A 243,057-nucleotide genomic window follows, 5' to 3' on the forward strand; every position below is an offset into this window, starting at 1 on the left:
CTCATTGGCAAAAATCCAATTCATTTAAAAGTTGATTATTTGGTATTAAAAACTTTCTCAGGTTTTTCTAACCCTTCTGTGGTCCCAAATTTAAATCACATTAATATTCCAAAGTCACAATGTTAATTGTGCAAGAGAACTTCAGTCCCAGTATAGTACATCCCAAACAACAAGCATTAAGACAGTGTGCTTTGGGGCTATCGAAAAGATATACGAATTCTGTTACTGTACTTACTCCATTTTAAAAAAGCATTCATTAGGAAGCTTTTCACTCTCATGAACATTAGGAATTCATCTCTGTGTTTTTAATTCCCTTTCTCATTTTGATTACAGTTGAACTTGACAAACTCAGTTTACCTCCTTTTGCTCCAGAGATATCTCTCACAAAAGGATTTCTATTTCAGTCTTAAGATTTAAATGTGCCAGCCTCTACTGGGTTTTGAGGAAAAGAGTTTCATTATTTCTCTTTAAATTATCTTTTCTTTTCAGATACCATGCCTGATAGGCTAGTTACAATGTTAAGATTATGTTGTTGTGTCCTAAAATCACAAAGAAAATAACTTAATTTCTCCCCATCCAATTCTGTGAATATTCTTAAGTGTCACAATTGAATCACAATTAAGTTCAAGGGAGTACATACCATATCTGTGCAAATGATCCTTCAAGCTTCATAGACACACAAGAAAACATGCATTACATCTTCCAAGACTAAACCATCCTTCCTTAAATAAGCACCCTGAACAGCATGCATCTCTGTTCCATTTTAGGCTCAATACAACTGAAACATTATTTTTTCTCTTTGGATTTGACCTCCCTCGGGAAAAGAGTGACAATCTACTCCTGGGAACTTCTATTAAACTTTATTTTATTACGACTAATTTATTATGATTTAAAAGGGGAAAATCTGCAGATGTTGGAAATCTGAAATAAAAGCTGCCGTGCATAACCAGCGCACCAGTCATGAGCTGGAGAGCAGGGAAAATTCAGGCTTAAAAGGATGCTGAGTGAAGTGGCCTGCACCAGAGTGGTAGGGCTTTGGCTCATTTGGGCTTCAGTGAGGTAAGTGGGCAAGTGGGCCATTTTTCCTTGCATTTTTTGAGGAATAGAAAGCATGTCTGTAGGGTTAGTACTTTGCTTTGTGTGTCAGATGTGGGAATCCTGGGAATCTTCCAGCCTCCCTGATGGCCACATCTGTACCAGGTACACCCAGATGCAGCTCCTGAGAGACTGTGTTAGAGATCTGGAGCTGCGGCTTGATGACCTACTGCTTATTAGGGAAAGTGAGCAAGAGATAGTTAGGAGCTACAGGGAGTTAGTCACCCCGAGGCTGCAGGAGTTAGATAAGTGGGTGACTGTCAGGGAAGGGAAGGGAAGCTCAGATAGTAGAGAGCACCTCTGTGGCCATCCCCCTCAGTAATCATTGATAGCCTTTCTTTATAACTGCAGAAAGAGAGGAAATGAAAAAAAGAATGGTTAATATCCGTGATGGGATGTAGTCCAAGAGTATCCAATTGGCACAGGTTGTGTTGGTACCTGGTAGGAAATTAAAACAAAGGTTTGTTGACTACAGTTGATCTATCTGGAGAAGCTGTGAATAGAGCAAGGTCGATGGGAACAAAAGAAACAAAGAAAAATAAACAGGCTCACAAAATGCTGGAGGAACTCAGCAGGCCAGGCAGCATCAATGGAAAAGAGTAAGTCGACGTTTCGGGATGAGCGCCTTCATCAGGACCGGAGAAAAAAGGATGAGGAGTCAGAGTAAGAAGGCGGAGGGAGGGGAGGAAGAAACACAAAGTGATAGGTGTAATCAAGAGGGGAAAGTGGTGAAGTAAAGAGTTGGGAGGTTAATTGGTGAAAGAAATACAGGGCTGGAGAAAGGGGAATCTGATATGAGAGAAGGCCATGGAAGAAAGAAAAGGGGGAGGAGCACCAGAGGGAGGTGATGGGCAGATAAAGAGATAAGGTGAGAGAGAGAAAAGGGAATGGGGAATGGTGAAGTTGGGGGGGGGGAGGGGAGGGGAGGAGGCATTACCAGAAGTTTGAGAAATCGATATTCATGCCGTCAATTTGGTGGCTACCCAGTCAGATAGTAAGGTGTTGCTCCTCCAACCTGAGTTTGGCCTCATCGCAGCAATAGAGGAGACCGTGGACTGACATGTCATTGCGCGTGTGTTGCTTGGATTTCCAGCATCTGCAGATTTTCGCTTGTTTGTGATTGAAAAATAAACAGTGCTGGAGCAGGAAGATGCAGATCATGGCCTTCCATGATTTGTTTATTTGTATCCCCAGATTTTTCTGTTCCTCTACTCTTTTAAGTTTTTCATCGTTTTGGAAAACAGTTCAATACTTCTTACTTGCATGTGGATGACCTCACATTGACCCACTGTGAACACTGCTTGATTAGTTTGATTGTTGATTTTTCACATAATCTGCTAAATCACTTCACAGGTTCACACTTCCATGTGTGGGAAGTACTGTCCCTTATGCAACACCACAGATAAAATTCTCTAATGTTTCATGAAAATAATTAGGAAATTTGTTAAAATTTAAAATCCCAAGTAAATGTCTGAGGGAACAGGGTATGTCATGCTCCACCAATCAGATTACTCCTTTATATCCTATTCTCTGTGACTAACCTACCAACCAAGTTCCAATTAAATTTAAAAAGTCTTCAATGCCATGCACTCCCATTTATGTAAACAATTTCTTGTATGTAATTTTAATATGTACTTTCTCAGAATCCATTTGGAAAACAAAAAGCATTCCATTAATTATCTTCTTGATAATCTCAAAAACATAAACTAGATTAAACAGACATCTCTCTCTCTCTTCGGTTGTCCATCGAAATCTGATGACGACGTCCACTGTTTTAACGGTGAGACCGTTGATGACGATCCTGGACCCACAAGCTCTTTTGCAGGTGGGACATGTATATGTGGTAGTGCTGGCATCCATGGCTGCACTTCTCCTGGCCCTCTTCTGCTGTCTTCTGGTTGTTCTTTCCATCTCCAGAATACGAACCCTGTCCCTACTCAGCTGTCGCCACGTGGTACAGTCAGCAGCAACATCCTCCAGGTCCCCAGGTCTGATCTTGCACTTCCTTAAAGCATTCTCCATCTGATCCTTATAGCGCTTCTTCGGCCCTCCAGCTGAGCATCGACCATGATGTAGCTGGCCGTATAACACTCGGCGGGGTAGCCGACATGGGGGCATCCTTATCACGTGCCCCAGCCCCTGCAGCTGACGCTGGGTGATCAGGGCCTCAATACTTCTGCAGTTGGTCTTTACAAGTATTTCAGTGTGAGGCACCCGTTCACGCCAGGTAATTCCCAGGATGCGCTGGAGGCAGCTTATGTGGAAGCGCTCCAAGGACTTGATGTGATGGATGTAGGTTATCCAAGCTTCACAGCTATAAGGGAGGGCGGTGACACAGACTGCCTGGTATACGGCAACTTTTGTGGAGGGACGAAGGCTCCTGTTCTGAAAGACTCGACGCCGAAGTCTCCCAAAGGCAGCTGATGCCTGTTTAATGCGGCTCTGGATGTCGTTGTCAATGCCGCTATCCTCAGAGAGAATGCTCCCCAGATATTTGAAAGATGGCACTACTGACAGCTTTTCATTACCAACAGCGAAGGCAGGTAGAGTGGATGGAACACTGGTATTCCATTGGCAAACCACTTCTGTCTTGGTGGTATTGACAGTCAGCCCCATCCTGCTGTACGCTCTCACCGCCACAGCAAGGACAGTCTGAAGATCCTCCGGAGTATGGGCCACAAGAGCACAGTCATCTGCATACTGCAGCTCCAGGACCCGCTCTCTACAGAGTTTGGTGGTTGCGTGGAGCCTCCTGATGTCAAAGCGGTTGCCATCTAATCTGACGTCCACTACCACACCGCTGCTGTCTTCGATCTCGTTGTGGAGAAGCTTGGTAACACACAAGAGGAAGATGTTAAAGAGCATTGGTGCTAGTACACACCCCGCCTCACCCCTGTGCGTACAAGGAAGGGCTCAGACTCTTGTCCTCCTATGGTCACCCGAGCAGTCATCCCATCGTGGAACTGGCAGAGGATGATAACAAATTTATTGGGACAGCCAAACCTGAGGAGAACATCCCATAAGAGCTCTCTTTGCACAGTGTCGAATGCTTTGGAGAGGTCAACAAAGGCCATATGGAGCCAAAGGTCCTGATGTTGCTCCCGGCATTTTCCTGCAGATCATGTCGATCGTGCTCCTGTTCTTCCTAAACCCACACTGCAATTCAGGCAGCATTGACTCGGTGATGTTACTGATGAGTCTCTGAAGCATCACCTTAGCCAGGACCTTTCCAGCAACAGAAAGGAGTGGTATGCCCCTACTATTGCCGCAGATGGCCTTGACACCCTTGTTCTTATAAACGACAACGACGTTTGCATTTCTCCATTGCTGTGGGATGTTCTCATCAGTCCAGGCCTTGGTGATGTACTGGTAGAGGGTGCGAATACATATGTACCCTCCGTTCTTCAGTAACTCAGCAGCGAGATTGTCAGTGCCAGGGGACTTGTTGTTCTTAAGGGAATGGGCAGCTGATAGAACCTCCTGGAATGCTGGTGGTAGACTGAGGTCGTGGTTAGGCAGTTTGTCCAGGATGGTGGGGTCTGCGTCAGAGTCCTGACTAAGCAGGGTGTTAAAATGCTCAGCCCACCTCAGCAGAACGGTATTCTGATTCTTCAGAAATGTTAGACCATCTGCTGTTTTCAGGGGAATATGCATCGATTTATTGGGCTGTAGTTGGTTTGGACAGCATTGTAAAAATTATTATCAGCAAAGGAATGGATTTCATGTGCCTTTTCAGTCCATCACTCATTTTGTATGCCCGTATTGCCTATTGCACTTTCCTCCGAGCTGCCTGCCAATGCTGCCTGATGCTGATGGATGAAGGGTTATCTAAATTTGCCCGGTGTGCTTTGTGCATGTCCTTAAGCACGTTGTAGAGGGTGTCTGCGTTATCATCAAACCAATCTTGGTGGTTCCTGCTCTTATGGCCGATGGATTGGGCTGCTGCCTCATAGAGCACAGAGCTGATATAGGTCCACTGTTGTTCCATGGTATTTTCTGAGCTCAGACAAGGTTCCAGCTCCCTTAGTTTCTCAGCTAGGATGCATCAAAACTCACTTCTTGCTTCTGTGTTTCTCAGACAGTTGAAATTTAGTCGCTTTCTATGGGGTTTTTGCAGCTGCAAGGGGGGACGCACTTTCATATGGAGCTTGGCCACAATCATACGGTGGTCAGTCCAGCACTCTGCACTTCTCATGGCACGGGTGATGAGAACATCCTTGATGTCACTACGTTTCACAATGATGAAGTCGATCACGTGCCAATGTTTAGAGGGAGGGTGCATCCATGAGGTCTTATATTTTGCCTTCTGCTGGAAGATGGTGATGGTTATGGTAAGGTTATGCTCAGAGCAAAGAGTAAATAGCCTCATGCCATTTGCATTCACCTTGCCAATACCATGCCTACCTAGCACTCCACTCCATATCCTGTTGTTCTGTCCCACCCTAGTGTTGAAGTCCCCAAGCAAAAGGATCTTATCATTCTTAGGGATCCGGCAAAGAGCTTCATCCAATGTCTGATAAAAGCATTCCTTGGCCTCATTCTCAGATGGCAAAGGTGGTGCATAGGCACTGAGAAACATGGCATAACATTTCTTTGCCAGGGGGATACGGAGGGTCATTAGTCTTTCACTAATGCCAACAGGTGCTTCTGTGAGACTTGGTAGAAAGGTGTTCTTGATGGCCAATCCTACTCCGTGGAGATGTTGTTCACCTGGGGGGAAACCTTTCCAGAAGAAGGCGTAACCCATCCCTTCCTCTGGTAAAGAGCCTTCATCCAGGAGCCTGGTCTCACTCAGGGCAGCAATGTTGATGTTGTAACGCCCAGGCTCAGTAGTGATCAAGGCTGTTCTCCAGTGAGGTCTGTCAGAGATGCCATACGAGTCCAGGAGAGTCTTTACATTCCATGTTGCTAGTTTTAGGTTGTATTGTTTCTTATTTCGACCACAGTAGTGGAATAACCCGATAGGCACGGTAACCTATCCAGGTGATTGATTGAATGGGCAATTTTTAGGCCACCCTTTATAGGCCCTTCCCCAATTGGGGTGAACAGTGCGGTCTCTAATAGGGCTGCTCAGTCGCACAGGGGTCTGCTGAAAACAGATGCCACTCAGTCCCAGCTGCTAGCGACCAAATACCCTGTGCCGCTGCCGTGCAGGGTTCTGACTAGGAGCTCCCAGTCCATTTGTACCTGCTCCCATTGCCAGATGTCCCATCGCCGTCAGACTTCAACCATATCTACGGTCCAGGTATTGTTCACTGTGGGCAGAGGTGGAGACCTGCGCAAGGAAGATTTTAAAGTGCCATGGGGGTGCGCCATCCCCAGTAGCACTATCTTCACCAAGGTGAGGTAAATCCCAATGGCAAGGGTGATCCCAGGACAACCAGTCCCACATCTTAGCTGCAGGAGGCTGCAGGATCCTTGGTCTGTTAAGGGGCCATCAGCACATTGCTTTTCTGTCAGGGTGTGCTCCCTTAGCCATGTCTCAACAGACTTACCACAAGGCAGTGGGGTTATTTGCCCATAGCTGGGACAGTGGTTGACAGGCGCCAGGGCATGTCCACACAGTGGTGGGCCTGCACGCCACGTCTCTGGGGCCCACTGCTGCTCCGAGACCCCCTGTAGTTTAGCCTGGGACTATAAGATATGCAGTTTCCATGTGTGGCCCTGCAGGAGTCTTGGTGTTGGAGAGGCTCTGTACTGGCAGGAGGAGGCTTACACACTCGGCTCCTCTTTTCACCCTCTATTAAGAAGGCTAGCCAGCAGCAAAAGCTGTAAGCAGAGAGCAGCAAGCCGAGAGCACTATGCGGCATACGGCATGCACTAACTACAAGCACTACTACGCTATTGCACTAGACGCTTCACACACACCCTGTGAGCAAATACTCCCACCCACACATATTAAACAGACATAGTTCACTGCTAATTAAACTGCTTACTTTCTGATTATCTCCTATTTTCTCTCTACCTTAATCCAAGTGATAATCTAGGATATCATCCAAAATTGTGTTATTTCTCTCCTGCAGTATGGAGTAACACAAATAATTTTTTAAAAATCCAAATTAAATCAGAGGAGGTTTGAAAAAGCATGGCAAACGTCTCCACAATATTTCTCCTGCAATTTTGGTTTGGAAACAAGTCCTAAAAATGGAAACAATCAAGTATTGCATATTTTATAGATGCTATCATTTTCAACCACCATTTCTTCTGTCTAAAATTTAGTGTAAATTTCCTTTAGTTAGAAAATAAATATATACATGTACTTCTTTAAACCAACCATTGTCAGCTGGTTAACTATTAATTCTTTCTGTCTTTAATTGGGCTCCCCAATATCTTTCTTATAATAGATCAACAAAAGCACTGGTACTACATGAAAAGTTTTTTTTTGTCATTCTATTTTGCAGCCCTTGATATTTTATTTGAATCTTTGCACATATGGATCCACATTGTAAAAGGGTCTGGTGCTGACTGCAAGTGAAATCCTCACCTTGGTAAGGAGGTTATTTGCAAATAAATGCTGTTTGACTATATAGTACTATTGGTGAAAATCGTCCATCACTCAACTGTGAGTCCAGGAATAGAAAGATAGGCAAACAACAGGAATTCTGCAGATGCTGGAAATTCAAGCAACACACATCAAAGTTGCTGGAGAACGCAGCAGGCCATGCATCATCTCTAGGAAGAGGTGCAGTCGACGTTTCAGGCTGAGACCCTTCATTAGGACTAACTGAAGGAAGAGTGAGTAAGGGATTTGAAAGTTGGAGGGGGAGGGGGAGATCCAAAATGATAGGAGAAGACAGGAGGGGGAGGGATAGAGACAAGAGCTGGACAGGTGATTGGCAAAAGGGGATACGAGAGGATCATGGGACAGGAGGTCCGGGAAGAAAGACAAGGGGGGGGGGACCCAGAAGATGGGCAAGAGGTATATTCAGAGGGACAGAGGGAGAAAAAGTAGAGTGAGAGAAAGAATGTGTGCATAAAAATAAGTAACAGATGGGGTACGAGGGGGAGGTGGGGCATTAGCGGAAGTTAGAGAAGTCGATGTTCATGCCATCAGGTTGGAGGCTACCCAGACGGAATATAAGGTGTTGTTCCTCCAACCTGAGTGTGGCTTCATCTTTACAGTAAAGGAGGCCGTGGATAGACATGTCAGAATGGGAATGGGATGTGGAATTAAAATATGTGGCCACTGGGAGATCCTGCTTTCTCTGGCGGACAGAGCGTAGATGTTCAGCAAAGTGGTCTCCCAGTCTGCGTTGGGTCTCGCCAATATATAAAAGGCCACATCGGGAGCACCGGACGCAGTATATCACCCCAGCCGACTCACAGGTGAAGTGTTGCCTCACCTGGAAGGACTGTTTGGGGCCCTGAATGGTGGTAAGGGAGGAAGTGTAAGGGCATGTGTAGCACTTGTTCCGCTTACACGAATAAGTGCCAGGAGGGAGATTAGTGGGAGAGGGGGGTAGAGAGGGAGCAAAACTGAAGATGATGCAGTTAATAAGATGATGGGTACATGCAGCATTCAAAGAGTGTAAGCCTAGCAATCAGGATAGCCATGTTCGGAATAAAAGGGCAGATAGGTGCACTGCTTTAAATTTGAATCCATGTAGATGAACAGGTAAGGCGGTTGAACTGAGGGTGTGAATTACCTCTAGCGACTGGGATTTTGTGACCATACATAAGAGTAGCTGAGAGAAGGGCAGGACTGTCAGCTCAGTGCTCTGAGATATTGATGCTCAGATGTGACAGAGGAGCAGGTGAGAGTGGAGTGAGTGTCACCTTTTTGATAAGGGGAACATAACGGAAGAACTTAGAGAGGATATTCTCAAGTGATCATCTAACAAGGCCACTTGGGTAGAACTCAGAAACATGACGGGCATGACCATATCTGTTTGTTCATTATGTGCTATATTTAATGACGTGGGTGATCATGGTCTTTCCATGACCATGATTGTTCTTGGCAAATTTTTCCACAGAAGTGGTTTGCCATTGCCCTTTTCTGGGCAGTGTTCTGACAAGACAGATGATCCCAGCCATTATTAATACTCTTCAGAGATTGTCTGATTGGTGTCAGTGGTCACATAACCAGGACTTGTGATATGCATCAGCTGCTCGTACGACCACTCACCACCTGCTCCCACGGCCTCACGTGACCCTGAACAAGGGGCTAAGCAGGTGCTATACCTTGCCCAAGGAAGATCTGCAGGCTAGCAGAAGAAAGGAGCGCCTTGGTGGAGATATACAGTATCTCCTCCCTGCCACCCAACAGGCCATCTTGATAGAGCTATATTACAGACTCCCCAATAGTCAACAGAAACCTGAGGAGCAGATATGTCAAGAAATTGCATATAGTTTTGAGAATAGTAGGTTTGAGCTACTGGGAGATTTCAATTTTCCATCATCAGCTGAGACTGGATGGGGCAGGGTTTGTGTGGTGTGTTCAGAACAGTTTCCTCACACAATATATAGAGGACCTAGTCTTGAAGAAGCAATACTGGACCTCCTCTTAGGATACAGAGTGAGCCAAGTAACTGAGAACATTTGAGGGGCTACATGGGTCCAGTAACCACTTTAAAATAGCTTTAAAATAGTTATCGTAAAAGCTAGGACAGGTTCACAGGTTAAAGTCATGAAATGGAGCAGGGCTATCTTATGATGATGATTATGATTATGAGGACACGCAGTCCCCTTTTATTGTCATTTAGTAATGCATGCATTAAGAAATGATAAAATGTTTTTCCAGAGTATCACGGAAACACATGAAAAACTGACTCAAAAACTAACAAAAACCACATAATTATAACATATAGTTACAACAGTGCAAAGCAATACTGTAATTTGATAAGAACAGACCATGGCACAGTAAAAGTCTCAGAGTCTCTCAAAGTCCCATTATCTCACGCAGACGGTAAACCTCCAGCGCCGCCAACTTGCCGATGCAGCATCCTGGAAGCATCCGACCACAGTCCGACCCGAGTCCATCCGAAAAACTCTGAGCCTCTGAGCCTCCGACCGCCTCCCGACACCGATGCACCGAGCACCATCTCTGCTGAGCGCTTCAACCCTGGCCCCGGCAACAGGCGATACGCAAAGCCGAGGATTTGGGGCCTACGTCTCCGGAGATTCTCGATCGCACTGTAGCAGCAGCAGCGAAGCAGGCATTTCAGAAGTTACTCCAGATGTTCCTTTGTGCTTTCACGGCTGTTCCCATCAAATCCGGATTGATGCACAGCCCCTAGTTACACATATTGATATTCATTCGAAACGGTCACACGGGCTGTGTCACACCACCATCTTCTCCTCCCTCCTCCCTCTTTGAGATCATTAGGCAGGATCAACTGAGTGATTCTATTTAAAATCACAGAACAGATGGCAAGTGAGAGGCTTTTTAAAAGGACTATATCAAAAGTGCTGAGATGGCATTTTTCTGTTAAGGTGAAGGATAGACATACCCAATTCAGGGAACCTTGTCTGGTGAGATTCTGTGGCTTTGGTAGAGAAAAAGAAAGAAGCTGACATTGTGTTTAGTTAACTGGGTATGAATGAGTCCCTGGACAAATATAAAATGTTCAAGACCAGAGTTAAGAGGAATATCAGTAAGATAAAAAGAGGGTATGAGATAGATTTGGCAAGCAAGTTTAAAGATAATCCCAAGAGGTTCTTCAGTTATATTAACAGTGAAAGGGTGACAAGGGAAAGACCATCATGGCCCTTAACAATAAGTACTCCTGTCTGAGTACTGTTGGGGGGGCGGGGGAGAACGGCCTATCTGGGAGAAACGACAATCTGGCCCTAAGGCTCAGAAGGGGAGGGAAAGGAAGAGGATGGCAGCAGTGATGGGGGACTCTATAATTAGGGGGTCAGATAGGCGATTCTGTGGACGTAGGAAAGAAATGCGGATGGTAGCTTGCCTCCCAGGTGCCAGGGTCTGGGATGTTTCTGATCGTATCCATGATATCTTGAAGTGGGAAGAACAACAGCCAGAGGTCATGGTCCATATTGGTACCAACGACATAGGTAGAAAAAGGGAGGAGGTTCTGAAAACAGACTACAGGGAGTTAGGAAAGAAGTTGAGAAGCGGGACCTCAAAGGTCGTAATCTCAGGATTACTGCCTGTGCCACGCGACAGTGAGTATAGGAATAGATTGAGGTGGAGGATAAATGCATGGCTGAGGGATTGGAGTGGAGAGCAGGGATTCAGATTTCTGGATCATTGGGACCTCTTCTGGGGTAAGTTTACCTGTACAAAAAGGACAGATTGCACCTAAATCTGAGGGGGACCAATATCCTGGTGGGAAAGTTTGCTAAGGCTATTGGGGAGAATTTAAACTAGAATTCCTGGGGGGTGGGAACCGAACTGAAGTGACGGAGGAAAGGGAGGTTTGCTCACAAATAGAGAAAGCTTGGAAACAGTTCAAGAGGGAGGATAGGCAGGTGATAGAGGAGGGACACACTCAGTCCAATGGTTTGAGATGAGTCTATTTTAATGCGAGTAGTATCATGAATAAAGCAGATGAGCTTAGAGCGTGGATCAGTACTTGGAGCTATGATGTTGTGGCCATTACAGAGACTTGGATGGTGCAGGGGCAGGAATAGCTACTTCAAGTGCCAGGCTTTAGATGTTTCAGAAAGGACAGGGAGGGAGGCAAAAGAGGTGGGGGTGTGGCACTGTTGATCAGAGATAGTGTCATAGCTGCAGGAAAGGAGAGGTTGTCTACGGAGTCTCTATGGCTGAAAGTTAGGAATAGGGGTCAATAACTCTACTGGGTGTTTTTTTATAGACCACCCAATGGTAACAGGGACATAGAGGAGCAGATAGGGGGACAGATTCTGGAAAGGAGTAATAATAACAGGGTTGTTGTGATGGGAGATTTTAATTTCCCAAATATTGATTGGCATCTCCCTGGAGTGAGGGGTTTAGATGGGGTGGAGTTTGTTAGGTGTGTTCAGAAAGGTTTCTTGACACAATATGTAAATAAGCCTACAAGAGGAGAGGCTGTACTTGATCTGGTATTGGGAAATGAACCTGGTCAGGTGTCAGATCTCTCAGTGGGAGAGCATTTTGGGGATAGCGATCACAATTCTATCTCCTTTACCATAGCATTGGAGAGGGATAGGAACAGACAAGTAAGAGAAACATTTAATTGGAGTAAGGGGAAACATGAGGCTATCAGGCAGAAACTTGGAAGCATAAACTGGAAACAGATGTTCTCAGGGAAACATACGGAAGAAATATGGCAAATGTTCAGGGGATATTTGCGTGGGGTTCTGAGTAGGTACATTCCAATGAGACATGGAAAAGATGGTAGGGTACAGGATCTGTGGTGTACAAAAGCTGTTGTAAATCTAGTCAAGAAGAAAAGAAAAGCTTACAAAAGGTTCAAAAAACTAGGTAATGATAGGAATCAGGAAAATTATAAGGTTGGCAGGAAGGAGCTTAAGAATGAAATTAGGAGAGCCAGAAGGGGCCACGAAACGGCATTGGCGGACAGGATTAAGGTAAACCCCAAGGCGTTCCACAAGTCTGTGAAGAGCAAGAGGATAAGATGTGAGAGAATAGAACCAATCGAGAGTGACAGTGTTAAAGTGTGTATGGAACCGGAGGAAATAGCGGAGGTACTTAATGAATACTTTGCCTCAGTATTCACTATGAAAAAGAAACTTGGCAATTGTAGGGATGACTTGCAGTGGACTGAAAAGCTTGAGAATGTAGATATTAAGGAAGAGAATGTGCTGGAGCTTTTGAAAAGCATCAAGTCACCAGGACCGGACTGGATTTATGTACCCCAGGCTACTGTGGGAGGTGAGGGAGGAGATTGCTGAGCTTCTGGCAATGATATTTGCATCATCAATGAGGACGGAAGAGGTTCTGGAAGATTGAAGGATTGCGGATGTTGTTCCTTTATTCAAAAAAGGGAGTAGAGATAGCCCAGGAAATTATAGACCAGTGAGTCTTACTTCAGTGGTTGGTAAGTTGATGGAGAAGATCCTGAGAGGCAGGATTTATGAACATTCAGAGAGGCATAATATGATTAGGAATAGTCAGCATAGCTTTGTCAAGGGCAGGTCATGCCTTACGAGCCTGATTGAATTTTTTGAAGATGTGACTAAACACATTGATGGAGGTAGAGCAGCAGATGTAGTGTATATGGATTTTAGCAAGGCATTTGATAGGGTACCCAATGCAAGGCTTATCGAGGAAGGGGACATTGCTTTGTGGATCCAGAACTGGCTTGCCCACAGAAGGCAAAGAGTGGTTGTAGATGGGTCATATTCTGCACGGAGGTCGGTGACCAGTGGTGCGCCTCAGGGATCTGTTCCAGGACCCCTACTCTTTGTGATTTTTATAAATTACCTGGATGAGGAAGTGTAGGAATGGGTTAGTAAATTTGCTGATGACAAATGTTGGGAGTGTTGTGGATAGTATGGAGGGCTGTCAGAGGTTACAACGGGACATTGATAGGATGCAAAACTGGGCTGAGAAGTGGCAGATAGAGTTCAACCCAGATAAGTGTGAGGTGGTTCATTTTGTAGGTCAAATATAATGACAGAATATAGCATTATTGGTAGGACTCTTGGCAGTGTGGAGATCAGAGGGATCTTGGGGTCCAAGTCTGTAGGACACTCAAAGCTGCTACGCAGGTTGACTCTGTGGTTAAGAAGGCATACAGTGCATTGGCCTTCATCAATTGTGGGATTGTGTTTAAGAGAAGAGAGGTAATGTTTCAGCTATATAGGACCCTGGTCAGACCCCACTTGGAGTATTGTGCTCGGTTCTAGTCGCTTCACTGCAGGAAGGACGTGGAAACCATAGAAAGAGTGCAGAGGAAATTTACAAGGATGTTGCCTGGATTGGGGAGCATGCCTTATGAGAATAGGTTGAGTGAACGCGGCCTTTTCTCCTTGGAGCGACTGAAGATGAGAGGTGACCTGATAGAAGTGTACGAGATAATGAGAGGCATTGATCGTGTAGATAGTCAGGGGCTTTTCCCCAGGGCTGAAATGGCTAGCACAAGAGGGCATAGTTTTAAGGTACTTGGAAGTAGGTACAGAGGAGATGTCAGGGGTAAGTTTTTTTACGCAGGGAGTGGTGAGTGCACGGAATGGGCTGCTGGCGATGGTGGTGGTGGAGGCGGAAATGGTAGGGTCTTTTAAGAGACTCCTAGATGGCTACATGGAGCATGGTTTGTCAAGGTCTGATCGGTTAAGACCTGATCGGGGTAGTCAACATGGTTTGTCAAGATCTGATCGGTTAAGACCTGATTGGAATAGTCACCACGGTTTGTCAAGGTCTGATTGGTTAAGGCCTGATCAGGGTAGTCAGCATGGTTTGTCAAAGTCTGATTGGTTAAGGCCTGTTCAGGGTAGTCAGCATGGTTTGTCAAAGTCTGATCGGTTAAGGCCTGTTCAGGGTAGTCAGCATGGTTTGTCAAGGTCTGATCAGTTAAGGCCTGATCAGGGTAGTCAGTATGGTTTTGTGAATGGAAGTGGGAGGTCATGGATGAAAAATCCATGGGAATTTTTTGAAGAGGTGACTGAGGGGATAGATGAAAGTAGACAATGGCTGTTGTCTGTATGGATGTTAATAAGGCAATGGCAGAGGCATTTCACACATAGTGCCATTGAAATCCATTGAAATCCATTCCTATTGCCTTCCTTTACACTCCTCTCTACTCAAAACTCCCAACCATACCTGCAGAACTCTCCTGTTCTATTCTTCCTTTGCCTATTTTAAACTTTGTGACAATTTGTACATTAAACATACAGTACGTACTATGCCAAAGCCTTAGGCACGTATATATAGCTCGGGTGCCTAAGACTTTTGCACAGTACTATATTTGTCAACATGCAAAGGACAGCAAGCTTGTAAATCTGTCAGGAGCAAAGGATGTTGGGAATGGTGAGGGTGGAGCACCACAGGAGGAACGTGGGGTAGGTGACAGAGGTGGAGCGTCAGGGATGGGAGGTGGTGCACGTGCAGACACACCCAGTCCTGAGAGACCAGGCAAGGTCATTCATTCCAAACATTTGGTTTATTGATCATTACAGTATGTCTCTCTGTTGCTTCCTGCTCCATCCCCTCTCCCAACCATGATTTCCCTTTCCCTGCCATCTTCCCACTCTCAGCCCATAATAGAGACCCATATCAGAATCAAGTTTATCATCATTCACATATGTCATGAAATAAGATTTTTTTGCGGCAGCAGTACATGCAATACATAAAATTATTACAGTACTCCACAAAAGAGTTAGGCACTCTAGCTATGTATGTGTGCCTAAGAGTTTTGCACAATACTATATAAGGATAGCATGATGTTGTAGTTGCTCTTTTACTTAAATAAGGAATGTACAATCTCTCTCTATATTCTTTCTTGGTGACATATGGTCTGACTACCTGAGCATATTTGCATCTGAGTCAGAAATAGTGTGTTCAGGAACTGTACCAAGATGTAATTACGTAATTCATGTTGCCTCAACATTCTGGTTAAGCACTGCCTTAGACAATCCCTTAGATCACATGCCACACTCCGAATTTATTTACTCTAGTGTTTGAATTAGCATCAAAGATCCGGGTTCAGTTTGAAAGTATTATAGAGCATAGAGATGTTGACAAAATGATTGACTGTAGAATATGATAGAGCAAGTTGATTAATACAATCCTATCTCTGATAACATATTCATGAGACTGATAACACTATCATTCTTATAATTATTCTTAATAGTTTTCTCCAATTGTTACGAAATTTGGGTGTGCTCATGACCTGTAATTTGCAACTATTACGTTCATCTTATCAGGAGAACTGGTTTGTCCTTTCATTGTGACCTTTCTTCTTGCAGTGACGCAGAAATTTCTTTCTCTCAAAAAGCACTCCATCTGTACAGACATAGTTGCTTAATATCACTGCATAATGATGTGTCCTTAGAATCAAGCACCCCACCTCCATGAAATATCAATCAATCTCAATAGCACTGTGTTGGCAATAACTGGAAGAACCTGTTAATTTAAATAATAATAATGCAGTTTTAAATAAAGAATACCTAAATGTATTTTGTCAGCTTCAGGCAAAATCAACTTTTGGAAATTATTAATCTCAACATTCATTTTTGCTGTTTTTACAACCCATCTTGTATAAGATGGTAACAAACTATAATAAAAACTATAGTAAATTTCACGGGAGTTGTTCTTTATTAAGTGCTGCGGTAAAATGCTGAGGAATGTCAAAGATCTATTCAATTTCAGTCCTGCATGCTCGGTTCAAGAATGTAAATTATAAAATGGTCAATGCTGAAAATCTCAAGTAAAACAAGAAAAAGATTGGAAACACTCAGTAGGTAAGGTCACATCTGTGGAAGACTAACTTTTCAGACTGGGAGAGGAAGAAAACCAGTTAGTTTAAATAGATTCACAAAGTTACAGTATTCAGCATGGAAACACGAGGAATTCTACAGATGCTGGAAATTCAAGCAACACACATCAAAGTTGCTGGTGAACGCAGCAGGCCAGGCAGCATCTCTAGGAAGAGGTACAGTCGACGTTTCGGGCCGAGATCCTTCGTCAGGACTAACTGAAGGAAGAGCTAGTAAGAGATTTGAAAGTGGGAGGGGAAGGGGAGATCCAAAATGATCGGAGAAGACAGGAGGGGGAGGGATGGAGCCAAGAGCTGGACAGGTGATTGGCAGAAGGGATATGAGAGGATCATGGGACAGGAGGCCCAGGGAGAAAGAAAAGGGGGGGGGAACCCAGAGGATGGCCAAGGGGTATAGTCAGAGGGACAGAGGGAGAAAAAGGAGAGAGAGAGAAAGAATGTGTGTATATAAATAAATAACGGATGGGGTACGAGGGGGAGGTGGGGCATTAGCAGAAGTCAATGTTCATGCCATCAGGTTGGAGGCTACCCAGACGGAATATAAGGTGTTGTTCCTCCAACCTGAATGTGGCTTCATCTTTACAGTAGAGGAGGCCGTGGATAGACATGTCAGAATGGGAATGGGATGTGGAATTAAAATGTGTGGCCACTGGGAGATCCTGCTTTCTCTGGCGGACAGAGCATAGGTGTTCAGCAAAATGATCTCTCAGTCTGCGTTGGGTCTCGCCAATATATAGAAGGCCACATCGGGAGCACCGGACGCAGTATATCACCCCAGCCGACTCACAGGTGAAGTGTCGCCTCACCTGGAAGGACTATCTGGGGCCCTGAATGGTGGTAAGGGAGGAAGTGTAAGGGCATGTGTAGCACTTGTTCTGCTTACAAGGATAAGTGCCAGGAGGGAGATCAGTGGGGAGGGATAGGGGGGACGAATGGACAAGGGAGTCGCATAGGGAGCGGTCGCTGCTGAAGGCAGGCGGGGGGGGGGAGAGAAAGATGTGCTTTGTGGTGGGATCCCATTGGAGGGGGCGGAAGTTACGGAGAATAATATGTTGGACCCTGTCCAGCCCTTGGCTCCATCCCTCCCCGTCCTGTCTTCTCCTATCATTTTGGATCTCCCCCTCCCCCTCCCACTTTCAAATCTCTTACTAGCTCTTCCTTCAGTTAGTCCTGACGAAGAGTCTTGGCCCGAAACTTCGACCGTACCTCTTCCTAGAGATGCTGCCTGGCCTGCTGCATTCACCAGCAACTTTGATGTGTATTCAGCATGGAGATAGGTCCTTTGGCTTAGCCAGTCCACACTGACTAAGATGGCCCATCCAAGCTAGTCCATTTTGCCATCGTTTGGCCCATAACCTTCTAAATTGTTTCAGTCCATGTACCTGTCCAACTGTCTTTCAGATGCTGTCATTGTGCCTGTCTCAACCACTTTCTCCAAAAGCTCATTCCACATAGGTAGCAGCCTTTGCATGAGAAAAGCTGCCTCAGAAGTTCCACTAGTTCAAGTTGAAGTTGAAGTTTGTTGTCATCTTACTACATATACACAACCAAACAAAACAACATTCACAACACATCTATCACATAAAACAAAACGTTATTGTAAATAAGTTAATAAAATATAATTCAAAATGCATGTAGTGCACATTGGTAAACAGTAAACAGTACAGTAAAAGGTAAACAGCTTGCTGTCCCAGTGATGAGACCTCTGTGGTGTCAAGGTATTCATTAGTCTCACAGCCTGAGGGAAGAAGCTGTTGCCCAGTTTTGCAGTCCTAGTTCTGATGCTCCAGGGCCTCCTTCTTGATGGTAGTGGGCCAAAGAGATTGTGGGATGAGTGGTCGGGACCCTGAACAATGCTTCAGGCCCTTTGTCTACAACACTCCTGGTAAATGTCACAAATAGGGGAAGGGAAATCCTAGTAATCCTCTCCGAGGTTTCTGCTATCCTCTGTTGGGTCTAGCGGTCTGATGCCTTGCAGCTTCTGTTCCACACAATGATGCAGCCAGGCAGGACACTCACAATGGTGCTCCTGGGAGCCTTGCCTGCCTCAATCTCCTCAGAAAGTGAGGACTTGCAAGGCTCCCCGTGCCTTCTTAACTGTATTCCTCTTAAATTTTTCCCTCTCACCTTCAATCAATGCCCTCCTGTTCTTGATACACAACCCTGGCAGAAGACTGAGTGCATCTACCTTATCTGTGCTCTTATGATTTTATACACCTCCATAGGATCACCTCCCAGTCTTGTACATTCTTATGAATAAAGTGCTACATTGTCAAACCTCTCCCTATAAGTTAGTCCTCCAAGTCTTGGGTGTTCCCAAATCTCAAACCATGGATGAACCGGAAGATTCATAAGTGAAGTCTAGGACTGCAGCAATCAAATCAGGTGACCTGATCTTAACAAGAAATGTTGATATGATGTCCATAAGACTATCAGAGATGCCTAGATGCTAAACCAGTCCAAAATCAAGTTCCAGACCAGCAGAGCTCACATGATATCACAAGCTGTAAAACTAAATCTCAGCTAGGCAGCATTGCTGACCACACGACATACAGTTGAATATATTCTATGCATGAACAGAAAGGGATTGATATGTCATCACCTAAACCAGTAGTCTCCAATGCACCTGGACCCACAGTCACCACTGCAGATCTTCTGGAGAATGAACCCACAGAAAGCATCTATCCTGAATGGTGTCCTGGACTGCATCCTTAGATCCTGTACAGATCAGCTGGCATGGGTATTTGCAGACATTTAACCTCTCCCTCCTTCATTCAGAGGTTCCCACCTGCCTAAAGGAGGTCACTATAATCCCAATAGCTAGAAAAATGAAGTAACACGCTTTAACAACTATCACCAATGGCTCTGACATCCAACATCATGAAGCACTTCTAGACACTGGTTATGGCACATATTAATTCCAGCCTTTCAGACTACTTTGACCCATTGCAATTTGCAAATCTCCCTGGTGCTACACTCATCTCTGGAGCATCTGGAAGAGTAAAGACAGTTATTTTAGACAATTGTTTATTAATTACAGTTCTGCCTTCAATGCCATAATTCCAAGCAAACTCATCACCAAACTCTGAGACTTTGGAGGCAACACCTCCCTCTGCAACTGGATCCTCAACTTCCTGACAACAGAATGCAACTAGTGAGGAAAGGCAGCCACACCGCCGCTATGATTGTTCTGGACACTGGTGCTCATTCCACTACTCTACTTCCTGTGTACTTGGGACTGTGCGGCCAGATTCTGCTCTGACTCCATCCACAAGTTTGCAGATGATGCTACCGTAGTGGGCCGAATCTTAAATAACTATCAGTCCAAGCACAGGAAGGAGATAGAGAACTCAGTAACATCGTGCCATGATGGAGGATACAGACAAAGGAATGTGAAATCTTGAAAAATGCAGAGACCTACAATATGCCCAGCAGGCAAGTCTGTGATGATATTGAGAGAAAATCTAATCCAATCTTACAAGAGCAGTACAATAACAAAAAAAAAACTACTGATGCAGACGTAGAAAGTATGAACCTGGAATTGTAAAATTCGGTAATGAGTTCAGAAGGTTTCAACGTGCCCAGTCAAAGATGTCGTTCCTGAAGCTCATATTGAGCATTGTTATTACAGTACAATGGGCCTCAGACAGATAGATCAGATAGAGAATAAATTGTCAGACAATGGGAACTCTGAGGTGCCCTGAAGACCCAGTGGAGGGGCTCCATAAATCAGTCAGACAACCTGCATTTGTTTCCTCCAATGTAGAGAAAATCACATGAGGAACAGTGAATATAACACACAAGATTAGAAGGAGTGCAAAAAAATCACATATTCACCTGGAAAATCTGTTTGGTCCCATGGATGTTGGAAAAGGAAGAAGAAGAAATAGATGTGTTTGATTGTCCGTGGCTACATTGGAAAGTATTGTTAAAAGGAAAGTAGTTGGTGGAAATGGAAAACCAACCCAGGGCATCATGAAGAACATTTTGAAATGAAAAAAATGGGACCAGAGGGGAAAATGTGGTGGTGGTGGAATCTTTTTAAAACTGGCAAATGTTGCAAAGGATGACTGATGGGGTTGAGACTAGACCATAAGACCATAAGGCGTAGAAGCAGAATTAGGCCATTCCATCATTGCTGATTTATTATCCCTCTCAACCACATTCTCCTGCCTTCTTTCTGTAACCTTTGATGCCCTGGCTAAATAAGAACCTATCAATCTGTGCTTTAAGTATAATTAACTAAAGAAAATCTGCCCCCTTCCCCAGCTGCCTACCACCTCCCTCTTGGTTCCACCTCCTTCTACTACCCATTGTGTTTTCCCCTATTCTTTCTTTACCTTTCCTGCCTATCACCTCCCTGCCTCCCTTCCCCCACCCCTTTATCTTTCCCCTTACTGGTTTTTCACCTGGAACCTACCAGCCTTCTCCTTCCCACCCTGCCCCCACCTTCCTTATAGAGCCTCTGCCCCTTCCCCTTACAGTCCTGACGAAGGGTTCCGGCCCAAAACGTCGACCGATCTTTTCCACGGATGCTGTCCGACCTGCTGAGTTCCTCCAGCGTGTTGTGAGTGTTGCTTTGACCCCAGCACCTGCAGATTATTTTGTGTTAACTAAAGAAAATCCTCCCCATCTCTGTTCTAAATGGACATCCCTCAATTCTGAGGCTGTGCCTTCCGGTCCAAGAATAGGAAACATTCTCTCCACATCTGCTCTATCTAGGCCTTGCAATATTCAATAGATTTCTAGACCTCCCCTCATTCTCTAAACTCCAGAAAGTACAGGCCTAGAGCCATCAAATGAACCCTTTCATTTCCACAATCATGCTCATGAGTCTAGCCTATAACCTCTGCAATACCAGCACATCTTTTCATAAATTCGGGACCCAAAACTGCTCATAATACTCCCAGTGCAGACTGACCAATGCCTTATAAAGCCTCAGCATTATATCCTTGCTCTTGTATTCTAGACCTCTCAAAATGAATGCTAACATTTCATTTGCCTCTGCACCTTTGGTTTTTGAGTTTTCGCCCCTTTTAGAAAATAGTCTATGCCTCTATTCCTTTTACCAAGCTGCATGACCATACACTTCCCTACACTATATTGCATCTGCCACTTCTCTGCCCATTCTCCCAATCTGTCTAAGTCCTTCTGCAGACACCCTGCTTCCTCAACACTACCTGCCCCTCCACCCATCGTTGTATCATCTGCAAACTTGGCCACAAAGGTATCAATTCCATCATCCAAATCATTGACGTATAATGTGAAAACAAACAGTCCCAATACCGACCCCTGCAGAACACCACTAGTCACCAAAAGTCAACAAGAATAGGCCCCTATTATTTCCACTATTTGCCTCCTGCCAGTCAGCCAATCTTCTATCCATGCTAGTATCTTTCATGTAATACCCTGGGCTTTTATCTTATTAAGCAGCCTCATGTACAGCACCTTGTGAAAGGCCTTCAGAAAATCCAAGTTAACATCCACTCCACTTACTCTCCTTTGTCTGTCCTACCTGTTATTTCCTCAAAGAATTCCAATGGATTTGTCAGGCAAGATTTTCCTTTATCGAAACCATGCTGACTTTGGCCTACTTTATCACATGCCTTCAGTTATCCTGAAACCTCAACCTTAATAATGACTTCAAATTTTTCTCGATCACTGAAGTCAGACTAATTGGCCTATAGTTTCCTTTCTTCTGCCACTCTCTTGTCTTAAAGAGTGGGGGGGACGTGCCCAATTTTTCAACCCTCCAGAACCATTCTAGAATCTAGTGATTCTTGAAAGATAATACCGTTGTCTCCACATTCTCTTCAATTACCTCTTTCAGAACCCTGGGGTGCAATCTATCTGGTCCGGATGACTTATCTATCTTCAGAACTTTCAACTTCCCAAGTACCTTCTCCTTAGTAATGGCAACTACACTCACTTCTGCCCCCTGACACTCCTGAATTTCTGGTATACTGCTGGAATCTTCCACAGTGAAGACTGAACAAAGTGGTCTCCCATTGGGAGCACCGGATACAGTAGATGACCCTAACAGATTTGCAGGTGAAGTGTTGCCTCACCTGGAAGGACTGTTTGGAGCACTGAATGGAAGTAAAGGTGGAGGTGAATGGGCTGGTGTAATGTTTCCATCGCTTGCAGGGATATGTGCCAGGAAGGGGGTTAGTAGGGAGGGATGAATGGACAAGGGAATCATGGAGGGAGTGAACCTGCAGAAAACAAAGAGTGAAATAATTAAAAAAACACAATAAATATGAATAAGTAAGATAACTTATATACATAGTTTGATTATATGTCCAAAAGTGATGTGAGACACAGTAGTGTCTGTACATAAGGTGACTGAAAGGAGAGGTGGTGAGGGATGTGGAGGGGTAACTGTTTTTGGGTCTGATCATCCTGGTGTGGACTCTACATAGCCTCCTCCCTGATGGAAGTGGAATCAACAGTCCATGAGCAGGGTGGGTGAGATTCTTCATGACATTACTGGCCTTTCTCCAGCACCTTTCTGTATATACAGGTATGCCTTAGATAGCAGGTAGGTTGGTGCCAGTTAAATGCTGGGCAGTTTTGACTTCCTGTTGTAGAGCTTTTCTGACCACCACAGTGCAGTTTCCATACGAAGCAGGGATGCTCTCTACTGCGCATCTGTAGAAGGAGGTGAGTGTAGATGTGCAAAGTCCAGCTCTCTTCAGCCTCCTCAATAAGTAGAGGCATTGGTGAGATTTCCTGATTGTGTAGAACGTATGTACTATGAAAGCTTGTGCAAGATGTCCGAGGACTTTGAATCTGCTTGTAGTTTCCACTGCTGTGCCATTGATGTAAAGGGACATGTGAGTGGTTTGAGTTCTCCTGAAGTCGATAACCAGATCCTTTGTCCTGTTGACATCGAGGAAGAGGTTATTTGCCTGGTACCAGGCTTCAAGCTCTTCCACCTTGTCTCTGTAGGCCATCTCATCTTTGTTGTTGATGAGCCCCATCGCCGTCATGTCATCGTAAAACTTGACAATATGATTGCTCAAGTATTTGGCCATGCAGTCATGTGTGAGCAGAGTGTACAGCAAAGGCTCAGCACACAGCCCGGGGGGCACTTGTGTTGAGGATGAAGGGGAGGGAGGGTGGTTGTGCATCCTGACTCTCTGAGGTCTGTTGGTTAGGAAGTTGCACAGTGGTGTTTTGTTCACCAAGGGTTGTGGGGCAATAGTGTTGAATGCCCAACAGCATTCTGACATAAGTGTTCCTGTTTTCTAGGTGTGCCAGGGCCAGGTGCATGACCGATGCCATGGCATCTGTTGTAGAGTGGTTCTGTTGGTAAGCATATTGGTGAGTGTGCAGTGTGGCAGGAATGGAGTTTCTGATATCTGCCATTTCAGCCATTCAAAGCACTTCATGTTGATTGGCCACTGGGCAGCAGTTGTTTAGTTCTGAAGGTGTAGAGTTCTTTGGAACAGGGGTGATGGTGGCTGATAGGAAACATGTGGGGACAGCAGCCTGGATGAGTGAAGTGCTGAAGATGTCTATGAGCTGGTGTGCACATTCCCTGTGTAGTCAGCCAGGGATGCTGTCTGGCCCAGCCACCTTATGGGGATTGACTCTGCAGAGTCGTTCTCATACCTGCTGCTGTTACAGACAGTGGCTGCTCACCTGGGTGGGGACTAGCTATCGTGGCTGGTATTGTGTTGTATGCAGGCTTCGAGGCGTGCAAGTTGTTTGGAGCATCAGAGAGGGAGGCATCACTGGTACAGTTTTTCCTTGTATAATCAGTAATGCCTTTAATGCCCTGCCACATATGCCGGAAATAATTATTGGACAGGTGTTGCTGAATATTTTTGCGTAGGTGGTCTTTGCCCTCTTGATAACTAAGATGATATTTCTCCTGGCTGCTCTGAGATATGTTCTGTGTCCAGATTTGAAGGTTGGTAATATCCCAGGCTTTTAGTAGAAAACACCTCTGTGTTCAGCCAGGGCTTCTGGTTGGGCCATAAGATGACCACCCTTGAGGTACCAACATGTTAAGCTATTAACTCTGCTGATGGCAGATTAAAGGTAATTTTGTCTAAGAGCTTAGTGGTGCTGTATTCATGGAGCTTTGGTTGACTGAAATCCCTGACTAGAAACTTTCAACCACTATCTAAGGATTTAAAACTGGCACCATTATTGGGAGCCAGAGAAGCTGCTGTGTCTCTGCATGCTGCCATTATTTGTTCTCACCAGGTTAATCCAGTGCTCCCTTTTTCTCTATGTCTAAGACAGTATCTTAAGGATTGAGAATCACCTGCTTCCACTTTGGCTTAGTAAAATTTGATGCTCTTAATGGCACCAATGTCAGTTCTTCAGTTTCCGACCCAGGTGCAGTATGCAGTACTTAACAAGGGAGTTTGCTAGTATGAGGTGCACCTCTTCAGTCATTTATGCTAAATTCCTTTGTGCTCCTGAAGAATGAACTCAAGTGTTGCAATGTTCCTTCATAGGCCAGGAGTTTCCACTGGTGGGCAAACATGAGGAAACCTGCAGATGCTGGAAATTCAAGCAACACACACAAAAAATGCTGGTGAATGCAGCAGGCCAGGAAGCATCTATAGGAAGTGGTACAGTCAACGTTTTGGGCCAAGACTCTTCGTCATGACTAACTGAAAGAAGAGCTAGTAAGAGATTTGAAAGTGGGAGGGGGAGGGGGTAATCTGAAATGATAGGAGAAGACAGGAGGGGGAGGGATGGAGCTAAGAGCTGGAAAGTTGATTGGCAAAAGGGATACAAAGCTGGAGAAGGGAGAGGATCATGGGACGGGAGGCCTAGGGAGAAAGAAAGGAGGAAGAGGGAAAAACCCAGAGGATGGGCAAGGAGTTATAGTGAGAGGGACAGAGGGAGAAAAAAAGAGGAAAAAAGGGGGGAAAGAAAAAATAAATAAATAAATAAATAAATCATAATAAATAAATAAGCGATGGGGTATTAAGGGGAGGTGGGGCATTAACAGAGGTTAGAGAATTCAATGTTCATGCCATCAGGTTGGAGGCTACCCAGACAGAATATAAGGGGTTGTTCCTCCAACCTGAGTGTTGCTTCATCTTTACAGTAGAGGAGGCCGTGGATGGACATATTAGAATGGGAATGGGATGTGGAATTAAAATGTGTGGCCACTGGGAGATCCTGCTTTCTCTGGCAGACAGAGCATAGGTGTTCAGCGAAATGGTCTCCCAGCCTACGTCGGGTCTTGTCAATATATAGAAATATAGAAGACCACATCGGGAGCACCAGACGCAGTATATCACCCCAGCCGACTCACAGGTGCAGTGTAGCTCTCAGTCCTCTTTCCATTAGGGCCTATGCTTGATATTTGTCTGACACCCCCAGTAAAAACAAATAGCAATAATTTTTTGCTTGGCTTTCCGCTCTCCTGATATACCAACTCAGATTCAATTTGGAATGTGATTCTTGTGGTGTAACTTGTGGCTTCAACCTGTTTAGTTTTGCCCATGTCCTCCAGGCACTGAAGGCTGGATTTGCATGTTGATGTGCTCCCTGTATAACCCACTGGATGGATTCATCAAGTAGTTGCTATAACTCTGTTTGGACAAGTTTGCAGTCTAAAATAACAAGACAGAGGAGACCACTTAGCTGAATGAATCCAGTCAGCTTGTTGTTCAGCAATTCATTTAGTACCATTCCCCTGCTCTATCCATGTAATCTGACAAGTTTATTTCCCTCAAGTACTGATTCAGTTTCATTTTTGAAAACTTTACACCCATTTACTGATTAATCTTGTTCTTAACGAGTATTTTTTTAACTTCCACTCACTTTCTCCAAACCAAAGATGAAGCTATGGGATTTTGCATGGGTCCAACCTATGCCTGTCTCTATGGGATATCTGAAAATGTACTTGTTTCAGTCCTACTCGGGCCTCAACTCTGTTCTGGGTATGTTGAATATGTTTGATGCTGCTTCTTGCACAAAATTTCACAACTCTTAGCTTCTTTGCTGCTAATTCGAACCCTGCTTTTATTTTTACATTGTCAATCTGTGACCCTCCCTTTCCTTTTCACCTTTTCTACCTCCATAAAGACTCACAACTAATATTCGGTACAAGCACACAGACTTCCTTAACTATCTTATCTACACCTCCACCCATTCTGCTCCCATTCCATTCTCCCAGTTTTTCTGGGTGAATGCAATAGAAATTTCTCTTCCACCTTGCACCTAGTGCTTTTGAGATGCCTTCCTTCTTCCTCGGCAGCAGTTCTTCCATCACTGTTGTTGGCAGGGTTCTCAATTAGGCATACTCCACTTTCCGTCCATTTCCTCTCATCTCCTGTCAATTCCAACCCCCATAATATGGATATAGGTTCCTTTTGTCTTCATCTTTCTCCACACAGGCCTTCATCCTTCACAATTTCCATCACCTTGAAAAGATTTTACTACATCTTTGTCACCCATCACTTGTCTGCATTCCAAACGTAATTGGCAATTGATTTATTACTGTACCAAGATACAGTGAAAAACTATTCTACATTCACATGGATCATTTCAAAATATAAGTACATCAAGATACTACAAATGGCAAAAGCAGTAACAGAAAGCAGAATACGGTTGCAGAAAAAGTGCAGTGCAGGCAGACAATAAGGCGCAAAGGCCATCATTCCCTCACGACTTCCTGGGTTACTTTTCCATCACCAGCACCCTATGAAACCTTTTCTCACAGCACTTCCCCACACAGCAGCAGGAGGTGCAACAGCAACTCCTTTGCTCTGTTACTTGCACCATCCAGGGGGCTAAAAACTTCTTTCAAGTGAAGCAACTAATCATGTGCACTTCTTCCAGTTCAGTGTACTGAATTCGGTGTGCACAGTATGGTCTTTACATTAGAGAGTCTTAGTGATTGTTTTGGAAAACACTTCCTTTCAGTCTATAAAGATGACCTTAACCTGCAGTCAACAGTCACTCTAATTCTCTATCACACTCCAACTCAGACCTCTCAGTCCGCAATCTTTCACTCTCTTCCAATAAAGCCCAAATTAACCCAGGCATGCTGCAGCACTTGGAGCTCAGTATTGAATTTGGTAATTACAGGTAACCAGCGTGTGTCAGAGTTTAGATCCCAAGGCACTACAGTACAGGAACAGGCCTTACAGTCCACAATGTCTGTGCTGATCATGCTGATTTTAACTAATCCCATCTCTCTTAGTATGGTCCATATCCCTCGATTCTCTGCATGTTCATGAGCCTCTCTAATTGCCTCTTTAATGTTGTTATTCTATGTGATTCCAATTAGCAGCACATTCTACACAGCTATCACTCTGTGTAAAAACAGCTTACCTTGTAAATCTTTAAACTCTTCCCCTACCCCCCCCATCTTATATTTGTGATCTTGCAAATCAAATGGTTGTGAAGAAACTTCTCACCAAGAGTTGCAATAAAATTTGGGAATATCTCAAACCACTTCACAATCTCTTACTCAATAATAATAATCTATTTATCTAGTGGCTTTAAATATGATGTTTTAAGGCCCTCTTATTAAAGTGTTATCAAACAAACTTTGGGATTACCCTATACAAGGAAGTTTAGAACATAATGGGTTAGAATGAACCTCCCCCAAAATGTGATGGAGAAATCACATAGACAAGCCCTCCCCCTTTTGGAGCTGCAGGATGACCTTAAGTAGCAATGGTCACTCATGTCATGGAGCTTCGTCCTGATGTGTCCTGTTAATGAACAGCTTCTTTCAATCTCTTCACCAGTTACCTTAAATCTATGTCCACTAATTGCTAAACTCCATGCTACAGGAACTAAGTTGTTTGCATTCAACCAGTCTTTCTCAATATTTGATATCTCAATTAATATTATTCTTGTTCATTTTGCTATAAAGAAAGCAATCCCTGCCCATCCAGTCTCACCTTGAAAATATCATACTGTACCTGGCAGCTTCAATGTAAATCTCCTTTGCAACTTTCCCTTAATATAGTGACCAATTATATCTTATAGTTTTTAAGTAACAATTCTCTAGCCATACTTTCTAATGTTTTTCACAGTTCCAGCATGATTTCCCTGTTTTTATATTCAATGATTTGGCTAATAAAGACAAAATATTCCATATCAACACACACAAAATGCTGGAGGAACTTAGCAGGTAAGGCAGCATCTACGGAGGGGGATAAACAGTTGATGTTTTGGGCTGAGACCCTTCATTAGGACTGGAAAGGAAGGGAGAGATGCCAGAATAAAAAGGGGGGAGGAGGGGAGAGGGGAAGAAGGACAAGTTAGAAGGTGATAGATGAAGACAAATGGGTGAAGGAGGGGGAATGAAATAAGAAGCTGGGAGGTGATAGGTGGAAAAGGCAAAGGGCTAGAGAAGAAGGAATCTGATAGGAGAGGAGAGTGGATCATGGGAGAAAGGGAAGGAAAAGAGGGGCATCAAAAGAAGGTGATGGGCAGGGGAGGAGAACAGAAGAGATAAGAGGGGAATAAAAGAAGGGGGAGGGGGAAATTACTGGAATATTCCTTTTTATTACTTTGTCTGCCTATCTGCAATCTTCAGGGATCTTTGAGTATGTGCCACAAGATTACTCTGTCCCTCTATTCAGAGTGGCCTTTGAGGCAAATGGAATCTCGACAAAATACAAAACAATAAATGGTGATGTCTCAACTTCCATTCTAGAAGGAGCTAGAAACATATACAAACATTCATTACCATAATCTCATTGATAGGTACAAGTCATTGCCCTCTTATAAGTTTGGTGTTCAATCTGTAATAAATGGTAGATTTCAATGAAGACAACCTTTTTACAAAATGTAGAAGGTAGAACTGGACCAGGAACAATCCATACACGTTTGGCCTCCCACTGACAGCCCTCACATTTACCCTTTGTCATACTACTTTTCCTAGTCCTAGTGTGAAGAAAGACCTGGTGTTTGGATGACTTAAATGCCAGACCAATTAGATTGAAAAGTCAGGGTGTCAGGACAAGAGGTGAGAGTTGGGCCAGTTCTGCTCTCTGCTCCACGATGTTTACTCGGCTCTGTGCCGAACTGAGGCTGAGGCTATGAGCCTGCTCTGGCTACTCCAGGCTCCAAGTCTATGGACTCGTTTTTGTTCTGAATGCTTTTATTGTTTGCATGATTTGTTTTTTCCCCCACTCTCTCTGCACATTGGGTGTTTGACAGTCTTCTTTTCTATGGGTTCTTTTGGATTACTTTGGTTTGTGGCTGCCTGTAAGGAGATGAATCTCAAATTGTATAATGTATGCACACTTTGTTAATGCATGTACTTTGAACTTTACCCATTTTCAGGACACTAACTCCTATTGTGTATATTTCTATAGATGCAAACACACTAAGTTAGGAAGAACCATCTTTTAGAAGCTAAGTACAATTACATTTACAAACTGATTGATTTTCATCATTTGGTTAACCCACTCAGCAAGAACTGATCTTATTTTAAACACAAGCAATTCTGCACATGCTGGAAATCCAGATCAACATACAAAATGCAGGAGAAATTCAGCAGGTTAGGTATCATATATAAATGAATAGGCAATCGATGGTTCATGCCAAGACCCCTCTTCAGGATTGGAAAGGAAGGGGGAAGATGTCAGATAGGAGAGAAAGGAGAATAGCTAGAAAGTGATAGGTGAAGCTGGGTGGGTAGGAAAGGTAAAGGGCTGGGGAGAAAGGAATCAGATAAGAGAGGACGGTAGACCATAGGAGAAAGGGAAGGAGGTGGGGACCTGGGGAAAGTGATAGGCAGGTGATAAGAGGCCAGAGTGGGGAATAGAAGAAGGGAGTGGGGGGGATTTTTTTTACTGGAAGGAGAAATCAATATTCATCCCATCAGGTTGGAGGCTACCCAGATAGAATGTAAGGTGTTGCTCCTCTACGCTGACAGTGGCTTCATCTTAGCACAAGAGGAGGCCATGGACCAACATGTTGGAACGGGAATGGGAATCAGAATTAAAATGTTTGGCTACCAGAAAGTTCTGCTTTTGGTGGATGGAGTGGAAGAGCTTAACAAAGCGGTCCTCCAGTTTATGCCGGGTCTCACCAATGTTGAGGAGGCCGCATCAGGAGCACCTGACACAATAGATCTTATCTGGCAGCCTCAATGTACATAAGCTAGGGTAGAGATGGAGAAACTGGAAACAGATAGAGCCATAGAAAAGTATAGCACAGAAACAGGCCCTTTGGCCCATCTAGTCTGTGCCAAACCATTTAAACTGCCTACTCCCACCGAACTGTACCAGGACCATAGCTCTCCACACCCCTACCTATCCAATCTTCTCTTAAACATTGAAGTCAACCTCGCATACACCACTTGCACTGGCAGCTCGTTCCACACTCTCAAAAACCCTCTGAGTGAAGAAGTTTCCCCTCATGTTCCCCTTAAACTTTTACCCCTTTCACCTTTAACCCATGACCTCTAGTTGTAGTCCCACCCAACCTCAGCGGAAAAAGTCTACTTACATTTACCCTATCTATATCCCTCTAATTTTGGATTCCTCTATCAAATCTCCCCTCAATCTTCTACATTCCAAAGAATAAAGGCCTAACCTATTCAGTCTTTCCTTATAACTCAGGTCCTTCAGACCAAGCAACCTTCTTGTAAATTTTTGCTGTACTCTTTTCAGCTTTATTTACAACTTACCTGTATGTAGGTGACTAAAACTGCACACAATACTCCAAATTAGTCATGTCTTATGGAAGCAGAGCAAGTCATTTTGGTGAAGATACAGGTAAGTGGTCTTGCTAGTGACACCTAGAAAGTGAAAACATTTGCGTTCTTTACCAGAAATAAAGGTGCCTTCCAAATTCTTTTAAGTGTTCTGCTAGAAATAACAGTACATTTAAGGATTTTTACTGTGTTAAGCTGGGTTTCTACTGCTAATTACTGCTGTCGGGATATAGAAGTTAATTTCCTCAGGCAATTTCAATCACCAGTTTCAAGTGGAGAATTAGTCTATAAGAGAAATGCAAGTGATGAAATATCTAAACCAGAAACATTTCTGCTAATAAATTATAAAGATTTTTAAAACCCTTCACAGAGAAATATAGCTCCCGATCGAGGGCACGGAGAGGAAGTTTAATCCGCAATAACTTCAAAGTCAGTGAAGCAGGAGTCAAGATACAGACAGGGAGCAAATGGAAGGCGACAGAGGCGATAGAAGAAGCAGAGTCCCGACTTCACCACAGAGGCGTTGTCGGAATAGTGTGTAAGGGCAGACAAGGCCGAGGATGTGAGTCAACAACCAGGTGGAGGGAGGCCAACCCTGAGGACAGACAGTACCTGGTCCAGCAGGAGCTGAGGAAGAAAGAGGAGGCAGCTAGATATGTGCGAGCCGTGGAGATGGGGAGCCAAGGGACCTGGACGAAGTGGGAAACAGAACAGATAGTGTTGACATGGGATGACATATAGAAGTATACATCTTTCCAACTCCAGTTCTAACTGAGGGCTGTGTACGGTGTATTACCAACACCAACAAACCTGTGGAACTGGGGGAATAACAGAAGACCCAACGTGCCATCTGTGCCAGAAACCAGCCAACCTAGAGCATATTCTTTCTTCACGCCAGGTTCCCCTTTCCCAGGGATGGTACAGATGGAGACACGACCAGGTTTTGAGAGCACTCGCCCACACTTTGGAGACAGAGAGGAAAAAGGACTACAAAAAGGAGAGCCAACCGAGCTTCATCAACTTCATCAGGACCGGGGAACATGCTGCAGCAACAAACAAGCATAGAGATGGTATCCTGAGCATGACAAAGGACTGGGAGATGAAGGTCGAGCTTAGAAAGAAGCTGGTGTTCCCACCAACAGTAGAGACCATACTTCAAACAGACATTCTACTACTGTCAGAGAGTGCAAGGAAGCTCATGGTGATAGAGCTAACAGTACCATGGGAGACCCAATGCCAAGAGGCTCACGAGAGTAAGCTTGCGAGGTACAAAGACCTGGTGGCGGACTGCAGGTGGCAAAGCTGGCAGGCGTGAAACTTCCCTGTCAAAGTGGGGGCAAAAGGATTTCCCACCATGTCATGCTGAAAGATGATGGCAGCTTTAGGGATACAAGGGAGAACCAGGAAGAGAGCCGTTAACACCATGGGCCAAGCAGCACAGAGAGCGTTCAATTGGCTTCTGAAGCACCTTCAATTACTCCAAAAGACTGAGGTTTGGTAAAATACTGAAAGGCTTTTATTCGCTGTACAATACGACCTCCACAGTGAGTGTCCGCCCCCGGACTGAGGGGGAGGGGCAAGGCGAATACCTTTATACAGGACTCTGTGGGAGGAGCCACAGGGGCAGTCAGCAGAGGGGTGTGTCCAGACAGGTAACTGAGTTACAACATATATACATGGTTTACCACAGCTTCGGCTGCGAAGGGACGATAGTACCTGGATGTCTGACCATCGGAGGTAGAAGACTGATCACCTTCTACTGTCCCACCATCCCGAGAATGTTCCGGGTTAGGAGATGAAACGTCTGAAGACGGATGGACCTGGCTGATAACTCGACGGTCCAGCAGCTGAAACATCACTGCTGTTTAAGGTTTAAAAAAAAAAAAGGATTTTTACTATGTTAAGCTGGTTTTCTACTGCTAATTACTGCTGTCGGGATATAGGAGTTAATTTCCTCAGGCAATGTCAATCACCAGTTTCAAGTGGAGAATTGCAAGTGATGAAATTTCTAAACCAGAAACATTTCTGCTAATAAATTATTTTTAAAAAGATTTTTAAAATCCTTCACAGAGAAATAAAGCTCCAAGTTTATTGTTCTGGGCATATATACCCGGGGTATATAATGCCATTGAAGTTAACTTTTGCAGCAGCAGCACAGTACATTTCAAATGTTAGTTAATTTAGACATAAATTAACATAAATTAGACATAATTAAACAACAACAATAAAGTAGGGCAGACTGATAGTGAAGCACTTGCACATCATTTTACAGTGCCAGTGATCACAGATCGGGGTTCAATTCCTGCCCCCCCCCCCCACTGTCTGCAAGGAGTGTGTACGTTCTCCCTTTTACTGCACGGGTTTCCTCCAGGTGCTCCAGTTACCACCAATATTCTAAAGGCATATGGTTAGGGATAGTGAGTTTTGGTCATGCCATGTAGGTAACACTGGCGAGCTGCCCCCACCACAAACTTCGGACAGTATTGATCATTGATGCAAAACTACACATTGTTCTGAATGTTCCGATGTGACAAATAAAGCTAATCTTTATCTTTAAAATAAACATAACAACATTACAGCAAGTTGAGAGGAGTTTAGTCTGAGGCAGTATTAGAGTTTTTTAGGTTGGTTCAAGAACCTGATGACAGTGGAAAGAAGCTATTGTTGAACCTCGAGGTGTAAATCTTCAGGCTCCTGTATTTCCTGCCTCATGGCAGCATCTCAAAGGCATGACCTGGTTGGTGGGGTCCATAATAATGGTTGTCACCTTATTGAGACATTGACTCCAGTAGACATCCTCGATGGTGGGGAGAGCTTTACCTGTGACGGACTCATCCACCATTGTCTGTAGCCTTTAGCATTTGTATGCATTGGTGCACAGTGTAACTTAGAATTGTGGTCACATTGCATTAATGTCATTAAGACTTGATGCTGTCATGTGACTACTAAATAGCATGAGCTCAATCAGGCTGTAGGCCCAAAATGAATGAAGCACATCCACTCCAAGAGTTACTGAAAATAGAAGACTAACAAGGCTACATTCTGGCCTTTTCCTATTTCCAATAGATCCTTCTGTACTTATTTTATAATGTCAAGATATTGTCATTACCAACTTCTCTTGGTAGTCTTGCTGTTTTATTTCTCAAAATCATTATCATCAGCAGATGCCATGCCCAGTTTGAGCTTTGACTGCCATGGCCCACACACTCCTGTTTCGGGTCAAGTGGATCAATTCATTGGTATTCATTTCCAGTTCTCTGGCTGCTGTCTCCATCATCATTTGTCTTTGTCTTCCTCTTGCTTTCTTCCCTTCAATCTTTCCCATAATTACCGTGCATCCTAACTCCTCTTTCCTAATCACATTTCCGATGAAGTTACATTGTCTTTTTATGATCTCATACATTATTTCTCTTTGTGCTTGCTCTGTTCATGATATCCTCGTTGGATATTCGTTTCATCCATGATATTCTTTGCATCCTCCTCAAAAACCACATCTCTGCTGCTACAATTTGTTTCCTCATGTTACTAGATATTGTCCAACATTCTAAGCCATATAACATAACTGGATAAACGTAACATTTCAGTACTCTGAGGCCGGTTGTCATGCCTAGTTTAGTATTGGTCAATATACTCCTTATTCTTGTAAAGGTGTCTTCTGCCATCCCTATTCTTCTTTTGATGTCCCCATGTCGCACCTGCCATCTGATATCACCCAGCTTCCTAAGTAGCAAAAGTTCTGTACTTGTTTTATGTCTTCCCTGGTTATTCTCAGCCTGCAGATAGGATTCTCCTTTTTTTTGGATATCACCATACATTCTGTCTTTTTGCAATCATCTTCAACAGATTCTATTTCTAGACTTTGAAATCTATTCCTTACTTCAATTGTAAATTTTTGTCTTAAGTTTTCTTCTTTAATTAATTGCAAGTAGTCAAGGGATTGTTCAGGTTTCTCAAAACTGACCATTTTTTATATATCTGCTAGCTTGTAATGCAGAAAACTAAAGTGAGTTCTTCACCACCAACAACTTACTGCTTCCTACCAGAACATTATCCCTTTCCAAACACAAGTGCAAAGTTAAAGTTGATATTAATAAGAACCAGGCTTGCCAAATGGAATGCTTGCTTCTGTCACATCATGAAAATAAAATCCACACTCATACCTAGATAAAGTCTTATACTGGTAAAAAGACACTCACTGGAAAAAGTCCAGTTAAATAGCTATTCTTAGTATTTTTCCCTGATGAAGACTTCAGGCTCTATTAAGCCAACCAGCATCAGAATCCAAGCACAACTGGTGTTATTAATAGATTTGTTTACTGTTTATCCAACCATGAATGTATCCTTCTGATTTAATAGTTTGAGAAATGTTCCTGTGTGCACTCATACAGCACAGGCTGTAGACCTATTTGTTCTCTGGCAAATATTACAGCAAACCTCATTTACTGAATTTTCAGTGTTTCTTTTTAAATATTGGTGATTTTTCTTTCCTTTTCAGAACTAAACAACTACTGCCCAGTGGCACTGATGAAACCCTTGAACGATACATATCATGAAACCCTTGAACGATACATATCAAAAACTCCATTCTTGCCACATCGGACACTGAACAAAACGCTTAGCGACAAATGCCATAGCATTTACCATGCACCTGGCCCTGACACAGTTAGAACACAAGGACACTTACGTCAGAATGTTGTTTCCGGATTTCAGTTCAACACTATTGTCCACAGACCATGGTGAACAAACTCCTTCACTTCAGTCTAAGTACACTAATGTGCAAATGGATATTGTACTTCCAAATTAACCAACCTCATGTCGTCAGGATGCACAATCACTCCTCCCTCCCCATGACTCTCAACATGGGTGCCCCCCCCCCCAGGGCTGTGTGCTGAGCCCATTGCTGTACACTCTGCTCACACATAACTGTACACCAAACACCCAAGCAAACATACTGACAAGTCTGCCGATGACAAGACAGTGGTGTGGCTCAACACTAACAATGATGAGATGGCCTACAGAAGTGGGTGGAAATGCTGAAGGCCTGGTGCCAGGCAAATAACCTCTTTCTCAATGTCAACAAGACAAAGGAGATGGTTATCAACTTCAGGAGAACTCGAACCACTCACACCCATCTTTATGTCGGCAACACAGCAGTGGAAAACTCCTGGGAGTACACGTGTTGCACAACTTCTCATGGTCCCAGAACACATTCCTAACCATCAGGAAAGCTCACCAATGCCTTTACTTTCTGAGGAGGCTGAAGAGAGCTGGACTTTGCACATCCATGCTCACATCATTTTACAGATAGGCAGTAGAGAGCATCCTATCAGCTGCATCTCTGCATGGTATGGAGACTGCACTGCGTAAGACTACAGCAAGTAGGTAAAAGTGCCTGATGCATCACCAGCACCAGCCTACCCATCATTGAGGACGTACAAACAGAAAGGTGCCAGTAAAGTCATGAAGGATCTCACTCACCCTGCTCATGAACTGTTTGTCCCACTTCCATCAGGAAGGAGGCCACACCAGGGCCACCAGACTCAAAAGCATTTATTTCCCCCAGCACTAATTCTAATCAACACCTCCACCCACTAAGTCATGCCTCTACAACCCCAACCAGTACTACTTTAACACTTCCTATCAGTCACTTTATGTACTGGGCCTAGTATCACTTTATGGGCAGACAATCAATCAATGTATATAAGCTATTTTATGTAGTTATATTTATTGTGTTTTTTAATTATTATTACTGTGTTCCTCAATTTATTGTGGGCTTTTTTTGTGCTGTATCAGATCCGGAGTAACAGTTACTTCATTCTCCTTTACGCTTGTGCACTGGAAATGACATCAAACAACCTTGAATGTTAAATCCTGAAAAGTCATTTTTCAGACAATAGGATTCTCTATATTCATGCATAAGTACATTGTGTTTTATTTTGGTGAAGCAGTCAATGTCAAAAAGTTCTTGGTAAGGCCAATAGCTTTCTCCATGCAACAAATCCAAGGCCCTGCAGAAAATGGCTGCTGCATTATAACCCTGTGACTTATGAAAACTAGCACAGCAGCAACTTCTAATCAGAACGAACATTTGAAGGCTCGTTATAATAAAAGGATATTAAGTTCAACAAAATAGGTTTTAAAAAAATCCTATTTACTCCAAAAAGCGTTGAATTATTTCACCATTTTGGTTTGAAACTCCATTATTATATAGCATTTAATCCCTTTTAATTCTCCAATAAGATATTTGAAATGATTGCTCCTTTATGTGAAGCTTCCTTTAATTGTTTTATCTTGTGCTGTGATTAGTTGTGAACGTGAATAATATTCAGTGATTTTAACTGCATAAGTGAACTTGCCAATGAAAATAGAACATTAAGATTCAAAATCAAACTTTAGAATAACCTAGTTTCATACTTGCCAGAACATTCATTCCCTTTCACTTTCCCTTTTTATTTTACCTTCTTGTGGTTTTCATAGTCCTAGCTATAAAGATTGTTGGCCAGCATTTTGCTGTTCTTGGCTTCATTGTTTCAGCTGCTATGGGTTCTCTAATGAACTAATTTCAGATTGATAATTCTCCAACAGAAATGTTGGAATGCCAACAGCCTGAAACATTAACTCTGTTTCCTCCAGGTTTTGCTGTCTGGAGCAGAATTTTCTTTTTCAAAAACTTCAAGCGTCTGCAGTTTTTTGCCTTATAAAGGTGCTAACATATGACACAAGAAGGCCCCTCAACCCATTAACCCAATTCTCCCACCCCCTGCAGTTTTATTGTGTGCAGTGCAGCTCAGTAGATTTCAGAAAGGATGCGGAAGCTTTGGAAAGGGCGCAAAAGAGCTTCACCACAGTATTTCTGGATTAGAGATTATTTTCTGTAAGAAGAGGTTGGACAAACTTGGATTGTTTTCTCTGGAGTGTCAAAACCTGATAGAGGTTTACAAAATTATGAGGAGGTCAGATCGGATAGATAGCCAAAGTCTTTTTTTTTGACAAGTATTAGTGGTCATAGCTTTAAGGTGAAAGAGGGAAACTTTTCAGGAGGTGAAGCAGTCAAGTTTTTTTTACTGAAATTATTAAGTGATTGAACACACTCTGCAGGAGTGGCATGGACGGCTGGTGGAAGCAAATATGATAGAGATGTTTAAAAGTCATTTGAACAGGCCTGTGACCATGCAGGGAATGGAGGGTTATGGATCATGTGTAAACAGGTGACATTAATTTATATTGACATCATGGTCGGTGCAGACACGGGGAGTGCAATTGTGTACTGTTCTATGTTCTATGGGTGCCATGCAGTGAAACGCTATTGCTGCTTGGGGCATCGGAGTTCAGTGTTCAATACCAGCATCCTGTAAGGGCATCCTCTCCGTAGAATGCATGGGCTTCCTAAAGGTGCTCTGGTTTCCTCCCACAGTCCAAAGACGTACCGGTTGGTACGCTAATGGTCGTTGTAAACTGTCCTGTGTTTAAGCTAGGGTTACAAAGATGGGATGCTGGGTGGTGCGGCTCAAAGGGCGAGAAAGGCCTGCTCAGCACTGTACTGTATTTCTAAATAAATTAATTAAATGTTAACAGCATAGGAAGGTACTCAAACGGGATAAAACTGGGCTGTGAGGTTGATAGAGGAATGCTTAAACGTGCAGTAGAACATAGACGATCATTGGGCATAAATATGGCAAAAGGAATGTAATCCAGAGAAGGGCGAGGAATTACAATGGGGTGCAACAGAGTGCATTGATAATTGATAAGCTAGGGTTATTTTCTTTGTAACTGATGAAGAAGATGATGCCAGCAAACAATGTGACCAAGGGCGACATCCTCCAGATAGTTCATGAAACTACTTCTTTCACGTCTTCTTTTTCCTTCAGTTGTGGTCCTGCTACTGTTGAGCTACATTTTGGTGGTGTGTTTTCAGGCCGACTAAACGATCTGGTGCACTGCTGTCTCTGAAGGAGTTCGGCATCAAGGCCCAGAAACCTGGAGACAGGGCACAGCTCCAAGGTCGACTCTCATTTCTCATCTATCTCACCGATTAAGGCATTGAGGAAGAATGAAATCATCGAGGGGTGAACATAACGCAAGCAGAAAGCAAAAATTAGTGGGAAGATAGAGGATTGGGAAGTTTTTAAAAACTACAGAGAGCAACTAAAACCATCATTAGAAGGGAAAAGATGAAATATGAAAGCAAGCTAGCAAATAATATCAAAATGGATAGTAAAAGTTTTTTCAAGTATGTTAAAAATAAAAGAAATAAGAGTGGATATAGGACTGCTAGAAAATGAGGCAGGAGAAATAATAACGGGGGACAAGGAGATGGCTGATGAACTAAATGGGTATTTTTCATCAGCCTTCAGTGTGGAAGATACTAGCAGTATGCCTGATGTTGTAGTGTGTGAAGGAGGAGAAATGGGTGAAGTTACTGTTACAAGAAAGGAGCTCGAGAGATCGTGGTGGCATTAGAAATGACCGTTCAAAAATCATCGGACTCTGGCATGGTACCAGAGGACTGGAAAATTGCAAATGTTACTCCACTCTCCAGTGTGGGCACATGGCCAAGTGGTTAAGGTATTCGACTAGCAACCTGAAGGTCATGAGTCGAGCCCCAGCTGAGGCAGCATGTTGTGTCCTTCAGCAAGGCACTTAACCACACAGTGCTCTAAGACGACGCTGGTGCCAAGCTGTATCAGCCCTTGCCCTTTCCTTGGACAACATTGGTGTTGTGGAGAGGGGAGATTTGCAGCATGGCCAACTGCCAGTCTTCCATACAACTTTGCCCAGGCCTGCACCCTGGAGAGTGAAGACTTTCCAGGCGTAGATCCATGGTCTCGCAAGACTAATGGATGTCTTTACTCCACTCTTTAAGAAAGGAGGGAGGCAGCAGAAAGGAAATTATAGACCAGTTAGCTTGACCTCCATGGTTGGGAAGATGTTAGAGTCAATTGTTAAGATGGTGGAGTACTTGGTGTCACGGGACAAGATAGTACAAAGTCAGTGTAGTTTTCTTCGGGGAAAGTCCTGCCTGACAAACCTATTGGAATTCTTTGAGATTACAAGCAGGATAGCTAAAGTGGATGCTGTGTGGATTCAGAGGCCTTTGACAAGGTGCCACACATGAGGCTACTTTCCAAGTTAAGGGCCCATGGTATTACAGGAAAGGAACTGCCATGTTTAGAGCATTGGCTGATTGGTAGGAGGCAGCTAGTGGGAATAAAAGGATCCCTTTCTGGTTGGGTGCCAGTGACTAGTGGCATTCCGCAGGGGTCGGTGTTGGGACCACTTCTTTTTATGCTGTATATGAATGATTTAGATGATGGAATAGATGGCTTTGTTGCCAAGTTTGCAGATGATACGAAGATTGGTGGAGGGGCAGGTAGTGTTGAGGAAACAGGTAGGATGCAGAAGGACTTAGACAGATAAGGAGAATGGGCAAGAAAGTGGAAATGAAATACAATGTTGGAAAATGCATATCATGCACTTTGGTAGTAGAAATAAATGTGCAGACTATTTTCTAAACGGGGAGAAAAGCCAGGAATCTGAGGTGCAGAGGGACTTGGGAGTCCTTGTGCAAAACACCCTGAAGGTTAACTTGCAGGTTGAGTCAGTGGTGAGGAAGACAAATGCGATGTTAGCATTCATTTCAATAGGTCTAGAATACAAGAGCAGGGATGTGATGCTGAGGCTTTATAAGGCACTGTTGAGGCCTCACCTTGAGTATCGTGAACAGTTTTGGGCCCCTCATCTTAATGTTCTGGCATTGGAGAGGGCCCAGAGGAGATTCACAAGGATGATTCCAGGAATGAAAGGGTTATCATACGAGGAATGTTTGATGGCTCCAGGTCTGTACTGGCTGAAATTCAGAAGGATGAGGGGGAATCTCACTGAAACTTTTCGAATGTTGAAAGGCCTAGATAGAATAGATGTGGAAAGGATGTTTCCCATGGTGGGAGAACCTAGGACAAGAGAGCACAGCCTCAAGACAGAGGGCGCCCTTTCAAAACAGAGATGCAGAGAAATTTCTTTAGCCGAAGGGTGATGAATTTGTGCAATTTGTTGCCACATGCAGCTGGGGAGGCCAGGCCGTTGGGTGTATTTAAGGCAGAGATTGATAGATTCTTGATTGCACATGGCATCAAAGGCTACAGGGAGAAGGCTGGGAACTGGGGTTGAGGAGGAGATTAAAAAAAGGATCAGCCATGATTGAATGGCAGAGCGGACTGGATGGGCCAGATGGCCTAATTCTGCTCTTATGTCTTATGGGTGTTCAGTGCCACCTACTGTCCTATTGCTTGTTGCTGCCAGATGAAGGTGCCTATGTTCTCTCTCCTCTCACTCGATGCTGTCGGAGAATTGTGCCAGAGTCCTGGGTCTTGGGCAAGGTTTAATCAACGTGGTTTGTGGATTGGTCTCTATAGTTCGGTTATGATGTGTTTCTGGTTCCTGGTTGCTCCTTTTTTGTTGCTACTTTGGGTGATTTTGACTGGGCAGCTGGCAGTTAATGAATGACACAGCACTAGATTGAACTGAACTGAGCTGAACTGAATCTGCCTAGGTTCTTTGCAGCAGGCCAGGCAGCATCTCTAGGAAGAGGTACAGTCGACGTTTCAGGCCAAGACCCTTCGTCAGGACTGTCCTGACAAGGGGTCTCGGCCTGAAACGTCGACTGTACCTCTTCCTAGAGATGCTGCCTGGCCTGCTGCGTTCACCGGCAACTTTGATGTGTGTTGCTTGAATTTCCAGCATCTGCAGAATTCCTGTTGTATGCCTAGGTTCTTTCCTTTTTGTGTTTTATCTTCTGTGTTTTTCCACTCTTTTGTTTGCTTGTTTGAGCAATTTGTTTTTTTTTTGTATATTGCGGGGAAAGTGTTTGATGTTTTTCTATGAACAGATTCCAGGGTTTTCTTCTTTCATGGCTGTCTCTGGGAAGATAAATCTCAGGGTTGTATACTGCATACATACTTTGAAACCGAGGGAAGAAATGTATAAAGTTAAGAGGGACTTGGATAGAATATAGAGGAAGGGCCTATTTTCCATTTGCAGATCAGTCAGGCTTTCTAGTAATTAGTAGATGGACAAGAAATGTACATTCTTTTTCATATCCTGGTTGGCAGGGTTCAAGGACACACTAATTGAAAGGTTAGTAGAGGTAAAACTCCTCACCAGATTTAAAAATATGTTTGGCATACACTTGTAGAGTTGTGACCTGAGCCAAAGGGCCTAGTGCTGGAAAGTAGGATTAGGTGGAGTACCTCTTTTTCAACTGGCATGAATATGATAGTCTGATAGCCCTTCCTTCATGATGCTTACTCCTTTAAATAACTACAGACTACTAGCACCACCTGCAGGGGAAAATATGCATATGCAGAAAAAAAAACTGAATAGAGAATCACCAAGTAGACTTTGTGTCTGAAGGTTTGAAATACAGCGATGGCTAGCAAGTATGTCTGTAGAAAACCATTCATTCTATGGACAGCAAGACAGGAATACATACAAACCAGAGAAAATCTGCAGATGCCAGAAATCAAAGTAATACACAACAAATTCTGAAGATTCCATAATTGCTGCCTGGCCCGCAGAGTTAGCAATATGGTCGAGACATAAATAGGAGAAAATTCTCTATGATTATTCAAACTGCTGAGGGCCCTCTAACACAGGGTGAAGATAGAGGTTATCCCTCTGAACTGAGGCAGGTCGGTGCTCAGGCCTCACTGTGGGAAGTCGGGAAAAATTTTCAAATGTTGCACGTTCAAAAATGTCTAGGGTGTGGTTATATGTCTTGGTTTACTGTTGAGAAGGGATTGCTTACTGTTTGGTTAGAAAAGGAGAGTGTTTTTTTTTCCCTACTAGAGAAAAATGCAAACTGAATTGGTAAAAATAACTTCCTATAATGTTAATGGGGTTTTGAATCCAATTAAAAGAAATAAGATTATGTCTAAATTGAAAAAAGAGAGGGCACAAATAGCTTTCCTCCAGGAAACACATATGAGCCAATCTGAACATGGAAAATTAAAAAGAATGGGCTTTAAGCATGTATTTTATTCATCATATAAATTGAGTCACAAAAGAGGGGTAGCTACTTTAATATCAAGTACTCTTAATTATGAACATATTTCAGAGACTAGAGACAAAGGACGGTTCGTAAAAATCACAGGAAGAATAGAAGGTACAGAAATAACATTGCTGAATGTTTATGCTCCTCCAGGTTGTGAATGGTCATTTTATAGACACATTTTTGACCTAATGGTCAGTTCTCAAGGGGTAGTAATTTGTGGAGGGGATTTTAATATTAGATTAAATCCTATATTAGATTCTTCAAGAATAGTTACTCAGAAGAAACCTCTGACTCGGAAAGTGAATTCATTGGTGGAGGAGTTGGGAATTATAGATGTCTGGTGGGAATTACACCCTACTAGTAAAGATTATACATATTACTCTTTCCCTCATTCAGCCTATTCAAGGATAGACTATTTCTTTATCTTTAATACAGATAGACTCAGGATAAAAAACTGTAATATTGCAACAATTGATCTGTCAGATCATAGCCCAGTCTCTATGTCTCTAATCCTGGAAAGGAAAATGAGGAAAACACTATGGAGGCTAAACTCACATATACTCAATAACCCGAAAGTAATGGAGAGATTAAGGGGAGAAATCAAAGAATATCTAGACCTTAATGACACGGGAGAAACATCACCAGTGATCTTATGGGATACATTGAAAGCTGTACTGAGAAGGAAAATTATTTCCATTACCACTCACATGAAAAAAATCAATGCACAAAAATTAGCAGACCTTCAAGGAAAATTAAAACAACTTCAAGTTGTAGATAGCAACAAAAGTAATTCAAATTGAAAACAGGAAATTAGGAAATTGCAAAGTGAAACTGATGATATTTATACGTTGGAAACTCAAAGAAATTTTCTTTACCTGAGACAAAAGAATTATGAAGTAGGAGGTAAATCAGCTAGATTATTAGCATATAAATTATGAAAACAACAAGCAGACAATACAATTCATAAAATAAAGAATCCAAAGACAAAGTTTGTGGAGAGTACAATAGGGAAAATTCAAGAGAGTTTTGAAACATATTATCGAGAGCTGTACTCCCAGCCCCGGGCCCCCAATGAGCCCTATATAGACAGTGTATTGAATTTTTTAGATCTACCTAAACTTACAGATTTACAAAATGAAAGTTTATTAGAACCAGTAACTGTCAAAGAACTGAACGTGGCCATCTCTAGGTTAAAGGCTGGAAAGTCCCCGGGTTCTGATGGGTTTACCTCAGAGTGGTACAAGTCCCTGAAGACACAGTTAACCCCATTACTACTTAACACCTTTAATTGGATCTTGCAGAGAGGAGAAACTCCACCTTCCTGGAGAGAAGCGATTATTTCAGTTATTCCTAAAGAGGGTAAAGATAAACTAGAATGTGGCAATTATCGGCCAATTAGTGTTCTTAATTTAGATTACAAACTATTTACATCTATATTAGCGCGCAGATTGGAAAAGCTTTTACCTGGCCTAATCCACTTAGACCAGACTGGATTTATTCAACAAAGACAAACACAGGACAACATAAGGAGAACTCTGCACATATTAGAACAGGCTAATAAGAACGAGACAGAGACAATGGTAGTAGGATTGGACGCTGAGAAAGCTTTTGATTCGGTTAGTTGGGCATTCCTATACAGAGTGTTAGGAAGATTCGGCTTTCAAGAAAAGTTTATTAAAGTAATTCAGACTCTATATGACAGCCCTACAGCCCGAATTAAGATAAATGGGGACCTCTCTGACTCCTTCATCTTAGAGAGAGGCACTAGACAGGGATGCCCAATTTCTCCTCTCCTTTTTGCACTATATATTGAACCACTTGCCCAACTAATAAGACAGAGCGAAATCGTAAAAGGTATCAAGGTGGCAGGGATTGAACAGAAAGTGGCGTTATTCGCAGATGATGTTTTGGTCTATCTGAGTGAACCAGAAAAATCATTTATAGGATTGTTTACACTGTTGGATGACTTTGGGAAAATATCAGGTTATAAAATAAATGTAAAGAAAACGCAGGTTATGTCCCTAAATTATACACCATCCAAAAAGTTGCAGGATACATATGATCTTAAGTGGGAAGCTAAATCATTAAAATATTTAGGAATAACCCTGCCGAAGGATCTTTCAACACTGTCACAGGTAAATTATGGGCCATTAATCTCAGAGATAAAAGCAGATATGCATAGATGGAATCTTATCCTCTTTTTAAGTTTAAATTCAAGGATAAATACTACCAAAATGAATATTCTTCCTCGGTTATTGTATCTTTTCCGTACTTTACCGGTGGAGGTGGATGATAATCAATTCAGGGAATGGGACAAATGGATTTCCCGCTTTATTTGGCAAGGAAAGAAACCTAGAATTCGATATAACACCTTACAGTTAGGGAAGGAAGGAGGAGGTATGGTTCTTCCTTGCCTGAGAAATTATTTTTATGCCTCACAGATAACCCCTCTGTTATATTGGTGTAATAGGGAATATAAGGCTAGATGGAAGGAAATAGAATTTGGATTAGTTGACAGTTTTCCTCTTCAGGCCTCAATAGCTGACAAAGGATTGATGGCCCAGTTGGAAAAATTTAAAAACGCTTGGATAAATCTTACATTAAAAGTATGGCAGAAGGTGGTTAATTCATGTGGAATTAATAACATGTTAAAACTCTTTAGATGGTGTGCATATGATACCGAATTCCTTCCCAACAGAGGAGATAAAAGATTTGAGCTATGGATAAAGAAAAGTCTTACAACCTACCTCTCATTTATAGATAAAAGAGTATTACAAAGTTTCCAAATCCTGCAGGACAAACATGGCCTAGAACATAATGACTTTTTTAGGTACCTTCAAGTACGAAACTATGTTAACCAGAGTTGTAGATATACAGACCTATCAACAGTAGAATTAGAATTTTTCAAGATTCTGAATTCGGCTTGCAGTTCAATACCTAGTAAATCAGTTTCTCGATTATATAATGCACTCTCCCATGCTAAAAATGTAAATACACTGTATATTAAAGAGAAGTGGGAGAAAGAAGCAGGGTTGGTACTTTCAGAGGAGGCTTGGGGGAAAATCTGCAACTTTCAATGGTCCTCGACTAATTCTTTGACTTGGAGAGAACATTGTTGGAAAAATATTATAAGATACTTCAAGACCCCATATCAGGAAAAATATAAAGATACAAATGTGATGTGTTGGAGAAGGTGCGTCTCCAAGGAGGCAAATCATTTTCATATTTTTTGGGATTGCCCTAAATTAAGTCTATTTTGGGAAGGTATTCATAGAACATTAGTTAGGGTACTTAGGTCCCAGATACCTCTGAACTTTGAGACGCTCTATTTGGGGCACGTATTGTTTCTTGAACAGAAGGAAGATATAAAGTTGCTGCAGGCCCTCTTAGCGGCAAGTAAGAAATCAATCACTAGAAAATGGCTAAATCCAATACCACCTACATTAGAAGATTGGTACGAAATTATTTTGGAAATATTTAAAATGGAAAAGTTGACTTACTCCCTGAGAACTCAAAAAGAAAAATTTTATCAAATCTGGAATAAATGGATTGAATATATAACCCCAATGCGAGCAGACTTTAGATGACTCTCCTAATGATTTATACTGTTCTTCTCATCAACACAGTAATATTGCTAACGTAAGCACCCCTAGTCTAAATGTTTGTTTTTTTTGTTTTCTTTTGGAAAATAGAGAATTAACACAAGTAAAGGGAAAGATTTGGGAAAGGGATAAAAAAATGAAAAAATTAAGTAAATAGGTACATAGGGATTGGATAATTATGTCTGTGGGCAGGAGCAAGCATGAACAAATTAGGATATAAACACCTACAATGGTTGATACATAGGCTTATATACAACATTTTGGACCAGTGGAAATGGTCCAGAAGGGTTATATGGAAACTATTATTACCATTTTTCTTAATAACTAATTCCATTATTTAGCCTAATAGGTTAGATTTACCACAGTACATAATTATCTATTTAAATGTTTATTTTCCTTTTATATCATCTCAATGTGTACTTAAGAATGTATAAATAATTGTAGTTTTATACATATAAAAAATTGGAAAAGGTTATATGTGTGAAAAAAGTACATGATATTTGTGAATTCCTTATCCAAATAAAAATAAAATTTAAAAAAAAACCTACAGCACAGTACCAGCCCTTCGGCCCACAAAACTGTGCCACACATGTCCTTACCTAAGAAATTACCTAGGGTTACCCATAGCCCTCTATTTTTCTGAGCTCCATATACCTGTCCAGGAGTCTCTTAAAAGACCCTATTGTATACGCCTCCACCACCGTCGCCAGCAGCCCATTCCACGCACTCACCACTCTCTGCATAAAAAACTTACCCCTGATATCTCCCTTGTATCTTCCAAGCACCTTAAAACTGCGCCCTCTCGTACTAGCCATTTCAACTCCGAGAGAAAGCCTCTGACTATCCACAGGATCAATGCCTTTCATCATCCTGTACACCTCTATCAGGTCACCTCTCATCCTCCATTGCTCCAAGGAAAAAAAGCCAAGTTCACTCAACCTATTCTCATAAGGCATGCTCCCCAATCCAGGCAACATCCTTGTAAATCTCCTCTGCACCCTTTCTATGGTTTCCACGTCCTTCCCATACTGAGGCAACCAGAACTAAGCACAATACTCCAAGTGGGGTCTGACCAGAGTCCTATATAGCTGCAACATTACCTCTCACCTCCTAAACCCAATCCCACAATTCATGAAGGCCAAAACACTGTAGGCTTTCTTAACCACAGAGTCAACACGTGCAACAGCTTTGAGTGTCCTATGGACACAGACCCCAAGATCCCTCTGATCCTCCACACTGCCAAGAGTCTTACCATTAATACTATATTCTGCCACCATATTTGACCTACCAAAATGAACCACCTCACACTTATCTGGGTTGAACTCCATCTGCCACTGCTCAGCCCAGTTTTGCATCCTATCAATGTCCCGTTGTAACCTCTGACAACCTTCCACACTATCCGCAACACCTCCAACTTTTGTGTCATCAGCAAATTTACTAACCCATCCCTCCACTTCTTCATCCAGGTCATTTATAAAAATCACAAAGAGTAGGGGTCCCAGAACAGATCCCTGAGGCACACCACTGGTGACCGACCTCCATGCAAAATATGACCCACCTACAACCACTCTTTGCCTTCTGTGGGCAAGCCAGTTCTGGATCCACAAAGCATTTCCTCTTGGATCCCATGCCTTCTTACTTTGACAATAAGTCTTGCATGGGGTACCTTGTCAAATGTCTTGCTGAAATCCATATACACTCCATCAGGGGTCCCCAACCTTTTTGCACCGCGGACCAGTTTAATATTGACAATATTCTTGCGGACCGGCCCGGTGGGGGGTGGGGTGGGGGGGGGGTGTTAAATGTGACCGGAATATAGGGGATGTCAACTATAACAAATGTAATATTAAACACACACAGCGCATATTTTCCTCACAGGAACGTAGTGATAAATCAATTATAACAGTGGTCCCAAACCTCCAGGCCACGAAGAATGCAGTGGTACAGCGGTGGCCGGAAAGCACCCAGCACATCTTTAAGAAAAAAGCCGAAATGAACAAGCTAATTAATTAGGTGCCACCCGGCACATAAATGTCAGCTCAGATCAGAGGCGACGCCCTGGGCTTGTTTTCCTGCAACAACACGGTCTCATTGAGGGGTGATGGGAGACAACGATACTCGAAGGGGGTTCCTTATGTCCAGTCTATTCCGCAATTTAGTTTTCATTGCATTCATTGCAGAAAACTCTGCTTCGCAGCGATATGATGTTGGAATTGGAAGCAATGTTTTCGGTGCTTTCGTGGCTATCTCAGGATTTTTAGCCTTAACTTTGATCCAGAATGCTTGCAGAGATGTTATGTCAAACATACTTTTCAGCCCACCGTCGCTTGCAAGCTCGAGGAGTTGATCTTTTTCCCGCGCTCACATGGATGATTCACCAGAAACATTCACAAATGGGTCATGAACCCATTCCTTTGCATGTCTTGGGTCATTTGCGTCTTGGGTCATTTGCGTCTTGGGGCACTGATGACCTCGCGTGCGTTAAAATTCAACAGTGTGTGACAGGGAATGAGGAAAGGTGCAGCTGACTCATATCATTTCATATCGCCAAATCATATCGTTTCCTCGCGACCCGCGGCCCGGCAGCACATGCTTTGCGGCCCGTTACCGGTCCGTGGCCCGGTGGTTGGGGACCACTGCTCTACCATCATCAATGTGTTTAGTCACATCCTCAAAAAATTCAATCAGGCTCATAAGGCATGACCTGCCTTTCACAAAGCCATGCTGACTATTCTTAATCATATTCCTCCAGCATTTTATGAGGAATACACACAAGTTCATTTGACGTTTTACCACTGAGTCAAGAGTACTCTGTAAGTTGCTGAGTTGATGTTTAGACTTGCTATTATTCCAGTGGAGTTGTTGACCTTCAATAACAGGCAAGTTTAAGTTTATTTGTTCATTTTTTTTCATTTCAATGTATTTATGTTTTTAAATAGTTAACAGCATTTGTGTATTTTTCAATTTACAATTTTTGCTAAGATTTGTTTTTGGTACTTGATTTTTTTCAACTGTTTCCAAATGTTTGTGATCATCAGGTACACTCAGAAATAGTGAAAAAGCCTTCTCAAGGATGTCAGAAGGCCAACAGGGCAGTCCCAGGACATTACTCTCCACTGCCTGAGACCTAATCATCATTAACAACTTTCTCTGTCTTGGAAGGGCCACAACAGTGACATTTGCAGGACATGAGCAGTCTCACTGCAACAGGAATGTACTTTGGTCTCAGAACTGGCACAGAGAACAAGGCGGCAGAATTTAGGATCAGTTTGACTGACCGCAACATTACCATGATAATCCTGTCCTCGACAGGAAGCTTTATGATCCAGAATCCGTTGTTTGTATGATACTGAAAAAAACACTTGTATATAAAATTGTTCAGGTACATTTTATTGGAAGGCAAAGTTAGAAGGTGATCATTTCAAATAAAACTCCTGGAAATGTTTCACAGTCTAGACAGGTAATGCTATTTTGAATGTAAGCCCATATAATAGTTCAATTTCAATGGAAATTATAATGTTCAAGATGGAATACTTTGAATGTTTTTCTTGGAGGTTAAGAAAGTTAAAGGGCAGCACAACATTTACTGTTATCTCAATCTAGTCTACTTACAGGTCCTAAATGATGTATATAATCAGATAAAAATTATATGTCCCTGGTTTATTACACTGTACAATGGAAAGTGTGGGTCCAAGCTCCCACTCCTTATAGTTATGCATCAAATCAAGCTGGCTTTTCACTGTATTTGAATGGAGTACTGTACTTTAAGAAATGCATTCTTTCAGATGAATCCATCTGCCTGCTCAGGAATATGTAATTGAAGAATTATTTTTCTAATATAAAATAGAAGAGGTCATGTCCAAATATCACCAAAAGCAAATTTATGGATTGCTGTTTGTGGGCTCTTAATATGTACAAGTGTACTACATGCAGTATTTCTCTACATTACAATGGGACATCACCTCATTAGTATTTATTGGAATCTTGCAGTCACAAAACAACTGCAGTAAATAGTTGGTCCATGGCCTCCTGTGCTGCCGCGATAAAGCCACTCTCAGGCTGGAGAAGCAACACCTCATATTCCATTTCAGTAGCCTCCAACCTGATGGCATGACCAGTGATTTCTCTAACTTACAGTACTCTTTCCTCTCCCCCTTCCCTCTTCTTCCATACTCCACTCTGGCTCCTCTGTTACCTCTTCTCTTCTCCTCACCTACCTATCCCCTCCTGCTGGTGCTCCTCTTCCTTCCCTTTCTCCCACAGTGCACTCTCCTCTCTTCTCCGATCAGATTCAGAATCAGAATCAGGTTTATTATCACTGGCATGTGATGCAAATTTGTTAATTTAGCAGCAGCAGTTCAATGCAATACATAACCTAGAAGAGAAAAAAATAAAAATAATAAATAAACAAGTAAATCAATTACAGAATACATATATTGAATAGATTTTAAAACATGCAAAACAACAGAAATACTGTATATTAAAAAAAGTGAGGTAGTGTCCAAGGATTTAATGTCCATTTAGAAATCGGATGGCAGAGGGGAAGAAGCTGTTCCTGAATTGCTGAGTGTGTGTCTTCAGGTTTCTGTACCTCCTACCTGATGGTAACAGTGAGAAAAGGGCATGCCCTGGGTGCTGGAGGTCCTTAATAATGAACGCTGCCTTTCTGAGACACCGCTCCCTGAAGATGACCTGGTTATTTTGTAGGCTAGTACTCAAGATGGAGCTGACTAGATTTACAATGCTCTGCAGCTTCTTTCGGTCCTGTGCAGTAGCCTCACCCCCCCCCATACCAGACAGTGATGCAGCCAGTCAGAACGCTCTCCATAGTACAATTATAGAAGTTTTTGAGTGTACTTGTTGACACACCAAATCTCTTCAGTCTCCTAATGAAGTATAGCCGCTGTCTTGCCTTCTTTATAATTGCATCAATATGTTGGGACCAGGTTAGATCCTCAGAGATCTTGACACCAAGGAACTTGAAACTACTCACATTCTCCACTTCTGATCCCTCTACGAGGATTGGTATGTGTTTGTTTACCTTGTTACGTAACCGGTAACAATGAATATTAATCGAGACAGGTTTTATGAAAACAACCAAAATTTATTAAACACATATAAACGATAAGGGAAAAAAAAAACAAAGGAAAACTTTAACCGGAGGTTAAACAGGTATGCAGCCGTTCATCAACTCCACTCAGCTCTGCTTCTTAAAGCGTTAAATGCGAAAAGAGTTCTTAAAGCGATACAGTCAGATATAGTTCTTAAAGCGATAACTTCGAAAGTCCAACAGTTTTACACATTCAATTGGGAGAGACTTCCCTGGAGAAAGATTTCTTCACCGATGCACCTTTACTGCTGGCTCCGTCCACGGGATTCCCGATGCCGAAAATGAACAGTTTAAATCAACTGACCTTAAATTCCTTTAGAGAGAGAGAGCCTTTTTGCATGAACTCATTGCGCTATTGCAAGAGTTATCTCAATGCAGGTTCTCTTCAATGAAGACTCAATAAGGTCGATCCTTTATTAAACTGCCCAAACGATGCCAACTTCTCTCGATCCTTCACTTCGATGAATTCTTCACTCTCCCTTCAAAACTGTCAGAATTGTGTGAATTGGCACTTCCAGCCACAAATTTCCAGTCCAAATATCTTGTAAGAGAATGCACCTTCCATTTTAAAAATGAAACTGCGTCACAAAAACAAACACGCAACAGAAACGGAGGCACAACACGTTCTACCTGGAAATCTACAAACTCAAAAACCCACTGTGTCACCTGAGTCGACCCTTATATAGTCACGGGGGCACATGTCATCACGTGACCTCACATTGGTGGGAAAATCACATCAGGTGACCTCCAAAAGACCATTGCATCATTCTCACAAAAAAAAACATATCTCCTTAAGCATGTAACAATCTCACCACTCCTGAAGTCTACAATCAGCTCTTCTGTATTACTGACGTTGAGTGCCAGGTTGTTGCTGCAGCACCACTCCACTAGTTAGCATATCTCACTCCTGTACGCCCTCTCATCACCACCCACGATTCTACCAACAATGGTTGTATCATCAGCAAATTTATAGATGGTATTTGAGCTATGCCTAGCCGCACAGTCATAGGTATAGAGAGAGTAGAGCAGTGGGCTAAGCACACACCCCTGAGGTTGATCGTCAGCGAGGAAGATTCGTTATCACCAATCCACACAGACTGTGGTCTTCCAGTTAGGAAGTCAAGAATCCAATTGCAGAGGGAGGTATATAGCCCCAGGTTCTGCAACTTCTCAATCAGGATTGTGGGAATGATGGTAATAAATGCTGAGTTCATTACCAGCATCCTGGTGGTGGTGTTTGTGTTGTCCAGGTGGTCTAAAGCTGTGTGGAGAGCCACTGAGATTGCATCTGCCATTGACCTATTGTGGAAATAGGCAAATTGCAATGAGTCCAAGTCCTTGCTGAGGCAGGAATTCCATCTAGTCATGACCAACCTCTCAAAGTATTTCATCACTGTCGATGTGAGTACTACCGGGTGATAGTCATTAAGGCAGCTCACATTATTCTTCTTAGACACTGGGTATAATTGTTGCCTTTTTGAAGCAAGTGGGAACTTCCACCCAAAGCAGTGAGAGGTTGAAATTGTCCTTGTTGGTTGACACAGGTTTTCAGAGCCTTACCAGGTACTCCATCAGGACCTTCCATCTTGTGAGGGTTCACTTTCTTTAAAAACAGCCTAATATTGGCCTTGAGACAGAGATCACAGGGTCATCAGGTGCAGCAGGGATCTTCACAGCTGTAGTTATTTTCTCCCTTTCAAAGCGTGCATAGAAGGCATTGAGTTCATCTGGTAGTGAATCATCGCTGCCATTCATGCTATTGGGTTTCGCTTTGTAGGAAGCAATGGCTTGCAGCCCCTGTCAGAGTTGCCATGCATCCGATGTTGCCTCCAACCTCATTTGAAATTGCCTCTTCACCCGTGAAATAGCCCTCCGCAAATTAAACCTGGCTTTCTGGTACAGGGCTGGATCGCAAGACTTGAATGCCACAGATCTAGCCTTCAGCAGATGACGTACCTCCTGGTTCTTCCACAGCTTTTGATTCGTTCTTCATCAGCCTCCTTTTTACCATTTCCACGTATCACCTTCCAGCTTCTCACCATCCCTCCTCCCCCACCCAGTCAGTTTTACATTTCATCTTCTGCCTTGTTCTCCTTTTCCTTTCCCCCACCTCCACTACCACTTTCTTACTGTGGTTTCTTTCCCCTTCCTTTCCAGTCCTGATGAAATGTCATCTTTATTCTTTTCTGCAGATGGTGCTAGGCCTTCTGAGTTCCTCTAGCACTTTCTACGTGTTACTCTGGATTTCCAGCATCTGCAGAATCTCTTGTGTTTAGTATCTTTTATTACCTGTCTGCACTAAGCATATGCGGAGTGGCTGCAGCTGAAGGGAAATCTATGTGAACAGTGTTGTGATGCTCCCAAGAGACCATTTGGTGTTAGAAGAATCTACGTTATATGCCTACAGCAAAACTAATATGCATGAGCAGTTTTAGAAACAAGACATTGTTTGCATTTTCACAAACACAATTATCCTTACATTTTTCCATCAATGTTGTCACTGCTGTGGAAGTGTAATAAAAATGTATTTTCTCTATTCATCTACGCTGCTAACAGCTATGTATGATCATGAGTGGAGTTAAAGCACTTTATTTTGATTACTTTTACAATATGCTATATCTCTTCTAGTAAAATCTATAAGCCCTCCATTAGCAGGAGAAATATTTTTAAACCTGCTATTAAAAAGCCTTCATGAAGATCCTGGCGTGGTATGATTTATGTCTTCAGTCTAGTTTACTTAATAATGTCTAGTACTTGTGATATATTACATCTTTTTTGTCCTCACCATTAGCTGTTCTGTACAATAGAATACCAATAAAATTGCACCAGATCAAAAGAAGGTTAAAAACTGGTATGCTTAAAGTCATAGGAACAATTTTTATTTCAGATATATATCACCACTCCTCCAGTCAATACTTGATTTCATGTAGAAATTGATCTCAGTGGGTGCTCTGTGCTGAAATTTCAAGAGTTGTTTAAATGTCATTGAAAATCTCTACCTTTTCATCAAGACCACTTATGGTTTGTGGATCTGCTAGCGCCTTACCAATGGGCATAACTTAATGAAATCTGCACTTGTTTTCACCGGAAAACCTGAATGCCTAAATCAGAATCCGTTGACAAAATTGAAATGAATTGGCCTTTGAGCTTTTGTCAAACTGAAACAGAACTCATTTTGATTCATTTCCAGATCAGTAACGTGTAAAAGCACACAGATTAGGGCATGCTGGTATCTAAGCAAGTACAACTAATAAATAAAAATACACCCAAATACACCAATAGGACCAAGATATTTATTTCCCAAGTTTGCTGGTAATATATTTGTATTAAAATACAATTTATAAATATAATACTTTTACATAATTTATGTTTAAAACATTATTTTCAAAGTACCTATATAAAAAAAATGTTCAATTCTTGTTGCAAGTGTGCCTTTCATGTTTTCCTCTCACACTTAACTTCAATATAGGCCTTGCTGTCCCACAGATCCAAAACTTTCATGTAGCTTTCACCTGACTCAAACATATCTGGGATTTAAACTAATCCACAATGAATCTCTATAAACCCCACCTCAAAATGTGAAATGCACTTACCTGAAAGAGCAAATAGTTCTAACTTCTTCATTCTGTGGGCCGTTAACGAACAATGTTATCTAAATGTTGAAGTTATGTATTAAACAAATAAAACCTATGAAAAATATTGCCAGGCTATATAGAACCCAACTACCTATTTGATTGTCCCCTAGGGTTGGTCCTAACTCTGGTTTCACATAAAGTTATTGAATTTATGGCACAAGGTTAACAAATATGAAAATCATTGTTTCTCTGTAGTTTCTCTCATCCAAGTGCCTTCCTTAAGGTAATCAAACTTGGGCAGGTGTGGGGTAGGGGTAACTTGAGTGCTCTTATTAGACATCATTCCAGTTTACAAAGCTGGTTTTCTTTGCTCTACTTTCACTGGACAGTCAGAAGTGAAATCTGAATCCATTTCCACCGATTCAGAATAAGATCAAATTATTGAGAGAAAAGTTGCAGAATAATATTCTTCTTTCTCTCTTTAGTGTAGTAAACACAGAAATTATGAACTCAAATAGCCAGGATATCATTCCAAGGCTAATCCAGTTAAGCCTGCATAAAGCTGGTATGTAGTTATGGTAATGATGTCAATAAAAAAAAATTTATAAGATAATTTTCATGGCTTACCTGATCCTGAGCATTTGGTTCCTGTCTTTCTCTCTGTTCTAATCATATGACTTGGGAATTTGTTTTAAGCTCTAAGTATCAATGAACATATATGTCACCATATACAACCCAGAGATACATTTGCCTGTGGGTGTACCCAGCAAATCTAAAGAATAGTAACTATAACTGGATCAGTGAAAGACCACCCAACTAGGGCGTTCAACCAAAGTGCAGAAAACAACAAAGTGTGCAAATGCAAATATAAATATATAGCAATAAATAACGAGAACATGAGATGAAGATTCTTTGAAAGTGAGTCCATTGGCTGTGGGAACATTTCAATGATGGGTCAAGTGAAGTTGAGTGTGCTCTCTATCCCCTTTTGTTCAAGAGCCTTAGGGTTGAGGGGTAGTAAGTGTTCTTGAAGCTAGTAGTTCAAGTCCTTAGGCTCTTATACTTCCGGCAAGATGGTGACATGTTCGGTCACAGAGGCTTCTACAGGGTCAACAAAAGGTGCTATTGTTCAATTTAAACGTATTTCTAATGATTACACGATCAGGTTATACATTAAAAACTTAAAGTACTGCAGGTTTGCCCCATCAGCGAGTTGCTTGCTGGCGGAGATAATGAAGGAGCTGCGCAATGTGCTGCTGCCTGAGTCAATGGAGGCTTAGAGTCTTATGGTGAGTGGCCATCATGGTCGCTTTTTTTGTGATCGTAAGGCCCCCTTGGACGTTGTTAATCTGGGATGTCGCAAGTTTGATTCACTGATTTATTGGATGAGAGCGGGGCCAGGTGGCAGGGGAGCTGTGTGGTCTTGGTTGTAGCAAGATCTAGTTATCAAACCATGGTGCCACCTGTTTGCAGCCGCCAGGAATGAGGGCAGGAAGCCAGTGCACTCCCTTGGGGCTGGTGTGTTGCAACATCCAGAACACAGTCGGCGTTGCTCTCCCAGGGTTTTGTTCGGCAGAAGACAAACTCTGTTATGGTTGACTGCAGATTTTGGCAGCACTCAAAGGACTTGGGGCCTCAGGCTGCGGGGTTGCCTGCTTTATAGCTGTCACAGGAGAGGCATTCCAGTTGTGGTCCACGGAAGATTTCAATGGACTGAATGGTCTGGAATATATATTGCTTGGTTGTATTTGTATTTTACTAGTACTCTATATGTGTTTGTATGTGCGAAGACTGAGCCTCAAGCTACCGTGTTGCCTGGGGGGTGTGGGGGAGGTATTGGGATTGGTGTGGCACGACGTTCTGTCTGCAGTCAGTGCTGCCCCCCAGTGTTCACCCAGTGGGAGACAGTCTCCATTGTGGTCAACTGTGGATTGATAGCACAGGTTTTGGGACTCTTTCATTGCATAATAGTGATACCATTTGTGCTTGCTATCTTGTTTGTGCTTTGTGCGACTACTGGTACTGTGTTTTGCATCTTGACTCTGGCGTAATGCTGTCTTGCTTGGCTGTATTCATGAGTATTCATGTATAGTTGAACAATTAAACTTGAATCGAATTGTACCTTCTACCTGATGGCAGCAGCAAGAAAAGCGCGTGACCTGGGTGATGGATGCTGCCCTCCTACAGCAGTGCTTCATGTAGTTGTACTGAATGGTTGGGAGGGATTTACCTGGGATGTATTGGGCTGAATCCACTACTCTCTGAAGGATTTTCTGTTCAAGGGCATTAGTACTTCCACACCAGGCCATGATGAAGTTAATTCAATATACTCTCCACTACACATCTATAGAAGTTTGTTAAAGTTTTAGGTGACATGCCAAATCTCTGCAAACTTGTAAGTAGAGGTACTGCCATGCTTTCTTCTCAATTGCACTTACTGGGTCCAGTACAGGTCCTCCAAAATAGTAACACCCAGGAATTCAAAGTTGCTGACCCTCTCCACCTCTGATCCTCTGCTGAGGACAGGTTCTTGGGCTTCTGGTTTCCCTTTCCTGAAGTCTACAATCAGTTCTTTGGTCTTGCTGACATTGAGTGAGAGGTTATTGTTATAAAACCACTCAGCTGGATTTTCAATGTCCTTCCTTATATGCTGATTTGTCACCACCTTTGATTCAGCCTATGACAGCGGTGTCATCAGCAAACATGAATATGGCATTGGAGGTGTGCTTAGCCATACAGTCATAAGTATAAAGCGAGTAGAGCAGGGGGCTAAACACACATTTTTATGGCGTACCTGTACCGATGGAGTCTGTGGAGGAGACGTTGTAGCCAATCTGAACTGTCTGGGGTCTACAAGTGACGAAATGCAAGATCCAATTGCACAAGAAGGTATTGAGGCCAAGGTTGTGGAGCTTATTGATTAGTTTTGAGGGGATGATGGTATTGAATGCAGAGCCATAGTCTAAATAAAAGGCATTCCGATGTATACACCTTTGCTATCCAGATATTCCAGACTGTAGACTCAGTGATGAAGGACTGTGAGTTATAATGCACTTACTTAAGACAATCCCGACTTGATCTACAAATGGTTAAAGTGCTTGGCTCTCAGCTGAAAGGTCATAGAATCAAGTATGAAACCCTGTCAAGTACTTTGTCTTTTCTTGAGCAGTCCCTCATGGACAAGAATGACTTGCTTCCATTGCAAGTTTAGTAATCCTCATGAGGTCAATGTGGGAACTACCACAAATAGGGTAGGATCCGTGTAAGCAGAACAAGTGCTACACATGCCCTTACACTTCCTCCCTTACCACCATTCAGGGCCCCAAACAGTCCTTCCAGCTGAGGCAACACTTCACCTGTGAGTCAGCTGGGGTGATATACTGCGTCCGGTGCTCCCGATGTGGCCTTTTATATATTGGCGAGACCCGATGCAGACTGGGAGACCACTTTGCTGAACATCTACGCTCTGTCCGCCAGAGAAAGCAGGATCTCCCAGTGGCCACACATTTTAATTCCACATCCCATTCCCATTCTGACCTGTCTATCCACGGCCTCCTCTACTGTAAAGATGAAGCCACACTCAGGTTGGAGGAACAACACCTTATATTCTGTCTGGGTAGCCTCCAACCTGATGGCATGAACATCGACTTCTCTAACTTCCGCTAAGGCCCCACCTCCCCCTCGTACCCCATCTGTTACTTATTTTTATGCACATTCTTTCTCTCACTCTCCTTTTTCTCCCTCTGTCCCTCTGAATATACCTCTTGCCCATTCTCTGGGTCCCCCCCCCCCCGTCTTTCTTCCCGGACCTCCTGTCCCATGATCCCCTCGTATCCCCTTTTGCCTATCACCTGTCCAGCTCTTGGCTCCATCCCTACCCCTCCTGTCTTCTCCTATCATTTTGGATCTCCCCCTCCCCCTCTCAAATCCCTTACTCACTCTTCCTTCAGTTAGTCCTGACGAAGGGTCTTGGCCTGAAATGTCGACTGTACCTCTTCCTAGAGATGCTGCCTGGCCTGCTGCGTTCACCAGCAACTTTGATGTGTGTTGCTTGAATTTCCAGCATCTGTAGAATTCCTGTTGTTAGGGTAGGATGTGCCTGATGGAGTGGGCACGATGGAGAAGCTTGATAGAATGCTGCTTTCAAGCTTCTACAAGGCTTCAGTTGTTTTCCTAATGCATGAATCTTGGTTCTCAGTGCTACCCCAGTTGCTTGTTTTCCCACTCTGAGCAGTGAGCGGCCAGGGATTCCCAAACATCAATGGAAATATCACATTCTTCATGGAAACTTTGAGTACATCCTTGAATCTTTCTCTGTCAGCCTAGCAACCTCTTCCCATGATAGAGCTCAGAATAGTGTTCAGATGGCAAGCAGGCAATGTAGCCTTCTGATGAAGCCAATTGAGCATAACTTGTGCCTCAATCCTAGACCTGGGAGGGATACTGCTACTGATTTGCTTGACCTTCCTGTGAATCTGAAGAATTTTACGGCATCTGCATTAGCGGTATTTTTCCAGTTCCTTGAGATATCCACTGCAGACAGCACAGTTTTCAGGAATATTTGAAGGGCTGGGATCATTGCTGCCCAGTTGATCACAAGTTTTGTACCAGGTCTGAAATCTTGGTCTGCAAGTAAACCTTTCTTCACCAAAGGCTGTGATGGCTCACGGAACCCAGTGATGATGCCAAGATCCAACTCCTGTTATAGTTCATGTTTTCCAAGGTCTCATCCTGAACCCTCAATGCCTGAGGTAGGTTGGTAGATCATTTTATTTGGTTGTATCATTGTCACTTAGCAATGAATTTGCAGTAATATTTTATTTCTTATTTAAATAAGTTTTAGAAACAGCCAATGTGGTAGGTGATCCATCTTATTGTTTCCAAGTTTTTACATCTGTGAAATTCTGGAGCATGTTAAGGTCAATAAGAATGAAGTGTTTGAGGTCTTCGTGAACAAAAAGATGTACAAATCCATTAAAATGATGCATTCCAGGCTATCATGACAGGCAAGGAAGAAAATTGCTGGGATATATTAAAATCTTACCTGGCTACTGGGGAAGTACCATATGATTGCAGGACACCAAATGTGGTGCCTTTATTCAAGAAGAACAGCAGGGGCAAGTCAGGTAATTACAGGCCAATTGGTCAAATGTCAGTGAAAAAAATGTTGCAAAGGAGTTACAGTAGTATTAATCTAGTTAGAGATTGATCAGAAACACTGGAAAATATGATCTAGGTATAACAAAAATGTGGCTTAAAAACAGGCAGCACATGGAAGCTTAACATTCCAGGGTACAGGTTTTGTACAAGACAAAGAGGGGAAAAATTGAGGGTGGGCTATTGGTACAGTATATACAAGAAACAATGCTCAAGCCAAGAAAATTTTCATTAGCAATAACTCGGGCCTGAGATTCATCATTGAAGAACCTTGACAGCAGTCAGTAAAGCCAACGAGGACCACAGACAGCAAAGACCTACCTTGAGGTCTCCAACTAAGTGAGAGAAGGTGAGTACCAGCACCACCTGAGGCAGGAGGCCAATCATTGTGAAGACCAGAGAAGCCTAGAGATAGCAGCAAAGAGACCTGTGGCTCACCACAAGTGTAACAAGTGTTTGGGATGCACTCAGACATTTAGAGTCTAACTACTACTTGATTAATTGTGTATGTCTGTGTCAAGTTGTGATTGCACTGAGATCTAATGTATCCTTTTGTTTGTTTTGAAAGAATAAAGCACTTTTCAAGTTCAAGTTTATTATTCAACTCTACAGTACATGAACAGTGTTCCTCCGGGCCAAGGTGCAAAACACATTACCAACAGCACACAGAACAAATAACACATAGTTACAATTGTAGAAAAACATACAGTCACAAAAAGAAACATATAGCCCAAGTCTCTGAATGGCATGGCCTGTAGATTGCTGGTAAGTTGTCCTCCGAGCAAACACTGGAGAGCAGCACCGAGTGAATAAAACAGGGCAGCACTGACAGAACAGGCCTGCCCCAGCCCAGTACAGATGCCACTGAGACCTCTACTCTCTCCCACACCACCTCTGGCATCTCCTCCGCTGGACAGCTGCAACAGGTAACTCCACAGCATAAAGATGTGGTCCTTCCCACCACCGAGGCAAGCCAGCTCCTTCATGGTCAGACTCGCCAGTGAACCACTGAACAGGACTTAGTCTTCGACATTACCAATATTCAATAGGGTCTTTCAATCATAATAAAAATGTCCAAGACACCACACACCACCTCAGCACAACAGCAAGCAGGTCCATGTGACAACACAACAACAGTACACAATAAATCTAACTCCATCACTATCAAGCAACCTGCTGATGGCATAGTCCTGCAGTATTTAGTATCCAGCAGTGTTTTATGATCATGAAAAAGATGTAAAGGATGCACAATTACACCTTTGATTGGACCCAGCCTGGAGTACACCATCATCCTTTTAAAAAAGGATATTGGTTGAATTAGCAATCTGAAGGTCATGAGTTCGAGCCCCAGCCAAGGCAGTGCGTTGTGTCCTTGAGCAAGGCACTTAATCACACAGTGCTCTGCGACGACACTGGTGTCAAGCTGTATGGGTCCTAATGACCTTCCCTTGGACAACATCGGTGTCGTGGAGAGGGGAGACTTGCAGCATGGGCAACTGCCTGTCTTCCATACAACCTTGCACAAGCCTGTGCCCTGGAGAGTGAAGACTTTCCAGGCGCAGATCCATGGTCTCGCAAGACTAACGGATGCCTTTATCTTTATTGGTTGAATTGCTCAGTAAATGTAGGAGCAAGTTTTTTTGTCTGCATTTGTTGACAGAAACCTGTCAGATTACAGGGCTGTTTTTTGACCCAACTCAGTGCCAGTAATGAGATTTGTAATGATGTTTCCCTGGTTTATGATAGCGCTGCTGGATAAGCAGCAGAGTGGAAGCAAGGAGGATGGGCAACAATTTCACAATTGCGCTTTATAACATTTACCCCTGAAAAATCTAGAAACTTGCACATCTGACAAGAATATATTCAAGAAGTTCTACTTGTCACTAATGAGGTTCCTAAGGGAGCTGGAGCACCTTCCACACGAAAACATGCAACAAAGACCATCTTGCTCTCCAGCCTGCATAGCAGTATAAGAGACTACTGTGATCAGCTGTTTGGCCTTCTCCTCATTTTAAGCTGCCAAATGAGTTGCATAATACCACACAAGGTATTAGCCTAGAGCACATTTATCCATTTACTGGGACACCTTGTTGTTAGTCTAGGGGACTTGTCAAGCTCTTTATTACACTAAAGTGGTAAAGTGAATAGGATCAAAATCATTACAATGCAGCCAGGATTCACATAGTATTGGTAGATTCTATTGCCCTCTATAGCCTTCTTAATAAAATCTGGGGAATGCATGGATTTATCACACTAACAGTATAGATGCTTAAAAATACCACAATGGTGCTGTCCGCAGGAATCCAACTCTTTGAGCTCTTTACAAAAGATGATCAAATGAAAAGTTTGTGGATGGCAATGCATAATATTTATTGCCATGTATAATGATCCACTAAGGAAAGCAATAGCAGCAGCCAAAGAGGTGCATGGTTTTACACAAGATGTCAGAGAGAAAAATAGAAGCATCCTAAAGATAGATCAAACAGGAAGATTTTGCACCCTTCTCATCTACTGTGGAATTCATGTATAATTGCATAGTATTACAATGAAGCTATTCTATTCTGTCCTCATAACAGACATGTTAATGCTAACAAGATGAAATCCCAATGAATTATGCCAGCAACAATGTTTTCAATCTTCTAATGCAATTGCCATAGAAGCAGAACAGCTTTTTGGAACTCTTGGGTTGAAAGGTTACACAATAAAAACAAATTGGAGAAAAGCATTTGACCTGAAAAAAAACTGCATGCTCAACACCTGCTAAATAAAATCAGACAGGAGAAAGCAGAAATATTCAGTAGTTTAATTATACCATTTTACCTCAGAGGCATTGAAAATAAGAGCAAGGAAAGGCCTTTTGGATCTGCTCTGTTATTCAAAATAACCATAGTTGATCACCCCAGTTCCAATGTTCTTCCAATACCAGCTGATCTCCTAAGAATAACTGTATTTACTTTATTCTTGAATATACTTCGTGATGGCTTCCTTAGCCTTCTGTTGTGGTTCACCAGCACATTGGTAAAGAAACTTATCCTAGTTCAAGAGAAATGTTTGAAATGAGTTTCAGAGTATCATAGCAAATATACTGCCATCCTTGTATGCAGCAGTGATCTGAAAATTGTGAAGGGGGTACTTATCAGCTGACACTGCCTTACAGATCCAAGTACAATACATGACTGGAATTCTGTCTGCTGAAGATGGCAAATTGCAACTAACTTTGTAAATCTTCATCTGCTCATTAAGAGACTCAGGAAATTCTTGAAGAGGGCTGGACGAGGTTCTCATCATCCTGTGAGAAAAGACTTGCAATTAGTTGTGTTTCTAGGTCTGGTGATGTTGAAAGCCCAATGGGACAACAACTTCGGATTTTAAATATTTATATGAAGCAACTTTCACTCCAGGGTTCGGGAAAAACTATTCCAACAGTTCAAGCAACAGTCTTCAGGCACCAACTTCCATCTCAAAATAAGGCCCTATAAAGACTTTTTCATGATCCTTTTAAATACTGTCAGTACAAAGGTTTATCCTGATGTTTTGACTTGCTGATTTTATCTTCCACAAGAACTAACATCTCCCCTACATGTTTTGTGCATAGGCAAAGTGCATGGTTGAAAAAAACTGCACAGCAATGTGCAATGTGGTAATGATCACATTTTATGATTAACTTGTTGCTGCAAATCAATTGTGGCACACCTAAAAGACCTGCTGCATTATAAAATGTAGCAGTAATCCTTGTATTAGAAATGTTATGCTTCTAGCCAATTCCCTCACAACAAAGATGGAGTACCTTTTTACTAACAATCACACAAAAAAACTTGGATAAACCTAAATTGTGTGGTTGGCTGTTAAATAACCCTTGGAAGTGGTTTAGGAAGCCACTCAGTTGTACTTTCAGTACAACATTAGAATAGAGAAGCAATAAACCTAGGATGGACCAAACTAATTCAAATTGGATCAATCTTGCATATTCCAAGTCAACAAAAATATGGAGACTCTCATCTACGTTTGGAGAGCTGTCACACAAACTAGTTAAGAAACACAGGCGATTCTCCAGATGCTGGAAATCCAGAGTAACCATACAAACCTGTGACCATATGGCTTTCCTCTGGATCCTGTGTTTTCTCCCACAATCCAAAGATGCATCGGTTGGTAGGTTAATTGGTCAGTGTAAATTGTCCCATGATTAGGCGATCAGGGATTGCTGGGTGGTGTGGCTGAACAGGTCAGAAGGGCCTATTTTGCTCCGCATCTCAATAAATAAAATACTGGAGAAACTCAGCAGCTCAGGCAGCAACTATGGAAATGAATAAACAGTCACTGTTTCTGGGCAAGACCCTTCATCAGGACCTATTGAGCTCCTCCAGCACTTTATATGTGTTAATCAGGAAACAGCATGGCTATCATATTTACAGAGCAGAGAAACTGGCCCTTTGGCTCACTAAGTGTGTATCAATCACGTACACTAATCCTAATATATAAAACAAGTTCTTTGCAATTCCCCCTATTGCAGTGTCAGTGGCCTGGGTTCAGCTCCACTGCTGTCTAGAAGGGGTTTGTACATCCTCCCCGTCACCGCGTGGGCGTTCTCCGGCTGCTCCGCAGTCTTCCCACATTCCAAAGATATACCATTAGTACGTTAATTAGTCACATGGGAGTAATTGGGCAACACAGGCTCAGTGAGCCAAAAGGTCCTGTTACTGTGCTGTCTCTCTCAAAAAAAATTAAAAACTTAACCCGATCAGAATCAGATTTAATATCACTGACATAAGTCATGAAATTTGTTAACCTTACAGTAGCAGTACATTGAAATACATGATAAATAAATAGACAAAAAAACTGAGTTACATTAATTATGTATGTGTCTATTAAATAGTTAAATTAAAGTAGGTAGTACAAAATAAACCAGGAATATAAAAGTGGTAGGTAGTGTTCATGGGTTCAATGTCCATTTAGGAATCGGATGGCAGAGGGGAGGAAGTTGCTCCTGTATCTCTGAGGGTGTGCCTTCAGGTTTCTGTACCTCCTACCTGATGGTAACTGTGAGAAGGGGGCATGTCCTGCTGATGGGAATCCCTGATCATGGACACCACCATCCTAAGGCACCGCTCCTCGAAGATGTTTTGGGTACTATAGAGACAAGTGCCAAAATGGAGCTGACTAATTTTACAAGTTTCTGCAACTTACTTTCATCTTATGCAGTAGCATCCCCCACCCCCCCCGCACCATACCAGACAGTGATGCAGCCAGTCAGAATACTCTCCACAGTACATTTGCAGAAGTTTTTGTGTATTTTAATTGACAAACCAAATCTCCTCAGACTCCTAATGCAGCCTTTCTCAACTTTTTTTTGCCCTAGAGGAACTCTTGAAATAATTTTCAGGTCTCAGAAAATCCCTGCATAAAAATTATTACATCTACAGCTCACGGTACGTTCACATGATCAGTAAGTTGCAGATATAATAATCCAAAGATAATTATAAATGCTCTTTAGAGCAGAGAATTCATTTGAGCTACCCTTTCTTGAAAAAAAAGGTGTTAAACACAGCTTACCTTTCTTGAAATTAATTTCTTGTCAGGATGCTGAAGCAGGGACCCAATCGCAGGCCAAGTACTGTGTGCACTGTGATATTTACTGAGTAGCAAATCCAGAGGCACAACAAAGTCAGCATCAAAGTTCAGGCAGAGATCAAAAATTTTAGAGAAATCCAAAAACCAGAATCAGGTAGAGTCAATATTCAGACAGACAGAATACAGATATGAATGCTGGAAAAGTTCAGGAAAACTCACTGGCACAATCTGGCAACAAACAGGTGAAAACACAGGACTGAAATACACTGAGCAATAAACAGAGAGGCAAATGATAGGTGGAGCACAATGAGACAGAAGTGGCAGCAAAACTGGTAATAATGAGAAACAGGTGAAAGGCAGAGTATTCAGTAATACAAGGGACAGAATAGAGCAGGAGCAGGGACAGGAGCACATGGGGAATGAAAACAAACAAGAGCACATGGCAATACAAAACCACAGACTGACGGCTAGAGGGAAACACATAAAAAGACAAAGTTCAACTGGGGTACTGACATCTCTTTTCTTCCCTTTCATAAATATTAGAAACTCGGGGTTTCTATCTTTGCTCTTGATGCTTGTTAAACAAGAAAAAGCTTGCTCACACATGTAAGAAGTTGAAAACTGCAGCAGTGTTCATTGCTTTCCTATGAATGGCAGGATACTCTGCTTTCACAGAAATCCAGAATTTGTTCAGGGGCAGGTCAGTAAATCTCCATCTTGAGACCACGATCAGACTGCAGTTCACTATGTTCTTCCTCTTCTCTCAAAGTCAAGTTCTCGGGTTAAGCAGAAGATTCAGAGAAAGAGTCCCTCACCCAGTCATACTATTTCTTCCACTGAAGATTCCTTGAGAAAATCAGTCATTGGCCAAATCAAAGATGAAGATGAATTAGCATATAGAAGGGAGATTGAAAATCTGGCTGAATGGTGCCACAACAATAACATCTTATTCAATCTCAGCAAAACCAAAGACCTGATTATTGACTAGAGGAGGAGGAAACCAGAGGTCCACATCAGGGGATCAGAGGTGGAGCAAGTCAGCAACTTTAAATTCCTTAGTGTTATCATTTCAGAGGATCTGTCCTGGGTCCAGCACTTAAGTGCAATTACGAAGAAAGCGCAGCAGCACCTCTACTTCCTTACGAGTTTGTGAAGATTCAGTTTGTCATCTGAAATTTGTAGGAGGGTTGAAAAAATCGACACGAGTGTAATTACTTCTAACGTAAACTTTATTCCAACCACAAACAAATGGCATCATTGTGTGTGTGGGCGAATTCTGCCTAATGAAATAAAGGAGTCCCTACACACGCGCCCGCCCCCACCCCCTAGCAGAACTCACCCTAGCAGACAAAGTCAAACATGCAGGCGCCTGCAAAACTCGGCGGAACCTATTCCTGCCTTCACGAGTAGATGCGAGGAGGAAGAACAGTCAACGTCAGGAGGTCTGGAGGTGAGAGGCAGGCCCCTCCACGGGGGCTGTGCCACTTCTACTGGAGAGTGAAGGTCCAAGTGGGGAGGCTTGAGACGATCCACAGAAACACTCTCCAGGTTACCTCCAAAGTCCAGCTTAGAAAACTTATCCCTCGCTTCCAACATGCAGAACAGGCCGTCATAAAGCAGCCGCAGGAGATCCCGATGTCCATCGTGACACACAAACATATATTTCACCTCCCGCAGATTCAGCAATAGGTGCCACTGCAACAGGCTGTGCTACGTCATGGGCACCGGAGCGAAAGTTTTGGTGCTGTCCAGAAAAGCCAACCGCTGCTGCTAAGCTGACCACGGGACCGTGGATGTTGGGAGAAACTCTCCCGGCACCTGCAGGGGTTGCCTGAAAACGAGCTCCATAGAAGAGGTCTGCAGGTCCACCTTAGGGTCCATCCTCAGGCCCAACATTATCCACAGCAAAACTGTGTCCCTCAGTCAGAAGGGATATCCAACAGGGCGCAGAACTGAGCAATCCACAAGCCAACGAACACTCGCGCCACCTCTGCATCTGAAATGGACAACAGTGGCACTGCCTCTGGCCAACGTGTGGTCCTATCAACGATGGTAAGAAGGACTAGTGGGACGGGGGCAACAGGCCAACCAAATCAACATCCACACAGTCGAAATGCTGCTCAGGGACCCCGAAAGGAGCCTCGGCGTCTCAATGCACCTTCGCGGGTTGACACGCCACACAGTCACTAGCCCAGTCCCTGATGTCCTTATTAAGCCCATGCCACACAAACTTCTCTGTCACCAGTTTGTGCAATGCCCTCCAGCCCTGGTGAGAAAGCTCGTAGACCACATCAAAGAAACATGCACCAATTTCAGCTCTGTGTCTGCTGAACGCAGCGCCTGCACGCTCAGGTCTGAAACCTGGTCTGCCACCTTCTGAGAGTAGTCCACGCCCAAATGGACAGCAGCAGTGAAGGTTCAGGAAAGGCAGTCGGCCACAAGGTTATGCTTCCCCGCGACATGCTGGATGTCCGTGGCGAACTCTGAAATAAAAGAAAGATGGTGCTGCTGTCGAGCAGACCAAGGTTCAGAGACCCTAGTCATGGTGAATGCTCAGGGCTCATGATCTACAAAAGCAGTAAATGGATGACGCTCTAGGAGAAAACGATACTGCAGCACTGCCAAGTACAGGCCAAGAAGCTCACGATCGAACTTGCTGTACTTACGCTCACAGGGGTGAAGCTGACTGCTAAAAACTGCGAGAGGCTGCCAAACGCTGTCAACCAATTGCTCGCGTACAATGCTGACCGCACAATCCAACGTGTCCGCGGTGAGAGCGATCGGCGTGTCTGAGAGGGGGCACGCCAGCAGCGTTGCATTAGAAAAAGCCCACTTACTGTTCGAGAATGCCCTTGGATTTCCTCCATCCAGTCCACAATGTGCTTGGCTGCTTTACCTGTAACAGCCTCGTAGAGGGGGCACGTGAGCTGAACCACTTCGGGGACAAAACGTTGATAAAAGTTCACCATGCCCAAAAACTTCTGCAGGGCCTCCGCGGTGTCTGGCTGAGGGAAGCACTTGATGGCTTCAACTTTAGCTGGCAGGGGAACTGTTCCAGCTGCATTGACATGGTGTCTGAGGAAATCAACCACGGACAGTCCAAACAGGAACTTCGCCGGGTTGGCAATAAGACCATGTTGAGTCAGATGTTCAAAAAGGGTTCTCAAGTGGAAGAGATGTTCATCTCTAGAAGAGCTGGCTAGCAAATAACATCGAGATAAACAAACAGGAATGGCAAATCCCTGAGAACACTGTCCACGAGGCGCTGAAAAGTCTGGGCTGCGTTCTTCAGCCCGAATGGCATCCGGGGGAACACAGACAAACCAAACGTTACAATAATACCGGTTTTAGGAATGTCACTCGGGTGGACAGGGACCTGGTGATAACTGCGAATAAGGCCCATGATTTTCCCTGCCAAGCGGGCAGAGAAATGCTGCATGTGCAGGATCGGGTATCGGTCAGGGGTCGCAGCGCTGTTGAGGCAGCAGTAATACTGGACCACCTGACAATGCCCAGGCACTCCATGACGTCAAACTTAGCCTTGGCAATGGTTAGCTCCTCCGGGTCGAGGCGCCTGGCGCGGGCCTGAACAGGCGGTGAGGATGTGGTGCTCCACTCTGTGTTTAGCGGTGGAGGATGAGAAGGTGAGCTTGGTCAGGTCCGGGAACTCAGCGAGGGGGCGGAGGAAGTTGTCAGAAGTAAAAAGGATGCCAGACAACTTTGAAGTGTCGGTGGTGCTGAGAGTGCCGGAGAGGGAGCAGAAAGTCTCTGCATTGATGAGGCGCTGGTTCAGGACAATAATGAGAAGACTGTTGGTGCACAAGAAGTCAGCCCCCAGCAGGGGTGTAGACACTGCCGCCAACACAAAATTCCAGCGGAACTTCTCGCCACCAAAAGATAACGCCATCTCGCGCTTACCAAAAGTCCAGATGGCGCAGCTGTTCACAGCCTCAAGAGACGGTCCATATTCCCCAGTTCATATGTCCAATTTCAGTACGGGCAGGATGCTCACCTGAGCCCCTTTGTCACAGAGGAAACAGCGCCCAGACACAGAGTCTGTAATGAACAACAAACTGCCTGACCTGCCGACACCCATACCAGCTAATGGGTGCTGGCCGTTCTGTTTCCCATCTCCTTGAACCTGCAGAGTGGGTGGCACTTCTCAGCTCTCGGCCCAAACCTCGCGTGGGAGAAACTCAGGGTAGGAGGCCATTGTTGAACCACCACGATTGTCTCATGTTCAGGTGGTGACAAGGTGCTGAAGTTGTCCAACCGCATGGTCCCACAGGCCCCGTTGCTGACGGAAAACACCTTGTCAGCCTGGCTTGCCACAGACCAGAGGTCATTGAGGGGAGAGCCAGCCAGAGCCGAATCACCTCGCCTGGTAGCTGTTGCAGGAAAAACTCTCTGAAGATGAAACACAGTTGATGTCCACAAAGGAGGGGTAACATGAAGTCCATCAACTGTGATGGCTTGGAGTCACCGATGGCTGGCAGTGAGAGAAGCTGACGGGCATGCTCAGACTCGGAAAGATCGTGAGTCTCTAGAAGCTGTTGCTTAAGAGTCTCATACCTGCTGACTTCCAGGGGGTGCTGTAGGACACCTATCACCTTGGTCACCGTAAAGCTGTCTAATGCAGTGACGACATAGTAATATTGCGTGTCGTCTTGCGAGATTCCCCGCACTGCAAACTGGGCCTCTGGCTGAGCAAACCAAATGGCGGCATGTTCCTGCCGGAACTCAGGGAGCTAGAGAGCAACGGCGTTTGCAGCCATAATTGTAAAACAAGCGAAATCACTCAGGAATCGTCCGAAGGAGCATTGGAGTCACCAATGTAAGAGTGTCAACAAAAATTGACACAAGTGTAATTAGTTCTAATGTACACTTTATTCCCCAGCAAACGCATGACAACGGTGTGTGTGTGTGTGTGTGTGTGTGTGTGTGTTAGGGTTGCCAACTTTCTCACTCCCAAATAAGGGAGAAAAGGTGGCGTGCCGCGGCGGTGTGGGTATGGTGCAGGCCCGGGATGAAGTGACTGAGGGGGCTGGCAGCTAGCAGATGGTAACAGGGACTTTTTTCAAAAGAGGGAGAGAGAGAGAAAAAACAACAACCCTGATTAGGTAAACAAATCCAATATATGAACCATGTGTACATATCTTCAGTGTTGTATATGAAATGTAGCACCAAATTATAACAAAGCATAATACAGAGCATAGTCAGACATGAAATAACACCAAATAACCCTATCTGTATGTGCCTGTAGAGTAGACATATAATCACTGCAAAAGAGAAAAGAGGGGGGACTCACCAAGTCTGCTTTTTCCATGGATATTTCTTGCTGCTCTTGACTGATTCAAGTAGTCCTTTGTCCTTTTGCACAGCCAGACAGAAGTCCTTACATGACAAGTCACAGCTCACAGATATTTGAAGTTCATTTTTGATCAGCTCTATGCTGCATCTGTTTCTTGAGTCTGACCATTTCATGGTCATCAGAGAGAGGATCTTCTCTCCAAAGGCATTTGAGCCTGGCACACTGAGAGCAAATGAGACAATCCTGAACATGTTGATCAAGTTGGCTTTCCTTATGTTCTGGAAAACTGCCACCCACTTCTCACTGGTGGATTTTGTCGTATCCTGTCTGGCTTTCTGTATTTCCTCCCGGCTGGCACAAAACTCTTCATAGTTGGTCCATATTGACTGTCTCTGTCATTTTGAGGGCAGCCACCACCTGCTCCAGGTCAGTGAAGGAGAGCTCCTCACAGAGACCGATCGGTTTCAGTTTCACCTTTACACTTTCTGGTAAGAAATCAAACCACTTGTCAATGTATGTAATGACTGAGTCACAGAACTTCACAAAGTCCTGTTGCTGCTTGGACCTTTGCGCTGGCACTTGTTTGTCAATCAGCTGCTTGGTCTGGTATACAGAAAAGCTGTCCTGTTTCCGCTGAAGCATCTCCATTTTGAACTTTCGGACTTCCTCGTAAACATCTATGATGCAGAGCTTTGTTTCCTCCAGCTTTTTTACGAGTTGGTCAAAAACACACCCCAGGTTGTGGAAAAAGCACAGGTAAATTCCAGTAGCTCCAGTTTTTTCTTCATCCTCAAAAATCCTCTTCAGTGCCACAGGACAGGTCTCAAGGGACCTGAAGTATGATGTAAGAGCTGGCCAGCTTTACAGGAGACGTTCGACAGCTGGATGAAGAGAGATCCATCGTGTGCAAACATGATACAGAATTTCACGCCACTCAATATCAACAAAGGCAAAAAATGAACGCAGTTCCCCTCTTCGGGAAGCAGATATTGAGAAGTGGCTGTAGACCTTCAGAACAATTGTCTCAATATCCACTGACAGCTGATCACAGGCGTGCTTGCAGGCGTTACGAGCTATGTGAGCTGGGCAATTAGTTTTCAGAATGCGATTGTTGGCCCTGCTCAATAACTGGTAAACTGAGTGGTGTCTTCCAAAGTTTACATGGGCATTATCTGCTGCATAGGCTGTGACGTGTCTAATATCCAGTTCATACTTTTCCAGACAGCTCATCAGAGCTTGATGTATGCCATTTGCAGTTTCATCACTGTCTTCATAAAAGTCAAGTAACTTACACTGCACTCCATCAGACACAGAGAAATATCTCACGCACACTGGAAACATTTTTCTATCCCCCTTGTTTGAGGCATCGGTGGCAACTGAGAAATACACGGGCTCACCTTCTTCAGTCGGGGACAGATAATCCATAATATCCCACATAGTCTTTGGTCCTAAAGCATTCATTGTAATCATCTCAGCTTTCGTTCTTCCCAAGTGCATCTTCTTCACAACATTTGAGTCATTAAACAAAGCACTGTTGAGCTTAGCAAGACAGTCGGTGCTGTTGTAGCTTAGTCCATGTTTAACCGTACGGTACACATACGAGGCTTTATTTGCCACGATTTTGTCATTTTCCGCAGGAGATTTCACGAAGAATGCACCAATATTTCTTGCACCTTTAGCTAGTGTGGCCTTCTTGTGCACTTCTGTGGAAGCATGCTGAGTTAGGTCATTCTCACCTCCATGACCAATTGAGAATTCCCGACGGCATAAAGTACAGAAGGCCTTCGTCGACATCGAGTCACTGCTGACAGGCTTAACCCATGTCTTTTTTGCTTCCCATTGCTTGTTATAGCTGCACAGTCTTTTCTTTTTTGGAGGCTTATCCATATTGGCACATGCCAAACCGACCGAACAACACCAGACGTTACTGAAACTTTTTGTTTTGGCAGGAATTGGCAAAATATAGCACACAACTGATGTGCATAAGGGGGCCTGCGATTGGATGACAGGTGAATCACTCGTGAGTGGCGTCAACAGCACATGTAACACGCACACACGCTGTTGTATCAGATCTAGGATCTGTCTGTAAGCATGCCCTCTGGTGATTACAGAGTAGTAGCAGTCAAATATGGGACAAGGGCGGTGCCGTATGGGACAAACCAATTTAGCCCAATATACGGGATGTCCCGGCTAATACAGGACAGTTGGCAACCCTAGTGTGTGTATATCTAAACCACACCCCCAAAACATAATAATGTAGAATGTAACATGGCAAACTTAACCCTTAACAGTCTGGGTGAATTTTGCCCAATGAAATTCAAGCGTCCCTACAAACTTTGACTTCTATAGGTGAGCAGTACATAGTATACTGACTAGTTCCATCACAGCCTGGTATGGAAACACAAACAGAAAATCCTACAAAAAGTAATGGATACAGCCCAGAATGCGATTGTTGGCACTGCTCAATAACTGGTAAACTGAGTGGGGTTTTGCAAAGTTTTGCATTGGCATTATCTGCTGCCAATTGATATAGGCATTATCACTGGTAAAGCCCTCCCCACCAATGAGCACATCTACAAAAAGCAATGTGCATCAAGGAACCCACCACCCAGGCTATGCTCTCTTCCCACTGCTGCCATCAGGAAGGAGGTACAGGAGTCCTAGGACTCACACCACACCAGGTTCAGGAACAGTTCTTACCCCTGAACCATCAGGCTCTTAAACCAGAGGGGATAACCCCCACCCAACCACTCGCCCCAACACTGAACTGTTCACACAAACTGTGGACTCACTTTCAAGGTCTCTTCATCTCATTTTCTCGATATTCATCGCTTAATTATTTATTAGTACCCTGTATTTTTTTGTTTGCACCTTTTTTGTCTTTTGCACATTGGTTGTCTGTCTTGTGTGCGGTTTTTAATTGATTCTATTGTGTTTCTGCATATTTTTGGTAAAAGCCCACACGAAAACAAATCTCGACGTAGAATGATGACGTATATGTACCTTACATCACCGGTTCGACAATAACCACGCGTTCCGGTACAGGCGGCTGCCGGCTTCCGCCGACAGCGCCTCTTGCGGCAGCACCGACGCCAGCTGACCTTCCAAGCGCATGCCTAGTAAGCGGCGAGGGAGGGATAGCAAAAGGGGCGCAGGTTTCCGTCGTTTATTTTTCTCTGTCTCGGCCCCTGTTGGGGTCGGGTTTCATTAGTTGGAACCGAGAGCAGAGCCCTGAGGGTGTTTTGGCGATTCACGGGAGGATGTGAACGGTAGTCCTGAGGAGGATGGCAGAGCCGAGAGCGAGAGAGGCACCAGGTATGATATGAAGGGCCAGGGCCGAGCCGGACCGAGCGGGTCGCGGTGCTTGGTGATGCTGTCTCCGGAAGCAGCTTCACCGGCAGAAACCGTGAAATGCCTCTTTGTATGAGGCCTTTAAGACTATGAAGAGGTTTGATAGGGTGGGTGACGTGGACATATTACAGTATTCACATTTATCAAGCAATAGTGTAAATCTACGGCCCACAAACGTAGAAAATCCAATCAAGAATTCAGTCAAACATTAAATGCCTTATAAAGGAGAAGTAGGGTAAGAATATGACGAAAATAATTACCTAAGTGAGTTGGAATGATTCTGTGAAGCTTAAATATGAATATGAACCCCTTCGGTTGAATGTCATTTTAGAACAGGCAAAAATAAATAGCTTGATTTGGTTTCAGTGTCGCCGAGGATTTTCAGTCATGGCGTGAATGATAGTTGAGTTTTGTTGTTTATATATTTCTTACGCCGTGAATTTGTAGATTCGGGCAGTTTTGGTGAATGAAGCTTAGAATATTTTGACTAGGGATCATAAAGTATTCGGAAGCTATGTAGCATTAGGTTCAGCTGGAAAAAGAATTTGAGCGCAAACAACAGGAATTCTGCAGATGCTGGAAATTCAAGCAACACACATCAAAGTTGCTGGTGAACGCAGCAGGCCAGGCAGCATCTCTAGGAAGAGGTGCAGTCGACGTTTCAGGCCGAGACCCTTCGTCAGGACTAACTGAAGGAAGAGATAGTAAGAGATTTGAGAGGGGGAGGGGGAGATCCAAAATGATAGGAGAAGACAGGAGTGGGAGGGATGGAGCCAACAGCTGGACAGGTGATTGGCAAAAGGGGATACGAGAGGATCATGGGACAGGAGGTCCGGGAAGAAAGATGGGGGGGGGCCCAGAGGATGGGCAAGAGGTATTTAGAGGGAGAAAAGGGAGAGTGAGAGAAAGAATGTGTGCATAAAAATAAGTAACAGATGGGGTACGAGGGGGAGGTGGGGCCTTAGCGGAAGTTAGAGAAGTTGATGTTCATGCCATCAGGTTGGAGGCTACCCAGACGGAATATAAGGTGTTGTTCCTCCAACCTGAGTGTGGCTTCATCTTTACAGTAGAGGAGGCCGTGGATAGACATGTCAGAATGGGATGTGGAATTAAAATGTGTGGCCACTGGGAGATCCTGCTTTCTCTGGCAGAGAGAGCGTAGACGTGTACTGCGTCCGCTGCTCCCGATGTGGCCTTTTATATATTGGCGAGACCCGACGCAGACTGGGAGACCGCTTTGCTGAAACTTATCCGTGTAAGCGGAACAAGTGCTACACATGCCCTTACACTTCCTCCCTTACCACCATTCAGGGCCCCAAACAGTCCTTCCAGCTGAGGCAACACTTCACCTGTGAGTCGACTGGGGTGATATACTGCGTCCGGTGCTCCCGATGTGGCCTTTTATATATTGGCGAGACCCGATGCAGACTGGGAGACCTCTTTGCTGAACATCTACACTCTGTCCGCCAGAGAAAGCAGGATCTCCCAGTAGCCACACATTTTAATTCCACATCCCATTCCCATTCTGACCTGTCTATCCACGGCCTCCTCTACTGTAAAGATGAAGCCACACTCAGGTTGGAGGAACAACACCTTATATTCCGTCTGGGTAGCCTCCAACCTGATGGCATGAACATCGACTTCTCTAACTTCTGCTAAGGCCCCACCTCCCCCTCGTACCCCATCTGTTACTTATTTTTATGCACACATTCTTTCTCTCACTCTCCTTTTTCTCCCTCTGTCCCTCTGAATATACCTCTTGCCCATCTTCTGGGTCCCCCCCCCCGTCTTTTTTCCCGGACCTCCTGTCCCATGATCCTCTCATATCCCCTTTTGCCTATCACCTGTCCAGCTCTTGGCTCCATCCCTCCCCCTCCTGTCTTCTCCTATCATTTTGGATCTCCCCCTCCCCCTCCAACTTTCAAATCCCTTACTCACTCTTCCTTCAGTTAGTCCTGACGAAGGGTCTCGGCCTGAAACGTCGACTGCACCTCTTCCTACAGATGCTGCCTGGCCTGCTGCGTTCACCAGCAACTTTGATGTGTGTTAAAAGAATTTGGGAGCGTGATTGGGATTTGAAGCTGAAATATCGGAGAAACAAAACAGAATAAACCTTCATATTATTGAAATAAGAATGGAATTCTGGAAATAGTTAACAAGTCAGATCGCATCTCTGTGAAGAAGAACAGACAACATTTTGAGTTCGAGACCTTTTGTCAGAAGTGAAAAGGAGATTAAAAGCAAGCCTGTAAAGTTGTGGGATGGATAGGAGAGAGAGGGATGTCTCTGAGATACAAGGTGACTAAGAGGAATAACAGTTATCTGATCAAATGGCAACAATTGGAGATTAAGAATGTAGGAGTTGTGAAATCTAAAGCAGGATGAGTTGGCGAAGTTTGCAGTTTATTTGTGACTTTTGGGAGTCTTAGCCAGATTACATTTAATGTTGCTAGCCTGATCACCAAACTGCAAAACGATTTGCTGCCAAGAAAATTAACTCAGTGATGTTACATGGCATCTCAAAATCGACATAATTTCAAGTATTTCCAAATAGAGGAAAATAGTATTGCATATTTTATCACATTATGTTAGATAAATTCAGGTTTGGGTAGAAAAATAGGGTAACCATTTTCAGTGAAATTGAAAATGTTGTACATTTTGTATAAATGGACTCCTGTTAATTGGGCCATCGGTTAATCAGGGCAGCTGCTTATTTGAGACAACTCTAAGAACAAAAACTAATAGAAAAAAAATACCCAAAGTTTCCTTTGTTTATTTGGGACATGCTGAACAGTTTCTTATTAGTGTCAGTTGTGTGTGCTTGTGTTCATATGCTAGGAGAGGCAAGTCCCCATTTTACTGGCTTATGAGGCCTGCCAGATGCCCTCACCTGGTTTAGCCCACCTGTTGAAGCAGGGTACTAGGGTGTGGCCACTGTCACATGCAGACAGATACTTGGAGCCACAGGTGAGAGCTGAGTACCCGGTGGGCACCAAAGGTGTGTGAGCCGCCCCAGAATGGACACAAGCCCCTTCACTGGAGGTGCACTCCAGTGAAGGGGCACCCCTCCCTGGACACTCCATATGCAACAGCATAGACTGGATGAGTTCCTTGGTCGATAACTAATACACAGTTTTATGGTACTGTAATAGAGTTGGTAGTGTTCTAATTTGTTATGTCTTTAATTTAAATACTTAATTTGTTACTCAGTTAAATGATTTTTTTTGTACCTTTTTAACTATTTCATGAAACTTCAGCTAATTGGGCAGCCACTTAATTAGGCCCATAAGTACTGGTCCCAATTAACTGGAATCCACTGTAGTTTTTCTGCTATAACACATAATACAAATTGAAAATAACACGATTGATGAATTAGTGAACACTATTTGTATTGCACAAACTGAAAATGGTATAACTATTTGATCAGGACTAGAACATTACTTTGGAAATTACCAAGTAGAATAGAAAGTGTTTTTGGGAAGTCTCAATTTTCCCATGATGCAATTGTTTTTATGTTTTCTATAATGAGTTTCTTAGGAGTGCAGCTTTTACAATTCAGAATCGCCCACATTAATGTGACTTTAGACTCTCAATATTGTATAATTAGTTGGCAGTTTTTCTTTAAAGTTATCAGTAAACTAGATGCAACAATTCAAAAGATAGATTATTATTCATTCAAAAAGTTAATTAAGTAAATTTAAATTCCTTAGATGCGATGCTGGGATTTGAATTTGCCAAATTATAGTGTTTTTTATATCTGGTATTAACTATAATATGATGGATATCAATAACTTTCATATAAATATATATTTCAAAAAGAGCAAGAGTGTAAATGTCAACCCTGGAGTAAATACTTCTATCTTGGTACCCCTGTTTTGAAGCAAGTCAGTCATCCTTAATCAGTATTTGTATCCATACTGCCATTGTTTCTTTAATCCCATAATTTCTTATTATGTACTCCTACATTACTGAGGTATTCAGAAAAATGTCATAAACTAACAGCTCAACTTCTATTTTGAAATCACTTCAACTTTTCATTCTTTGTGCTACTAGCCGTGTTATTTCAATTTTATTAAGGAGTTAATTCCTTGGAGAAAGACTTTCCAATAGCCCGCATGAATCCTACAATTTACGATTTATATGAAACTTTATCCAACAGGTGGGTTGGAGCTAAATCCAGATGCTGCAGATTTCATTCCTCGGGAAATTAAAGAAACACTAAAAAACAAGAATTCAGAGGATTTTAGCAGAAACAACACATGCATGCCACCATCAAGACAGCAGCCATTTCGAAGTTATCGTTGTGGGTTGACACACAGAAGGGAATATTGCCAGCAGTCAAGAAACCATTATGAAGAACCAAACCAGAATTCTCAAACTGGCCCTGAGGGGCATAGGACTAACCAACCTAAAGCCGGTATGCACAGCTTTCAAAATCAGCGTCGTCACCGGATAAAAGATGATAAGTCTTGTTCTGGAGAAATGTCATTTACTGATGACTCACAGAGGGATACTGCTGAAAACCTTATGCAACCAACTGAGAAAAAAGTGGTGAAAAATTCTGTAAAGAAAAACACAATGGAAACGGGAGCAAATTCAATGAGAAACAAGATTCATGACATGGAGCAAGAAAATTGGTGTGAGCCAGAAAGTCAAAGGGGTGCTAAACCAAAAAAAATGAATCTGTATTTGCATAAACCCACTCGAGAAAGACTAGTCTTTGAAAAAGACAGTAGAATATTTAGAAAGAAATTCACTGAAATAACTGAAAATGCTTACCCATTGGAGGATGACCAAACAAAAATGTTTAATGAGCCTACAAGAATAGATAAGGACGGTGAAGAATCACAAAGAAAGTTTCTGAGAAGTAAGAACAATTATAGGGGATTCTCGAGGGGCAAAGAGTATGCTGTTGATGAAGTGTACAGAAGTTCAAGTGTAGACAGTGTTAGCATAGGCTCAGGCTACTCAATGACTGCTTCAGATTTGGATGCCAAGGCTGATATAGGTGAGGAAAGAGTGAATCCCAACTTGAGGGAGCGTTTGAGTCACCGAACACAACCGTGGAAAGTGAATGAAGTGGACAGAAGGAAACGACGGCAAGATCTGCAAAAAAGGTCCTTTGATTCTGGAAGGAAAACATTTTGGAAGAAACAAATGGAATTGCACAAGAGTAAAGAGACTCACACAGGTTAGATTATTAAATATCATTGCTTAAAATACTCATACTTAAGAACACTTCCAATGTAACAAAGTTATTGCATTTCTCGGTATTTGAAACCATATTTCATCCTCCCACTTTCCAGTCTATCTTATGTTGAAGGCATACAAAGATAGAAATTGTTATATATTGCAGAAGAATGTATGTTGTCTTGGGTTATGTACTTTTTCTTCTAGTTACAGCAAAATTATGTGGGGAAGTTGGTTAAGTGAACCTTTTTTAAAGAAAAGCTTTGGATGTAGTAAATGCACAGTTTATTAAGTTACTATGGTAGGTTATAAGCACCCTTGGAGTTCCCAATAGATTCTTAAGAGTTGTACAGCATAGAAACAGTTCCTTCGGCTCAATTCATCCCTGCGACGATATCAGGGAACCAGAGTATATAGATTTAATGTAACTGGTGGAAAAGCCAATAGATGATATTTTGGGGGAGGAAGAGCAATTAGTTTGAGAATCTGGAACAGAAACAAATTAAAAAATTCAGGAGAAAGTTAGCATCCTCCATTATATCTGTTTGAGGGGCCCCTGACCTTAAAATTGCTCGTTATTCTCCACCTCACTCCCTCTGTGACCTTCCTGCTTTGGACCTCCAACAATGAGAACAGCGCCTCATCTTTCTTTTGGGCACCTCATGGCCCCTGCAACAGAAAACTGAATTCATTGCTTCCATTCTGTTAACATTTTCTGCTTGCCAGAACTCTGCAGTTCTGAAGTAGGGTCATCCACCTGTACCACAAGTTCAGTTTTTTAAAATTTTTGTACAGATACTACCTTGCCTGTTAATCATTTCCAGCATTCTTTTCTGACAGATTTTCAGCAACAGCTGCTTCTGCAGTTTACTTTCACATTGCACTTTCTCCCTCATTCATCTTCCACTGTTTACATCAGATCTCCAGACTGATCTGTTACAATCAATCACAGTCTCTTGGAAAGGAACCAACACACTTTGAATCACCTGAACAATTTTGGCCTTCTGTTATCACAGACAGTTCCATTTGTTATCTTCATTCTTCATCTTCATGCAGTTATAATGGGTGACTTCAATCTACATGTAGATTGGGTGAACCAAATTGGTAACGGTGCTGAGGAAGAGGATTTCTTGGAATGTATGCGGGATGGTTTTTTGAACCAACATGTCGAGGAACCAACTAGAGAGCAGGCTATTCTAGACTGGGTTTTGAGCAATGAGGGGTTAATTAGCAATCTTGTCGTGAGAGGCCCCTTGGGTAAGAGTGACCATAATATGGTGGAATTCTGCATTAAGGTGGAGAGTGACATAGTTAATTCAGAAACAACGGTTCTGAGCTTAAAGAGGGGTAACTTTGAAGATATGAGACGTGAATTAGCTAAGATAGACTGGCAAATGACACTTAAAGGATTGACGGTGGATATGCAATGGCAAGCATTTAAAGATTGCATGGATGAACTACAACAATTGTTCATCCCAGTTTGGCAAAAGAATAAATCAAGGAAGGTAGTGCACCTGTGGCTGACAAGAGAAATTAGGGATAGTATCAATTCCAAAGAAGAAGCATACAAATTAGCCAGAAAAAGTGGCTCACCTGAGGACTGGGAGAAATTCAGAGTTCAGCAGAGGAGGGCAAAGGGCTTAATTAGGAAGGGGAAAAAAGATTATGAGAGAAAACTGGCAGGGAACATAAAAACTGACTGTAAAAGCTTTTATAGATATGTAAAAAGGAAAAGACTGGTAAAGACAAATGTAGATCCCCTACAGACAGAAACAGGTGAATTGATTATGGGGAGCAAGGACATGGCAGACCAATTGAATAATTACTTTGGTTCTGCCTTCACTAAGGAGGACATAAATAATCTTCCAGAAATAGTAGGGGACAGAGGGTCCAGTGAGATGGAGGAACTGAGCGAAATACATGTTAGTAGGGAAGTGGTGTTAGGTAAATTGAAGGGATTAAAGGCAGATAAATCCCCAGGGCCAGATGGTCTGCATCCCAGAGTGCTTAAGGAAGTAGCCCAAGAAATAGTGGATGCATTAGTGATAATTTTTCAAAACTCGTTAAATTCTGGACTAGTTCCTGAGGATTGGAGGGTGGCTAATGTAACCTCACTTTTTAAAAAAGGAAGGAGAGAGAAACCGGGGAATTATAGACCGGTTAGCCTAACGTCGGTGGTGGGGAAACTGCTGGAGTCAGTTATCAAAGATGTGATAACAGCATATTTGGAAAGCGGTGAAATCATCGGACAAAGTCAGCATGGATTTGTGAAAGGAAAATCATGTCTGACGAATCTCATAGAATTTTTTGAGGATGTAACTAGTAGAGTGGATAGGGGAGAACCAGTGGATGTGGTATATTTGGATTTTCAAAAGGCTTTTGACAAGGTCCCACACAGGAGATTAGTGTGCAAACTTAAAGCACGCAGTATTGGGGGTAAGGTATTGATGTGGATAGAGAATTGGTTAGCAGACAGGAAGCAAAGAGTGGGAATAAATGGGACCTTTTCAGAATGGCAGGCAGTGACTAGTGGGGTACCACAAGGCTCAGTGCTGGGACCCCAGTTGTTTACAATATATATTAATGACTTGGATGAGGGAATTAAATGCAGCATCTCCAAGTTTGCGGATGACACGAAGCTGGGCGGCAGTGTTAGCTGTGAGGAGGATGCTAAGAGGATGCAGGGTGACTTGGATAGGTTGGGTGAGTGGGCAAATTCATGGCAGATGCAATTTAATGTGGATAAATGTAAAGTTATCCACTTTGGTGGCAAAAATAGGAAAACAGATTATTATCTGAATGGTGGCCGATTAGGAAAAGGGGAGGTGCAACGAGACCTGGGTGTCATTATACACCAGTCATTGAAAGTGGGCATGCAGGTACAGCAGGCGGTGAAAAAGGCGAATGGTAAGCTGGCATTTATAGCGAGAGGATTCGAGTACAGGAGCAGGGAGGTACTACTGCAGTTGTACAATGCCTTGGTGAGACCACACCTGGAGTATTGTGTGCAGTTTTGGTCCCCTAATCTGAGGAAAGACATCCTTGCCATAGAGGGAGTACAAAGAAGGTTCACCAGATTGATTCCTGGGATGGCAGGACTTTCATATGAAGAAAGACTGGATGAACTAGGCTTGTACTCGTTGGAATTTAGAAGATTGAGGGGGGATCTGATTGAAACATATAAAATCCTAAAGGGATTGGACAGGCTAGATGCAGGAAGGTTGTTCCCGATGTTGGGGAAGTCCAGAACGAGGGGTCACAGTTTGAGGATAAGGGGGAAGCCTTTTAGGACTGAGATTAGGAAAAACTTCTTCACACAGAGAGTGGTGAATCTGTGGAATTCTCTGCCACAGGAAACAGTTGAGGCCGGTTCATTGGCTATATTTAAGAGGGAGTTAGATATGGCCCTTGTGGCTACGGGGATCAGGGGGTATGGAGGGTAGGCTGGTGCAGGGTTCTGAGTTGGATGATCAGCCATGATCATAATAAATGGCGGTGCAGGCTCGAAGGGCTGAATGGCCTACTCCTGCACCTATTTTCTATGTTTCTATCCCTTTCTTCAAATTAATACATACTTGTTTTTCAATTTTCCTCGTTGATATGGGTGATACTATTTTCCTTTGTACTGATGCTGTGTTCCTTACTGTGTCTTTCTATCATATCCTGTTTTTAATAGGACGAAGGTCTAGAGTTTGTGAAAGCAATGAATGAAAGTACTCTTATTTAGGGGCTGATAATGTCTTTAGGATTTTTCTGAATATATAACTTATTGTAAAAATCCCAGTGTTGCTGCCTGCGATATATATGGCCTTCTCGTGATAATGAAACTGAAATCACGAGAACAAACTTAAATTTCAGATATTTACAAAGCAGTTCTGCTTTAAATGCCAGAAAAATCTTGGTTGAAGGAACACCAACTGTCTTTCTAACTCTGTACTGCGCATAATTACTGCACACCAAAATACCTAGCCAAAAAGAAATTCTAAAAGCAGGGAATTTAAATTTTCTTAGATAAGAATTTCTGAAGTGTACATTACGATACAAATATTTACTTTTCAGAATGGCTGCTTTGCTCTTTGGTGTGTCTTCCAGTTTTTTAGTTTATTTGTTTGAAATCTATTACAAGAAGCAATTTTTAATATCTTTGTGAAGTTCTTACCAAGATACACTGTGGTTTCTGAGAGTCCTAATGAACTAACATCAATGAGTCCAATCACAAAGAAAAGAAAATCTGCAGATGCTGTAAGTTCAAGCAACACATACAAAATGCTGGAGGAACTCAGCAGGCCAGGCAGCGTCTATGGAAAAGAGTAAACGGTCGATGATTTGGGCCAAGACCCTTCATCAGGTTCTGAAAGGTGGTATAACGGACTGAATGATTCTTACAATGTTTTCAAACATTCTTATGATTTGGGGACGTCCTTAATGGATGGGTTGAGGCAATATAAATAATACAGTTTGTTCAGCATATCCTAAAAATGAGGATTTTACAGATGAGACTGTCCCTCTATCAATTGCTTTTGATTCCAAATGTTTTTGATTCCTTTGTATGCATTATTGTGTAACTACATTTTCCTGTCCTTCAGCCATTCAGAAGACTGCACAGTTGATGTTAGTTCTAATGAGAAGATGGTGTTGTTGAACTGCCCTGCTGAAACTTGAAACCTTGTACATTCAACTCTTCTAACAAAGCTCTTTTCATGAAGACACAGTATTTACATCTGTGAGAATATATCCCTTTTGGATGGAGTAACCAGAAACCTTTAACTTGAATTGGAACTTTTTTAATATATTCATTAGTTTCTGCAATAAACCAGCTATTTGCTATAATTTGTAGCTGAAACTTGTGGTTTTTAAAATAGTCTTTGATTTTCTACGTCATCAGATCAGTCCTAGGAAATGAATTGAGCCAAGAACATTGTATCCTGTAATGTCTATTTTAACTTTTGTCTCCCTTTGACTCAAAATTAACAAGAACAAAATATTTTTTAAATGAGTATGTGGATTTCTGATTATTTTACAGAAATAAAATAGCTCTTTATTTGTCTTGAGGTATTGTTGATCTTAGTAGTAAGTTATATTTTCTTAGTTATTTGACATCGTTGAAGGCAACCTCATAGGGTATACCAAGAAACTCTGCAGCACTGAAGGAAATTATTGATCTACAGGTTTCCCCCGCCATCCGAAGGTAGAGCGTTTCTATGAAACGCTTCGTAAGCCGGGATGTCGTAAAGTGAAGAAGCAATTACCATTTATTTATATGGGAAAAATTTGTGACCGTTCGCAGACCCAAAAAATAACCTACCAAATCATGCCAAATAACACACAAAACTTAAAATAACAATAACATATAGTAAAAACAGGAATGATATGATGAACACACAGCCTATATAAAGTAGAAATACTTTTCTACAATCATTGCTGCACTGTCCACTGTAGCAAAAGTCTCGCACAAGCTTTCTCGGCAGCAACACTCTCTCCAGTAACCTTTAAGCTATGAAGCTGCCAAATCATATCAAATAACACACAAAAATACACAGCCTATATAAAGTAGAAATAATTTATGTACAATGTAATATCACTTACCGGAATCGGGAAGACAGCACCAAGCACCCTGATGATGGTGTGTAAGGCTGAGTTGTCAGAGGTTGGGGTGGTGGGACACTGGGCTGTCATCTCATTGTTGTCTGTTTCCATCAGGGCAGGCAGGTCATCTTCTATGCCTGCCTCGATGTCGAAGGTCGAGGTTCGTCGTCTGCTGTGGCTGATGTGGAAGGCTTGAAAAACAAGAGTATGCTTGACTGCTGAGCCTCGCACATTTTCCTATCATACAGTTCTTTGTAAGGACTCAAACTATCCTGCAAATATGCCCTAAACCTACGTACTCTTTCAAAATTAAAGTCGTACTTTTTTGAAATCATTGCAGCGAAAATCTCCCGCAGTTGCTTCACGTTCAGTTCCTGGACGACTTCACTTCTGGTCTGTTCGCTACTGCATTCGGTTTCGATTATTATCCTTTCCTCTTCCAATTGTATCGGCTCTTCATCTATCAGTTTTTGGTCATGGGATGCCAAAACCTCTTCAACATCGTCTTCGTCAACTTCCATAAGCCAAACTCACTTTGTCCTTACTTCGTTCACCACGATCGAAACGCTTAATTATGTCTAGTTTTACGCTAAGTGTAACACCCTTATGAGCTCTTTTAGGCTTTTCCGATACTGTACCTTAGAACTCATCTTGCAGACGAATGCTCAAAATAAATCAAGATAAAGCACAGATGCTCACAGGCAAGTGTTTAAGCAATGCCGGCTAGAATGCAGTTCCGGGGAAGGAGCTTGGCTGCTCAGGGCGCGCGCTGCCTTTTTTCGTAACAGTGAAAACACCTTCAGTTAGCGAAAACAGGTACTAATGTAGGTCTTTCGTAACAGCGAGGTTTCGAAATGCAGGGGACACCTGTATTTGTGCTTTTGTAACAATCCAGCGAATGTTAGTTCACCAGACTTGGTTGAATTTAATTTCTCAACTTGTGTGCCAGGATACAATTTTTTTTCTCTGGGATGCTGGACTCCTATCATGACAGCTTTGTTTCTTCACCACACTATCTTTACATTTGTGTAAGTAAATGATTTGATTATGAGCCTGCAAGTTGTGGAAGAAATTTGAAATGAAGTAGCCACATCTCATTCTATTTTTGATATGGCTTTTCATGTGTTCTCTAAATGTGACTTTATCTCTTCATTTTAAACATAGCTTATTGAAATCAGTGACAACACAGAAAACAACAAATGCCATTTCATTAGCTCTTCACTCAACTCTGGACTCGTATATCAGTATGCTCTTTATTGACTACAGCTCAGCATTTAATACTATCATCCCCACAAACCTAATCGGTAAGCTACAAGACCTTGGCGTCACTACATCCTTATACAATTGGATCCATTATTTCCTCCCTTGCGGGCCCCAGTCTGTTCAGATTGGCAATAACATCTCCTCTACATCAACATCTGCAAAAGTGCACCATAAGGCTGTGTGTTTAGCCGACTGCTCTTCTCACTTTGCCCTTACGACTGTGAGGCTAAGCACAGCTCCAATGATGTTTTTAAGTCTGCTGATACCGCCACTGTCATTGCCCAAATCAAAGGTGGTGATGAATCAGCATATCGGAGGGAGACTGAAAATTTGGCTGAAGGATGCTGACATCAGGATGAGGAAACTGGAGATCCTTGAGCCAGTTCTCATTGGGGAACCAGAGGTGGAGAGGGTCAGCAATTTTAAATTCCTTGGTGTTATCATTTCAGAGGATCTGTCCTGGGCCCAGAACGGTAATGAAGAAAGCACAGCAGCACCTCTACGTCCTTAGGTGTTTGCAAAGATTTGACATGACATCTAAAACTTTGACAAATTTCTATAGATGTGTGGTGGAGAGTATATTGACTGGCTGCATCACAGCCTGTTACGGAAACATCAACGCCCTTGATAGGAAAATCCTACAAAATATGGTGGATACGGCCCAGTCCAACATGGGTAAGGCCCCCCCCGCCCCCACCATTGAGCATGTACACAGAGCGCTGTTGCAGGAAAGCAGCATCCATCATCAAGGACCTCCACCATCCAGGCCATGCTCTCTTCTCACTGCTGCTGTCAGGCAGAAGTGCAGGAACCTCAGGGGCCACACTACTAGGTTCAGGAACAGTTATTACCCCTCAACCATCAGGCTCTTGAGCCAATTGGTTAACTTCACTCACCCCATCACTGAACTGTTCCCACAACCATTGGACTTACTTTCAAGGACTCTTCATCTCATGTTCTCCATGTTTATTGCTTATTTATTATTATTATTTCTCTTGTTTTTCTTTTGTATTTACAGTTTGTCTTTTGCATACTGTTTGTTTGTCCATCCTGTTGGGTGCAGTCTGTCATTGATTCTGTTATGTTTCTAGGAGTTATTGAGTATACCCACAAAAAAATTGAATCTGAGTTGTATATAATAGGAGCAGAATTAGACCATCCAACCCATCAAGTCTGCTGTGCCATTCCACCATGGCTGAAATCATAAAAAGAGAACCTGCACAAGAATCTAACAACTCTGGTTGAGGCAACTGTGCTGCAAGGAAATGAAGTGTGAAATAGTGGAACTTTAAGATCATAGTTTTGCTCAACTAAAAACAATTAGAGATCCAGGGGAAAAGTGTGGAAGCTATTCCATAATGTGGATGGATGTGTATGATAAACAGTCACCTTTCCTTCATTTGTACTTTGAAAATAAATTTACTTTGAACTTTTGATCATTGTCAAATGACATTTTAAAATACTCAGTTTTTCAGTCCAACAGCAGTTCTGCTGTTTATTCACTGTACACCGGTAGTTTTCTTCTTCAGGTACTAGTATTATTTGTTTCATCTGTTCCTTTCTATCAGGCTTGCTGATTGAACACCTTACAACTGAGAAGTATGAATGTATGGTTTGCTGTGAGGTGATCCGTGTAATGGTACCCATCTGGAGCTGTCAAAGCTGTTACCATGTATTCCACTTGAACTGCATTAAAAAATGGGCAAGATCACCAGCTTCGCAGGCTGAAGGTTAGTTTGTTGTACTTTAATTTTCACATGCAGTATTTGAAATTCTGCTTTGGCTTGTTTCAAAATATTTGTGTATACAAATTATAATCAATTAATTTTGAGATTTTATAGCACAGATTATGGATGTGCTGAAAGGTGCACAGGAAATCTGATGTTGGGTTCTGCCAATGGCAAAATAGAAAAGTGCATTTTTATCTGCAATACATGAAGCATCTATGCCTTCTGTAAATGTCTTATTTCCATTGTAAGTTGATGATAAAATGCTGTTGATATTTGCTCAGTTTGTCTGTTCACATTGGTTGTTTGTCAGTCATTATGTTTTTTTATATAAATTGTGTATTTACTTTTCTGTAAATGCCTGCAAGAAAATGAATCTCATGATACTATATGGTAATATTTAGATACTTAGATTTTTAAAAAAAATCACTTTGACTTTAACTTCAAATTCAGATCTGCCTTTAACAATTCTGGGGTCTCTTAAATTTAATCATGTACTTTTGAGCAACAGACAATGTTCTAGCGGAACTGAGCTGGTCATGTACTTTTGAAAACTGTTTACTGTTATGGGAAGCTCAACAGCAAATTTGATCACTCTTAATTCCTTAACCAACAGTATGATAATGGGCCAATTGTCCTAACTGTGGCCAGCAGTTCCAAAGGGTAACGTCCAAGGATATACGGTATAATCGGAAAGATAGGTTAGTTGGCAGAGGGGATGGTGTGGCTCTGTGTATAAGAAATAATATTAAATCATTGGAAAGAGATGACATAGGATTGGAAGGTGTAGAATCTCTATGGGTTGAGTTAAGAAATGGCAAGGGTAAAAGGACCCTAATGGCAGTTGTATACAGGCCTCCAAACAGCAGCCGGGATGTGGATTACAAATTACAGCAGGAGGTAGAAAAGGCGTGTCAGAAAGGCAATGTCATGATAATCGTTGGGGATTTTAACATGAAAGTGGATTGGGAAAACCAGGTCAGTACTGGACCTCGACAGAGAATTTGTAGGATGTCTAAGGGATGGCTTTTTAGAACAGCTTGTTGTTGAGCCCACTAGGGGATTGGCTGTGCTGGATTGGGTGTTGTGCAATGATCCAGAAGTGATAAGAGAGCTTAAGGTTAAGGAACCCTTGGGGAACAGTGATCACAATACTGGAAAGGGACACTTGCAGGAAAGACAGCAGAGCAGCAATGGCTGAAATCTCTGCGAAAAATGAGGGAAGTACAAGACAGATATTTTGCGAATAAGAAATTTTCAAAGGGAAGAAGGACACTACCATGGCTGACAAGTGAAGTCAGAGCCAAAGTAATAGCAAAAGAGAGGGCATACAAGGAAGCCAGAGCTAGTGGGAAGATAGAGGATTAGGGAGCTTTTAAAAACTTGTAGAAGGAAACTAAGAAGGTCATTCGGAAGGAAAAGGTGAATTATGAGAGGAAGCAGATGAAGAATATCAAAGGAGATACTAAAATCTTTCTTAAGTATGTAAAGGGTAAAAGAGTTGAGGGTAGATATAGGACCAATACAAAATGACACTGGAGATATTGTAATGAGAGATGCAAAGATGGTAGAGGAACTAAATGCGTATTTTGCATGAGTCTTCACAGTGGAAGACGTCTGCAGTATACCGAACATTCAAGAGTGTCAGGAAAGTGAAGTTTGTGCAGTGAAAATTATGACTGAGAAGGTGCTAAGGAAGTTTAATGGTCTGAGGATGGATAAATCTCCTGGACCTGATGGAATGCACCCTCAGGTTCTGAAGGAAGCAGCTGGAGAGATTGCGGAGGCATTAACAAGAATCGATAGATTCTGGCACTGTACCGGATGACTGGAAGATTGCAAGTGTTCCTCCGCTACTTAAGAAGGATGGGAGGCAGCAGAAAGGAAACTATAGACATGTTAGCCGGACATCAGTGGTTGGGAAGTTGTTGGAATCGATTGTTAGGGATGAGATTACGGAGTACCTGGAGCACATGGCAAGATAGGCCAAAGCCAGCATGGTTTCCTGAAAGGAAAATCCTGCCTGGCAAACCTACTGCAATTCTTTGAGGAAATTACAAGCAGGGTAGACAAAGGAGATACAGTAGACGCGATGTACTTAGATTTTCAGAAGGCCTTTGACAAGGTGCCACACATGAGTGACCATTTGTCACATGGTGTGAGCAGAATTATCTGCAGCTTAATGTGAAAAAGACTAAGGAGCTGGTGGTAGACCTAAGGAGAGCTAAGGCACCGGTGACCCCTGTTTTCATCCAGGGGGTCAGTGTGGACATGGTGGAGGATTACAAATACCTGGGGATACGTATTGACAATAAACTGGACTGGTCAAATAACACTGAGGCTGTCTACAAGAAGGGTCAGAGCCGTCTCTATTTCCTGAGGAGACTGAGGTCCTTTAACATCTGCCGGACGTTGCTGAGGATGTTCTACGAGTTTATGGTGGCCAGTGCTATCACGTTTGCTGTTGTGTGCTGGGGCAGCAGGCTGAGGGTAGCAGACACCAATAGAATCAACAAACTTATTCGTAAGGCCAGTGATGTTTTGGGGATGGAACTGGACTCTCTCACGGTGGTGTCCGAAAAGAGGATGCTGTCTAAGTTACATGCCATCTTGGTCAATGTCTCCTATCCACTACATAATGTACTGGGTGGGCACAGGAGTACATTCAGCCAGAGACTCATTCCTCTAAGATGCAGCACAGAGCGTCATAGGAAGTCATTCCTGCCTGTGGCCATCAAACTTTACAACTCCTCCCTTGGAGGGTCAGACACCCTGTGCCGATAGGCTGGCCCTGGACTTACTTCATAATTTACATATTACTATTTAAGTATTTATGGTTCTATTACTATTTCTATTACTATTTATTATTTATGATGCAACTGTAATGAAAACCGATTTCCCCCTGGGATCAATAAAGTATGACTATGAGACTGCTTAGCAAGATAAGAGCCCATGAAATTACAAGGAAGCTACAAGCAGGGGTGGAGCATTGGCTGGTCAGCAGAAAACAGAGTGGGAATAAAGCAATCCTATTCTGGCTGGCTGCCGGTTACCAGTGGAGTTCCACAGGGGTTGGTGTTGGGACCACTACTTTTTACGATGTATGTCAATGATTTGGACTACAGTATTAATGGATTTGTGGCTAAATTTGGCTATGAAACAAAGATAGGTGGAGGAGCGGGTAGTATTGAGGAAACAGAGAGCCCGCAGAGAGACTTAGATAGTTTAGGGAAATGGGCAAAGAAGTGGCAAATGAAATACAATGTTGGAAAGTGTATGGTCATGCACTTTGGTGGAAGAAATAAACAGGCAGAGTATTAGTTAGATGGGGGGAGAATTCAAAATACAGAGATGCAAAGGGACTTGGGAGTCCTTGTGCAGGATACCCTAAAGGTTAACCTCCAAGTTGAGTCAGTTGTGAAGAAGGCGAATGCAATGTTGGCATTCATTTCTAGAGGTACAGAATATAAGAGCAGGGATGTGATGTTGAGGCTCTATAAGGCACTCGTGTGACCACACTTGGAGTATTGTGTGCAGTTTTGGGCTCCTTATTTTAGAAAGGATATACTGACGTTTGGGGAGGGTTCAGAGAAGACTCACGAGAATGATTCCAGGAATAAAAGGGTTCCCATATGAGGAACGTCTGGCAGCTCTTGGTCTGTATTCCCTGGAGTTCAGGAGAATGAGGGGAGGATCTCATAGAAACATTCTGAATGTTAACAGGCCTGAACAGATTTGATATGGCAAAGTTATTTCCCATGGTAGGGGATTCTAGGACAAGAGGGCAGGACTTCAGGATTGAATGACGTCCTCTTAGAACTGAGTTACGGAGAAATTAGTTTAGAACATAGAATAGTACAGCACAGTACAGGCCCTTTGGCCCACAGTGTTGTGCCGACCATTAAACCCCACCTCCCATACAACCCCCCACTTTAAATTCGTCCATATACCTGTCGAACAGTCTCTTAAATTTCACTAGTGTATCTGCCTCCACTGACTCAGGCAGTGCATTCCACGCGTCAACCACTGTCTGAGTTTAAAAAAAAACTTCCTCTAATATCCCCTTTGACCTTCCCACCCCTTACCTTAAAGCCATGTCCTCTTGTACTGAGCAGTGGTGCCCTGGGGAAGAGGCGCTGGCTGTCCACTCTATCTATTCCTCTTACTATCTTGTATACCTCTATTATGTCTCCTCTCATCCTCCTTCTCTCCAAAGAGTAAAGCCCGAGCTCCCTTAATCTCTGATCATAATACATACTCTCTAAACCAGGCAGCATCCTGGTAAATCTCCTCTATTCCCTTTCCAATGCTTACATATCCTTCCTATAGTGAGGCGACCAGAACTGGACACAGTCCTCTTAAGTGTGGCTTAACCAGAGTTTTATAGAGCTGCATCATTACCCCACGACTCAAACTTTATCCCTCGACTTATGAAAGCTAACACCCCATAAGCTTTCTTATCTACCCTATCTACCTGAGGCAACTTTCAGGGATCTGTGGACATGTACCCCCAGATCCCTCTGCTCCTCCACACTACCAAGTATCCTGCCATTTCTCCGGGTTGAACTCCCATCTACCACTTCTCAGCCCACTTCTGCATCCTATCAATGTCTCCCTGCAACCTTCAACAATCCTCTACACTATCCACAACACCAACCTTTGTGTCGTCTGCAAACTTGCCTACCCACTCTTCTACCCCCACATCCAGGTCGTTAATAAAAATCATGAAAAGTAAAGATCCCAGAACTGATCCTTGTGGGACACAACTAGTCACATCCCTCCAATTGGAATGTACTCCCTCCACCACGACCCTCTGCTTTCTGCAGGCGAGCCAATTCTGAATCCACCTGGCTAAACTTCCCTGGATTCCATGCCTTCTGACTTTCTGAATCAGCCTACCGTGTGGAACCTTGTCAAATGCCTTACTAAAATCCATATAGAACACATACACTGCACTACCCTCATCTATATGCCTGGTCACCTCCTCAAAGAACTCTTATTAGGCTTGTTAGACACGATCTGCCCTTCACAAAGCCATGCTGACTGTCCCTGATCAGACCATGATTCTCTAAATGCCCATAGATCCTATCTCTAAGAATCTTTTCCAACAGCTTTCCCACCACAGACGTAAGGCTCACTTTGGTCAGAAGGTGGTAAATCTGTGGAATTTGTTGCCAAAAATGATTGTGGAGGTCAAGTCATTGGGTATATTTAAGGCAGAGATAGATAGGTTCTTGATTAGCCAGGGCATCAAAGGGTATTGGGTGAAAGCAGGGGAGTGGGGATGACTGGAGGAATTGGATCAGCCTATGATTGAATGGTGGAGTGGGCTCGATAGGCCGAATAGCCTGCTTCTGTTCCTTTATCTTATGGTAAATACTTGAGTACTCCCCCACAATCCAATATGTGATGGAATTAGAAACAGGAGCCAGAACAAGTCCTTCTCCAGGTTACAAATGGTTGACTTATTGACAGACTTTACATATGAGCAAATGTTTGGGAGACCAGCAGAATGAATTTGGTGGCTGTGCAGGTTTCAGTTAGCTTTGCTGTGTGGATACTTAGTTCACAGCAATATCAGTGTATTTTGCAAAGAAATCTGAATGGTTGAGTTAAATCTCCAGGTTTAACTGTATATTGCCCTTGGTTAACGTTTGTTTTTAAATAAATTGCCAGGAAGTTTGTCTCTGACTCATTGCCAATTGGATTAGATCTGAATAGGTTTCTTTACCTAACGATATAACAAGGCAAATTTTTAACTTTTTATTTAAAAATGAATTAAATATTGCTTTTAAGTACTTACAAATTTTAGCCTAACAATCACAATGGGTAGAAATGGCTTTCATATTTCTCAATAATACAGTTATAATAATAATAACTTAATCTGCAAACGTTTGTATAATAAAAATTTTGCTTGTCAGCGTCTTGTCAGGGGTTTACAGAACAGGCTCTTAACAATATACTACCTGTAGTCAGCTCTTCGCTGAGGTCTAATACATCCTTAGTGTGACAATCAGTTCATTCAGCTCTGCTTTAGGTGCACATATGTGAGAGCCAAATTCCCTGGATGCAGACTAAATCCAATTAATTTTGACTTGGTGATAACTTATGCTAGAGTGTCTTGGTCTTCTCGTGACCAGAACACTAGAAGGAGAAAGTCCTAGGATATCCTATGCATCCAACTGAGAGAATGGATTGAACTTTGGTTTAGCAACTGGACAGAAGGCTACATTCCAATTGTGCAGTATTCTCCAGAGGCTGTCCAGGTACAGCAGAGCATGGCAGCATAATGACTAATTTAACTGAATTACCCTGTTCTTGCAGACTTTGACTACAGTGTCTTTGTTATTTATCTTTCACCTGATGTACACTCTAGCTATGCTGTGAATGGTGGTGAATAAACTGCAAAGTTAGGCTGGATAATGTGTCCTGGATAGTGGTGAGCTTCTTGATGTGACTGGTCTCCTGAATTTTCTGGTCAATGGTAATCTCAGAAAAACATCACAAACATAGTAGTGAAAAGTTCATCTAATTTTATTTTGGAAATGGTTCATTTATACCTGACAATCAGATAGATTCAGTATTCTTCACTATTTTTAAAGTTCTTCTGCCCTTCATAAATTATGGGGGAAAAATGACATTTGGCGTATTTAGCTCCATACTACAATTCAGTGTTTGAAAAATTGAAATGCCATTGTGGATCAATAGCCATTTCATTTCCTTGTTTTTTTTTGGAATGAAATAAACTTGGGCCCCAAAGCCCTAACTTTACAGGAAAAATAGTGGTCAGTGGAGAGGTATGTAAGGTGTATTCTCGAAGCTTCCAAACTAAATACCATCAAGACCAATTCCAAGAACACAATTTCACAAAACACTCTATTTTCTGTTAGATTATGTGCATTTTTGTCTCAGCTGTCAGTTGGACACTTCCATTACCTTGCCACTTAATGCTCAAAATGATAACTCTGGGAAAGCAAACTCATCTAACCTAGCTCTTCACCTAGATAATGTATATTGTTCATGTCTTCACACAAATAATTCTGTATTAAAAATTAATAGAATGTATTTTTGTGATTAATGATGTGCTTGGTAATTCTTTTTTTTTAACTTGCTAGATGCAAGTGATGGTTGGCGATGTCCTGCCTGTCAGAATGTTTCAGTACGGGTCCCTAACACTTATACATGTTTTTGTGGTAAGTATAAAACTGTATGAAAATACCCGAGTGATTTGCTTATGAAAAATCTTGTACAAAGTCTGTAGTAAATGGTGTACAGATTGCTTATTGAATGGTAATTTCTGAAACGCAAAATAGAGGACCATTTATGCACAGTTTCTAAGATGTAATGGTACATTTATTCCATCTGTGACACCAGAAATGATGGTTTAATTATCATCTGTTAGAGGACTATTTAAAGTCACAGAGTAATGCCACATAGAAACAGGCCCTTCAACCCAACTGATCCATGCTGACCAAGATGCCCATCCAAGCTTGTCCCATTTAACTGCATTTGGTCAGCATCCTTCTTAACCTTTCCTGTCTATATACATGTCTTTTAAAAGTTGTTATTGTACCTCCTTCAACCACTTCCTCTTACAGCTCGTTCCATAAGTGTACCACTCTCTGGCTAAAAAAAGTTGCCCTTTAAGTTCCTATTAAATCTTTTTTCTTTCACCTTAAACCTATGCCCTCTAATGCTTGATTCCTCAGCTTTGAGGGAGGGAAGCTGGAGTGCATTCACTCTATCTGTACTTTTATTTGCTTCCTTAGATGGCAGTAAGTTACACACTTGTGGACTTTAGAACAGGTAAAAGTGAACAACTATAAAAACTTCCATACTCATAAGATATTCTTATTTCGACCACGGTGGAGACTATCCATGATGTAGTCTGGTTGGAAGATGCAACATTTTACCATTGTAGCAACATCATGGTACATGGCCTGGATGGAAACCTGGCAGCAATCAGTGTTCCCACTTGCTAGCCTTATCCTTTTAGCTAGATGTGATTGGTTTTTTTTGGAAAGAGTTGCAGAAGAATCCATAGGGATTTGTTGTTGGATATCTTGTGGATTATGAACACAGTTGCCTCTTTAGAGATGAATATTTCACTTAGCTGCAGATGCTCCACTTCTGACTTACAATGTAGGGAAGATCATTGATGGAAGCACCTACAGATTAATCAACCCTGGGTCACTATCCTGTAGAGTTCCTGCAGTAACGTCCTGGGGCTAAGTTGATTCATACCTAACAACCACATCTTTGTAGTATATATGACTCCAGATATCTCTCAGTATCTTTTGTGAGTGGTGCACTGTTTCATCAGCTGAGTGAAGTTGGTTGTTCGTTATAAGTAGGAAATTTTCTTGGTATGACCAGGTGTCACAAGACTTGATGGCTCCAGAGGCAGTTGAAAAAAAATTCCAGTGACCCAGTCTTAATTATTTAGTACAATACCATCATCCCACCATACCTTGGATAACGGTGGAGTTGTTTAGATAATGTTGGTGGCATCTGTGACACTGGCAGATAGACAAATCAGTAAAAATGTCTATCACTTGACTAGTTTCTGGAATAGATCTATCTATTTCGTCAAGTATTAGCCTGGGTTTGCAGAGCTGAATATACCTTTGTTGTGCTTAGATTTGTGTTGGATTTGTTTTCATTCTTATTCTTCGTTGACATAACTGAGTGACACTTACTGGACCATTTTAACCAGCAGCTAAGGACTGATCTTATTGCATGAAATTGGGTTTGCATGTTGTCCAGACAATAGTGCAGGTGGCACTTTCTAAGTAACCCATAGTGTTATGGACTTCAGTTAATTTTTTGTCAACCTTTTCTGTTTCAAGGAATATTTCCTTTTTTCATCCAAGCTCAAGCTACCCCAGCCTGGCTTCATGCTCTTGCAAAAATCAAACTCATCCTCCTATATAGGAGCCAAATACAGAACTCCAACCATAGCTTTACTAGTATTTCATCCAGGCCTAGGAGGATAATTTTGTATTCAGTACTTCAAACAATATCAGCAAGTGTTCCAAATACACTCTTAAATCTATTAATTGCTTACCTGCTATCTTCATTTGTGGTCCAAATTTTTATTCCAATTTAATTAAATGTTAATTAGCTGAAGGTAAGTTTCATTGCTGTCAAAGCAGTAGATCTCTCTAGTTATACAGATGGAGATACAAATCTATAAAGTTGTAAACAAAGTCAGAGTACAAATTTTCTGGCAGGCATTGGGAAAGTGAGATTAACCTCTTTACATCCAAAGTAAGCCAGATTTTTGTAAATGTAAAACTCTGGGGGCTATGGAAATGCAAAAGGATTTGGGTACTAGACTATATTCAGAGGTAATTGAAAAGAATATAGTACTAGGGGTGGAGAATTTCAGCGGGTAAAAAATTGGCTGGAGCTGTATTTGAAACAAAGGAGGTTGATGGGCAACCTAGATGAGGTGTATAAAATTAGAAACAGTTTAACATCAATAAAAACTACTGCACATAAAAGTAATTAAAACCTAATGGAGTGTCTTCATAATCTCAAGAAAATTGAGCAGCACAGTAATGTAGTTGTTAAACACAATGCTTTACAGTATAGGTGACCCAGGTTCAATTACCTCCACTGCCAGTGAGGAGTTCTCCCCATGACTGTATGTGTTTCCTCCGGCTGCTTTGATTACTTCTCGCGTTCCAAAGACTTACTGGTTTGTAGGTTAATTGGTCATTGTAAATTGTCCCGTTATTAGGCTAGAGTTAAATCTGGGGTCACTGGGTAACGTGGCTCGAAAGGTCAGGAGTGCCTATTCCACATTGTATCTCAGTAAAGATAAATAAAATTGGAATGTAGAAAGAGGACAATATGGTTTAGTGTTCTGGAGTAAAGCCATCAATGAATGAGATGAAAGTAGGATTAAAATACACAACCACAATTTGTGATCTAATTGAATACACATTCGGTTCATGGGGAAGCGTAGTCTGTTCTTGCTCCTGTGCTGAATTCCACTACTGAATAAAGTATATGTAATTCAAAGGACCAGACTGCTCTGAAAATCTTGATAATAGTAAGGTTCTACCAATGAGGCCAAGTGAGAAACGAAACATGGATAAATTAAAATTTCAACTACAAAAGTGCAGGAAAATCCTGTGTATTCAAGTGTATGATATATTGGAATTTACTCATTTGGTATTATATATCTCCTGTTCTTGTATTCGTTTTCTGTCTCAGAATCCATCTTAAACCATCTGTTTTGGTCTGTAAGTACGCAGCATGTGTGGTAACATCCATTGAAAGACAAATCTTGCACAAGAGTGCAAATTGGAGACTACTTCATTTGCTCTAGCTTTACCGTTTTATCTGTTATATTTATTTATAAGATGAGTTCCAAAATTTTTAATTTATGGGTTCTTGTCAGCACCTTTCCAGAAGTCTAAGTAAACTGTCTCCTTGTAAGGCAAACAACAGGAATTCTGCAGATGCTGGAAATTCAAGCAACACACCTAGAAGTTGCTGGTGAACGCAACAGGCCAGGCAGCATCTCTAGGAAGAGGTGCAGTCGACGATTCAGGCCGAGACCCTTGTAATGCATCCTCCTTTTAAATCCACAAAACACATTTTCTCATGTTTAATTCTCTCAGTAAAAATTATGTGATAAATGGCAGTCTGGGGTCATGAACAAGTACTCCAGAGATATACTATTTAGGTTGTCTCCAGTTGTTTTGCTGTGCTTTTTTTTTAAGAAGTCAAAGCTAGAGTATGGGTGATGTTTTATTTGCATTTTTGTACTCATAAGGCAAGGTGAACAATCCAGAATGGAACAGAAATGAAATACCTCACAGCTGTGGAGAGCTTTGTGGAAAGAAACGACCTGGAACTGATTGCCCTCACTCATGCAACATGTAAGCACAAAAATATATAATAACATGCATCCTCCTGGGTTTTTATTTTCCCTGTACTTAGCACCTGTTACATTGCTGGTCTTTTTTAATATTTCCTTTTGACAAGCTCTTATTTTGTTTTATATAAGAAATTCATGACTTTTAATTTCTCTATGCTGCAAATTAAAGATTGGATACATTTTGTTTTAGTAGTTTACTAATAAACAGTTTGGGTATATCCCTCCTTCCCTCCATAAGTGGAAGGTATTTGAGGATTGTAATAAAATACAGTGGAATTTGTTTATATAAAAAAAGCCATTGAGAAATTCAGTTAATCCGTTTGTCAGATTGATTATAAGAAGGCTACCAGTTTATGTAGAAACTGCATTTCATTTTTTAAAATTTTGTCTCCATATAACCTTTAAACCAGACATTCTCTTTGAACATAGAAATCTACAGCATATTACAGGCCCACAATGTTGTGCCGTAAGCACAAAATACTCTGCAGATGCTGGGGTCAAAGCAGCACTCACAACCCGCTGGAGGAACTCAGCAGGTCAGGCAGCATCCGTGGAACGACCATGTAACCTACTCTAGAAACTACCTAGAATTTCCCTAACACACAGCCTTCTATTTTTCTAAGCTCCATGTATGTAAGAGGCTCTTAGAAGACCCTATTGTATCCGCTTCCACCACCTCCACCGGTAGTGCATTTCACACACCCACCACTCCCTGTGTGAAAAACCTATCCCTGATATCCCCTTGGTACTTATTTCCAAGCACCTTAAAACTATGCCTCCTCATGTTAGCCGTTTCAGTCCTGGGAAAATGCCTCTGGCTATCCACACGATCAATGTCCCTCATCATCTTATACACCATTATCTAATCTTTGCTTAGGTTTCACAATGAAAATTTCAATTAATTTCACTCCCACTATTTTGTCAGTGCTGCTTCATTCATTCTGCAGTGTTACATTACAAAAAGAAAGTAACACAAGCAACTTAACCCAGACCAGGCACCTTTACTCTTCCAAACCAGACTAGCCTCCCAAATAAGTTTGTAAACTATAGTATATATAATTAGGCTTAAATATTGGTAATATTCCCTGCATTTAATTGGACCGGTTCAAGTTTCAAATCATCAGGTATAAATATTCAGGCATGATGATCAAGAACTGTCTCAGTTGAAAGAAATTAGTGAACAGAAAACTAATGAAATTTCTAAATTTTAAAAAAAACATGTTCAATAAAACTAAGGACACTGCCTGCTGACCGCTGATGGAGTAACAGTTCTCTGCTGCTGCTCCTAATTTACTTACTTTCCTCTCCAACCTTTTGAAATACTATTGTTAGATGGGATATTATTTTAATATGACTACTAAAGCAGCTTTGGAAGCTATTACGAGTTCAATTCAAAAGCTTACTGAGGAGTTTCAACAGTTTAGAAAAGAAATCAGCGTTGAAATTAAACAAATAGGTAGGAAACTAGAAGATATTCAAGCAATTCTAACTGAACGTGATAAGAAGATAAAGGAACATGAAGATGTTATTACTTTACTGGACAGGAGAATGGATGATTTGCAAAAGCTATATGAAAAACAATTTAAGACCAACGAAATGATGAGACAGAAGATTATTGATTTGGAAAACAAAAGTAGGAGGAACGACTTACGAATCCTGGGACTTAAAGAACAAACAGAAGGAGATAATCCGAAAGAATTCTTTGCAAATCTTTTGATGGAATTATTCCCTGATATTATAAAGTCTCTGCCTTTAATTGATAGTGCTCACAGGTCACCTATCTACCAATCGGCTTCAAAATCTAAACCAAGATCAGTCATTATATGTTTCCATGAATTTCACATAAAAGGTCGTCTGATTCGTGCTGCCCGTGGAAAAGGTATGATTGACTATCAAGATCAAAAGATACGTATTGTTCAGGATTTTTCTTCAGAAGTCAAGGCAGAACGTGCTAAGTTCAAAAAAGTTATGATGGAGTTATACAGTCAAAACTTTAAACCCTCTTTTCATTCTCTGGCTCGACTAAGGATTACATTGGAAGATGGATCATTTAAATGGTTTTATACGAAGGAACGGGTGCAAGAATTTTTAGACTTTTAAAAAAGTGTGTGTGTGTGAATATAGAATAGACTAAAAATCTTGCAAAACAAATACTGCATATTAAAAAATGACTTTAATATTTTTTAGTATGAATAATTGTTATTTCTGTTTGATAAACCCATCTAAGCTTGTTTCTCACTATTACTTAGTCTAGTTTGGAACATAAATAACCTTGAATTCTTGCAGCGGTTCCAAAAGGCTTTCTAAGGGAATGTGTTTAGGGGAAGTAGATAATGGTTGCTCTATGATGGAGGAGGGATGGGGAGTCTTTTTTTCTTGAAGCTGATTTGGGAATTTAGTCAATTCTGTTGCTTAGTTAATATATTTCAATGTTTATTATTTGGGTTTGATATGCATTTTTCTGATTGCTATTTTAATCTTTCTTATAAAGAGCCTTAAAATTGATCAAAGTATTAATTTACTTAGTTTTAATGTAAAAGGACTAAATCACCCTGTGAAAAGAAGTAAGATTTTTGCCTATATTAAAAAACTTAAGGTACCCATTGTTTTTCTTCAAGAAACACATGTACGTAAGTGTAAGAATTCACACTTCTTTTAATCGATGGAGAGGCTCTTATTTTCATTCTTTGTTTCAGGCCAAAGCAAGAGGGGTTTCAATCCTTATAGATAATAAAGTTCCCTTTGTTCAACATAAAGTAATTTCTGATACTAATGGACATTTTGTTATAGTATCAGGGAAACTAAATAACAGATTAATGGTATTTGCCAATGTATATGCTCCGAATATAGATTTCTTTGGTTTCTTCGAGCTTTTTTTTCTCATTTTTGCCAGATCTAAGTCTGTACTCATTGGTGATGGGTGGAGACTTTAATTGTTGCTTAGATCCAATTTTAGATCGTTTACCTTTTAAACCAATGATACTGAATAAATCAGCTGTGTTTATTAAATCTTTTTTAATGAAATGTAGCATTGTTGATGCCTGGTGTTTTTTTTTCATCATACGTATTCCAGGATGGTTTTTTTTTATTGATAGCCAACTGATTCCATTAGTTCGATCCTGTGAATATAACGAGATTGCTGTTTCAGATCACTCTCCTGTGTTTCTATCTTTAAATCTTCCTGGTCTTCTTCAAACAAATAGATTTTGGTGATTTAATCTAACTTTGTTATCTGATAAAGATTTTTTAAAGTTTATGGAGAGACAAATTACCTTTTTTGAAGAGAATACGTTAGAGGAGACGTCTAGTTATATTAGATGGGATGCCTTTAAGGCGTTTATTAGAGGACAAATTATTTCTTATACTGCAAGTATTAAGAGGAAAGCTAATAAAGAGAGAAGTGATTTAGCTAATCAGCTGAGAGTTAGACCAAGAGCATGCCTTGGCTCCAGAACCTGCTTTATATGAAAGATGTGTTGAAATTAAAACTAAATATGATCTTCTTTTAACTTATCCAATTGAAACCCAACTCTTAAACGATAAGTCAATTTTATATTCACGGAGATAAAACAGGTAAATTTTTGGCTGATCAGATTAAAACCTTTAGAGCTAAACAACAGATTAAAGAAATATGCAAAGCTAATGGTGATAGGACAACTGATTATTTAGAAATAAATGATACTTTTAGAGAATTTTACTCTAAACTTTATAGTTCTGAATCTTCTAAGGACGATACTGTAATGAACAGTTTTTTTAGATCAAATAAATATTCCTACAATTTCTGCCAACAGCAGAAGATTGTTGGAACAACCTATTTCTTTTGAGGAAATTGTTGAAGCTGTGCGCTCATTACGTTTGAGGCAAGCTCCGGGTCCAGACGGATTTTCTGGAGAATTTTATAAGACTTTTTCCTCACTGCTTATACCTCATTTATGTTCAGTTTTTTCGGATTCATTTAAGTCGGGCAGACTCCCTCAATCTTTTTATGAGGCTTCCATTTCGCTCATTCTTAAAAGGAATAAGGATCCAACTGAATGCTCTTATAGCCCAATTTCTTTGCTGAATGTTGATTCTAAGATCTTATCTAAAGTTTTGGCCCATAGGACTGAAATTATTTTACCATCTGTCATTTCTGATAGACAAACCAGATTCATCAAAAATTGATATTCTCACTTTAATATTTGCCAGTTATTAAAGGTTATTTATTCTCCTTCTAACATGGTATCAGAATGTGTGGTATCCCTAGATGCTGAGAAAGCTTTCGACAGAGTTGAATGGAATTATTTATTTAAAACTTCAGAAAAAATTAATTTTGGACCTGGTTTCATTCAATGGATTAAATTACTATATTTAGCCCCTTTCTAGGGTTATCACTAATTTTCATAACTCCAAACCATTTAAGCTTCAACGTGGCACTAGACAAGGTTGTCCGTTGAGCCCTTTGCCTTTTGATCTGGCCTTAGAACCCTTAGCCATTGCTTTTCGAGAATCCAATGATATCACCGGTATTTTAAGGAGAGGCACTATTCAGAAAGTCTCATATACTGATGATTTGCTGCTATTTGTTTCTAATGTTGAGACTTCATTACCCCATGTGCTTTCTTTAGTCTCCTGTTTTAGCCAGTTTTCAGGTTATAAATTAAACCTACATAAAAGTAAACTTTTCCCTTTGAACAATTTGAGACCAACAAATTCTAACCTTCCTTTTAAAATTGTAATAAACCAACTTACTTATTTAGGTGTAACAATTACTAAAAATTATAAGTGTCTATTTAAAGAAAATTTTCTTACTTTATTGAATCATGTAAAAAGAATACTATTAAATTGGTCGCCTCTTTCGTTATCATTAATTGGTTGAATTAACTCTATCAAAATGAATATATTACCTAAATTTATATATCTTTTTCAGGCATTGTCGATTTTCATTCCTAAATCCTTTTTTTGATTCTCTAGACTCTATTATATCTTATATATGAAAGAATAAGCATTCTAGATTAAAATTCATCTTCAGAAAGATAAGAAGAATGGATGGTTAGCCTTTACCAAATTTTAGATTTTATTATTGGACAGTTAATATAAGAAATCTCACATTTTGGTTATATTATATAAATCGTGAGGATTGCCCAATGTGGGTTTTCTTAGAAGCTAATTCTGTTAATAAATTCTCTTACTATTTCTCTTTTTGGATCCTCACTTCCTTTGTCTTTGAGTAAGTTAACTGATAATCTGGTAGTTAAATGCACTATGAGGATTTGGATACAATTCCGAAAATATTTTGGCTTATTGAGATTTTCTCTTTTGTGTCCCATTTTTTCTAATGATTTTTTAAAAACATCTATGATTGATGTGGCTTTTAAAGAATGGGATAGATTAGGTATTAAATACTTTCAGGACCTGTTTGTAGAGGGAAGTCTTTTCTCGTTTGAACAATTGTCAACTAAATATAGTTTACCCAAAACTCGATTTTTTCGATATCTACAAATAAGAGATTTTTTACAGCCTCAAATAAGTACATTTCCTAAAAGACCTGATAAGAATCTACTAGATGTAATTTTTAATCTGAAACCTTTTTATAATGGATCTCTATCTAATATTTATAATATGCTGTTGGGAATGAGAAGTGTTCCTTTAGATAAAATTAAAAATTTTTGGGAACAAGATTTATAGACTTCAATTTCTGAGGAAACTTGGAATCAAAATTTTAAATTGGTGAACACTTCATCGTTATGTGCCCGCCACTCTCTCCTACAATTTAAAGTGGTCCATAGGGCCCATATGACCAAGGATAAGTTGTCTTGTTTTTATTTAGATATATCTCCGTGTTGTGTTAAATGTAATAATGGAGAAGCTTCACTCATTCATATGTTTTGGACATGTCCAAGTCTTGGAAAATATTGGAAAGAAGTATTTCAAACCTTTTCGACACTTTTTAAAGTACTGCTTTATTTGGTATTGTTGGAGGAAAGGATATTATTTTGGAGCCATCTGATTTGCACATTTTGGCTTTTATGTCTCTTATGGCCAGAAGGACGCTTTTGCTTTAATGGAAAGATGTGGCCCCTCCTATTCACGCCCAATGGTTACGTGATGTCATGTCATGTTTAAAGTTGGAGAAGATTAGATGTTCAATCTTTGAATCTAATTAAGACTTTCAAACATTGTGGGGACCTTTTCTGAATTATTTTAAAAACCTTTGATTTGCTGTTAAAGCACAGATGATGACTAACAATCTTTTTTCTTTTTTTTCTACTAATCAGTTTTGGTCTTGGTAGTGGGTTAGATTTTATTTATATCATAAAATTATTATTTTTCAATGTTAGAAACTAACTGACTTCTACGAATATAGGGTAAGGAATCTTTATATGCGACTTAGCTTAATGCATTGACATTTTTTTTTCCTATACTCTGTATTCTTAAATATATTAATAAAAATATTGAAAGAGAAAACTAAAAGAAAATGACATCTCAGAATTGAGGTTAATTGTGTATCGACTAACTTATTGTCTAGTTTTCCCTGTGTCCTAACCTTATTGGCATGCATGTGTTGTGATTATGTTTTAAAAATTCCTTCATTAGGAAAATTTAAATTTAGAAGAAAAATCCGACAGCTCTATTGCAGAATAATTAATAATCATGCTAGAAGGTCACTGAGAATGAGTTACAATTCTCTTCCCCTGTTCTAATCATGTTAATTCATGTTGACAGAACTGCCTATGTAGTTGATTATTATCATTTTGCTTATGAAAACTTCGTGGTGCTAGAGATATAACCATTATATTTCAAAATTTTTATGCACATGTCCCTAGATGCTAATGGTGCAGCAATCATTGCTCTTAGAATGCCTGAGATAGTTTAATTGGCATTCAATTATCTGTTTATCCTAGCATGTTTACAGTGAGGAAATCACTTGAATATCAAGACTAACTTTACACAAGTAAATTATACACATGTAAGCAACTTTAAATAAAAAACAAAACTATTTCAACTTCTCACCTTCTCTTACCTTTTCCTCCATTTCTTCTCTTGACCATCCTCCTTGATTTATTTTAACCTTTGCTTTATTTCCAATGTACCCTGTTTCAACCAACTTGAAACTCTTGGCCTCTGACTGAAAATCACCTCTGAAGGCTAGATGAAGCTCAGAAATCTAAAAAGTGACAGGTTTGTGTTATGTATATGTGTGTGTATTAATATATATTATAGTATAACAAGGTCCAATCTGATAAATTTATGACAAATCAGGAAGAACTTAATAAGTGTAATCCACATTGCTAGATTTTAAATTCCCTTGTCAAATTTGTAGCTGACCTCTGAGACTTTTATAATCAGAACAAGGACTAGCTGGTATTTGTGTAAGTACAAATGTCATATCAGCCACTTTCCTCCAAAGAAACCAACAGTTTGTTTTTCAAACTCACATTTAAACAAAAAGTGTAGTATTATTGTTAAAGTTGAATAAAGTTTCTTGTCTTGCTATTGAAAGTAAAAGCCTCTGAAGCAGAATCTATCTTTTTAGTCTGTGCCATCCTGGACCATGCCCGTCATGTCCTGCATTTGTGACAAAAGCATGTGAATGTGGAAAAACAAGGTAAGCAACTCTTTGAGGTATTTTTGTGTCCACATCTTTTTCTGTTTGTCATCATTTTCAAAACAGTATAGTATAATAACTTGAAAGGTCATGGTGAAGTCGGTGCCAGGACTTTGCTTGGACTTTGATATGGCTGTGATAACTTTATTCCCTTGCTCTTAATAAATTGCTGTTGGGGGTGGGGGAATTGATTGGATAAAATGTATCCATTTCTTCTGTTCTGATAACATGTTGAATTGATTTGAACATCAAAGGTTCCGAATATCTTTCATTTTGGCACTTCTGATCCATTTGCTAACCAAGTTGAATTTGTGTCCAAAGCAAAAAAAAAAGCAGATGTGCAAATTAGAGTCCTGCTTCTGGCAGTTATTTTCCTTCATTTCAGTATTTTGAATCCTATAACCAAATATTCTCTTAATGCTGTACTACTCAAACAAAAACCTGATCATCTAACCACTGCCTACCCATTAATACCTACCTAATCTCATCTGTATCCTTTGCAAGATAGTGAAACAGACCTCTTAAATGTGGTACCCAGATTTGAACACAGTTCAGCGTAGCCAGTCTGGTATTTTATAAAATTTGGCATAAATATTTTGCATTTATATGCAGCTTTAAATCATAGGCAAACTTGGTAATATCTGTTATACCCAAGAAAAATATTATACAATATCTTAAATCCCTCTGATCCTAATATTCCTTAGGAAAAATATCCTCCATCTTCCCCCTGATTAAAAATAGTCTGCATGTATTCTGCCGAACAACTATCAGATGCTATTTCAGTGATTCTCCACTCAGCACAGTGAAGGTGCTAACGTCTGGACGCTCTTCATTGACTATAGCTCTCAATTCAATATTATCAGTCCCTCAAGAATAATAAATCCAAGGCCTAGACCTCATTACCTCCTTGTGCAACTGGACCCCAGTCAGTTTGGATTGGCAACATCTCCCCCATAAGTACAATACAAGGCTATGCACTTTGCCCCCTAGTGTACTTGCCTTATATTTACGATTTCGAGGAGGAGAAGATGGCAGCGTGACGCAGCGCACAGCGGCCACTTCGGTGAATGATATCTGTTATCTGTCAAGTAGGGTGCCGTGCACAATCCTGATTTGATGAGGAGAGACGTGAGAGCACTGAGGAACATCTAGAGAAACTTCTGAAATGCCTGCTTCGCTGCCATTGCTACTGTGTGATCCAGGATCTCCGGAGGAGAAGGCCTCGAGACCTCAGCTTTGCTTGTTGCTCAGCGGCCGGGGCGAGATCAAAGCACTCGGCAGAGGATGGTGCTCAGGAGGCTGTATCGGAGGGGCTGGTTGGAGACTCGAAGTTTTCGGACGGGCTCAGAGTCAGCTGTGGTCGGGTGCTTCCAATGCATCAGCAGTTGTCGGCACCTGGAGGTTTATGACAGGGAGAGTTTCTCCCTTTTGCCGCCTGCTATTGGGAATATCGGGAGTCGATCGGAACTTTGAGACTTTTTTTTACCATGCCCATAGTCTGCTCTTTATCAAATTATGGTTTTGCTTTGCACTGCTGTAACTAAATGTTATAATTATGTGGTTTTGTCAGTGTTAGTCTTTGGTTTGTCCTGTTTTTTTTTGTGATATCACTCTGGAGGAACATTGTATCATTTCTTAATGTATGCATTTCTAAATGACAATAAACCAGGACTGAGTGTCCTCATAATCTTAAAAAAAAAGTACAGCTCCAGTGCCATATTCAAGTTTGCTGACAATATCACTTGTGGACCAAATTAAGGTGGTGACAAATCAGCATATAGGAGGGAAATTGAGAATTTGGCTGAATGGTGCCGCAACAACAACCTCTCACTTAACATCAACAAAAACAAAGAGCTGATAATTGGCTACAAGAGGAGGAATCCAGAGGTCCATGAGCCAGTCCTCATCAGGGGATTAGAGGTGGAGAGAGTTAGCAACTTTAAATTTCTTGACATTGTCATTTCAGGAGGCCTGTCCTGGGTCCCGTAATTAACTGTTATTACAAAGCAGTGCCTCTGCTTTCTTGGAAGTGTGTGCAGATTCAGCATGTCATCTAAAGCTTCTATAGATGGCGTGGTGGAGAATATATTGACTGGTTGCATCATGGCCTGGTACGGAAAAAACAATGCTCTTGAATGGGAAAATTAAAACTACAAAAAAGTAATGGATACAGCCCAGTCGTTCAAAGGTAAAGCCCTTCCCACCATTGAGCACATTTACAAGGAGCACTGTCCCAGGAAAGCAGAATCCGTCATCAAGGCCCTTAACAGCCAAGTCATGCTCTCTTCTCACTGCTACCATCAGGAAGGAAGTGCAGGATCCTCAGGACCCTCACCACCAGATTCAGGAACAGTTATTCTCCTCAATCATCAGGTGCTTAAACCAGAGGGGATAATTTCACTCACCTCAACACTGAACTGATTCCACAACCTATGGAACAACACACACAAAATGCTGGAGGAACTCAGCAGGCCAGGCAGCATCTGGGAAAAAAAGTACATTCGACGTTTCGGGCCGAAACCCCAACTGTACTTTTTTCTATAGATGCTGCCTGGCCTGCTGAGTTCCTCCAGCATTTTGTGTGTGTTGCTCAGATTTCCAGCATCTGCAGATTTTCCCTGTGATTCCCCAACCTATGGACTCAGTTTTAAGGACTCTTTACATCGCATGCTCTCAGCGTTTATTGCTTATTTATTATTTTTTCTTTTTGTTCTTGCACAATTTGTTTTTTACATTGTCTTGTTTTGTGGTTTTTCAATGATTCTATTGTTTCTTTCTATTTACTGTGAATGCCTGCAAGAAATGAACATCAGTGTAGTTTTTGTACTTTGGATAGTAAATTTACTTTGAACTGAGAACTTCGCTTTCTTTTCTTCAGCCATTGTTGCACCAGTGCTTCCAGCTTCATTTAAAATCCAAATTTTGTCGGGTTTGTTTGGCATTTCATTAAATTCTATTGGCAACTTCAACCACATTGCCTTCATCAGCCCTTCTTGGTACCCCATCAAAGAACCGAGTTAAGAACAAAAAATGTACTTGTTTGTTTCAAATCCATGCTGTCTTTTAAACCTTGAGAAATGCTGGTTAATTTTATACCTGATATTTGTCTCAGAAGATATGTCTCCGCATTTCCACTGTGGAACCTGTTGGTTTATCTTTTTTAAATGGGACGTAAAAGTTGCAGTCCTGTAGCTTTCAGTCAAGATCTTCCTAATAAAGATTGTTGTATTGTGCGAGAGCTTTCACAGACTTCATTGCTAAAGTACCTGCCTGGCCTTCATGCCAAGTTGGTATACCTCGGAGGGTATTCACCACTGACTTTTCCAATAGCCATTGTTTATTGTGCTTAAGCATCTAGAGCAATGCATAATAAAGCCATTTTTGGGAATTAAAGCTTATTGGGCATGTTGACTGATACAGATTTAGGTTTACTACACACACGGCACCTGAAGGCAAAAATTAATTCAAAATTGTCCAGTAATAAAGTTTTCTATTTTTCTATCTTTGAGCCAAATTTTAAGAAGTTAAATATTTTTCCCCCAAATCAATCTTCTTAATTGGTATAGAAATTGACAATACTGATTAATATTTTGAAAATATTAACAAACTAGTAGAACTTAATTCTCCATCATTATCATAGTACCTGGTATTGCGTTAGTGGTGTTTTGCTGATTTTGTTAAAGTAACATTGAAATGTTTCTTTAAAAAAAGACAATTATTATTTGTAATGTGCTGATTCTCCCATATGTCTATTTTGTTTTGGAAAATAAGTTCGTGAATCTTGATGAGAATTTGTATTTTTATTTTTCCAACAGTCAGTCAGTTCGCTGTGGTCAGCCTGGAAACATTCAGTGCAAAAACATATGTGAAAATTTCCTGAATTGTGGCAAGCATACATGTGTCCAAGTATGCCATTCAGGAAAGTGCCAGCAATGTCCATTTATAGTTCAGCAAGGTAAGTAGTCCCAGTCCTTGTCGGTGGCATAATCATCAGTCAACTGCATGGTAGGTTTTCATAAGCTAACTTTAAAGCTCTTGTTTAGGAATGCTCCATTGCAATAGAGAACTGAGTCAGAGTTCTGCATGCCAGCTATCTTCACATATTTAAATTTACTACACACGTCACCTGTCAGCTCTTCCCCACTATCTCATCTGATCCTTTTTGAATGCATCAGGGCTTGGCATGGCAGTTGTTCTGCCTGTGACCACAAGAAACTGCAGGGAGTTGTGGACATAGCTCAGCACATCACAGTAATCAGCCTTGCACTCTGTCTATACTTTCTGCCTGGATAAAGCAGTCAGCATAATCAAATACCTCACCCATCCCAGACATTCTCTACTCTTCCTCTCCCATCAGGCAGAAAGCTGAAAACGTACCACCAGGCTCCAGGACGGCACGTACCCTGATGTTTCGAGACTATTGAATGGTTCCCTAGCACAATAAATGGACACTTGACCTCACAATCTACCTATTTATAATCTTGCACCTTATTGTCTGCCTGCACTGCACTTGTGCTGTAGCTGTGGCACTTTATTCTGTGTTCTGCCATTGATTTATCTTGTACTACCCTGATACACTGTGTAGTTAACTGATCTAGATGAATGGGGTGCAAGTTATTCTTTTCACGGTACCTCAGTACCTGTGACAGCAATAACCTAATTCCCATTCACCTCTGGCCTTTGTTTAATGACTTTTCAACTTCACCGATACAGGATTTTGTCCTGGAACATCCTTCCCCTGCCCCACAGATGCTGCTTAATCTGCTGAATTCTTCCAGCAGACGTTTGCTCCCAACTTTAATCTCTTATTAACACACACAAAAAATGCTGGAACAGCTCAGCAGGCTAGGCTGCATCTATAGAAAGGAATAAAAAGTCCTTTCAAGATCCCTTCATCAGGACTCTTGTTTCTCCTTAAAAATTCTTGATATTCTAAGTTGATTCTGATTAACAGAATACAATGAATTTTGAGAGATTTCTAGGAAGTTATAAATAATGTATCCTTTTTAATTTTATCTAACTCCCACAGATTAGAATATTAGAAATGTGACCCCACTCTAAGTGGAAGGGGAAGAAAAAAATAGGAAACTATAGACTACTTAACCTAATGTCACTTGCTGAAATCTATTATAAAATAAGCGATTATAGAGCATTTAGAAAATTATTAGATTAGGTCACATCATGATGGATTTGTGAAAGGGAAATATGCATAACTGACAAACTTTTTTTTGAGTTGTTAGTTGCAAAATAAGAAAGGGCAAAAACAGTGGATGAGGTGAGTTTAGACTTTGAGGTGTTCAGGGAGGGACAACAGCAAGGACTGTTGAAACCAAATTAGAAGGATACCGTGTTATGTAAAAGTATGAATGGCCTATTTTCAGCTCCTGTTGCGGAAATTAGTGGAATTCAAGAGTACACAGTTCAAAATTTTTGTTAAGGTCAAGGAAGGAAGCGGGTATCCAAGTTTGTTGATAAAATGCTGGGTTGAGAGGGCAAAGCCGAGGGGTATAGATAAGTAAATGAGCAAGGATATGATTGATGGAATAGAATATAAATTAATATGATTATTTACTGTGGTACAAAAATATGAGCAGAATTCAAGGCATTAGATGGATTGGAGTGTATTAGCCATAAATAGAAGTTGGTTAAACTTGGGTTGTTTTCTCTGAAGTGTTGAAGGATGAGGAGTGATCTGCTGTTATAAAATTGAGAAATAGGGTGGATAGTTGCTGTTGGTGAAACCACAAGTGGTTTCTGTGGAACTGAATGGTGTCCATCACCTCACATTGTGCAACTGCAACACAACTGTCTGCAGAGCAGACTCAGTGGGCTGAATGACCTACTTCTGTTCCTATATCTTATGGTCTTGTGGTCTCAGTCCAATTTGTCTGAATGCTTTTCGATAAAAATCTGTGTTTTTCTTGCTTCACCTGTCTACTCTTGAAAGACATTGCATTATATGGTAAAATACTCTGCAAAACTCATTACTATCAGGTAAGATTGGATCCTATGTTCAAAGCCAGAATAGAAATAAAAACCAAAATCTCCAAATGACCCCTGGTAAAGTGCTTCTTGATGATTGGATGATGTGCCCTATAATATAGTCACCATTAATCCATAAGAAAAAACATTCGCCAAAAGAAATTGTGAGGAAATGAACCTGCTACGGCATAGAGCAGTTAAGACAAATAATGTAAATGTATCTGAGGGAGAAAGGGATGGATGGACATGCTGATATAATTAGATGAAGAGAAATTGAAGAGGTTTGTGAGTTGTTCAAATGGACAAAGAGGATTTGGACTGAATATCTTGTTTCTATACTTAAAACATGAAGCAACTTCAGCATCTTTAAGCTTTATTGTGCATAATGAAGTAATTGAAGTACAGTAATTCAGTAATTTAGACCAGAAGATATGGGAACAGAATTAGGCCATTTGGTCCACTGAGTCTGCTCCACGATTTCATCATGGCTGATCCAGTTTTCCTCCAGCTCCAATCGCCTGTCTTCTCCCCATATCCCTTCATGCCCTGACCATTCAAGAATCTAACAACCTCTGCCTTAAATTTTCATAAAAACTTGGCCTCTGCAGCTACCTGTGGCGAAGAATTCCACAATTTCACCACTCTCTAGCTACAGAAATTCTTCCTCATCTTCGTTCTAAAAGGGTGCCCTCTATTCTGAGGCTGTGTCCTCTGTTCTTGGACACTTCCATCAAAAAAACATTATCTCCACATCCATTCTAACAAGGCCTTTAACCATGCAATGGAATTGAATGAGGTCACCCCTCATTCTTCTGAATTCCAGTGAATACAGGCCAGGGACATCACACATTCTTCATAAGGCAAGCCTTTCAATTCTAGAATCATTTTCGTTAATCTCCTTTGAACCCTTTCCAGTTTCAGCCCATCCTTTCAAAGGTAAGGGGCCCAAAAGTCGGCTCTTGGATTGTATTCATTAGAGTATAGAAGAATGAGAGGGGATCTCACCGTTCCTTCAACATTTCCTGCTCCTCCACCTATCTTGGTGTCATCCGCAAACTTAACCACAAAACCATTTAATCCATAATCCAAATCATCAATATACATCGTAAAAAGAAGCGGCCCCAACACCGACCCCTGCGAAACACTACTAGTAACCGGCAACCAATCAGAAAAGGATCTTGGATTGTATTCATTAGAGTATAGAAGAATGAGAGGGGATCTCATAGAAACGTTTCGAATGTTGAAAGGGTTGGACAGAGTAGATGTGGAAAGGTTGTTTCCCTTGGTGGGTGAGTCCAGGACAAGAGGCCATAGTCTTAAAATTAGAGGGTACCCAGTTAAAACAGGGATGAGGAGAAATTTTTTTAGCCAGAGGATCATGGATTTGTGGAATTTGTTGCCACATACAGCTGTGGAGGCCCGATCATTGAGGGTGTTTAAGGAGGAGATTGACAGGTATCTAATTAGTCAGGGTATCAAGGGATATGGGGAAAAAGCTGGAAATTGGAACTAGATGGGTGAATAGTTTAGCTCATGGGGGAGCTGCGGAGCAGACTCGATGGGCCGAATGGCCTACTTCTGCTCCTTTGTCTTGTCTTGTGAAAACAGCTCTCACTGCTCCAAGGAGGCCTCACCAGTGCTTTATAATGTCTCAACATCACATCTGTGTTTTTATATTCTCGTCCTCTTGAAATGAATGTTAGCGTAGCATTTCCCTTCCTCACCACAGGCTCAACTTGCAAATTAACCTTTAGGGAATCCTGCATAAGGACTCACAACTGCCCTTGCATCTCAGTTTTTTGTATTTTCTCTCCATTTAGAAATATTCAAACTTTTTATTTCTTTTACCAAAGTGCATGAGCATGCACTTCCTGACACACTATTCTATCTGCCATTTCTTCACCCATTCTCCTAATTTGTCTAAGTCCTCGTGTAGCCTCTCTACTTCCTCAAAAGTACCTGCCCTTCCACCTGTCTTTTATCGTCTGTAAACTTTGCAACAATGCCATCAATTACATTATCCAAATCATTGACATATAAATACAATGAATTGGTCCCAACACAGACCCCTGTGGAACACAATCAGTCACTGGCAGCCAACCAAAAAAAGTTTCCCTTTGTTCCCACTCTTTGCATCCTGCCAATCCACCACTGCCTTATCCATGCTAGAATTTTTCCTGTAATACCATGGGCTTGTAGCTTGCGAAGCAACCTTGTGTGTGGCACCTTGTCAAAGGCCTTCTGAAAATCCAAGTACACAACATCAACCAATTCTCCTTTGTCTATCTGCTTGTTATTTCTTCAAAGAATTCCATCTGATTTGTCAAGCAAGATTTTCCCTTGAGGAAACTGCTGACTACGGCCTATTTTATCATGTGCCTCCACGTACCTCGAGACCGCATCCTTAGTAATTGACTCCAACACCTACCCAGCCACTGAGGTCACACTAACTGACCTATAGTTTCTATTCTTCTGCCTCTCTCCCTTCTTGAAGAATGGGGTGATATTTGCAATTTTCCAGGCTTCTGGAACCATTTCAGAATCAAGTGATTTTTGAAAGATCATTACTGATGCTTCCATGTTCTCCTCAGCTGCCTCTTTACACCCCAGGGTTCTGACACTGTCTGGTTCAGGTGACTTGTCTACTTCAGACTTTTCAGTTCCCCAAGAACCTTCTCTCTAATTATGGTGACTTCACACACTTCATTCCCCCAACACCAGAACCTTCCACCATACTGCTGGTGTGTTCCATAGTGAAGACTAATGCAAAATACTTATTCAGTTTGTCTGCCATTTCCTTCTCTCCCATTACTGCTTCTCCAGCATTGTTTTCCAGCAGTCCGATATCCACTCTTGCCATTCTTTTACACTTTATGTCTAGAGAAATTTCTGGTATCCTCTTTAATATTACTAGTTAGCTTACTTTCATATTCCATTCTCTAATGACTTTTTTTAGTTGCCTTCTGGTTTTTAAAGGCTTCCCAATCCTTTAGCTTTCCACTAATCTTTGCTCTATTTCTTTTCTTTGGCTTTTATGTTGGCTTTGACTTCTCTTGTTAGCCGCAGTTGCGTCATCTTGCCTTTGGAACACTTCTTCCTCTGAGATGTATCTATCCTGAGCCTTCTGAATTGCTTCCAGGAGTTCTAGCCATTGCTGCTCTGACGTCATCTCTGCCAGTGTTCCTTTCCAATCACTTACGGCCAACTCCTCTCTCATGCCTCTGTAATTCTCTTTACTCCACTATAATATTGATAATCTGACTTTAGCTTCTCCTTCTCAAATTTGACCATATTATGATCACTTCCCCTGAGGGTTCTTTTACCTTAAGGTCTCTAATCAGTTCTGGTTCATTGCACAACATCCAATCCAGAAGAGCTGATCCCCTACTAGACTCAACCACAAGCTGCTCTAAAAAGCCAACTCAGGGATTCTAGAAATTTCCCCTCCTGGAATCCAGCACTAACCTGATTTTCCCAGTCTACCTGCATATTGAAACCCTCCAGACTATTGTAACATTGCCCTTTTGGCATGCATTTTCCATCTCGCATTGTTATTTGTAGCCCATGTCCTTACTACTGTTTGGGGATCTGTATACAAATCCCATCAGTGTCCTTTTACCCTTGCAGTTCCATAACTCTATCCAAACTTATTCAACATCTTCTGATCCTATGCCACTTCTTTCTAATGATATGATTTCATTTTTTACCAACAGAGTAATGCCATCCCCTCTGTCATTTTGATACAATGTGTATCCTTGAACATTAAGGTCCCAGCCACAATCTTCTTTCATCCATGATTCAGTGATGCCTACAACATCATACATGCCATACTGTGCTACAGGTTCATCTACCTTATTCAGTATACTGCACGCATTTAAATATAACACCTTCAGCCCTATATTCATCCTTTTCAATTTTGTCCACTTTTTATGTTGTAACTCATTCTGGTGACTGCAATTTTGCCTTATCAACAGCCTCTCCTCACTACACCTTGCCTTTGTTTGTAAACCAGCTACCTCATCCTCAGCACTATCATCCGCCTTTCCCGCAATACTTATTACATTGAAATATACGCAGCTCAGGACACTAGTCGCACCGTGCTCAACCTTGTGATTCTTAACTGTCTTGAGTTTGTACCAACATCTGCCTCCACAACCTCTCCACTAACTGTTCTGGCACTCTGGTTCCCAACCCCATGCAACTTCAGTTTAAACCCCCACTGTGCAGCATTAACAAACCTTCCTGCTAGGATATTAGTCCCCCTCCAGGTCAGTGCAAACCATCCCATCTCTACAGGTCCTAACTTCTCTGGAAGCAAGGCCAATGATCCAGAAATGTTATGCTCTCCTTCCTGCACCAACTCCTTAGCCACATATTAAGCTGTTTAAACTGTATAATTTAACAAGACCTGGAATATCATGTCTTGAAATGTTAAGATCCTTGTTCATTTCTCGTTCCAGCATGCTACTGTGAAGCTACTTCTCGAGAAGTTCTCTGTGGAACTGATAAAGAATCATTTGATGGCAATGGCTACTTTTCATGTCAGAAGCCTTGTGGGAGGTAAGTAAACACAAACACATGCAATTTTATATCAACTAATATTGTTTCATATCGAAGCAATGTCGACAGTGAGTCAAAATAAACGTGTTGTCTGCAAGTCAGTCATCTCTCCATGTGAAGCTAGAAACTGATCTTCAACCCAGTTTTCCCTTCAAAAAACCATAATGTTTCTGACTGCTCTTTCCCTCTCAAGTTCAAGACAGTATATTCTCACTGTGATCACTCTCTTATTACTCATTCTCATTTTTATCAACTAATATATTTAATTATCAACAGCAAATCATTCTTATAAAGAAAACACAAGCAAAGATCCTTGTATTTTTCGAGAAGAATCAACAGTAGTTCCACTTTTGGTGTGTCCCAAGACTCTTTACTGAAGCCTTGACAAACCAAATCCCTCAGTTCATCTTTATTAATCATCAACACCAACATCACTTGTATCATTCAGTTTTTCTTGATCTCTGTTCTGACACACACATCCTTCATCCCTCTCTTTCTTCAACTTTTTGATTTCGAGGATTAATGAAAGGTTTTTGAACTGAATTGATAAGTTTCTCTCTCCATTAAAAGTCCATGACTTGCGTGTTTCCAGAATTTTCTGATATGAATTCTGCAATCAATGCTGCTTAGAAACATAGAAAACCTACAGCAAAATATATGCCCTTCAGCCCACAAAGCTGTGCCGAACATGTCCTTACCTTAGAAATTACCTGGGGTTACCCATAGCTCTCTATTTTTCTAAGCTCCATATACCTATCCAGGAGTCTCTTAAAAGACCCTATTGTATCCGCCTCCACCACTGTCCCCGGCAGCCCATTCCATGCACTCACTACTCTCTGCGTAAAAAAAAAACAAACAAATGAACAACTTACCCCTGACGTCTCTGTACCTACTTCCAAGCACCTTAAAACTGTGCCCTCTCATGCTAGCCATTTTAGCCCTGGGGGAAAAAACCTCTGGGGCGGTGGGGGGGAGCCTCTGACTATCCACACAATCAATGCCTGTCACGATCTTATTCACCTCTATCAAGTCACCTCACATTCATCCTTATCATTGTAATTACCATTGAGATGCATTCATTTCAATGCAATTTTAAAAGCTTTTATACCAATTAAACTCTCAGATATTATACAGTAGCTATATAGTACACTCCTCCCCTTTTGTTTTAATAATGTATCAACTGTTTTTTTTACTGGGGCACTACGCTAAACAAATATGTTTACCCTTAACATACAAATGCCTACCAATTGTTTACTTAGTAACTTAATAATATCAAATTATAACAAGCCTTTTTTTAACCTTTGGTCTAAGACCCATTTATAACTCAAGTCTTGGGGGGGGGGGGGCTCTGCCAGTGTGCCATACTTCTCTAGATGATGATTATGTACCAGCGGTAACAGAAGAAATAAGTGAAGCTGTAGCAAAATTAGCCATATTTCGCAAGAAGTGTGATGCATTTTTCGTAGCTTTGGTTTCCATGGTCTGCTTCAAAGGTGACTTGCCACCAACAAAAGAAGTGGTTGGTGATCTGCTGTCTCTGCTAGTTATTCAAAAGTCGGGACAATCCAATGACTCACAGGAAGAACAGTAATCTTTCACCGTTTGAGGAAGTAGTTGATCGAAATCCTGTTATTCATTCCATTGTTCTTAAGCTGCTGTTAAAGTACAGTTTTGATGATGTTAAGGATTACCTGCAGTGCTATCTGTCTGGCACAAGAGGGAGAATTCCTTCAGATGCACATTCAGCACAAGTGTGAAAATACAACAATAGAAACCTTACAGTTTGTTGCCACAATTCGGCTCTGTTTTGATGCTGTTTCCCAACTTCTTTGTGCAAAACTAGACACATTGATTCAAAATATATATGTGCAAAAGAAACTTCCCTGCAAAGGAGTTAAGTGTATGATTCTCAATGGAGGAAATGATTGGTTCAAAATTTACCTTGTGCGAAAGCTATTCTGTTTGAATGGAATTGATTTTTTCCAAGAGGTTTTAAGGGATTACCAATTTTCATGGATCTTTCCCAAGGAAATTGTTCAGGAGAAGACAGAGATACTGGTCTTTTCAGAGATTTAAGCTTATTGAGAGTTCGCAGGTCTTCCATTATCTGTTAACAAGTAATTTAACTGCGTAGGTGCAGGTTTTCGTCTTCTGTTTGTAATTGGAGCAGGATCATTAGGTCTCCTCCTTAGTTTCCTAGTCATTATTAGCTTTATCTCCATAAAATCTCCTGTGAGTTCCATTCTCAATCATCTTTTTCTTTTCTTCTAACTCAATCTTTTTATCTTCAAATTCCTTCACTGCTGCTTGCTTCTCTTTAATATAATTCCTTTCTTCTTTATTAATCTTTTTATTGATTTAAAAGGAACATAAGTACAAACAAGAGGAAAATTATCTCAAATATATCAATAACAATACAAACAGATTGAAATAGACATTATCAAAATCATACATAGTGTTAAGCTAGTATATAATAAAAAAGGAAACAGCAATTCTCTTATCAGTTCATGAAGAGGGAAAAAAAACTTTGAATTTTAAATGAAGATAAAAAAAGACCCCCACTACGCTATTCAAAAAAAAAGGGACTGGGCAGTCCATTCTGAGTATACAACCAAAACAAAGAAAAACTTCCTGATCAAATCTAAAACTTCAAAAAAAATATAAATTGAAAGAGTAATAAATCAAATTAAATTGAAAATATTGAATAAAAGGTCACCAGATTTACTCAAATTTAAAGGATGTATCACTTATTTTCTCTAAACTTAAACAGGACATAATGGAGGAAAGCCAATAAAAGACAGTAGGTGGATTAGAATCCTTCCACTTCAGTAAAATGGCTCTCCTAGCCAATAGAGTTAAAAAGGCTATCATATGTTGAGCAGAAACAGGAATATTTCCTGGTTTCACTGGGGTAATTCCAAATATTGCCATAAGTAAATTAGGTTGTAGGTCCAGATCCAAGACTTTTGATAATGTTTTAAAAATATCACTCCAAAAATTGTCTAGCTTTATACAAGACCAAAGCATATGAGTTAAGGTGGCCACCTCACTATTGCATTTGTCACAAGTAGGATTGATGTGGAAAAAATACGTGCTAGTTTATCCTTTGACCTATGGGCCCGATGCACTACCTTGAACTGTATCAAGGAATGACGGGCACTAATAGATGAGTTATTAACCAAATGAAGAATTTTACTCCATTGATTATCTGAAAATTACTCTTGAACTTCCAATTCCCAAGCACGTTTAATTTTATCGTTAGATATCATTTGTAAATTCAATATCCGTTTATAAATTATAGCTATCAACCCTTTTTGAAGTGGATTAAGTTGAAAAAAGGCATTGTCATATTAGGTGGATAAGCAGAAGGGTAATTTGGCAGCAAACCACGTAAAAAATATTCCTGATTTGTAAATATCTAAAGAAATATACATTAGGTAAACCATATTTATCCACTAACTGAGAAAAAGACATTAAACAGTCCCGTAGAAACAAATCTGAAAAAGTTGTTATTCCCTTGGTTTTCCAAATTAAGAGGTCTTATCCAAAATTGATGGTTTAAAAATATAATTAAAGTGGATATTACTAGAACAAAATTATTTAACTCAAAAAAAATCTACGAAACTGAAACCAAATTCTTAAATTATGTTTAATAATAGGATTAAAGTCTTGTCTACTAATCTTAGCAAACAAAAAGGGAAGAGGCCCAGTAAAGAGGCCAAAGAGAATCCCTTCACCAAGTTTTCCTCCAAATCCAACCATGAAGGACATTCATGTATGTCTGAGTAATGAATCCAAAAAGTAATATATCGAATATTAATTGTCCAATAATGCATTCTAAAATTTGGCAAAGCCATACCACCATCCTTTTTTAATTTCTGTAATAAAGGTTTATTCAATCTGGGATTTTTATTATTCCAAATATAAGATAAGATTATAGAATCTATTCTATTAAAAAAACATCTTAGGAACAAAGGTAGGAACTGTCTGAAATGTATGTAAGAATTTCAGTAGAACTATCATTTTAATAGCATTAATTTGACCTATTAATGATAACGTCATAGGTGACCATTTAGAAAGCATTTGTTGGGTGTAATCAATTAATGGGAGAAAATTATATTTATATAGGTCCTTAAAACTTTTAGTAATTTTATTATCAATTTTTAGCAATACTAAAAGGTTCTTGATGATATTGATCCGAGTAATTATTAATGGGAAATAACTCACTTTTATGTACATTTAATTTATATCCAGAAAAACTACTAAATTCAGAAAATGTAGATAGCATGGAAGGAATAGATTTCTTAGGATCTGAAATATAAACTAACAGGTCATCTGTATACAACGAAACCTTGTGTACTTCATCCCCTCTCTTAATACCCTGAACAGTATTGGAATCTCTAAAAGCAATAGCAAGGGGTTCTAAAGCCAAGTTAAATAATAAAGGGCTAAGAGGACATCCCTGCTGAGTACCCCTGTATAATCTAAAGTAAGGAGATTTTTGATTATTAGTTACAACCGCAGCCATAGGAGCTTGATAGATCAATTTGATCCAGGAAATAAATCCCGGACCAAAATTAAATCTTTCCAAAACCTCAAATAAGTAAAACCACTCCACCCTATCAAAAGCTTTCTCCGCATCAAGAGAAACAACACATTCAGATTCTTTAAATGGAGAGGAGAGAATAATGTTTAATAATCTTCGAATGTTAAAATTTCAGGAGATTCCCAGAGGATATAGAATCAGTGAAAGTTTGACATAAATAAGGTGTAAATATTTCAGTGGAAGTCTTAAAATTCCACTGTATATTCATCCAGTCCCGGAGCCTTGCTTGATTGGAGCGAGGATATAGCCCTTGCTATTTCCTCTTGTTTAATAGGTGCATCTAATGTATTCATATCTTGGGTAGAAATTTTAGGTATATTCAATTTTTGCAAAAATCTATTCATAAAAGTAATATTGTCTGAAAATTCAGATTTATAAAGGTTAGAGTAGAAATCCATAAATACCTTATTAATTTCATAAGGATCTACCATTTTGGTTCTATCAGATCTTCGAATTTTCAGGATCTGTCTTCTAGCCATAGTTGCTTTTAGTTGACCAACCAATAATTTGCCTGACCTGTCCCCATGTATATAAAATTGGTTACTGGATTTAAGAAGTTGCTGCTCAATGGGAAAAGTCAAAGCAAATCATGCTGTGTTTGGAGTTCCACCCTTTCCTTACAGAGATCTTCACTAGGCATTCCTGAATAAGCTTTGTCTATTTCTTTAATCCTATTAGTCAGCGGTCCCCGACCACAGGGCCGTGGACCAGTACCAGGCCGCAAAGCATGTGCTACTGGGCCGCGAGGAAATTATATGAGTCAGCTACACCTTTCCTCATTCCCTGTCATGCACTGTTGAACTTGAACATAGGGTTGCCAACTGTCCCGTATTTGCCAGGACATTCCATATATGGGGCTAAATTGGTTTGTCCCGTATTTCCCCTGCTGAGGTAGAGCATTGCTATGAAACCTTTCGTGCCGAAATGGCATGAAGCGAAGAAGCAATTACCATTAATTTATATGGGAAAAATTTTTGAGCGTTCCCAGACCCAAAAAATAACCTAACAAATCATACCAAATAACACATAAAACTGAAAATAAATAACACTAACATATAGTAAAAGCAGGAATGATATGATAAATACACAGCCTAAATAAAGTAGAAATAATGTATGTACAGTGTAGTCGGGAAGATGAAGGCAAAAGCAACTTGTGGGAAAAAAATCGGCGTGGACACGCGCACGTCATGCGTGTGCATGCGCAAGGCTTCATGGTCATGGTAGTCCTTCCTGGGGTATAGTGTCCCGGGATTTGACTGCTACTTTTGTCCCTTGTTTGAGAGTGAGAAAGTTGGCAACCCTGACTGTAAAAGACATGCTGAGGTGAGTTTAACCCTACCTAAACACCCCCCCCCCCCCCAGTCGGCCGGTCCCAAGAATATTGTCAATATTAAATCAGTCCACAGTACAAAAAAGGTTGTGACCCCTGCTATTAGCAATCACTAAAAGTTCCGCCTTGGTTTTCCTTCTTAAAGCTATTGAGTATGAAATTATCTGTCCCCTAAGAAAAGAAAAGTTAAAGTCACTGCCCATAATCAACTTATATTCATTTAAATTCGGCAACACAGAAATTAGCTTCTTAAAAAAATTGAGAGCTATCTATATTAGGTGCATAAACACACTCCAAAGCCACCTTTTGTCCACATAACAAACCAGTAACAATTAAATATCTTCCAATTAAATCAGTAACCGTGTTGAAATGTACAAAAGGGATTTTAGAATTAATAAAAATAGATACCCCTCTTATTTTATTTACTGATAAAGAATGAAATAAGGGTCCCTTCCAAAATTTAAAAAAGACAATTTCATCCTGTCTATGGATATGAGTCTCCTGCGCAAAAATAATATCTGCAGGAAGTGTTTTTAATTTCTTAAAAATCTTTCTGCACTTAATAGGTTGGTTCATACTGTTCAGATTCCAAGATATTATATTAATTCTATTAAAATCCATATTTAAAATTTTGATAAAGTGAGCTAATGCGCAGGCACAAACTAAATCTGAAGAAAGGACAAAGCATGACTCGATCAGAAAGAGAAACAAGAAAAACAAGAAAGAATAAGTAATTATATATATAAAGTCCAAAACTATTTTAACTATTAAAGCAAACAACAACGGATCTGAGTACATTCACCAAGTCCACGTCTGGACACTCATAAAACGTGGAGCGGACTTTCATCAAAGCCACTACAAACAGCCCCCAGCTAAGGATTAACCATTCAAATTGCTTATGAAATGGACTTAAACTCCTTTGTAAACTTCCAACCGCCTTCTGGGGAGTCAATCCGTTTTGAACAAGAATTAGGTGGATTAATTATCAGACAACCCGGATAACACAGAGAAGGACGACAGTTAAGCTTATAGAATTCAGCCATGATTTCCTGATATTTAATTCTTTCACCATAAATCTCTGGGGTAAAATCTTCAACTATACAAATCTTTGCTTTGTCATAAATTAGCTTGTCTCCTTTCCTTGCATCCGGAAGAATAGCTTTAGTTGTAAAATAATGTAGACATAATATAATAGGACGAGGTTTCATTTCGGCTGAAGGCTTGGGATGTCGAATTCGGTGAGCTCTGTCCAGTAGTGGACAGGCTTCAAGAATCTCACTAAAAAGTGAATATAACATGTTTAAAAAGAACTTTAATGGCTCACTGGTTTCCGTATTTTCAGGCAAACCCAGTATGCATAAATTCATCCTGCAACTTCTGTTTTCCAAAACGATCGTTTTCTTCTTAATTTTTGATAACTCCGAAGTAACCTCATTAATTTTCTTTTCCATAGAATATAATCCCTCTCCATTTGTTGTCTCCAGTTGCAGAAAAAACATTGCATTTCGTATTCTTTCCTTGTATTGTTGACCTAGTTTCTTCATCCTTTTCTGATATTCCTGCAAAGTGCCTTCCTGTAACTGCTGTCTTTTGTCAATGTGTCAGTTTCTCCTGATACATCTGCTGTTTTACTTCCAGGTAGTCTTCATCATCCTGCTTATTGGCAATATCTGTCTCCCTGTCAACGCTGTCTAGCTCCTCCTTGTCATTGTATTAGTCGACAATGGGTGAGAGGAGAGCTGTGGACATCTTCCCCACCCAGCTGCCCTCCTTTGTTGACACATCTAGTCCCTTGATGGTTTCCTGAGCCATTCACGTCCCAGCAACGGTGGTCCTCCATTTTTCAGTACATAGAGGTTCAGTTGCTGTGTTTTATCTCCGTAGGTCACTGTCACTTTAATTTTGCTTTCGGGGCGCACTTTCTGTCCTGTGTAAGTTTTTAGTAGAAGTTTCATTCGTTTCAGAGGTAAGTGCGAAAACAGTCGTTTGTAGTCGTGTACAGAGATCACTGTTAAAACTGAGCCTGTGTCCAACTCCATTTTCAGTCTCACGCCCGCCACTTGTGGAGTGATCCAAATTACTCTTCGATCATCTGTCTCTTTCACGCTGTGAAGTTGCAGACAGGACAATTCACTTTCATTGGATTCGTTTTCATCAGAACTGCCACCTTTTATTTTGTGTATCTTGTAATTTCCTTTCTGCAGTTTCTTGTTTCTCTGTATTTTGACCTTTTTCTGCTGGATACTAGCTTTGCATACTCTGCCAGTGTGGCCCTGTTTGCCACAGTTTCTGCATTCTTTGTCTTTAAGCCAACAGTCATCTGGGTCATGTGACCTATTCCCACAACGGCAACATTTCTTTCCTTCATTTCTGTTCAGTGACATTTTATTGGTGGCATATTCCAGAGATTTTTGTTGTATCTCAGAAGCACCTCGTGCGGCTGTTTCAGTTGATATTGCAATATTCAGCGCCCTGCTAATGTAAGGTCCCTTTCACACAGAAGCTTCTTCTGTGTGGTTTCACAGTGCATGCCACACACTAACCTGTCCCTCAATGCGTCCGATAGACCCACTCCAAATTGACAATGTTCTGATAATTTGCGAAATTCAGCACAATATTCAGAAAGCTTTCATTTTTGCTCTGATTCTGTTTGTGAAATTTAAATCTTTCAGCAATGACCAGTGGTTTGGCGTTTAAATGCTGTTGGAGAGTGTCTACTATTTGCTTGAACATTTTGTCGCTGACGTTTCAGGGGTTAACAAGCTCCGTCGCAGGCCATATGTTTTTGCTCTCATAATACTAAGTAAGACGCTGGCTTTCTTTTCATCGTTAACATTGTTAGCATCACAATATAACTCCACTCTTTCAATGTAAGTTGCCCAGTCTTCAATGCTACTATCAAATGCTATAATGGTTCCAATCATTGCCACCTTTGTTATGATAATTTAGCCCTGTTCTCCCCTTTTTTTTTTGACTCAAGTGATTTTTTTTTTACTAGTGCCACGAGCGCACTCCGTCTAGATGTCTGTGTGTCATTCCTTTTTATCTCCCTTCTGGGGCAGTCAGACCCTCAGTCCCTGGGGTCAGCGCCGGCTGTGGTCTCAGCTGGACGTGCTGTGGCTCCGACTGTGTCTCTTGGTCTCCTGAAGTTCCCGACCTGGGGCTGTGCTTCCGTTTCCTTTCAGACTCGTGGCCTCGCTTTGCCTTGGTTCGTACCTTGCGCTGTTCTTCCGAGTGTTGTTATCAATTAAAACACGGCGTTCCGATACGATGTAGGTTCATTAACCTCGTCGCCAATTTGTTGTGTATGTGGCCGGGTTACACAACAAAGCTATAAATAAAAATGCTGAAGATGGGAGCTAAGTTAATAGGATTCTTTACTGACTGAAAATGACTGAACACACGCGTACAGATCAATACCCGCCTCATAGCACATGCTCAATATATGCCTAATAGCACATGCAACGACGTGTCCCTACAACATAAAGTAGTCACATGTTATACAGTAGCTATGCAGTACAATGGTATTTATCAGCATTGAAGCAAGTATCTGCTTTGCATATTCTTGTAACATGACTAATTGCATTCATTGCACTCAACTTTTTTAACCTTAAAAGAAAATATGGATCCTAAACATGTTCCCTCCCTTAGGATGCTTACCTGTGGAAACCACAATTGTCTCCAGCTGTGCCATCCATCTGCATGTCAGCTCTGTCCACGTTTGCCAAGTCTGGTGCACAGTTGTCCTTGTGGGCAGACTCCTTTGTCCAAACTTTTAGAGCTTGGTTACCCTGAACGTAAGAGCTGCACTGAACCAATACCATCATGTGGAAAGACGTGTGGCAAACCCCTGCCCTGCAGTTCTGATGGTGAGTAGAGCGGAGAGTTTTGAGTTGTGTTTCAAATAATTTTTTAAAGTATTTGAAATTAAGATTTCAATGCTTATCATTGGTAGATATTACGTAATTGTAAATAAAGTTATTAATTAAAGTTTTCATTTTTACATTTTCCAAAATGAAGTCATTGACAGCTATATGTATAGTATAGTCTCAGCCATCCAACAACCATTGGGAATGAGAGTACCAGATGCCTGAATATGCTGCTTGTATGAAGATCCCTCAAAAAGAAACGTTATACAACACAAACTAGTTTTTATGTATAATCTTTTAAATAAATTGCCAAACAATATCTCATTTTCTCACCCCTTCAAATAACAATATTTTTCACGGCAGTTCTATGTTTTAAATCTAAACTGTATTTTGCATTAGGCTTCACTATGAAAGACAATAGTAGTGTCCCAGATATTGAAGAGTGTGAAGGAGGAGAAGTGAGTGCAGTTATTATTACAAAGGAGAAGGTGCTCAAAAAGCTGAAATATCTAAAGGTACAGAAGTCACCCAGGCCAGATGAGCTGCACCCTAGGATCCTGAAGGAGGTAGTGGTAGAGATTATGGAGGCATTAGTAATGATCTTCCAAAAATCATTGGACTCTGACAAGGTGCCAGAGGACTGGAAAATTGCAAATGTTATTCCGCTGTTTAAGAAAGGAAATTATAAACCAGTTAGCCTGACTTCAGTGGTTGGGAAGATGTTGGAGTCAATTGTTAAGGAGGTTATGGAGCACTTGATGACGCAGAAGAAGATAGGACAAAGCTAGCATGGTTTCTTTAAGAGAAAATCTTGCCAGAAGAACCTGTTGGAATTCTTTGAGGAGATTACACGTAGGATAGATAAAGGGGATGCAGTGGATGTCATATATTTGGACTTTCAGAAGGCCTTTGACAGGTGCCACACATGAGGCTGCTTACCAAGGTAAAGGCCCATGGTATTACAGGAAAGTTATTAACATGGTTAGAGCATTGGCTGATTGGTAGGAGCAGCGAATAGGAATAAAAGGATCCTTTTCTGGTTGGCTGCCAGCGACTAGTGGTGTTCCGTGGGAGTCGATGTTGGGACCTCTTCTTTTTGTGCTGTATATAAATGATTTAGATGATGGAATAGATGGCTTTGTTGTCAAGTTTGCAGATGATACGAAGATTGGTGGGGGGGCAGGTAGTGTTGTGGAAACAGGTAGGCAAGAAAGTGGCAAATGAAATACAATTTTGGGAAATGCATGGTCATGCACTTTGGTAGTAGAAATAAATGTGCAGACTATTTTCTAAACAGAGAGAAAATCCAGGAGTCTGAGATCCAGAGGGACTTGGGAGTCCTTGTGCAGAACACCCTAAAAGTTAACTTGCAGGTAGAGTTGGTGGTGAGGAAGGCAAATGTAATATTCGCATTCATTTGAAGAGGTCTAGAATAAGAGAGCAGGGATATGATGCTGAGGCTTTATACGGCAGTGATGAGACCTCATCTTGAGTATTGTGAATAGTTTTGGGCTCCTCACCTGAGAAAAGATGTACTTGCATTGGAGAGGGTCCAGAGGAGGTTCATAAGGATGATTCCAGGAATGAAAGGGTTACCATACAAGGAATGTTTGCTAGCTCTAGGTCTGTACTTGGTGGAATTTAGAGGATGAGGGAGAATGTCATTGAAACCTTTTGAACGTTGGAAAGCCTAGACAGAGTAGATGTGGAAAGGATGTTGGAGTCTCAGACAAGAGGGCATAGCCTCAGGATAGAGGGACATCCATTTAAAACACAGATGTGGAGAAATTTCTTTAGCCAGAGGGTGGTAAATTTGTGGAACTTGTTACCACAGGCAGCTCGTTGGGTGTATTTAAGGCAGAGCTTGATAGATTCTTGATAGGACATGGCATGAAAGGTTACAGGGAGAAAGCCAGAGAGTGGGGCTGAGGAAGGAGAAGAAGGATCAGTCGTGATTGAATGGCAGAGCAGACTCGATGGGCCAAATAGCCTAATTCTGCTCCAATGCCTCATGGTCTTATTAGTGTAAAGTAAATGACTGCTATCACCATTACATGAGGTGCGAAATCTTGGAGTGCAATTCCATCTAAAATTGCCCTGCCCTTATTCATAAATGTCTTAAAAGCCTTATTTGGCATAACACTTGAAATAAAGTTCACTGGGGGAAAAAAACAAGATCTTCTGTAAGCTATAAATAGACTTGTATACAGAGCTACACCTGGGCTTGGTTACCATTTAAACTAAAATTGTTTGATTCTAAATATCAAAAGGGCAGAGCAATTCATTGTGTTCTAGATTTTCTAATGAGACTTCATTTGGTTCAAATTCAAATTTATAGTCCAGGTAATTTTATAAAATTCTTAATATTCTTAAAATATCTGGCACTTGTACATCTGCAATTCTTATGCAAGTACTGGATAAATGAGAGTTTACTGTAATGAAATGTATATTTTAAAAAGTGCAGATGCTAGAAATCTGAAATGAGAACTAAGCAAAATACTGCAAGTACTTGGCAGGGCAGGCACCTACTATTAAGAGGAAAGCAAAATTAGTGTTTCAGACTAATTACCCTTCACTTAGTGTAAGATCATTAACCAGAACAATTAACTTTTTCTTTCTTTATCTATGATGTACTGCTGTTCTACATAGCATTTGGTAGTGGAATGTTCAGTGGAAATTGTATTATGATAAATATTGTCATAATCTATCAAAATAGTCTGGAAATAGTTAAAAGCTATGGATTGTCTGTGATAGTACATGATCTGTTGCCAAACATGGAATGATTTAGTTTCCAAATGTTTTAATCACATTTGGGGTTTGGAATCTGATGTAGAAACTTTTACCATATAATACTTAAACAAACCAGCTATTTTTTTTGGATGCCAGAGGGTAAGAAAAATGGGACAGCCAAATGTGGACTTCCAAAGGGAAGCAATCTGCCACAACAAGGTATTTCAAATGCTTTTTAGAAGAAGTGGTCACCAAAGTAAATGTGATCAAATTGGAAACTGATGCATTCCATTAAGAGTCTTGCACCAACACCTTTTTGTGGCATATCTGCAAATAAGTAACTCTACAAAATTCTGCTTCTAGACAAGACAAACAGCTATAAGGAGTTTATGGCTTGGTGACTGAGCTCTGAGATTAATTTTCCTTTTAATTTCGATACAATGCATCAGCCATGTGCAGTGTGTCATATTGAAGTCTAAAGGTTCACTTCGGGAGATCAGAAAGCATCCATCATCCTTTTTTTTAAACCTTGAATGTATTGTTTCACAGCTACCACTTCCTTCAGTGGTCTGTTTAGTGGATTCCTTTCTGTGTTACTCGTGATTGTGTAACTGCTAGAGTAGAAAATGAGTTCAGAATCAATACTGTGTTGTTTTTTTTTTTGAAATTTAGATTACATTCATACTTGTAGCAATCTGTGCCATGAAGGTGAATGTGGATCATGCAATGGAACTTCAACAATTAGTTGTCGGTGTGGATTTAAGAAAAAGGTAAGTGAAAAAATAGATTTGTAAAATAGGAAGCAGCGCCAATGCAGTCGTCGATGTAGCGAAGGAAAAGTGGGGGACAGATACCCGTATAGGTTTGGAACATGGATTGTTCTACAAAGCCAACAAAAAGGCAGGCATCGCTGGTACCCATACGGATGCCCATGGCTACACCTTTAGTTTGGAGGAAGTGGGAGGAGCCAAAGGAGAAATTATTAAGGGTAAGGACTAATTCTGCTGGGATTGCTCCCTACGCGACTCCCTTGTCCATTCATCCCCCCCATCCCTCCCCACCGATCTCCCTACCGGAACTTATCCTTGTAAGCGAAACAAGTGCTACACATGCCCTTACACCTCCTCCCTCACTATCATTCAGGGCTCCAGACAGTCCTTCCAGGTGAGGCGCCACTTCCCCTGTGAGTCGGCTGGGGTGATATACTGCATCCGATGCTCCTGATGTGGCCTTCTATATGTTGGCGAGACCTGACGCAGACTGGGAGACCGTTTCGCTGAACACCTACGCGCTGTCTGCCAGAGAAAGCAAGATCGCCCAGTGGCCACATATTTTAATTCCACGTCCCATTCCCATTCTGATATGTCTATCCACGGCCGCCTCTACTGTCAAGATGAAGCCACGCTCATGTTGGAGGAACAACACCTTATATTCCATCTGGGTAGCCTCCAACCTGATGGCATGAACATCGACTTCTCTAACTTCCGTTAATGTCCCACCTCCCCCTCATACCCCATCCGTTTTATGTATATATAATCATATATATATAATTTTTCTGTCTCTCCTTTTTCTCCATCTGTCCCTCTCACTATACTCCTTGCCCATCCTCTGGGCTTCCCCCGTCCTCTCTAGGCCTCCCAACCCATGATCCTCTCATATCCCTTTTGCTAATCAACTGTCCAGCTCTTGGCTCCATTCCTCCCCCTCCTGTCTTCTCCTATCATTTCGAATCTCCCCCTCCCCCTCCCACTTTCAAATCTCTTATTAGCTCTTCCTTCAGTTAGTCCTGACGAAGGGTCTCGGCCTGAAACGTTGACTGTACCTCCTCCTAGAGATGCTGCTTGGCCTGCTGCGTTCACCAGCAACTTTTATATGTGTGTTGCTTGAAATTCCAGCATCTTCAGATTTCCTTGTGTTTGCATTGTAAAATATCAAGTCCAATTTACTTTTGTCATTAGCAACACTAATGAACTTCTGGCATTGACTGTTAAATTATCATACTGTTTTTTTATAATTACGGTGGATGACCTGCAGAACATCTGTGAAGATTCAAACTGAGCTGTAACATGTCACAAGATTATTGTAATTAGCAGCATGTATTAGATGTCAGATAGTACATATTCCAAAGCTGAAAGCATTAAATTACCACCAGTTAAAGAAATTACTGACCATTATAATGAAAATTTGCTATTAAGTTCTGGATTTGGTTTAAGGTTTGAGTCGAAGAAACTTAATGTTAGTTGCTTATGATCTGGCAGCTAGCCTGTTTAGTTTAATCAGAAATAATTTTGAGTCATCTTTAAGACTTCAGCTTGTGTAATGATTGGTCATCTTCTCCATAGGATGTTCCTTGTGCCAGTATCACTAAGGAAGGTAAGTACTAGGATGTCTCTCTTCCATGTTTATTTTTCATTTCGATAAATACATCTTTGAAATTTAGTTTTGTTTAAAATGAATCAACATTTATATTTTAAGTTGACCTTCCTCAAACCCATATATACTGTAAGTGGCATAGGAATGTAGCTACTGTAGTTGTTGGCCCTGTGCACCACAGACCCAGTTTCAGTCCGGACCTTATGGCATTTCTCCCTGAGGGATTGCAATGGATGCTCAGGTTTTCTCCCCCAGCCCAAAGGTATGTGGGCTGATGGGATAATTGGCCTTGGGGATTAGATAGGATATAGGGGGAGTTGATGAGAATGTGGGGAGATTGGAAAATTAGTGTAAATGGTTGGCTGATGGTCAGTGCAGATTCGGTGAGCCAACAGGTCTGTATCCGTGCTGTAGATCTCCATGACTTTGACTCCAGTTTTGAGATGAGGCAAGTGTTCTCCAGAACCACCATGACATTGCTCATTTGAAGTGCTCATAGTGATCAAATTACTTTTGTCCCATTCAATCCATACCTCTGAAGTTTTCTTGTAGCATAAGAACTGATTTTGAAAGTTCTGCTCACATCATCCAGTCAATATTAAGTATTTAATTATTGAGAACTGAAAGAAGGTACTTCAAACTTCCATGCACTGCAGTTAAATATGAATCTGTGATGTATTTACATTTTAACCCTTACCAGCCCACAAGTGCTGCCACCTCGCTCCAAAGTACACTAATGGAAAGGAACATAAGTTGCAGTCACACCATCATCACACGTGGCATTTCTATTATGATATATAATCTGTTAGTTATTGAGGGATTGCTTTTTAATATTACTAAAGTTTAGAAGGGCATCCATGCTAACCAGTTTTGTAGCTGATGACACTAGTCAACAGAAAACTACAATTGCTGTTTTTGCCATGAGAATCTGAGGTAGAAAGCTAATGTCTTTCTGAAGTGCATTCTAGATGTACTGCTCTGATTTGTGGCGTTAGCATTAATGCAGCTAGTTGAACTTCAGAAAAGTTGACCATACTGTTGCTATAATGGCACATCCTTGAAACAGTTGTTTTTTTAATTATCCATAGCAAAAACACTCATGAAATCTTGCATAACGAGACATTTAAAATTTCCTGTTATTGTTAAAATTACAAAATTATACATATTTGCAGAGATGTAAAGAAGGTTTGGTTCTATTTTAGCAAAAGTCGTACTATTAATCTCTACAAAACATGGTATTTTTGGACATTATTGCATATGTTTTACTATTATATTGGCTATGTGTAATTGTATTACTGGAAAGATTATCCATTGTGTAGTGCTAAGTCTTCTCACTTCTGTGTCATATCTACTTGTAAACCATCTCCTCCCTATATTTGAGAATAAATTCTCTTGTCTAATAGATCTACTGTTCTTGTGTGACAAGCGCTGCAATAAGAAACGTTCTTGTGGCCGCCATAAATGCAATGAAATTTGCTGTGTAGTAAGTAGAACGAACTTCTGGGGGATGTCATTATTGCTTGTTTTGTTTGTTTAATACTGAAGTAAAATGTAATGACAAATAATGCATTGTGATGAATAAAGTTATGATAATATATATATACATCTTTCAGTTTTAATCAAAGGACAGAAAATGCGATTTATTAAATTGTCAGAACCTTTGTCCATTATAAATGGACAAAATTGCAGTCATAATTGCACGTGTTATGCATCTGAATTATTATGTTGTTAACAGAGCTATTCGACCAGTTTTCGGAAATAACAGTAGGACAAGCTGTGGCGACTCATTTATTCCACAGTACTTAAATAAAAACATGAATGATTTTTTTATGTGGTATTCAACTCTTTCAGCTCAGGAGTATGATATGACCACCAAATACTGCCTACTCATTGCTGCATCTAACATATTTTGCATCGCTCCATGATTTTATTTATCACAATGGTAAAATACTACATGATTCCTAAAATAGAATTGTGAATTACATGTGGAAGACTCACTGACTGATAATAAAATACTTAAGGCCACATTTTAATTTAGAACTGTTTGCCTCTTATGGCAAAGATGGACATGCGAACCCCACTGGTTTCCCATCATGCAATTACCTTTACTAAATGTGCCCTTCATTCCTCCTGGACTGGTTTATCGGAGTTTATTTCACTCTGCCTGCCTTTTCTGTTCTTACATCTCTACAATGCTTCCTACATTTTGTTCTCTTTCTACTTCAAAGAATATTAAAACACACCTGCATGTTTCCATTGAATCACTTTGAATTCTTCAGATTCTATATTTGGAATAGTTTAGAAATTGTGGTGCCATTTGTAATATAATTCATTTCATTCTCATTTTTTTCCAAGGACACCGAACACAAGTGCCTTCTTCTTTGTGGGCGCAAGCTTAACTGTGGACAGCATAAGTGTGAGGAGCCTTGTCATCGTGGAAACTGTCAGAATTGCTGGCAAAGCAGTATGTAGCATGTCATAAATGATTGTTTCATTAATACCCTTGGCATCCATGAGCCATATAATAATATATTAGGTTAATACTTAAGTTGACCTTGCACTGCAAAGAAATCAGATGCCTATCCCAAGTAAGTAATTGCATCTTTACAGTATCTGCCTGCTTTAGGTATCAAGTTGCATTGAGATCACTGGGACCAGATTATCCATTGTGAAAACTCGTCTAATTTTACACAATTTGCTAAACAAATGTCTGAATTCTTCAGGAGGTCTTGTGATCTTTGTAATTACTTGCTGTTTGCTCAGTAAGTTTTTAAAACTATTGCACTGTAAAATTAAGAATACTTATCAATCAAGAGGCATATTCCTTGGGTTGCTTTGTCTGATGAGGTAGAAGTCTTAATATTCTTAAGAGTAAACAAGGCCAACTATTTTTCAGGTTGGTTATAATACTAAATAAGTCAGCTAATGCTTAGGATAAACTGAAGTCTACAGCTGAAGTGAAGCCTTGTATAAGAAAACATAACGTGTATAATGGGTATAGACTCTTGGTTCCTTGGAGCACTCCTTGATCTTAGCCCCACTATACATGATTCCCTGTTGTCTAACAGTCTGTTGACCTATGTTACTGAGTGACCTCCTAGTCTCCTAAGTAGAGAGTTCCTAAGACTTTCCAATCACTAGCAAAAGAAATTTCTTTCCCTGCATAATTTGATTCCTTATTTTGAGACTGTAACATCAGATTCTGGAGATCCAACCAAGTGAGCTATCAGCTTTACCTCCACACTGTCAAATATAGAAATGCTTGTCGTATTATAATGAGTTCACCTCTTGTTCTTCTAAACTTAAGGCAGCATGGTCTCTCTTTGTACTACAAACCTGCCATTTTAGGAATCAATCCGGTGAACGTCACTGTACTCCATTTATCACAAGTAGATCCTTAAGTGGAGGAACCAGACCAAACCAACAATCCAGATGTCGTCTCACCAGGGCTCTAAATAAACTAGTTCAAGACGCAACCACTCTCTTAAGTGATTTTATAATGAAGTCCAAAATGCCATTTGCTTGATAAGCCTATTAACGTCTTTGGGGAAATTCTACAAAATTATTTTTTGTGACCAGGAATACTGTAGTGGGCTCTGGTTCATTGGGACAAATCAGGACCAGTTCATTTTGGCCCATTTAAGGAGCTGTCGAATTAGCTGAAGTTTCATAGAAATAGTTAAAAAGATATAAAAATGTCAAGCTACTGTTTAATTGAATAATGAATCATGTATTTGAAATGAAATACAGAACAAATTCAGAACACTTACAGTACTATAAAACTGTATTAGTTCATAATAGTTGTCAATGGAATAATTCATCCAGTGTATGCTGTCGTGTCCTTTTGATTTACTGTAAATTAGCAAAATCAGCGCAGACATCCAGGGTATTTTTTTTGGCTAATGTCAGATCTTTTTGTGACATCTTGACAGGAGTCCTAATTTTTAAAGTCAAAATAAAAAGGAAAGTTATCAGTGTTAGTTGGCCCAAATGGATAATGTAATACAAGCACACAACTGACGCTGTTTTTAAAACTCTCTGCTTTCAGCACTGTATGGTGTCTAGAGGCCTCACAAATGCACTTGACCTATGCTAGTTAGAAACTGTTCAATAGTCTCCTGTCCCAATTAAATGGCACATCATCCCAGATAAACAAAAGGAATCCTGGATATTTTCTTGATTAGTTTTTGTTCTTTAATTGTCCCAAATAAGCAGCTGCCTAAATTAACCAATGGGCCAATTAACTGGAATCCACTATACCTAGAGTATCTTGGTAAGATGTTTTCAAAATCCACTGCATGCCACTCACCTGGAATATCCACATTACCCCCCCCCCCCACCCCCCAAGCTGTTCTGTAATTTGCTTGTGCTCAAGTGGATGAGCAATTCGGTGGTTAAACGTTAAATAGTTTCATGCTGTCTCTGCTGGTAGGAAATCCTACAGCAAGTTGCTCATATTTTTAAAAAATCTGTTGGGAATTTTTTATTTCCTTACCCAGCTGTCATTTTCATCAGACATGTTTACTCTTTTATGTCTAAACTGTGTATGATTCCACCTTTTGACATTGCAAGCTTTTGTCAGGTACCTCTTCCACAGTTATTTGAATATTTTCTATTTAGGTTTTGATGAACTGACATGTCATTGTGGAGCATCAGTAATCTACCCTCCAGTACCATGTGGCACCAGACCTCCTGAGTGTAAAAACCCCTGCACCAGAGAACACGACTGTGATCATCCTGGTAAGGAAGAATAACTTCAAGCTGTCCATTAACTTACTAACATTTTGTTATTGTCAGTGTAACAGTTAGCACAATGTACAATTGAAAAATATATAAAGGTGTAAGGAACATTGTGAATGTAAAATAAGCATGAATTGGGAGGATAGGGGCGGGAACATGAGATTTGAGAAGGTAGTGCAGAATTGTGAAAAAGTTTATAAATGAGGAACACTGAGGCAGGGAGGTTAACAAAAATCAGGACCTACCAAGGGATGATGGAGATCAGAGTTAAAGTTTGTGTTTGGTATGTTGTGGGGTTCCATTGAAAAGCACGTTATGTTCATTCCAAGGAAAATAAGGACACAAATGCAGTATCCTTAATACAGTGGATGAAGAGCCTGTGAAAAACAGCTTGGAGAAATGCTGGTGTATTTGGGCTGTTAAGCCTTAAACCAAAAGAAGGTAGCGTAGAGAATGAATGTTGGAGGATGAATCCATTGATGGGGCTAAAGACTGAAAAGTTAATGAAGCATTATAGTTATTTTCTCAGAACAGTGGTCAGAAACAGCATTCAAATTCATGCTTATTTTACTGAAGATTAGAAATGAAGTTTAAGTGATTTAAGCAGGGAAAGGTTAACACCAGAATTGGGTGGCAGCACATGGTATCTTAAAAAGCTGAGGTTGTAATTGATAAGGTTAGATTCGCTCTGAAGAGTGCTACAGAGGATTGAGAGGAAGATGAGAAACTATATGTGGAACAGTAAAATTGAGTTATGAACAAGTGTTGGTGTAGGTGCAGAAAACTCGTTATCTGATGGAGTTAAGTCCTAAGTAGGGGGAAGTCATAAAAAAATGTCAGATGTTGGAAATCTAAAATAAAAACAGACAATGCTGGAAATTCTTCGTAGATCAGGCCACATCTGTGGGAAAGAAAGAGTTAATTTTTCAGGACAAGAAACCTTTGTCAGGACTGAAAAGGAAACAAAAGAAGGTTGTTAATGCTGCAGGAGGGTAAAGGAATGTTTCTGAAAGATAAAACTCGACACTGTGGGGGATACACTGCAAAATATGTCATCTGGCCAACAAGCAAGTGGGAGCAAGTACAGATGTACGCAGCCTGCTTCCAGGAGAAGGCTACATTTTCTATTTCAAGCAGGGATTGACAGTTTCTAGATAGGCATGTGAGTTAAGAGTTAGAGGTGGAAGGCAGAAGAATGGTGTTGAAAAAATAAATCAACCATAATTGAATGGTGTAAATGACTAGATGGGCCATCTGGCCTAATTCTGCTCCTATATCTTAAGATCTTGTAAATTAAATGTTAAGTGTAATATTTTCATGATTTTTTTCTACCATTGTAAGCTTACTTTAGTAAATTCACATGCTTTTAATTTAGATTGTGAAATGTCTTTTACAGTGCAAAACACTTTAGACTCCTACATGTACATTTCCTTTTTGCATTTGGCAGTGTTCCACAATTGCCACAGTGAAGAGAAATGTCCACCTTGTACCTATCTCACTCAAAAATGGTGTATGGGGAAACATGAGGTAAGTGCATCTAAAGAAAGCGTGATTTGTTATAAGATTTGAAACTTCAAGACATACCAGGCATTTGGAAGAAATCTGCTGAATACCCATTTCTTGTGTGACTGTAGCTTTGGTGACTCCTGCTCAACGATTAGTGCCTGGTAACTTCGGAATCAGTCAGGCTGAATATCAATGGCCTGTGTCATGAAATTTCTTGTTATGTGGCAGTAATTCATTGCAATACATAACTGTAAATTACAGTAATTATATGACGGCAGAGGGCAAGAAGCTATTTCTGATTTGTCGACTATGTCCCTTGCCTCCTCCCTGATAGTAGCAATGAACTTTACATGGATGTAAAGAAAATTGGAAAACTAATAGATTGAAGTATAACAAAATATTTATTTCGAAAAGGGTCTTGTACAAGAAATATTAAACTGAAACCTTTGTGGTACTAACTCAAGGGTTACAAAGATCCAGGTTTTTTTCTGACCTCTAGTATTGTCTGTGTTAAGTCTGCATATTCTCCCTGTTACTATGTCTGTGCTCCGACTTCTTTCCATGCCCCAATGGACTGTGACTTGGTGGATTAATTGGCTACTGTAAATTGCTCATAGTGTATAGATGAGGGGTAGAATCTTGGGGATCTTAAGGTATCTATAGGCAGAGTAAAACATGGGTTTAGTATAACTGAGTACTTGATATTCATAGTGGACTCCTGGCTGTGCTCAAGAGTCAGAATTTGTATGTATTACATAGGAAATTACAAATATTATTCCATGATTTAAGAAACGGAGAAACAGGTCCTATCAATTCAATATTATTGAATGGAATCATAGTTTCTGCCATGGAAGAAAGAGTGACTAGAATGCGCAGATAAGAAATTATAAGACATAGGAGCAGAATTGGGCCATTCAGACCATTGAGTCCTCCACCATTTAAAAACAGCTGATTTATTTTCCCTCTCAACTCCATTCTACTGCCATTTTCCCTGTAACCTTTGATGCCCTTACAAACAAGAACCGATCAACCGCTACTTTAAATATACCCAATGACTTAGTCCCCACAGTTGTCTGCGACAGTGAATTCCACTGATTCACCATCCTCTCATCTCTGTTCTCATTTTGTATTCTGAAGTTGTACCTTTTGCTCCAAGACTCTTCCACGATTGAAAACATCTTCTTCTTGTCCACTCTATCAAGGCCTTTCAATATTTGGTAGGTTTCAGTGAGACCCACCACACAACCCCTCCCCCCCGCCCTGTTCTTCCAAACTGCAGCAAGTACAGGCCCAGAGCCATTAAAAACACATCTCACATGTTAATCCTTTCATTCCTGGGATCATTCTGGTAAACCTCCTCTGGATCCTCTCCAATACCAGCACATCTTTTCTTAAGCAGCCCAAAGCTGTTCACTATGCTCCAAATGTGGGCTGACCAATACCTGAAAGCTTCAAATTGGTCTGAATTTGTTCAGAAGCCAAAAAAGAAAATAACTGTGGAGGCTGGAAAACTTAAATGAAACATAAATTGCTGGAAATAGTCAATAGTTCAGGTAGTATCTATAGAGAAAGTTCATATTTAAGTTTGAAAGCTCATCAGCTTGAAATATTAACTTTCTCTCTCAATAGCTACTTTCTAATCTGCTGTGTTAGTCTAGCTTTCTTTTTAATTTCATCTTAAATTTGTGATAAATGATGACTAGTTTTAAGAATGTCACTAATGTGCTGGACATTGATTGAATTTCTAAAGATGAAAGATACTCCAGATGCTGGAAGAATAGATCAGGCAGCATCACCTACCATCCTCTGTTCAACCCAGCTCCCTCCCCCCACCCCACCAGTCCTGGCTTCATCTGCCCATCAACCCCTCCTCATCTGGTTCCACCTATCACCAGGTTTTATCCCACCTGCACTCATATAGCCTTATACTTGCAATCTTCCCTCTCAGCCCTGATGCAGTCTCAACATAAATTATCAGCTTGCACATATTGACTCCCCAAATGCTGTTTGACCTGCTGAGTTCCTCCAACATCCTGTTTTTAGTTTGAATTTATAAGGAATGTCTCCAAGGATATTGAACTTTTGTAAAAGTGATTGTTATAGGTAAATTAAAAGTACAGGCAACTGGTTAATGTAATGACCATCAGGGGCCACGGGTTGATAATTGGTTTGGAAAGAAGTAAACAGAGGTAAAGGATGAAAGGAATCAACTCTTAATGGCAGATTGTGACAAGTTGTACTCCCCTCGGATCTCAACCAAGGCCTGATTGTTTCATCAAATGTACGTTAGTGATCTAGATTAAAGAGTAATGTATATGGCAACAAGTGGCATGCAGTAAATTGTGTAAATGGGATAACAGCTTACAAAGGGATTAGAACAACTTAAGTGATTGGGGGAAATTTAGACAAATGAAATTAAATATGTAGAAGTGTGATGCTATCTACTTCCTATACAAGAACTACAAGTCAAAATATTTCCTTAATGGAAAGATTAGGAGGTGTAGAGAAACAAAATTTGACAAGGTTCCACATGGCAGGTTTATTCAGAAAGTCAGAAGGCATGGGATCCAGGGAAGTTTGGCCAGGTGGATTCAGAATTGGCTTGTCGGCAGAAGGCAGAGGGTGGTGGTGGAGGGAATACATTCGGATTGGAGGATTGTGACTAGTGGTGTCCCACAAGGATCAGTTCTGGGACCTCTACTTAGCGTGATTTTTATTGACGACCTGGATGTGGGGGGTAGAAGGGTGGGTTGGCAAGTTTGCAGACAACACAAAGGTTGGTGGTGGTGTGGATAGTGTAGAGGATTGTCGAAGATTGCAAAGAGACATTGATAAGATGCAAAAGTGGGCTGAGAAGTGGCAGATGGAGTTCAACCTGGAGAAGTGTGAGGTGGTACACTTTGGAAGGACAAACTGCAAGGCAGAGTACAAAATAAATGGTATGATATTTGGAAGTGTGGAGGAGCAGAGGGATCTGGGGGTACATGTCCACAGATCCCTGAAAGTTGCCTCACAGGTAGATAGGGTAGTTAAGAAAGCTTATGGAGTGTTAGCTTTCATAAGTCAAGGGATAGAGTTTAAGAGTTGCGGGGTAATGGTGCAGCTCTACAAAACTCTGGTTAGGCCACACTTGGAGTACTGTGTCCAGTTCTGGTCACCTCACTATATGAAGGATGTGGAAGCATTGGAAAGGGTACAGAGGAGATTTACCAGGATGCTGCCTGGTTTAGAGAGTATGGATTATGATCAGAGGTTAAGGGAGCGAGGGCTTTACTGTCTGGAGAGAAGGAGGATGAGAGGAGACATGATAGAGATATACAAGATATTAAGAGGAATAGATAGAGTGGTAGCCAGCGCCTCTTCCCCAGGGCACCACTGCTCAATACAAGAGGACATGGGCTTTAAGGTAAGGGGTGGGAAGTTCAAGGGGGATATTAGAGAAAGGTTTTTACTCAGAGAGTGGTTGGTGCGTGGAATGCACTGCCTGAGTCAGTGGTGGAGGCAGATACACTAGTGAAATTTAAGAGACTACTAGACAGGTATATGGAGGAATTTAAGGTGGGGGGTTATATGGGAGGCAGGGTTTAAGGGTCGGCAGAACATTGTGGGCCAAAGGGCCTGTACTGTTCTATGTTCTGTGTAAAACGATACACATGTCCAAGTATATGTCATTAAATCCTAATGGAGGGAAATAAAAAAAGAATAATCAAGAAGGTTAGTAGAGTTGATTGCCTTTAGCTCAAAGAGACTGGGGTTCTGCTTTAATAGGATTAAACCCCACAGGGTTCACTAAATTTAAGCAAGTAAATTATTAAAATAAATTGTATAAACCCCATATATTTTCTTGTGTTTTGTGGGTCCAGAAGTCATAGTCATAGAGTCACACTATAAAAAATGGGCCCTTCAGCCCACCATAACCATCTTTGAAAATGCCATATGACTCCATTGGGCCCATATCCTTCTATGCCTTGCCTATTCAAGTGCCTATCTAAATGTTGTTATAATATTGATTCACAAACAAGAGAAGACCTGCAGATGCTAGAAATCTAAGCAACATGCAAGAAATGCTGGTGGAACTCAGCAGGCCTGGCAGTATCTATGGAAAAGTAAACAGTTGACATTTCGGGCTGACCCATCATCAGGACTGGAGAAAAAAAGAGTAAGAAGCTGGGGGAGGATTAGAGGAATTACAAGACAGTAGGTGATAGGTGAAATCAGGGGAAGTAAAGAACTGGGAAGTCGATTGGTGAAAGAGATAAAGGGCTGGAGAAGGGGGAATCTGATAGGAGAGGACAGAAGGCTATGGAAGAAGGGGAAGGGGCACCAGGGGGGTTGATGGGCAGGTAAAGAGAGAAGGTGAGAGAGGAAAATGGAATGGTGAAGGGGGTGCCATTACTGCAAGTTCAAGAAATTGATGTTCATGCCATCAGGTTGGAGGCTACCTCGATGGAATATAAGATATTGCTCCTCTAACCTGAGTGTGGCCTCGTCACAGTAGTAGAAGAGGCCATGGACTGACTTTCGGAATGGGTAGTAGAATTAAAATGGGTGGCCACTGGGAGATCCTGCTTTTCCTGTTGGATGGAGCATAGGTGCTCAGTGAAGTGGTCTCCTAACCTACGTCAGGTTTCACCGTAATACAGGAGGCCACACCAGGAGCACCGGATACTGTTGATGACCCCAACAGACTTGCGGGTGAAATGTCGCCTCACCTGTTGGGGCCTCGAATGGTAGTGCGGGAAGAGGTGTAGAGCCAGGTGTGGTGTAGCACTTGTTCTGCTTGGAAGGACAAGTGCCAGGAGGGAGATCAGTGGGGAGGGACGAATGGGCAAGAGAGTTGTGTAGGGAGCGATCCCTACAGAAAGCAGAGGAGAGGGAAAGATGTGCTTGGTGGTGGGATCCTATTGGCCATCCATTGGAGCATGCCATATGCATTCTTCACCTGTGCATAGCTACCTGTGTTGCCATTTTCAGGGAACTGTGGACTTCAATCCGTTCATCTGTTCATCAATATTCCTTAGTGTCCTACAAATTACTGTACATATCCTAAAGTTCTTTGTTTTACCAGAATGCATCAATTTGCACACAATAGGGTGACATTTGCCTGCCATCGCTCTACCTAACATCTGTATCTTTTTACTGCCTTGGCTTTCCTCACTATCCACATCATCACCAGAGTAACACACACAAAATGCTGGAGGAACTCAGCAAGTGAGGCAACATTTATGGAAATGAATAAACAGTCAACGTTTTGGGCTGAGACCATTCATCACGACTGGAAAGGAAATGGGAAGAAGCCATATCACCAGCTATCTTTGTGTCATCTGCAGACACGGTAGTATATTTCTCCCAGATTCATGTCAAAGCATTGATGAACATCACAAGAGATTCTGCAGATGCTGGAAACCTGGAGCAACACACACACAAAATGCTGGAGGAACTCAGCAGGTCAGGCAGCATCTATGGAAATAAATAAACAGTTGACATTTTGGGCTGAGACTTTTCTTCAGGACTGAAAAGGAAGGGAGAAGATGCTAGAATAAAAAGGTGGGGGCGGGGAAAGAGAATAGCTAGAAGGTGATAGGTGAAGCTGGGTGGGTAGGAAAGGTAAAGGGCTGGGGAGAAAGGAATCAGATAGGAGAGGAGGGTAGACCATAGGAGAAAGGGAAAGAGGAGGGAACCCTGGGAAAGTAATAGACAGGTGAGAAGAGGTAAGGGGTGAGAGTGGGGAATAGAAGAAGGGAGTGGGAGGGATTTTTTTTAACCAGAAGGAGAAAGCGATATTCATGCCATGAGGTTTGAAGCTATCCAGATGGAATGTAAAGTAATGCTCCCCCACCCTGCTATTGACTTCATCTTAGCACAAGAGGAGGCAATGGACCGACATATTGGAATGGGAATGGGAATTAAAATGTTTGACCACTGGGAAGTTCCACTTTTGACATAGTTTTCCGCTCCGGGGGTGCTCGGTGAAGCAGTCCCCCAGTTTATGATGAGTCTCACCAATGGAGAGGAGGCTGCATTGAGAGTACTGGTCACAATAGATGACCCCAGCAGATGCATAGATGAAGTGTTTCCTCACCTACTTGGAGCCCTAAATGGAGGCGGGGGAAGAAGTAAATAGGCAGGTGTAACACTTTGGCTGCTTACAGGGATAAGTGCCGGGAGGGATTAGTGGGGAGGAATGAATGGACAAGGGAATCTCGGAGGCAGGATCTTTGCAGAAAGCGAAGGTGGGGGATGGGGTGAAGGATTGCTTCGAAGGTGGTAGAAGTTGTGGCGGGTTATGTGTTGGATGCAGAGGTTCATGAGGTGGTAGGTAAGGACAAGAGGAACTCTATCACTGTTAGGTGGCGGGAGGATGGGGTGAGCTCAGATGCAAGTGGAATGGAGGATACGTGGGTGATATTACGACTTCGTAACTTACCAACAGCAAGAGATGACAAATCGAGTCGGGTTTTAATATTAAAACCACTTTATTTATTTACATCTACTCAAAAAAATAAAAATTAAATAAATTACTTTCTTAAACCGAAGTTAACAATGTTATGTATCTATAGCTCCCTTACAGTCAAACATAGAACCCGTTCTTAACAAATCTTACTCAAGCACAGTCATAAAGTGGCAGTTCAGAGAGTCCCAGTAATTCACGAAATAGGTGAGAGGAGAGACTTGTAGATTCACAATGCAGCGACGAGGCGATCATCATGAATTCCAAAGATTCCACAGCTAGCGAACAAAGAAATGGTTACCAAAGGTCTCAGCCAAGGAATACTGTTCTGAAGTCCACGAAGGGCGATTTCACAAAGTGACTGTCATGAAATCCACACCCATGGATCATACCAAGGACAGACACGTCTCCACAATGCGCAGTGTGCCGCTGATTAACCCAATTTTTTGGGTATGGGTAAGCATTAGACTTTACCCTTCTCGAACGTGAGCTGTTCCCAGATAGCTCAAAGTGCAGTCTTCACTCTCTCTCTCTCTTTCCTTCGACTCCTTCTCAGCACTTATGTCCACATTTCTTTTATACCGTCAGCATACGTCATAAGGTAATGCTCACAGCAATGAAACTGTGGACTCAAAGTAAAATGAAACTGGGGACACGTGACACCCATAGTAAACGAAACTATGGACTCCCAGGAAAACGAAACTGTGGACACGTAACAGTGAGAACAGTCTCAATAGTGGAGGAAGGGAAACCCTGTTCTTTGAAGAAGGAGAACATTTCTGATGTCCTGGGAAGGAAAGCTACATCCTGGGAACAGATGCGGAAGAGGCAAGGGCACTGTAGAAAAGGAATAGCATTTTTACAGGAGATGCGGTGGGAAGAGGTATAGTCAAGATAACCGTGGGAATTGGAAGGTTTATAAAAGATGTTCGTTGACAGTTTGTCTCCAACATCACAAATGCAAAGAGATCTCAAGCTGATATGTGGTATACTAAATGAGCATGAGATAAAGATGACCAGAAATTCAAAAGTGAAAGTTTCCATTGATAGGTTTAAAGAGATTTAAATGCCTATTGGTCCTGTGGAATGAAAGTTTGATGAATTAATATTGGAAAATAAGGAATAGGCAGCTTACATAATCAAGTATTTTGCATCAGTCTTCACTGCAGAGGATACAAGTGATATTCCAGAAATAAATATGAATTCAGAAGAGTGGATGAACTTGAAAATTTTTAAAAGTTAGGGAAGAAATAGAGCAAATTCTGACAAGTTTTTGGGTACTGAATTGTCTTCGTCTTAAGGTCTTGGGACATTGATAGAGGGGACACAGTAAGTGAGCATCAAGGGTAGTGTTTGGAATCTTTTGTTGGAGATGGTCATTATTTGACACTGTGTAGCATAAATATTACTTTCCATTTATGAACCCATGAGTGAATGATGTCTAGACTTGTTGCATGCAGGCATGACTTCAGGTATTTACTGAGGAGTTGCAAATTGAAATGAACATTATATAATCATCAGCATATATCTCTACTCCTGACCTTGTGAAGGAAGGAAGGTCATTGGTGAAGCCACTGAAGGCAGTTATGCTCAGGACATAGTCCAGAGAAACTTGTGCAGTGATAACTCCATCAATCAAAACAACCTTCCTTCGTGCAAGATGTGATTCCAACCACTGGAAGGTTTCTCCTTGATGCCCATTGATTTCAGAGTTGCTATTTTTATTGCAGGTATAATTTGCCTGTATCTTCTGGCTATGATTTACTTAAAACCATAACTTACAGTTTTTAGCTATAAATCTCACCATTCTATTCATTGCTAACTATGTTAATTTCTTAATCTAAATAAAAGGTTCACCAAGGGCTCATTTCATGAAATTGAGAGTTTGGAACTTGTATGTGTATGATGGAGCAGGTGTTGTATCTGTGGATTTCAAGGTACATGGATTTAATACAGTATTTTATTTCCAGATGCGGAACAACATTCCTTGCCACCTTTCTGGCATTTCCTGTGGGCTTGCATGTAACAAACTCTTGCCTTGTGGAATGCACAAATGTAAGAAGATCTGTCATAAAGGCGACTGCGGTGCTGAGGAGGAATGTAAACAGCCATGTACCATTCCCCGACCTGATTGTAATCACCCATGCTCATCTCCATGCCACCCAAGTTCACCATGTCCGAAGGTGCCATGTCATGCAGAGGTACAGTCGCACTGCACAGCTACTGTTTTAAGAAAATCTGTCTTTTGAAAAATAAGTTGTATTTGAACAATACGTGGTGAGATTGTAAGGAATCTTGAAGGCAGAGAGTTAAATTTTGAAGTACAGTCTCTTCTGTTGTGCAAGTAAGTGTGGCAGCTAATGTACATAAACCAGTCATTGAACAAATGAATATGTAACTGATCAAACAACTTTTCATATCTGAGAGAGATTTCAGTCAGGAGACAAGTAGAACCTCTGCACATCTCTTTGCAAGGCAGGTTAGGTCTCTCTCAACATCTTCAAGTATGTGGTGGGGGGGCGGAGAGTGTAAGATTTTAAAACTAGGGGGAGAAGTTTCAAAGTGAAAGAGAGGAAGTTTAAAGAAATCTGAAGAATAAATTTGTCTCACAGAATAGTTGGTAACTGGAATTTGTCAAAGGAGATGGTGGAAGCAGGAACAGCAGCAACATTTGAGAGGCACCTGGACAGATCTTTGAATGAATAAAGCATAGAGGGGCATGGAGTAAATGCTGGTAATTGGGATTAGCGCAAATTGGCATGATGGTTGGCATAGATACCCTATGTTGAAGAGCCTGTTTCTCTGCTGGCACACCTGGGAATTTGGTGCCTAACTGCCAGATTTTCCAATCTATTGGATATTACTTCTATTAATATCCTACTATATGTATAACTCGGTGTTTTAGTGTTATCTGCTATTATATCAGAAGGGTACAGTAGCAGGCTAAGCATGCATCCTTGATAGTCAGCGAGGAGGAGATTGACTGATCTCTCAATAGGAGGTCAAGAGTCTAGTTATAGGAGGAAGTATAGAAGCCCAGGTTTTGAAGCTTGATTATTAGTACTGAGCAAATGATGGTGGGGAATGCTGAGATGTAATCGATAACAGTCATTGGATGTATGCCTTGTGGTATTCTTGGTGCTCCAAAACCTCACTGGAGAGCCAGTGAGATTGCAACTGCTGTAGACCTGTTGTGGTAGGCGAATTGAAGCAGATCCAGGTTATTGATCAGGCAGGAGTTAATTCTAGTCATAATCAGCCTCTTAAAGCACTTCATTCTGATAGATGAGTGCTAGTGGATAATTGTCATTGAGGCAGCTGATCCTGCTCTGTTAAAGCAGATACACTCTTGGGGTCTGACATCTTGAGTGTTCACCCTCCTAAAGGATACTTAAATATCAGTCTCAGAGACAGAGATCACAGGGTCGCCAGACGCTGTGGGGATTTTGCACAGGAGTAGTGTTATTCTTTTTAAAGCGTGCTATGACGGCATTAAGCTCGTTAGAGAGAAAAGCATCACTGCCATTTGTACTTATAGTTTCACCTTATAGAAAGTAGTGGCATGCCAATGGTGCCACAGCTGTCATGTATCCATTTGTCTCTAGCTTCTCTCGGAATTGCCCTTTTGCTCTTATGATGGCCTTTGACAAGATGCTGCACATGAGGCTGCTAAACAAGATAGGAGCCCAGGGTATTACAAGAATGATACTAGCATGGATAGAGGATTAGCTGACTGGCAGGAGGCAAAGTGTGGGACCTTTTCTGGTTGGCTGCCAGTGACTAATGATTTTCCACGGGGTCGATGTTGGGACCACTTCTCTTCACACTAGATGTCAGTTACTTGGATGATGGAAATAATGGCTTTGTGGCCAAGATTGCAGACATTACAAAAATGGTTGGAGGGGCAGGTAGTGTTGAGGAAGCAGGGACTCTGTAGAAGTACCCAGATAGATTAGGAGAATGGACAAATAAGAGGCAGATGGAATATAGTGTAGGTAAGTGTATGGCCATGTACTTTCGTAGAAGGAATAAAGGTGTAGGCTATTTTCTAAATGGGGAGAAAATTAAGAAATTTAAAGTGCAAAGGGATTTGGGAGTCCTCGTGCAGGATTTCCTAAAGGTTAACTTGCAGGTGAAGTCAGTAGTAAGGAAGACAAATGCAATATTAGCATTCGTTTTAAGAGGACTAGAATATAAAAGCAAGGATGTAATGTTGAGGCTTTATAAAGCATTGGGAAGACTGCACTTGGGAGTATTGTGAGCAGTTTGGGGCCCCTTAGCAAAGAAATCATATGCTGGCATTGGAAAGGGTTCAGAGGAGGTTCACAAAAATGATCCTAGGAATGAAAGGGTCAACTTATGAGGAGTGTTTGATGGCTTTGGCGTGTAGTTGAGTTTAGAAGAATGAAAGGGGATGGCATTGAAACCTATTGAATATTGAAAATCCTAGATAGAGGGATGTCCTTTTAGAACAGAGATAAGGAGGCATTTTTTTTAGCCAGAGGGTGGTGAATCTGTGGAATTCATTGCCGCAGCTGGCTGTGGAGGCCATCTTTGGGTATATTTAAAGCAGAGGTTGATAGGTTGTTGATTATCCAGGGTGCCAAAGGTTATGGGGAGAAGGCAGAAGAATGATGTTGAAAGGAATATTAAATCAGCCATGATGAAATAATGTAATAGACTCAATGGCCTGAATGCCTAGTTCCGCTTCTATGTGTAATGGTCTTTTGATGGCCTTCCATGGTTTGTACCTGGACTTGTTTGATTCTGGATTGCTGATCTTGAATGCCACAGTTCTAGCACTCTCAGCAGACTGTTTATCCAGGGCTTCTGGTTGGGAAGATTTAGTATGTTTTCAAAGGCACACCATTGTTCACACAAGTCCAGGTGAAGTCAGTGACATCTGTTGCATTTTCATTCAGAACCAAAGATGAGTCCCTGAACCAGTAAAGTTTAAAAGGAGTGCAGAAACTTGTGTGGAAAGGGAGCATGGAAAACACCACCCTTTTGAACTAGATTATGATCCATAGGGATTTCTAATTAGTTGTATAGCAGATTATTGGAGTATCACTGTATTGCATACTGCAACCTTCTTTCAAGGTCACCTGAAGCATGTGCAGATCCTGGGACTTTATCTTTTTTAAGCAGTATAATTTAGTGTAATGAAGTTTCATAAACTAAGTTGAGTAAAATGATTACATTATTTGAGTCCATTACTATATAGTCAGACCTTTAGTGTTTCAAATATGGGGAAATAGTATGACTGAAATCTAGCTTAACACTTAAAATGATTATGATTTTTAAATTCATTGTTATTAATTACAACTTGTGTTGCAGGTAACATTATATTGCAGTTGTCAACGCAGGAAAGAGATAATGATTTGCAGTGAAGCTTCCAGTAATTACCAAAGGTTTGTATTGCTTCTAGAGTGAAATTCTACATGAAACGTAAAGCTAAATTAATTGTTGAATAACTGACAATTTTGTTGGGTTGGGAGTGTGAAGGAAGCCTTTCAGTTTTTTTTCCCCAGAACTGGCCATTTTAGTTTGTGAAATTATACCTCTAGCTACTGATTTTTCACAAGTTTCCCAGTTAGAACATAATCTTCAATGACATATGGATCATCTTTTCCCTAACCTTGCCATGTTCTCCCTTGCTATGAGCCAAAGTGTAGTGAATTTGTCCACGATCAGACTTTACAGTCTGTAACAGTTAATATATTTTGTTATCTTGAATGCATGGTATATCTCTTGATGAAGATTGAAGAATGCACATTAGAAGGGCAGGTGCCAACTTTGCCTTATTAAAAGTAGACATGGAAGCATAACAAGCTGATCCTTAGACCAGTAACAAAACTGCATACTTGGTGTATTTCTGTATGGATATACATAAACATGAATATGCATAGCAGCCAGAAAGATACAGACTTCCACTTCAATGTCTACAGCATATTTTTCTGCATCAAGTTGAAAGAAATTTTTCCAACACAAGTCTTTTCAGAAACAGAGAATTCCAGAACTCATGAAGCCAGGTAGATTCCTCTGGATGAAAGATGGCTGCATCTCCACAAATGTATCATGCAGAGACACGACAGAGCCAAAAGATCAAATCTCCATTTAAAGGATGCTAGTAAAATAATTTAAACCCTTCATCTTGGAATCAGTGCTAACATTTTTCATGGAAGTTGAGAATCATTTCAGCTCTTAACTGTAATCTTGATAACCTGATAGTCAGATTAGGTATTAAAGCTGTTTGTCATCCAATAAGTTTGACTCTCCGATGGAACTTCGTGGCTAAGTCTGGGCACAGTTTCACGTGATCTATTATGTCCTTGACCATTGGGCTAATAGTAGGCAGATAAACGGTGAAAAAGTTCCAAATAATCTTCTCTTGTAAACCCTTATAATATCAGGTGTTGATGGTGAAACAGTATTTCAGCACATGAAGTTCCCGAAGTGGATTTTTCCCTTGTAGCTTGTGAGAATAGCCTAGAGTTATACAACATAAAAATGGGCCATTTGGCCCACTGAGTCCATACCAGCCATCAACTGCCTTTTTATGTTCACCCTACTCTGTTCTGCATGTTTCCATCAATTTGTCCCACATTCTACCATTCACCTATCCCATTGCAGTGGCCAGTTAATTGACTGAGATGTGGGAGGACCCTGGGCAGAGCCACAGGGAGAACGTACAAATTCTACACGGACAGCACCGGAGACTCTGATTGAACCTGGGTCATGGGAGCTGTGATGCAGCACCTCTACCCATGTACCTCTGTGCTGTCCCGACATAAAGTGCTATCAAGTTACCTAGTTTTATATTCTGTTCTTTGTTTGATCTCTTTATAGGATAACTGCTATTTCCATGGCTAGTAAACTCTCTGACATACAGCTTGGAGACTCTGTGGAAATCAGTCGGCTCATTTCTAAGAAAGAAATTAAACAAACCAGGTAAGCCATTCTTGAATAGTCAGTACAGTAGCCATAAGGGACAGTAATAGTAATTTACCAGTCTGAAAATATAAGTTGAAAAAACTTAGACCACAAAATACGTTGCTGATTTATTGGACTATATTATCAGAATGAAGAAGATGCATTATTGTATTCAATGTTTAATATGTTTAGTTCTCTTTAATTATAGTAAAATCTATTGCCTTGAATTAGGTACACTTTGAAAACTCGTTGAGTTTTTGAAATGTAGTGCAATGGTCAGGATGGCTACCCAGTAACTAACTTGCTTTTCTGTGCAGACTGGAATGCGATCAAGAATGTGCAACACTGGAAAGAAACAGGTGTGTTGTGAAACATTGTGAATTCGGACTTGTGTATGTGCTGATACTTCTGGGCAAATAAGAAATCTGTTTAAGACTGATGAAGTCATGTTACAGGCTGTTGTGTATGTGCTAATACTTCTGGACAAATAAGAAATCTGTTTAAGACTGATGAAGTCATGTTACAGGCTGAAAATGTGTAAACTATCAGAACAAAATTCCCCTGTTACAATAGTAAGTTTACCAGCAAAGAGCAAGAAGTGCAGATGGTTCAGGAAATAGTAGAGGAACTGGTATTCAAAAACCGAGCATGAAAGATTTCAGAAGAACAAAGATTAAAGAGATATCACTGAAGTACCTAAATTATTGGAAGGATAACATACATCCAATACTCAAATAATAGTTTTTAAGATCCTCAATGCCTTTAGAGTGAGAGGGCAGAAACTTCACTTTGTGATTAGTAGCTTTAATTTTGGAAATTGAAAGTAATGGAATGCTTAAGGGTCATGAACTTTAAGAAAAATAGCTTGCAAAAAAAAAAGTTAGTGGAATCAAAAATGGCCTGTGTCAGACATCAGGCTGACCAGATTGAAATATCACAGAAACCAACCTTGTGGAGAAAGTCTTTTCTTGTCCTTTTATTAATTTTATCTATTGAAGGGGAAAAGAATTCAAGAAAGAAATGCTCTCCCTTCATGGCTTTCTTCCCCCTTTCCCCAAGTCTAGTCGTAATTTGGAAATTATTAGTACAAATACACAATTATTAATACTCAGTGATATACTATTAATTTAGTTGCATATCCATTGTTCAGTCATGGTTAAGCTACAATTACATTGTCAGAAAGCCTTGGCCACCATATTCTGACTTTTTCTTTACCCTCCCTGGTACCGTAGTTGACTGCTTTCTGCTGCAGTCCTGTTTTGTTCCAACCTTGATACGAACCCTATATCCTCTTCATCTCAAGGACCTTTCACCCCTTAGCATTGCCTTTTATTGTCTCTGCCCTGTTGGCTGAAGGCGCTTCATCCAGGCCTTTGTCATATTCAGTTTTAACTGTCCCATTTCTGTCCTCTTCACCTTCTTCCACCCTTCATTGATATCATCTTTTATAACTCCACTGCTATTACTGAAACCCATTCAAATCTTGTATTCCCATTATCTCAGTTCTTGCCAGATTCTATCAAGTGGCTACCTTAATCTGTAGCAATCTTACCGTAATATCACAAAATTCTTCATAACCAACAAAGTACTTTTGAAGTGTACTTGGTTTGTAACTGTAGTTAATATGCACAGTGTAATACTGCAAGTAGCAGTGTATAGGGGGGAAAACACTCTTTGAGAGTGCCTGGTGGCTCAGCACTTCACAGCTGTAGTGACCAAGGCTCAATCCTGATGTCCATTGCACATTCTTACTTTACTGTATCGGTTTCCTCTGCGTGCTTCAGTTTTCCCTTTCATCCAAAGATGTGTGACTTGGTAGGTTACGGTGACTGTTGGTGGTTGTCCCAGTGTGCAAGTGAGTGAATAAAGTGGGCTAGTGTAAGTGGATACCTCTAGTGACAACTCAACTACACTATTGCACCTTTGACAGTACTTAACTACCTCAGCAGTATATGCTTGTATTTGTGGACGGTAACTAATCAGATTTGTGAATGTGAGGTAAGGTTGCAGTCACAGGGTTGTAATTGACACCAGTTATTATGTGGCCCCATTGAACCAGGATTTCGAGCAGAACAAGATTCGAGCGGTTGGTGTTTCGGATATGTCAGTTGCTTGCTTGTCACCATATAATCTTTTAAATTCCTCGTTATTGCTGTGCATTACTATGTCTAACATTCATCTTTTTAACAGACGGATAGCAGATGCTTTAAATATTAACCCTGCCTCAGACCCATTTCACACTCGCAGTTTAGGATCCAAGTACAGTGACAGTCTGAAGGAAGATGCAAAGTAAGCAAAATCAAATTGATTATCTGCATTGAAATGAAGTATAGATATGCAAGAACCAATGGTAGAACTATACTTGGATGTGTAATATCCTGACTATAAAACAGATGGGTTCATGTGTCTATGATTATTAGTAAGTTAAACAATGTTCTTAGCTAAATCTCTAACATAGCTCGGAATGGAAGAAAATACTGACTTTAATCTGTTCTTTTCACAAGTTGCCTGTGTAAAGTCTTTGTGAAACCACTTGCAGAATTCTGAACAACCTCTTAAAACTATTTGACTTTAAATTATTGTGAATCTGATAGGTGTAAACAAAACAATCTGTTTTGTATTGGATTTCCATCTTTTTTTCCTTGTATCTTTTTAAAACAATGTGACTTTCCCCTGTGTATTGGGAAATGAGAACATTTCTCGCCATTGACAACAACGCCTAGTATTGGTATGCATATACAGTGCCTTGAAAAAGTATTCAGCCCCTTACAGCAATTTTCCCATTTCGCTGTCTCATTTTATAAATTTAAAATGTATTGAAGTAGGATTTTGAGCTGATCTACAAAGTATTCTGCATCATGTCAAATTGAAAGAAAAATTTCAAAACCTGTCAACAAATCATTAAAAGTTAAAGACCAAAATTGTAAGACTGGATAAGTATTCTTCCATTTGTAATTACACTAAATTTCCTCAGGTGCAATGCCATATATTATACGAACTCACCTGTTTTGTTGATATAGAAGGTTGGAGGATTACCTGAATAAATCCCTCCCTCTTTCTTTAAGGTCCAACATAGACCAAACCAAAATGAAGACAAAGGTGCATTCAAGGCAAGTCAGGAAAATGGTAGTGAAGCACAAATCTGGGGAAGGGTTCATTGACTTTAGTTCGGCATTCAATACTGTGATCCCCTCCAAGCTGATTGCCAAACTTTGCCAGCTTGGTATTAGCTCATCCCTTTGCAATTGGACCTTGGACTTTCTGATTAACAGACCCCAATCAGTTAAGTTAGACAACCTCTCCTCCTCCACTCTTACTCTGAACACCAGCGTGCCTCAAGGCTGTGTGCTGAGCCCTCTTCTGTACTCCCTTTTCACCTATGACTGCGTTCCTGTACATGGTTCTAAGTCCATAATCAAGTTCGCAGATGACACCACAGTGGTTGGCCTGATCAGAGGGGATGACGAGACGGCCTACAGAGACAAGATCCAGCACTTGGCTGCATAGTGTGCCGACAACAACCTGGCCCTTAATGCCCAGAAGAGCAAGGAGATCATTGTGGACTTCAGGCATGCTAGGAGCCACATTCAAGTCCCCATCTACATCAACAGAGCTGTAGTGGAGCGTGTATCAAGCTTCAAATTCCTTGGTGTCCACATTTCCAAGGATCTCACCTGGTCCCTGAACTCCTCCATCCTGGTCAAAAAGACGCAATAGTGCCTTTATTTCCAGCACTAGCTCTGTCCGCCAGAGAAAGCAGGATCTCCCAGTGGCCACACATTTTAATTCCACATCCCATTCCCATTCTGACATGTCTATCCACGGCCTCCTCTACTGTAAAGATGAAGCCACACTCAGGTTGGAGGAACAACACCTTATATTCCATCTGGGTAGCCTGCAACCTGATGGCATGAACATTGACTTCTCCAACTTCCGCTAATGCCCCACCTCCCCCTCGTACCCCATCCATTATTTATGTACACAACACACATCAAAGTTGCTGGTGAACGCAGCAGGCCAGGCAGCATCTGTAGGAAGAGGTGCAGTCGACGTTTCAGGCCGAGACCCTTCGTCCGGACTAACTGAAGGAAGAGTGTACACACATTCTTTCTCTCACTCTCCTTTTTCTCCCTCTGTCTCTCTGACTATACCCCTTGCCCATCCTCTGGGTTTTCCCCCCCTCCCCCTTTTTCCTTCTCCCTGGGCCTCCTGTCCCATGATCCTCTCATATCCCTTTTGCCAATCACCTGTCCAGCTCTTGGCTCCATCCCTCCCCCCCTGTCTTCTGCCATCATTTTGGATCTCCCCCTCCCCCTCCCATTTTTAAATCTCTTACTAACTCTTCCTTCAGTTAGTCCTGACGAAGGGTCTCGGCCTGAAACATCGACTGTACCTCTTCCTAGAGATGCTGCCTGGCCTGCTGCGTTCACCAGCAACTTTGATGTGTGTTGCATGAAGAAAGCTCATCTCTGTCCCAGAATACTGATGGACTTTTACCGCTGTACCTTTGAGAGCATACTTACCAACTGCATCACAGTGTGGTATGGCATTTGTCCTGTATCAGACCACAAAGCACTCCAGTGTCTGGTGAAAACTGCCCAGCGGATTATCGGCACCCAATTGCCCACCATTGAGAACATCTACCATAAACGCTGCCTGGGCAGGGTGAAAAGCATTATCAGGGATGCATCTCACCCTAACCATGGACTTTTTAATCTCCTCCCATCTGGTAGGCGCTACAGGAGCCTGTGCTCCCGCACCAACAGCACGGAAGAGCTTCTTCCCTGAGGCTGTGACCCTTCCTAAACTCACGTCACAGCGCGAAGCACTATTGCACCCATATTGTATTGTCCCAGTACTTTTATATTTGTGTGCTGTAGCACTTACTTTTTATTCGCAGTTATTTTGTAAATAACACTATTCTTTGCATTTCTGATCATATGCTAACTGCATTTCATTGGTTTTGTATCTGCACTCGGCACAATGACAATAAAGTTGAATCTAATCTAACTTAATGACCATCTCAAAGTGGGGAAAAATATGAAACTCCAGCCACACCGCCTCAGTCAGGCCACCTCTCTAAACTTAGTCGTTGGAGAAGAATGACACTTTGAGTGAGCTATATAAGTCAGTAGCTGCAACTGAAATAAAGTTCATGACTCCATAATCGCTTTAAAAAGGGTATTTATGGAAGAGTGGTAAGGAAGAAGCCCTGGCTTTTTAAAAAAAAAAGAGCATATCCTTGCCTGTAAAGACCTTGCAAAGTGTCACTTAGAAGATACTATAAAGATGTGGAAGAAGGTTTTGTGGTTGGATGAGACTAAAGTGGAACATTTTGGTCTCCATGCTAAGTGGTACATGTGACGTGAATTTAATACTGCACATCAGCCAGGAAACACTATCCCTACTGTAAAGTATGGTGGACATAGCATTATGCTATTTTAATGCTTTTTAGCAACAGGAACTGGAAATCTGGTCAGGATTGATGGGAAGAAGAATGCTGCTAAATACAGAGAGATCCTGGATTAAAGCCAGCTAGCCTCTGCCAGAAGGTTTAAATTGGGAGGAAACTTGCCTTTCAGCAGGACAACAACGTAAAACACAATACCAGAGCACCCATGGAATGGCTTCAAATGAAGAAAATTGTTCTCGAGTCGCCCAGTCAGAATTCTTCCATTAACATCTCTGGCAAGACCTCAAGATTGCTGTCTACTGCTGCTCCACAACTATCCTGCTGCATCTTGAGCAATATTGCAAGGAAAAATGAGGAAATCTTCCTCCATCAAATTGTGTAAGGCTAACAGAGACAAATCCAAAATGTCTTCTGGCAACAATAGCTGTGAGAGGTGGATCAACTAAGTACTGAGCTAAGGGAGATGAATACTTTTGAATTGCTGACATTTCTGCTTTTGAATTTTTAGTTTTTCATGCTTTACAATTTTCAAAGCTTCAAAACAGGTTTAAAGGTTCATTTATTATCAAAGTATACAATTCTGAAATTCTTCTTCTCCAGGTAGCCAAGAAACCAAGAAAGAAAACAACAGCAGGATGATCATCAATCCCCAAATACCTCCTCCCCACACAAAAAACGAACAAAAACAGAATAGGCTCATCAAACCCCAAATCCTCCTCCCCTGCACACAAGGTTAAAAAAATGATTTAAAAAATGTTTATAGACCAAGTCTACATCCAAACCGCAGAAAACATGGGTAACATTTTCTGGGCACAACTGCAGGTCTTTCCCTCTGTGTAGCAGAGTGAGCCTAGCAGCAATCAAAAGGTAGTCTTCCCTCTCCACAGTAGAGTGATACCCGAGTGATTAAAGGCAGTCTCCCTCTCCATAGCAGAGCGACCTCACCAACGTTCAAAAGGCAGGCAGCCTGCGCTCACCTTCTGCATTCACCTCTATGTCTCAATCTTCCTTGTCGCTTTAGTCCGAGAACGCTGAAAGCTCTAATCAGTGAAATTGAGTGGAACATCAGCATAAGGTTCACGCATGCTGCCTCTGTCTCCTGGAATCCTCTCAGTCTGCAGAGTGCTGGAACACCCAAACGATCTCCAAATTGCAAATTATAGGCTCCAGCTGTTCCAGAGACATATTCAAGATGAAACACAAACGTAAAAGACTTAAAAGAAGTGAATGATCTATGCAGAAGATGTCGACGGAAGGAGTGTTGTACGCAGGCGCCATCTTGACCCTGTATCCCTGTTTTTTGGACTCCATTATGAATTTTAAAAAATTACGTGATTCATAAATTAAGATTCTCAATTAAATTGATCAAGTTCCCTGTTTGTAATACTCATTTATGTTATCGAAGGGTTGGGGCTGAATATTTTTACAAGACACTGTAATTGAATCTGCTCATGTTATTGTGAGATGTCTATTTAGTGCTATTACCAATAATTTTTTTATATATATAAATAGCACCAAATAGACATTCCACAATTGAAATGGGTCTTTCAACATTGTTTCTTAACTGATTTCTTCAATAAAATGGAAAAGATTTTAAAAAATTATTGTCTTCTGAGTAGAGAGCTCAGACAGTTTTCCTGTTCTGTACTGTGTTGAATGATTTGGGAAAATGCTATAAATTGTGAATAACTAGGATTGATGTAATTGCTTTGTGTTTGTGTTGAAATATGGATGGGTACAACTTTCTGATAGATTAATATGAGATGGTGAATAGCTATATGAAAAAATAGTCCATGAGCAATGGAAGGCATAAACCTGGTTTTGTTGATTAAAAGCTATTTAATTATATACATGGTGCACTTAGCTATTAGGTCTTTAAGTATATGGATTAATATGTTTATTAATGTGTGCTTAAGTTATGTATTTTCTTTATGACTGTAGGAAAGATTTAAAGTTTGTGACTGAAGTGGAAGAAGAAATTAAGGCTCTGGTAGAAGCTGTCAATAAGGTTAGTTCACCGACTAATAAATTGCCTTTATTATTAAAATGCTCACACATTTATCTTGCCTGAATGCTCAATGCAGAAAGGCAGATAGAATAAAGTGATTGTCTGGGACAAAGCTACACAAAACAAGAAAACATTACCTGTGTTATTCAATATTGACCACTGCTCTTTTGGAAATTTTCACTCAGCAGGATGGTGGTATATTTTAGTCATAATTGGATTAATTAGGTCCACCTAAATGGCGGATGATGGTTGAAAAGGAGTGGAAATAACATTAGTCTTTTGTATGATTTCTGCCGCAATGCAGTATTATTTATTTAATAGATACAAGAATGCTGGAGGAACTCAGCAAATCAGACAGCATCTATGGAGGAGAAAAAACAGTGGACATTTTGGGCTGAGATCCTTCATCAGATCATCATCAAGCAGATGTGCTAAACTCCCATTTTAGTTTAAGCTTCTGCTTTAGTGCCTGGGAGTTGCTTCATCTAAAAGTATTTGGGGGAAACTGGTCTTTTAAGTTTCTGTTTATTCTTCGGGATTCAAGGCAAGTTTCAAGAGAATATTAAATGTTTTGCTGGAGAAAGAGAAAATAGAATAATACTCTCATCTTTTTCCTATGGATGTAGTTAAAAATCTGCAAAATTGTAATCCTGTTAGTCTGAGGATTACAGCAATATTTCCATTCTTCCCTCCAATTGAAAAGGCTGCCAAGTCAAAGTATACCAGTAAAGATAAACATCTTTAGCATGAATTATTTTTGTGACAATATTAAATATTTTCCTTTGTTTAAAAAAAACTTTAAGGGCAAGCAGCAGAAGAAAAGTCGTTGCTATCCCCCTATGAACAGGGACCACCGCAGAATCATTCATGAGCTGGCTGAAGTCTATGGTGTTGAAAGTGTCAGCTATGATAGTGAGCCCAAGCGCAATGTTGTTATCACTGCTGTGAAGTAAGTATGAGGAAGCTATTATGGACTTTGGGGGGGAGTGTTCTGCTGTTCACGTGTGTGATATAGAGGGAGAAATTTGACTCAGTGGGAAAGTTATTTAAGTTTCCTTTAGGAGAACAAATCCAGATTACTTTATACGATATCTAAAGATTTTATCAGTCACTGTTGAGGTTGAGCCCGCAACTGAAAACTGACTTAATTTTAGAAGTAAGTAATGATTTAATTAAGAGCCTTCAGGAAGATAGTTCAAAATGGGAAATGAAGGTAAAGGGTTGAAGTACATACCACAACAACAGTAGAAATTGGATGCATAAGTCACCTGGCAGCAATGAATTATCAAGTTTCCTATCTACAGTGCTTGAAGATACTTGTTGAAAAAGTAAAGCAGTTAGAAAGGAAGTCTTCATATTTTAAAACTACATTTCCTAAACGCATTTAATTTGTAGGCAGTAATTTATCACCATTAAATTTTAGTTTTTTAGTTGATAATGTGCTGAAAACCGCCACATGATATGAAATTGTAGTAGTTCAATTAATTTTATTCATTTACACTCATATGAGTACCCCCGAGTCATAGTTATCTGATCCAAACTGTTGCAGTTTTTCTTTCTTTCATTGTTTGAATGATTTCAATAGATTATTCTTATTCCCAGAGGAAAATCGATATGTCCAAATGTTTCACTGACTACTGTGATAGAGCGAGAGATGGTAACAAGACCACCACCGCCAATTGCCCACTACAGGCAACAGGTTCCCAAGTAAGTAGCATGTGCAGTTGTAATCTACCAACTGTAATTTTACCAATAAATTTTTTTGTGCTCAAAACCAAGTTAAATCTTAAAGAAAAACGTAATTATGTAAAATCTATTCTTTCTTTGGAACCTCTGAAATTAACATAATTGAAATGAAGTATGAATCCCAAAGAGGACGTCAATGAACTAGGTAGGCTAGACGTCCCTTCCAGCACTATACCAAAGAAGCCAATGCCATCATGTTTACAGCCAGCAGCTCGAAGTTCAACATTCTTTCAGTTTTAACTGTTTAGTTGAACTCTCACCTGATCCTATCTTCAGTCAAATCATAGCATTATACAAGGGCTAGGGACACAGATTCAAGTTATAGGCAAGAGACAGAGAATGCAGGGAAAGCTTTTTTTTTAAAAACAATCTGGAACTTGCTGTCTATGGGATGATGGAAATGGAGAATGAATTTCTAAGGGAAAGTGGATAAGCACTGGAAAAACTAGGAAAAATAATGAGCAATGCTACAGAGATAGAGCAAAACAAATAGAATTTACTAGACTGGTCGATGGAAACCCAAGGTGGACTCAGTGGACCAAAGCAAACTCCTGCATTCTAGTATTGGAGAGGTAGCTGCCTTTCATCACAGTGGAAGCTGAAAATGCAAATTAACGTTGAACGTCGAACAGTACAGGCCTTCAGCCCACAGTGTTGTGCCAACCCATATAAACCTTCTCCATGATCAATCTAACCCTTCCCTCCTACACAGCATCTCCATTTTTCTTACATCTATGTGCCTGTCTAAGAGCCTCTTAAACAGCCTCTACCACCACCTTCTGCAGTCCATTTCAGGTACTTACCAGTCTGTGTTTTAAATAAATAAATAAATATCTCTAACATCTCCCCTAAACTTTTCTTCAATCAATTTAAGCAGCAATCTTCAATCTCCACTCCCCCCACCCCACTAATGAAGGCCAGCTCATCATTCACCGCCTTCACCACCTATGCCTCTGTTCCTCTACACTGCTAAGAATCTGCCATTGATCTTGTACTCTGCCTTCAAGTTCAATTTCCCAGATTGTTTTCCATCTGACATTTTTCTGCCCTGCTCTACATCCTGTCCACGTCTCATGATAACCTTCCACACTATCCCCAACACCTCCAACCTTTGTTCCATCAACATTCCTTCACTTCCTCATCTAAGTAATTTATAATGATCTCACAGAGCAGGTGTCCCAGAATAGATCCCTGCAGTGCACTAGTTTCTCTGCCTGCTCTGGACAAGCAAGTTCTTAATCCACACCGCCAAGTTTCTGTGGATCCTGTTCCTCATAGCTTTCTGGACGAGCCTCCCATGGGGAAACTTGTAAAGTGTACCTGTAAAATCCATAGATACCACTCTACCTTAATCAATTTGTTTTGCTTCACCTGCCCGGCATGACCTGCCCTTCAAAGTCATGCTAACTATCATAAGCAGAGAATGCCAACAACCAATGATGAAGTACTGTGTACTTTGATCACTTTCCCAACACCAGTTTAAACACAGGCTTAAATACACAAACCCTTAATCAATTCTTAAGAACAGTTACACAGCATTCAGCAAATCCTGGACAAGTCCCCACAAATGTAACACCCTCACCAAGCTCACATGCAAACTTGGTTTGTTAGCTGGCTGTGCTAACATCCATGGGACTTAGACGTGAGAAGGCTACCTTTCTTAATATACATCTAGGGTCAGTATGATTTGGGTTCAACCAAACAGGCAAGTTTGGATGTTTCAATTAACAGAACCCTAATTTGAGTGAATGCTGTGTAAATACTGCCCATACACAATTATCATTCGGCAAGAAATAACAGATCATGCACCACATACAATTATAAAGAAAGTGTGTTCACTAATTTCTGAAAAAAGTGCCCATTACAATTAAACCAGTCTAGATATGCACGTGCGTTGGAACTGGTGGTGTCCAAAAGCTGGGTGTAACCATTACTTATGGTGCTGAATTCTCACCACCGATCACCAGTAGAACTTCCCATCTTGCACTCCTGTCATCTTGCAAATCACTCCTTGTGATCACATCTTCTCATAGGATAGAATCCTATGGCCTGTCTTCCTGATCTTCTCTCATCTCCCGCCAAAAAGACCAGGAACCCACCAGTGTCCACCCAGTTCTGTCTAGAACCTTCTCCCAGTTCCACCATCCTGACACAACTATCCTAATTTAAACATCATAGCCCCTTATCTTCAGCTGAAACCAAGCAATTCTACCAGCAAGACATGCTGTTTTTACAGCAGGCCACTAAATAAAATGCCCTAAAGCATTTGCAGTAAAAATCTCAACCAGGGCATTACCCTAATTAAAGACTAATGCTTCTCCAAATGCTTGTAAATCCTGCCTCCAAGAGCGCTCTCCGATATTTTAGATTAGATTAGGTTATGAGGACACGCAGTCCTCTTTTATTGTCATTTAGTAATGCATGCATTAAGAAATGATACAATATTCCTCTGGTGTGATATCAACAGAAACACAGGACAGACCAAGACTGAAAAACTAACAAAACCACATAATTATAACATATAGTTACAACAGTGCAACAATACCATAACTTGATGAAGAACAGGCCATGGCACAGTAAAAAAGTTCAAAGTCTCTCAGAAGTTCCACATCTCATGCAGACAGGAGAAGGAAGAAAACTCTCCCTGCCATGCCGGACCACAGTCCGACTCTGAGTCATCCAAAAACTTCAAGCTCCAATCAGCCCTCCCGACACGGAGTACCGAGCACCATCTCTGCCGCACGCTTCAACCTCACCCTCGGTCGCCAGCAGCAGGCAAAGCCAGGGATTTTGGGGCCTTCCCTCCGGAGATTCTCGATCGCACAGTTGCAGCGGCAGCAAACCAGGCATTTCAGAAGTTTCTCCCGATGTTCCTCTGTGCCTTCTCACGTCTGTCTTCATCAAATCTCACGTCTGTCTTCATCAAATTTTGCGCACCATTAACGGAAGACGCACTGGTCTGGAATTCCCAGATTTATCTGTTACCCTTCTTGAACAATGGAACAACATTTGCAATCCTCCAATCCTTTCGTACCACTTATATGGCTAGGGAGAATGCAAAGATCCTCATCAATCCCTTCGCTTGCTTTCAGAGTAACCTGAGGTATATCCTGTCAGGTCCCAGGGATTTGCCTATCTTAATGTTATTCAGAAGCTAAGTATGCTCCAACACTATGCTGACCTCACATTCATCAAAGTCCCTTTCCCTAGTGAACACTGAAGCAAGGTATTCATTAAGGATCTCACCTACCTCCTCTACCTCCAGGCACGATTTCCTCTTTATCCCTGAGCAGTCCTACCCTCACTTGATCTCCACATAAATGTAGAATGCTTTGGATTTCTGTTGAATCCTACTTGCCAAGGCCTCATCAAGCCCCCTTCTAGCTCTCCTAACACAGTTCTTAAGCTCCTTCCTGGCTATGTTATAATTCTCAGCAGCCTTACCCATGTTTTATTTACTTCCTAAATCTTAGCTATGCTTCCTCCTTCCCCTTAACTAAATGTTCCAACTCTCTTGACGACCATGCCATCCTTTCCCTCAGTGGGACAAACCTATCCAGAACCTCATGCAAGTGCTCCCTCAAAAATCTCCACATTTCCCTAAGAACATCAGGCTCCCAAGTTCCTGCCTAATACCATCATAATTAGACTTCCCCCAATTAAATACTTCCCCATATCATCTACTCTTATCCTTGTCCATGGCTATGCTAAAGATCGAGGTTGTGGTCGCTATCTCCAAAATGCTCGTCCACACAGAGGTCTGTCACCCGGTCAGATTCATTGGGCTAGTATCAGATCTGGTAGCTCTCCTGGAGCTGAACCATCCACATACTGAGTCAGGAATCCTTCTTGGGTATACCTAACAAAATCTGCTCCATCTGATCCTCCTGCACTATGGAGGTGCCTATCAATATTAGGGAGTTTAAAGTTGCCCACAACAACAACCCTGTTATTTTTGCATGTTTTCGACATCTGCCTATTCATCTGCGCCTCAGTGTCCCAGTAGAGGGTCTATAGAATACTCACAACGGAGTGGTTACTCCCTTTCTGTTTCTGGCTTCAACCCACACTGACTCAGTAGATAATTCCTCCATAATGTCCTCACTATGCAAATGTGATTCTTCTCTCGATTAGCAGTGCCATCCCCATCCCTCTTTACACCTCATCTAAATCCCAGAACATAAAGCAACCATTCCTGCTCTTGCCCAGCCAAGTCTCTGTAATGACCACAACATCGTAGTAACAACTACTGATCTATGCTGTTCACCCTTATTAATATTTCTCACATTCATCTCATCCAACTGACTGCATCTATGCCCTATCCTTCCTCAGTCTCTGCACATTGATCTACTTTTAAACCAACTGCTCCATCACCTGACCTTACACTGGTTTCCATCCCCCTGGCAACCTTGTTTAAACCCAACCCAAGAGCTCTAGCAAACTTGTTGGCGAGGACATTAGCCCCTCTCAAGTTCAGATGTAACCATCCCTTTAAGTACAGATCATTCCTTCCTCAGAGGAGATGCAAGTGATATACAATGTGGGTACTAATGTTACCCTGAGTTCTAACTGCTCACCCTCCCCATTAATCCCCATTGTGTACTTTATTTGAAACACCTGATGACCCTAGCACCTGGGAGGCAACATACCATCCATATGTTTCATTCTCGACCAGAATCTTCTATCTTTTCCCCTAACCAATGAATCTGGTCTCACTATCGGATTCCTCTTCTCCCCCTTCTCTTTTAAGCTAAGATTCAGTGCCAGAGACCTGGCCAGAAAATCTGTGGTTTTTCCCTGTTAGGTCATTTTCACACACCAACCCCCCCCCCAACAACAGTAAATTTGTTTTTGACGATAATTTCCTCAAGGCTAGCCTGCAATGTCTGCCTGTTCCCTTTCCTTCTGGCAGTCACCAAGCTACCTGCAACCGTAGTGTGAGACTACCTCCCTGTAACTCTAATCTATCAATCCCTCAGCCTCCTGCGTGATCCAATCAGTTCTACTTCTCTAATGTGGTCTGTAAGGAACCGCAACCAGATGAACTTCTTGCAGGTGTAGTTATCAGGGACACTGGAGGTCTCACAGATTTCCCACATACTACATGCAAAGCATACACTTACCTCTGCCATTCCTACTGCTCTAACTGTACAGTACAGAAGACACCTCACCTTAGCCTCTGTTCACCCTAACCTCCAAACCAAAGAGTCGACACATCACCCTCACATGGCACTTCCTCACAGCAGGATTGCAACCAAAACCCTACCTGTTGCTACCTTTGCCTTCTGCCTGAAGCCTTTTTCTTAAGGAGCTGTCTCCCCACACCTGGGCCACTAACTCTGCTTCATAAGGAGCCTCTTGATCCAAAGCCTCAGCTTTCTACTCTTAACAGTGGCCTACTTGCACAGCCAAATCCCTCCAAATGGCCACTCTGTATGACCCTACCTTATTGGTATTGGGTGCTGTTGATTAGCCAATCAGTTATTAACTAACAAATTCCAAATGTGCCTCTTTTAAGGTCCTGTTCAGTGAAGTGCATTACTGAACACTCATAAGAGAGTGCCAAGGTCTACCAACACACATCAAAGTTGCTGGTGAACACAGCAGGCCAGGCAGCATCTGTAGGAAGAGGTGCAGTCGACGTTTCAGGCGGAGACCCTTCATCAGGACTAACTGAAGGAAGAGTGAGTGAGGGATTTGAAAGTTGGAGGGGGAGGGGGAGATCCAAAATGATAGGAGAAGACAGGAGGGGGAGGGATGGAGCCAAGAGCTGGACAGGTGATTGGCAAAAGGGGATACGAGAGGATCATGGGATAGGAGGTCCGGGAAGAAAGACGGAGGGGGGGGGGGACCCAGAGGATGGGCAAGGGGTATATTCAGAGGGACAGAGAGCGAAAAAAGAGAGTGAGAGAAAGAATGTGTGCATAAAAATGAGTAACAGATGGGGTACGAGGGGGAGGTGGGGCATTAGCGGAAGTTAGAGAAGTTGATGTTCATGCCATCAGGTTGGAGGCTACCCAGACGGAATATAAGCTGTTGTTCCTCCAACCTGAGTGTGGCTTCATCTTTACAGTAGAGGAGGCCGTGGATAGACATGTCAGAATGGGAATGGGATGTGGAATTAAAATGTGTGGCCACTGGGAGATCCTACTTTCTCTGGCGGACAGAGCGTAGATGTTCAGCGAAGCGGTCTCCCAGTCTGCGTCGGGTCTCGCCAATATATAAAAGGCCACATCGGGAGCACCGGACGCAGTATATCACCCCAGTCGACTCACAGGTGAAGTGTTGCCTCACCTGGAAGGACTGTTTGGGGCCCTGAATGGTGGTAAGGGAGGAAGTGTAAGGGCATGTGTAGCACTTGTTCCGCTTACACGGATAAGTGCCAGGAGGGAGATCAGTGGGGAGGGATGGTACACGGATAAGTGCCAGGAGGGAGATCAGTGGGGAGGGATGGTACACGGATAAGTGCCAGGAGGGAGATCAGTGGGGAGGGATGGGGGGTTCCCGATGTGGCCTTTTATATATTGGTGAGACCCGACGCAGACTGGGAGACCGCTTTGCTGAACATCTACGCTCTGTCCGCCAGAGAAAGTAGGATCTCCCAGTGGCCACACATTTTAATTCCACATCCCATTCCCATTCTGACATGTCTATCCACGGCCTCCTCTACAGTAAAGATGAAGCCACACTCAGGTTGGAGGAACAACACCTTATATTCCGTCTGGGTTGCCTCCAACCTGATGGCATGAACATCGACTTCTCTAACTTCCACTAGGCCCCACCTCCCCCTCGTACTCCATCTGTTACTTATTTTTATACACACATTCTTTCTCTCACTCTCCTTTTTCTCCCTCTGTCCCTCTGAATATACCTCTTGCCCATCCTCTGGGTCCCCCCCCCCCCACCGTCTTTCTTCCCGGACCTCCTGTCCCATGATCCTCTCGTATCCCCTTTTGCCAATCACCTGTCCAGCTCTTGGCTCTATCCCTCCCCCTCCTGTCTTCTCCTATCATTTTGGATCTCCCCCTCCCCCTCCAACTTTCAAATCCCTCACTCACTCTTCCTTCAGTTAGTCCTGACGAAGGGTCTCGGCCTGAAACGTCGACTGCACCTCTTCTTACAGATGCTGCCTGGCCTGCTGCGTTCACCAGCAACTTTGATGTGTGTTGCTTGAATTTCCAGCATCTGCAGAATTCCTGTTGTTTGCCAAGGTCTACCTTCTTGATTCTCCCACACCTCAGTCCAAGTCCTGATGTATTTTCAATGCTTAGACAATTAGCTTCACACTTGGTATAATAATCTGTATTTAGGATAGTCATCTTTTGCACACTTCTCTCAGAATGTGATGTCTTGCTGAGAATCCTATGATAACAGATGTTGCTAGATGTAGTAGAAGAGTGTTTAAGGTCCTTACAATCTTTGATTTCAGTTATTAGACTCTTCTGGGCAGCCCTTCATTTTGTATGCTCAACTAAATCTTGGTTCTTTCCAATTTCCATAGTGAAATTCATTGAATCTTTCATTGATTTTGTTCTTTGGATTTATTGCCCACAAAAAAATAAATCTCAGGATTGCATATGGTGACATACAGTGCCTATAAAACATATTCATCATCTCCCCCCCCCGCCCCCAGAGGTTTTCTTGTCTTATTATTTCACAACATTAAATATCAGTGGATTTAATTTGGCTTTTTTTGACATTCATCAACAGAAACAGACACTTTTGTGTCAGTGAATTTGTAAATTAATTACAAATATAAAATGCAAAATAATTGATTGCATAAGTATTCACTCCCCTTTCTCTTCCCCACCCCCCCCCCTTAATATGACACACCAAATCATCACTGGTGCAGTCACAAACAAGAGAAAATCTGCAGATGCTGGAAATCCAAGCAACACACGCATAGAAAATGCTGGAGGAACTCAGCAGACCAGGCAACATCTACTGAAAAAAGCTCAGTCAACGTTTCGATGCTGCCTGGTTTACTCGTGCAGCCAATTGGTTTTGGAAGTGACATAATTAGTTAAATGGAGATCTGATTTTGGAGACTTGTGTGCAGTCAAGGTGTTTCAATTGATTATAGTAAAAATACAGCTGTATCTGGAAGGTCTAACTGCAGGTGTGTCAGTATCCTTGCAGAAGCTACACCATGAAAACAAAAGAACACTCCAAGTAACTGTGAAAAGGTTATTGAAAAGCATAAGCCAAGTGATGGATATAAGAACCTTTCCAAATCACTGCATATCCCTTGGAGTACGGTTAAGTCAATTGTCAAAAAATGGAAAGAATATGCCACAGCTGTAATTCAGCCAAGAGCTGGCTGTCCTCAAAAACTGAGTGACCAGACAAGAAGGGGCCTAGGGAGGGAGACAACCAAGAGATCTATGACAGCTCTGGAGGAGTTACAAGCTTCAGTGGCTGAGATGCAGGAGACCGAACATAAAACAAGTGTTGCCCAGGTGCTTCATCAGTTGCTGCTTTATGGGAGAGTGACAAAGAGAAAGCCACTGTTGAAAAAAACTCAATGAAATCTCAGCTATAGTTTGCCAGAAGCTAGGTGGGAGATTCTGAAGTCAGCTGGAAGAAAGTTCTATGGTCAGATGAAACCAAAGTAGAGCTTTTTGGCTATCAGATTTAAACGCTGTGTTTGGCATAACCCAAATACAACACTACATCAAGTATACATCTTGAAGCATGGTGGCTGCATCATACTGTGGGGATACTTCACTGCAGCAGACCTTAGAAGGCTTGTGAAGGTAGAGGGTAAAATGAATGCAGCAAAATACAGGGAAATCCTGAAGGAAAACCTGATAGTCTGCAAGAGAACTGCAAATTGGGAGAGATTTGGTTTCTAGCAAGACAGTGACCTCAAGCATAAAGCCAGAGCTACACAGAAATGGCTTGAAAACAACAGTTAATGTTAATGCCTGGAGTGGCCAAGTCAGATTCCAGACCTCAATCCAATTCAGATTTTGTGGCTGGACTTGAAAGGGGCTGTTCACTCATGATCTAACAGAGCTTGAGCAGTTTTGTAAAGTAGAACGGGGAAAAATTATAGTGTCCAGATGTGCAAAGTTGTTAGAGACCTATCCACACAGACTCAAGGCTGTAATTGCTGCGAAAGGTGCATCTACTAAATACTGACTTGAAGGAGGTGGATACTTATGCAATCAATTATTGTGTTTTATATTTGTAATTAATTTAGATCACTTTGTAGAGATCTGTTTTTACTTTGACACGAAAGTCTCTTTCTGTTGATCAGTGTCAAAAAAGCCAAATTAAATCCACTGTAATTCAATGTTGTAGAACAATAAAACATGAAAGCTTTCGGGGAGGGGGGTGTGTTGAATACTTTTTATAGGTACTGTGTATGTACTTTGATAATAAATTTACTTTCAGCTCTATAAGGCTAGAGTTTATAGGATCATAGAAAAGCTGCTGCCACAGAAAGATGATCATTTGGGTTATTACCTCTGTGTTGGTTAAAAAATCACCTTGTCCATCGTCCTCCAGGTCACACATCCAAGTCAAATGTGAAGTTTTCTGCTTTGGCCATCCTTTCTAGCTTTGAACTCCAGATCTCCACCAGCTGTGGGATGAAAGAAAATATTCTCTCTTCTCCATTAATACTGCTACCAATTACTGTAAAATCTATACCACCTTGCCCCCCGCCCCCCAAGATTTTGTCACCTTTGTTTGGGAAAAATACCCTTCCTTCCTACTCTATCCAAGCCCTCATATTTTATGCACGTCAATTAAGCTTCCCTTCGATCTCCTGCTCTAAAGCAAACTCCTTGTAAATCTCTTCTGCACTCTCCAGTGTTGTCGTAGTTCTACTCTAGTGTAATCATACTATATGCAGTTCTGAAGTTCTCAAAATGCTGTTTGGCGCCATACCCCCTCCCACCATCATTTCCACATTTTTTTTTTCGTTTTTGAAAAGCCAACCGTAATTTGTTTGTGGAAGAGTTCCATTTAAGGGTTTTAGCTTATTTAGCTGAGGCATCATACAATTTAATGGACTTCATGTATGCTAAGACTTTCTGAAGAATATTTCTTTCTTGTCACTCACTCTGTGAATTTACCCAGAGAATGTCACCTAAACACAGTAAATTTTTCCCGGGGAATTTCACTTGTGCTTTAGCAGATTACATTCAAACAAGTAAATTGAGATTGAAAGATGAGGCTGTAGAAGGGTTTTGAAATGATGAGAAAACTGAGCTGTTGCCCTTTCTTGTTATTCATGCAGGAAATGTGGACATCACTGGCAAAGCTCCCATTTACTGCTTCTGAACTGAGGATTCAGCTAAGAATCAACCATATTTGTGGTTTTGGAATTGGATACAAGATTTCCTCCTTAGCTGATTGCCACTATAGATGAGTGCAGACAGCTGACTAGGTTATTGTGAGATAGCAGCAGAGTTGAATATGTAGGTTTAAAGAAGACGGGAAGACGAAAGCCAAATAGTTGTGTATTAAAATCATACTCACAGATCAATGTTAAATTCTGTAACATGCATGTTACTAAGTTGCAAAATTCTAAACTGCTTTCTGTTATCACCCAGGATTGACAATGGAACATTCAACATGCAAAAGCCATTTAAGGAAGAACCAATCATTGATTACTTTGATGTTCAAGATTAGAAGAATACTTCTTTTTGATTATATTTGGAGTTTGGACCGCACATCCGAAATTAAGGGAAAAGCAGTAACAGATTGAGTAATTAATAACAGAGAGCTGAGGATAATTCGTAGGTTTGGCAATCATAAATTCAGTTCAATAGATGGAACACAATGGAGTGCCATTCCGCTCTGTTGGATATTACAAATGTATGAGAAACAAAAGTGAAAACAGCAACATCTATGGGGTGAAATGTGTACTGTACATTTCTGTCAGCCGTTGTGCTGCAGCTGCAGACAGTGTTGACCCAAGGCTTAACATTGTTTTCTCATTTGATTTGTGCTTTTGATAGAAATCTACTTTAGCACAACATTGTTAAAGGTGGTTGTGTAATCATTGAACTCAATAAAGATGAAATTAATGTGAACATGAATTATACAGTCTGCTAATGCTAACCAGAGATGCAATCCTGGGAATCTAGTTATAAGCAGCTAGAATGAAAGGGTGATCCTTTATTTAAAAATCTCTTCCAGCATTTTCTCAAGTCCATTCATTGCACAATTTTTTTTTAAATGGTGATTCAATAAACCTTATTATGAGCCTTTGCTGAATTGTTAGATGCTAATTACTTCTGAAACAAAAGGCCAGCAAGCAGAAGATAAAACTGTGGAGCATTTGATGTAAGTTGGTATTGTTCTGCTTGAGAACACATTGTATTCTTCAAAATACTTCTGCAAATTATTTAGCTCTGGAAATGTTTTTGTTCATTTAAACAAGTCCACTTCTGTGTGGGTCACTACAGGTGATGTGTTTTGGGGATGCAAATTACCAAAAGCTTTCCCTGTCATCAGCACTTAGACTTTTTGATGGATCTCAATCATTGTAGGTTGTTACATCCCTGTTCAACAATATAAGCCCAGAAGCTGCAAACCACTTATTTCACATAAATATATTTAAAAGGCATTTGATACGATGCCACATAATAGATGTCTGCAAAATTAAAATATCTCTCACTAAAGTGTGAAGTGGCAGTATGGAGACAAAATTGGCTTAGAGTCAGAAAACGAGCAATTTCTCAGCTTTCCATCTTGCATCTTGCAAAGTAAAAATCTTTACGTTACGTCTCCATCTAAATGTGCAATTTATAGTCATTTATAATAGTATGTACAATATAACATATAAATACAGTTGTGTCAGCATGAATTAATCAGTCTGATGGCTTGGTGGAAGAAGCTGTCCCGGAGCCTTTTATCCCGGATGGTAGCAGCTGGAACAGTTTGTGGTTAGGGTGACTCGGATCCCCAATGATCCTTCGGGCCCTTTTTACACTCCTGTCTTTGTAAATGTCCTGAATAATGGGAAGTTCACATCTACAGATGAGCTGGGTTGTCTGCACCACTCTCTGCAGGGTCCTACAATTGAGGGAAGTACAATTCCCATACCAGGCAGTGATGCAGCCAGTCAGGTTGCTCTCAATTCTGCCCCTGTAGAAAGTTCTTAGGATTTGGGGGCCCATACCAAACTTATTCAACCATCTGAGGTGAAAAAGGCACTGTTACGCCTTTTTCACCACACAGCCGCTATGTACAGACCACGTGAGATCCTCGGTGGTGATTATGCCAAGGAATTTAAAGCTGTTCACCCTCTCAACCCCAGATCCATTGATGTCAATAGGAATTAGTCTGACTCCATTCTTCCTGTAGTCCATGATCAGCTTCTTTGTTCATTAGTGAACAGGGCAGAATCTAACATAAGCGTGATATTTGCATGTGAGGTAAAACTAAGCAAAGAATGTAGTAGGAAGCAGGAACACATGAAATAGAGGTAGACAAAAGTTTGCCCTTTCAACAAGATCGTGGTGGGCACCTTAACTTTACTCACAAAATGCTGGAGGAACTCAGCAGGCCAGGCAGCATCTATGGTAAAAAGTACAGTCAACGTTCCGGGCCGAAACCTTTCTACCTAAGTACGTTTCAGCCGGAAACATCCACCGTATTTTTCCATAGATGCTGCCTGGATTGCTGAGTTTCTCCAGCATTTTGTGCCCCAGCACTCAACTGCTCTGTGAACCAAAAATCTATCCATCTCAGCTTTGAATATATTTAATTACGGAACTTGTGGTAAAGGAACTCTTAGTAGACAGTGGTCCTAATATGATAGCAAGACCTGGGAGCTGCTAATTGACTTCAGAAGGAAACTGCAGGTCAATGAACCAGCCCTATCCCGTGCCTTCCTTATTGGCCCAGCCATTGCTGTACTGTCATCATCCCTGCTAGTGTGTCCTAGATCAGAGGTGGAGAGGGTTAACAACTTTAAATTCCTCGGTGTTATTATTTTGGAGGCCCTGACCTGGGCACAGCACATAAGCGCAATTACGAAGATTGTATAGCAACACCACTACTTCCTTTAGAAGTTTACGAAGATTTGGCATAATATCTAAATCGGATAATCATCTATAGATGTGTGGTGGGGAGTATATTGACCGGCTGTATCACAGTCTGGTAATGGAAACATCAATGCCCTTGAGCGGAAATATCCCTCAAGAAGTAGAGGATACGACCCAGTCCATCACCATTAAGCATATCTGCATGAAGCATTGTCACAGGAAGGTAGCATCCATCATCAGTGATTTCCTGCTACCCAGGACATGCTCTCTTCTTGCTACTGCCATCAGGAAGGAGGTTAAGGAGCATCAGGACTCACACCACCAGATTACCCCTCAATCACCAGGCTCTTGAACCAGAGGGGATGCCTTCATTCAACTTCACTTGCCCCAACTCTCAACTGTTCCAACAATCTATGGACTCGCTTTCAAAGGCTCTTCATCTCGTGAACTGGATATTTATTCTTTTTGTATTGTTGTCTGTTGCACACTGGTTGTCCACCCTGTTGGTGCAGTCTTTCATTATCCTGTTATGGTTATTGGATTTATTGAGGATGCCGGCAAGAAAATGAATCTCAAGGTTGTATATGGTGACATAAATGTACTTTGATAATACATTTACTTTGAACTTTGAATTCACCCTGCAGTTTGCGAGCACAAAGATAACGTAAGATATATCACTATTACAGTGGAGTGAAGGGAATTACAGAGGCATGAGAAAGGAGCTGTCCAAAGTTGATAGCAGTACAGCAATGGCTTGTGTTTCTGGCTCCAATTTGGAAGGCACCGGATAGATACATCCCAAAGATGAAGCAGTATTCTAAAGAAAGAATGAGGCAGCCATAGCTGATGAGAGAAGTCAAAGTCAGAATAAAAGCAAAAGACAGGGCGTATAATATAGCAAAAATTAATGGGAAATTAGAGGACTGAGAAGGTTTTAAAAACCACCAGAAGACAACTAAAAAAACATAAGGAGAAAAAAGATGAAATGTGAAGGTAAGCTAGCTCATCACATAAAAGAGGATGCAGAAGTTTTTTTTCAGATATATATAGAGTAAAAGCGAGGCAAGAGTGGATATTGACCTGCCAAAAAATGATGCTAGAGAGGTGATAATGGGGGACAAAGAAATGGTGGACAAACAGCAATTATTTTGTGTCAGCTTTCACCTTGGAAAACACTAGCAGTATGCCAGAAATTGGAGAGTATCAGGGGCCAGAATTGAGTGTAGTTGTTATTGCTGAGGAGAAGGTGCTTGGATAGCTAAAAGATCTGAAGGTCAATAAGTCATCTGGACTGGATGGACGACACACCAGAGTTCTGAAAGAGGTAGCTGAAGAGGTTGTGGAGGCACAAATAATGATCTAGATTCTGGAGTAGTTATGAAGGACTGGAATATTGCAAATGTCACTCCACTCCTTAAGAAGGGAGGGAAGCAAAAGAAAGGAAATTATAAGACAGTTAGCCTGACTTCTGTGATTGGGAAGATGTTGGAGTCCATTACTGAGGATGAGTACTTGGAGGCACTTGATAAAATAGACCAAACTCAGTATGGTTGCCTTAAGGGAAAATCTTGCCTGACAAATCTGTTCAGAATCAGGTTTATTATCACTGGCATGTGACATGAAATTTGTGAACTTAGCAGCAGCAGTTCAATGCAATATATTGTCGTGGCTATCCCTCGAGGTGGAGGATGATGGTCTTCGTTCTGTTGATCTATTTATGGGCTCTCAAGTGGCTTATGAGTCCAATCTTGGCTTTGAAAGTTCTTCCACATTCAGGACAGGTAGTTCCAGATGGCAGATCGGGCTTTGGTTGTTACTGCCTCTCTTTCCGTTTTCTTCTCTTCTAATTCTGCACAGCTGTTGGCTTCGAAAGTTGCTGTTCCTTCTCGGATGATGGCTTGTCAGAGTTTCCTGTCCTTGGCATTGGTTTCCCAATTGTTGATGTCGATGTTACATTTCTTCATTTTGGCTTTTAAGACGTCTTTGAATCTCTTGTGTTGTCCGCCTCTTTTACGTTTGCCTTCTTTAAGCTGGGAGTAGAAGATTTGTTTCAGCAGACGTTCGTCTTTCATCCGAACAACATGACCGCTTCATCTTAGTTGGTTCTTGATGATGTAGGCTTCAATGCTTCTTGTTTTTGCTTCATTTAGCATGCTGGTGTTGATTCTTCTATCTTCCCAGCTGATACTTAAGATGTTTCGAAAACAGCGTTGATGGAACTTTTCAAGTTTTCAGATGTCGTTGGTATGTTGTCCAGGTTTCTGATGCATACAGGAGCGTTGGGATTACCACTGCTTTGTACACTAACATTTTGGTGTCTGTTCGGATGTCACAATCATGAAAGCCTCTTGTTCAGAGACATCCAAAAGCTGTTCCAGCGCATTTAAGGTGATGTTGGATCTCGTCATTAAGGTCGACATTGGAGGAGAGGTGACTTTCAAGATATGGGAAGTAGTCCACGTTTTCCAGGTTATTTCACCAAGTTGAATTGATGGTTCTATCCGATTTGTCTCAGTTGGTGACAGTTGGTAGATGATCTGAGTCTTCTTGGAATTGATGGTAAGTCCAAGTTTTGTGTATGCACAGTTGAAGGCAGTCAGAATCTGTTGTAGGTGGTTTTCTGAGAGAGCTGCAACACTGTTGTCATCTGCATATTGGAACTCGATGAGGGAACTTGTGGATATCTTGTTTTTGGACTTGAGACGGGCAAGATTGAAAAGTCTGCCATCTGTTCTGTAGACAATTTTGATTCCTGGGGGTAGGTCGTCCTTGACGATTTGGATTATACATAATATAGAAGAGAAATAATAATAAAATAAAAATTAAATAAATAAGTAAATCAATTATAGTGTATGTATCTTGAATAGATTTTTTAAGTGCAAAAAACAGAAATACTGTATATTTTTAAAAATGAGGTAGTGTCCAAGGGTTCAATGTCCATTTATGAATTGGATGGCAGAGGGGAAGAAGCTGTTCCTGAATCATTAAGTGTGTGCCTTCAGGCTTCTGTACCTCCTACCTAATGGTAACAGTGAGAAAGAGGCATGCCCTGGGGGCTGGAGCCCCTTAATAATGGACACTGCCTTTCTGAGACACCACTCCCTGAAGATGCCCTGGGTACTTTGTAGGCTAGTACCCAAGATGGAGTGGACCAGATTTACAACCCTCTGCAGCTTCTTTCGGTCCTTTGCAGTAGCCCCCCCCCCCACCCCATACCAGACAGTGATTCAGCCTGTCAGAATGCTCTCCACGGTACATCTACAGAAGTTTTTGAGTGTAGTTGTTGTCATGCCAAATCTCTTCAAACTCCTAATAAAGTATAGCCGCTGTCTTGCCTTCTTTATAACTACCTACATCGATATGTTGGGACCAGGTTAGATCCTCAGAAGTCTTGACACCCAGAAACTTGAAAGTGCTCACTCTCTCCACTTCTGATCCCTCTATGAAGATTGGTATGTGTTTGTTTACCTTACCCTTCCTGAAGTCCACAATCAGCTCTTTCATCTTACTGACATTAAGTGCCAGGTTGTTTCTGTGGCACCACTCCATTAGTTGGCATATCTCATTCCTGTACACCCTCTCGTCACCACCTGAGATTCTACCAATAATGGTTTTATCGTCAGCAAATTTGTAGATGGTATTTGAGCTATGCCTAGCCACACAGTCATGTGTATATAGGGAGTAGAGCAGTGGACTAAGCACACACACCAGAGCTGTGCCAGTGTTGATCGTCAGCGAGGAGGATATGTTATCACCAATCCGCATGGATTGTGGTCTTCTGGTTTGGAAGTCAAGCATCCAATTGCAGAAAGAGGTACAGAGGCCCAGGTTCTGCAACTTCACAATCAGGATTGTGGGAATGATGGTATTAAATGCTGATCTATAGTCAATGAACAGCATCCTGACATAGGTGTTTGTGTTGTCCAGGTGACCTAAAGCCGTGTAGAGAGCCATTGAGATTGTGTCTGCCGTTGACCTATTGTGGTAATAGGCAAATTGCAATGGGTCCAGGTGCTTGCTGAGGCAGGAATTCATGACCAACCTCTCAAAGTATTTCATCACTGTCAGTGTGAGTGCTAGCGGGTGATAGTCATTAGGGCAGCTCACATTATTATTCTTAGGCACTGGTATAATTGTTGCCTTTTTGAAGCAAGTGGGAACGTCTGCCCATAGCAGTGAGAGATTGAAAATGTCCTTGAATACTCCCGCTAGCTGGTTGGCACAGGTTCTCAGAGCCTTACCAGGTACTCCATCGGGAATCTTCGGCAGGTTCTGGGATCCCTAGGCGCAACTTGAGTAGCAGCAGTACGATTAAATCTATTGGAATTCTTTGAGTAAGTAAAAGGCTGGATAGACAAAGGAGAGTCATGGATGTTGTGTACTTGAATTTTTAGAAGGTCTTTGACAAGACGCTGCACACAATGCTGCTTAACAAGATAAGAGCCCATGGTATTACAGGAAAGTTACTAACATAGAAGATTGGCTGACTGGCAGGAGGCAAGGTGTCAGAACAAAGGGGATCCTTTTGGTTGACTAGTGATGTTTCACGGTGTTGGTGTAGGGACTACTTCTTATCTGTAAATGATTTGCATGATGGAACTGATAGCTTTGTGGAAAAGTTTGCAGACAATGAGAAGATAAGTGGAGGATCAGGTAGTGGTGAGGCAGCAGGGAGACTGTAGAAGGACTTAGATTAGGAGAATGGACAAAGAATTGGCAGATGGAATACAGTGTCAGGAAGTGAATGCACTTTGGTAGGAGGAATAAAGGTGTAAACTGTTTTCTAAACAGGGAGAAAATTCAAAACTTAAAGGTGCAAAGGGACTTTGGAGTCCTTGTGCAGTGTTTCCTAAAGTTTAACTTGCAGGTTCAGTCAGTGGTATGAAAGGCAAATGTAATGTTAGCATTATTTTGAGAGGACTAGAATCTAAAAGTGAGGATGTAATGCTGAGGCTTTATTAAACATTGGTCAGATCACACTTGAAGTATGGCAATCAGTTTTGGGCCTCTTATCTGAAGAAAAGATGTCCTGGCATTGGAGAGAGTTCAGAGAAGGTTCACAAAATTGATTCCAGGAATGAAAGGTTTAATGCACGGTGAGCATTTGGTGTCTCTGGGCCATCAATTTAATCTGGAGATCAAACTTTCGTTGAAACTGCTGTAAAACTAAATGTATTTTCTTCATTAATAGAATTTGTGAGGAGCTAAAACTAAGTAAAAATTGTCCCAGACTTAAGCAGCAAAGGGGAAAAAGTTACCAGAGGGTAATACATCTTTTTTAAATCACATCAAATGACTAACTCATTTTATATTCAGGGATAAAGGATTTATCTGTGAGGATAGACTGCAGAAGCTGGAATTGTGTTTGGATCAAAGAATGTTGAGAGCAGGTGACCGAGAGCAGCTTTAGATAGGAGAAAGGATTAATGCTCCTGATTGGGTAAGTTTTACTTTAAACGGGAGAACATTTATGATCTGTGGATAGGAAAAGGAGAAACAAAGTCAATCATTGACTTCAAATGATAAGTGAATAGGTACTGAAGGGAGAATAATTTGTGTCAATGGAGAAAGAACTGAACAGATTTCTCTACTTGAAACTGGCATGAACTCAATAAACTGAATTAATTTCTCTCATACCATAACAAATTTAAGATTGTGTGACAGGAAGCTTTTTTTAATCTTTAATTTTAATTTTTAATTATTTGAGATTTCAGAGTATATAGAATTGGATGATTTTTTTTAAACAAAAACAGTGTAAGAAACATTCAGCAGGCCAATTAGTAAAAGAAACAAGATAAAAGAAACAAGAGTTAACATTCAGGTTAAAGACCAAGTCTTTGGTTGAGTGTCTCAGGTACCTATGATTCCACAAGCACAACATCCACTATTGGAAGTTGCACCTCCCCAGTAGAACATTTCCCTTGCATCCCAGGCTGTCCACCATCCTCAGCCAGTTTGTGGCGACAGTCCAGCTATGGGGGCAATAGGAAGTGTTAAGTTGGAACAGCAAAAGCATCATCAGGCAATTAACCCTGAAACTTGCTCAGTATTATTGTCTACGTGCTTCATACTCGAATGCTGTACCTGTCCCTTTTGGAACAGTTAAAAACACTACCTACCATATTACTTCGAGTTTTCTGAACAGGACAATCAAAATTGCCCAAAAGCAGAGAACTGCAGATGCTGGAAATAAAATAATAGCAGAGGTATTTGGAAATACTCTGGAGGTCTTACACAATCTGTGGAGAGGGTGAGAGTGAGTGAGTGAGAGAGAGAGAGAGAGAAGATAATTTTCACAGCTGCCACCTGACTTGTTGAATACTTTTGACTCTTAAGTCGTAACAGTGTTTTATGTGCTAGCTCTTGTTCTCCAACAGTGGGCTCAGTATTGTGTGGAAGTACAATGCCACAGAGTGATTTATCTTGCAAAGGTCGAATGGAGGTTGGGCAAGGGCTGATTTCCATTATGTAGTTGACCACACAGAGCTACACTGTTTTCATTATTTATTCAGAGAATTAAAACAGTCAAAATAAAATCTTTTTTTTAAATTGAGAGATCAAAATTAAATACCCAACCCTATTAAGTGAAGTACTAGCAAAGTTACAGAGGTGAAGATTACAGAGATGAAATGAATGGAAAATCCCCCACCCACCACCACCACCATCATTTCCCAGTCAGAGTTCTGAGCGGATACAGAACAGTCCAACAAGGAAATGGTTGCAATAGGAGTTGCGATTAAGTAAGAGGCATAATGTTTAGTTTTTAAAAATTGAACTTAGGAGACTTAAAGGGTCATATGTTACAAAAAAAATTGGAAATATTTTCAAAGGAATGCATATATTTCTCAAACCATTTTTTCTCAAGAACAGTCATTGCAATCATTAGCCTGTAACTTCCCTTTTGGAGTTGAACTTTTGAACCGCCTGTGTGATTTTTTTTGCAGTGTGTAATGAGCTCTCAAAGGTGCAGAGCAGATGCAGTGTGGCATGTACTGGGCAAATTGAGGTGGTAGGGCACAGGCCGAAGAGTGGGGCCTGAGCCAATATGTTGGGCTGCTGGAGTGGACTTTGAAGTGGGAGAATTGAGGCAAGGCAGAGTCACTGAGCCTGAGAGCGGGAAATGACCCAAGCTGTGGCTGATTTAACCACTGGGCCAGATTGGAAAGGTCAGGTACTGGCTGAAGCAAGAGCGGGGAACGACTCGCTGTTTAGCTGATTTAAGCAGCAGGCCAGATGGAAAAGTTCATGGTCGGAGCTTAGAGTCTAGCTTCCAGCTGTTCATTTCATAGGTCGTGTAAGAATATGTCAGGAATCAGATACTGTGCCTTGAGTTTGAGTTGGAGTATTGTGATTAAAAAGTAGATGCTCTGGGCTGAATAGTCTGTTTGTTTGATTCCGTTCTGGCCTATAGCTTATGGAAGTTCACTGGCAAAATTGGAACAAGGCTCCACATAGGTATCAGAAAACAGTGGTTTCAACTGCATCCAGAATGCTTTTCTAATATATGGACATCTTAATAGCAACCTTCTGTAAGAAATATAAACCTATCAGAAAAATTGGTGGCTATGAATCTGTCTATGTAGAGTACAAACCTCCACTAGATAAAATCCAGCATGGAATCAAACTATTGTCTTTAAAATCAAAACATTATTTAAAATTATTAAAAAAGTGATTTTGCCCTGAGTATCATTTCCCTTGAGCAATACTTTTACTACTTCATGTAAATGTATATTGCCAGCGATGAAATTGGTCAGATATTAATCATAGTGCAGAATGGTCTGTAGAAGAGGAGGAGGAGAACGTTGGAGAAAATCCTGATGAAAAGGGTTTCCATACAAGAGGGTATCCAAAACAAATTATTAAGAAGTGTAGGCTAGGCAAAATAAGTGTATTGATTCATTGTTAAGATACCAGGTCAACAGGTTGGTTTCCAGATTAATCCTGCCGTTCAGCTTGGTAAAAGAAAGCAACTGGGATTCAGGGCTTCATAGAAATAGAAGTAAAAATAGGGCCTTTGCAATGTTTAATCTTATGAGAAATCAATTTTCAATCCTTTTACTTGTCAGATATTTATTCGGTACTGTTGTTTAATATTTCTTGTGGAATTGTAGGCTATTTCAACAAAATTGAAGTACTATTTTTTTTTAATCACCCATATGTTTTCCAAGGTGCCTTACTGTGTCCAGAGCAATGAAGCTGGCCACTTCTGTAACATACCATCTCAACGGGTAAATCACTTGTTTCTCCAAACCTCGCCTCCTTCACAGGGAGAACAAATATCCAACAAACATCGCTCATCGTGTCTCCAAACAGATGAGTTATACAGCTCTCGTTACATGCACATGCAGTTCAACTCTTTGAGTGATTATGCAGAAAGTTTGAAGTTAATCATTCATCTCCTTCTAGGTTAGGCCACGAACTTATCAATCACCCCTGATGAGTTATTAACTTCAAACTTTCTGCATAATCACTCAGAGTTGAACTGCATGTGCATGTAACGAGAGCCATATAACTCATCTCCTTCTACCTTAGGCCACAAACTTATCAATCAACCCTGCAGTGGATACTTTCTGGAGGTCCAAGATCTGTATGCTCCACGACCACTGGACTAAGTGTGTAAGTGTAGGAGGGGGCTATGTTGAAAAATAAATGTGCTAGGTTTTCTAAAATTGGCTCCTTCTACCTTAGGCCATGAGTTTATCAATCGTCCCTCATAATATATAATTTTAGATTGTTCCATTCAGGCCTAAAGACTGAATTGTTTGGAAGATTTCTTACTCTTGTGAGATCATGTCTTTCCTGACAAGTGGGGGGGGGGTTCACTTTGCTTTGCAGGAGAGACTTGTAGCTGTGAAACAGGCTCAGGTTCTGGCGCCTCCACTGTGGTGGTTGCAGGAGTTGGCTCTGGGACTACTGGAAGTGGTTCTGACACCTCTAGCCACCTTTCTTTTCTAACAATTGACTCTACTCTCCTCAACTGATCAATGTGTCGTCTCCAGACGATATCAGACGCAATCTCCAGTTGTGTAGGAGAATCGTTCGGTTCTATCCTTAATCTTTGTGATCATCCTCTGTGGTCCCTCACCAGGACTGCTTGTCTGGGAATGAAACATTAAACCTCCTTGTATGAGGAGCCTACAATTCATCTCAGCTGTTTGTCCTGAATACTCCTCCTGAGATCGGATTTGAGGAGTCCAGAGTATTTGATGAATTAAAGAAAAGGCATGGAAGAAATTTGTTATTTTAATTTCCTTTTAAATATTTGGCTAAAAGTTATATCACACAATGAAGAAATAAGCACTTTTGGACATTCCATTTGTACATCTTGGAATAGCAGATGAGAACTGTTACTAAGACCGACTTTGTAAACCTATCATCTAACCCAGCAATAAGGTCAGTGTAAAGTCCTCAGATGTTTCCAATGTATGATTGAGCATGAACTCAAGAAATTCTGTGGATGCTGGAAATCCAGAGCAACACACACAAAATGCTGGAGGAACTCAGCAGGTCAAGCAGCATCTGTGGAAAAGAGCAAACAGTCATGGTTTCAATCTTCAGGACTAGAAAGGAAAGGGGACACACAGAATAAAAAGGTGGGGGTGGGGAAGGAGGGCAGCTAGAAGGTAATTGGTGAAGCCAGATGGATAGGAAAGATAAAAGGTGAGAGAGGAAGGAATCTGTAGGAGAGGAGAGTGGATAATAAGAGAAATGGAAGGAGGAAGGCTGCTGAGGGGAGGTGATATGCAGGTGAGAAGTGGTGAGAGGCCAGAGTAGAGAATAGGAAAAAAAGAGGAGCGGGAGGATAAAATATTTTACTGGAAAGAGAAATCGATATTTATGCCATCAGGTTGAAGGCTATCCTGAGGGTGGCCTCATCGTGGCACAAGAGGAAGCCGTGCACCAACATGTCAGAACGGAAATGGGAAGCAATAAAATGTTTGGCCATGGCGAAATTCCACTTTTGGTGGATGGAATGGAGAGGCTCAATAAAGCAGTCTTCCAATTTACGACGAGTCTCACTAATGTAGAGGAAGCTGCATCCGGACTACCAGACACAACAGATGACCCCAACAGGTCAGGGTGTTGCCTTACCTGGAAGGATGTTTGGGCCCTGAATGGAGGTGATAGAGGAGGTGAATAGGCAGGTGTAGCAATTTGGCTGCTTGCTGGGATAAGCGCTGGAAGCAATAATAGTGATGAGGTAAGAGTGGACAAGGGAATCACAGAGGGAGCGATCCACGTGGAAAGCAGAGGTGGGAGGAGGTAGAGATATGTTTGGCGGTAGGTTCCCTTTGGAGGTGGCAGAAGTTGTGAAGATGTCGACCAACGTCTTTTATAAACCTACCAAATCCTACTATATATCTTCCCACCCTGTCTCCTATAAAAATGCTATTCCCTTTTCCCTGTTCCATTGTCTTCATCTGTTCTCAGGATGCGGCTTTCCTTTCCAGGGCAGCAGAGATGTCTTCCTTTTTCAAAGGGTGGGGTTTTGCTTCCTCCACAATTGCTGCTGCCCTCACTCGCATCTCCTCCATTTCCTGAACACCCACACTCATCATGTCTTCCTATTGCCTTAACTGTGACAGAGCTCCCCTTGTCCTTATCTACCACCCCATGAGCCTCCACATCCAACACAACTTTGCATCTTCTGCCATCCCCAAACGCCGCCTACCTCCAAACATATCTTTACTTTCCCCCTCTCTCCACTCTCCATAGGGATTACTCATGAACATCTTCTGGACTGTTTCCAGTGTCAGCACATCCATTCTTAGATAAGGGGCCCAAAACTGCTTGCAGTACTCCAAATGTGGTGGACAAATGCCTTATAAAGCCTCAGCATTACATCCTTGCCTTTGTATTCTGGTCCTCTCAAAATTAATGCTAATATTGCGATGTGCCTTCCTTACTACTGACTCAACCTACAAGTTAACCTTTAGGGAATCATGCACTAGGATCTTAAATCCTTTTGCACCTCTGATTTCTGAATTCACTGAATCTAAAAAATAGTCTCTGTAAGTTGCAAGGTCTCAATGGGGTAGGTTGTGAGGTCGAGAATCCATTTGATCATGCCGGGGAACTGTTCGATAGTCCAAGAACAGCAGGATAGAAACTGTCCTTGAGCCTGGTGGTGTGTGCTGTCAGGCTTTTTTGGGGAGATGGGAGAAGAGGGAATGTCTAGGATGGGTGGGGTCTTCCGTTATGGTAGATACTTTACCAAGCATCAAGAAGTGAAAGACATGGAACAAAGCCTTTTTCTCGCGATGTTACAGAGCTGCATCCACAGCTTCTTGCAGTCACAAGCAAAGCAGTTGTCATACCAAGCCACTTGCATAGGATGCATCAGAAAAATTGGTAAGACTCAACGGGGACATGCCAAATTTCATTAGCTTCCTGAGGAAGGAGTGGTCATGTTGCGCTTTCTTGGCCCTGCCGTTAACCTGGTTGACCAGGACAGGTTATTGATGTTCAGTTCACGGAACTTGAAATTCTAAACACTCTCAACTTCAACACCTTGATGTAGACAGGAGCATTGTGCACTGTTCCCCTTCCTGACGTCAATAACCAGCTCTTTTGTTTTGCTGATAATTGAGGGAAAGGTTATGGTTATGACACCCTGTCACTAAGCCTTCTATCTCTTCCTGCAATTGAACTCATCATTATTTGAGATACAGTCCTTTGCAGTGGCATCATCTACACAAGAAAATAGGGCAGCAAACAACATGACCAAGAACGACATCCGTCAGACGGTTCACAAAACTTCTTTCACTTCTTTTACATTTTCTTTCTCTTTCAAATGTGGCTATGCTGATGTTGGAGCCTGTGATCTACATTTTGGTGTTTTGTTTTCGAGCCAGTCTGGCACTCTGCTGTCTCTGAGGGAGTTTGGAGAAGTGTTCGGCCTTGAGGCCAGAGTGTCGGCCCGTAATCGACTCCATTTCTCGACAATCTCACCGGTTAAAGCACCACGGAAGATTGAAATCTTCGAGGTGGTAGCAGAAAGCAAGCGAGTATTCAGCGCTGTCTACCAGCCTCTCGCTCACTGCCGTCAGAGCAGTGTCTGCATGTAACAGTTCCACACACTGCCCCTAGAGGGAGGTCTCTGTGTCTGAATGGTCTCTCTCTCCTTCAGTGCTGTTGGACAATGGTGCTGGAGACCTGGGTCTTCGGCAAGGTTTGTAGATTGCCCTGTAGTTCACATTATGATTTGTTTCTGGTTTCTGGTTGCTTCTTTTTCTGTTTCTGTTTTGGGTGATTTTGAATCTTTCCATTTTAGATTAGATTAGATTATGAGGACACGCAGTCCTCTTTTATTGTCATTTAGTAATGCATGCATTAAGAAATGATACAATGTTTCTCCGGTATGATATCACAGAAACACAAGACAAATCAAGACTAAAAAACTGACAAAAAACAGATAATTATAACATATAGTTACAACAGTGCAAAGCAATATCATAATTTGATAAAGAACATACCATGGCACGGTAAAAAAAAGTCTCAAAGTCTCTCGAAAGTCCCATCATCTCATGCAGACGGTAGAAGGAAGAAAAAAAAACTCCCTGCCGTGAGCTTCCAGCGCTGCAAACTTGCCGATGCAGCACCCTGGAAGCACCCGACCACAGCCGACTCGAGTCCATCCGAAAACTTCGAGCCTCCGACCAGCTGTCCAACATCGAGCACCGAGCATCATCTCTGCTGAGCACTTCGACCCCAGCCCCGGCCACAAGCAATAGGCAAAGCCAAGGATTTGGGGCCTTCCCCTCCGGAGATTCTCGATCGCACAGTAGCAACGGCATTTCAGAAGTTTCTCCAGATGTTCCTTCGTGCTTCTCACATCTGTCTCCAACAAATCAGGATTGTGCACAGCCCCTATTTAACAAATACGATATCACTTCGGAGTGGCTGCGTGCGCTGCGTCGCACCGCCATCCTTTCTTCCCCTCCAAGACATCTTGTGTTTAATATTCTGTGTTTTCTGCTCATTTCTTTTTGTTGCCATTCGCACAATTTGCTTTTTTTGCGTGTGGGGGGTTGATGTTTTCCATTAAACGGGTTCTATGGTTTTCTTTGTTCCGTGGCTGTCTGTGGAGGAGGTGAATCTCAGGGTTGTGTACTGCAGACACGCTTTGATAATAAATAGTACTTGGAACTTCTGAAGAGATTCTGTAGATTCTTGAGCAACACACACAAAATGCTCCAAAAGTCAGGCAGCATTCAGTCAGGGGGAATAAACAATCAACGTTTTGGGTTAATCCCTTTCATAAGGACTCAGGACTGTTTATTCCCCTCCATAGATGCTGCCTGACATACTGAATTCCTCCATCTTCTTGTGTACATTGTTTGTGCTAGTGTCATCTGCAAACTTGTGGGTGAACTTAGAGTAGAATCTGGCCACACGGGATCCTGAGGGTACCTGTGTTGAAGATCACCGTAGCAGAGGTTTTGTGCCTGTCCTCACTGATTGTGGTCTGTCGGTCAGGAAGTCAAAGATCCAGTTGCAAAGGAAGATGAGTCCCACATGGAAGAGCTTGTAAATGGGTTTGTTTGGAAGTATACTATTGAAAGCAGAGTTATAATCAATAAACAGTAGTCTAATGTCCGTACACACCCATCATGCTGGAGGAACTCAGCAGTTCAAGTGGCACCTATGGAAATGACTAAACAGTTGATGATTCAGGCTGAGACTCTTCATCAGGATTGGAAAGGAAAGGGGAAGATGCCAGAATAAGAAGGTGGGGGAAGGAGGAGGAGGAGGACAAGCTGGAAGGCAATAGTTGAAGCCAGGTGCGGGAGGGGATATGAAATAAGAAGCTGGGAGGTGATAGGTCGAAAAGGCAAGTGGCTGGTGAAGAAGGAACCTGATAGGAGGGAAGAGTGGATTATGGGAGAAGGGAAAGGAGGAAGGCCACCAGGGGAGGTGATGGGAAGGTGAGGAGAAGAGGCCAGAGTGAAGAATTGAAGAACAGGGAAGGAGAAAAAAAGATTACTGGAGTCTGGAGAAATTGATGTTCATGCCATCAGGTTGGAAGCTACCTAAACAGAATATGAGGTCTAAAATAGTCTATCATGAGTTCAAATGCTCTAGAGATGAGTGTAGAGCTAGAAAGATGGCATCCACTATAGACCTGTTCCAGCGTCAAGTGAACTGTAATGGGTCAAACTTGTCTGGGAGACTGGAGTTAATGCATGCCATGACCAGTCTCACGAAGCACTTCATGATCGTGCATGCTGGAGCCACTGGGCAGTAGTCATTAAGACATCATGACAGATACATTGTAGCTAAATTTGCTAACAATGCAAAAGTAGAGAGAAAAGCAAATTAAGAGAAGAATAGCAAGAAATATGTTAAATTGGTGTTAAGTTCTCAGGCCCAAAGTATGGACTATTTTCTGAACTTGTGATTTTTACCCAGCATTTTCTGTTTCTATTTTAGAGATCCATCATCTGATTTTATTTTTATTTACTATATACAAAAGATTTTATAGGCCTTGTGCTTCTGTATTATTTGTGCAAGTGCAAACAATGTAAGCAGCCTTTCATGTAACACAGCCATTCCTGACAAACGTGTCTCAGCTAAAGCAGGTCGACTGAAGCCCAGCTAATGTGGACCTCTATTGATCCACTGCCCAACACATATTCCTCTCTAATCCCATCAGACTCCATTTCTAATATGCTATCATAAATTTTCTTTCCTCCAGACAGATGAATAGAATCTTTAAGTAGTAGAACAAAACAGTCAACATGTTGTGAATTTTAGCTTGGCTAACGTAGTTGGCAGCTTCTAAGTCCAGCACAAGTGAATTCCACATCAGCAGTGCGGAAAGTTTGTTGAACTCTATTGGACTGATGTGTATCTACGGGGATTTAAAAAGTGCTGAACTGAGCTGAAAATCCCTCTGGTTCGAAAGAGGAGTCAGGCCCCATTGGGAAGCTCATTGTGCTGGATGATCCCTGGAGCTCTGGTGGCAGTTCAGATCCACAGAACCTGATTCAGTCAGACTGAAAAGGAAAGCAGAATTTTACTTTACTGCAGATGCTTTAATGTACATTAAACCAGTAGTTGATCAAAGTTGAATCATGTTTCCTTAATTGATAAGCTACTCATACAAGTGCCAAAATGGCTGATTTCAGTTATTTATTTTACTTTATTTTTGTGCCTTGTTCAAAGGAAACTATGAAGCGAAATGGTGTTAAATGGTGAGGACAAACTAACAGATCCCTCTTCAAAAGATGTTAGTGAACCAACTGGGATTTTACAAAAATCTAACAGGTTTTCTGAGTTTTCAGTGTCAACCTACAAATTACTAGTTCATTGAATTCTATTTCACAGCTTTCTTCAGAATAACAAAATATCAAGGTGCATTTCAGTACCAGAACTATTAGATGGCTGTAAGATTTTGCTATAGTTACAGCTATGAATGATTTTCCTTAAGAGGCTGTGAAATAAAATGTTTATAAAATGATTCAATACAATGAAATGATAGTCATACACCTTCCATGAAGCAATTACTTCCTACACTATACAGTATATTACACACCTAAAAGCAGCAATCTTTTTACAGATCTTAATTCTTTATTTTGAACTTTGTCTGTGAGATATTTTATAGACTCCTTCATTTATAAATCACAAATCCAGTGGTTACCTGCCAATTTCCACTCTGTTGGGTCCTTTGCCATCATAAACAATAACATAAACATACTTCCATGTTCTGTGTTCTTTGATAAACAAAGATGCAAAATTCAAATGGATGGGGTATCCCAGATGAGCGTCAGTCTCCCAGGTACAGTCCATGTCACTTGGGTAGGATTGTGGATAATGTGGTGCCTGAAATCTATCTTCTGTTTGTCACAGCACATTGCCACATGAACCTAATTGGAAGCATGCTGTGCTTGGCCATTTGTACAGTACATATTGGTGTAAATATTCACATATTCCACATTATAATCAGTATGCTGCTGAGATACTGGGAGAAACTATCATTAGACAAATAGCTTTAATAATGCACTAAATAACAAGACTATAAAGTTCTTTTATTCATGATTCGTGTCCTTCCTCCTTTGGATTAATCCAATGAGTTACTGAAGGCGATAATCGCCTCATTGAATTTAACAAAGGATTCTATGAAATTCGTAAATAATAAGCACTTTACATTGTACCAAAAAAGCCAAACTTTTCAAATGCCAGAAATCTGTTTCAGCGTTGTGTTTTACTTCAGATTTCTTACAAGTACAGTGTTCTTTATCTCATTGTTCCAGCGTTTCTATGTTGGTTTTCTTCTCTCACCCATCCCTCTCTATTTGCATGTCCCCAGACAGGTAACTATGTTCAACAAGCTTTCACCGCCTTCTTTCAGCCAACAATGTTGTCATCAGTCCCTCTTTCTCTTCACCCTATCACAAACATTCCCTTTGCTCTACCTTCCTCACCTCCTCGATTGCTTTCTAACTTTCTCTTCTTCTGATGAAAAGTCTGTATCTTGAAAAATTCTTTTCCCTTATGCTAGAACCTGCACTTCCATCATATCCCATCTTGCAGCCTATTGAAACTTCGATACGGGATCACTTGCATGTTGAATAGGAAAACTACCTGGGAATGACCTGTCTACACAAAAACTTAACTTATGTTTACTTACCTGAAGGCATCAACGAGGAAGTGAATGGAATTATAGTTTCTCCTTCTGGTGTTATTTCTGTGGTGACAGCTGGAGACCTGCTTTCTGATGAGCCAGTCTCATTTGCTTTGGTCTTGCATCTCCACTGGAAATAGTTAATTGAACTTAGATGCAGTTGACTCCAACATTTCATTATTCACGGAGTACTAAATCTGCTTTGAGTTGTAATTATTCTACACGGGACTGAACCACTTGCTGTTGGCACCAACTTTAAATCATGCTTAATACAGTGTGTAGTTTTTTTGTAGTGTATTTAATTCGGTGACTGTACCTACCTGTGCATTTCCTTTCGCATCAACTGTTGATCATGTAGACTAGTTTCATGTAGCACAAAGACAAGAAAATCTGCTGAAAACCCAAGCAACACACACAACATGCTGGAGGAACTCAGCAGGCCAGGCAGCATCTATGGAAAAGGGTAAACAGTCGACGTTTTGGGCCGAGACTCTTCATCAGGACCATGTAACTCCATTTGGTTTGATCTCAACATTCCCTCTGGACCCAAATGTTTCTTCATTATTATCAGGTTTGATTCAATATTTACTTTCTCTGGACGTCTCTGCTTCCGAAAAAACAACAGCCACTTGGAAGGTAACAGTCTCTACTTTGAACCCAGCAGAGAATGTTACCAGAAAAGCTACTTCATCTGGACTAGATGTAGTCAACTGTAGATTTGCACCTGCATTTTGAGAAAGACTTTCATCAGTTATGTGTAGATGGTTCATTGCTGCCTCAAATTGCTTTCTGTTTCTGAAAGGGATGTTTTGCCTTTTATGATTAAATCAAGTTGATCTGAAACTAGATTCACAAAAAATGCTGGAGGAACTCAACAGCCCAGGCAGGATCTAGGAAAAGTGTACAGTCGATGTTGACTGTACTTTTTTCCTAGATACTGCCTGGCCTGCTGAGTTCCTCCAGCATTTTGTGTGTATTGCTCAGATTTCCAGCATCTGCATATTTTCTTGTTTGTGAAGCTAGATTCTGCTGTTTTGTTCCATTTGCATACAGAACGTTATCAATTTGAAGTGCCATGTCTTAAAGTGAAAAATATCTCCCGTATTAGTTATCTCTGGCTATACTGAATTGTCCATCCTCGATGTTGTTCCTGGAAAAGTGGGAAGTTTTATAGTGAGTGTTTGTGGATTTTTGTCAGCTTTTCCCAAGTGTGCTGCCAATCTCATTTTTTCTCTTTTCCTCCTTTCTACAACTGGCTTCTCTGGGTTCAGTTCTGAATATGTGTCATTAATTGTATCAGCATGCACACTTTTCGGTTGTGTGTCATTTGAATCTGATCTGATGAAGGGAACTGTTTTAATCCATTTAGAGAGTCTGCTGTTAGCTTTAAACCAGTTTGATTCTTGTCACTAATATCATTCTCCAAGGGCAGTCCAGATGTTACAGTCTCAACAGAAGATGAAGCTAACCCTGTGCCAAATGTTCTTGTGACTAATCTTCTTCATTTGTCACTGTTCTTTGTAATAACCCTTGTAAGTGGTGATATTTGAGATGCAGGTTTCAGTGTTACTAAAGGTACATTTGGTTGCACTCTTTGTGTAGTCACAGAACTGGCTAGAATATTAGGAGATTCAAGACCAACAGTTAGCATGCTGACCGCCAGAAGCTTCTGCTGATTAAATAATGCTTAAGGGGATATAAAGTCTTCATCTCCTGCATCAATACTTATTTTTCGGGTTGCAAATCACATCCCAAATTTGTAACAACTCTGCAGCAGAAGTTCTGGATGAGTTGCTCATCACTACCGACTGGTTTTCATTTTTAGTCCAAGTGGTCAAGTTGTTAATTATTTCAGACATAGAACAATTCACACGTACATCAAAATCTGCAGTGACTTTGCCGTTTTCTTCTGTTTCTAATGGATGTTTACAATTTGAACATTTATTGGAGGTGACAGACTCCTTTCTGGATTGTAGATAGGAAAGGCAATTGAAGGTTGTGCAGTGATGAGTGAGTTGAAGTTTCTTTGGAGTATAGATCCTTATTTTGTTCACTCAGAAAGGATGGTTCTGTATCTGAAAACTGAAATGATTCATTTTTATCCCTTTCTGTCTCAGTCAGATGTGGTTTAGCCATTTCTTGTTGCTTGAAAACATTCTTCCTTGAAGAAGCTGACGTTTTGATCAGCGCCATGGTCATTGATTACCTGTGCAAACTGTTCTCTTCCAGATGTATTCATTTATTATAAGTGGAGCAGTCATCAAGTTTATATCAATATATATTTTGAGTTTGTCAAAGGGGAGATGGCCTCATTGAAACATACAAAGTTCTTATGTGGATTGACAGTGGAGATACATTAACAATGTCTTAAGATAGTCAGTCTTTTAGGACAGAGATGGGAAATTTCTTGCCCTGGAGATCTATGGACCTTTGAAATTCCCTACCCAAATGGGATATAGAGTCATTGATTTTATTCAGGATAAGGGAACTTCAAAGGTCCACAAATCTCCAGGGTAGGAGATTAATAGATGTAATAGGTTATAAAGGATATAGGGTCAGTGGAGTAAAATGGTATTCAGGTAAAAGATCAGCCACGATCTTACAGAGTGGCAGAGCAGGTATGGAGGACCGTGTAGCCAATCCCTATTTCTATTTCTGAAGTTCTTATGCTCTGTTTCCTGCCTTGTTCCATTTCTTTTCCTCTGCCATGTTTACACATTGCTGATCTCTGGCAAATATTGAAAAAAAAAGTAATGGCTTAATATTTCTGCAACTTTGCCACCAATGTATTTGTATTTATTTTGAGCATCTCAGATCCCAGCAATAGGTGCACAAGAATCTGGAAGACGGCCAGTGGTAAGCAGCGGCCTACAAGGTGGAGTTAAGAAGGAGCACCCTCCCCCCCCACCCACCACCATCTATTTGTACAGGTAAGTAAATTATTTTCAACATACCTTCATTTGCAGCCTTCAGTGATCAGAACAGATTGATGATGGGAATGATGCATGAAACTGGTGTTAAGCCCTTGAATTGCATAGGGAGTGAGCCAATCTAGTTTGAGGTATCCACCCTGGAAAATTTAATGAAATGCCTTAACTAATTTAACAAGCAGCAGGCACTCAAGAAAAACTAGTTTGCAAAAGAAACATGCCAATCAGCACTCATTTTTGACATTTGAAGTCAATGCCATACAATTAAATTTCCAGGCTTACTGTATTTTGAGGCCTTTAGAATTAAAGAAAATAGCTGAGTGTATCAGCAATGTTTTATCAAAATGTTGACCTCGAGCCATATATATCACAGGTGTGAGACTGTGCAGCCAACTCTAATAAATGTGTAGAACTGTAAATGCTACAAATCTCAAATAAAAACAGAAAATGCTGGAACCATGGTGCAGGCTATGCAGCATCTATCGAAAGAGAAATGGAATTAACATTTCAGATTGAAGACTCTTCAACAGAAATGGGAAAGAGAGCAAACAAGTTAGTTTTAAGTTAAAGGGGAGCAATTATAACTTGCTTGTAGCCTGCCCTTTTAATATTTATCCCACTCTTCCTCACAATAAAGCACAGCAAAAGCTCCAGGGACAGCTTCACATCTTCAACCAGGGCACATTATAGCCTTGCAGACTCAATATCAAATTCTACAACTTCAGGTAACTCGTGTCTTTTTGAGAGTTCTGCTGTAGTATCACTCAATTTGTCTTTCTCCTGTAGTGTGGCCTGATTTGCCAGGCACTTCCTAGAGTTTTGCATTTGACAGTTTTTACATTCCTTTGTATGTACTCTTTCTAACTGTCCTTATTTCACAGCTTTACCATCCTTTATTCATATTTTCTCTTTCTAAATGTCACCATTAACCCATCAATGTCAACATTTTATCCCCCGGCAACCCTGCTTTAACCTTTCAGAGATATTCCCTCTGTCCTATTCATCATTCCCTCACCTTCTCTGCAATTAAAGCTAAGTTATTTTTCTCTTTTTTCCAGTCCTGATGAAGGATCTTTGACCTGAAATGTCAATTCTTTTTCTCTTTCCAATTTTGATGCTGCCTAATCTGCTGAGCCTTTCCAGTGGTTCCTTTCTTTTTCAAATTACAAACTCAAAATCACTTCAATCTGTACTAGTTTCTTATATCTGAATTTAGAATGAATTTTTGGAAGCTACTAGTAATTTGAAGGGGAAATATCAAATGGTTAGATGAGTCTGATGCTCCCCTCTGTTCAATAGCTTCCAAACAAAGTCAGAAAATGTTGAAAATGAGAGACGTGGGCAGATAAATAAAGTTAACATTTCAGGTCAATATATTTCTTCCCATTTCGGGAAGGGGATGCATTTTTGTTGACATTTCACCCTTCAAAAAAACATGAAAGTGAGATGAATCAGAAACTAAATATAATGAGACAGAAGAAACATAGAGTTGAAGCTAACACAGCAGTTATAGACATCTGTTGGGAGAGAGTTACAGGGCAAAATCATCAGAGAGGCCTTGATCAAAACAACACATGTAATGACTAGAAGGCTCCCATCAATGACATCTGTAACCACTCATCATTGAAAGCAGATGTTCCACATGGCTAACAAGTATGTACCTATGTCTGGTACAAATAAAACATTGACAACAGAAGTCATAATGTTTCAGAAAGTCTTTCAAACTTGCCCTTGTGTACTTCACCTTGTGATTTTTTGAGCTTTCTTGAGTTTAATGCTTCCAACGATGAACCAGAGGGACAGGTTTCAGTAATGCATTAGTGATGTGACTAAAAGCCTTTCTGCATTAGCCAGTCCTTTCAAATATTTTCATGGACTTTAAACTTCCACAGCAGTGTTCACTTGACTCTGCAGAAGTTCAAGTGTATGAAAAACCACTAACTTGTTTTTTATTGTATCCTTTTTTGATAATCTTTTAATGTTATCTTTTGCTTCACTGTACTTTGTCGTAGTTACAGTTCTGACTGTTTTCTTTCAGCTCCTCCACTCCAACCGTTTTGCCATGCATGTATGCTCAGTCCAAAATGGCCACACCAAGCTCCCGGTTGTAAGCCAATTCAACCCCCACCCCCACTCCCACCCTCACCTGTCAGTCCGTGGTCTTCTTTACTGCCAGGGTAAGGGCAAATGTAAACTAGAGGAATAGCACCTCACATTTTACCTGGTTAGGCCACAATCCAATTGTATGAACACTGAGTTTTCCAGTTTCCCACACCCCCTTTCTTTCTCCTTCTGAACCACCTGGGCTTACTCACCCCACTATTTCCCAATAACCCTACCCCGTTGCCTAGTTTTATTCCTTTCTCCCACTGCTTTCATCCATCCATTATGTCCCTTATCTAGTTCCACTTTAGCACCATCCTTACTTAAAAGATTTCAGAACCTCCAGTCCCTTGTGTCTCCATATCACCATCAAGCCTCTGTCTCTACCTTCCTCCCCCACCTGGCACCATTTGTACCCTCTAGCTTTCTCTCTCTTTCTCCTTAAGTCTCCACCTCGTAGTCACCAGCTGCTATCTGGCACCCTCCCCATCACCTCCCTTCTTACCTGGTTCCAGCTCCTGCCTCACACCCTCCACTTACCGCTTTATACTGGCTATCTCAGTACTGATGCAGCCACCCAGCCCAAGGCATGGGACATTCGTCTGCCTCCACAGATGCTGCCGTGTTGCTATTTACCACCCACAGTTGTGTTTACTCCAGTTTCTCTTCCTTAGTTCTGTGTGTGATGATCCTTTAACTGCTTAATACTTGGCAGTTCGCAATTATTTTAAAACATCCAATGATTTTTTTTTTCAGATCTGACCCATCTCTGTAACTTTATTGGAAGTGAGTGGATTGGATATTATTGTCGTTTACAGGAGTGCAGGTTTTGTGTTTGTGCCAGGACTTGTTAGCTGTTAAAAACAAATATAACAAATTTCCTGAAAAAAAATCCTAAAGTAGTGTTGTGAATCTGTTGAAATACTGTTTATTATAAGTTACTCCTTCTCTATCGTGTTGGGTACCTGATTGTCACCAGAAGGTATATGGAGACTGGTGGTTCTCAGGAATCCAGGGCTTTTTGGAACATAAGCCTATAGTTGTGGTCCCCACTCAGTCCAGTCGTGTTACACTGTTAAGAAGTTCTCTCTGGCTCTGTCATAATGAAATATACTGGACTCTGCCCTCAGGAGACTCATGTAGGTTTGAATCTCTGCTTGCATTTGTGGAAAGTCCAGGAGACCTTTGCCCAGACCAAAGGTTGACATTTCTGAAAGCTCCATCCAAGTTCTCCATTTTCCACCTCCTGCATTTTATCCGCTAGCCCTGCTGGGAAATATGAACTATCTTGTGAGTAGCACATTCCGAACCGTCCGGCAGCAGCCTAGCTGCATCTATGTGGTGCAAATGACCAGGTGTCAGAAAAAGTGGGACAACTTCAACTTCAGCTGAACCCCAAGTGTTCAAAGTACTGACACTAGTTGCCTGTTTCTTTATCCCTTCCTTCTTGTAGTTTCTCTGCAGAGAAGAACTATAAAGCTATTGCTTCTGGTGGTCTGTTTTTTCATTTCCAGTTATGTTAATCTAAAAGTCTTTTCCCAGTAAAAACTTCAAAGAATATGAGACAACGCAGATCGTTAACGATTAGGAAATGGTCAAACTGTGACCATTTCTCATGTACTATTTGAACACCAATTGCTAAACAATCTCCCAGATCCTTGTTGCTAACATTTCTCTGGTCCTTTATTGAAATGTTTTTGATTCCATCCCATAGTGCAGGGGTCCCCAACCTTTTCTGCACTGTGGACCGGTTTAATATTGACAATATTCTTGTGGACCGGCCGACCCGGGGGGGAGGGGGGGTCGGGTTGCCAACGGACAAGAGTAGCAGTCAAGTACATTGTGTTTACCCCGAGAAAGACTACCGTGACCATGAAGCCGTGCGCGGGCACCAGTGGGCATGCGTGTACGTGCCACTTTTTTTCTACAAATCATTTTTGGCGATTCTGTTTGGAGGGGGGTGTTAATCACGACCAGAATATAGGTGATAAGTGGCTAATACGCTCAATTTCATTTCTAAAAGGGTTTATCTAATGAATTTAATATTAAACACACAGCACATATTTTCCTCGCATGAATGTAGTGATAAGTCAATTATCAGGGGAGGACAGGGGAGCTTGAAGTAAGTGTTGAACAAGCTTCCAGTAGAAGTGGTAGAGGCAGATTCGATATTATCATTTAAAGAAAAATTGCGTAGGTATATGGACAGGAAAGGAATGGAGGGTTATGGGCTGAGTGCAGGTCGGTGGGACTAGGTGAGAGTAGCGTTCGGCACGGACTAGAAGGGCATTGATGGCTTGTTTCCACGCTGTAATTGTTATATGGTTATATAAGTCACTTATAAGTCAATAGCATCATAACATTTAAAGTAATGTTTGGATATTAAACACACAGCACATATTTTCCTCATATGAACATATAAAATCATTGCAACACACCAATATCGCTGAATCAGTGGGAGCCCTGGGCTTGTTTCCTTGCAACAAGACGGTCCCATCAAAGGGTGATGGGGGACAGTGATACTCAAAGGGGATTGCTTATAACAGTCTATTCCGCAATTTAGTTTTCGTTGCATTCATTGCAGAAAACCTCGCTTCGCAGCGATATGATGTTGGAAATGGAAGCAACGTTTTCGGTGCTTTCGTGGCTATCTCAGGATATTTAGCCTTGACTTTGATCCAGACTGCCGGCAGAGATGTTATGTCAAACATACTTTTCAGCCCACCGTCATTTGCAAGCTCGAGGAATTGATCTCCTTCCCGCGCTGACATGGATGATGCACGGGTAATGACCTCGCATGCATAATGGCTGAACAGTGGGCATGACAGGGAATGAGGAAAGGTTTCCTCACGGCCCGGTAGCACATGCTTTGCGGCCCAGTACCAGTCCGCAGTCCGGTTGTTGGGGACCGCTGCCATAATGCACCACCCATTGCAATACGTCTGGAACCCCAGCCAGCGAGAGGCTGAGAAGGCTATTCAGAAGCAGAAAAATACCAAGGCCTCTGAAAATGACTAATGTCTTGTTTTTGTACTAAAATATTATGGAGAAGTACTTCTGCTGGAAATTCACAAACTTGTATCCCTCACGGGGATAAAGCAGAGCAAACCTAGGTATCTCAGATATACCACAATCTTTTGGAAAGGAAACAATTCCAACTGCAATAACTGAACAGGGGTCTCCTCAATGTTTTCCATAGGGAACCTCTTCACAAGAATTTTCCACAGCCACCTCTCCCAGAAGGCAGCACGCCCTAGTTTTACAGTGCAGACTTCAGTCATCGAGTGGTACGATGCTGATGGCATCGTCAAATAATAAATCCAAGAGAAATGCAGGGAGAGAGACATGGTGGGATACAGTACAGAGTCAGGCCCACTGACTTACAAAGTTCCCAACAACCTTCAAACATTTTATTGTCCCAATATTCTCATCAACTGCACTTCCCTTCCCCCACACCAACAAGGTTCTACCACACGTCCGCACATTCACACATCTGCACCAGCCAATTAACTGGCCAACCTGCATGTTTTTGGGACGTGGAGAAACCCACACAGTCACAGGGTGAAGATGCAAACTCCACTCAGACAGCACCAGAGGTCAGGATTGAACTGGGGTCATTGGAGCTCTGAAGCAGCAGCTCTACATTTCCCATCACTGTGCTGAACTTGGCACTATCCAAGGACTATGGCTTGCAGACCCCATTATCATCTCCAGCACGATAATATGCAAGCCACGATTCGTACTACAGACCCAATCCCAGAGCAGCCTGAGGTCAAGCAAAGGTGTGTTACATTGCAGTCCACTTCTCCATTTTCTTTTCTGTAATACTTTACCTCATAGCAAGCTTTCTACTCGAGTGAAGTTACTCCACAGGATGATGTGGATGACAGTACATCTTTCACTGTCCCCTCTCCAGAATCGAGATTCAAGTTCACCTTATCATTGTTTTACAGTCTGCTTGTGTATGTGCACATTTAGGTTCCAAATCATGGTTGGCTCCTTCACTGTAGCCAGTGGGAGGTTAGGCTTTATCTCGGATATCTGAAAAACGAAATAAGCATTCTTGGCAAGAAGTTTTAAGGAGATATCCAGGAGCACCAAGGAAACATTTTAAGAGTATTCTCAAAAACTCTTGGGAAAAAAAAATGTTAAACAATGGCATGGGAATTCCAGCCAGTGATCACTCAAAATGCAGAAGGAGCATTTGGGAAAGCACTGGGCCCCTCCAGTCTCTTCTCCCTCACCTGTGGCAGATTCCAGCAATCTCACCTAGGGTTCTTGAGTCACCTTAAAATCCGCAGAACTGAAGTGGAAGCAAGTCATTCTGAATGCAATCTGATTGCCTAAGAAGAAGTGGGAGACTTCCAGTGCCCCCAAGGGCTTCACCTGTGGGATGTGTGTCCAGCTGTGGCTCCTGACTGACCAAGTGAGTTAGAGCTGGACGCACTCAGGATTATCCGAGGTGCTGAGAATTTCGCAGAGTTAACAATGTGGCCACATCTAAGGTACAGGCGGAAAGCATACCAGGAAAGGAAAAGGGAGTAGGCAGGTAGGTGAGAATTTCTCTGTGGTCCAATCCTCTTTTTAAAAAAGTATACCATTCTGGATACTATTGGAGAAGGTTGGGGGCAGACCATTCTGGAGAATGCAGCAGTAGCTAGGCCTGTGACACCAAGATTGGCTCTGAGGTACACTGGAGCAAGGTGAAAGCAGAAAGGACTATAGTGACAGGGAACTTTATAGTTCGGGGGACAGATAGGAGATTCAGTGGCCACAAAGGGGACTTGAATGGTGTATTGCCTCCCTGGTGCCGGGGTCCAGGGTGTCTCATAACGACTATAGAATGTTCTCAAGGGAGATGGTGGGCAGCTAGAAGTCATCGTGCATGTTGGCACAAATGACATGGGTAGAGAAAGGGATGAGGTTCTGTGGAGTGAATCGAGAGAGCTGGGGAAGAAGGTAACGAGCAGGATTTCGAGGGTAGTAATCTCTGATTTACATCCAATATCATGTGCTAGTGAGGGTAAGAACAGGAAGATATGGCAAATGAATTTGTGGCTGAAAGATTGGTGTAGGAGAGGCAGACGTTCAGATTTTTGAACAACTGGAATCTTTTCTGGTACAGATGTGACCTGTACAAGAGGGAAGGATTACATCTGAACTGGAGTGGGACCAATATCTCAGTAGGCAAATTTGCTTGTGCGACTGGGGCTTGTTTAAACTAGAAAGGCAGGATGTGGAATCTCAAGCATCAGGGAGGAAAATGATGGGTTGGAAAGTAATGAAGAAGTCAGTGACAGCAATTTGAATAGTTATGGCAGGCAGAAGAATGGCCTAGAGCAGGATGGATTACGTTGCAGTTTTTTCAATGCAAGAGGTCTGCCAGATAAGATAGGTGAACTTACAGCTTGGATAGCTATCTGGGACTGGGACGTTATAGTCATTATGGAAACATGGCTAAGAGAGGGACAGCTTAGTGTTCTGGGTGAGGGTGCTTTAAGTGGGATAGAGGCAGAGAAAAAAGGGCAGAGGGAGTTGTATTTTTGGTCAAATGTCACAACAGTAGCCAGAGTTGAAAGTTCTGAAGGATCATTCCGTGAGGCTTTATGGAGGGAGCTGAAAATAAGAAAGGGATGATCCCATTGTTGGGATTGTACTGCAGACCCTCAAATAGTCAATGGGAACTAAAAGAACAAATATGCAGGGAAATTGTGGACAATTGTAAGAATAATAGAGTCATCACAGCAGGGGATTGGATCTTAACTTCCCTAACAGACTGGGATTGCCATACTGTGTTTAGATGGGGTGGAATTCATTTTGCACACAAAGAATTTTGCAAAACTCAACTTACTCTTGGGTAATAGAGCAGGGCAAGTGACGGAAGTGACAGTAGAGAGCACTTTGGGACCTGTGACCATAGTTTTATAGTTTTAAAATAGTTATAGAAAGGTACAAATCTGGTTCATAGGTTCATGTTCCAAATAGAGGCAAGGCGAATTTTGATCATGTGAGAAAGATTGCATACAAAGATTGATTGCAGTAAATTGTTTGTGGGCAAATGGACCACAGACAAGTGAGAGGCTTTTACAATTGAGATAGTGGGAGCTCAAGATCTGCATGTTCCTGTCAGATTGAAGAGCAAGTCTGGTAGGAGAAGGGAATCCTAGAATGATGAGGGATATTGCAGCCTTGGCCAGGAAGAGGAAGGCATGCGTCAGGTACAGGTGGCTGGGAACAAGTGACTTCCTGGATGAGTATAAAGGATATGAGATGCGCTCAAAAAGGAAATCAGGAGGGCAAACAGGGGACATGAGATAACTTTTGCAGAGAAGATTAAAGAAAATCCAAAGAGATTTTATAATTATATTGAAGGGAAAAGTGTTCATCTTTAAAAAGCTAAGAAGAATGGAGTTTTAGCCTTACCCAATTTTAGGTTTTATTACTGGGCAGTCAATGTATGGAATCTTATGTTTTGGTTATATTATATTAATCGAGAGGACTGTCCGGTCTGGGTTTCTTTAGAAGCTAATTCTGTTAATAAATTTTCTATCATTTCTCTTCTTGGCTCCTCAATTCCTTTTTTAAATAATTTAACTGATAATTTTGTAGTTAAACACACTTTGAGGATTTGGTACAATTTACAAAATTTTTTGGTTTATTGAGTTTTTCACTTTCGAGTGTGACGAGAATACACATAAATTAAGATGTTAGCTGGCCTGGGCTGGCACCAGTGGGATCAGCAGTTGGTCTGCCACCTGTCTTCAGGAGAAAGAGAGATAAGGAAAACAATGGAGCAGCATTTGGAGATGTTAATGAAGGGACGGGAGAGAGTAACGGAAGGAGAGCTGTCAAGATCGGCTCCCCCTTTGAACCCTGAACTGTTTGAAGTGATGGACAGGCGATACCCCAGCAGGGGGATAAAAAGGGACAGGTTCGCTAAGGCAAGACACACGACACCCCGAGGTAACGAGACCCTGGAAGCGGTGCGTCTCCCACAATTCGGTGGGAAGTTTTGGACGGCTGATCGCAGGACAAGCCATAGATGCACAGGGTGGAAAGGCACGATCGGCGGGAACCTGGTGCGTGTCCACCCTTGCCTGGGTGCCAGGTTCACTGCAGAGAAACGATCGAATCTGGAAACGGAGGGGTCACGGTCGGTGACCTCAGATGACATCACAAAAGGGCTCGCACGAAAGCTGACTGCGAAGAATATCGAAGGTCTGTGTGGAAGCCGTTTTGAATATTCATTTGTTTTGCTCTCTCTCTCCTTCCCCCCACTGTCCATTTCCCACGGCAGCGATTACTGCCAACTGAACTAAATTGAACTGAACTTTGCGTCACTTTGAAACTGGTCATTTACCCCTAGACAACGATAGAGCTTGATTGATCCTGTTATCTTAATTCTGTGTACATGTGTGTTTATCATTGCTGAACTGTTGCATTTATTATCCTTTTGATTAGAGTACTGTGTTGCTTGTTTCTTTAATAAAACTTTCTTAGTTCTAGTAATCCAGACTCCAACTGAGTGATCCATTTCTGCTGGTTTGGCAACCCAGTTACGGGGTACGTAACACGAGTCATTTTTAAAGAGTGGAACAGATTGGGCATGAAATGTTTTCAGGATTTGTTGGTTGGAGATAGTCTCTCTTCATTTGAACAACTGTCAGCTAAGTATAGTCTACCCAAAACCCACTTTTTTCAATATTTACAAATTAGAGACTTTTTGCGTTCTCAAGTACATACATTTCCTAAAAGCCCAGATAAGAATTTACTTGATACAGTTTTTAACTTGAAACCCTTCCATAATGGACCTATATCTAATATTGAAGGTATGTTGTTGAAAATGAGAAATATTCCTTTAGACAAAATTAAAAATCTCTGGGAACAAGATTTACAGATTCCAGTTTCTGAGGATACTTGGATTGAAATTTTTAAATGGGTTAACATCTCATCGTTATGTGCCCGTCATTCCCTTCTACAATTTAAACTGGTTCATAGGGCCCACATGACCAAAGATAAGCTCTCTCGTTTTTATTCAGATATATCTCCCTATTGTGATAGATGTAACAATGGAGAAGCTTCACTAATTCATACGTTTTGGACTCGTCCGAGTCTTGAAAAATATTGGAAGGAAGTATTCCAAACTTTTTCGGTGCTTTTTAAAGTAAATTTTAAACCTAATCCTTTGACTGCCTTATTTGGTGTTGTTGGAGGAGATGATATTATTTTGGAGACACATGATCTGCATATTTTGGCTCTTATTTCTCTTACAGCCAGGAGGGCATTGTTGCTGAAGTGGAAGGATGCCGCTCTGCCTACTCATACTCATTGGTTACATGATGTTATGTCTTGTTTAAATTTAGAGAAGATTCGCTGTTCAATTTCTGAACCTAGACAAGATATTTTAACATTATGGGGACCTTTTTTGAATTATTTTCAAAATCTTTGATTTGCTATTAAGCACAGATGTTGGCTAACAATATGTTTTACTATATGATAAGGATTTTTTCCTTTTCTTTTTTTTAACCAAACAGCTGTTTTCTTGCCAGAGAAAGCAGGATCTCCCAGTGGCCACACATTTTAATTCCACATCCCATTCTGATATATCTATCCACGGCCTCCTCTACTGTAAAGATGAAGCCACACTCAGGTTGGAGGAACAACACCTTATATTCTGTCTGGGTAGCCTCCAACCTGATGGCATGAACATTGACTTCTCTAACTTCCGCTAATGCCCTACCTCCCCCCATACCCCATCCGTTATTTATTTATATACACACATTCTTTCTCTCTCTCTCCTTTTTCTCCCTCTGTCCCTCTGACTATACCCCTTGCTCATCCTCTGGGTTTTTTCCCCTCTCTCCCTTTTCCTTCTCCCTGGCCCTCCTGTCCCATGATCCTCTCATATCCCCTTTGCCAATCACCTGTCCAGCTCTTGGCTCCATCCCTCCCCCTCCTGTCTTCTCCTATCATTTTGGATCTCCCCCTCCCCCTCCCACTTTCAAATCTCTTACTATCTCTTCTTTCAGTTAGTCCTGATGAAGGGTCTCGGCTTGAAACGTCGACTGTACCTCTTCCTAGAGATGCTGCCTGGCCTGCTGCGTTCACCAGCAACTTTGATGTGTGTTTTTTTTTTGGTAGTGGGTTTAGATTTTTTTGTATAATAAAATTATCTCTTTTCAATATCATGTTTAAATTTAATTTATATGGATATGGGGTAATGAGACTATATTTGTGATTCCAATATATTGTAATCGATATATATTATATCCTACTGTACTCTGTATGCTTTTTATGTAAGAAATCAATAAAAATATTGAAAAAGAAAGAAGTGTGACAGAGAGAGAATAGGGTCTTAGAAAGGGGACATCTTTATGTGGAGCTGCAAGAGATGGGGAAGATCCTTAACAAATATTTCTCCTGATTTTAATTTGAAGAGACACCGACAGCAGGAAAAGTAAATGGGTGGGGAGTCCTGTTGATAGTCTGTATTACAGTACAGAATCGGCATGATCTTTTAAAAGGCATGAGGGGGAGACAAACCTTTATGCCCAGACCATGTACATCTGAGAACATGGTAGGACATTAGAGAAGAAATTGCAGAATGGATGGATAGGTATATGGATGGAAAAGGTTTATTAAGTTATGGCCCACACGTTAACAAATTGGGACTAACTTGGTTGGCATGGGGCCAGTTGGGCTGAAGAGATTGTTTCTGAAATGTCCAATTCTATGACTCAGTGTAAATCACAGCAAATGCTGACATCTATCTTCTGTGCACTTACTTTCATCTGGAAATGCACTTGGAAAGCTCAGGATTTGCTTGAGCCAACAAATGCCATACTGTTCTTCACTGCCCCCTATGGTACTAAATGAGGTTCCGGCCCGAAACGTCGACCGATCTTTTCCACTGATGCTGCCCGACCTGCTGAGTTCCTCCAGCGATTTGCGACTGTCGCTTTGACCGCAGCAACTGCAGGTTATTTCGAGTTCGAGGTTCTCACTTTGCGCACGTTGCGGGGTGACGTCATACGCCGAATTGTCTTCTGTGCGTATCGCGTCATTAATCCCATGGTTTCACTCCAACTCACGAGCGCTGTGACGCGACGCCGCTGGGGCGGGAGGCATTTTGTTTTGCTTTTGTGCCCAGGTTGCAGTCACCATGAACCGGCTGTTTGGAAGAGCAAAGCCCAAAGCACCTCCGCCTAACCTGACGGACTGCATCGGCAATGTGAGTGTTCCAGCAGCGGGCGGGTCGATCAGGATTTTCGAGCACACGGGGCCCGGTAAAGGCCGCTTGGGCCGGGTGTTTGCGAGCTGGCCGCCGGGGAGCGGCCTGACTCGGGCGTTCCTGGGGAGGGATCCAGGATGGAGCCTCATCTTCCCTGGAGGCCTTCCTTCAGACCGGGTTTCCACCGAGAGCACAGAAACGTCTAGAGTCATTGCTTTTTGTCTGGTTTCAATATTCTCTTCCTTTACCTCTGCGGACATTTCTTGGTGGTTACCCCACATTTTCCATATTTATGGTGGATATATTGATACGTTTGGAATTAACAGTTGCAAACTTATTAAAAAACACTTCCTCCACATTGGGCCGTTTCTCCTGATGGGTATAATACAACACAGATCAATTGTCATCCTTGTAAATCTTGTGTTTCCTCCACTGCCTCTATAGCTTTTTAAATTCCCCTCAGGCAGTCCCTCTGGAATCAGGACGACTTGCACGTCGCCTGGTTTTGTGGTTTCTACAGTGACTGACTGTCTGAACGGTAGACACCCCCACAGATGTGATAGGCGATACCTGTTGGGGCAACTGAGTGGTCAGAATCAGATTTACTGTCGCTGACGTATATCATGACATTTGTTTTGCGACAGCTATACATTGCAAGAAATAAAAGTTACTGTTACAACAATTCATAAATAGTGAGAGATGAGTTAAGAGGTACAGTGATTCAGATTTATTTAGCTTGTGAAGGTGGGCACATCTGTTATTTATGTCGGGTTCTTTCTTTGTGTTGCTTAATCATTGACCCAATGCATCTTTTCCACTTTAGACCAGGGGTTTCCAAGAATCAGTGGAAACACTGTACCCTTTTAAAGGAGGTGTTCAGTATATTTTTTTCTGTGTGCTTGTCTTTCTGTGACAAAGCTCAATGCCTGGAGTTGGCTTGTGCGTGGATATTGACAGTGGTTTGCTCATCTTTCTGGTGTATTTGGGAAATTTTGCAGCTATTGTGTTTTGGGGGTGCTTGCTGTAGATAGTCCTTGTCTCAGTGTACTGTAGGTCTCTGACCATGAGTTTGGTACAAAGGTGGGGATCTTGACTTAGTGCACCTCTTCCCTCAATTAATCAAAGTTTGTGCATTGGCTTTGAAGATAATTTGGGATTTCGTCATCCACGTCCATTTTTGCTAGAAAGTGGCTTCTTTTATGTGAGAATTAGTCTACATTTTCCATGAGCCTTTCTTGTCAGAGGGCAGCATTGTAGAGAGGGGCAGGTTGGTCAGAACATTTCTATTGCATGTATTGAGTGTATTCCCACCCTTGTATGATTTAGTTTCAGTGAATGTGTCCACAGTAGTTATTAAGTCAGCCTGCAAACACAATGTGTGCCGCATCCCAACTAATGTTTGAATGGTCAGGCTTGTGAAGTGTAGACTGAATAGTTCCCAATCAGTTCTGATGATTAACTCCACTCCTGTAAAGTTCTTGTATTGTGACCAGATCTATAGAAAGTAATCTAAATGCAATCTGACCAAGCTTTTCAATTCTTTCTCTTTAGAAAACAATTCTCTTGTTTGGTTTCGCAAACACGAGGAAATCTGCAGGTGCTGGAATTTCAAGCAACACGCATAAAAATTGCTGGTGAATGCAGCAGGCCAGGCAGGATCTACAGGAAGAGGTACAGTCGACATTTTGGGCCGAGACCCTTCGTCAGGACTAACTGGAAGAAGAGAGTAAGAGATAGACTTTCAAATCTCTTACTGTCTCTTCTTTCAGTTAGTCTTGACGAAGGGTCTTGGGCCAAAATGTCGACTGTACCTCTTCCTGTAGATGCTGCCTGGCCTGTTGCGTTCACCAGCAATTTTTATGTGTGCCTCTTGTTTGATTTTCTTTTTTTTTAAACTGATCTGCTAATTTTTGTAATAATTTGTACTCCCAAATTCTTTTGCTTCCCTGATGTCTTCAGATTTATATTTTTGCTACGTGAGATTTTCTTTACATAATATAATACCTTTCATTTAATAAAATACAGTAATGTTTAGATATTAAGATTTAGTATTACAGGAAAAGCTAAAAGTAACTAATTACTCATACAGGAATTTTAACTCCTCCCTGTCCCACCCCACCCCAGTGTGATTTGAAGTTGGAGTGTCATCTGATCCTGTGAGATACAGGAGTGTAACTTGAGATTTAAAGGAAGTGGAAGAAGTGTTTAACTTGGACATAGACATTTTTACCTTTCTTATGATAATGTTGACATAAGCTTTTCATTTTCAGTATTTTGCCCACCCAGTAGCTTTGATACTCATGTTTGTGCTTAATGTTGGTTGTTCCACACTGGGAACTTTAAACAGAAAATTCTGGAAATACTAAGGAGGTTGGAAAACAGCTGTGGATGAAATGGACAAGTTTGTTTCTCTGTTGCAGTGATAGATCTGAACTTTGAGGTATTGCAGATGAGTCACATTTAAAATTCAAAAGGAAGGAGATAGACTTACTAGCACCTCTGAGGTAATCTTTCAGATGTATCCAAGATCCTTAACGAAAAAGATTGAGAAGTTAAAGACAGTTGCACAATCCAGCGATTTGAGAAGCTGACGACGTAGATTTTGCACTATGAGTAGGATTACAGAGGATGGGGATGAATAGGATGACAGCAAGGGTACATCCTGCTCTGTCAACTCAGAACTCAGAGAGAGCCTAAGTACAATACCATTTCCTTTACGTCTGGCCCCAAAAAACTAGAAAACACATTGCATGTTACAGGTGCTTTATTGTTCAGAACAAAACATCAGGGAAAGATCTAAAATGGGAAGTTAGTAAAGTTGGCTTTAAATCAGGAAGGTGAAGCTAAAACTGATGGGCGAGGATAGGAATTGATACCATAAGGTCATAACACACAGGAGCAGAATTAGGCCATTTGGCCCATCAAGTCTGCTCTACCATTTCATTATGGCTGATTTATTCTTCTTAACCTCATTCTCCTGCTTCTCCCCGTAACCTTTGACACCCTTACTAATCAGGAACCTATCAGCTTCCCCTTTAAGTATACCCAATGTTTTAGTTTCCACAACGGTCTGTGGCAATGAATTCCACAGAGTGACCACCCTCTGGCTAAAGTAATTACATTCGCGTCTCTAAAGAGACTTACTCTGTTCTGAGGCTGTGGCCTCTGGACCAAAGACTCCCCCATGTAGGAAACATCCTCTCCATATCCGCTATCTAGGCCTTTCAATATTCAATAGGCTTCAAAGAATTCGTCCCCACGCCCATTCTTTTAATCTCCAGCGAGTTCAGGGTCAGAGTCATTAAACCTTTCTCCTACGTTAACCTTTTCATTCCCGGGGTCATTGTCGTGAACATCCTCTGGACCATCTCCAATCTCAGTACATCCTTTCTTAGATAAGGGGCCTAAAACTGCTCTAAATACTCCAAGTATGATCTGACCAATGTCTTATAAAGCCTCAGCATTATATCCTTGCTCTTGTATTCTAGTCTTCTTGAAATGAATGCTAGCATTACATTTGCCTTCCTTACCACTGACTTAGCTTGCAAGTTAACCTTTAGGGAATCTTGTGTGAGGATGCTCAAGTCCCTTTGCACCTCTGATTTCTAAATTTTTTCCCCATTTAGAAAATAGTCTATGCCTTTATTCCTTGCACCAAAATGCACGACCATACACTTCCTGACACTGTGTGCATCTGCCAGTTCTTTTCCCATTCTCTTAATTTGTTTAAGTCCTTGTGCAGACTCTCTGCTTCCTTAACGTTGCTTGCCACTCCACTATCTTTGTATCATCTTCAAAATTGGCCACAAAGCCATCAATTCATTCATCCAGACCATTGACATATAATATGAAAATAAGCAGTACCAACATTGACCCCTGCAGAACACCACCAGTCACTGGCAGCCAACCAGAAAGGTTGTCCTTTATTCCCACTCTTGTCACCTGCCAGTCACAATCTTCACTCCATGCTAGTATCTTCCCTGTAATACCATGGCCTCTTAACCTGTTTAGCAGCACATGTGCGGCATCTTGTCGAAGGCCTTATGAAAATACAAGTAAACAACATCCACTAACTCTGTCTGTTATTTCCTCTTATGTAAAAGAAACAAGGTTGATTTTTGCCTATTTTATCTTGTGCATCCAAGTGCCCTGAAACCTTATCCTTAATAATGGAGTTCAACATTTTGCCAACCGCTGAAGTCGGGCTCACTGGCCGAAAATTTCCTGTTGTTTGCCTCCCTCCCTCCTTAAAGAATGGAGTGACATTTGTAATTTTCCAGTACTCCAGAGCCATTCCAGAATCAAGTGATTCTTGAGTGATCACTACTAATGCCTCCACAATTTCTTCAGCTACCTCTGTCAGAACTCTGGTCCAGCTGACTTCTCTCTCTTCAGACCCTTCAGCTTCCCAAGCACCGTCTCCTTAGTAATAGCAACTACAGTCATTTCTGCCCCCGACACACACTAATTTCTGGCATACTGCTGGTATCTTCCACAGTGAAGACTGATGCAAAATCCCAATCCTCCAGCTTTCCACTAATTTTTGCTATATTATATGCCCTCTCTTTTGTTTTTATGTTGTCATTAACTTTCCTTGTCAGCCATGGTTGCCTCATCCTCCCTTTAGAATACTACTACTTTGGGATCTATTCTATACCTTCTGAATTGCTCCCAGAAACCTGAGCCATTACTGTTCTGATGATATCCCTGCTTGTGTTCCCTTCCAAACAAATTTGGCCAGTTCCTCTTTCACACCTCTGTAATTCCCTTTACCGCAGGGTAATATGGATGCATCTCATTTTAGCTTCTCACTCTCAAACTGCAGCATGAATTCTATCATATTATGATCATTGCCTCCAAAGAGTTCCTTTACCTTAAGCTCCCTAATTAAAACTGGTTCATTACGCAACACCCAATCCTAACACAACTTTTCCCTCATGGGCTCACCAACAAGCTGCTCTAAAGTGCCAATCTGTAGGATTTCTACAAATTCCTTTTCTTGGGATTCAACACCAACCTGATTTTCCCAATCTACATCCATATTGAAATCCCCCATGACTATTGTAATGTTCCCCTTTTTAGATGCCTTTTCTATCTCCGGTTGTAATTTGTACCCCACATCCAGGCTACTGTTCGGAGGTGTGTATACATTTCCCATTAGGAGCTTTTTACCTTTGCATTTTCTTAACTCTACCCACAAAGGTTCTACATCTTCCCATGCTGTGTCACCTCTTTTGAAGGATCTGATTTCATTTTTTTTTAAACCAACAAAGCCACCCTTCGCCTACCTCCCTGTCCTTTTGATACAATGTGCTTCCCAACTACGATCTTCTTTCAGCCTTGACTCAGTGATGCCACAACGTCTAGCTGTGCTACAAGATCATCTACCTTATTCCGTATATTGTGTGCGTTCATCTATAACACCTTCAGTGCTGTATTCATCACTCTTTTTGACATTTGCCCTGTTGCACTTCAACTCATCTCACTGATTGCATTTTTGCCCTATCATCTGCTCAACCTTCCTCGCTGTGTCACTGCATTGACTTGTATACCAACTGCCCCATCCTCAGCCCCATCACTCCAGTTCTTATTACTCTGCAAACTAGTTTAAACTCTCCCCAACAGCTCTAGCTAACCTGCCTGCAAGGATGTTGATCCCCTTCAAGTTCAAGTGTAATCCATCCTTTTTGTACAAGTCATACCTTCCATAGAAAAGTTGCCAATTTCTGCTTGTGGTTTAAAAATGTTAATTTGTGTGAGCTGATGCCTCAAGATGGATGTGGGCACTTCTGGATGATGTTCTGTTCATATTCATATCTGGATGAATGTGATGTTGGGATGAGACTGACAAACAAATATACAGACTACACTACTCCCTTTGCTTCAAAGAATTAAAGATATCAGCACCAACAAACTTGCACATTTGCCACATCAGATTAATACTGTACTTTTACTTTTTTAAATCCTTTGATTTTTGCCTTATTTTGTTGTCTTTGCTTCATCTTTGTTTCCTTATTTTTATCATGTAAAAGAGAAACACGGGTCACTTAATGCAAGAAGCTCAATTGGATTCGGTATGGCAGATTATTCGAATGAAGTGTGACTTGGATCATTTGCTGTAGAACTACAGATCATTGCTTATTGCTTCCGTTTGGATTGTGGTTTCGGAACAAGTTTTGATTAAAGAACTGTAATTTGCTTGCCAGTTACAAAAATTAAGATTTAAGCACATGATAAAATCAATATTTCAGAGAAAGGTCACATTTTAAGATTATAGAATTGGGTACAATGCAAATAATGTCTGTCTTCCTTTCATTCTAAATCATTTTAAGGAACTGGCACCTCAGTTTTATGATATGTTTTTAGTTGATTGGATGTTCAGTCAACACAAGGGTAATGTTAATTGACAAAAGCTTTTAGTGTTGGGAACTCGGGTGGGGAATGGTGGGAATCCAGTGGGTAAGTTTCTGAATCAAATTGATAATTAGGAACATGTGCAACTATCACAATTGATGGTAAAATAACTAAAAATAAAACCAGAACTTAAGATTTTTGATAAAACAACCAGCGACATTTTCCAGCAGTGATTATAATTGTTTACATTTGGGTAAACCTTACTGTTTTCACAATAGAAGCTGCAAGTTCTACCTATAAAGCTCACTATGCCATGTAAACAATGGCTGAATCATTTTGAAGCAGTGACTGCTAGTAACTGGTAGCTTTCTCCTTGCATCCATTACCAGAGAACACTGATATCCATTCATTCAGTGGAGTTCTGGATGTTGTCAGATAAGCATTGATTTTCAAATATTGTATTTTTATATTGGAGTGCCCACACTGATTCCAGTAAACTTTTTCTGTTCAATTAAAGTTTTGCTAAAGTGTAATTTGATTTGCATTGATGTATCATGATGTTTTTATTTAATCAAAAGTTAGTCTATGGTAGCATAATTTGTACTTGTTCTAACTGGTTCCCAGAAACTGTAGATTCTGCTTGCAAGTGGTTTCATTTGTCAGCTTTACCCTTGTATAAAGCAGTGTTTGTAAAAGAGTCTTATTAATATTTCAGCCACACAAGCACAACAATAGATTCACATTTCTGATTTGATTCTCACAAGATGTGAGTACCTCTGTACTATAAATAACTAAAAGCACTTTCAAAAGTCAAAGTCTGTATACTGTACACAGCCTTGAGATTTGTCTGCTCACAGGCAGCCACAAAATAAACCCAGAAGGATCCATTTTTATAAAAAGACAGTAAAACACCCAATATGCGGGGGGGGGGGGGGGGGGAAGCATCATGCAAACAATAGAAGTAAGCAAGTAGCATTCAGAACTGAAGTTTACAAGAGTGAGCCCACAGCCACGAATGACCCATGACTCTGTGAAGCAGAGTGCACAACAGCCCCTGATGTCCTTTTGGTACTGCAGTCTTCCTCTGAGGTCTTCAGTGTTACTTTTTAGAGACTGTACTTCTGGGGGGGGGGGGGGGGGGAGGTGGCGGCTCGGGCCCTAAGCTTCAGCTTTACCTGGAATTCATATTTTGTGAGACAATGGAGATGTTACCTGAGCTTTCAGCTGTTGCACTCACTCCATGGGTGGTCTGGAGTCCCGAGTCTGCCAGTCCTGAAGACCACTAGTTCACATAAATGGATTGGGAAAGAAACGTTACTTACTGCTGTTCTCTATGGCTGCCGATTTCATTTGTGATAGTTGTAAATGAGAATACTTGATGATTCATCTGGGATCTACACATAAAAAGTCACTTCTCTTGGGCCACAAACTGCATCTCTATTGCGGAATCAGTTCTTTGTACTCTAGTGTCAGAAGCTGAATTGACGGGGCAACAAGGAATGTGCTGGAGGAACTTTGGGTCATGCCGCATCAGCGGGAGAGAAGAGGTTGTCAGCATTTTGGGTCAAAACCTTGCATCAGGATATTTTGACCCAAAATGTTGACAGTTTCTTTCCTTGCACACATGCTGTGTGACCCAGGGATCCTCAGGTTCCAGCACAGGCAGCCTCTTGTGTCTCTGCTGAATTGATGGGAGTGCACCTTAAGCTGTTGCTGATACTTTTAAAGTATATGGATACTGATGGGAAGGAGTGTATTTCTTTTCATAGTCCAAGAGAACTGAGGCCAACTTGGTGTCTGTGTAGCATTTTCCTGTTCGAAAGCAGTATTGTTAGTACATTATAATTGATCAGAATCAGGTTTAATATCACAGGCATATGTTGTGAAATTTGTTGTTTAGTGGCAGCAGTATATTGTAATACTTTAAAGTTGTAAATTACAGTAAGTACATATAAAAAAGAAAATTAAATTAAGTAGTTCATAAAGAAAAATTGCAGAGGAAGTGTTGATGGGTTCATGGTCCATTCAGAAATCTGGCGGAGGGAACGAAGCTGTTCCTGAGATGTTGATATCAGCTGATCTTACTTTCTTTTTCCTGATTTAACTCTGTTGGCACTTATTTGGTGTGTCTAGGAGCATCTGAAAGTCATTCCAAGTGTCATACTGTCCAAAAATTCATTGTTAGTATTTTGAGCAGCTGTAGCAAGATCCACTAAATATAAGGTGTTGCTCATCCAGCCTGAGTGTGGCCTCATCACGGCAGTAGAGAAAGCCATGGTCTGGCGTGTCGGAATGGGAATGGAAGTAGAATTGAAATGGGTGGCTACAAGGAGATCCAGTTTTTTCTGGTGGATGGAGCGGAGGTGCTTGGCGAAGCTGTCTCCCAATGTACGTCGTGTCAGCCATATACAGGGGGCCACACCGGGAGCACCAGATACAGTAGATCAGCGGTCCCCAACCACCGGGCCGCAAAGCATACGCTACCGGGCTGTGAGGAAACGATATGATTTGGCGATAGGAGTCAGCTGCACCTTTCCTCATTCCCTGTCACGCCCACTGTTGAGCCATTATGCATGCGAGGTCATTACCCACGCGTCATCCATGTCAGCGCAGGAAGGAGATCAACTCCTCGAGCTTGCAAATGACGGCGGGCTGAAAAGTACGTTTGACATAACATCTCTGCCGGCATTCCGGATCAAAGTCAAGTCTAAATATCATGAGATAGCCACAAAAGCACTGAAAACATCGCTTCGCAGAAATATGTTGGAAGCAGAGTTTTCTGCAATGAATGCAACGAAAATTAAACTGCGGAATAGACTGGACATAAGGAACCCCCTTCGAGTATCGCTGTCTCCCATCACCCCTCGACGGGACCATCTTGTTGCAGGAAAACAAGCCCAGGGCTCCCACTGATTCAGCGATATTGGTGTGTTGCAATGATTTTATATGTTCATACGGGGAAAATATGTGCTGTGTGTTTAATATCCAAACGTTACTTAAAATGTTTTATGATGCTATTGACTTGTATAGCCATATAACAATTACAGCACGGAAACAGGCCATCTCTGCTAGTCTCAACTGGTCCCACTGGCCTGCACTCAGCCCATAATCCTCCATTCCTTTCCTGTCCATATTCCTGTCCAATTTTTCTTTAAATGATAATATCGAACCTGCCTCTACCACTTCCACTGGAAGTTCATTCAACACTTACTTCAAGCTCCCCTGATAATTGACTTATCACTATATTCATGCGAGGAAAATATGCGTTGTGTGTTTAATATTAAATTCATTAGATAAACCCTTTTAGAAACAAAACTGAGTGTATTAGCCACTTATCACCTATATTCTGGTCGTCATTAACACCCCCCCCCCCCCCGAACAGAATCGCCAAAATGATTTGCAGAAAAAATAGTGGGGAGGCGCATGCATGCGCACTGGTGCCCGCGCAAGGCTTCATGGTCATTGTAGCCTTTCTCTGAGTAAACACAACATATTTGACTGCTACTCTTGTCCGTTGGTAACCCTACCCTCCCCCCCCTCCCGGGTCGGCCGGTCCGCAGTGCAAAAAAGGTTGGGGACCTTCACTAGTAAAGTGAAGATGTATACATTCAGTGGTCACTATTAGATACACTTGCTCATTAATGCATGTATCTAATCAACTAATCATGTGGCAGCAAGTCAATGTACAAAACGTTCAGACACAGTCAAATTGTTCAGACTAATCATCAGAATGGGGAAGCAATGTGATAAAGTGACTGATCGTGGAAGGATTGTTGGTGCCAGATGGGTGGTTTGAGTATCTCAGAAACTGCTGATCTCCTGGGATTTTCGTGCACAACAAACTCTGGAGTTTACAGAGGATGGTGCAAGAAACAAAAAACATCCAGTGAGTGGCAGTTCCAAGGATAAAAACACCTGTTAATGAGGGAGGTCAGAGGAAAATGGCCAGGCTAGTTCAGGTTGATGGGAAGGCGGGGTGTCACGTGATGACGTGGGATTGAGACGTGTAAATCCAGCTCTCCCGCAATAAATCAGTAAAGTACCGTTTAAACAAAACAAAGTTAGTAAATATTTTCTGAAAACTATTTATAAACTTTGTAAGACTACTTTACGATATGCCTCCTAAACCGCAACAAAAGAAGTCTGCTGTTGCGAAGCAGCCGCGAGACGGGAAGAAAAATGGGCCTACTGCAACGATGGAGCCTCGGACTCAGGTTGGATCTCCTTCGGTAGAACAGGGAACAATAGCGGTGGTAACAGCTTCTTCGAAGAAGACACCAGAAATGCGCATGCGCAAATCGACACAACGCAAACTACAAGAACCGACAGCCACTGCAATTGAAAATGACTCAGAGTCAGAATTGGATTCTGCAGAGAACACAGATGAAGATGAGGAGGAAGAATTGGAAGCGATTGGAAGTAAAGGAGATGATAGAGTTATGAGAGAGGCTATATTGCAGTTAACAGCTGAATTAAGAAAAGTAAGAGAAGAGCTTAGAGATACGAAGATGTGCTATGATAAAGTTATGGCAAGACAGGACAAAATGGATAAGAAGCTTCAGAAGATGGAAAGAGCAATGGGGCATATGAATGATAGAGTGGAAAAAACAGAAAATGATCTGCTTGTCTGGAATTCGGAAAGAAACCTACTCTTGGAGAAAGTGGACATGTTGGAAAATTTTAGTAGACGTAATAATATTAAAATTATTGGTCTTAAAGGTACGGAGGGAGATAAACCAATAGAATTTTTTCAAAGATGGATCCTGGATGTTTTGCAAATGGAAGGGGAGGTTCGACCAATTGAAATTGAGCGGGCACATAGAGCTTTAAGACCAAAACCAAAAGATGACCAATATCCACGATCGATTTTAATAAAATTCTTAAGATTTCAAGACAAGGAAAGGATTCTACAGGCAGCTGCTCGAGCTGCCAAAGATAGAAAAGGGCCATTGAAAATGGCAGGGAACAAAGTTTTTTTCTACCCTGATATAAGTTACGAACTTTTGAAGAGAAGGAAGAAATTTAACCCAGTGAAAAAAACCCTATGGGAGCAAGGTTATCAATTTGCATTGCGTTATCCTGCAACCTTGAAGATTTTTTTGCCTGGTGGAGAAAAAAGATTTTTTGATGACTACCAGAAAGCAGAGCAGTTTGTGCGAGATTTTCTGAATATTCACCAGATACAAGAACAAACCCAGGAGAGCGAGATAGATTGAAGATGAAGATTGGGTTAAAAAATGGACTTGTTGGATTTTTGAAGCTGGATGAATGTATAAATACATTATTAATTATACGAGGGGGGGTAAGAAAGGTTAAAATTGGAGGAATATTAGTTGGAAATAGTAATACTAATTTTGTCTATATATATATATATATAATGTTTTTTTTATTGCGGGGGAGCTGGAAGAAGCACTGATCGATTGCTACGCTAGTCATGTGTGCAAGCGTGGCTTTTGCCACGACCCGTAAAATGGAGGGGGGTAGTGTTGTGTATCCTTTCATTCACAACATTAGTGGGGGGGTATTTTGTTTTTTTTCTATCTTCTTTTTTCTTTCTGCCTGGAAGGTTGGGGGGGAGACACATAGCAACATGGTGAAGTTTAAAGAGATTCCCCAAGGAACTATGAGAGTTGAGAAGATAAATAATGTTTTAGATTGGAGTAACTTTGTTAAGAATAATGACTAATTTATTGAATTTTTTGAGTTTTAATGTTAACGGGCGTAATGGACCAGTGAAAAGAAAAAGAATCTTAACACATATTAAAAAAATGAAGATAGATTTAGCTTTTTTACAGGAAACCCACCTAACGGAAACAGAACATCAGAAACTAAGAGAGATTGGGTGGGTAGTGTTGTTGCGGCTTCATTTAATTCAAAAGCGAGGGGAGTAGCAATTCTGATTAATAAAACGTTACCAATTAGAATACAAAATGTAATAACTGATTCTGCGGGGAGATATGTGATTATACATTGTCAACTTTTTTCTGAACTATGGACTTTTATGAATATTTATGCACCAAACGAAAATGATGCAAAATTCATACAAGAAGCTTTTCTGAATTTGGCGGATGCACATGAAAAAATATTAATTGGAGGAGATTTTAATTTTTGCTTAGACCCAGTCTTAGATAGATCAACCAAGGCTGTTATAAAATCGAAGGTAGTAAATTTAACTTTATCATTGATGAAGGATTTAAATCTGATTGATATATGGAGAAGAATCAATCCTAAAGAAAGAGACTATTCGTTCTACTCCCATAGACATAAAACTTTTTCAAGGATAGATTTGTTTCTATTATCAATGCATATTCAACACAGAGTGAAAAATATGGAATATAAAGCAAGAATATTATCAGATCATTCCCCTTTATTAATGACAATAATAATGGCTGATAAGGAAGAAGTGGCTTATAGATGGAGATTTAATTCAACGTTATTAAACCGTCAAGATTTTTGTGATTTTATGAAAAAACAGATTCAATTTTTTTTGGATACAAATTTTCATTCAGTGGATGATAAATTTATATTATGGGATGCGATGAAAGCATATCTTAGGGGCCAGATAATAAGTTATACGTCTAAAATTAAGAAAGAATGTATGGCAGAACTAGATCAATTGGAAAAAGAGATTACAAAATTAGAAAAAGAATCTCAAGGATATATGTCAGAAGAAAAACGAAAACAACTTGTCAATAAGAAGTTACAATATAATATGCTTCAGACATATAGAACGGAAAAAGCAATTATAAGAACTAAACAAAGGTATTATGAGTTAGGTGAGAGAGCACATAAAATTCTTGCCTGGCAGTTGAAAACAGAACAAGCTTCCAAAACAATAAATGCAATTAGAACAAGGGCAAATAAAATATCTTATAAACCTCTTGAAATAAGTGAAACCTTTAAAAATTTCTATTCTGAATTATATCAGTCAGAATCCCAAAATGATGTTAACGAGATAAAGGTTTTTATCACAAGTTTCTCTTCCAAAATTGAATTTGGAAGAACAGAAGGGATTAGATATGCCTTTTACATTAAAAGAAGTTGAAGAAGCTTTAGGATCACTCCAAAGTAATAAATCTCCAGGAGAAGATGGTTTTCCACCTGAATTTTATAAAAAAATTAAAGATTTATTATTTCCTCTTTTTATGGAACTAATACATCAAGCAGAAAAAATACATAAACTTCCAGAATCTTTTTCAACAGCAATTGTAATAGTATTGCCAAAAAAAGACAGAGATCCTATGAAACCAACATCATACAGGCCTATTTCTTTATTGAATAAGGTTGATGGGAAGGTGACAGTAACTCAAATAACCACGCCTTACAACAGTGATGAGCAGAAGAGCATCTTTGAGTGTAGAGTACATCGAACCTGGAAGTGACTGGCTGCAGCAGCAGAAGCCCATGAACATCTACTCAGTGGCCACTTCATTAGATACAGGGGGTGCCTAATAAACTGGTCACTGAGTGTATTTCTGCAAGATGTTTCTACATAAAGTTATCGTACTACTGTCAAGCATACTGCTTTCCATATAATTTATTATCCCTTTCTCAGTTTTCTTTTTTAACACCTTTCATTGGGAATTAATGAGCCCACTGTTAGGGTTGCCTGTGCTGTTTTCTTGAGTGTTCTAGTGTTCCTTTTGCTTTGCCCCCCTACCCAATGTAATATTACAAGCTAATGTCCTTTCTCTTCCACTGCATTGAAGGAATGGGAGAAACTAAGTCTTTGGTGTTTTTCTTGTTCAGGTTGATGGAAGAGCAGAATCCATTGATAAGAAAATTGCCAGGCTTGATGTTGAATTAGCCAAATACAAAGACCAGATGAAGAAAATGAGAGAGGGTGCATCAAAGGCAAGTATTTAAAATATCTTGGTGTGGAAAAATTACCTTTTGAGCACCACCTATCATTACTTAATCAGCATGAGATGAAAATGTATTCTATTTGATAAGATTTAGAATTTGAGAGACACATTGACTAATAGTCTATTAACTATAACTAAACAGTGTCAGGTGGCATTTAATAAATTATTGATTATTTGAGGATTAAATTCAGTGCTTCAGAAAGATCCATTCTCGAGATCTGGCTCTAATTTCATTTAGAGGAGTACCACGAGTTTCTTGAGGAAACCCAGCAGTTGGGGTTAACAATAAAAATACTTAAATTTGGCTGTTTGTTTACTTTCCAGAACATGGTAAAGCAAAAAGCAATGCGAGTTTTAAAGCAGAAGAGAATGTGAGTATTTTTCTTCAAATATAGGTTAGTGTGTTCAAAATAATTTATCCAGTAAATGTTTTGAATGTATCTGGTTTTCATTAATAGGTATGAACAACAGAGGGACAACCTGATGCAGCAGTCATTTAACATGGAGCAGGCCAACTATACTATTCAGTCATTGAAAGACACAAAGACTACGGTAACAGTGGAATATCTCAGCTTGCCTTTGCTGCTTCCCTGTTGTAATAGAATAAATCATGTTTAATCTGAGCACAATACAGGGAGTAGAATATGGTGAACAGAAAAGTATATCTTTGTTAATGTCATGATCTAAACTCTCCGGTTAATTTCTATAATGATAATGGATTGCAACTTACTGAAATAGTGGAGTAAGGCTGAATTACGTTGAATGATGCAATACTATGGTTTCTGACATCTGATCTGTTGTGCAGGTGGAAGCAATGAAAACTGGTGTCAAAGAAATGAAGAAAGCTTACAAACAAGTCAAAATTGATCAGATTGAGGTGATGTATATTTCTGTTTAGAAATTGATGCAAATGACAGGGTTAAGAAATTGTGTACATTGTAAACTTGAATTGTTTATAATGTAGTTAAAATATCTTTAAGAAATCTCTAGGAGTAGGTTATTCAGCCCCTCAGTCCAGTTTTGCCATTTAGATGACGGCTGAATTGTGTCCACCAACCAGTTTGATATACTTATTTCTAGTGCAAATCTATTAGTCTTAAATGTAAAGTTAACTTGGTGAGCATCCACTAGTTTTGCTTTAAAGTGTTTCAGTTGTCAAGAACTTTCTGGAAAAAAAATCTTCCCTGTTTTTTTTCTTTTTATCGTTCAATCCTTTGTATTATAATAATCTGATTTCTTGTGTGTTTCAATTGTTTCTATTTTGTATTACTGCAACTTGTGGCTCAAATATATTCTTCACTGAGAAAGCAGTCAGATGATTTGTTTTCTGGAAGGTCTCAGTGAATCACGCAGCATCTGGGAGAGTGGGGAGGTAGCAGGGGGTGAGAGGAAGAATTGTTGATGTAAAAGTCTTTCTCACAGGTGCTGCTTGACCCTGTGAGTTCCTCGAGCAGGTTGTTTATCACTCCAGATTTCAGTATCTTTTATCTCCTGATTTGCGTTAAAGTCTTGTGACCCAGACTTTGTCTTGAGTAGCAATATTCTATCAGCTAAAATAGATTAATTCATCCCCATCTGGGTTTATTGCTTATTAACATGATTTTTCAGATCAAGTTATTTAGGTAGAGGTGGGAGTCATTTTTGTGTTGTAGTTATTACTACTACACAAAGGAAAAATGAGCCAGGTTACGAAGGGAACTGCTTCTTCCTGAAGTGGTCTTGGGATTTTCTACACCTTCTTGAACCACTTGAACAAACAGCATTGGTTTAGCACGATTGGAAGTGTAATGATATTTAGATAATGCTCTAAAAATGTATAGATATAAATCCGCTTAGAGGGTTGAAGCCCCTGTTTTTTCTCCTCCATTGATAACATCTATTTATGTCAAACACTTACCAACTTTGTCTCTTAAACAAATTTGAAGACAATTCAGCAGCATTAATTTCCTTTTCTTAATTACAAATAATTTAATAATTACATTTTCTGCATTAAACTCAAAACCATTATCCTGTTAACTGTTTGTAAGCTGCTCACTGTTACCTAAAGGATATGAACATCCAGTAGCTCAAGTTAACTGAACATTTTCCAGATGTAATTTATGCAAATGTCTAAGTTGCCAAGTAGTTTAAAACTTTGAACTTGTTTTTCCACATTTAAGTGTGGCTAATTGGTGCATGCTCCTGGGACTTTAGTTGATAACGGAGGCCTTTGGATCTCCACGTGAGAATTGTTGTCTATAGTCTCTGGTCTTGGTGATCATATCCAAGTATGGATATGATACTGATTAAATTCATGGAAGGGTATCTATCCAACCAAAGCTAGATTGGGTCACAGAAAGCTTCAACTATTTGTTATTGGAAAGTGAAGATTTTTTTAAATCACCTGAACTCCTCTGGTTGCCCTCCACACTGCTTAAATGTAAGGCTAGCAAGTTTAGTAGTTTGCCTCAAACTGTCTACCATTGCTTTTTTCAGTTGGTTTGTTAGGTGCTGTAGCTGTATCATGTCATTACGTGTTAAGAGATTAGCTATTGATTACATTTACAAAATGAAGGATCCTGATGGCCTTCTCTAGGTGCTTTTACATAATGCTGAACACAGTTTGCTCCTTCTCGGCATTCATCTGCTATATACAAATGATATCTACATGAGGGCAAATTATTTCATTGCTGCCCACTACTTGGCTTTGAGAAGCCACAAAACATAATTTTGACTCTTGTAGCTGTTCTAATATTTGAACTGACTTTTTTTGCATTATTACAGAAGATAAACTTTTGAGATAAGCAAGATAACATTTTATAGACTTGGTGTGGCAAATTATTTTTGTTTTCTGAATAATCAACATTTAGCAGAAGATCTAATCTATCCACTATTGTTCTCTACAGAACTTGCAAGATCAATTAGAAGACATGATGGAAGAAGCAAATGATGTGCAAGAAGCTTTGAGTCGTAGTTATGGAACACCAGAAATTGATGAGGATGATCTGGAAGCAGGTGAACATAGAACAGGAGTGCACAGGAGCAGACCCTTCAGCCCACAATTCTGTGCTGACCCAATTACATTAGTAATGGAATTTCCAACCAAACAAATTCTCCATCTGCCATATCTGCAACTGATCTATATCCTGCTGTATTTTTTTTTGCCAGTCATCTATCAGCCAGAACACGGTCAATCTTGGTGCCATCTGAAAGCTTACTAATCCACCAATCTACATTTTCATCCAAGTCATTTATACACGTCACTAAGAGCAGAGGTCCCAGTACAGACCCCTTTGGAACACGGCTAATCACAGACCTCCAGCTAGAATAAGTTCCTTCGACCACTACCTTCTGTCTTCGATGGGCAAGACAGTTCTGAATCTAAATGGCCAATAGATCATGAATCCCATCCACCTAAATCTTCTGGATGAGCCTCCCACGAGGGACCTTGTCAAACACCTTACTAAAATCCGTGTTGACAACATCCACAGCTCTACCTTCATCAATCACCATCATCAAAAAAACTCAATCATTAGTAAGACACAACTTGAGCTAAACAAAGCCATGCTGGCTCTCCCTAATGAGGCCATGGTTTTCCAAATGTTCATAAATCCTATGCTAAGAATTCTCCATGGTAACTTCCCTACTGTTAATGTGAGACTTACTGGTCTATAGTTTCCAGGATTGTACCTGGTTCCCTTTTTGAATAATGGAACAACATTAGTTACTCACCATTTCTCCAGGACGTTGCCTGTGACTAGAGAGGGACAGATAGTGGTCAAAGCCCCAGCAATCTCTTCACTTGCCTCTCTCATAACTTGGGATATATTCCATCAGGTCCTGGAGACTTAGCCACCTTAACGCTCTTTAAAAGACCCAATAGTACCTCCTCCCTCGTCTACTTCAAAGTACCCTAGCATAATAGCACTCTCAGCACTGATCTCCCTATTCTTCAATAGGCATCCGTTAGTCTCATGAGAGCATAGACTTGTGCCTTGGAAGGTTTCCAGGGTGCAGGCCTGGGCAAGGTTGTATGGAAGACCGGCAGTTGCCCATGTTGCAAGTCTCCCCTCTCCACGCCACTGATGTTGTCCAAGGGAAGGGCACTAGGGCTGATAACAGCTTGACACTGGTGTCGTCGCAGAGCAATGTGTGGTTAAGTGCCTTGCTCAAGGACACACACGCTGCCTCAGCCAAGGCTCGAACTAGTGACCTTCAGATCGCTAGACCGACACCTTAACCACTTGGCTGCGTGCCAACATCCCTATTCTTCACATCCAAGCAAATAATCCCCCTCTATCCTGGAGTGGTCTTACTTTCTCCCTCATTATCATGTTGCTCCTGATGTATGTATAGAGTGCTATGGGATTCTTTAATCCTACTTGCAAAGGACTTTTCATGGTCCTTCCTGGCTTTCCTAATTCCTTTCTTGAGTTATGTTGTGAGGATGATCTCTCCATAGTTTATCATAGCTGTGCATAATAAAAATATACTTCCACGAGGCTCCCTGCCAGAGTGTATTTTAGAGCTGTGGTGTTATAGTACCATAACCTTATCCTTGTGTTGGTCAGTTTTAACTATCCATTGTAGAGCCCCCCTGTCCACCTCAGTGCAGCTTCCGTGCATGTTAGGATGTCCTCCACTGCATATTTGTAGAGGGTATCAGTGTGTTTAAACCAGCTCTCTTCAGCATCCACAGAAAGTAGAGGTGTTGGTGAATTTTGACTGTGGAGGATGTGTTCCGGGACCATAAGAGATGCAAGGTGTGCACTCTGAGGATTTTAAAACTGCTTGCACCAACCTACCCATCATCAAGGACCTACAGTATATACAGAAAGGGGCTGGTAAAAGACCAGCAAAATTATGAAGGATCCCACACACCCTGCTTATGGACTGCCCCACTCCTATCAGGGAAGAGGCAACACAACATCCACGCCAGAACCACCAGACTCAAAAAAAAAGGTTACTTCCCCCAATCAGGCTGATCAACACCTCCACCCCACCACCCCCCATTAATTTCACATCACCTAGCATCACTGTATGTACATACAGTCAGTATATATAACAGTTACTTGTACATTATGTTTTATAGGATTGTTTTTATATTTGTATATTTTTTGTTTATTGTGTTCATTATGCTTATTGTTTTTTTTGCTACATTGGATCTGGAGCAACAATCATTTCAATCTCCTTTACCCTAAAAAGAATGACAATAAACAATCTTGAATCTTTAACACCTTCTTTGTCACCCTATTTGCATGTGTCCCTCTATTCATCGACACTCCGAGTTTTATTCTACTTAGAATGATGTTTATAAAATTAGTACAGGTGATATTTATTCCACAAGAGTGCATTTTTATTCCCTATCTTTGAATTGTTTTGGTAATGAATTGTGAATTCTAAAAGGATGATTGCTCATTACTGAAACAGACATAACTTTGAAGTCTCTATATACTCTGAAGTGGGCTGTCTAGGCATTATATTAGTGGTTTTGTCTGTATGTGCATTTGTTCCTCACACATAGCTAGTTGATCATTTTCGCCCATCTATCTGACAGACTAGCCTTGAATTCTAGATGCTGTGTCACATGGGATTTAAAATTTTGTGTTGTAGGGAAAGGATTTGGGTTAGGGGAGAGATTGTTTATCCATTCAACATGTGTGTATTAAATGTTTGTTTCTTTACTCTGTACTGTCTCATTTTATACATTTAGAGCTGGATGCTCTAGGTGATGAGCTTCTAGCTGATGAAGACTCGTCCTATTTAGATGAGGCTGCATCTGCACCATCTATTCCTGAAGGTGTTCCAAGTGACGCTAAAACTAACAAGGTATGTTTCATAATCTGCTAGTGTATTCCTGTTTCCAATCAAGCATTGCTATTGTTGCAGGTGTATTTTACTGTATGAGAATTTTAAAATCTTATTTAATACTGCCACATGTGACATGTTGACATCATGGAGCATTGGGTTCATCTTCATCTTCATCTCCATTTGTATTAAGTAATGCAAAAGCAGCATTTTAGAATTAATAAGTGAAAATCAATTTTCGCATTTTATTATCTGCACCTTGTCAGTCTTTCAGCAAGCTAAACAGTTAAATATGCTCTGTTGGCTGTACGTATCAGAAGTAAAGTGTTTTTTGTCACTAACCAATACAATTATTATTTGTTTTCAGGATGGTGTATTAGTGGACGAATTTGGATTGCCACAGATTCCTGCAACTTAACACAGGTTCTCAAGCAAATTTGTAATCAAGATGTTATTTGTACATAATTGGCCATTTCTCAAGGTTCTCAAAATCAAAAATTTAATTACCTTCACTGCATTACGGAATAGAGCATGGAAACATCTTAGATATCATTGTGGGCTTTTAAGTTTCTATTTAATTTCTTTTAAATAATGTGTAAGAAATACCATGTAGAATTGACCCCTTACTGTCTGTGTACTTTCAATCATTAATTGCACTGTGTACTAATTTGCTTGCAATGGATGCTGAGCATGATAATATGGAAAAGTGGCTTGTGGAAATTGTTGTGTAGGATCCAATTCAGCTAACTTGTACTTTAATAAATGCTGCAGAATCAGGTATTTAAGCTCTGTAAATCATTTTCCCTTTTTATTATTGCAATAAATTATTTTCGGACAGTTGTAGTCTTGTAATTAATAAACACGCTTTTGCAACTGAAGAACTGGTTTCTAATCAGCTTTGCTGAAAATAAAACTTGCTTGTGTAAAAGTATTGAAAATCTGTTTGGTGAGGTAAAATATATTGGTATTTTAATGTGGGCCAACCAAAATAAGCAAGATAGAAGTTTTTACTCCCAAGACTTCAATGAAACTAGTTTTGACTGCGGCTTTCCAGTTCTCAATTACCATGTGCTCTCAGTAATTTATTTTCTGAAATATTTTAATGTAAAAGAACATTGGCTCAGCACCATTTTTTTTCTTCACATGAACACTCCATTTTTTTCAATTAATGAAAAATATTCTTTCAGCTATATTCTTGCCACTACATAGGTGAAGATTTGTCAAACCTTATATTTCATTGTTTTTTGTAGGAAACTAAATTGTCCATGATCTGAAATGGGTGCAGTTTTAATGGAGGAATTGAGCTAACGGTTTGTTTACAAATAAGGCAGATTTATTTCACATCTGGCAATTATTTCTTGCATTGGGACTATTTGATATTAAATATGCTGTAATACTGATTACATCTTGCCTTCTGTGAGGACATACTTTATTAACATACAATAATAGGACTGTAATCCTAAAGTAACAAGTGTAAAACTAAAGGCCTCAGATATGTTAACAAATGAAAAAGTTTTTAGTGAATTTTTGGTTCAGACCTTTAGTTTTTATTGAAATAAAACAAGTATTTCAGCTTCAAATAAAAAAAAAAGTTGGAACTGTTATTCTCTTGTTTCCCTGGCTACCCAAAAATGGCTGTGAAATCAGGATACAGTTTTTATCTATGTACAGAAGTCAAATAAGCACAGTTTGTATGTAATGTATAATAAATTTTAACACTGCTAATAAATCTAATGTATTCTATAATATAACTACAAGTATATTGTTTTATGCTGGCTATTCACTTGATAGATTTATAATTTTTGTGTCATTTTTCCACTATAGTGGATCTTGATTAATTGGGCCATTGGTTAATCAGGGCAGCTGCTTATTTGGGACACTATCCCACTTAATTGTTTCAGAAGACTGTTGCTGAAAAGTTCCTAACTAGCGTTGCAGTTAAACACTACACCATACTTAAAGTGAACAGTTTTTAAATGACACCATTTGCATCTGCTTGTGTTCAAAAGCAGTGATTTTTGTCACTGATAGTTGCAGGAAATGCCAGATAGGGCGATCAGACCTGAAGATTTCTCAATTCACAGAATGGATCAAACTGCTAATTCAGAAAATATGGAGGTGTATAAACTGGGTGGTGTTCCTGTGTGGAGGTGTGGAACTTGTGTTCCCCCAACCTTGAACACCTAATGGTCAAATACTGCCTGTTTTACTTACTTAGAGTTCTCTTCCATAACCCTGACCACAGTTTACATACCACCAGCAGCTGACTATAATTAAGTGCTTGACATAGTGCGTGAGGCAGTCTCCAAACAAGAAACAATCCATCCCAGCACATTTCAGATCATAGTTGTAGACTTCAACCAGGTTTGTTTGAGGAAAATCTTGCCCAGTTACCATCAGCATATAATCTGTAGCACCAGAGGTCCCAATACACTAAACCAGTGTTAGACTAAGATGAGGAAAGCCTACCATTCGATCCGTGCCTCTTTTCAGTAAATCTGATCACTTGGCTGTCCTACCTGTAAAGAGCAAAGCTCCAGAGATTAGGACAACAAAGGGATGGTTACAGGAGGCAGAGGATCAGAAATGGGATTGCTTTGAGTTGGTGGACTGGGCTGTGTTCAGGGACTCAAAGTCCAAGATGTCAAAGTACACATTCATTATATAACCTTGAGATTTGTCTTAGCAGACAGCCAGAAAGCAAAGAAACCCAAAAGAACCCATTTAAAAAAAAAAATCAGACTGTCAAACACCCAATGTGCAGAGAATTGAGCAAGCAAATAGCATTCAGAATGAAAGTGAGTCTACAGCCATGAATCTAGGCATCACTGGAGCTGGAAAAGGCGACAGCCTCAGTTCAGCACAGAGCCAAGCAGTGAGCAGGACCAGCCCAACACCCAACACCCAGCCTGGCATTTAAATCATCCAAGCATCAGGTCGTTCCTTGCTCTATGACCAAGCTCTGTCACTTCAATGTGCTCTGGTCCAGGAGTTTGCCACCATATTTTGTCCCATAACCAACCTTTCCATTTTGATTTGGCACTTAATCAAACCTTAGGTCTTTCCATGCTATCAGTTTAGTGGACAGACCTCACCTCGACTTTGCCTCAGCTTTGTGCTCATTCACCTCACCTCTGCCTACCTCTCCATTGTTTGCGGTGATCATTTACAAAAGATTTTACCAGCAAAAGTGTTATCAATAAAGTAATCTGTTGTATTATTGTTTTGTTTGCCACTGTTAAGTAATCACAAGGCTTCACCAGTGCCATCTTAAACAGGAATCCCAAGTGGATCTGAATGAATACACCATGTTGTCGCAGATTTTCCTAAAATAGTTGTAGATGAGTGTGTCCTGCAAATCATTGAGATTCTTCCCAACCACAAGCTTTGGATGAAACTTGACATTCGCTATCTGAAGAGAGCCAGATCAGAGGCATTCAAGTCTGGTAACCAAGAAAATTACAAGAGGTCCAGTTATGATCTCCAGAAAGCCATTTCACAGGCAAAGTGGCAATTCCAGACTAAACTTGAATCAAAGTAGGATGCTTGACAGTTGTGGCAGGGCTTGAAGACTATCACCTCATAAAGTTAAATCAAGTGGCATAGGCAATATCTGGGTTTTGTTCCCAGATGAGCTCAATGCCTTCTTTGCTCGTTTTAATCATCAAAATGTGGAAGAACCATCACAAACTTCCACAGCCCCCAATGATCCTGTGATTTCAGTCTCTGAGGTTGACGGAAAGAGGGTGAACCCATGAAAAGCATCCAACCTAGACGGGGTACCTGGCTAAGTGTTAAAAACTTAGTGCTCATCATCTGGCTAGACTGAGCACTGAGATCTTTAACCTATCACTTTAGCAGTCTGAGGTATCCACCTGCTTCAAGGAGGCTTCAATTATACTGATGCCTTAGAAGTTGGTAACCTGCCTCAAGGAGAACCATCCACTGATGAAGTGTTTTGAAAAGTTAGTGATGGAACATATCAACTCCTGCCTGAGAAACGACTTGGATTCACTCCAGTTTGCCTAATGGAGCAACAAATCCATAGATGCCATCTCATAGGCTCTTCACTCAACCCTGGAACATTTGGACATTTGACATGCATCAGGATGCTCTTTTATTGGCCACAGCTCAGCTTTCAATACCATCATCCCCACAAAATTAATTATTAAGTTTCAAGACCTTGGCCTCAATATCTCCTTGAGCAATTGGATGCTCTGTTTCCTCACTTGCAGACCCCAGTCAGTTCCTATTGGCAACAAAATTTCCATGATCTCCATCAGCACAGGTGCACCACAAGGCTGTGTGCTTGGACCTCTGCTCTACTCTAGGTAATTTCTAAAGTAAGTACATGTTTGGCCCAGCATTGTGGGCTGAAGGGCCTGTATTGTGCTGTAGGTTCCATGTTTCTATACTTATGACTGTGTAGCGATGCACAGTTCCAATGCCTCATTCAAGTTTGCTGACGACACCACTATCGTAGGCCGAATCAAAGGTGGTAATGAATCAGCATATAGAGGAGTATCTGTCCCGGGCCCAGCACGTAAGTGTTATTATGAAGAAAGCACAGCAGTCCCTCTGCTTCCTTAAAGGTTTGTAAAGATTCGGCATGGCATCTAACACTTTGACAAACTTCTATAGATGTGCAATGGAGAGTATATTGACTGGCTTCATCAGAGTCTGGTATGGAACCACCAAGGCCCTTGAATAGAAAACCCTACAAAAATTAGTGGATACTGCCCAGACTTATCACGGGCATCCCACCACGGAGCACGTCACACAAAGCCTCGCAGGAAAGCGGCTATCATCATCAGGACCTCCACTGCCCAGGCTATGCTTTCTTCTCACTGCTGCCATCAGGAAGAAGGTACAGGAGTCTCTGTCATAAGGAGGGGGGGTGTTGGGAATGGACCTAAAAGCAAGATACAGACACTAAAGTCCTAGGAACAGGGCCGGACAAAGCTGAAGGACGGGACAGGACGCAGACTAGGAGTAGGGACAGGAACACAGGCTAGGCTAGGGGAGCAGGACTGGGAACAAGGAACCTGGGCATGGACTCCGAGCCAGAGACTGGACAAGGACCCAGAACCTGGGGCTTGAATCGGGCTTGGACCCCAAAACTAGGCGAGGACATGACGAGGCTAGGATACTTGGAGACTAGGCAAGGACGTGATGAGGCTCGGGTTCTTGGAGGCTAGACGAGGACATGATGGGGTGAGGGTACTATGAGGCAACTCCTGGACAGGATGTGGGACTCTACCCCTTGGAGGCAAGGACAGGGAGGGATAGATCCAACTGCAGGGTAATGGCAAATGGCCTGGCTTACCCGATGGAGGCAAGGGACAGGAAGGGAGCTAGGTCTGGGGTGGCTCCAAGACTCAAGGCGGCTGGTAACCTCGGCAGGCTACAGAACAGCCAAAACCATATCTCGATGACTGCACTAGCCTTCCACCAGTGGGTTGTTCCAAGGGGAGACCAATGAGATGAACCAGCACCCACACTCGATCCCAGGGCCACTTATATTCCCAGCCCCAAGATGAACATCAGGTGCTTACGGTTAAGTCCAACCAAAACCAGGGACAGCCAGAAGACCAGGAGTCCGGAGTCCGTGAACCAGAATGCGGATTTAGGACCAGAACATGACAGTCTCAAGACTCACAGTTCCAGGTTCAGGAACAGTTATTACCCCTCAACCATCAGGCTCTTGAAACAAAGGGGATAACTTCACTCAACTTCAATTGCCCCTCATTGAAATGTTCTCACAACTTATGAACTCAGTCCCAAAGACTCGTCACCTCATCTTCTCAATATTTATTGTTAATTTATTTATTATTCTTTCTTTTTTTCTTTTTGTATTTGCAAAGTGTTATTTTCTGCACACTGTTTGAATGCCCAAGTTGGTGCAGCCTTTCATTGATTCCATTATGGCTATTATTCTGTTATGGAATTATTGAGTATGTCCAGAAGAAAATGAATCTCAGGGTTGCATATTGTACTTTGATAATAAATTTACTTTGAAGTTTGAAATTTACTTTTAACTTTGAGAAAGCAGTAAGACAATTCAGAACCGTTTTGGTCATTGTGGTTTCAAGCTTTCAGGCTTGGAGATGCCAGAAATGGCCCGAAGTGAAAATGAAACAATTTCACTACTTCAGTAAGTTAGGAACTACTGGGAATTTGGAAGTATCGACAGTCGTCTTGAATGTTACATTGAAAATGAAAATTTGGTTGATGCAATCATCAAAAACGTTGTTTGAAGGCAGTCGATTGTCTGCACTAGGTGTCTCCTCCGATTTTGTTCAATCAAAAGAATATGGCCACAAACACAGGATGAAGTCTTCTACAATAACTATTGAGAACTAATGTGCAGTTTTATAGTACTGTAGTGGTATTGAAAAGTCAGCTCTGACGGACTGGCTGGATGAGCTCCACAGTGAGATTCAATGTTCTGCAATACTCCGTGGAAAGTAAAATGCAAGACGAGGCACTGAAGTAATAGTCATCCACTGCAACCAAGGAAAACCCCAATCGTGACCATAACTCATACCACTGGACTTGGGCTTCCGAGGCTGATAGAGTAGACCTGCTCCAGTGTAACACCTTAAAAACTCTCCTGCACAGGTTTCTTGTCGGATACGGCAGACAACCACCACTACAGTATTGGTAGTGCTCTAATTTGTTCTGTATTTCATCTAAATAGATAATTTGTTACTCAGTTAAACAGTAGTTGCTTTTTATACCTTTTTTAACTATTTCCATGAAACATCGGCTAATTGGGCTAAAGTGTACTGGTTCCACTGTGTCCCAATTAACTAGAATCCACGGTATTTGATATACTTACGGTATACGGTGCCTATGAAAAATTTCCCCCTCCCCCCACTTTTAAGTTTTCATGTTTTATTGTTTTACAACATTGAATCACAGTGGATTTAATTTGGCTTTCTTGACACCAATCAACAGAAATACTCTTCGTTTCAAGGTGAAAACAAATCTCTACAAAGTGATCTACATTAATTACAAATGTAAAACACAAAATAATTGATTGTATAAGTATTCACCCCCTTTAATATGACACACCGAATCATCACTGCTGCAGCCAATTGGTATTTGAAGTCACATAATCAGTTAAATGGAGATCTGTGTTTGGAGACCTTGTGCAGTCAAGGCATTTCAATTGATTGTAGTAAAAGTACACCTGTATCTGGAAGGTTCAGCTGCTGTTGAGTCAGTATCCTGGCAAAAACTACACCGTGGAGACAAAAGAATACTTCAAGCTACTCCGCAAACAGGTTATTGAAAAGCACAAATCAGGAGATGGATACAAGAGAATTTCCAAGTCACTGAAAATCACTTGGAGTACAGTTAATTCAATCATCAAGAAATGGAAAGAATATGGCACAGCTGTAAACCTGCATATAGCAGACTGTCCTCAAAAACAGAGTGACCATGCAAGACGGGGACTAGTGAGGGAGGCCACCAAGAGGCATGTGACAACTCTGGAGGAGTTACAAGCCTCTGTGGTCGAGATGGGAGAGACTGCACATACAACAACTGTTGCCCGAGGGCTTCACAAGTCACAGCTTTATGGAAGAGTGGAAAAGGGAAAGCCACTGTTGAAAAAAACACATGAAATCTCAGCTAGAGTTTGCCAGAAGGCATGTGGAAGACTCTGAAGTCAGCTGGAAGAAGGTTCTATGGTCTGATGAAATCAACATTCAGCCTTTTGGCCATCAGAATAAATGCTATATTTGGCATAAACCAAAAACCCCACATCATCAAAACCACACCATCCCTGCCGTGAAGCATGGTGGTGGCTGCATCATGCTGTAGGGATGCTTCACTGCAGCAAGCCTTGGAAGGCTTGTGAAGGTAGAGGGTAAAATTAATGCAGCAAAAAAGAGGAAAATCATAAGGAAAACCTGAGGCAGTCTGCAAGAGAACTGTGATTTGAGAGAAGATTTATTTTCCAGCAAGACAATGACCCCAAGCATAAAGTTAAAGCTACACAGGCTTAAAAACAACAAAGTTAATGTCCTGGAGTGGCCAAGTCAGAGTTCAGACCTCCATCCAAATGAGAATTTGTGGCTGGATTTGAAAAGGGTCATTCACTCACGATCCCCATGCAACCTGACAGAGCTTGAGCAGTTTTGTAGAGAAGAATGGGGAAAAATTGCAGTGTCCAGGTGTGTAAAGCTGATAGAGACCTATTAATGGACATTGAATCTTTGAACACTATCTTGCTTCTTTTAATATACCGTATTTCTGTTTTTTGCACTTTTTAAAAAATATATTCAATATATGTATACTGTAATTGATTTACTTGTTTATTTATTATTATTATTTAAATTTTATTTTTTTTCTCTTCTCGATTATGTATTGCATTGAACTGCTGCTGCTAAGTTAGCAAATTTCACGTCACATACTGGTGATAATAAACCTGATTCTGATTCCTCACAGACTAAAGGCTGTAAATGCAGCTAAAGGTGCAGCTACTAAATACTGATTTGAATGGGGTGGATACTTATGCAATCAATTATTTTGTGTTTTATACTTATAATTAATTTAGATCACCTTGTGGGGATCTGTTTTCACTTTGAAATGAAAGAGCCTTTTCTGTTGATCAGTGTCAAAAGCCAAATAAACCCACTGTAATTCAATGTTGTAAAATGAAAACTTCCAAGAGGGGTGAATTCTTTATTGATAGGTGCTGTATGTATACCTTTATTGGGAATGATGAATCCCTTTGAATAATTTAACTAAATTCAAATGAATTCTCTTCGTATCCTTCTCAATTTTTTTTTGTTTCCTTTCATCACTGTGCTATTCACTTCAATTTTCTTCCATCCTGCCTCAGAATAATTGCTACAGGGATCCCTTGTTTGTAACTTTGCCTTCTCCAGTACTCTCTACACACTAGCCAACATTCTGCTGCCATATCCTAAGGCAAGCCCTGTCACACACTTTACCTGGATGATTGTGGAAAATGGCTGTGTCTGGTGCTTCGCAGTTAAACCTTATCCTCGTGTTTAAATCCTTCCTTGCTTTTTCCCCTCCATATCAAAAATAATTTATTTTGAGCCCTATAATTACACTACCTAAGTTCTTATTTTGCCGATCTCTAAGGTATCCCTCATTTCACTCAAATATTGGTGCTTCTTCTCAGCTGTTTCTGTAAGCTTGAAGATTGGATGGCTTGCAACCAAAAAATTAGATAATAATAGTCATATTGCCAACTGCACACATTTTCCAGCATTGCAAACTGGACTGTGTGCAAGACTGGAAATAGCTGACTTCCACTGAAAAACTCTGATAAAGAATAACTTCCATAAAATATACATTTTAATAGTAGTGCAAAACCAACAACGTCTTCAAAATACATGAAGAATGTAGCTATCTCAGTTTTACATCTATTACAATGACTATCAACATTAGAAAAGATTTTAGAAAGTCTCTCCTTCATCAAATGATAACGATATACAATTTTAAATTGAATCAATGAATGGCTAGCACAAATTGAAGAAGAGTTAACCAACCTCAAAATCCGCATCCAATCCTCCATCATAAAAGTCAAATTAAGTTCCTTTTCCCAATCCTGGTTAATCTTAGATAAAGGACGCTTATCCCATTGTAATAATAAATTATAAATTCTTCCAATAGAACCCTTAATCAAAGGATTCATACTCATAATAGAATCTAACAGGTCCACCTCCAATATGTAAGGAAAATTACTTAAATATTTTTGTAAAAAATGTCTAACTTGAAGGTATTGCAGAAAGTGTGAGTATGAAGGAGAATATTTATCAATTAATTGTTCAAAAGACATCAATCTATCTTCTTTAAATAAATCCAAAAAAGAATTAACACCTTTATTTTTCCAAAGCAAAAAAATTGGATCACTCAAAGAAGGCTTAAAAAAGTAATTTCGATAAATTAAACTACAAAGTTTAAATTTTTTAAGGTGAAAAAAATTGTGGAACTGGAGCCAAATATGTAAAGAAAATATGACACATATGTTTTGGTCTTGTTCTATATTGGAACAGTTCTGGAAGTCGTTTTTTTCAACAATTTCTAAAGCACTTAAAATTGATCTACAACCTAATAAATTAACTGTGCTTTTTGGAATAATTCCTCAAAATAGTCATGGTATTTCTGTGTCCGACCAACATGTTATTGCATTTGTTACATCGATAGCTAGGAAGGCCATTTTGTTGAGGTGGTAGGATATATCAGCTCCCACTTTGTCACAATGGTTCTCTCAAGTGATGCTATGTCTTAGTTTGGAGAAAATTAGAAGTCAAACCTTTGAACCTTTATTTGATTTTGAGAAAAGATGGGGCTCATTTGCTTGTTATTATCATTTGAGCTAATTGATATAATTTTTCCACTTATCTAATTGTAAATTTTTTAGTATATTTTCCTTTCTTGCTGGCAGTTTGATGTTTATTTTTAGAAGCTTTTTGTATTACGCATGACTCCGGGGTTGTACACCTAGTGGGTTCTTTGTTTTTCTCACTTTTCTGCTTAGTAGGTTTTTTTGGTTATCACAAAATTTTTTTTCAATCTTTAAGATAATGTCTTTTTTGAGACATTGTAAGTGTTGAAACTTCAATGTACTCATGTTATTTTTTTCTGTATAACAATAAAAAGATTTGAAAAGAAAGAAAATACATGAAGAATTAATGTTTTGTGTTCCATCTCAGAAAGGTCCAAATAACAGCAAATCATTGTTTAATATTGCAATCTTGAATTCATAGCACTACGCAGTTAACTCCAATAAACTTCTGTTTGATGAACACAAAGCTTAGCCCAGTGATGTGAAAAGGAAGTGAATCTAGAAAGTGCTTAACATTGCACTGGTTTTACCAAAGTTATAGTCATAAAGAAATACAGCACAGAAACAGGCTCTTGGGCCCATTGATTTCATTCCGAGCATCAAGCTCCCACTCTAATCACACTTTACTGTTTCTCATTCCCATCAGTGCGCCCCACCCACCTACATACAATGGCCAATTAATCTACCAACTACAAACTTAGGATGTGTGAGAATTTTGGAGCATTAAGAAAAAAATACAATCACAGGGATAGATACAAACTCCACAAACACAGTAGCAGAGGTTAGGATTGAACCTGGGTCTCTTGCCCTGTGTGATAGTGGCTCTACTAGTTGCTCCATTGTGCCACACAGTACTAACAAATTAGACCTAAGTTCCTACTGAAATTCATCAATGTAAATTTGAATCCATAATGACTTTTTAATTAATGCAATCAAGAAGGGCCATCTTAATCATTATGTGCCATGTCATATCATGAGGGGGATCATGTTTTCCATGTATGACCATAAATGTTTTGGCAAAATTTTTCCACAGAAGTGGTCTGCTATCGCCTTCTTCTGGGTAGCATCTTTACAAGACAGGTGACCCTAGCTATTATCAATAGTCTTTGGAGATTGTCTGCCTGGCATCTCTGGTTGCATAACCAGGACTTGTGATATGCACCAGTTGTTCATGCGACCATCCACCACCTGCTCCCATGGCTTCACGTGACCCTGATCAGGGGGCTAAGCAGGTGCTACATATTGTCCCAGAGTGATGTGCTAGCAGAAGGAAGGAGCTCCCAAGATGTATCTCCAACCCACCACCCTGCAATCAGAAAGGGTGTTGCTTACAAATTCATTAGTGACTGGGCATGCCAGAGTAGGATATTCTGTAATGCCATGCAAAAGGGTGATGTGACAGGAAAAATCTGACTGGATCTGAATGTTCTTGGGCTTCCTTCAGTTAAGTACTAATGGTTGCTAATTATATCCATTGATTCAAATTATCTCATTTGATCAGTTTACAAACTAGTTTAAACACAGTCCTAAGAGCTCAAGAATTTAGACGCAACCTAGAGCAAATTTGGAAGTAGTTACTGGTTTGTTGAAGGGATATTTGAAACTATGTGCTTATGAAATCTCTTGTGTTGGTGGCTTAGAATGCTGCAGGCTTTTTCATTTAATAAGATGAGAAAATCTGCAAATGTCCGTACATGACTTCTTTGTCCATTCGTTCCTTCCCACTGACCTCCCTCCTGGCAAGAAGGACAAGTGCTACACCTGCCCCTACACCACCTCCCTCACTACCATTCAGGGCCCCAAATAGTCCCTCCAGATGAGGCGACACTTCACCTGTGAGTTGATTGGGGTCATTTACTGTGTCTGGTGGTCTTGGTGTGGCCCTCTGTATATCGGTGAGACCGAGATAGATCGGGAGATCAGTGAAATCGGGACATGCCTGTCCGAGCATGCAAAGTCAGCTTCTGCGAACTGAGTGGATGAGACCTATAGTGAGACCCAACTGCCAGGATGGCGATACTGCAATGCTGAGAGAGCGCAGGGTATGACAGGGGACAGAATTGGGTCCATCCACTGCAGCCAAGGAAGATCCCGGTTGTGACGCTTGGTCGTACCACTGGGTCTGGACTTCTGAAGTCGAGAGAGTGGAACTTTCCCAGTGCAACAGGTTTTCTACTTTAAAAACGCTCCTGCACAGATTTATTGTCATTTTCAGACACTATAGACAAGACCATAAGAGATATTGTTGAGACCACACTGGAGTACCATAACAGTGTTTGTCTCAGTATTTTAAGGAAAGGTGTTAATGCATTGGAAATAGTTCAGAGAAGGTTTATTAGATCATGATCTAGAATGGGTGGGTTATAGGGAAAGGTTAACCAGGCTATCGGCTGCGGTTTAAAAGAATGAGAGGGGAGCTGATTGAAGCATGATCCTAAAGTATGGATAGGGTATTTCCTCCTCTGGGAAAGTCTAGAATCAGGAGTTACCTTTTAAAAATAAACAATCTCTTAATACTTAGGAATTTTTTGGTTCAGAGGATTACGACCCTTTGAAACTCTGTGCCTCAAGATTGTAGTGGAAGCAAAGTCTTTACACATTTTAAGGCAGATGTTGATAGGCTCTTGGTGGAAGATCACTGGGTGTAGATTGAAATGTGGAAATAGACAATAGGTGCAGGAGTAGGCTATTCAGCCCTTCGAGCCAGCACCGCCATTCACTGTGATCATGGCTGATCATCCACAATCAGTACTCTTTTCCTGCCTTCTCCCCATATCCCTTCACTCCGCTATCATTAAGAGCTCTATCTAACTCTTTCTTGAAAGCATCCAGAAAATTGGCCTCCACTGCCTTCTGAGGCAGAGCATTCCCCAGATCCACAACTCTCTGGGTGAAAAAGTTTCACCCCGAGGTAAATGAGGTAACAATTAGATCACTATGGTCTGGTTAAATGTGAGTGGCCTCCTCCTAATTTGTAAGCATTTAATAGCTTGTAAACTGTAAAGGAGCCAAGCCTCAATCTAACTGGTTGGCTTTGATTAGATACTGGCAGTAGCTACCAAGTGACAATGTGTGCAGAGGCCCTACCGATCCTTGGTGCTGCCAAGGATGAACATGAACGTGTTGTTCAATTCGGTTGGGTCACCTGTTCCTTGTAGAAATATTTCTTCCCATAACCACCTTCAACCACAATTTAATCAGATAGTAATCTGCACAGAATGTCCTCGCAGACCCCCGGGAATAGGAGACAGGTGATCATGGGGACGGTTCCCAAGCAGAGTGCCTCATCGCCAGTATTTTCAGATGAACACCAAGAATGCTGGCTTGGCCGATGGTCTCTTCGTGCGCGCTCAGAATGTCAATCCCACTGCAATCTCTCTGCGAGATGGCTGCCCTGTGGACGAGACTCTCGACCACCTTCTGGACAATACATCCGCTCCATAAGTCTGGAAAGGGCTCCAGTGTTTTTTTTTTATGGCGGCTTGTTGGCAGCAGCTGTGAAATCTTCAAGTGCTGCATCATTACTATATTATCATCTACTTTTCCCGACTATCCTTTCTGCAGTAAAGTATGGGAACCCTGATCATTTTTCAGTACAGGTATCAGCTTTCTTAAGAGTAGGCAGGCCTGAATTGAGGAATTTCTTGTCCATAATGAGTTCTGCAGTTGCCTGATTGCCCCCTCTCCAGCGTAGAGGGCCATTCGCTCTTTTCGGTTCTATACAGAACAACTAGTACCACAGTTACAAAATGTTTACCTAGTCCCTTTAATCATTACAGGAACGGGAGCTCTCACACTTAGTGTTTCTTAGTTAAATCATAAAGAACGTAGTTTCCCTTCTTCCGCTATTAATGTTGCCCTCACCTGCATCCACTCCATTTCCCGAACATCCGCGCTCACCCCATCCTCCCACCGCCTGAACAGTGATAGAGTTCCTCTTGTCCTTACCTACCACCCAAAGAACCTCTGCATCTAACACATCATCCTCCACAACTTTCACCACCTCCAAAGCGAACCTACTACTAAACATATCTATACCTTACCCCACCCGCCATCCGCAGGGATCGTTCCCTCTGCCTTGTCCATTCGTCCCTCCCCACTAATCTCCCTCCCACCTATCCCTGCAAGCGGCCAAAGTGCTACACCTGTCCATTCACCTCCTCCCTCACCTCCATTCAGGGCCACAAACAGTCCATCCAGGTGAGGCAACACTTCACCTGCGAATCTTTCTGGGGTCGCGTATTGTGTCCGGTGCTCCTGATGCGGCCGCCTTCACATTGGTGAGACCCGTTAAAAATTGAGCGACCGCTTCGTCGAGCACTTTCGCATCATCCGTCAAAAGCGGGACTTCCCGGTGGTCGAACAATTTAATTCGGATTCCCATTCTCCCTCCGACCAGTCGGTCCATGGCCTCCTCTTGTGCCACCATGAGGCCACCACCGAGCAACACCTTTTATTGCGTCTGGGTAGCTTCCAACCTGATGGCATGTATATCGACTTCTCCTTCTGGTAAAGAAAACCTCCCCATCCTCTCTTCTTCCATTTCCCACTCTGGCCTTTTACTATATTATCATCTACTTTTACCTTTTCGCACCCGCCTATCATCTCCCTCTGGGCCCGTCCTCCTTCCCTTTCTGCTAGGGTCCACTCGCTCTCCTTCCTTCCTTTCCAGCCCTCAGTCTTTCCCACCCCCCTGGCTTCACCTATCACCTTCCAGCTTGCCTCCTTCCCCTCCCTCCCCTTTTTATTATGGCGTCTTCCCCCTGCCTTTCCAGTCCCGAAGGGGGGTCTCGCCCGAAATGTCGACTGTTTATTCCATTTCCATAGATGCTGCCTGCCTTGCTGAGTTCCTCCAGCATTTCGTGTGTGTGTTGCTTTGGATTTCCAGCATCTGCAGACAGTTACCGCGTTTCCTTCGGTGCAGCCCCCACCTGCACAGCCGAACGGCCCTGCCAAGGATCAAAGGCTGCTGAGTATTTGACAGAGTGGGACCGGGGTCGCGACCGGGGCGTTGGACCCGCGCCAGCTCAGCGTCGAGCCAGCATTTAACTTTGGTCTGCTGGAGGCCGATACAATACTACTCCACCCGATGTTCAACCCAACCCACCTGTCACGTTTCACTTTGACATCGCCCCTGTAGTGACGACCTGCCTTCTTTCACAGAAGGGCAATGGCAGTTGCAGCCGAACCCAACCGATATTTGGGCGCAGTTCGATCTCCTACACCACACCTACAGCATAACGGTTTTGCAGCAGCGCGAACACTGTACACACGGGGCGGGAAATATCGGCGTCGTCTCCAAGCGCCCTTGCCATGAAGGAAATACCGCAGTTTGTCACGGCCACGGAATCTGTGGAAACTCCCCGTCTTTGCGCGTTTGAACATGGGGCATTGAAATGAGCTGAGCTGATTAGGCTGAATAAAGGGTACCAGGCACAAACAAGAGAAAATCTGCAGATGCTGGCAGTCCAAGCAACATTCACAAAATGCTAGAGGAGCTCAGCAGGCCTGGCCAGCTGAGTGCCTCCAGCATTTTGTGTGCTTTAAAAGTGTACTAGTCACTATTTTTATTGTGGGGAGGTTTCTGCTCTCTCCCTGTTAACAATAACCACGGGGTTTATAAAGTAATAAACTATAATTTTTATAAAGTAATTTATAAACATAGTCAGTGCACGAACAACATGGTTACATGCGCCATATAACCAGATATAAAATCATGCTTCACATTGGGACATAGGGATTTGGAATAGCTGCAACATGCTATTTAGAACCGGAGGTAGCAGGGAGGGAGAGGTGGGCACAGTTGTTTCTGGAGTGCGAAAGTACGGGCAAGAACACGAAGATCTGGAGAAGGAAAACAAAAATTCAGGCGCAAGCGTTTAGCAGCAGGGTTTCAATGTGATCGAGGGAATACGGATCTTTGATGAATTCCTGGATGGGTTCTCCTCCCTACTTTTCTATGGCTAAACAAAGAGACAAAGAGGTATCAAGCCAAACTGAATGTTTTGTTTTAAGTTTTCAGGGTTTTTTTGTTTTCAATGGCTAACCAAAGCAGTATCAAACCAAACTGAATGTTTTGTTTTAAGGTAAACGAAGTGAAGAAAATGTTAAGCTTAACTTCCACTCCTGACACTTTTCATTCGATGTTGGTATTACAGTCCAGATATTGCGCGTTCATTCCAATATATGCATACCATTAAATTGTATGGGGACAAGTTTAAGTAAATATAGAAATTTAACGTATGAATTAGATTTAAAAAAATAAGAACTGCATATACTGGAAACAGTCAACCGGTCTGGCAGTATCTATGGAAAAAGAAACGGAGTCGAAGACCCTTCATCAGAACTCTTCAGTAACTGGAAATCCAAAAGCTGCAGATATTGAAAGACTGAAATAATATAAAAAGCCAGTAACTCAGGTCATAGATACCATGTGACTTTCTGGGTGTTTCTAAGTGTTTCAGCATCTGCCATTGTTTT

At 41.2% G+C, this 243,057-nt stretch overlaps 3 protein-coding genes across 12 annotated transcripts; 2 read left to right on the forward strand and 1 right to left on the reverse strand.

Annotated features, from left to right (window-relative positions):
- Positions 1-9,786: 9,786 nt before the first annotated feature.
- On the reverse strand, positions 9,787-73,537 carry LOC140195327 (uncharacterized). 10 transcript variants are annotated; one of them, XM_072253449.1, is made up of 5 exons: positions 71,492-73,537; positions 50,991-51,148; positions 32,839-32,983; positions 31,096-31,206; positions 9,787-10,440 (listed from the first exon to the last, which is right to left on the reverse strand). In XM_072253449.1, exon 1 carries the CDS (start codon positions 73,379-73,381, stop codon positions 72,356-72,358), a length of 1,026 nt encoding a protein of 341 aa, XP_072109550.1. In that variant the 5' UTR covers positions 73,382-73,537; the 3' UTR covers positions 9,787-10,440; positions 31,096-31,206; positions 32,839-32,983; positions 50,991-51,148; positions 71,492-72,355. The 10 variants fall into 10 exon arrangements, with proteins under 10 accessions (XP_072109550.1, XP_072109551.1, XP_072109552.1 ...); XM_072253450.1 differs by lacking the exon at positions 32,839-32,983; XM_072253451.1 differs by having other exon boundaries at positions 9,787-10,327; positions 31,096-32,983.
- Positions 73,538-74,590: 1,053 nt separating this feature from the next.
- Positions 74,591-172,388, forward strand: nfx1 (nuclear transcription factor, X-box binding 1). Its single transcript, XM_072253459.1, has 24 exons — positions 74,591-74,809; positions 79,005-80,036; positions 88,453-88,614; positions 95,727-95,804; positions 99,401-99,506; positions 107,022-107,093; positions 110,909-111,048; positions 117,536-117,635; positions 127,223-127,440; positions 130,843-130,940; positions 132,513-132,543; positions 133,947-134,026; positions 134,899-135,007; positions 137,164-137,283; positions 138,731-138,810; positions 147,211-147,441; positions 150,578-150,651; positions 152,090-152,191; positions 152,491-152,532; positions 154,364-154,462; positions 159,528-159,594; positions 160,398-160,543; positions 161,197-161,301; positions 171,906-172,388. The coding sequence occupies exons 1-24, from the start codon at positions 74,779-74,781 to the stop codon at positions 171,982-171,984; spliced, it is 3,402 nt and encodes a 1,133-aa protein (XP_072109560.1). The 5' UTR covers positions 74,591-74,778; the 3' UTR covers positions 171,985-172,388.
- A 33,686-nt stretch (positions 172,389-206,074) lies between these two features.
- chmp5b (charged multivesicular body protein 5b) lies at positions 206,075-227,081 on the forward strand. Its single transcript, XM_072253460.1, has 8 exons — positions 206,075-206,238; positions 220,342-220,446; positions 220,782-220,828; positions 220,916-221,009; positions 221,263-221,334; positions 223,343-223,451; positions 226,150-226,265; positions 226,612-227,081. Exons 1-8 carry the CDS (start codon positions 206,170-206,172, stop codon positions 226,660-226,662), a joined length of 663 nt encoding a protein of 220 aa, XP_072109561.1. The 5' UTR covers positions 206,075-206,169; the 3' UTR covers positions 226,663-227,081.
- The last annotated feature ends 15,976 nt before the right edge of the window (positions 227,082-243,057 follow it).

Source organism: Mobula birostris, chromosome 3, assembly GCF_030028105.1.
Source record: "Mobula birostris isolate sMobBir1 chromosome 3, sMobBir1.hap1, whole genome shotgun sequence".
NCBI lineage: Eukaryota > Metazoa > Chordata > Chondrichthyes > Myliobatiformes > Myliobatidae > Mobula > Mobula birostris.

What these genes read in the sequence shown, in the direction of transcription:
- LOC140195327 (XM_072253455.1), bottom strand. Translation starts at nt 73,381, where the DNA reads ATGGATAAGCCTCCAAAAAAGAAAAGACTGTGCAGCTATAACAAGCAA.
- nfx1 (XM_072253459.1), top strand. Translation starts at nt 74,779, where the DNA reads ATGGCAGAGCCGAGAGCGAGAGAGGCACCAG. An exon ending in TCCATTTATAGTTCAGCAAG is followed by an intron (nt 111,049 to 117,535) that starts GTAAGTAGTCCC and finishes TTCTCGTTCCAG; the next exon opens with CATGCTACTGTGAAGCTACT. An exon ending in GGTGTATGGGGAAACATGAG is followed by an intron (nt 138,811 to 147,210) that starts GTAAGTGCATCT and finishes TTTTATTTCCAG; the next exon opens with ATGCGGAACAACATTCCTTG.
- chmp5b (XM_072253460.1), top strand. Translation starts at nt 206,170, where the DNA reads ATGAACCGGCTGTTTGGAAGAGCAAAGCCCAAAGCACCTCCGCCTAAC. An exon ending in TGAAAGACACAAAGACTACG is followed by an intron (nt 221,010 to 221,262) that starts GTAACAGTGGAA and finishes TCTGTTGTGCAG; the next exon opens with GTGGAAGCAATGAAAACTGG. An exon ending in GTGACGCTAAAACTAACAAG is followed by an intron (nt 226,266 to 226,611) that starts GTATGTTTCATA and finishes ATTTGTTTTCAG; the next exon opens with GATGGTGTATTAGTGGACGA.